This window comes from Tiliqua scincoides, chromosome 6 (genome assembly GCF_035046505.1).
Source record: "Tiliqua scincoides isolate rTilSci1 chromosome 6, rTilSci1.hap2, whole genome shotgun sequence".
NCBI lineage: Eukaryota > Metazoa > Chordata > Lepidosauria > Squamata > Scincidae > Tiliqua > Tiliqua scincoides.
The window spans coordinates 60,180,307-60,424,099 of NC_089826.1; the positions used below are offsets into that span (position 1 = coordinate 60,180,307).

General features: G+C 42.2%; 9 protein-coding genes and 3 pseudogenes across 14 annotated transcripts in view; 6 read left to right on the forward strand and 6 right to left on the reverse strand.

Moving 5' to 3' along the window:
• The window catches only part of SLC25A4 (solute carrier family 25 member 4), a 4,398-nt gene extending 3,586 nt beyond the window's left edge, over positions 1-812 (forward strand). The window contains exon 4 of the mRNA XM_066631815.1: positions 328-812. Coding sequence (XP_066487912.1) covers positions 328-485 — 158 coding nt within the window. The 3' untranslated portion in view covers positions 486-812. The remainder of the gene's footprint in view (positions 1-327) is intronic.
• A 7,608-nt stretch (positions 813-8,420) lies between these two features.
• CFAP97 (cilia and flagella associated protein 97) lies at positions 8,421-36,816 on the reverse strand. 2 transcript variants are annotated; one of them, XM_066632365.1, is made up of 6 exons: positions 36,704-36,816; positions 25,093-25,978; positions 24,930-25,001; positions 13,443-13,711; positions 10,950-11,100; positions 8,421-10,219 (listed from the first exon to the last, which is right to left on the reverse strand). In XM_066632365.1, exons 2-6 carry the CDS (start codon positions 25,946-25,948, stop codon positions 10,086-10,088), a joined length of 1,482 nt encoding a protein of 493 aa, XP_066488462.1. In that variant the 5' UTR covers positions 25,949-25,978; positions 36,704-36,816; the 3' UTR covers positions 8,421-10,085. The 2 variants fall into 2 exon arrangements, with proteins under 2 accessions (XP_066488462.1, XP_066488461.1); XM_066632364.1 differs by lacking the exon at positions 36,704-36,816 and adding an exon at positions 32,968-33,014.
• On the forward strand, positions 36,167-102,532 carry SNX25 (sorting nexin 25). Its single transcript, XM_066632363.1, has 19 exons — positions 36,167-36,847; positions 46,798-46,882; positions 48,723-48,939; positions 57,841-58,013; positions 58,607-58,793; positions 63,269-63,339; positions 72,674-72,864; positions 79,293-79,424; positions 81,091-81,366; positions 83,682-83,837; positions 85,045-85,176; positions 86,369-86,509; positions 88,239-88,352; positions 90,188-90,352; positions 92,809-92,926; positions 94,081-94,147; positions 95,783-95,964; positions 99,195-99,295; positions 101,575-102,532. Exons 1-19 carry the CDS (start codon positions 36,359-36,361, stop codon positions 101,653-101,655), a joined length of 3,078 nt encoding a protein of 1,025 aa, XP_066488460.1. The 5' UTR covers positions 36,167-36,358; the 3' UTR covers positions 101,656-102,532.
• LOC136656409 (5S ribosomal RNA) lies at positions 39,104-39,225 on the forward strand (annotated as a pseudogene).
• LOC136656240 (5S ribosomal RNA) lies at positions 41,206-41,325 on the reverse strand (annotated as a pseudogene).
• Positions 51,171-51,290, forward strand: LOC136656205 (5S ribosomal RNA; annotated as a pseudogene).
• Positions 102,533-103,173: 641 nt separating the features above from the next.
• Positions 103,174-124,340, reverse strand: LRP2BP (LRP2 binding protein). Its single transcript, XM_066632548.1, has 9 exons — positions 124,282-124,340; positions 120,163-120,304; positions 117,002-117,117; positions 114,678-114,791; positions 112,499-112,641; positions 112,022-112,127; positions 108,907-109,130; positions 105,460-105,625; positions 103,174-103,323 (listed from the first exon to the last, which is right to left on the reverse strand). Exons 2-9 carry the CDS (start codon positions 120,275-120,277, stop codon positions 103,258-103,260), a joined length of 1,050 nt encoding a protein of 349 aa, XP_066488645.1. The 5' UTR covers positions 120,278-120,304; positions 124,282-124,340; the 3' UTR covers positions 103,174-103,257.
• An 8,870-nt stretch (positions 124,341-133,210) lies between these two features.
• ANKRD37 (ankyrin repeat domain 37) lies at positions 133,211-138,828 on the forward strand. Its single transcript, XM_066631838.1, has 5 exons — positions 133,211-133,361; positions 133,630-133,782; positions 135,219-135,310; positions 136,028-136,245; positions 138,617-138,828. Exons 1-5 carry the CDS (start codon positions 133,335-133,337, stop codon positions 138,646-138,648), a joined length of 522 nt encoding a protein of 173 aa, XP_066487935.1. The 5' UTR covers positions 133,211-133,334; the 3' UTR covers positions 138,649-138,828.
• A 582-nt stretch (positions 138,829-139,410) lies between these two features.
• UFSP2 (UFM1 specific peptidase 2) lies at positions 139,411-164,130 on the reverse strand. Its single transcript, XM_066631833.1, has 12 exons — positions 163,934-164,130; positions 162,265-162,343; positions 160,443-160,623; positions 160,267-160,333; positions 158,604-158,761; positions 156,632-156,824; positions 154,890-155,036; positions 154,220-154,384; positions 148,402-148,526; positions 147,836-147,912; positions 143,284-143,408; positions 139,411-139,903 (listed from the first exon to the last, which is right to left on the reverse strand). The coding sequence occupies exons 1-12, from the start codon at positions 163,979-163,981 to the stop codon at positions 139,817-139,819; spliced, it is 1,452 nt and encodes a 483-aa protein (XP_066487930.1). The 5' UTR covers positions 163,982-164,130; the 3' UTR covers positions 139,411-139,816.
• CFAP96 (cilia and flagella associated protein 96) lies at positions 164,042-182,446 on the forward strand. 3 transcript variants are annotated; one of them, XM_066631834.1, is made up of 10 exons: positions 164,042-164,311; positions 165,271-165,515; positions 165,627-165,664; positions 167,263-167,416; positions 168,686-168,908; positions 171,041-171,178; positions 171,286-171,361; positions 175,191-175,370; positions 180,037-180,209; positions 182,122-182,446. In XM_066631834.1, exons 4-10 carry the CDS (start codon positions 167,320-167,322, stop codon positions 182,168-182,170), a joined length of 936 nt encoding a protein of 311 aa, XP_066487931.1. In that variant the 5' UTR covers positions 164,042-164,311; positions 165,271-165,515; positions 165,627-165,664; positions 167,263-167,319; the 3' UTR covers positions 182,171-182,446. The 3 variants fall into 3 exon arrangements, with proteins under 3 accessions (XP_066487931.1, XP_066487932.1, XP_066487933.1); XM_066631835.1 differs by lacking the exon at positions 165,271-165,515; XM_066631836.1 differs by lacking the exons at positions 165,271-165,515; positions 165,627-165,664.
• A 1,630-nt stretch (positions 182,447-184,076) lies between these two features.
• On the reverse strand, positions 184,077-203,236 carry CCDC110 (coiled-coil domain containing 110). Its single transcript, XM_066632902.1, has 6 exons — positions 203,023-203,236; positions 198,713-198,765; positions 196,157-196,222; positions 193,067-193,177; positions 189,424-191,497; positions 184,077-184,261 (listed from the first exon to the last, which is right to left on the reverse strand). Exons 1-6 carry the CDS (start codon positions 203,234-203,236, stop codon positions 184,077-184,079), a joined length of 2,703 nt encoding a protein of 900 aa, XP_066488999.1.
• Positions 203,237-207,898: 4,662 nt separating this feature from the next.
• Positions 207,899-242,303, reverse strand: PDLIM3 (PDZ and LIM domain 3). Of its 3 annotated transcripts, XM_066632746.1 has the most exons (8): positions 241,894-242,303; positions 227,218-227,369; positions 225,094-225,178; positions 220,826-220,893; positions 217,240-217,503; positions 212,678-212,808; positions 210,648-210,759; positions 207,899-209,677 (listed from the first exon to the last, which is right to left on the reverse strand). In XM_066632746.1, the coding sequence occupies exons 1-8, from the start codon at positions 241,984-241,986 to the stop codon at positions 209,488-209,490; spliced, it is 1,095 nt and encodes a 364-aa protein (XP_066488843.1). In that variant the 5' UTR covers positions 241,987-242,303; the 3' UTR covers positions 207,899-209,487. The 3 variants fall into 3 exon arrangements, with proteins under 3 accessions (XP_066488843.1, XP_066488842.1, XP_066488839.1); XM_066632745.1 differs by lacking the exon at positions 217,240-217,503 and having other exon boundaries at positions 241,894-242,295; XM_066632742.1 differs by lacking the exons at positions 217,240-217,503; positions 220,826-220,893 and adding an exon at positions 221,561-221,748 and having other exon boundaries at positions 208,056-209,677; positions 241,894-242,286.
• Between the last annotated feature and the right edge of the window lie 1,490 nt (positions 242,304-243,793).

The following is a 243,793-nucleotide window of genomic DNA, read 5'->3' on the forward strand; positions in this document are numbered from 1 at the left end:
CAGGCAAATGGAGGCTCTACCCTCTAGACCAGACCTCCTGCCCATACTTGATATGCATACTTGATATGCATTTATTAAGATGGTTTCTTTGAGCAATGCCATTTGACTTCAGTGTATAGCTTTTGTAGTTGAGTGCTAAATTGTTTATAATCTAGTACTGAATTAGCTCCATTGGCCTCCTGAGTAGCAAGAATTTATTTAAAGAACAAAGAACCAGCATTCCAGGGTTTTTGACCAAATTTTTAGTATTACTTACACTGGTATATTTTCTACTAGTAAGGCGCATCTGTATACAGTACGGTTGATTTGTGTGCATTGTTTCCACAGCCGAGATTATGTACAAGGGCACAATTGATTGCTGGAAGAAGATAGTTAAAGATGAAGGTGGGAAGGCATTCTTCAAAGGTGCCTGGTCCAACGTGTTGAGAGGCATGGGTGGTGCCTTTGTGTTAGTCTTGTATGATGAAATCAAGAAATATGTCTAAACTTGATTCAATTGTTCTCTTTTGTAATGTATCCATGTGTGGCTTAGCAGGCAACTAAACATTTCCTAGGGAAATAGACATGGTTGTTGTGGGTCAAATCCAGTTCAGAGATCAGTTTGCTTCATTGTAAGGTAGAGCATTGGTTGTCTGTTAGATCACAGTTAAATTTTTGTATGGAAAATTCAAGAGGCCTATGTGTATATATAATATATTTGACAAATTTCAGTAATATAGCCCTATGTTTAACGTGCGTCTCTTGAAGGTTTCCTGTTTTACAATATTTAAACTACTAGAAATGTAAATTCAATAAATACTATTTAAGTCAAATCTCCTCAACTTTTTTCTGTTTTGATCATATGGCCATTCTTTATAGGCAACTACTCTGGGATTTGAAAGATAGGGATATTAATTTCATGTCTAAAAATGGTCATAATCTTTGTCAATAAGATGCAGGAGACAGGTTCTCAAGCAGAGCTATCCTTACATGAGAGCTAGCCTCACACTGATAATATGAATGATTCAGACTTGTGCTACTTGAGTACATCCTGCCCAGAAAAAAGCCCCATGAAGATGTCCTGGTCATTATTATTTTCTAAAACTCTTCTCTCCTTAGAGTTGTACATGTGGAAAGGTCTATACAAAAGAGCAGTGTGTTTGCTTGGTTGCAGATCAAGCAATTAGGGCACCAGCTACTCAATCTGTATGCTGTAGTACAGTGTTTCTCAAACTGTGGGTCAGGACCCACCAGGTGGGTCGCGAGCCAATTTCAGGTGGGGCCCCATACATTTCAATATTTTATTTTTAATATATTAGACTCGATGCTACCGTGGTATATGTGACTGCATTTGGGGAAATGTTACAGACCTGTACTTTTAACAAGCCACTGTATATATTCTTTTAACAATGATAGTAAAAGGGACTTACTCCTGGGTAAGTGTGGGTAGATTGCAGTCTAAGATTGTTAAAAATGTTCCTGCTTGATGATGTCACTTCTGGTCATGACATCACCGGTGGGTCCTGACAGATTCTCATTCTAAAAAGTGGGTCCTGGTGCTAAATGTGTGAGAACCACTGCTGTAGTAGATAGGGAAACCATCTGCTACATTTGCCTTCATACAATATCCACACATTGAGTTTCTCTGAGATTTAAGGGAGCAAGTTATCTAACTTTACCAAAGGACTATTGCACATGTTCCTCTACATAGAGATTATGTTAAAGTAAACAAAAGGAATAATCAAAAGTTTGTTAAAATGGAAAAATGTATCTTCTTCAAAGCCTTTTCCATAGCCTTCTTCACAAATTCTGCTGTTGGCAACATAGGTCAAATTATGTACTTCGAATTGGTGAAGCCTCCCTTCAGACAGTGCTTATTGTGGACAAAATTCAGAAAAGATTAGTTGTATGGGATGATCTATGGCAGGGGTGTCAAACTGGTTTCATACCAAGGGCCAAACAGCATTCATGGTGCTTGCTGAGGGCTGGAATTGATGTCATTAGGCAGGAAATGATGTCATTAATCAGGTCATGACCAAAAATAAGCACTTTTTTCACTTAGGAACTCATTAGCTGCAAATGGCAGAAGAGAAAATACATAAATCTTGATCATATTTCAAGGTATGGGAGAGCCCAATTTTCATGTGGGCTGTCCTTATAGCAGTAACACCTCAGCAGTGCTCAGCAGCTGAGATCCTGAGGGCCGGATAAAAAGCTTCCGCGGGCCGCATCCAGCCCCTAGGCCTTATGTTTGACACCCCTGGTCTATGGAGAACTACTACTGTTCAAAGTAAAGTCCAAAGTCCCTCATGCTGAATTCTTAATGCTGAATATTTGAAAAGAATGAAGATTGCACAAGTGAATCTATGGAATTTCATCTCTGAAACCCAATCATCAACAAGGAAAGCTATCTTAGTTACAATTCCAAAATGTGCTGATTTAAGATGCTTGATAATTCTGAATTGTACACTGAAAGCAGCCAGGCATAAGAGCATTGTGTGAAGTCAAGGGTCTCTAGAGTGCTCATAATCAAAAGCAATGTACAGCACCTTCATTGTGTGAAGTCAAGGGTCTCTAGGGTGCTCATAATCAAAAGCAATGTACAGCACCTTTTAGCTGCAAGCAAGAAGTGAGCAAATTATGATGAGCTGTAATGCTGATGCACCCCTTTCAGCTGGCCTAGTTTCTGGCAATCCTCCCCTGATTTCACATTAGAAAGGCTCTTTGCTAATTAGGAACTGTTGGCAATATTATAAGATGGGGAGGACATTTCAAAACAGCAATCTAGCATTTTAAACTTCTGAATTAAAATGAGCCTTCAGTTTTCTAAGTCATTGTCCTACAGGCCTTACTGTTTTGTAAGCTAATAATAATAATTAAAATCCTCACCCTTGTACTACTCTTACTAATAAATCTGTTTGATTTATTAATATTACTCAGCACAATCCATCCAGGTTAAGCACTTGTAAGATCCATTCATCCATTTTGATGGAGGTTAAGCAAGTGCCTATCTTTCCTAGCAAAGCCAGTATGACTTAAAGCTGGTGGAGTGTGACCATTATTAATAAAGAATTTAAAAGGTGCACTAGGAGCTAGCTCCTGCTGTATGCATTTGTAGTACACAATGACAAAATCCTGAGGTAGTGGTGGAGACTATACCACTACAAACACACACACACACACACGAGGAGATGCCTGCCAAGCCAATTGCTTTGCTATTTTTCTGTGTCTGGGAAGACCTATGCAGAAAAATATTGAAAAATGTCATCCCCCAGGAGTAATCTGATGTGGTACAAGTTAATTCTATTAACTTCAGCAGTCCCCATTCTACAACAATACATATCCAGGCCCTTGTGAGAATGGCCCAGTGTCAGAATGGCCTAGTCTGTGTTAGAATGGCTCCAATTCTCCTATTATAAGGACATTCAACCAATCTGGTACTATTTTGAGGGAACGGGACACAAACTAGGCCCATCTCTCATTGCTTACTCACTTCCACTGTTCCTCTTCCTCTCCCTGAATTGGATAAATGAAAAGAGGAATGGAGTAGAAGAGGAAGCATGAAGTAGAGTTGTGGTCTAAGAGAGTCAGTTCAAGCCCACCACTGGTCCACACTTCCTTTTCCACTTCAGCTCCCTTTTCCTGTTCCAATCAAGGGAGTTGGAGAAACAGAGGTCGGCATGTTCCCAGGTAAGGGGCGGCAGCATTTGATATACCATCTCAGGTGACTGGAGGTCTTGAGCTGATCCTGAGTCCAACCTAAGTGATAAACAACCTTGAACATCAAGTTTTTGAGAACTGCTAGGCCTTATCCACAACCAGGTGCAAGTGGGATGCCATCCAGGGGGATGCTGGTGCCAGGATGCTCAGATGCACACCCTTATGACCCTGTACCAAGTCCTGGGGGAACTCTGGTGGGTGCTTGGGAGTTATGCTCACACCAAGGTCAAATGGCTCCTGGAAGCCAAGTTTGCAGATGACACTAAATTTTTTCTGGGTGGTGAAGACCAGAAGAGACTGGGAAGAGCTCCAGAAGAATCTCCAAACTGGGAGAATGGCAGCAAAATGGCAGATGCGTTTCAATGTAAGTAAGTGTCAAGTAATGTACATTGGGGCAAAAAATAAAAACTTCACTTTTAGGTACGAACTGGAAAATGTGCAGATATCCTAAATATGCAACAGCCAATTATTTCTATGTCCCTTAAAGAAAACTGCGGATTCCTTTAATTACCAGAAGATATAACTCAGAGCGTCAGTAATATGTCTAGACCACTGTTGTAAAACTGAATAGCAAACAAAAAGGCCAAGAAGCAGAGAGATTCATTAACACACTTTTGTGTCCTGGGCACATAAAGAGCATCTCACATAAACAGAATTTGCTTCCTAGACAAATGGAGTGGAAAATAATCACCTTTCCATCTCCCAGCTGAGCACGGCTTACTGCAAACAAATGTACAGAAAGTACCCACACTGCATAGTTTGTATGGAATACAGCTATATTCCACAGAACTACAATCCAGTGAGCTAGTGAATAATATTCAAGAGAATCATATTTAGATCCAAAGATGTTCACATCTCCTATATACAGTTATCCAGTCATAAAGGGAAGTGTGACTGTGGGGGCTTTACAAACTAGGTTAGAATCTAAAATTATGTTGGTTTATTGTCTGTTCACAACTGCATTCTAAACAGATTTCACATATCTGTGCATTGGCTTCCAGGAGTGTATAAACTAAAAGTAAACAGTTATCACTAGGTCATCACAGGGACTTTCAGTGGATTAGCAAAAATAATGATAGAAAGTTAGACAAACCCAAAATGTCCATGTACATATAGGCAGAGAGGAAGTGAATCATTCTCAAGTGCCATTCAAATATAATCTCCTGCATAACCCCCCATGCCATGTAACAACTCTGCCATAGCATGCGCGGTTTCCATTCAGTTGGAGCTTATGCAAGAGACTTTTGCTGATAGATTGTGCACTTTTTCCTCTTGGCTCATGAAATTCACTGCACATCAAGGAATTCTGACCAGTATTTTCTTCCCAAAATGTGCTGCTGTGTCATGATCACCTACTAAATCATGACTGATAATGATTGCAAAGGAAAATCACTATTCCAATACAGAATCAACCTGGCCGTTTGACATTAGATTTGTGTGTGTGTGTGAAGCTCCCCTACTTTTTGTTGAAGGTTGTTCTGCTCCAAGTTAAGACAAAACTGATTCAAATAATGAAAAGAATGAGTTGGTTAATCTTTTAATGAAGACAGCAGAGCTGCTTGCTGTTAAAATGTCACATGGAAATGGCTTCTGAATAGAGCAGCAGAATGCTGTAATCTTGATGGAATGTTTTCTGATGTGCTAACTAAGTTAGGACATTTAAGATGCAAGGTATGGCAGCTTTCCTCTTGCAAGAGCACTTGGCGGTCGAGGGTGCTGGAAGACATGTAATTGCAGGGGAAGAAGCATGTCTGGCTAACTTACAAAGGCACCTCACTTTCCAGAAAAGTTCAGCCTATAAGAACAGAAGAGAAGAGTTAGTTTAGTGGCTGCAAATACTCTTGAATCTAAGCAGGCTCCCTACTCTGCTGCAGGAGCTGCTGCTTCCAGCAGGTAAAACTCTGATTTATGGTCCAGTTGCTCCTGTGATATCCCCCCCCTTTTTTTTAAGAATTTAGTTTCCGTTTTTTACATGTACAGAACACAACAAGAATTCAATACCAACAGAAAGAACCAGGAAAGAAACATGAGAGTCAAAGAGGAAAGTAAAAGAAATAAAAGGTGAAGAATATCATTCTTTGATGAGACATGGTACAGATAAAAATGGAACTTCTGGAAAAACACTCATTATACAGGAAGATTATACAAATCATTTTAAATCTCAAAGTGTGAATGCATCTAGTACTGTATACAGTATTCATATGGTGCATCCCAGCTGTACTCCTGCAAAATTGTGGAATTTGACAACAATCATCTTCCCCCCCCCCCGAAGTAGGTATTTATTGCATGGGTTCACCATGTCCTTGATCTGGGACCTTGTATCCATAAGTTCACAAAGCTAGGCTCAATTTTGAGAGTTCTAGAAAGTGACTCCTTGACACCAGCAGAGGACAAAACTGATGGACTGTTGGGTAAGTGTACTGAAAAGCAGTCTACTTCCTTATCACCAATTAATGAATTCACCAAACAAACCCAATCTGTGGCATGTCTGTGTTGGACAAATCTGTGATATGCAAAAATACCATATTCACAACGTCAAGTGGACTTGAAGATAATGGGTAAATATAGTTAGGACACCTTCTGTTACGTAAACTCATAAAATAGCTCTTTACCACATTTCCCTAGATCAGCATTTTTAGACGCAGGGTCCACTATAAACTACGACCTGCAACTTGAGACCTACTTTTAATTTTTTTTTAACTATGCATGACCATCTTTCTGTTTTATTCTCTAGGGGTGACTAGGGAAGGCAGCAGCAATACTGTACATTTAAGCATATGGAATTTTGGTAGACAAAATTGTCATACAGTGAGACAAACAGCTCACTGCAGCAGCTACTGCAATTCTACTTAAACATAAATAAAGGTAGAGGCTTGTCCTGCTATGATTTTGGGCACCAAAAGAAAACCCCCAAAGAAAGGTGGCAGTGGTGATGATGCTACCACTAAATGATTTCTGTACAAGACTTTTGTGAGCCCCAGCCCACCAGCTGAAGAATAATGATCCAGAAGTCTTGTTCACTTGCTCATTTTACAAGAAGCAAACTAAGTTTTAAGCCTAGTTTGCCTCTATACCACTTCAGACATCAACCAATAAAGCGACAGTTTTTGCCAGAAGGAGAAGAGGTGGTTAAATTGTATTGGTCTCCTTTCCATGGCCTCCACTGAGCTGTTATGCTGCCTCCTCCAGGGACCCAAATATACATCATATTGGTTCAAAAAGAATATTGTTGAGCTTAAGATCAAACAAAAAAAATGAAATTTCTGTATCTAAAACGAGGCTGGGGTCTTTAGGAGGAAAAGAAAGATTGGAAAGGATAGGCATTTATAAAAACTTCAAACAGTATGGAGAGAATAGAGAGTAATTATCCCTTCAAAATACTAGAATAGGGGTGTAAAACATCAGGCCCGGGGGCCGGATGCAGCCCGCGGAAGCTTTTTATCTGGCCCTCAGGCTCTTATCCATTGAGCAGTGCTGAGATGTTAATTCTAAAATGGCAGCCCACATGAAAATTGGGTCTCCCATATCTCAAAATATGATCAAGATTTGCATATTTTCTCTTCTGTCATTTGCAGCTAATGAGTTCCTAAGTGAGAAAAGGCCTTCATTTTGTTCAGGCACCAAGGATGCCAAAAACAGCAGCATCTCAAGTGCCAGGAATTCTGGGAGATATCATTTGCTGTGGTGTCTAAATGGCCAATAAGGGTGCTGGGCATTCTGCAAACTACATATCCTTTGCCTCTTTGCTGACCAGCTTGTGCTCAGAACCTCAGTTTAGATTATGAGATGGAAATTCTCAGAAACATTGTAATCTATTCATAATGCAAATAGAGCAGTGGTTCTCAAACTTTTTAGAGGCCCCAGAGGCTGCTGCCTGATTTATAAATGCCAATGTGTGTGGCTATCATGGTGATTGGGCAGCAGTGCCCTCCCATAGCAGCTTGTTTAACTCTTGATGCACATAGCCCACTGTTTCTCAATCTGTGAGCTGAGGCTCCCCAGGAAATGGTAGAAAACAATGAGGGGAGCTGCAGAATCTTTGTGAAAAACCTGCTGCCCTATACAATGTGTAGGATTGTAGCCCTAATAGGGAGTTGCGGCCAATGGCCCAGTGGGTCAAGGGAATGGCCAGTCAAAAAAGTTTGGGAACCAGTGACACATCCTAATCTGCCCTGTCAGTTTTGCAAACCATCAAGAATTGGGTCATGATCCACTAATGGATCCCAGACTCACAATCTGAGAACTGCTACCATAGAGCATTCTGGGCTGGGGAAATTCATATTCTGAATTAGGTAAATATGCAACATTAAAAGTGAGACTCATATAAACAGGTGTTTGAGAAAAGCATCAGGGGTTGGTCATCACTATAGTGTGTGTGTGTGTGTGAGAGAGAGAGAGAGAGAGACGCTCCCAAGTAGCATGTGGTTAGTTGCTAAGACAACCTGATCCAAACTAACTGGACTATAACCAAAGCAGTTTTGCAAAGGGAATATTGTACTGTATGCTGTCCACCCCTTTGTTTTAACCTGCTTATTTCAGACGAAGTCAGTATACTTAATTCAAACTTGCCTCAGGTTTAACTCGTCTTACTTCTATGAAGTTTTAAAATTTACATATGATCACTATAATGTATCTTCATGCATTTGTTTTTAATATGCACATATTTTATGCATACATTTTAAGAAAGACTAAGAAGAATGAACAATGAACATGTTTACTGCTTACCAGTTATAGTACAGAGGTACACACAAAGGGCTGGAATGAGTTGGGCTGCTGGACACAGCATGTGTTAACTATATTTGCTGCCACACAGTGGGTGAATGATGTCAATTGTCTACAAACAAGAAATCTCACTCAAAAGTAACATACTATAGAAGGAACGATGGGGAAGCAATGGATAGAGGTGTTTGAAAATGGTGTTATTTACCTTACTCAGAAGTAAGCCCATCGTGTTTAGTAAGACTTAGGCTGTTAGGTAAGACTTAGGTCTTACTCACCAGAAACAAACACCTCTAGCAATAGAGAATTCTGGAATAGGTGGCCCTTAGATATATTTAATTAGAGGCTGAAAGGGAATCCAGCTGAACAACAAACTAACTTAATAATACCTCAATAGATCTCAGTTTTATTTACCATACTTGAATAAATTACTCACAAAAAGGGATTGCAGTGCTGAATACAGATTAAAATTCAATTAAATGTTTTACTTACAAACTTTAAGAGTGACATACAAAATCCATGTGTCCAATAACCAATCAAGAAAAGCATCAACATGAAGATATTTAAACCTACCACTCATATTGTGGTTTTTATCAAGAACTAGCCAACTGAGGATTCAAAAGTGCTTACAGTTAAAAAGTGCACCCAGAAAATTACTGTTACTTTTTTACTTAATTAAGAAACATTTAAGAACAATTCAATCAGCATAATTGGGCAAAGACATTACACTGGCAGAGCGATCCAAAGATCACATTACAAAATCAATAAAAGAGCTCCATTCCACAGAGACCATTCTTTCCCACAATATTGTTTGAATGTTTACTGCTTAAAACACTGAAGAGCATTATCAAAGCTTAACATTTAATTCACAAAAGCAAAGCTTTCTTTAATTCAGACAGGTTTATCCATGGGTAAAACGCAATGTACTACTTACATTACATATAATTATATATATAACACATTTTGAAGAATTAAGCATGGAGAGCTGATCAAAAATCAAAATTCCTTCTTGGAATAGACAACTGGAGAAGCAAAAACAGAGCCTAGGCTCATCAGAAAGAGTGAATGCTGTCTCCATAAGGTATCTAATCACCAACGTTTCAAAGCTCACCATTAGGGAATGAGGTTAATAGAATAGCATATGTTCTCTCCATCATATGTATAAGCCAGATAAATAAAATATTAAATATCAGTGGCGTAATTTATACCAAAAGACTTTGCATAAATAGAATGTTAAATTAAAAATATCAGCTACACAGTAAGAAATCAAGATTTAGGGATTAAACATATACAGATTTTATTGAACATTGAAAATAAAAAGCAGATTATTTACACCACTGATCCAAAAATGCAGCAACTGAGATCTCCACTTTTCAAATCTGAAATTCATTTGAAATTCGAAGAAAAATACAAATTACAGTGTTTAGTTGATATTTCTCTTGCACAAATATCTTGTTAAGAGGAGAGAGTAATAGGAAAGACATTATCCAATGGAGATAGAGATTTCACCTGCTCAAAAAAAAATCAGTTTTGTATCCATTTGTAGTTAATACCACTTTGCAGTGTCCTTTAATCAACAACATTGAATATTACAATACTCTTGCACAGAATTACAGCAATATGCAAAAACACTGGAATTAGAAATCTGGTGGTGAAGTGCAAATAACTTAGAGCCAGGCAGTAGGAATTTTACTGGGGTTCAATCGCTGCAGGGCTCCAGTGGATGAGTCAAAAACGGGTCTCTCACTTCTTCGACTCACCGTACTGGAAGCACTGTGACTGGATGCTCGTGAAGCGCCTCCTGTCAAGAGGTACACACAGAAGAGAGAACATTATGAGCAAGGCAAGGAAACTCTGCGTTTAAAAAACAACCAATCAATATACACAAGATCAATATACACAAGAAATTCTGCATGTTATAGTAACAAATATTAGGCTGGATTCCAAGATCTGCAAAGTGGAGCTTCTTCCTGAAGAACCTCCTCCTTTCTTGCTGCTGTCTCCTGAGCTTTCAACCCTACTATGGGGAGAGGGTTGGGAAACCCTTGGGAATAGCATGGAGACAGCAGCTGGATGGGAAATTGAGGGCCACCAACTTGTGCAAACAGCATTCAAGATCCAGCCTTAAAACTTGTGCATCTTTATTAGAATGAGTGATATTACCTATACCTGCACACCCCAAGAAATCCAAAATTTGATTCATACCACAAGTGCTAAAAAAACTGAATGGAAACATTTGTACTCTCTCTGTTGAAAGCAGTAACATGAAGTATACCTCAACATTATGAAAGGTACTTCAATTTTAGCTAAAAAGCTAAACCGTGGTACACACATTTTCTAAGTTATTCTGCTTACTAGAAAAAAAATTGAATTTTGTAAAATTAGTCACCCTTTCATATACTTGAATCAGGCTGGGACTGGACAATGATCTTCTAGAATCATGTGCCTATGTACTTACAGAATCCAAGCAGTATTTACTACTACATAAAACACAAACTCAAGACAATAAACATCACATTAGAGCTACTTACTAGAAGGACTGTGGTGGCTTAAAGCAGACTTTCCTCGCCTTGGAGTTGGAGCAGAACTTAAGTAGCTCATCTGACGCTGATAGTCCATCAGCTGTTCTGAGCGTCTCATACCAACCGTTGGTTTAACTGCTTCAAGTCTCTTCAAAAAAGCCTTGATTTAAATAAAATAACCAGTTTTGTTTAACCAAAATCCTCAAACCAAGACAATAATTACAATTAAATATGACTTTTCTGCTCTGATACAATTTACTGGTATATTTAAAGTATATTTATTTACCTTCGTGAAATCTCTAGAATCACTTAAAGTTGAACAGTGAACAATTACTGGTCACTGATTTACAAAAATACTGGTACATTTGATACGCGAAACTAATTTAACCTATAAAAGACCTACAAACAACTTTTAAAGCAACAATGTAAAAATAACTAAAGTAAAAAAGATTTCGGGAAAAATTATGGAACTTTATTTTTATGTATGACTGTAGCAGCAAGATTGTTTTATGCACAATACAGGCATCGGAAAAATACAAATATACCTTTGATAGAAGAATGGTGGATAAAGATTTTGAATTTAGCCAAAATGGGCAAGCTTACTACATTAGTTAAAGAGAAGTCAGTATGTACTTTTATGGACAATTGGAAACCGCTTACTGACTTTTTGCATACAAAGGATAAAAATGATGTAATGATCTGTGGTTTTGAAAAATAAGAAAATAGTAATTGGATTTAAATACTGGGAGGGGATAACAAAAAATAGTTGATAAGATGAGAAGAATAATTTTAAGCTAATGGCTGTCTGGGTTATACTCTATTTTGTTTCATATATTATTAATAATACAATATGGAAAGTTAAGACATGCCTCTTTATACTTGTTTTATATGTGTTTTTAACTTATCTGTGCTTTTATTCCTTTCTCTTTTTTCTTCTCTCTGTTCTTTTAGTTACTTTTTTCTTCTTTTTGATGTCTTAGTTTGTTTATTTCAAGAATAAACAAAAAAGAAAAATAACTAAAGTAGAAGCTACTGCTGTTTAGTGTCCCAAGAATTATGTTATTGATTCAACATTTAGTTGCATCAGAAGTCCTAAAATGTGACACAGCCCAAAGGGATTAAATTCAATTATCTGAAGTAATGTAGTGAAACTTGCATCATGAAGCTCTGACAGTCACTTTTTTCCTGTTTTATTTCAAAGAGTAGCACTTGGGTTAGGGAATCACCCGCTGAACTCCAGACTACATATCAATCTTGGACAGCTAACCACTATGCTTTGACAGCTGTTCAGGTTTATTTATACAGTGCCTTCTCTAGTTTCATGCATGTTAGAAACCACATTCCTACTTTTCACTGCAGTGATGGAACCTATAGGTTAGTCACCTTTGCAAAAGAAACTTTCCATTTTCCAAATTGTACCCATGTTTCACTAACAAAAAGTTCAAATTGCTTGGATCTCAAGAGCTGTTTGGACATACTCATTAGAATATCTCATTCCTTCATTCTCAATGGCAGATCAGACTCTTCAAAGTTTGAAAAGCAGTTTGCAATATGGCATGAGCATCTGGTACACTGGTAGAATAGAATTCACTGTCGGCTGAGATTAGGACTGCCTCTTTTGCTAAAGATTTGAAGGGGAGTTAAGAACCACAGACGAAAACAATTTTAATTGTTATGCTGCTGCTCTTTTTTATTTATTTTATTTGGACTGTTTAGTTTATTGTTGCTTTTACTAGTTTTATATCAGTGTAATATTTTTGTTGGGTTAAGAAAGGTGGGATAGAAATATTTTAGGATAAATTAATACAACAAATGTTGAGTTACATCAAATTAGATTACTACAACATACTCTACATGAGGCTTCATTGAAAAAACTTTTAGAAACTCCAGCCGGTGCAAATTACAGAGTTGGTTCTTTGGAGCATATTGCTCTATTTGCACACCAACTTCAATGGCTGCTAGTCCACTTCCAGATGCAACTCAGAGTTCTAAAGTTCTCAGAGTTACCTTTACACTTCTAAACGATTTGAAACCAGAATGCTTAAAGAATCATATTCTCCTGTAAGAGCCTCCCTGTACTCAAGATGGCAAATGTCTTGCGCAGGAAATCTGCTTAGCTTCCTTTCTACAGGCATTGTGCCATAGGCTGAAGGATTTTAGCCTTACCATTAACCACCTTGACTGTTCTGTGGTCAGAGTGGAAAGGCAGGATAAAATTAGGCATGCATACTTCAGACAAGTCTAATTAAACTCAATACTTTTGAGTAGACATGCCTACCGGTACAGTGAAATCCTATTTATGTCTACTTAAAAGTAAGCCCTATTGAACACTACTTTAGGTTGCAATTCTGTTCAAATTTTCCTGGGAGTAAGCCCCATTGAACACAGTGGGACTTCTTTCCAAGGAGACAAGCATAGGATTGTGCTATTAGTCATTTATTAAGATTAGCAGTGGCTTATCTGATACAAAAGCTAGTTATTTAAGAAAGCCTTTCAGTTTACCAGATTTTCTCTATCAATCCTTTGCTGTTCTTTTTGCCTGTTGATGGTACTGTGGTACATCTTCGGGGCTGGGCCAGAAGGTTTCTTCAGTGAGGCACTTTTGCTTCTGGGCTTTACTGAGTATTTTGTCAATTCTTTCAAGAGCCTTTGGTTTTCTCGATCAATCTGGCGCACTTCATCATTTGTGAAAGAATAGTTTTTTCTTGTCCCCGAAGATGGATGATCCAAGACTATTGCTTGTTGTTCCTTTTTTTCCAATTGTAGGAAGGCTTTGAACACAAGTAGACATTTATAAGTTTTCATATATAATCATTCTGTATATATTGCTGCTCAAAATACAGAAAAATTAGATGTGTAGGTAAGTTATTTAGTTAGCTAAAAGTGTATTCAACTTTTTTGATTATTTGAAGTACCTCCTGTAGGGGGCATTGGCCCATAGCTCTCAATTGATAACACATGCATACCTAATAAAAGCTTAGATAATTTGAAACATCTGTAATCAGGACTCATCAGAAGACTTCTCAGGCAACTGTGCTTAAAAATACAGGTTGAGTACACCTTATCTGGAATTCCAAAGTACAGAATTTCCAAAATATGGAACCTTTTGGAGCACCAACATTTTTAAAAACTTTTTTGCCAAAAGAAATAAAATCACAAACTGTGTTTCATGCCTAAAATTACTAAAAATATTGTATAAAGTTACCGACAGGATATGTGTATAAGGGGTATATGAAACATATGAATTTTGTGTTATTCAAAATTATATTATATGCACCCACATGTGTGTGCACTGACACACACACACACACACACACACACACACACACACACTTACTTATATCCAGTGCTTTTTTTGTAAAAAAAAAAAAAAATGGTGCAGGAACTCACAACTTGTTAATCTTTTATTTATTTACTTATTTTTAAACTGAACTTTGAGGAGTTTTGCAGCCTCAACTGGCCCCCCTTTTTGCAACTGGCAACCAACCTTTATATTTTGCAGCCATGGAACACCTCCCCTCCTAAAAAAAAAAAATTCTTCCTCATAGGGATTTGAACCCCTAGGCTCTGGCTCCACAGACCAGCACTTTAACAATTGAGCCATAGGAACTCTTAGACTCAAAGTGTTTCGAACTAATACTTGAGGCGCTGATGGCCACCAGCTGGGCTCAAGACCTTATATATTAGTTCTGAGCACTTTGACTACAGCCTTTCCTATAGCCCAATGGAGAGAGTGCTGGGCTCTGGAGCATGTGGTCAGAGGTTCGAATCCCTCCCTAGCCTGCAGTTTAAAAAAAAAGGTGGAGCCGGGGGTGCCAAAAAAAAAAAAAAAGTGGAGCATGAGGTCAGAGGTTCGAATCCCTCCCTCAGTGAAAGGGAAAAAAAAGGTGCCGGAACTCTGTTCCGGTGCGTTCTATTACAAAGAAAGCCCTGCTTATATCTATCTGATATCCAGAACACTTCTGGTTTATATATACAGGGTGACCCAAAAGTAGGTGGACAGTAAATGATAACATTTATTCCACCTACTTTTGGGTCACCCTGTATATTCAGGAAAGAGGGAGCAAACTGACAAACAGAAAGAACTACATAGCGATATAAGCCTTTAATCAGAATGAAACTTAAAAACATAAGATGACAAGGATGGAATGGGAAGCTGGTATACTGCTCTTCAAGACTGGAAAAGGTGGGAAAACAGCATCACAAGAGGCACACAGCGGAGAAATCTAAGCAAGCTGGTGCGCCAAAATAAGGATCTGCGCATTCTAGGTGAACAGCAATCTTACAACACAAATAATGACTGCTTTTTAAGTATAACAAAATGTAGATATCAAAATGATAGAAAAAGTACGTTCTAGAAACTATTTGGTTTCAGCCAAAATATGAAAACAAAGGTTTTCAAAATAATTATCTCTTACCACTTAATATCCAGTTTTACACCAGTGTGAAATTAAACCCTATTAACATGAGATAGGCTAGTTTTTTCCAAGTAATACAAGGTTACATCCAATGGTTTCCTTCTCCCAAAAGAAAGAGCTTAGGGAGGGTCTCTTCCAGAGGCAAATTTTTTCTGTCTGAGGAAGGAAATCTTTGGCAACCATCATCAACATTGCAAGGGGAATGCTAGAATACATAACACTAGCTGATCAGTGATGGCAGTTAGTGATTGATCAACTTCAGTCTAAATACACAAGATATACAGCACAATGCAAGACTTTCTGTGACCAAGTATACTCATAACATGTTAATAAAAATTAGAAGCTGCACACATTTGTTTCAATAAAAACCACTAGTGCATGTTAAAAAAAACTCAGCAATACAGACCTGAAAACCAAATTAATTTGGCAGAATCTATAACATTACTACAATAGACAAGAGAAAAGAAAAATACAGAGAAACATTGCTGAAACTACAGTTACCATGGACAGCAAGAAACTGCAACCTAAGGGATCTCATTCTCCTTTCTATCCCCAAACAAAAAAAATTATATTTATTCTTACGAGAACAGCAAGGGCAGTGGTTGTAGAACATGAAAATAATTGAAGTCATCTTATTAGCCCTCCCAGTGCTCTGTAAGCCAAAATGCAGCAGAATAGTCAAATATAATACTCTGAAGATATTGAAGACACAGTATTGCTTAGCTCCAGAAGCGTCACTAGGGTTTGTGTCACCCAGTGCAAGAACTAATTTGTGCCACCCCCATGATGGACCTCTTCCCATACCAGATCATACAGAATAAATTAATTTCATATGCACAGCCTAAATGCAGTGGCATCACTAGGGTTGGTGTAACCTCCATTAACTTTAGTTATTTAAACATATAACAGTACAGGTCACCCAACAAATCAGTAACCAACAAAAAACTGTGGCCAACTTAATGACACTCACACAACTGAATGAGTTCTAGTATTAGCTTTGATACATGGAAATGAGATCTGACTAATACGAACATCTTCTTGATTACATGCTGTGTCATAACACCACCACAATGGTTCTCAGAACATTCAGTCTCATTGGTTAGTTTTGAAAATTCACTTTTTGTTACATAAGGCAAGTTTTGTTTTCATTTTCTGGTTATTTGGCTGTAATGTTTGATAGAATACAGATATTTCATCGCAGTTTGTTTCACTGCATTCTGCATTAAAATGTGCATTTATTTATATATTTTTAAAATGATAGTATTATTTGAAAATACCTAGATTTTCACAATTTTGGTACTAGTGGTGTCACTCCCCCAAGTGCATCACCCAATGCAGTCTCCGTCCCCTCCCTAGTGATGCCACTGATTAGCTCTTACAGTTTTGGCAAACTGAAAGTGGAACTAGTCTGTTTGACAAATGCACTGCTTGCTGTTAAAAATGCACTGAAGTTTTGGGCCAATGATCAATTCCTCTCAGGTGCTATGCAAGTCCCACTGAAATTAATGGAACACGAATTAGTGCAACTAACTTGTCTCATTAATTTCAATGATACCGAGTCATTACCATCCTTTCTAAGATACAACCCTTAATCTTTTAATGCTCTTTTATACCAAATACCTTCATTATTTTGAAAAGATTCAGCATGGTATGCTGAACCAAAGAAAAACCTGTTGACTCAAGTTTTTGTATTCAGGTACCCAAGAAGAGTTCAGAATCAGAGTTAGATGCATCTCATATGCCCTGTATCAGAGCTCTTCAACAAGTGGCTCAGGACCCAGAAGTAGGTCACAATTTGACCTCAAGTGGGTTACAGCAGCGCTCCCACCACCACTTGATTGAAGTTGAGGCCTATAAAGTGCAAGAAGCTGCCAAAACGAAGATGAGTCAAATCCTTCCTGGCTTTGGAAGGTTTGCTTTTGCCAGGCACTCCCCCCCACTCTTCAGTGTCTTCCTTTAGTCTCCCACCCACCCGCCTGTTTTCCCCTGCTGTTGGCACTCCCCATGCTCAGTGCCTTGCCATATTTCCTTTTTCTTTTTCCCTTTCAAAGTTAAATGCATGCTGTTCCCATGCCACCGTCTGCTCCTCCTCTCCTTCCAAGTGGCCTAGGAAGGAAGAAGGGGCAGAATTATGCAGTAACAGCATATATCAGGCACCACTGAGTGAGAAGAGAAACTGTGGTTACTCATTCACTCACCCTCTTGTCTGGTAGGTTCCTGAAGGTGAGTCAGTGTTGCAGGTTGGAGTTTGAGATGGGTCTCACATCTTGACAAGTTGAAAACCCACTGAACTAGAAAACTGCTATACAATGAACTGTTTTGGCAATCCTGTTAAGTTTCAAATGCTGTTTCTGCAGGGCAGCCTGCTGTTTGAAGAAAAACAAGTTCAAAGAACTCTTGGGCATGGCCCACCTGTCTATGATGCAAATGAAGACATGTGCATCAGGAAGTGGATTGTGAGAAGCAATGTACAGACACTCCCTGCCTCCCTCCAGTCTGCCACCAAAGGATCTAGTCCCTTTACCTTCCTCCTTCTTCCACACGAGCCCTTTAAACAAAGCAGAAAATGCAGTGCACTAAGGGTGGAAGTGCTCCCAGTGTACTTCACATTTCCTGCTTTGGGGGTTTTGTGGAGGTTGCAGAGATGGCAGTGCGGAGTGAAGAACTATTGATCTGTCTCAGCTAGCCCAGTAACTTCACCTGACCCTGCTTTATGCATGCAATCGCTGTTGTGTAGTTTTTTGGCCAATAATAATGTTTACTTTTATGATAATGAAACTACTATAAAATGCTACATAAGGAGTCACTTACACATCTCAACCCTTCATTGCTTGAAGTCTCCACATAGAGAACAGAGTGTTTTAGATTTCTGCAATGGATAAACCACCCCAGTCTTGCTTTACCATACAGTCCCTATGGAGTACAGTTAGAAATTGTTTAGTACAGATACAAAAAAAGTCACCCAAGGGGGAAAAAAAGACACATAACATCCCTAAAGCCCCAAATCAAAGTGAATGTGCCTAAACAGAACATGCCTTAAGACTGTGCATGACTGCATAGGCAGTTACATCTTTGAGCATTATCTATAAGCAAAACCTGAGTAATTGTTATTCAAGATGGGCCTAAAGTGGGCAGCAAACCTCAACTCCAGCACTGACCAATTAAGGCTGCAATCCTATATACACTCACCTGAAAGCAAGCCCTTTGTTTCTGACTAAACATGCCCAGGTATTCTATTAAAAACATGTGTTATAACAGTATCTAGAAACTATTCTCAGGAATAAGATGCACATGTACTAGGTGCTGAACAAAATAAAGGTAGGTGGTTTCTGACAACAGAAAGCATGGTTTTTAAATTATAGGCATTTGGCACATTTTAGCTTATCAGAGAATCCTCTTTCCTGTGCTTTCCCTTAAAATTCAACATCTTTTAATTTTTTTCTTTACAACAATTTCACTCACCTATTTTCCTTCAGTCAACACATTCCTAAAAACTGGACTGCTGCATCTCACTAATCAATATCAATTCTAACTGTAAGGAGAAACCTCTTTACAGCTGTTCAACACTTTAAAGACTACAGGTGCTGGAAAGGTTATAGTCTGCATGTCATAATGCAGAATCTGCTTACATGACATCAGCAATGCATCATAATAGATTGCCTCAGGACATCACATATCAACTAAAGGGCAATTAAATATAAGATGGCAATCACTGGTGCTACAGGCCTCAACTCCAACCAGAAATATTTCCATAACTTCTGAAAGCAGGATAGCGTTCTTTTTAAAGGATAATCTTTTAATATATTTTCCAGAACTAAATCATGTGTGTATACACACATCCTTGAGATTAGTCTGAGCTGTTAACCTGGTACATATTTACTAGGGTTGCTAGATTCAGTACAGAACATGGTTTTGTTCATCACTGCACAGAAGGAGAAAGTCAACTACCAACATTCTCCCAATACCACAGAAGTGTGGTACAAAATGTTGCACTTGGTAAAACACTCGCTTACATAAAAGGCACACTGGTCTGCAGTGAGTTTATGAATTCGTAAAGGTACTTGCCAAGTTACAATTTTCATCCACAAGATTAGATCTACAATTAGACATGCCAGAATTCTCCCATCACAACTGCATTTAATTCATGAGGTGGCAGAGGTATGCTACTTTTCTCCACTCTGTTGCAAGACTAGGTTGTGCTTGCACTCCCTTGAATAAATTCTAATATGTAGTGTCCTCAAAGGGGACTTTCACCTGCTTATTACTGCACGTATGAGAAGACTATGCATCCACGTGTGCATTCAACTGAATCAATGCAAGGTGTCAGGAACTGGTAGTATGCTAGCAAAGCGATCTTTAAGGGGTGTATTAATAATGCCCAACAACAGTTACTGCTAATAAATCCAGAGTGCTATTCTAATTCATTGTGCCTCAATTTATGTGTGGATATAAATTAATGACTTCATCCAAATGGCACTTTAACATATATCAACTGGCGGCTGAAACAAACTGTACAAATATAGACTTGGGTGGCAACTAAAGACAATTCCACATCATGCATATATAAAATTACTATATATATCATACATATATACAAGTATAAAAAATACTGTCAACACACAATATGGCAAAGATTAAAACATATGTGTACACCTTAGAAAGAAGCATCATGCCTCTCATGGAATGATAATGCTTAAAAGAGTTTCTCTTGCACAAAATCAAATTACTAACTATAATAAACTCGGGGTTTCATCTTCCACTTATTTTTTTATACTTCCTACATATTTCATTATAAACGTGCAAGCATGAAGAAAAAAATTGGGAAAACTATATTTTTCCACTGGAAAAATAGAGAAACATTTCAGAAATCTTATGCAATGCATGCATGTGTGCATAGATATACATTTAGGTGGATAAATGAAGTGGCTTTTTTTTTTTTAAAGTTGTCTAATATTGTTTTAGCTGCCCCTTACTCCCTCAACTTGCTTCCTAATAACTATGTAAAATACACTACAGGCAACTGCAATTATAGGCAATCACATAAGGCAATTACAATTCCTAGATATCATAGACATCTACAACTCTAAATACTTTTTCCTGCTTCAGGTTCCCCAACATTCTCAGGCACGCAAAAGGTCAGTGAACATAAGGGCCCTGTTGGATCAGACCAAAAGACCACCTAGTCCAGGTGTCAAACATAAGGCCCGGGGGCCAGACGTGGCCCACAGAAGTTTTTTATCTGGCCCTCAGGCTCTCAGCTGCTGAGCAGTGCTGAGGTGTTACTGCTGAAAGGGCAGGCAGCCCATATGAAAATCGGGCTCTTCCATTATCTTGAAATATGATCAAGATTTGTAAATCTTCTCTTCTGTCATTTGCAGCTAATGAGTTTGTAAGTGAGAAAAAGTGCTTATTTTTGGTTATGATCTGTTTAATGACATTTCTTCCTGCCTAATGATGTCTCTTCTGGCCCTCAGCAAGCATCATGGATGCTATTTGGCCCTCTGTAGGAAACAAGTTTGACACTCTTGAACTAGTCCATCATCTCCTTTCCCACAACAGCTAACCGGATCTCTCTAAGAAACTTAGAAATAGGAATTTAAGCAAATAACCCTCTCCCACTTAGTTTCTGCCACTAAGGTGCACACTGGAACGCCTAGTCATTGTGACTCTGCTTTCTACAAGAACAGGAGAGGAGAAAGAAGAAACCTGTCATTTCCCACTAGGTCCTCCTCATGCATAATTTCCATAAATCTCTACCATTACTCCTACATATTGCGCAATCTTGTGCATGTCTACTTAGAAGAAAGTTCCTTATTTTCAATGAGACTCATTTCCAGGTAAGTATGTTTAGGAATGGTCTTAGGGTCCAATCTTACCCACTTTTCCAGTGCCGGTGCTGCTGTGCTAATGCATAGCTTCCTGTGTTGAAGAGGCAATCACAGAGGCCTCATCAAGGTATGGGAACATTTGTTCCCTTACCTCAGGGCTGCATTGCAGCTGCACTGGTGCTGGAAAGTTGGATAGGATTGGGCCCTTAGTTGCCTTTTTCCTAAACTACAAAGCCTCAAATATGGTAGCCTTTCCTCATAGTGTGGTGAACTGAGCCTAAGCCAGCAAAATACTTACAAGAGAATCTTTATTAGATAGAAAGAATAGCAGCAGGAAAATTTTCCAAAGGAAGACAATAATGTCAACTTAAGGCTAAAGTTTAACCTCTCAGAAGGAACAGATGAATAACAAGTGAACAGTAACATGGTAGTTTATAATTTACATTATAAATACAATTAGGGCCCAATCCTATCCAACTTACCAGTCATAATGCAGATGTGCGAACAAGGTGTGTGTGGCATCCTGCAGTGGGGGAGGCAGCCTCAAGGTAAGGGAATGTTTTCTTTATCTCAGGATTGCATTGCGGCTGAATCAGTGCTGTAAAGTTGGACAGGATTGGGCCCCAAGTCCTCTGCTTACAGAGGGGTTAGGTTCAAGAAGTCCATTTGTAACTTGAAATCAATATAGGTGCTATTGCCCCTGCACATAAGCACCAGCAAAGGGCATACTGTGCCTCTGTCACTGTGACAACGCATCTGCTTGCAATTCCAATGACCGTAAGTTGGAGAGCATGTGTCAATTCTGTACAGGGTTGGTTCATCCATGAGGCCAACTGAAGTGATCAACTCAGGCAGCAGATTGGTGTGGGAAGCCCACTTCTGTACACCTACCTGCATCTACTGCCCCTCCTTCCATTGGAAAAGGAAGAGGGGGACAGAGAACAAGGGGAGATGTGGAGGGGAGGACAGTGCTGAGCATGGGAAAATGGGTAGAGCAGAGGCTGGCATATCATCAGGTAAGCGAGGGCAGCATTTGGTATACTAACTCAGGCAATCCTGGGCTAGCCTTGCCTCTCGGTGGAGTTCAGGTTAAATTACTGATAAGTTATTGTGACTCCTGTGTCTTTTGATGCAAGTCCATTTCTCATTATGAGAAAGCTTCTAGAGTTATTTTTTCAGTCACTTTCATGAGTCATTCTGAAACATATTTGTGTTAACAGCATTAAAAAAAAGAATCCTAGTTCCTGAATACCAGTGTACAGATGCCAAGCCTACAAAAGGGTGAATATATATTCCAATAAGAAAGGAAATATTATAACTTCACATTTCCAGGCATCCACTGATCCTGGATGTTTTCAGCCCTGCTGGTTACCCAAACATCTTAACTGGAGTAACCTAAACTCGTATGTGCTATCATTTTGTCAGTCAAACCACGATGAGTTTAACCTTTAATAGGCAACATCATTTGGTAATGCAACTGTACATCATATCCTTTCATGTACTGATTGTACACCAGTATGCTTTCATCTTCCCTTAAACATACCTGAAATATATAATTTTCAGTTACAGCAATAAAAAAATGCCATGTTAGTGTCACATTTCATTTTCTCAAAAAAGCTCCTGGATACTTCCTACAGAGAAATGCCATAGCTCAAACTTCTGGGTGATTGAGAATATTTTTGCATGCCAGATTCACATGCATAACATTTTAATACATTCCCAGCACAATCCTAGAAGCTGCTGCATCAGTGTTAGTTGTAAAAGTGCCGGAAAGTGCTAGCATTAAAGAAGCAGCAGCAGCAGCAGCACCAACACTAGCCATTGTAAAAGTACCAGAAAGTGCTTTTGATTATTTGTATGTAAGCAGCACTGGAGGAAAGGCCTTTGCCATCCTGCCAACACTGTATTCTGACCAGTGGCTGCTGGCGGAGGTGAGTGCCATATCAAGCGGCGCAGGAGACAATGAAACGAGGGTGGGTAGGGAAACTGGGGGGTGGGGCATAGGACAGACTGAGAGGGGGTAGGATCAATGAAGGAGGCCTCCACCATATCCTATTGTCCCTGCTGGGCCTAGGAGTCCTACATGGGGCTTCTCAAACTTCCGCCAAATAAATAGCTGGCACAAATCTGAGTAGCCCCATTGAGCAGGATGGGGCTCAAGAGAAATATCCCCTTACCACAAATAGATCTCCAGCCTTCTCCTTACCTGTGCTAGATGTATTGCAGGCTATGTGTCCCTGCTGTGCCAGCACAGGTTAAAATTGGGCTGTCAGGCTACTCCTAAACATTTGTTTTGCCATATGTTCTTCAAGAAAGCATCACATAACCTTAGAGAGCTTTTTCATATTCAGGTATGCTCCCATATTTGTGGGGGTTTCTGTTCCAGAAACCTTCAGATACCTGAACCCATGAATAAGGGGACGCCCCCTCGCCTCCAGAGGATCTTCTGAGCCCTGCAGAGACTTCGGGCATCTGCCATAATTATACATCTGGTGTTGAGTCATCACTGATCAAAGCCTTTTAACATCTCAATAAGTTATTCAGCAAGGCAACACAGCTAGGAGAGACAAGGCTAGCATAGTTTTCAGATGGTGGTAGCTAACTTATCTCTTGAAAATGACTAAGAATTCATTCTTACAGAAATTTAGTTACACATCTGTCATTTGTTCTGTACAGACATAGCTAACTACATTTTGTTGTGATGTCTGAACCAAGCCATATTGATGAGTCATGTGGCTGGGCTGTAGTCCCCACTGGGTAAAGAAGAAAAATTGGAGACATGTGGGTGATTTTTCTTCTGTATGGCATAGAAGAGGTCTGGCTCAGTTGGTAGAGCTGCCGCCTTGTATGCCTGAAGATCTGAGGCTGCCAGTTCAAAACAACCAGAAGTACCCGAGAACTGATGACACGCTGATATACTGATGAGTTGACCCTAGGTGGCAGAGAGGAGCTGCTGTCAAGTGGAGCGTGGGAGGTGAAGGGCCAGAGAGAGGCCAGACCGGGAAGGAATCCAGCTGGAATGAGGAGTTCTATGAAAGACTAGAACTGTATTCAATTGTAAAAATCCCTACAGGGGTTTAGAACAGCCTGCCTATGTAAACCGCCTTGGATTAAAGTCTGAGGAGAAATCTGACAACCAAGAAAGGCGGTATATAAATACTTGTATAAATAAATAGAAGAGCCCTGTGGTTTTCAAACTCTGTAGGAGTTTGAAACCCACAGTAAGTTCTTGCAAGGGGGGGAAGGGAGGCAGCGGGGGTGGGGGGAAGGCAGTGACGCAATCCCCAGGATCGTGCTGCTACATGGGGCTTCTTGGACTTGTGCCAGTGATTTAGCTGGCAGGGATCCAAGCCCAATTGGGCAGGCTGGGGCTCAACACAGCTTAAGGGAACAAATGTTCCCTTACCCCAAGGAGACCTCCAGACAGCTCAATCCCAGCACTGGATACAAGGTGGGCTGTGCAGCCCTGCAGCACCAGCGCTAGGTAGGATTGGGCTGCCTGTCACAATTAACTTGTCTAATTGATTTCAGTAGTGCTTAGTCATTTTCTTAGGCTACAACCCAATAAGTTTACCATAAATGCTTTCATAATTATTACCAAGCCAATAGGTCTTTAAGAAACCTTGAAAATAATTTGTATCCAGCAGAAAACAAACAACAAATTATATTAGAATTCTATTCATCACACTTTGAGAAAAAATATGCACCCACACTTTCCAAATAAATATAAAATAAAAAGTCACCTTTCAAAAGATGATTCAAATCCACAGCATCGTGCAAGACCTTTTGATGGCATCTGTGATCGGAGTCAGGATCTAATAAGAAAGAGCAATTCAATAATGCATTTTAATTGAAACTCTCTGAAATCCCATGTATTTCCAATGTGTAAAAGTTCATGAAGCTTACCATATAACTCCTGGCTCACATTTTCTTGTCTTTTTACCTTTAGCTTCTTATCATTAGATGCTGCAAGTTCAAAAGATTGGATGGGACTGATATCTGGTGTTGACAAAGGAGTTACATCAGTCACTGTATCCTCAGACTCCTCTGTGCAGTCACCTAGCTTTGGTTTGACTTCCACTGACTTTATTCCTGGATTAGATTTTTGTCTTGGAGAAAGAAGACCTAATTTGCATATGCTTTTCTCTTTTGAAAAAGAACATGAGGAGTCTGACACACTACCATCAGTATCTGTGTCTGAACAATCTGCATCAGAACTACAGGATGGGGAAGAAGAGGAAGAGGAGGAACTGGTTGAAATTTTATTATTAACCTTTGCACTATTAGATGGTTTAGACAATTTAAGTTTAACCCTCTGACTCCTGCTATCATCACTACTGTTTTCTTCATCTGTATCATAATTCTCTTCATGTTCCTTAACTATTTTGGGAATCCGAGCTCGAGTCTTTTTTTCATACAGACTTTCACTTTGTGCTGGGATTCTACAAGATGTTCCTGCATTCTGAGAATTTTGGGAAACTGATAAAATATTCTCAGGTTGATCAACATCTTCTGGCAAGCATTCCTGTGGCAAGTCTGTCCCTTCTCTTTCTTGTTTAGTACAGTCACTCTCCACCACTTTGATTTCTAATTTCAAGTCAGAATTATCTACACTTGTATCTTCCAATTGTATGTGCTCATTACTGTCCTTCCCATTGGTTCTTTCTGTTGTTGTCCCATCTTTCTTCACCTCTACCTCAAAATCACTATCGAAGAAGGAGTGATCCACTTCACAATCTGACACATCTTCATACCGGTCCATGACCAAAACAAGTTTCCCTGAGTGTTGATCCTGTAAATAGAATACAGACATTCATTACACCAATAAATGAGTTATGGTGAATCCCCTCTACACCTTTATTACATCAAATCTTACAGATGTACTTAAGTTTTGCACTCTAGAATAATGAGAGATACTCAGGTTTGTTAATTGACAACAAAAGAAACTTATTTCAATATTGCGACATGAGTTTTGAAGGCATCAGAGAAAACTTTCTTACCCAAGAAAGCTCATGTCCAAAATAATTGGGACCCTTTTAGATGCCATAGGTCTCTTTTTCAACAGATGTCCAATTTGCGCATTACAGTCCCAATGTGGGAGGCCACCTAAAATGCTTCTACACAGCAATGACTTCAACATGAAAGCAGTAATGCTTGCAAGTCACTTATGACATTGATAATCCTAATGTCCAAGTCAACCTATCACAAACGATAGTTGCTGTGAAATTACAAAGGTACTGCAAGTATACACGCCAGGTCAAGTGTAAAGGATTATTTCACAAAAAAATGTGAAATGTGCCTATTTTTAAAAAGGGAAAGAGGGGGGACCCGGGAAACTATAGGCCGGTCAGCCTAACATCCATACCGGGTAAGATGGTGGAATGCCTCATCAAAGATAGGATCTCAAAACACATAGACGAACAGGCCTTGCTGAGGGAGAGTCAGCATGGCTTCTGTAAGGGTAAGTCTTGCCTCACAAACCTTATAGAATTCTTTGAAAAGGTCAACAGGCATGTGGATGCGGGAGAACCCGTGGACATTATATATCTGGACTTTCAGAAGGCGTTTGACACGGTCCCTCACCAAAGGCTACTGAAAAAACTCCACAGTCAGGGAATTAGAGGACAGGTCCTCTCGTGGATTGAGAACTGGTTGGAGGCCAGGAAGCAGAGAGTGGGTGTCAATGGGCAATTTTCACAATGGAGAGAGGTGAAAAGCGGTGTGCCCCAAGGATCTGTCCTGGGACCGGTGCTTTTCAACCTCTTCATAAATGACCTGGAGACAGGGTTGAGCAGTGAAGTGGCTAAGTTTGCAGACGACACCAAACTTTTCCGAGTGGTAAAGACCAGAAGTGATTGTGAGGAGCTCCAGAAGGATCTCTCCAGACTGGCAGAATGGGCAGCAAAATGGCAGATGCGCTTCAATGTCAGTAAGTGTAAAGTCATGCACATTGGGGCAAAAAATCAAAACTTTAGATATAGGCTGATGGGTTCTGAGCTGTCTGTGACAGATCAGGAGAGAGATCTTGGGGTGGTGGTGGACAGGTCGATGAAAGTGTTGACCCAATGTGCGGTGGCAGTGAAGAAGGCCAATTCTATGCTTGGGATCATTAGGAAGGGTATTGAGAACAAAACGGTTAGTATTATAATGCCGTTGTACAAATCTATGGTAAGGCCACACCTGGAGTATTGTGTCCAGTTCTGGTCGCCGCATCTCAAAAAAGACATAGTGGAAATGGAAAAGGTGCAAAAGAGAGCGACTAAGATGATTACGGGGCTGGGGCACCTTCCTTATGAGGAAAGGCTACGGCGTTTGGGACTCTTCAGCCTAGAAAAGAGACGCTTGAGGGGGGACATGATTGAGACATACAAAATTATGCAGGGGATGGACAGAGTGGATAGGGAGATGCTCTTTACACTCTCACATAATACCAGAACCAGGGGACATCCACTAAAATTGAGTGTTGGGCGGGTTAGGACAGACAAAAGAAAATATTTCTTTACTCAGCGCGTGGTCGGTCTGTGGAACTCCTTGCCACAGGATGTGGTGCTGGCGTCTAGCCTAGACGCCTTTAAAAGGGGATTGGACGAGTTTCTGGAGGAAAAATCCATTATGGGGTACAAGCCATGATGTGTATGCGCAACCTCCTGATTTTAGGAATGGGTTAAGTCAGAATGCCAGATGTAGGAGAGAGCACCAGGATGAGGTCTCTTGTTATCTGGTGTGCTCCCTGGGGCATTTGGTGGGCCGCTGTGAGATACAGGAAGCTGGACTAGATGGGCCTATGGCCTGATCCAGTGGGGCTGTTCTTATGTTCTTACGTAAAAGCATTGTTGCACATGCTGGAACAATGCATATGATTTTATAACTACAATAATCCAGAAAAATACTGAAATCTATCAAGATGCCTTACAAATTTGGCCACAAAAAATTACTAACCACAAATATGTTATCTATGTTAGTTAAGTAAACTTAGAAACCCCACCAAAGCAAATTTTTATATAATTGCCCTGCTCTATCACTTAGAGTCCTAGACACAACTTACAGCCCAATCCTAACGCGACTGCCTGTCCTGCGATGCAGCAGCGCTAAACTGCCATTGCTGTACTTGGTGTGAGCAAAGAGGCAGCTGGAGGTCACCTCTAGGTAAGGGAACATTTGTTCCCTTACTTTATGTTGAGCCCCAGCAGCTGCTATGGGTTTACTCAGATCCATGCCAGCTAAATAGCTGGTGCAAAATTGAGTAGCCCTGTGTATGGCTTTCAGGTTCAGGAGGGGAAGAAGAGGATCTGGCAGCAGTCACTGCCACTGTCCCCATGGCCCTCCCGAGTCTGGCCCACCCACCTCCCGTTCCTGTGCCACACTCCTCCCACCCAATTTTCCCCTCTCCCTGGCTTCCCCCACCCCGGAATGCCTACATACCACTTGGCAGTCACTGCCAATGGCTCCCAGGGGCCCCTCTGACTGGCACAGAGACCCAGCACCTGCCCTGGCCTCCATCCTGGCACCTCTCTCTTCCTGGCCACCACAAAGTGCTTTACAGAACTTTCACAACAACCAGCACGTGCATAACCAGCGTTGTGAAACAGTAGTATTGAGCCCCTAGTTGTTCACCACTGACAAATAGGCAAATGTCTCACTATAAATCTTGAAATAATTAATCATCAATATTAAATGTTACATTTCTTTTAATCAGATGAATTATGGTTATTTTGTAACATGACTATGAATTTTTGCACAATTCATTTTAGCAACATGTTAAGGCTGGAATTCTATGAACACCAATGTGGCAGTTAGCTCCACTGAATCAAATGGTACTCTCTTCCAGTTATATATATGTAGGGTTGAGCCACTAATCTTCTAACACAGGGGTGTCAGAGAGATGATGTGGCCCTCCTGCCAAAAAGTTTGGACACCCCTGTTCTAACATGACATTTCCTTCCAGTAAATTTTCTGTCCTATTTGTTCTACCAAATGAGATTTTAGTATTATCAGAAACAGTGAATCAACATGTTTCATATAGTATCATAATTGATTTTGTGTTCATAGTGAAAAGACACATAATCTGATAGGAGGAAAGGTAGTTTGTTAACAGTCCATGTATTTCACTGATCAACAGCTCAGCTTAAAATTCAGAATCAAAACATTGTTTGAACTTTTTACAAATCTAAAATGTACACAGAAGCTTCCCAAATATAGCACATACTTCATACTAAACCACCACCTACATGCAAGGCCCCACAAAGAAAACCACTAGGCAGCTCATGGAAATGCAATTACAAAATGCATCACATTTAAAAGCTCAGCCTCTGATTATTACCATAGTTCCTATTTGTGTAGAATTGTTAAAAGCGAGGGAGGGAGAAGGGAACATTTTACAGATGGATGTATTATAAACTCCATGTACGGAGGAGGCAAGCACGTTGGCAGACACGTTAATACTGATCTGAAGCCATGGGAAGAATTATGATGTCTGAGAAGGAGAAAGGAACTATGTTAACAATTTGACCATGGAATTACAATCAAAAGAAGCTGCATAAACACATGTAGGGAGGGCAAATACACTGAAAGACAGAAGCCTGCGCTCTTGTCCCCATAGGCTTGCTTAACTATACTTGAAGGGTAGTTCCCTCTCTCCCAACTCCAAAGAACCTGAAGGAAAGGAGCCAGGAAAAGCCCTGCCATGCGCTTATTCCAGCACTCCTGTGGTTTGGACCTTATTTGAGAGTGCATGAAGGGGCTAACATAGTGGTTTTCAAACTGGGGCATCATGACGCCCCAGCCTGAATGCCGTGGCCTCTTTCTCCTTAAGGAGTGGGGGCAGGCAGGGAGGAGGCAGCGACGCAAGCCCCAGGATTGTGTTGCTCAGGGTGGCTGCAGGGACTGGGATGCACTCACCAGTCCCTGCAGCAGCCGTCCTGGGGTATGGGGAGCCCCGTGCGAGCATCTGCAGGGCTCCCCAGCTCATTAGAAGTGAAAGTGGAGTGATCGCACAGGGCTTCCTGCACCCCAGGACGGCTGCTGCAGGGACTGGTGAGTGATGAAGCTGCTATGAAGTGGGTTGGGGGACAGGAACCAATCTAAGTGCCTTGAAAGCATACTCTAACACTCAAGAGAGCAACTAACAGTTCTCTCACAGTAATGTTCAACAGCCTAGTCTACACATGCAACAAAATGAAGCAGATACTGTATGTGGTACAGGTCTGGAGTGGAAAATGGCTGATGACATATCAGGCTGCAAGCACATGTAGGGGAAGTAATCAAGATTCTTGAATCCTCTCTGGAAGTAGAAAACTCACACACCAAGTTGCAGATAGGAGTTTGTCCAAGGGTTCACACTCATCAGGGGGCCCACCCAGAGAGGCAAACTCTGAATTCTCAGTAGTTATGGCAGCAGTAGCACTCACTGCTCATCAGTGGGTGTAGGAAGGCACCTCCAGCAAACTGGTGCCAATACTGAGAGAAGCTTCAGCTAGAGATTCTCTCCTTGATGTCATGCTAGGCATGATGCTAGGCATGATGGTTTGCTTCTTAAAGTTACTGGGAGTTCTTAACATAAGGAAACTTCTAAAATATGGATTTCCTGGCCTGCAGTTGGAAATTGCACAGTACCAGACCACAATTCTGTTGCATGTGTAAGAGGAGGTCCATGACAAGCACACTTGAGAAGACAGCTTGTTGAAAAACATCTTCACACATTAGCTCCCCAACTGCAGAAGATCTGGATGCGGGGGTACTTTCTTCCAGACAAGCTATCTGCCACATGCACTTTGTGGTGAGGACTGTACAGGGTGCCCCCCCCCCAATATCAAAATAGGCACGGGCAGTGACAAGATCGCAGCCTGTGTCTCCTGAACCATGACTTTGCCACATCCTTGTGATGCATGCGTGCAACAACAGCCCACAACAGCTTCACACCCACCTCTGCTGTTTGCCTGCCTCAACCAGAGAAACAGCACTTTCACATTCAGTACTATTAAAAAGTGTTCATTGTTCCTAGTAATAATTATTATAATTATTATTGAATGCCCAGGATGAAGGTAAAGCAGAGTATTAATTTGCAAATAAAATATCCAAGATTGCACTGAATATAAACTTTAAAAAAATTCTGGAAGAGACTTTCTGCCCAATCCTATGCATGTCTGCTAGAAGTAAGCCCCATTATACTCCATGGGGCTTACTCCCACATAAGTGTTAGGATTGCAACCTCAGTCTTGCAAACAAAAAAAGGCGGGGGGTTCGTGAAATAATAGGTTTGTGCAAGGAGCAGTTGAACAAACACTCAAAGCAGACCCTCTTGTAGTCTCTGGAAAAGACTAGATAGCATCTCCCCCAACCCTTTAAACAGTGGCTCCCAACCTGAGGTACATGTACTCCCAGGGGTACTTGCCAGGACCTTCAGCGGTACTTAAAAAAGAATTGAATAATGGTGGTAAAAGACAGGTTTGTATTTGAATGTCTTGTGGGGCTGGCAAAGGAGGAAGGAAGGCAGCTAGCTGGCTGTGAAAGCCCCACCAACTGCTAGTTTCTGGTCACCAATCTGTGTATTATCAAATATGGATCAGTAGCTGACAACATATAAATAGAATATAACAGCAGCTATATTAATTGCAATCATTTTGCTAACAAGAGGGGTACAATTTATGGAAATGGGCTGCCAAGGGGTATGTACACACGTGAAAATACTTTGGGAACCACTGCTTTAGGGCAGTGTTTCTCAACATTAATCCTCTGCTGTACCACTTCACATGGTCCACCTATTTGAAGTACCACTGGAAGTAAATGGCGAGGACATCATCACAAGTTATTTCTGGGTTGGGAGGCCAGATGTGACATGACCAACACTAGAAAGAGGCTTAGGGTGGACGGGAAGGCTTTTCCGAGCACAGAAAATATGCACTGGAGCTCTGCCCACTGAGCCAAGCCTCCTACCACTGTTGTAATGTTGCATTCCTGGTCACACTGCCAGGTGACAGGTCCACAGGTCCTGTGAGTACCACCAGAGTCACAGGCAGGGATATGTGGTGGGTGGAGAGGCAGGTGACGCAGAGCCTCCTCACTGGAGTCCTTTGAAAAGCACCTCCGCTGTGCCAGGTGCAGGGTGGGATCGGAGGCCTTTGAAAAGCACCACTGATGTGTGAGGCGCAGCGCAGCGTGGGGAGGCAGGTGAGGCAGAGCCTCCCCACTGGAGTCCTTCAAAAAGCACTGCCGCTGTGTGAGGTGCCCAAGCACCCACAACCCACGTGCAAAGCATGTTCACCCCGTGGAGGAGGCTGTGTGTGTCAGGGACATGCTCTGTGCGTGGGTTGTGGGTGCTTGGGCGCCACACATGGCAGCAATGCTTTTCGAAGGGCTCCAGTGGGGAGGCTCTGCCTCACCTGCCTCCCCACCCACCCTGACCTCAAGTATCACTGGTGGTACCTGTACCACTGGTTGAGAAACAATGCTTGAGGGGGAAACACAAACCCCCCCCCCGCACGCTGGCAGATCTCCCACCGTCCTGTTGTGGTTCCAGCCTGAGCAGAAGCGAAGCGTGCAGAGATGGCAGGACTGAGCTTAGAAGAGGCAGGCAGCACCCACCGCCATCACCACACGACCACAGCAGCCTCCCACTCAGGAGGCGGTGTCTCCTTTCACAACCCCGAGGCCTAAGGCTGCCATGCCCTCCACACTTCCCGGGGAGAAAGCCCCATTGACTACAGTGGGACTTGCTTCCGAGTAGGCATGCAAAGGGCTGGTCTCTAAGCAAGCCCTGCGACCACCTGAGCCGCACATACTCACCACCACGCAGCAGAACGGAGGGTGTCGGAGGAGCTGCTGCTGCCGCTGCCGCCGCCTCCCCGCAACAAGCCCGGTCTCCCGCCTGCTCGCTGTTTGCGTAACTAGGGGGAGGCGGGGAGGAAGGGGAAGAACCGCCCAGCCTCCTGCTCCTCCGTGGGAGCGCCTCACAGCCCCTTCCTGGGCTGCAGGGGGAAGCCTTGAGCTGGGTTGAGGCCTGCCTGGAGCGCCCTGAGGGGAAGGCTTGGAAATGGGTGTCCTGAGGGGAGAGAGTCGTTCCCACAGACACCCACCCCCTGGCAGCCCTAGCGTGCAAGCCTGTGCACCCCTTCCTGGCAGTAAGCAAGCCCCATGGACTAGAAGGAGGCTGACTTCTGAGCAGACATGCCTGAGGTGCATCTTGGCCCTGCCTGCTCAGAAGTAAGCCTCATTGAATTAAGTGGGACCCGCTCCCAGGCAAGCATGAGACTGACATACATAAAATGCCTACTCAGAAGTATGTCATTGAATTCAATGGAACCTGCTCCCAGGCAAGCATGTGTATAAATAAGACCGCAGCCTGAATTTATTTACTTAGAGTATCATCCCATCCAACTCCGTCCCTGGAACTCCTTGCTACAAGATGCGTCTGGCCTAGAATGCCTTGCAAAGGAGCCTGGATATAGTTATGGAGGGTAAAATTCCATCACAGCTTATAAATCATGACAAACAATGCACCCCAAGATGTGGAACTAACACTCACTAAAGGTGAGTGTTGTTGGGCGAGTTAGGACTGAGAAAAGAAAATATTTCTTTACCCAGCATGTGGTTGGTCTGTGGAACTCCTTGCCACAGGATGTGGTGATGGCATCTCGCCTAGATGTCTTTAAAAGGGGATTGGACAGATTTCTGGAGGAAACTCCATCACAGGTTATAAGTGTTTAGGCTACCTCAGAATGCCAGATGCAGACCACTGTGGAATACAGGAAGCTGGACTAGATGGGCCTTTTGGTTGATCCAGCAGGGCTTCTCATGGTCATGTTCAATTTTCCAGTGCAAATGCAGCCCTATGGTAAGGGAACAAATGTTCCTTTACCTTGACTGCCCTCTGTGGCTGCCCTCCCACCACAGGATGCAGCACATGCCCTATTGACACGGCTGTGTCAGCACTGGAAAATTGAATAGGATTAGGCCCTCAGTAAACTAAGGTGAGAAAATTTAGTGAGTAAACTAGTTTACTTAGTGAGTAAACTAAGTGAGTTGGACACACCAGGGCTTACTTCTGAGTAAACTGAACTGGAGGTTGTCCATGACTTTGTGTACCTTGGCTCAACCTAGCTAAACAGATGCATCAGCAAAGCAGCTACCACATTTTCCAGACTAGCAAAGAGAGTCTGGTCCAACAAGAAGCTGACGGAACATACCAAGATCCAGGTCTACAGAGCTTGCATCTTGAGTACACTTCTGTACTGCAGTGAGTCATGGACTCTTTGCTCACAACAGAAGAAGCTGAATGCTTTCTACATGCGCTGCCTCAGAGGCATCCTCGTATCACCTGGCAGGACAAAGTTCCAAACAACACAGTCCTGGAAGGAGCTGGAATCCCCAGCGTGTATACACTGCTGAAACAGAAATGCCTGTGCTGGCTTGGTCATGTCGTGAGAATGGGCGATGGTCAGGTCCCAAAGGATCACCTCTATGGAGAACTTGTGCAGGGAAAGCAAAGCACCCTATGGGTAGACCACAGCTGCTCTACAAGGATATCTGCAAGAGGGACCTGAAAGCCTTAGGAATGAACCTCAACAGATGGGAAAACTTGGCCTCTGAGCGTTCTGCTTGGAGGCAGGCTGTGCAGCATGGCCTTTCCCAGTTTGAAGAGACACTTTGCCAACAGACTTGAGGCAAAGAGGCAAAGAAGGAAGGCCCATAGCCAGGGAGGCAGACCAGGGACACACTACACTTGCTCCCAGTGTGGAAAGGATTGTCACTTCCGAATCGGCCTTTTCAGCCACACTAGACACTGTGCCAGAACCAGCATTCAGAGCGCAATACCATAGTCTTTCAAAACTGAAGGTTGCCAGCATTCAGCTTTTCAAACCCTTCCATATTGAGCTGCACTGTGCCTGTATAGTTTTTCTTTTTAGACAAGTCTTATGAGTTCTTGGCTTTTTAACATCTGTCTTTTCCAGGCTCGGGGCTTTTATAAGATTGCTGCTACTAGCCTTTCTATTATATTAAAATTTTATTGCTTTTTAATGATGTTCTTAATTGTGAAGAGTTTTTAATGTAATTTGTGTTTTTAATGGTGATTTTGTTATTGCATTTCCCCACACTGTTGTAAACAGTGTTTGGGTCCCTTTGGAGAGAAAGGCGGGGTAGAAATACAACAAGTAAGGCTGCAATCCTATCCACTCTTTCCTGGGAGCAAATCCCATTGACTATAATGGGACTTCTGAGTAGATATGCATAGAATTAGTCTCCAAGAGCTCAAGCCTATGCATGTCTACTCAGAAGTAAGTTCCTTAATAATCAATGGGGCTTACTCCCAGAAAAGTGAGGATAGGATTGTAGCCTCAGAGCCCCATTCTATGCATTAGAAATAAATCCCATTATAGTCAATGGGGCCATTATAGTCAATGGGGAAAGTAAGGATAGGATTGCTGCCTCAGTAAGGCTGCAATGCTAACCACACTTTCCTGAGAGTAAGCTCCATTGACTATTATGGGACTTACTTCTGAATAGTCATGCCTGGGCTTGGGCTCTTAGAGCATGTCTACTTAGAAGTAAGTCCCATTATAGACAATGGGGCTTACTCCCAGGAAAGTGTGGATAGGATTGCAGCCTAAAGGGGAATGCAGAGCTCCATTGAAGGGAGCTTCTCTTTTCCCGGCTGCAACCCTACCCCCACTGACCTGGGAGTAAGCCCCATTGGCTGCAATGGGATTTACTTCTGAGTAGCTGTGGCTAGGCGAGGACTCCCAGTGATTGACGGGGGAAGCGGCCAAGCGCAGAAGGAAGGTCTTGCGCTCGCCTTGACGCAGCTGGGCCCGCCTCGCCCTCCGGAGCGCACATGGCTCCATCCCCAGCAGCAGCGGGCGCTGCAGTCATTCAGGCGCTCCCTCCTCCTCCTCCTCCCCCCCTTCGCCGCGCGCAATCAGGGTCAGTGGGGCCTCTGCTGGCTCCGAGCGAGCTGGGATGAACTAGAGCCCGGCAGCAGCCAACAGCGGCAGCAGCCCCGGAGTGCGCGGTGGGGAGTCGCGGCCGAGGGCGGTGGCTGCTCCGCGGGTCCCGGGCATGAGCCTGGCCGGCCGCTGCCTTTGCTGGTCCGGCGGTGCCGCTGGGGGAGGCGCGGCGACCTTGCCGGGGGGGCCCCGGGGCGGGAGATGCGCTGGTCCCCGGCGGCGGCTGGAGCAGCATGTTCCCCGATGCCGACGCCGCTAGCATCCCCTGCGGTGGGAGCAGCAGCAGCGGTGGAGGGCAGCTCGAGTCTGCAGGCGCCGCCGGCTCCCCGGGAGCGCAGAGCCCCGGAGGCGAGTCCTGCAGCAGCAGCGTCCCAGCCGCCGAGGGCGAGGAGGACGACGAAGAGGAGGCGGACCGCGGCTTGCCCCGCTCCATGCTGGCCGCCGGACTGGGGCTCCTGCTGCTGGCCGTGTCCCTCTTCCCCCTGGGCCAGCAGCAGCAGCAGGAGGCCGGCGGGGAGCCGCCGCCGCCGCAGCAGCAGCTGTGCCTGGCCTTGCTCCTGCTCCGGCTCGTCCTGTACCTGCTCTGCGCCGCCTGCGCCTTCTTCCTGGGCACCCTGCTGGCTCTGCTCGCTCGGAGCCGCCGCCGGCCGCCGCCGGACTTCCGAGCCGCCTGGAACCGCCGCTACCCGGGAAGGGAAGATGCCGCCCCGCTGCTGCAAGCTGTAAGTAAGCCAAGTGGGTCCGTGTGGCTGCTCCTCTCCGCCCCACCAAGTGCACCGCTCAAGCTGCAGCCCTCTCATCCGGGAGTAATACCCATTGACTATAATGGGATTTACTTCTGAGTAGACATGCATAGACTCCGGCTCTTACGAACCCACCCCCTGCCTGAAATCCCATTTTAACCTAAGAGTTGCAAACCCTGCCCTCCAGCTCCTGGAAAGACAGGGCTGGAGCTGATCCCCCGCTGGCACCTTCTCTCTCTCTATCTGTTCGGACTTTATCAATTGCTTCTGCACATATGCAGAGGGTGTAGCTGCTTAGGAATCATGCAGCTCAATCCTAGACATGTCTTCTCAGATGTAAGCCCCATCAGATAGTCAGTGGGGCTTACTCCCAGGTAAGTGTGAATAGGATCGGAGCAGTGGTTTATCTTCCCCCATGCACCTGGGCAAAGGGTGCACACACAGTCTCCTTCCTCTTGTCAGAGTGTTACTTCTGTAAGAACTTAAGAAGAGCCCCTCTGGATCAGGCCCAGGGCCCATGCAGTCCACTTTCGTGTATCTCACAGTGGCCCATCAGGTGCCTCAGGAAACACACAAAATACTTGCATCTTGCTGCAGTCCCCCTGCTTCTGGCTTTCTATTTACTGTACTCTCACACCACTCCCCCCCAATAAAGACATCAGACTACACTTGGGTTTAACTTGGGCTTCTTTATTAAACTGATTTTTAATAATGAAACAAATGACTAATTTTTAAAACGTGAAACCTACTGAACACACCTCAAGCTGGGGTAAGCGGAAAAACTACCATCCACAGCCAATTTGGATGACAGAAAAAAATTCCTACCCAGCCCTCATCCTGAGTGACCAGCTAATCCCAGACTGTACATACCCATCTTGGTTTGTAACCTGTGGTGTTCCTCCAGAAATCTGTCCAATCCCCTTTTAAAGGCATTTATGCTGGATGCAATCACCACATCCTGTGGCAAGGAGTTTCACAGACTAATTACATGCTGGGTAAACTCCAGGTAGTCTTGAGTCTGTGCATCACTGTTATTGGTGAATAACCATTACGTGATGCAGGTTGGATGTCTTGAATCCTAGCATAAAAGAAGGAATAAAACAATAAATCCCTCAAGAAAGATGATGGTGTGCCTAGTGGCCTGGCACCTAATTTCATTGGCACCACCCCTCCTTCTTTACCTCCTGCTGAAGGATGATTTCGTCTATTGTTGTTTAGTAGTGGTGCAGCTGCTCCAGTTAGTTTGGCTGCGCAATAATGCTCAAAATCATTTTACACTAGAAAATTCAATACAGAAACTGTTCATAGTACTGTATATTTAATGTTTCATCTTAGTGCATGCCATTAGGTTGTTAAAAGTGGTGCATAAAAGTGTTTTTAACAACAAAAATATTCACAAAAATGATTTACTGAATTACTGTAAAAGGCAACTTCATCTCTCAAAGGGGCTCTCAGTCTTTAAAACCCACCACACATACACAAGAGATATCAGCAAACAGCCACTGGAAAAGATTCTCCACAGGGGTGAGCAGGAATGGTTGCTCTCACCCTCCTAGAGGACCATCACTTAAAAGGTTCAGTTTAGGAGGATAAGTTTCCAAAGGGTACAATCTTAAGTATGTTTTTTTCAGGGGCAAGTCTAATTGTGTTCATTAGGACTTGCACTCTGATGGGTGTATATAGGATTGCAACCTAAGGTTAGAGAGCACTTGGGTACTGGATGTGCTTATGAATACAGTCTAGAAAAACAACTGCAAACACATTTTTCTTCCATTATTTCATTTAAATAGGTATCTGTGTGACTGTGGCCTTTATGTCAGAGCTGCCTATACCATCCAGTAGGATGAGATGGCTCACCTGGCAGCATTATTTGGGGCATCACTGAAGGGCAAACAAAATTCTTAATTGCTGTATATTATATTGTATTCCCCAGGACAGGTCATTTGGATTTTTTGCTTTAGTTTCAAGATGTCTTAGGCCATCTCTGCTCTATAAACAGTGTTTTTCACATGCTTCTGAGAGACCAGAAGTTTGTGAAGCAGAAAATCCCCAGAGAGGGGGCACTGGATTGCAAAAGTTTTGATAGCATTCCATCATTTGGCTTAGCCCTTAGTGAAGCCCGTGTGTGGGCTGTTGCAAGTGGGAGCTTATCCAACTGTATAGGAAAACTAGATCATTGTACTTCCTGCATAAGGCATGCTCAGCTTCAAGAATTCATCCCTGATGTCAGTCTTTGGCTGCAATCCAACTGTCACCCTGCACATGCCCGATCTCGTCTGATCTTGGAAGCTAAGCAGGGTCAGGCCCGGTTAGTACTTGGATGGGAGACCGCCAGGGAATACCGGGTGCTGTAGGCTTATACCATAGTCTTTCGAGACTGAAGGTTGCCAGCCAACCTATACAGGTACATATTTACCTGGGAGTAGGTACCATTGAAATCAGTGTGATTTGCTTCTGAGTAAACATGCCAAGGATTGGGCTATTTGACGCTTAGAAGAAACATGGAAAAACAAATGATGACTTGCAAATCCAAATAGTTTTACTTGGTAATTTCTCCCCTTCTTCCCCTTATCTTAACATCTCAAAAGTAAATATATTAACTTGGAAATCAATTCAATTGATCTGGATTATTCTTTTAAATTAGTGTGATCTGGATTGATGTGCTTAAACACTAGTTTAAGACATGATCCCACTTTCTGCTTCAGCGTTATTTTTATATAGTTTTTGTTGGCATCCTTCAGTCTCGGAAGACTATGGTATCGCACTCTGAATAGTGTTCTGGAACAGAGTGTCCTCTCCAGTGCGTGAAGCCTGGGTAAAGTAGATATGGAGGATAGACTGTTACCCATGCAGCAAATCCCCCCTCTCCACGGCAACGTTGCAGGAGTTGCCAGAACGTGACTGTGTTCGGCCATGAACTGCCTCAGGGACTCCGGCTCCGGATTTTGCCTCGAGGTTGACTCCTGAAACCTTTTCCATAACTGGATGTAGCCACAAGGCAGCGGAGGTTTGGGATCAGAGTTTTCCTTCTCTCAGATGAGCTGCCTTCCCAGGCTAACGAGTCCCATCTACCCGGTGGCTGTTCAGTCGCCTCTTACGACAAGTACAGCCAAACTGAGGGCCTATTCCCAGTCCTCAGCAAATTTTATATAGTACTTGCAGATATATCTAGGATTTGGGATTAGTTCTAGTTCTGAATTGTAACAAGTTAAACTGCTAATACACGCAGCTATGTCTTATACTTATGTTGAAATCAACTTGTTGTGTGTCTCTTACTAATTTTCAATATTTTGGCGCTTGTTGAAAACAGCCTTTGTAAATGACAACAAAAACTACTGAGCTTTAACCTACTTCATGTGCAACCGTTTTCCTACATGCATCCCTTTAAAAAGTGTATATGTCTCCTGTAACAGTGACAAATGTGCAGGTTTTTGTTTTATTTCACCATAGTTGTATTTAGCAGGTATCTAATGACCAAAGTAGGCGCACATAATCTTTCTGTTCAGAAACTTGAGTATCTGTATAGGAAGAACTATCAGTGTGAGGCATGGTAAATGAGGTTCTGTTTGAACATTGTACTGTACCTTCAACTTCAGATTAGAACTGAACATGCTAGGCCTTTTATTTTAATTCAATTAGATAAGAGATGATATCCTGAATGTTGGGAATATGCTGTTGATTTCAGATACCAGAATATGTTCTATGTATATTGAACATGGTTATTGCAGGTAGTTACTTTTGCTATCCACAATCTGATAACTTGCCATTGACAGTATTGGCTAACACAGGGATGTCAAACTCATTTCATACAGATGGCCTAAGTTAGTTTTCCTGGTGCCTGCTGAGGGCTGGAAATGACATCATTAAGCAGAAAGTGACATCATTAAGCAGATGATGTCCAGAAATAAGCACTTTGTTTTCACATTGGAACTCATTAGCTGCAAATGACAGAAGAGAACATGTGCAAATCTTGATGTTTTCAAGATATAAGAGAGCCTAATTATCAAGTTGGATGAGCCCAATTATAATGGGGGGGCTGGATACATTGCTTCTGGAAGCTGCTTTCAGCCCATGGATCTCATGTTTGACACCCCTGGGCTAACAGGTAGTGAACATGATCTTGTTGATTTCTTTTCCTCTGTGTGCCTGTGGAGACTGCCTACTCATTGAAACTGAGTCATCAGATTTGATGGCCACATGCAGCCAGCCAGCTAGCCACCATGCACACAGAAAAAGTCTGGTCACCACAAACAGAGCAGTCATATGCACTGATCCCACACTTACTGTTTGTTCTGTTTACCTGGTTGGCAACCTTCAGTCTCGAAGACTGTGGTATAAGCCTACAGCACCCGGTATTCCCAGGCAGTTTCCCATCCAAGTACTAACCAGGCCTGACCCTGCTTACCTTCCGAGATCACATGAGATTGGGCATGTGCAGGGTAACAGTTGCTGCTGTCTGTACTTGTATCTTGTACATCAGATGTGATATCCATTTCACACAGGGTAATTTTTCTTTCCTGTTAATGATATTTCCATAGATTTTTTAAATTGGGAATAATTGCGCAATAAGACCTGCCGTATCCTGCAGTTTCAATTTGGAACTTTGAGAAAGGATAATCGTGTTACCTTACATGTAAGGGAGATCAAGCATTTTGTTAAGTAATTCAATAATGTCTGCCTCCAGCCTTCCTATTATTATTATTATTATTATCATTATCATTATCATTATCATTATCATTATCATTAACAGTACTTATATATGGCTTTTCAGCAGAAAGTTCACAAAGCGGTTTACAGAGAAAAATCAAACAAACTAATGACTCCCTGTCCCAAAAGGGCTCACAATCTAAAAGGATGCAAAAGAACACCAGCAGACAGCCACAAGAAAAGACAGTGCTGGGGTGAGGAAGGCCAGTTACTCTCCCCCCGCTAAATAAAAGAAGAGCACCCACTTAAAAAGTGCCTCTTACCCAGTTAGCAGGAGTTTTAATAGTAGGTTTTGTTATGCTGCTGTACTTGACAGGATGCAAATCATCACTTGCAAATTAATAAACAGAAAGATTTTGACATTATGAGATTATCTGCTTTGTGACAAGGGTGGAATGAAATGATTGGCAGGCTCCTTATTTATTCCTGAGAAAACAAGAAGTATCACCGAAAGGCCCAGTAATATTGAGTCTGATGATAGTTCTATGCAATCTCTTTTGTAAAAGGTGAACCCTTACTGCAACCCTTGGGCAGTTGCTGTCAGCCATTCTGGGACTGTGTTATTTCCTGAATTATTACAGAGCAATTGTTAGTTCTTCACCAGCAAATGTAGCCCAACTGGATTTACACCTTTAAAAATTTTTCATGTTCTCTCCTTGTTCCTTGGCATGTAGAACAAGTTCACAGAAGATGCTAGCCTACAAAATATGTGCTAGTCCTCAGGATAGTTGCTCATATAGACACTTTCCTGCTTGCTCTGTGAAAGTATATTCATAGCTCTCATATCATTTGTGTTCTTATTGGTTTATATACTTGAATTGTGGGTGTGATGGGTAATGGGATCAGCTTCATTCTGAAAGTGTGCAATTCCTGATAACTGATATCTTTGCATAATAGGCCTCTTGCCTTCCTATTTTCAGGAATGAATGTTACTTGCCCTTGTAGTTTGACTGCTGTCTCTGGATATCACTACTTGATTGATTATGTGTAATATAGCCTTGGGCCAACAACTGCTCTGGTGATTAAAGTCTTTAGAATTAAATTCTTTTAATCCTACAACCACAACTATTGCCTACATTGGTAGTACTCAAGAATGCATCCTTTCTGCTTTATTTTAGGATGCTTTTGTAGGCACTTAAAGTTCTCTTTTAACAGATAAAGGACCTTTAGGGCCCAATCCTATGCTGCCCTTGTGCTGTGCGGTACAGAGGTGCCAAAACTGCTGCTGCTGTATCCTGTGGGGCCAATGTGGAGGCTGCAGGTCTCCTTGGGGAAAGGGAACATCAGTTCTCTTATCTTTTGTAGATCCTGGGCAGCCTCTGGGGGATACTGTATGTTTTTCCTTTCAAAAACGTCAGTCAATAACTTGACCAGGAAATGGGCCATATTGTGTTGGTACTGTTGGTATTGTGTTGGTACTGTTAGAAAGACTTGGTGATGAGACAAATAGAACTAGCACTGAAACTCCCAAGGATTCACAAAGTCCTTGGAACCAAAGATTTATTGCAAAAATCTCATAGCACCTTCAAGCCTAACCAGTTTGCTTCAACATAAGCTGTTGTGGTCTAGAGTTCACTTTCGTGCTTGTGTGAAGTGAAAATTTTTCTAGGCAGGGTTGCACCCACATATGAGTAGAGATTTTAAAAACACACAACAGAAGTGGGTTCAGAGGACATTGGGATGGAGGTCAGGAATGGTTATATAAAATACAGGGAATGGCATACCAACCAGTCCTTCTCCTCCTCCTCCTCTCTTTCTCTTTCTTTTTAATTCTAAATTTATTTTTTTCCTGCTCAGGTTCTAAAATCCTGAGCAGTTATCTCCTGTCTGTACTTATATCGGTAATTTGTGCCCTAAAAGAAGAGATGGACTGACTTTTCTACAGCCTTCTCTAGCTGGTTGCATTTCTTACAGGCCATAGGCAGCCAGGTTAATAGCTGTATACGTGCCTAATTTAGACTACACTTGCTCCCTAAAAACGCAATGTGGAAAATCCACCTTTATGTCCCTGTTCCTAGTATTATAGTAGTTAAATGTCTAAGACCCATATCCTAACCAATTTTCCAGCACTTGCATGGCTGTGCCGGTGGGGCATGTGCTGCATACTGCAGTTAAGTGGCACTCACGGAGGCCTCCTCAAAGTAAGGGAATGTTTGTTCCTTTACCTTGAGCTACATTGTCCTTATGTCGGTGCTAGAAAGTGAGTTAGGAGTGTGCCCTAAAGTGCACACAAAGATAACTACTTTGTGGTGATTTTAAATTTGTGTTTTGGGGTATATAATTTAGTTCTAGACATTTTTATGCAATCTGAAATGGCAGTGATTGGGTCTGTACATTGGAAATATATTATCTATAAAATGTCATAGCACTATAGATATTTGCAGTCAGAATGTCATGCTGGTTCTTAATTTGTTTTGTCTCATTTTAAATAAGATTTTAAAATTATAAAAGGTACAGTTTAGATTGGGAATCATTATTGTAGATCAAGGAGAAGGACCTGTGTGCAATTTGATTTGTTTTGTATTTTTTAAATCCTCCCCAAATGATCTTGTTCTCTTTCTAGTTATATAATTCTAGATAGAGTTGTTTGAAAATTGTGTTTTACTTGGAAGTAAGCCCATTGTGTTCAGTAATGCTTAGGCTGTAACCCTACCTTACCGAAACAAACATCTCTATAGATAGTATTTAAAAATAATTTTTGAAATAAGATAGAAATATTTTCTTACACTACAACAATTTTTACAACTACATTTGTACAACTATATTTTTACACAACTGACCAGCAGCCGTTCCTATCCCTGTCCTTTCCATTATTTAATAATGGAGCAATTACTTGATAGTAAAGAAAGATAGTAGTGTTCTTTCTGCAACTGACAAAAGAGAGTACTTCAGTATGAACTGTATGGACTATTTTTTAAATAAATGTGTAGAACAAATACTAAAATGTTATTAGAAGCAGTTACTCTTGATTACCATAGTTAAATCTGACATTAATTGACATAATGAGAAGTTAGGTTCTCTGGTAAGGAGTAATAATGGTCTCAGCATTGAATATTAAACATGGGTGACTCATTGATATTGGTTCCTGTGCAGCTGAGTTTTTAATCTTAGGTCCTAGTTTGAAGTAGAACATTTCTTTTGCTAACAATCCAGGATTGTTATGTACTTTATGTCCTTGGCTCCATTCCAGTTTTGTTGCTCATATTGATGTAGAATCATTAATGAGTTTGGTCGGGGTTTTTTGTTTGTTTTCCCCATCACCAGTTGCAAAAAAATTCCAGAAGGTAGGAACACTTCTGTTGAGAGCTCCCTCTGAAATGGAAGTTTCGCCCATAAATGAAAGTCTATTCCACTCATGGGAAGGGTCCTTATGCTTGCACAAGTTTCCTTCTGTGAGTGGAACACTCCTTTCATTCGCAAGGAGAAATTTCTGTTTGCGGAGGGAGCGCCCTGTTGCAGAAGTAATGGTCAGGATGCCACCCTTGCCTCAGTGGTTTTGCAGTCTAGGTCAGTGGCTCCCAAACTTTTTAGTGCCAGAGCCCACTTTTAAAAACACTCTGTTGTGACCCTCCTAGGTTTACCAGACTTTAAAAAAAGATCTAGAAAGAAATAATGCTTATTTATAATAACCAGAAAAAGAGACCTTCAAATTTTCTCTCTCTATTTTTACACATGCTTGCAGACTGCAGGAGCTGAACTCTTTGCAGGGTAATTAGCAGCTACATTATCTGATTTTTCAGTAGCTTCAGGGCTTGAGGAAATTGTCTGATCTTTCCATCAGTCTTTGAGAGCCACCAAAAATCAGGTCGTGACCCACCTATGGGTCCCAAACCACAGTTTGGGAACCACTGGTTTAGTTAGACAGAGAGAGAAATGGAGGAAGGGGAGGGAAATGAATTACAGGGATAAAGAGAATGAGAATGTGCAAGTCTTTCAGTTACGCATACTTATGCTTGATTACAGTACGGAACGAGGTGTAAGGCATTGGGCCTCTTCACTTGTACAATTTGTGCCTCCCTTCCCTCAGGAGGCCTGTCTGACTACTTCCTGCTTCATGAAGACCATTTTTGTTAGACAGGTTTCAGTTTAGATTGATATTATGCCCCTGAATTGTTTGGTTCCTTACATTATGTTGTGATGTTCTTTGTTACTATGATTAGCAGTGCTATTTTGGTAATGTATTTTCTTGACTTTTACACTGCTTTGGGGTTTGTGCCAAAAAGTGGCCTACAACAGCTTAATATATTCAGATGTTTTATAATTTTGTCTCCTTAAGGCGTAAAGGGAGGGAGACTATTTGCATATGCTTTAAATATGATAGTTAGCAGTTAGCTGGCCCTAATTTGTGTGTGTGGAAAACACTTGTAAAGTCTTATCAATTGCTCTTTCAAATTGCTGCTTCTGCAATACGTACATCTTTTTATCCTCTTGCCCAAGAATAGGCTGTACTCTTGTTGCTATATAGGAAAGAAAAACAGAGAGACACCGTGATGCTGTTAGTACTAATGGACTGATTCACCTGTTGAAGAAAAGGAAGTACATTAGTAGTCTTTTATCTATTTGATGACGCACATGTAATAGAGTAGTAGGATATCCTCTCCCACCACCACATCACCTTTTTTTTTGCCTTAAGCTGCATCCTTCTCTTGCTGACAGCATGTTAACCCATTTTTGCCTGGCCCACAGGTGTTACATGTTTGGTCCCTGTATATGCAACATTGGGCAGAAATGGGTTTTAAGCTAGAGCGCAACAAACTATGGCCTATGGGCTGGATCCGGCGCCCTTACTACCCCATTCCCTGCATGAGTGGAGCTTACCATTCTAAATTACCATGCTATTGTCACTGCCATTCTTTTCCAGTGTACGTGCTGTCCAGCTGCTTCTGTGTTCTGCTGCCCCAGTGGTCCTGCACCTAGATTTCCTGGCAGATGTGGCTGGGTGGAGTGAACATTGGGGAAGATTGGCAGCGACAGTGGCAACCTCCCTGGTGGAACAGTAAGCTCTGGTCATGCTGGGGAGGTTGTTTTTAGAGAACAGCTGAAATGCTCAGCTACACTGGTAAAAGAAGAGTAGCCAGGGTATCTGGCAGCCCCAGTATTCTATCAGTTTGTTCATAATGGCTTTGCTAGATGCCTCAAAAGAGCCAGCAAGATGCACTGTACTTGATTTTCATGATCAAATATTTGTTACATGCAGTATGTGTGTATTTTTTTTCTTTCAGAATCTTTTATCTGGAAACGCCCATGAATCTATCCAGTTGAGAAGAGTGATGATTTCTCATAACATGGATAAAGCCCTGAAAGAAGGTGAAACTTTCCTAGGTGCACCTAGGATTAGAAGTTAATCAGTCATCTCAACTTAAGTCATCATTATAAATTATAAGCATTTTTTTTAAAGTATGAAAACCCACCATGCAGTAAATTTGAATTCTGCAACTATTGGAAAACTAGAGTATCAACAGTACCTGTTCTCACAGATTTTATCTTGAGCAGTAAAGAAGGAAATGACCTGTATCTAGTTTCTGGGTTATTGCATGCAAATTGCCTTATTTTGTATTTATAACCTATCTTGGGAGGCTTAGGACTGACAACAGCATCATTCTATAGGCGAAGACCACTAATAAGGAAAGGATACATAGAAAAGTTGGCCCAGGCCATGAGTCTGTCCAACTTAGGATTGCTGATGTTGCGCAGGGGTTGTTCAACCAGGAGGCAACCTGAAATGGCTGTGAGGACAGACACGGCAAGAGGGGTGGCATATGGATGAGTCCCCACCCTCATCTGTTCATTGTGCTCTCTAACCTGCCACAGTTCTGGACACTCTGTTCATCTTCCAACTTGCAGGGAACATGTCACAAGAGGATCATAGCAGTGGCAGTCAAAGGGCGAGGGGAAAAAGCAAGCTGTGGTGACTCCAAATAGCTTCTCCCCACCTACTTGGTGCTTATGAAGCAAGAGATAGGCAAGGACAGGCAATCTAGAGCATGCCCCCATTCCCTTTACAGGTGTGCATCACTTAGATTCCGATCCCTGTTATTTGATTAGGTCTTAAATGAACATTCAGCCTAATCTAGTGCCTTTGTTGTGTAAACAGACACTCCCTACCAGACACTCACTGGTGGCACAGGCTACTGGAGACTGATAGACTCTTGTTTGCATTAAGATCCTCTTCATTGTGTAAACATTCTGCTTCAGGCTATGAGAAACCGGATTGCTTCATTAAGAGCATCTTTGTTGTGCTTTGACTGCTGTCATATATAGAGTCCGTTGTTAAGCGAAATGTTGTTACGTGATGCACACCTGTACTTATAATGACCATGCTGTGAAACCTCCCCACCCCATGTCTTTTCTGTTTGCATTGAGCATGAGTAGGGAATTCTGGATTCCCAGCTTCCTCTTCTCCAGTTTATTGACAGTACTGACCTAGATGACCAATGGTCTTATTCACTATAAGGCAGCCTTAGCCTATGGTGCTGTGAACGAAGTGGAACGTTTTTGCACTGAAGTGGGATAGGAACTACAGAGGCACCAGAGATGGGGGTACTAAGGAGTTTTATGTGGCACAAGATGATGAGAGGGTTGAAGAACATTATTCCTACTGATGTGAAACTTTTGTTGACAAACAGTCCCTATTGATTGTATAATTTACTGTGTCGTAGTAAATAACCCACACCTCTTTCCTACAAGAAAGTCAACTGTGGTTCTTTTACAAATGTTGGAGCCCAGGTTGTAAAAGACAAGTGTTAAGAGCAATTAGGTATGGCTAGCGAAAGATGCAGTCAGAGTGGGAAAACTGATGGCTTTGTAAGCTAAAGTTTGCTTTTATGTGTGACAATTAAAAATAATCTATTGGAAATGATTTTTTCTTGCTTATGGTAACAGGTAGCTACGTGGAATTCCTATTCAGGTGGCTGACTGACCAAATCCACTTACAGGCTTTCCCTGTTGAGCTCTGATAATCTCTCTCAGTATAAGATTTCTTGTAACGTTGCCAGCTTTTCTTATTTTTGGAAATGGAAGAGATCATAATAAGGACAAAACGCAGGCAGCTGTTTCAAATGCTGTTTCATGCTTGTTCATAATTGTATCTTTTGGCTAGGCTTCTGGCTGCATGCATCAACTTCATTTTTGGTGATGCTTTTTTCAGTGTTTGACTACAGCTACAGAGATTACATTTTGTCCTGGTATGGGCACCTCAGCCGAGATGAGGGGCAGCTGTACCACCTGCTATCAGAAGACTTCTGGGAAGTTGTCAAGCAGCTGCGACACCGACTCAGTCACATCGATGTAGTTAAAGTTGTCTGCAGTGATGTAGTGAAAGCTTTGTTCACCCACTTTTGTGACCTTAAAGCAGCAAATTCCAGGTAACAGCATTCCTTACTTCCTTAATCCCTTTTAGTTTACTTATAGCTTTCCTTCAACCTATATCTAAACTGTAGTGAGACAATAAAGACTGCCTTGAGACAAGTCAGACAGAAAGGCATCTGTAGTAGTGGTGGCTAAACTTTCTACTTACCTTGTGGCACATTTGGTCAAAAGTATGAGATAGTATACTAAAGCAGTGTTTCTCAATCAGTGGTACGTGTGCCACTGGTGGTACGCGAGGTGCTGTCCGGTGGTACACACAAGACCCTCAAATACCTGTTACCCTACAGCAAAACCAGTGATGCAACGTTATAAACAGCAGTAGGAGGCTTGGCAGACAGAGCTCCAGTGTGTGCTTTTTGTGTGCTTAAAAAAGCCCTCCCACCCATCCTGAACCTCTTACTGGTGTTTGACATTGTTAGTTATTTCCGGTGATACTTCCAGTAGGTGAAAGTGGTATGATGGGGGGCAAACATTTAGAAACGTTGTATTAAAGTACATATTTGCATGCCTCTCTGTATCTTGTCATGGTCTTCCGTGTATCCCACTAAGCTGGAAAGTGTGCACCAGCAAAACACCAGAGAGGCAGGGTGGAATGTAGGCCTGCTGTTCATAGCAAGGCCCATATGTTCTGTTCACTGCCCAAGTGTTCCATAAACTCCTGTTACTTGTAACAGATGGACCACAGATTGGCCATGATCTCTTGTGTCAATGTATGTTTCATGTATGCACAGGAATATATCAGTGGCAAGGAATATATCAAATTCCTTGCCACTGATCCATCGAAGATCATCATTATGACAGAGCTTCTTAAATTGGGATCATGAGAAGATTTTGTGAACATACTTAATTGAAAATCAGGCTAGTAGATAGCTGAAGTACTGCTTGTACTATTTTTGCACATTTTAAATTCATCTGGTTCAGTGGTTCTCAAACTTTTTAGCACTGGGACCCATTTTTTAGAATGACAATCTGTCGGGACTAACTGGGGAAAAAATGAGAAGATGTTTCTTCACAGACAGGATCTTCAGACATACCAAAAATATTCAAGTACAGTAAAAATAAAAGCTGTAATACCTGAATTGGTAGGTAGGCTGACTCTCTTAGCAAATTGTATACGGGAAAATTCTCTTTATCTACAGCTTCTTCTTTGTGGTCTCTGAGTGGTTCTATAGGATCTGTACCTTTGTAGAGAACATTTCAGAAAAATCTGAGTGTTGCTATGTTGGAGCTGGCTCTCATCCTTCCCCTTGAGTAGGCAGTCCCAGTGTTATGCGTGTGCCTTGAGAACAGGGATGGTCACCCGACTCATGTTGACTCGACTCGAATGTTTTGGGTGACTCAAGTTGGCGTGAGTCATAGACATCAAGACCCTGACTTGATTCGCAATTTGGGGCCAGTGATTTGAAAAAAGAGTCGTGACTCAAGTCTTGACTCTCTTTAGTATGTGTGTTCTGGCTTACTTATGCATATCCCCACCACCTTAATTTTTCTGTGTATTTTTGGTCAAGGACTCACGATTCGTTTCTTCAAGTGACTTGACTCAAAATTTCTCCTGAGTTGAGTTGCAGTGGCTGCGCATTACAACTTGTGAGTTGAGAAGTTGTGGGTCACTGACTTTGGGCTCGACTTGGTCTCCTTGCCTTGAGCACATCCCTGCTTGAGAAGCAGGTGTTTCAGCTTAGACTCTTTAGTACAGTGGGTGATCAAACCATTAACCCCACAACTATCCAATAATTGGGAATCTTAGGGGAGGAGCTCAGGGACCACACTAAAAGGTGGTATCAAATTTGATTTATTAAACAGAGTGCAACAGATACAATAGATTAAAATTGAAATGTTTAAAATGAAAAACCAACTTCTGTTATAGTCTAGGCAGCTTTAAGCTAACAATCAGCCACAATCCCAGCAATTTCCCTATTTCTACTAGTTCAAAGAAGCACAGAGTTGGGAGGGGTCTTCAAGGCTGTCTAGTCTAAATCCCTGCTTGAAGAAGGAAAATCCCATCTAACCTAGAGCATCTCCAAAAGGTACGACACAAGCCTGTAGTTGAAGATCTTGAGCACACTCCCATACACGTGTCCAGTTTAACTTATAGCAGGTCCAGTGGAAACTCAAGAAACTAGCAGTGCACTGTGACCTTGATTCTTCCTGCTGACAGTGATCTTCTCTGCTGGGTGGAATGTTAGTGTCATTTTGAGGAATAGGGATTTTACTAATAATTTTGGGCAGTAGCAGCAACTGTTACCCTGCACATGCCTGATCTCATCTGATCTCAGAAGCTAAGCAGGGTCAGGCCTGGTTAGTACTTGGATGGGAGACCGCCTGGCAATACTGGGTGCTGTAGGCTTATACCATAGTCTTTCGAGACTGAAGGTTGCCAACCATGGGCAGTAACAGTTTAACTGGTCAAATTTTATGCTCACCCTTTCACCTAGCTGACTGTTGCCTGACTCCATATCTCTACATGAGCCTATACATGAACCAGGTCTTTTGCGTAGTAATTCCCCAACTCCAAATATTAGTACCCAGCTGTTTCCTCTACATCAGGCAAGTTCCTTTTTTTCCTGACATCTCGCCAGGTGGTATTGTTTCAGGTCCTCCTATGGTCATGCAGCTTCTTGCGTGTTTCCTCTTTCAGACTTCTGAAAATAGATGCACTTTGAGCAATTCTCATTCATTCTGCATCCTCGCATGCTAAAATGTCTAATTCCTTGATAAATGCAATAATTGCAACAATTGAACAGATAAGAAAACCCAAATGTGTTTTGTTTTCCCTTAGTTTTTTTTCCCTTTGTTAATCTCATTGCTTCTGTTTATGTGGTTCTTGGCATGTTGACTTCCCTCTTCAGTAATCCACTTTGGCCTGGTTGATCTTATGTAGGGCATAACAGAGCTTGTTCAAACCATGCCATAAACATAGGGCTAAATTTACTGTTACCAATGGATATGATTAATGTAACTGAGGCTGTGATCAGAGGTTGAGCAGTGACCTCTGATCGCATATCAAAGTACCCACCTGGCTAAACTAATCCCTGAACCCTTGGGACTGATGGCAGTGGTAGCACTCAGTATGTTATGGAGGTTGGGGGATGTTATGGAGGATTCCATTGCTGAATTTCATCTTTGGTCCCAAGCAACTTTGTGCTATTATTGCTAAGTACATCCTGTATTTTGTTGAGGCACATAAAATGTACTTGTGCATTTTCCATTAGATAGGTATAGAGCCTCTTTTCTGAGCACCATTCTTGAACAATGGGTTCCACAGGCCTCTGATGCCATATCTAAAAGTGACCAGTAACAAATATTGTTCTTTGTACCAGTTGACCAGCTTATAGCCTCAAACTCTGTACTTTCTGTGTTGTTGGATTCTCTGGTCAGGGGGCTCCATTTCTCTACAGACCTTGAACTCTGCCTCAAGGTCTTGTTGGAGCTTGTTTCATTTTGTAAGAGTTCCTAACAGATCAGACTTTTAAAAATCTGTCACACACTCAAGAAGTTTAGATTAAAAGATGTAAGGTCATATGCAGTCGAGTTGAGAACCTTTATTGGCATTAACATATGCAGTCACTCCAGTAATTCTTTGCAGGTTGTTCCAAACTTCTGTGGAACACTTGGTGGAAATGCTTTGGAGAAATCTTTTAGATTTATTGCATGTCCACTTGGGATCACCATTGCACTGTCAAGATGATAAATAACCAGCATGGCTCTGAGAGCTTTATTTTTTGAATGGCTGCAATTGGGAATATAGGAGGATAAAATGAATGCCTTCTTAAGCTACCGTTACTTGCATTTCTGGGCACAATTTGTGGTTTATTTTAACTTGTCCTACTTTCTAATCTAATATTTGGTCTAGCAGTTCTTTAGATACAACTCTTCATGTGTTTCTGTCTCTCTAGCTATTTACTAAACTTACATGTGTGCAGATCTATGAAGGCTATAAAGAGTGGCTGTCGTTGTTCCCTGCATTTCTCCTGCAGTTGTCTAAGGGAGAATACCATATCAGTGGTGGACCTGTTGGCTCGGAATCCACACTGTGATTCTGGATAAACGCTCTCTGCAAGTACCTGGAGCCTCTTTAGTGCAACTCGGGCAAACAACTTTCCTACAACGCTAAGGAGAGAGATGCCACGGTAGTTGTTGCAGTCACCCCTGTCGCCTTTGTTCTTGTACAGCGTGATGATGTTTGCATCCCTCATGTCTTGAGGTACTCCACCTTCTCTCCAGCAGAGACAAAGGATTTCATGCAGCTCAGTGATGACCTGGTCAGCAGGGATGGCCTCTTCAAGATTCTCCCCAAGATTGGATGTCCACCCAGGCTCCTCAGCATCATCAGATCCTTCCACAAGGACATGAAGGGCACTGTTGTCTTTGATGGCTCCACATCAGACCCCTTTGACATCCGAAGCGACGTGAAGCAGGGCTGTGTTCTTGCACCAACCTTGTTTGGGATCTTCTTCGCTGTCCTGCTGAAGCAGGCCTTAGGAACTACAACAGAAGGCATCTATCTCCGGACCAGATCAGATGGAAAGCTCTTCAACCTCTCCAGACTGAGAGCAAAGTCCAAAGTCCAGCTGAAATGTCTGCGTGACTTCCTCTTTGCCGACGATGCAGCTATCACTACCCACTCTGCCAAAGATCTCCAGCAGCTCATGGATCGTTTTAGCAAGGCCTGCCAAGATTTTGGACTGACAATCAGCCTGAAGAAAATACAGGTCATGGTTCAGGATGTGGACTCACCTCCCTGCATTACAATCTCTGCGCATGAACTGGAGGTTGTCCATGACTTTGTGTACCTTGGCTCAACGATCTCCGACACTCTTTCTCTCGATACCGAGCTAAACAAACGCATCGGTAAAGCAGCTACCACGTTTTCCAGACTCACAAAGAGAGTCTGGTCCAACAAGAAGCTGACGGAACATACCAAGATCCAGGTCTACAGAGCTTGCGTCCTGAGTACACTTCTGTACTGCAGCGAGTCATGGACTCTTCACTCACAACAGGAGAGGAAACTGAATGCTTTCCACATGCGCTGCCTCCGACGTATTCTCGGCATCACCTGGCAGGACAAAATTCCAAACTACACAGTCCTGGAACGTGCTGGAATCCCTAGCATGTATGCACTGCTGAAACAGAGACGCCTGCGTTGGCTCGGTCATGTCGTGAGAATGGATGATGGCCGGATCCCAAAGGATCTCCTCTATGGAGAACTTGTGCAAGGAAAGCGCCCTACAGGTAGACCACAGCTGCAATACAAGGACATCTGCAAGAGGGATCTGAAGGTCTTAGGAGTGGACCTCAACAAGTGGGAAACCTTGGCCTCTGAGCGGCCCGCTTGGAGGCAGGCTGTGCAGCATGGCCTTTCCCAGTTTGAAGAGACACTTGGCCAACAGTCTGAGATTAAGAGGCAAAGAAGGAAGGCCCATAGCCAGGGAGACAGGCCAGGGACAGACTGCACTTGCTCCCAGTGTGGAAGGGATTGTCACTCCCGAATCGGCCTTTTCAGCCACACTAGACGCTGTTCCAGAACCACCTTTCAGAGCGCGATACCATAGTCTTTCGAGACTGAAGGTTGCCAACTAATATGTGTGCAGATTCTCAGTGTATCAAGTTGCTGGTGGGGTAGGAGTAGAAAAGGCAAGATAGGAAGGGATCTTAACCAGAGACCTGCTGCCTTTGCAGGGAAAAGAAAAAGAAGAAAATACCAGATGTCAGAATGACCTTGTATGCCTTGCACCCTAGTCATAGTGAACTGAGGCTGCATTCATTTAGATCCCATGTTAAATATATACTTATGTCCAAAGTAGAGATTTTGATCTGTGTGTATGTGAGTCATATCTGGTCACTCTAGTTCAGTGATTCCCAACCTTAGTTGAAGGTAGGGAAACTACTGACTTGTTGCGGGACCATTAAGGGTGGCAGCACTTCCGGGTTTGCATCACCACATAAGTTTGGGGACTTACCTGTCTGTGATAGTGGCAAGAACCTGGGTTTTGTGGTGCCTCTAGCCACTGTTGCAGTCAAGCAAGTGCCAAAACTCCCTTTTTACTTAGTTGGCAGCACTGCGAACCCAGAAGTGCCCTTGCTGCCGAGTCGCCAGTTCCATTAAGGGTGCAAATGTTGTTTCCCACTGCCCGGGGGAGGGAGGTTTGTGGTGCCCAGTTTGGGAAACACTGCTCTAGACACTGGGAACTAAACAGGAGAGTGTGTCCTTGATGGTTCTGCTGTGAACCTCCCAGCCACTTTCAGTATTGGTGACCATGATATCCTTCTGGAATGCTTGGCTGGGATAGGGCTTGGGAATACTGTCTTGCTCTGGCTCTGGTTCTTTCTGAAGGGCAGATTTCAGAAGATGGTATGGGGGTGGACTCCTACTCAATGCTCCACATTGTTTAATGTCTACCTGAGATATTGTTTAATGTCTGCATGAAACCATTGGGTTATCACCAGTATTCAGATAACATTGAATTCTTATTTCTCCATTTCATCTGGTGCTAGGGAGGCTGCCAATGTTCTGAACCACTGTAGGGAATTGGTACTGGCTTGAAATAGGTCAAACAAGTAAAAATTAAATCTGGATAATTGGTTAGGGTTATGGATTGTTAGCCTGTTCTGGATGGGGTTACACTCCCCTTGAAGGAGCAGGTTTATAATTTGAGAGTGCTCCTGCACCCAGCCTTGCAACTGGATGCACAAGTGTTGACTGCAGCCTGAGTGCTTTTTCCTAGCTGTGTCCTTTCTGGAGTCAGTCTGACCTTGCTATGATTATTCACCACTGGTTACATTGAGCTTGGATTACTACAATGTGCCCTGTGTGGGATTGACCTTGAAGATGATTTGGACAATTCCACTAATGCAGAATGCACTTTCTATTATGTGTTTTAATATGGTGGGAATTGCCTTGAAAATTGCCTTTCCTTGCAGGACAGGAAAGGTGGGATACAAATACTTTAAATTAAATGCAAAAATTGAAAGCAAAAAGTATGCAGGTGTACCACTATATGAAATTCTAAATCAGTGTATAATATGATGCAGTGTATCTGTTTCAAGTGAATATATGAAACTGCCTTATCCAAAATTTTGCCATTCATTCTTGTATTTAATACTGGCTAGTCTGATTATCAGTTGCTCTCTCCATCATGTTATGAACCCAGCAGAGGGTCTTTCCAGTCCTACGTCCTTTAAACTGAAAATGCTTCTGATTGAAACTAAGACCATTGGCATGTGGATTGTGTGTCCTGCTCCTTGGCTATGACCCCTTCTCAAAGGTCTAGGCTTATCATGGAGGATGCTGAAATTTTTAAAAAAAGTTGAGCCCATGGCACCTAGGATGCAAATTGAAGTCTGTGGTTTTGTGACTGAACCATTGGGTTACAGCTGCTCATGAATTTTCAGATATTAAATGATGTCTCATCAGTGCTGAGCAGCTTGCATCCTCTCCTCATGTCGTCTTTGTCATTGTGTCTTGTAGCTGGATTTTCTTCTTATTCTTGTTAGTTTTATTTTGAGCTAACAGATGTAAAAAAAAAAAAAAAGATTATCCAGAGGAGGGTGTTAAAAGGTTTATTCATCTATGGCCTTTCCACATCCCTGTTTGTTATTATCTACAGTTTTCTCCTACCTCCTCAAATTGTCCACTTTGAGCCATTTCTGTCATATTTAACTATTTTGCGCCTACCTTCTGTACCACAGGGAAGATTTTTTTCTGTGAAATACTATTTTTTGTTCTATCTTCTGGGAAATACGCTAAGCACGAGAGGCTATTATTCGGCTTATTTGTAACATTGGGTTATCAAATCTAAATAAATCTACAAAAAAGGCATATTTTTGCTCATGCACATATACACGGTGACTCAAGAAAATACGCACAGGTTATAGTATCATGCTATAGTTTACACATGTACTGCATATGGTGTCTACAGATGCAATTGCTTGACCCACTTAGGGCGCAATCCTAACCCACTTTCCAGCATTGACATAAGAGCAATGCAGCTCTGAGGTAAGAGAACAAACATTCCCTTACTTTGAGGAGGTCTCCGTGAATGCCCCCAACTGCAGAATGCAGCACATGTCCCATTGGCACAACTATGCCAGTGCTGGAAAGTGAGTTAGGATTTAGGCCTTAATTAAGTGCTTGAAAAGTTTCCCATTGGTGTCTGTTCACCACTGACATGGTTAACTATAAGAGATCTGCAGACATCTGCCAATGTCTGTGCTGGGATGGTTCCACACATCAATTCATGTTTCCCTTAAATGATTGAGTGTTGCAGGTTTTCTACAGTGAAATATGTATGAATTAGAGCTGATTAAATAGTGTGTGTATGTGTGGCTGAAAATAATGAGACTTCCTAAAACTTCCCTGCCTATTTGCCCAGAGGTGATTGCTACTAACCACAGGCAACCAGACAAGTGGCTACCCTTGAAACCTCTATTTCTTTCCACTTTCCGTGTCCTGTATCTAAGTCTAGGGCTTAAACATAGATTTAAATGTTTTGGAATTTTGAATGAGAATCTCTTGATTGATCTCCTACATAAGAAATTAATAATTTCATAGCTCTGAGAAATGAGTAAACACTACTGAAGATTCATGCATTAGCAGCTAGGAGCAACATTATACAGCTGTTATGTGTTTGGGTAGAAATGAAGAGTGTTTAACTCTTAACAAGTGTTTTTTTTAATCCTGTTTAACTTATTTTGAGGCAGGAGTGGTTTAAAATGCTGTTTGTCCTAGATGGAGTTAATAAGGCAGAATGGAGGGGGTGCTCTGGGGGAAATTCAAAATATGCCTTGCTCACAACACATTTTCAACAGAAGTAATGATGTTTCACACAGTTCTATACACTTCTGTGAAGCTGCTACCTTGAAGCAAAGGTGACTAGGCGCTGCATTTCTTATTCTAGGCTGGAAGAGCAACCACGACCATTTTTACTACATCCTTGTCTGAGGGATTCTGCTGAAGAATTAAGATTCCTACAAGTATGTTCTCAAATTCTGGTGTATTGTCTCCTGCCCTCAAAGGATGCGCAGTCTATCAGCTTACGCCTAATTCTTTCAGAAATACTTGCATCTAAAGGTAATTGGGTCATAGAAGTTCTTGCATCTAAAGATAGCCTTGGATGCCCCAATGGGTGGTAGAAAGTTGGAGTAGAAATTCATTTAATAATAAAAAATAAAATAATAATTGTAGACAAAGGTGATTAAACATTAGTATGTATCTATTATTCACAATTGCATACTTCCATTAAATTATTGAATCAGGCTTTTTATACAATTTGCAGAGAATATGTCTCTGAACAGTGATTTTTCCTGTTGAGCTACTATTCTTGTCCTTACTATACAGAACTAGATTATCCAACAGCGTCCACTGTGTTGTGGACTGATGCCACTTTGTTTTCAGAAAGCAATATGCTGCAGTTTTCTGAAGCATGGGGTGTGTGTCAGGTAGTCATGTTGAATTTTGTCAGATAATCCAGTCTACCATCTTATGTGGTGGCTATGCAAGTAATGGCATGATTATATAGGATCAAATCATAGAAATTTTGTTAAATATTAGGATTTGGTTCATTTGTATCATGCCAGATGGATCTTACAATGAAACAGTGCAGGGTGGGATTTTTCAATTTGATGTGTGTTTTAATTCTACATGGATGTGTTTTTCACTTTTAGTACTGAAGCCAATGGTGGAATTGCTGAGTGATCCAGACTACATCAATCAAATGTTGCTTGTCCAAATGGAGTACAGAGAGCAGGTGAATGAGCATCACAAGAAAGCTTACACATACGCTCCTTCTTATGAGGAATTCATCAAGCTCATTAACGGCAACTCTGATGTTGAATTCCTCAAACAACTAAGGTATCCAAACTTTACATTTTAGCACCCTCAACTCACAATACTTCCATTGACATATATTGAGTCAGAGTTTGTTAAAAATACTTCTAGCCTGTGTTTTGGTCCCAAGTGGGGACCGCCGTGATGGCTAATAACATCCAAAACGGGGAGGGGGTGAGCAGGGCAGCAAGTGCAACAAATCAGTGACTGAAGTCTTGTGAGACCACAGAAGAAGCCAAATGAAAGGAAGCTTTTTACTGCCTGCTTAAAAATGGATAGTGTAGGACAATGATTTTCAACTTCTTTTGTCTCGCAGCACATTGACAAGGTACTAAAATTGTCAAGGCACACCATCAGTCTTTTGACAATTGACAAGGCACACTGTACTGCTAGCAGGGGGCTCACATCCCCCAATAGCCCGACTAAAAAAATGACCCTCCCCCAAACTCCCGTGGCACACCTGCAGACCATTCATGACACACCAGTGTGCCACGACACAGTAATTGAAGATGGCTGGTATAGGGGCAGGCTGGGCCTTCTGGAGGAAGGAGGGCCATAGTACCGGGGTGGGGGGAGCAGGCTTGCTGCCACTGAGAATACAGGTCTTGTCCTGTATTCCCACCTACAAAATCCTGGTTGCTGATGGATATGGAGCAGAGCCTCTGGTAACTAATGCACAGTGTGAATTCATGTGAGAGAAGATATTCCTTCAGGTATCCCAGTCGCAAAGATACCCCTTGGCTTGATCCAGTTCCCTATAGCCGTTGCCTTGCTCAGTCAAGGTATAAACAGATATACCATAAATATAGGAATGCATCTGTTCTTTTACTCTCTTTGAGTGAAAGAACAGATGTGTTCCCATATTTATGGTATATGCATCTTGCCTGAGCAAGGCTATGACTATAGGGAACTGGATCAGGGTTGGTGCGTATGTCCTCCAACCGAGGATCCATGCAATCTAAGAGTTGGATATTGGAGTGCAGCAAGTGGGAAGTTTTGCTTTGTTGACTATATAAGAGTAGGTCGTTCTTCTAGTATGTATTATAACAGCCAATCCAAAAGCCTCATAATTCTGCTAATCACAAAAAATTACATATTTAAAAGATTTTTATGCTGCTTTTCCAGTGCTCAGAGAGGTTCACAACATCAAAAAATTACAGTAAATAAAACAATTAAATAAAAACATTACAAGCAATTAATAAAAACATTAAAACTATTACAACAATACAGATGTCATGTAAAAATATAGCATATAGCACATTTTTCTTCTGTGCTCTAAGAGTGTCTTGGGATCTCAGTGCACACAGTCCTGGGTAGCTTAGCAAGTTAGGCTCTACTAAGACCATGAGGTTCCAGATTGAAACCCTTGATTCCCTGAAGCATGTCCTTTTTCATGCCATGTGATAATTAATATCACCATTGTAAGACACATTAGGCTGTTTTGAAATGTACCTTTGATCAGACAACTCAGTTGAAACTTAGGTGTGATTCTTTGCTAATTTTCTTACTAGTAAAGAACCTTTGTTTCAGTGGTAGTAGTGTTGTCAGCTGAAGTTGTAATGTAGAAGTAATACATTTTCTATAGTTTTATAAAAAGGCTTATCCTGCTTGAAGCATTCCCTGAAGAGGCTATGCCGTGTCTCCAAAACTAGACGTGATAGGGCAAAATGGATGCTATACATCTAGTATAGCCTTATTAGTGAATGGTTGAGGCAGCTTCCTCATGAGGAAGCCATGGTTTAAAACGGATGCTATACATATAGTATAGCCTCATTAATGAATGGTACAGGCAAACAGATAGGGCAAAACGGATGCTATACATCTAGTATAGCCTCATTAGTGAATGGTTGAGGCAGCTTCCTCATGAGGAAGCCATGGTGTAGGCTTCCTCATGAGGAAGCTGCTTGAACCATTCACTAAAGAGGCTATGCCGTGTCTCCAAAACTAGACATGATAGGGCAAAACAGATGCCATTTTTGGAATCAGCACCCCAAATATACCAGGAATTGGCGTAATGTTTAAGGAAGCAAAATGTGTGTTGGCCTGTGTTATGGGTTGGTTCATGGCAAAGCTAGGTTATGGTCAAGGTGGCGTATATTCTGAATTCAAAATGTATGTAGGCTAGAGTTTTGATTATTGCACATACATTTTGCACTCACAGTAGAACTCGAAGGAATCCTAATAAGAGATTATGTCAAATGCAGTTTTTGTCAGACAGAGAACAAAAGCAAATGTGGGAAGATATGAATATGTGGCTTTAAAGGAAATAGTCCCATCTCCTCCTTGAAATACTCTTGATTAGTCTGCATGCTAATCTGTTGAAATGGAACAGAACTGCCTGGATAAATACAACCGAATAGAAGATAAGAAACACATTATGTTTTCTGTGAGAGAAATCCAGTAGGTGATTGAATTAAATGATTTTGTTGCTCAGCTACTTCATTGTTTTTTTCCAGATTTTGCCAGTAATGCAGAGTTGTTGACAGCAGAAAATACTCTTTAATAGGTTCTGTCTCTGGTTTAAATTGATATGGAGTTTATTAGTTTAATAGCGCTAATGGAACTGTTTTCTTCTATTGAAACCTAAGGTGATGTTCTGGGAACAACTAGTGTCACCCTGCTTTCTTATATCAGCTCTCTTTAGGGTAGACTACCTTTACCTTACCTAATGTTGGCTGAGAAGATTCTCTGTATACAGATTCATTTATGGAAGGCTGCATTTTATATTTAATGGAAATTTTTTCAGTGAAACATTTATACGATTCCAGAAGACACAGAGAGAAATCCGATGTGTCCCTTTAACTTCTGTGTTTAAGATTTTATGCTTGCAGCATGGTATGGTGCTTGTATTGTGCTCTTTTAGTCATCAATAACTGAGGGTCCAATTCTATCCAATTTTCCAGTGTTGGTGCAGTAGTGCCAGTGGGGTGCGTGCTACATCCTGTTGTGGAGGGGCAGACACTGGGATCTTCTTAAGGAATGGGAACATTTGTGCCCTTTCCACAGGGCTACATTGTGGATACATTGGAGCTGGAAAGTTGGATAGGATTGCGCCCTAAGTCATCTAGTTTGGGAACTGCAGAAGGACCCAGTTATTAATTTAAAGGTTCATTGGTGGGTCTACCATAGTGCACTGGAATAAAATGTTTTTATCACAAGATGTTTAGCTGTTTCTTCATGGAATACTGTAATTATTTGTGAAAAGTTCTCTACTAACATTCATTGCAGACTTTTTGTATTGGCAACCTTCAGTCTCGAAAGACTATGGTATCGCGCTTTGAAAGGTGGTTCTGGCACAGCGTCTAGTGTGGCTGAAAAGGCCAATCCGGGAGTGACAATCCCTTCCACAACGGGAGCAAGTGCAGTCTGTCCCTGGTCTGTCTCCCTGGCTATGGGCCTTCCTTCTTTGCCTCTTAGCCTTAGACTGTTGGCAAAGTGTCTCTTCAAACTGGGAAAGGCCATGCTGCACAGCCTGCCTCCAAGCGGGCCGCTCAGAGGCCAGGGTTTCCCACTTGTTGAGGTCCATCCCTAAGGCCTTCAGATCCCTCTTGCAGATGTCCTTGTATCGCAGCTGTGGTCTACCTGTAGGGCGCTTTCCTTGCACGAGTTCTCCATAGAGGAGCTCCTTTGGGATCCGGCCATCATCCATTCTCACGACATGACCGAGCCAACGCAGGCGTCTCTGTTTCAGCAGTGAATACATGCTAGGGATTCCAGCACGTTCCAGGACTGTGTTGTTTGGAACTTTGTCCTGCCAGGTGATGCCGAGGATGTGTTGGAGGCAGCGCATGTGGAAAGCGCTCAGTTTCCTCTCCTGTTGTGAGCAAAGAGTCCATGACTCGCTGCAGTACAGAAGTGTACTCAGGACGCAAGCTCTGTAGACCTGAATCTTGGTGTATTCTGTCAGCTTCTTGTTGGACCAGATTCTCTTTGTGAGTCTGGAAAACGTGGTAGCTGCTTTACCGATGCACTTGTTTAGCTCAATTGGTTCCATTGCAGACTAGTTCCAGTCATTTTGAACTTTCTTGTTACAAAGGCAATACCAAACAGGAAAGGTAATTGAGTGAAATCAGAAGAATGAGACTACTGTACTGTGTTTCTGCAAGCCACATGTTTCAGTTACTAAAAGCTGGTTCATATTTGTTACCTTGTGAATGCCTTGGTTTTTTAAAATATGCATTGCTTTCTAGAAAAGTACAGTTTTCAAAACTTGCTACTGCTGTCTTTTGAAGCCTTAAGAGCAGCAATCTTTTTGATTATCTCAACCTGGATTACCTTCTGAAGTACATCTGCAGCATTTTAGATTTGGATACAGGAATGCCTTGTTACTATAATCATTGCAGCAAGTTCAGAATTTCCTGTCTTCATCTCATCAGAATCAAAATCTCTGAAGCAAAAAGGCTTTAAAAAAAAAAGTCTTTGCTTCCATTATTATTTATGTCGCATGCTGTGAGCCAAGCTACAAAAATATGAAAGCTCTTTTTTTTCTTTATAACTAGGTATCAGATTGTAGTGGAAATAGTTCAAGCAACTACTATCAGCAGCTTTCCACAGATGAAGAGGCAGAAAGGTAAGTTGTCTTTCTTTCAGAAGGTGTTTCAACCTAGAAAACTTCTCCATAACTCTGTTTATGGTCATTTCTGCACAGATGCTGAGAATACAGTTGTCCCTTTTATTTATCAAGTTCATGTCTAATTGCAGCATTCTGTAAACCTGTGCGGATATTGCCAGCATTTCAAAGCCAGATTTTTAGATGATGACCAAGATCCAAAGGATGGTGAAACTATTTTTTCCCATCCACATAGGTTTAAGACTTTGCTCAGACGGCAACCGGAAGTGACATTTTTGGGCCTTCTGGAGGTCTCAGAAGGTCTTCTAAGATAGGGAAAAAAGGCAAGGGGGGGTCGCAGCAGTACCCCCAGCTGGATGGCGCCCCAAGGCATTTGCCCCCCTGACTTCCTCCAGGTACGCCAGTGCTTATACCATAAAATGCTTCAGAAAGCACCATGACGTGTGTATGTAAAGCCACATTGGGTTAGTGCAGCTGTCTCCAGACTGGAGACCACTGTGTTTGGGGAAAGCATTCCCTGTTCTGACTGGCACTTACTGTTCCGGTGCAGTACCATTCCTTTTCAACTTGATCACTGCACAGGGACGCACCACTCACGGGGGGGGGGGGGAGGCTTTTTCCAAACCCCAGATCTGGCCTGTGAACCAGATCTTGCCTGAAACAATTATTTGAACTGAAACCAGGATTGAGAAAATACTAAATATTTTTTCCCAGTTCATCATACTTTTGAAGGGCCAGTCACTGAAAGTTTTAATGCTACTAGCTGTCTTTGAAGTTTAACAGTGAATTTTAGATCCTCAATCCCTAAATTTTGCAAAGTAAGTTTGCATATATTTAATTCTAAGAGAACATTAAATGATTATAAATAGGTATGGTATAAGGTCAAGGAAGGACACAGAAATTGAAGTTGAGGGTCTAATAAGGGAGAAGCAGGGATAAGGATAAAGTGCTATTTTATTTATTATAGTAAATATAAAAATTTTAATTGTGTCCTATAGAGCTCAGGAGAGCACCCTTATATGTTCTATCCCTCTTCTTTATCCTGACACCAATCCTGTGAGGTTGATTAGATTTAGAAATAGCAATTTGCCCACAGTTACTGAGGGAATTTTAAGACTAAGTAGAGATTTGAATCCAGGTTTCCTGGTTCTATATCTAATGCAACTCTTCCACACTATTGCTAGCAGCTCACTTTTGACAATTGCAAGTTCAGCCCTTTCTATGCTGCAGTTCCTACGCTGCAGTTGTTGTATGCTTCCTGTACCTCTGGCTGTTACTGACAATTCTATACTGGCAGAAGTCCCTCTGGGTGTGCCTCCTTGTACCAAATCCAGTGAGAAGCAAGTGCCACAGATTCTAAATGTCAGTGTCTGGCAGGCAGCGCTTGCTTCAGAGGAGGCTCTTTACATTATCCAAGATCTCTCCCTGGATGTGTGTTCTGATAACATGTTTTGTGTTGTCATTTCATTGTTCAGAAGTAACTGTGCTCCCAGCTTATATACCTTTTCTAAGTATTATGTGATTTTTTCGCCTGACCAACAATACATAAGAGGAGATATACACGTTTATATGAAAAATATTTTAAGACTTAATGTGCATATAGGCCAGGATTGCAGTTGCATTTGGAAAGGTTAGATTGTTTGACTCTGTCAAGCTCTTGGTAATGGTAGTGGAGTTACTGCATTGTTTAAAAAAAAAAAAAAGAGGATACCAATTCATCTTCCCGCACAAATTTATTTTTTTTAATCATGTTGAAGGATCTCCTTTGAAGTTATTGCAGAACACAGGCTTTGTTTGCTTTATCAATGTGTCCATTTAGAGATATTTATGAAAGAGTACTTGAGTATATTTTTGTTAAAGGAAAATTGAAGGTTGACCGAAAACATTTCTCTTCATTGAACTTTTTATTTTCTGAAACAATAAATAAACCATTTTGACCAGCTGTTCAACATTCTAAGTACTGGTTGATCCATTAAAATTTTTGTTTTGCTTGCTTTGTTTAAGCACAAGTCTGTTTGCTTCCTTCCCTCTGGCTTCTCTCTTACATTGCCCCATTTAGCTATTTGGAAAAAGGATTTCCTTTTCATGTTGTGTGTTCTGCCTTGTGGCAATCTATTGTGCTAAGCACAATTCCCTGCCACTAGCATTTTTAGAAAATAAGTTCAACAAAGCTTTAGCAACTAACAATAAATGACATGGTGAAATTCTAGATTAGGACGCTCATTTTATAAGAAGCATTTGTGAGCCCTGCTGTGGATATCTTGTGTTCTTCCATTTCTTTTAAAATGTATATACTGCACTGTTCCATTTGAAATATATGGATCAGGTTTTTTTAGAGCCACCTAATTTAAAAGAACATTGTTATCTGCCATTTGTGAAATAAATTTGATGTTGCAGTAGTGTGAAAGGAAAACATAAATAGAATGTTTGTAGTTAATGACTGTTTATAAGAGGCAAAATATGATCTTCAGATACAAAAGTAATGTTACAAGAGAGATCTTTTTTATAAAATAAGGAGCAGAGAGGTGGAAAAATACAGTGAGAGTCAATTTAAAAATCAGTAGCCCAATTTTCACATTCACTATTTGCTTGCAATAAACAAATTCTTGTTGTATAGTATCTAATACCAGAAAAAGTAAACTGCAAAGGTTTTGCAGCCTTGGTTATCAAAGAACTGCTTTCCCAATTTCAGATAGTTTTGCTGTTGTTTAGACTTTCTGAAAGGATGGGCAATCTCTATTGTATCCAGTGTGAGATCTTTCCTTGCTAAAATCAGAGAGGTTTTGGGCTGTGGGTATGTTTCTTTACAGTCTTTGACACCTTACCCAGATCATCAGTAAGCAACCAGGCTTTATCTAAAGTGCAGGTGGAACCTTTTTATCCACAGGGTTTCCGTTCCTGAACCCCCCCCCCCATGGATACTGAAAACAGCAGGTAACAAAATTCATAGTTTTCAGAGCCCATCTTTGCTCCAAATGCGACCAGAGCCTTGTTCTGGTCATGGCCAGAGCCATTCTGAACCTTGGAGAGGGTACGCACAACCTCTCCAAGGCTCAGAATGGTGCCTGGAATTTTTTTTTTTAATTCTAGTTTTCACCGAAAACCGAGAGTAGTAAAAGAAATGCCATTTCGAGCCTTGGAGAGGCCATGTGCGGTGGCGTGTGGCCTCTCTGAGGCTCGGAAAACCTCCCAGATGTGACCAGAACAAGATTCCAGTAGCGTCTTGAGAGGTCTGCAGGGGAGCAATCCAGGGGTTTGGCATCTGCAGTGAGGTGAATCCGTGAATAAAGAGGTCCTACCAGTACATCAGAGCTAACTGGACAGTAAAAGCATTAAGCGCATTTGAGAGTTCATTTTAACTTTCGGCAGATGGTGCAGGTGCTGAATTATAAGAAACACACTGGTTAATGGAGCAGTAATCCTGGAGGAAGGGGATACATGTGGGAGGCCCTTGTGTTTATTCCCAAACAAATACTCCAGGCTCAGGACTGTAGTTACAAATAATAACCGTGACTGGGATAACAGAAGGGGGTTCTTTACATTTACACAGACATAATACTAACATTTCTTTATAAACTCTTGTATGTGTTCTAAGTCAAGTTGTTTGGGGATTTTTGTTTCGCTTCCTCCTGTTTTTAGTCATTGTTCTTATTGTTCAGATCAACTTGAGTGATCTTTTTCAAAAAACTTTTTATGAAAACCAAGCCAAAATTTTGGACCATTTGCTTCAGCTTGTCAATTGTAGGTACAGTCAAAATTCGTTATCAGCTGGGGTTAGGTACCCGGAAAACCTAGCAAATACTGAATCATTGATCCTGTGGGATCATCTGCAGAAGTGCGCATGGCCTCTGGGACATCAAGTGCCTTGGGAACAAAGTGCCAGGTAAGGCACCGCGAGTTTAGTATCTGTGCGAGGAGAAGGGGAAGGCAAGTGGACCTCTGAGTTTTGGAGAAGGAGAAGGAATACTTCCTGAGTTGTGAAGAGGACAGGAGGAAGAGAAGGAGAAGGTAAGTGTACTCTTTCTAACTCTTTGTCTTCTAACCTTAAATCAACCTTAGATCAACATCGAAGTTTAGCTTTACCTTTAGCTTAGCTTTACCTAAGTTAGCACCTAATCTAACCTGAGGGAGGGATTCTAAGGTCCAGCAAGCTGGGGCACAGGAGCTAGGTGAGGGCAATAAAAATAAATATGTAAGCGCGTACAGAGGTCTACTCTGAGCAGGAGCAGAGTCCTACTTGTGAGTAAGAGCCCAAGGTACAGGCACTTGGAAAAATAAATAAAACAGAGGAGGATAAAGTGGAAAGCAAGTTTTTCTACTTGGTTTAAATTAACCCTATACTTAACCCAAGTTAAACTTAATCTAAGTTAGAACATAATCTAAAGGTTCAGTAAATTAGGGCACAGGATCTAGGTGAGAGCAATAAATAAATAAATTAAATAAAGCTGCACACTTAATAAAAGCAGGATTTTAGCAGGGCTAAACAGGTTTTAAACCTTAGTGTGTAAGTTCTGCCAAGCCAAAAAAACTCTTAAACCAGTACAGTTTAAACTCAAATAAAAAACCAACTTGAGGTTAAAAAACAGTCCAGCCTCAGAGAACTGAAGGAGGGTAAAAATGTAGGAAGGGACCCTTCCCACTTAGCCAGGGCAATTTAGCATAGTCATTGTCCTTTAGGTCATAGCAATTGACCTTTAGGAGTTGATGAGAGCCCCATTAGGCAAATCCAAGCACCCCATTCAGGGAAATCTCACCTGGGAAGACCAGCCCCTTTTCAATCAGCAAGGAGGGAGGGAGGAGGAGCTAGCTAGGAGTATAAAGCTAGTGCCTGCCACCGCGTGAGCCTCTCTGCAGAAGCCTCTGGGACACCAAGTGCTTTGGGAACAAAGTGCCAGGTAAGGCACCGTGAGTTTAGCATCTGTGCGAGTTCAGCAGCAGGGCGAGGAGGCCAGGGCCCCAGATACCACCCTTTCTTTTCCCTTGAGAAGAGGGCTGCTAACCAGTGTAGGATTTTTAAGTACCCCTAAACAAAAACAAACAAAAAATAAAAAAGCTATGCAGTCAGACAGCTAGCAGCAGGGTGGGGGCTATCCTGTGTTTTACATCAAGTGCCACATGTATGACTATATGCCTCTGGGGCATAAGACGTGGGTGTGTCCTCGGTGCAAGGAGCTCCAGGGTCTCAGGGAACATGTCCGCTCCCTTGAAGCCTTGGTGGCCGACCTGGAGAAGCAGAGGCAGGCAGAGAAGGACCATGGGGAGACTTCCGGGGACGATCAGGCTTCGTCCCAACCTCAGGCGTGCAGCTCCTCAGCTGCCCGGGTGGGAAGTCTCAGGGCTGGAGGACATCATCCTGGAGAGGAGGGAAACAATCCCCTAGGGGGGACCCCTTCTCCAGGGGATGGGCCCGTATCAGAACGCACTTAGGATACTTCTCGGCGGGAGGGGGGTTGGGGGCTTCTTGTAGTGGGGGATTCGATTATTAGAAACATAGAGAGGGGGGTTTGTGACGGATGTGAGGACCGCATGGCGACTTGCCTGTCTGATGCGAAGGTTGCGGACATCACTTCTCGTCTAGACAGGCTGGTAGACAGTGCTGGGGAGGAGGTAGCGGTTGTGGTGCATGTCGGCACCAACCACGTGGGCAAGTGTAGCCAGGAGGTCCTGGAGGCCAAATTTAGGCTATTGGGTAGGAAACTGAAAGCCAGGACCTCAAAGGTACTATTCTCTGAAGTACTAGCTGTTCCACGCGCAGGGCCAGCTAGGCAGGCGGAGATCAGGGGTCTCAATGCGTGGATGAGATGGTGGTGTAGACAGGAGGGGTTTAGATTCGTTAGGCACTGGGGAGCGTTTTGGGACAAGCGGGGCCTGTACAAGAGGGACGGGCTTCACTTGAACCAGAATGGAACCAGACTGCTGGCGCATAACATTAAAAAGGTGGCAGAGCAGCTTTTAAACTGATCTCTGGGGGAAAGCCGACAGGAGCCAAGGAGCATCAGGTTCAGGACTCCTCATCCCTACGGGACAAGGATGGGGAGGTTAGAGAACAACAAGGTAAAGGCAGAGTAGGAGAAGAAATTGGGAATGGTAGCATGATGGGATGTGATAGATGGTTTGGCACAATGAGAGGATGCAGGGACAAAGGAGCTAATAAGCAGCCCATCCTGGGGCATTCCATGTTCAAATGCTTTTATGCAAATGCCCGAAGTCTCCGAGCAAAGATGGGAGAACTAGTCTGGACTGGTGCACCTTCCTTATGAGGAAAGGCTACAGCGTTTGGGCCTCTTCAGCCTAGAAAAGAGATGACTGAGGGGGGACATGATTGAGACATACAAAATTATGTTTAATGCCAATAAAGGTTTACTAATACTACAAAATTTTGCATGGGAAGTATGAAGTGGATAGAGAGATGCTCTTTATACTCTCACATAACACCAGAACCAGGGGACATCCACTAAAATTGAGTGTTGGGAGAGTTAGGACAGACAAAAGAAAATATTTCTTTACTCAGCGTGTGGTTGGTCTGTGGAACTCCTTGCCGCAGGATGTGGTGACGGCATCTAGCTTGGATTCCTTTATAAGGGGATTGGACAAGTTTCTGGAGGAAAAATCCATTACAGGTTACAAGCCATGATGTGTATGTGCAACCTCCTGATTTTAGAAATGGGCTATGCAAGGGAGGGCACCAGGATGCAGGTCTCTTGTTATCAGGTGTGCTCCCTGGGGCATTTGGTGGGGTTGCTGTGAGATACAGGAAGCTGGACTAAATGGGCCTATGGCCTGATCCACTGGAGCTGTTCTTATGTTCTTATGTAATGTTTTATGGTGGTTCGTGAAATAGCTTAGTTTGCAAAGCAAACCTCCTCGCAAATTCCTATTTTATTTCTAGGGCATTAATTTTCATGTGTTATTGGTTTTAATGGATAATTTGCATTTGGCAAGAAATACAGACTAGTACTGTGTCTGTGGAGTATGCGGACAACAGACTTTTTATAATATGCTAAATACAACAGAAATTGTAATTAGAGGTTGTTTGACCTTGCTAGCTAAACATTACTTCAAAATTTAGCACTGTATTCCTGGACTTTCTAATGATGTGTTAAGCCAAAAGATTCTAGTTAGCATGTTGATAATAAAGGAGACCACTCTTGGTTGTTGTTCCTGGTTCTAGAGCACAGTGGAATTGGAAATAAGATTTGAGGATAGGTCATGGGGGAGGGGGCACAATGCTTCATTTTGTTTGTGTTATAAGCTATCCATAATTCGAAACAATTATATTTAAAAGCTAAAAGTGATTATTTGTGTTTACTTTTGCCATTTTGGGCAAAGTAATGACTCTACTCTCAAGTTTATGCTGACAGTTTGAAGGAAGAAAGCCCCAAAGGTTTGTGTCTTTGTCACTTTCCACTGAGTCTTTTGACATAAATATGTTAACTTTCTAAAATTCAATCTTACTAATACCCATTTTTGCTTAACTGTATTTTCACACATTAGAAGTTGTAGTGTTTGGGTCATGATATTTGTCTGCATATTTAGACTTGGAGGTTGCACTATATAAGTGTTTCGCAATGGTACTTAAGCTGATATGGTTTTGAATTGTCTGTACAAATCATTCCATCTGATTTACGAACTTTGATGTGGGCATGTTTTAAGTACCTGGTTGTAGAAGCACGGTATATCATTCAGGATTAAGGAAGACTTCAATTTATGTAATTTTCTCTATTATGTGGGTTTAGATCAGGTAGAGGAATTTTTGACAAAAGCATGTATTAATGTCTCAGCAGAACTCACATTCCAAGTGAAATGTCTGAGGAATATAAAGGAGGCTGGTTTAAGGTAGTATACTTTCTGTGATGGCAGAAGGGTAATTACTCTGTTTTTGACAAAGCATTTATATTTTATTACTGAACTATTTAGAAAAGCCAAGATTTGGAATAGAAGGTGTTCTGGCAAGGTATGCTGCATATACACAACAGGAATCAAATGCGCACACCTGTGCGCTGGGCAGAAATGGGTTAATAATTCTGTGCACAGCCCTACTTTGATCAGTCCTGAGAAGTATATTAGGCTGCACGAAGGGACGTTGCTTTTTTCCCTTCCTCTTGAGTCCTACCAGTTGTTCTGTAGATTTGTCTGAATTTTTTCAAATACGGTATGTGGATTTACCCAACTGCCTAGAACAGTTTCATTATTACAATCTTTGGGTTCGTCTTCCATTTCTTCATTTCTGGTTCAGGGTATGGTGCTGCAGCTCCCAATGTTCTCCAGAAGACAGTCTTGAGGGCCTGGGGACCCTCAAGCATAGGGTGGTATATGGTACAGAGGACTGCTGATGAGGGCAGTTTTCATCAGAAATCTCCCCCCTCCCCTGTGCAGTCTTTCCTCTTTCAGAAGGCACCTCTGGATCCAACCCAAAGGCAGTTGCAAACCTATACTATACATGCATGTGTATGTTCAATTTTGTTCTAAGACACTTGCTGATTTTAATTATTGGCACTTCTCAACTGTTATGACCAGCAGTGAAGTTCTGTGATGATAAAAATTAGTAGCCCGCAAAAGTGTTTTATTAGTCAGTCTGCATAATGTGCATCCATATTGGAATTTGTAATAAAAAAAGTTGCAAGTGAACAAATCCACCTTTGTAAACTTTTCTTACCTGATCAGCTGGAGAAAATTCTTACTGTCCTCAGGTGAGTGGCTTCTGTCAAGTGTGGGGGATTTGAAGTCATTTGCTTATATTGGTGAAACTTGTAGCTAACTTAGATCATTTTCTTAGAAATGTTTAGTTGCCGCATTTTTTAGATTTGATGAAATGAATGAATGGTTATATCCTGCAACAACTATTAATACCTTTTGGAAGAGGACTTTTTAAAGTCATTTCAGAGAGCCATATACTTTGGTAAATACAGTTATCCTCTTTTTTTTTTTTTTTTACAGGTAAGGAAGTTCTTCAGAATACACTGTGTGTTGAAATATTTAATATTTTTTTGTTAAAAGAAAAGAAATATTGACTTTCTGAAGTCTACAAAACTTATTTAACAAGAAATGTGTTAGTCTTTAGGCACCACAGGACTCTTGTATCTTAAGTTTGAGTGACAAAGGAAATCAGTTATAATTAAGTCCCATTGAAATGAAACTTAGGATATAGTCTTTTGTGTTTGCTGCAATAGACTAATAGAGTAATTAGAAGCAGGGTTACTCTGAACAGAGTCCCACTGTATTCAAAGGGGCTTACTCCCAGGAATGTGTGCATAAGGTTACCCTGCAACACAGCTGTCATTCTGGAACTATTATTTAAGTTCATCAAATTAAATTTTTAAACTCTCTGTTTTAGAAAGTAAAGGTAAAGAGACTGCTGCAATGAAAGCTGACCACCTGAGGGCCAGAAACATGAAGAGATATATTAATCAACTAACTGTAGCCAAAAAGCAGTGTGAAAAGCGAATACGGCTTTTGGGAGGTCCTGCTTATGACCAGCAGGAAGATGGCATCTTTGAAGATGGTGATGGGCCTCAGAGCCAGAAGGTAAGGGGTGGGTTGGTGGGTGTGTATAAGAGAGAGGGAGAGAGATTAATCTTTTAAAAATCTCTTATATTGGCCATAGGGCATTGTCCTGCATCGTAGGGCCTTTTTTGTATTGCCTTTAGCTGCTGCAGCATGACTCCTATGTTCATAGCTTGATTAGTGAAAATCTATGGTCAGCTTGTAGGAATTCGTGCTATGGGTTAGTCTCAGCTAGTATCTCTCTAGTTTCCAGGAGGGGCAATGCCAGTTTCAGAAGCATATAGCTATAGCTGTGGTTTTCAAACATTTTAGAGCAGGGGAGGGCAAACCCCGGCCTGCGGGCCATTTGCAGCCCTCGGGGACCCCCAATCCGGTCCACAGGGAGCCCTCAGCCTCTAATGAGCTCTAACTCATCAAAGACTATTGGAGTTCACGCTAGCCTGTGACTGCCAGTCGCAACTGCCAGACAAGTTGCGGGCCAAGTTAGAACAAGGTGTTTTATAGTCTCCATGTGTTTTCTGCTTTTCCATGGGCATTATTTTAACCCCCGTCCCAACTGCCTCTGAACAACTTGTATTTCCATGTGTTTTTCGCTTGGTTTGTATGTTTTCTCTATGCACGAGGTGTGTGGCAAACAGTTAGTAGTTCTCACATGGTTCTACATGTCTGTATTATAGTTCTCATGTGTATTATAAGTGAACTCAGTAAAATTCATTCATATAAGTTCTGTCTCTAATATATTCATTTATGTAAATTTATTCAAATTTGAAATGTAAATCTTTTCCCGGCCCCCAACACAGTGTCAGAGAGATGATGTGGCCCTCCTGCCAAAATGTTTGCCCACCCCTGTCCTAGAGAAGTGATTTTCAGCCACTGTGCCATGGCACATTGGTATGCCATGAATAGTCAGCAGGTGCGCTGGGGGAGTTTGGGGGACGGTCATATATTAGTAGGGTCCCCAGCCAGCAGTGTGGTGTGCCTTGTCAATTGACAAAAAACTGATGGTGTTTCTTGACAATTTTAGCACCCTGTCAGTGTGCCATGCAGAAGGGTGAAAATTGCTACCCTGATTTATAAATGCCTAGGTATTGCATTTAGGATGTTTCAGTGTACATTTCAGTGCATTTCAGTGTGCCATGAAAAAGGCTGAAAATCGCTACCCTAGAGACTGATGTCTGATTTATAAATGCCTGGGTGTTGCATTTAGGATGTGGCTATAATGGTGATTGGGCAGCGCAGCAGTGCTCCCTCCCCCAGAAGCAACTTGTTTAACCCTTGATGCACATGGCCTAATTTGCCCTTTCAGTATCATGAACCACCAAAAATTTGGTGATAGCCCACTGGTGGATCCTGGACTGACAGTTTGGGAACCACTGAGCTGTAGCATAGAGTCCTTCTGTATGATTGCTAACTTCCAACATTGTCTTGTGTTATGGGAAGGAGCTATGCTGCAGTGGTTCCCATGCCGCCAAAGGTAACCTTAGAAGGCACTCCAAGTCTTCTGTGCTCTCAGTGCAGCATTCCCTGTCATCTTCTAATCTTCACCTTGAGTAGCTTGGAGGAATGATAATAGACTAATGTGATGAATACTGGAAGAAAAATGTATTGCACTTTTTGCCCACCAGCATGTCCTGGAATGCATTTATCTGTTTTACTGCTAGGTCCTAGTGTATGTTTGTGTTTTTTTTTAATTAAGATTATTACTTTCAGGATCTCATGTTTCTTTAAGCAATATATGGCTAAAAATGGCAAATACTTTATTTGTAAATATGTTATTTCCACAATCTCACACATACCTAAAAGATGCAGTTCATTGGTTGCTGCAGTTCATTGATTGCTCTTGGAGAGCTAAATGTCTCTCCCCTTCCACACCTAAGTGTATAGGGAAAGCTGCAGTTATGCAGGCAAATTTTTTATTTGGAATAATACATCTGCATTTTAAATTGCATGTGTACTGATTAAAATGGATATGCTGTTCTAAGTTTTCTTTTGGCATGCATAATCTGAGAAGATATTTCCATACTTTGCAAAACGCACTTTACAGATAAAAATAACTGATCAGAAAAAAAACAGAAAAATGGTAAGAACCCTTCACTATGTGAACTAATGAAGTAATTTTGCTGTTCCTTATTAAAAAGATTTACTGAGATTGTTTCCTTATTTACAGCATTTCAGTCTTGTCTCTTGGAAGGACTTCTGTGAAATACATTCCTTGTGACACACTGCAAACACTTCTTTAATGGTGTAGAGCAATTCAGTGAGATGGCTATGTACTCTAGGGTTTGAGAGGATTATGAAATTACTCAATAGTCTTTTAAGATGTCAGCCTGTGACCTCATTTAAGAAATCACTGATACGTGGGTGATTGTGTGTGGGGTGTGTGTTTTCCTTCACGTACTGTGTCCTGGCCCCCAAACTGTGGCTCAATCATTTGCTGTACAAGTCTGGATTGAGAATGAAGGGTGGTTAGCACAAAGGTAAAATATGTTTAGCAGGAAGGCTAAAGTTTTTTTCTGTTTCACCTTGCCAGTGTTGCATTGAATCACTGCCAACTGGCTGTTGGGAAGCATCTAACAGTATAAAGTTGTTGAAGCTGTATCAGTGTGGCACTCATCAGGTTTAAGTCAAGATTACGAAAGCCTGGTTTTGCTTAGTGGCCTCCATCTTCAACTTTTATTTTTTTCCAGTTCTTACAACTGGCAAAAATGTAAGAAGTTCGTGTATCTCTGGCTTCAGCAGCTACCTTCCCGTCTCTAATGTTTGGGAATATTTGTAATTTACTGTTTAGCTAAAACTAAGGGATTTCTATTTTTCAAAGCTACATTTATATTCCCCCCTCAAAAAAGTACAGTTTTATGTGCTGACTGAGGGCCCAATCCTATCCAACTTTCCAGCACCAGTGCAGCTGCAATGCAGCCCCAAAGTAAGGGAACAAATGTTCCTATACCTTGAGGAGGCTTCTGTAACTATTTCCCCACAACAGAATGCAACATACACCCCATTAGCACAGCTGCACCGGCACTGAAAAATTGGATAGGATTTGACCCTAAGTTATGCACAGTGTATTTCATATTTGCAGTAAGAAACTACGGGCTTGATCCAACCCCAGGCCAGCGTCAGTTTCCTGGGAGACAGCCGTTACCAAAGTGCCAGGCAATTTGTGGTGGCCAGAAAGAGGGAGGTGCCAGTTTAGGTAGATGCTGGGCCTCAATGCCAGCAAAAATAGCCTTGGGAGCCTTTGACAGTAAGTATGCCGCTGAGCAGCACAGGGGCATTCTGGGGCAGGGGGAAGGCAGAGAGGGGGTGGAACTGGGCAGGCGGAAGGGTGGTTCAGGCCCAGAAGAGGGGCTGGGATGGTGGTAGAGGCTGCTGTCAGATCCTATCCCCTATCCTGGGTCTGAAAGCCCTACATTGGGCTACTTGGATCTTTGCCGTGATTAAGCTGGTCCAGATCCACAGAGGCTGCTGGGGCTCGACACAAGGTAAGAGAAAAAATGTTCCCTTACCTCGAGGAGGCCTGTAGCTGTACCACAGCACGAACAGCCCCATTAAGATTGGGCTGTCCATGTTGCATGTACAGTGTTTTAATTTTACTCCAAGTTTCTGCCTTTTTCTGGGAAGAAAAATAGTTTATTCCACAGCTTCAAATTACCAAAAATTTTACATTTTTTGCCACTGAGTTGGTGCTTTCTCCTTCTAACTTTTGGAGACCTTAAACAACTATAAAGGTAAGGGTTTACAAATTTTGGCTGACCTTTGGTAATTGGTAAAGCCAATTTGTTGCTTATGTTTGCCACTAATTCTCTCCCAGAGAGAGGTGGTGACAAGCATAATGTTAATACTTTGGTTGCTTGGACAGCATAACACATTTATAGTTTTGGAATATGTAAATCATTTGACTTTATAGATGTTGCAGTCAGTACTAGAAAAACAATACATTTGATGCTCAGCAAAATGCTTGTCGTTCAGCAGTTTCACAAGTAGTACTAAAGCTATGATCATGCACGTAATACTGCTGCAGTCCTGTACACATCCCGATTTGGGCTAAATATCATTGACTTCAGTTAGGCTCAGTTCCAAGTAGACCTGGGGATGAGCAGGAAGGTTAGGTGCTTGCTATGTTTGAGGAATTTTCCAGCTCCTTGTGAGATGTGGCAGGGCTAAAGGCACTTGTTGAGTTTTCATCGCTGACTTTGAAGCCGCTTGACTTTAAAAAGCTTAAAGGGCTGCTGTATCTGCGAAGACACTCTAAAATTAGATCTGCTTGCTGTACATTAGTTGGTAGACATTCATGTGACAGGATTTTTGCATGTGTCCCAGTATGGCCTCCTGCTTCAGTTTTATGCAGGGTACTGAAGTATCTGAGGTATTCTGTAAACATTTTAGCCACGTTCAAGGCAGAAGGGCCTTTGAGTGTATTTTGTATGGTCCTTCCAAGTGGCTAAAAACAATTTAGCAGCAATTATAAGCAATTATTTGGAAGCAGGTCCTACTGAGATGTTTGAGACTTGTTTCTGAGTAAATGTGATTAGGATTGCAACACTAGCCTGGCTGAATGCTTAAGCCAAGGTATAAAAACCAGCGCCCTTTACCATGATTGTTGTATGGCTAATAATTTTCTTTTCTAAAGCAAGTGAGGCCATGGGAGTAAATATGCTGGTGGCCTGCCTTTCTCTTGGGGCCAATGAGGGTGTTCCTTGTTCCAGTGAGAGGATATTTCTGACCAATTTTTTTTTGCAACTTGATTTAATGTGCCCTTGGCTTCAGCTCTCTCCCTTAGGGATTTAGAAGCATCTAATTAGGATTGGGCAGACTGAACTATTTAAATAGCAGATGAAATATATAGTAGCTGAGTTTAGTCCTGTTTTAAGATGGTTAGCAGCATGACTGACATCCTGATATTTCACAAGGTTATTATGCATACTAGGCAGATTGATAATAAAGTCCACTTTCCAGAAATCAGGTTTAGGAAGACTTTGACATTTTTTAGACTTCAACTGCAGGTATAGAGAAAACAGGGGAAGACAGAAATAGTTGTATGGATAGGAAGCAGAGCCAGAGACAACTGCAGTAGCTGTGAGAGAAAAGTCTGGATTGAAGCCCTCCTTCTTGCCCCTACCTTAGAGTTTTGAAGATCTAGACATGGCTTTAACATGATTGAGCATTTTCAGTAGTTCTAAGGACCAACATCTGGTTTAGCATTTTCTCAACCCATTTCTGCAAAGCCCACAGGTATACACAGTTTATCCCTGTTGCGTATATGCAACGCTGGGCAGAAATGACTTAAGAAACCTGGAGTTCTCATATGAAAACTGGTTTCATTCCATAAGTTAGAGCTGATTTGAAAACTGCCTGCACACCCCCATTTTGAAACACTTTCTTCCCCCATGAAATGTACGTCCCTTTTTGGTTTTGTAGGGTCAAAAGTCTGGATGCTTTGGCTGCTTGAACACTGGAGTGCAAAACCAAAGTAGGGGGTGATAAACTGTTAGTTATTACTGAATTTTTGTGCAGGTGAAGCTATGGGTGACATTGAAGAAAATGAGAAAAGCTCTTGCCGACTTCAGAGTTTGCTATGAGCAGTTGAAGTTTTACAAATGCTTAGAATTATAGGATTGCGTAACAAGTGGATTGTGCTGTATTAATATTTACAGAGTGAAGGAATTAATATAGTGAGCCATTCAGGACACAGACTTTTCTTTTCGCTTGTTGTAAATCACCATGCACGCAGATGTCACTATATAGATACTATAAAGCAGTGTCTATGAAATGAAGCCAATAACAATAAAATAGTCTGTAAGGCTCTGTACCATCCTTCCGTTGTTGCAGAAGAAAGTCCTGGGTAAGAGGCACTTTTTCAAGTGGGTGCTCCTTTTTTTAGCAGGGGGAGAGTAACTGGCCCACCTCACCCCAGCAGTGTCTGTTTTAGTGGCTGTCTGCTGGTATTCATTTGCATCTTTTTAGATTGTGAGCCCTTTTGGGACAGGGAGCCATTTAGTTATTTGATTTTTCTCTGTAAACCGCTTTGTGAACTTTTAGTTGAAAAGCGGTATATAAATACTGTTAATAATAATAATAATAATAACTACACGGCCCTCTGTATAAGGGCTAAAGATTGGAAATGCAGCAGTGAGGATTATCCGTTCTACCTCCTGGAAACACAGATAATTAATTGTTGCCTGTTCTGAAAAAGTCACTCTTTGGATTGCAGAGTTAATTTCTACAACTGTGAAACACTGTTAAGTAAATTCTGAGATTTTTCCGAGTGCTGATAGTGGAGTTCTTGTACATCCAGAATCTTGACTTTGTTCTCAGTTCATCATCCCTGTTTTAAGCCAATTCATCAATAAGATTGCCTTTCAAACTTGTTGAGTTTAACAGGGATTTAATAAATGGACTAGATTTTAAGTAGTTAAGCAATGTAACATAGTTCATTTCTTCTCCCCTAGATTCTTCAGTTTGAAGATATTTTGTGTAATCCATCTTACAGAGAGCACTTTCGAATATACATGGAAAGAATGGATAAAAGGGCTCTCATCACATTTTGGGAATCGGTTGAATACTTGAAGAATGCTAACAAGGTAGGTAGAGTACATAAAAGCACGCCAGGCCTTGTTGTTGGAAATTAATCTACTGTGTGTTAAGGTGTTACTTGGAAATCAGTGTTACGAGGACATCAGTGTTACGAGGACGTCGTATATTAAAATTCCTTGTTTTCAGATTGCTTTTTTTCTTTTCTGCATGTTTTGCAGTTGGCATGTTCTAAAATGATAAAAGACATTGGTTAGTCCAGTCAATAATCCTTACATGAATGTAGTAGAGCCAGATTTATCTGAGCTACTGTTGTGCCCCACAAATGAACCAGGGGTGCCTAACTGTTTAAATCCCTATTGGGGGGGGCATAAAAGGAGAATAGATTGCACTTGAATTTCCTAAATTACAATAGCCTCTCAGATGCTGGCACAAAACAACACAACCCAAAAAGTTTAAGTGTGACAACAGATAAAATGTGATGCCAACAAATATGGGCAGGAGGTCTGGTCTAGAGGGTAGAACCTCTGTTAGCCCGAAGATAACATCAGAAGGTCACCAGTTCGAGGACACCGGCAGCTCCCTGAATGGCTGAGAATGGCAAGACCTTGAAGCAGCTGACAAGCCGAGCTGAGTGATTCCACCTGCTCTTGGTGTGAGCAAGAAGCGTCTTGGCTGCCCTCCATGTGAGAGATGGAGCTGCTTGTTAGCCTGCGTGGGAGAACTGGAGGCCAGAAGTGAGACCAAACCAGGAAGATCCATTCTGAAATGTTGTTGGTTCTTGAAAGAGAGAACCTCTATGATTGTACAAATCCCCTTGAGGGATTTAGAAATGCCTGCCTATGTAAACTGCCTTGAATAAAGTTAGAGGAGTAATCCAGTGACCAGAAAGGTGGTATATAAATACCCAGTTGTTGTTGTTGTTTTTGTTGTTGTTGTTTTAGTTTCTATATTTAATATAATAATAATACAGAAAATTATATTTCTATAAATAGAAAATGAATAGAACAATGAAATGCTAAATGGTTTTGAGCAAAAAAAAAAAAAATACCAGGTGCAAGGAAGAAAAAAATATACCTCTTATTTATAATTAGTGGCGGCAGCAGGTGAGCCAGCTGGTTTTGCTGGGAAAAATGATAACATATATAAAAATGAACATCATTCTGAAAATAGGAAGTAACAATCTTTTCAAATGTTGTGTTGATGTGCTTGAAATGTAACCAGTTGGTTTATCTGTTTTGGGGAAACAGAGAGTTCAGTCATCTCAAAAGATGAGATTATAATTGGATCAGTTCAGACTAACCATAGTTAATGACTATGGTAACTAACCATAGGATATTGAATGGTGTCCAAGAATACATCCTCTTACCTCAGCTGAGTTGTGGACCCATGACACCAACAACCTGGGGTGTGTTAAGCCACACATCCTGGTTTTTCATGTGGCATGAAGCCATGGTTTAATTTTGGCTCACAATCCAGGGTTTTAAACCAGCTGTAAATTCTGGTGTAGTATTCTTGTTTGTGAGGGAGTTCCTGGCTTTGCATGAACTCTAGACTTATGGTTTAAATCTGGCACCTCCAAACTCTGTCCCTTGGGCTGTATTCTGGTGCACCAGTTTCTTTTTAGTGTCTTCATGAACAACTTAATGGAACTACATTGTGGCCCTTGAGTAGGCTGGATGTTTTATTCACAGTCTTGCTTTTTCTTCTTCTTAGGCTGAAATACCTCAAATGGTGAGTCAAATCTACCAGGATTTCTTTGTGGAAAGCCGAGAAATTCCTGTGGAAAAGTCTCTGTACAAAGAGATACAACAAAGCCTTGTGGGCAACAAAGGCATTGAAGTGTTTTACAAAATTCAGACAGATGTCTATGAAACGCTGAAGGACAGGTTCTACCCCTCCTTTATTGTCAGCGATTTATATGAGAGGTTGATGAAGAAGGAAGAAGAGAAGAGCACCGTCCAGGTAGCATCTGATTGCAAAGATGAAGTGGTGAGTCATGCCTACCGGTGTGCTGCATTTAGCAAGGGGAGATAATCCGGGTGGAAAAACAAGCACATTTGGTATTATTCTCTCAAAATACATAAACGTAAGATTAACCCTATGAAATCAAAGCAAAAGCCACCAAGTCCAGCATCCTTTTTCCATCCAGTGGCTTGCCAGTATTTATGCTCCCCTGTGCCTTGCAGAATCTCAGCTCTCACTGTGTCCAGTCAGCTTAGGCCATGCTGGCTGCTTCCCTCATCCTCTTCTTCCCTTCGGTCCCCAGGAATCCCAGATTTTCAATGTTATCCAGTGTTGTAGTTTTTTCCCCATCTCCACAGCAAGGTGTTGCTTTTTTCAGTTATTGAGCTGCTCCAGTTATCTTCAAGCAGCTTTCCTTGTTAGCAGTCTTCACAGCTGCACCTGCTTAACCCATTTTTGTCCAGCCTTCAGGTGTACACATTTGATCCCTGTTGCGTATATGCAACATTGGGCAGAAATGGCTTAAATGCTCCAACCAAGTCAGATGTTTGTAACTCAAACATTGTTGAGTTAGGGATTTTCTGTATAGGAATTCCAATTAGCTGTTCTGGCAAATAGCCATTGATAGGTTTGTCCCCCGTGGATTTGTGTAACCCTCTTTAAAGCTATCTAGTGTACAATCTACGCTTTACCCAGAGTGAGGTGGAAGCATTCTGGATGGTTCTACTTCAGCTGGGATCGTATTTTAGATCTGCTTCACTGTAAAAACCTGTCCCTCACTATATATAGTAAATGACTGTGTTGAAGAAAAAGTTTAGCGCAGATGTCATCCTAGTTTTCTGGTTTTCTGCATTCAGAATATTACATAAGAAAGGATTCAAAAATGACTTTCCAACTGCATTCAGTTGTGGATCAGTCCAATATTCAAGCATCACACTGTGTGTAGCATATAGATAGGGTCTTTGGCCATCACCATTCTGTGTGACTGTATATTCCATAAATGAATTGTATACAGTCGCATGCTGCTTAATGACAGGATCGGGACCACGATCCCTGTCAAGTGGTGCTTGATGCAGTCTAGTCCCTCTGCAAGGAAGGGGCTTCTCTACTCCCCTCCCCTCCAGAGGGACACATGAGCTTTCCAGAGGCAGCGTGCATTTGCGGAGCTCAGACTGAGGGAAATCGCATGTCTCGCACAACTTTGGTTTCACAGAGGAAGCTAGAAATTGTGCAAGAGATGCAATTTCCCTCAGTCTGAGCCTTGCAGAGGCAGCGCTTGGACGTGCAGTGCCTCTGGGAGGTTCAGACAACCCTCCAGAGAGGAGGGAGCTCCACTTGCTTTCGGAGGGTTGGAGTTTGCGCCCCTGATGACCACATGACACGTGGTTGTTGGTTATATGATCCGGGAAGTAGCCGGAACATCTCTAAGGGGTGCACTCCTGTATATTATTTCAAAAAGGGACTGTGTTATAAATAACCTTGTAAATGAAGCTCTGCAGAGGTGTATGTTGTAATGTAGCAATTAGAAGCCGTTCATTTGTGTATCTCGCACTACAGTAATACCTCTCATAACATAGGGGATCTATTCCAAAAAGTGGAACACTTTTATAAATGGCATTATGAAAGGCATAATTAAGGCTAAGGCAGAAAACTGGCACAGATTGGCCTCTTCACTTCCCATAATGCATTGCTTCCATTGGCTAGAATAGCTGTTGCTTGCATCAGGCTAAAGAGCAGTGTAATGAATTGGCACTAAAGAAAGCAGTGTTATGGGAGGTATTACTGTAAGTAGTATTGGTGAATAATCCTTGAAATAGTTTGAAAGGCATTTCTGTATTTATATTCTTTTGTTCATTAATTTAAGTGTATAGATAAGGGAATTTGTTCCCCTTACACTGCAAAACATAGACATCCTCCTTAAATTTACATTGATTCAATTGTCCAGATTCTATTCTCACAACTATATAGGTTATGAGAATAGTGACTGGCCCAAAGGGTGCTTCATGGGTGAGGAGGGATTTAAATTTATTTAAAATATTTGTCCCTACCTTCAGAAGAAACTCTAAAGATCAAAAGCAACACAAAGTCAGTGGAATCCTGACCAGGACAGGTGAGTATTTACCCTCTGTTTAAAAGAAGGCAGCAACTGGGTGACTCAGACGTCCCCAGGCTGGGAATTCTACAGTCTCAGATTTGAAGCCAAGTCTCCAAAGTTCTACTGTGGCACCATGCTGTCTTGTTACCCCTACTTAAATTGTGTATAATAATCCAGGCAGTCACTAGTTACTCTGTTGGTACACGTTAACCATACATACTGCTAATACCAATCTAATCCCTTCTAGAACCAAGTTTGTGATGAAGCTATTGATGAAGGAAGCTCAGGAATTAATGAGCAGGCCAGTTATGCTGTAAATAAGCTACGCCAATTAAATGACAAGCTTGAATATAAGAAGCAAGCTCTGAATTCTCTCTGCAGTTCACCAAAACCTGACAAAAAGGTAGGTAGCTTTATTTTCTGTTTTCCTGCTGTTAACAGATTGAGTTATCAGTGAGAAATGCTTTTTGTGGGACTCTGTGACCCAATGACATTCTTGACAGTTGAGGTGCTAAGTATCCATTATACATCATTCCATCTGTTCCCATTATATAGTAATGTATTTATCCATAGCCAGAGGCTGTGTGATCTTACACATTTACTAGGGAGTAAGCAACATTAAACACTGCAAAAATAAGCGTAGGATTGTGTTCTAAGATGAGCACCATCACTCAGAACACTGTTCACTATTGAAAAAGGATGCCTAGGTGCCTTTAAAAGGGAATTGGACGCTTTTCAGGAGAAAAAGTTCATTACAGGTTACAAGCCATGATGGATATGTGCATCTTGTTGTCTTGTGAGCTCCCTGAGGCATCTAGTTATGACTGCTGTGAGATACAGGAATCTAGACTACATGGGCCTTGGCCTGATCCAGTGGGACTCTTAAGATGTTTGCTATAATATGGCAAGGTGTCGTGGCCAGTCTTTGCTCCTAGGTTCATGTGTCTGAAGATGTATGTTTGCCACTTGCCCATTTTGTAGTTCTTATAGGTATAGAAATGCGTTGCATGAACTTTAAAAATGTAATGTATAAGGTGGTAATTATTTTTAGGATCCAGACTGTTCCATGTTCTGGTTATCTGCTTGCCCTGTAGCCATCTGTCTAGCTAAGCAGCTGGGCATTCTTTCAGCTTTTAACAGTTGGCTCTCCAGGCTAGCATTTGATTCCTAAAAGGCTAATACCAGTATTGCTAGCAAATATCTTAAATTGTTGCATCTTTAAATGACTAAAAAAATAAAATCCTCACAATATCCTTAACAAAATGTTTTACAACAATCTACCCACGTGCTTCTTGTACAAACTCACACATAATGGTTAATTTATTGTTGCAAGGGCTTATTTTGTTTTCATTCCTGAGTTATGTGACCTTTAAGATTTACAACTGCCAGTTCAAATGAGACATTCATAGGTGGAAAAGGTTTGAGGACTTTAACTAAATTCAATTTTCTTCCCAGAGAACTATTTTTCTTCCTTTTAACTCTAAATTTTCAGTGTGTGACCTCAACACTGCTTGAAGTATATGTGCAGAATGACCAGTTTAATAATTACATAGGCTTCAAATGATGATAATGATGATGATAGTGATGCTGTATTCTTCCCCCCTTGACAGATTGTTTCTAAATTGAAAGATGAAATCACTGTGATGGAGAGAGAACACAGTGACCTTCAGCTGCACATAGAAAGAACAGATTGGTGGTGTGAGAATTTTGGCATGTGGAAAGCCTTCATAAATTCTGGCGAGGTACTGACTTTTTTTTTTGTCTGCCTGATAAAATGTTACCTGTCAAAGTTTTAGGTGAACATGTTCCTTGTTCTGGTGTATAAGGACAAATCAACTTTCCTTCACTTGTTGATGCATGCTACAATATGCATTTGTCACTCTTCAGCCTTGTGGCTTTGTGCAGTGTCCATTTTAGCTAGTGAATTGTTGGAAGTAGAGGGCAAAAAGAAAATGTAATTCAGAAATTGGTATTTTCTGTTAAAATAGAGCAAAAAGATCAGATTTCCAGTGTTCTGTCTGTCATATATATATGACAGTATATACAACTTTTACAGCATTTTCATGGACAGGATGAACCAGTACAGTGTAATTTGTACACATGCAAAGGTTTCCCCAAAAAAATTATTGAAAAGCCATAGCAAAGAATGTAACCCATTCTTTGGTATCAAGACCTGCTTACAGGCTTTGCTGCAGACTGTTTGTCCCTGAAACACTTCAGGAGCAAACAGGAGAGGGCTGCTGGCTAATGTGAATGGGTTTTCTGTAAAAGTGAGGGTGAGTAGCCACAGTCTAAACACAATGAACACTTAACACTTAATGAATACATAATGTTGTGAAAATAGCTATGCTGCTTTTAATCTTGGTTGGTAATCTATGCACGTGGAAGCTTAAAGGAGGCATTGTTTATTTTGTAGTGATGTGACCATGAGACCTGGTGATGGTTCATGGGATTGCTTTCTAGCAAGTCTGGTTTTTTGGGGCCAGGAAGTGATTGCAGGAAAAATCTAGAGAAAATAGCACTTTCAGGTTGCATCTTGTTTGCATTCCTGATCAATACGTATATGATTTCACTTTGTGCAGTTGCTTGAATATTTGCCATTGTTTCTGGGATGAAATTGAGCCAACATTTTGTGATTGGAAATATGGGCAGGGTGGATCTAAATTGATGTACCACATTTTGTAGGATATTTTGTGTGGTCATATTGCCTATCCCAAGTCTGATAAGATCAAATACTATTTTTATATCTTCAAGCTATTTCTGTATTTCTTAGACACTTTCCAGGTGGAAGGAAAAGTGTGTTACAAAATCATTCATGTGCCAATGCAAGTACGCCCCTGGGCTTCTCTTGTCAAGTTAGTATACATTTGGACTTGTATAACTTTCCAGAAATTTCTGTAACATAGCATACATACAATAATTCTCTGTACGTAGGTCATAGAAGAAAATGGTGAACAAGTGCCCTGTTATTCTGTCATGGTGAATTTACGAGAGATTGGTGGTGCTCAAGCTAAGGAATGGATAGTTCTCCGAAAGCTCAGTGAGTTTCAAAGCCTGCATCGGAAACTCAGCGAGGTACAGATAAACTCTGTGGGAGTTGCTTTTCCATCTCTTCAAACTGTTTGTTCTCCTTAGGACGACCAACATCTGTATTCTTAGGGGCCACTCTGTTCTCCATGTATCAGGGCAGGAACCAGAATTGTGTGGTCAAATAACCCAAATGCTTGTAGACAGTCAGGCTCAATAATAAAGTTGGTGCACCTCATCACTAATGACTTCACAATTCTAGAGCTTTCCATGTGCTTGGCCATGGCTGAAGCATTGTGTAGAAAACTCTCACAACTTTTGGAAACTTGCCTCATCCCCATAAGTGGACAAGATTTTTAACTTATCATTTGATATGGAACTTGCTGGAGCTTCTTGTGGGTCTAGAAAAGTTACTTTGAGAGAGCTGCACTTGGCTGTCAAGTTATGAGCTGGTCATCTCTTGTATATTTTGTAATATGGTGATTACCCGCAAGCTACTTGGGCGGGAATGTTAAAACCACAGGAATGTCGCTGAATTATTTGCATGCACGAAACTGAGCAGTAGCTCTTTAAAATCAGTGCTGATATTTTCAATAGACACACATCCCATTTTGAACTTATCTGTTGGGCAGCAATAAGTCAGATAACAGTGTTTCAAAAAATTTGTCTTCATTGTCACCTTTTCATTCTTTGGTATCTTTTCCCCTCTTTCCTTGATGACCTATCCGTCTTCTGGTCCCGCACTTATTTATCCTTATCCACAATATTTTTTTCTGTTTTGGGAATCTAGCATTTTTCTCTATGTGCTTTTGTGTGTGTAGTGCTAGAATTATCCAGGGATGTACTCCTGCTGTAGGGTGCCAAATGTTAGCACAGCCATATTCAGCCACTGTGCCCTGGCATGCTGGTGTGCCGCGAATGGTCTTCAGGTGTGCCACAGGAGTTTGGGGGAGGATCATTGGGGGATGTGAGCCCCCCACCAACAGCATGGTGTGCCTTGTCAATGGTAAAAAAATCTGATGATGTGCCTTGACAGTTTAAGTACCTTGTCAGTGTGCCATGAGATGAAAAAGGTTGAAAATTGCTGTGTAAGCATGTCGCAGCTGGTCATTCTTGTTTTGTAAGAGCACATTCTGCACTGGGTTCCAGCATCTGGGGAGAACTTGGTTTAGAACATACACAGCTTTGAGATGCAAAATTGTTCTTTCTGGTGCTTACATGGTGTTCAGAGAGTTGTTTGACACATCATGTGAAAGGCATAGTATGTAGATCAACTGTACTGATAGCCAGGGTTGAGTGGGCAGTGGCAGAGAATCAATTATATGTTAAACCAACCCAGAAAGGTAAGTGTGTCTGCAGATTTCATTCAGTCGCACTTTCCATTTACCTAAAATAAGTTTTCTACAGAATAGATTGGTATTCTATTTTTTCTCTTATTTTTTAATTCTTTTTTGTTCTTCATGAAGATTTGTTGACAACTCTTGCTTGCTTTATACCTAATTAGCTGATTTTTTTTTTATATTTTAGAATTTTGCATTTGTCTGAGATGCTTAAATGAGCCTCAGGCTATCGCAGGCTTGTTTCCATTGCTGCACTTATCTTGCAGATACCCATTTTAGCTAGTTGATTGAAGAATTTCTGGAGGCAGTGAGGGAAACATGCAGTGTAGCTGAAAACAAGCACTACTTTTTCTTTCTTCCTTTTGTTGCTCTTCTGGTATTCAGTTTGCAAATTAAAATGGAGAAATAATTGGGATATGCTTTTTTCTCTCGCCCAGTGCTTCCCATCATTAAAGAAAGCTCAGTTGCCTTCACTCAGCAAGCTGCCCTTTAAATCTGTAGACCAGAAATTCATGGAGAAGTCCAAGAACCAGCTGAATAACTTTTTACAGGTAAGAAATCTGAGCTTATTGCAACAAAGCCTGTTTAAAGTTTTGATAACCAAAAATGGTTGGCTGTCTGTATAGATCATCAGTCTCCAAACTGGAGACCACTGTATCCAGGAAAAGCCCTCTCCTCCCATAAGTGGTACTTACCATTCCGCCACAGTGCCTTTTTCACTCCCTTACTGCACAGGGACGCTTTTGGCAGTTGCTTCTGCCCAGGCATCCTACTGCACAGTCTTTTGGGAGATTGGACAATAGATGCAATTGCCAGAGCATCCCTGTACAGTAATGGAGTGAAAAAAGAAGCAGCGCTACAGAAGAATTGTTATTGCCACTTAAGCGGGGGTGGGTGGGATTTTCCAAACCCCAGATCCAGCCCATGGGCAGGGGTTTGGAGAGCCCTTGTTTTGATGATCCAGAATTAGTGATAGATATCCACAGGCCATGAAATTGAGCATTTTTGCCAGGCAGCTTGAGCCTATGTGCATTTTATTGGAAGTAAATTCTGTTGTGTTCAGTGGTACTTCCTCAACTATGCATAGCAATGCAGGTTATGCTTGAGGCAATCATTGCATATTTGGCCAAGTTTAGAGTTGTGATCAAAGGTATGTCAGACAATCCTCCCTTGTATGTGAGTGCCCTTCAATGAAGGCTTCGCTTAGAACCCTTCTTCTAGCATGCTAGATTTCTCTGGCAGGAAATGTTACTTCAAGTGCTTTTTCCTCTACCTGAAGTAGGTTCCATTGCAGGAAAAAAATTCAATGAGTTGTTGGGGTTTTCCCCTCAGTGTGTAGCTTGGCTCTTAACTAAAGGCCATACTTAAGCAAAGGAAAAAAATGTGAGTCTTTATAAGAATAATGAAAAGCATGCAGTGGGACTGTTTCAGTCACATTTGTTCAAGATCAAGCATGATGTAGGTTGTAATAGAGAAATTAAATTGGAGGGGGCAATCAGAATTATTAAGAATATTTATGCTGCATTTTAACAAAAAAAGTTCACAATGTGGTTTGTATTGTAAAATAAGTAAAAAGATGGTTTCCTGTTCTGAGTTGCTCACAGAGGCACAAGCAACAGCCAGGAGAAAAGACGCTATGATCTTAGGGCCCAATCCTATCCAGTATTTCAGTGCCAGTGCAGCTGTGCTGATGGGTCATGCATTGCATCTTGTGGTGGGGCAGCAGTCACAGAGGCCCCCTTAAGGTATAGGAGCATTTGGTCCCTAATCTTGGGGCTTCATTGCGGCTTCACCAGTACTGGAAAATTGGATAGGATTGGGCCCTTAGTTGCTAAATATAAAAGAGCCATCATTTTAAAAGGTGTCAGTTAGTGGGGGCTGCACACTGTATGAAAAATGAGTTCTCCCATTTGTCCCCCAAATTGTCTGTATGTATGTAGAAAAGGGACATATAACCTGCTACATTATACATATGCTGCATTATTGAGTGGAGGCATTAGGAGATGTTCAGATAGCTGTTGACCATACTGCCAGAACCTGAAAATAGTCTCCTGCAAGGCCTTTGTTAGGGAGGCCCAGCCTCCACACAGATAGCAATATTGTTAATGGTATAATTACGATTCCTGTTCAGTTCTGTTTAACGTGCTAGATTTCAATTAACACATATGCTAGCAATGTGCTTAGGAAGCACTGGAAGATATTTTGGTTTCAGAAAGCCCTGTGACTTCCTGAGCTGTCTTAAAACCAGTGATAAAACCAGCTGTCTTAAAACCAGCCTCATGCAGAGCCTTAATTGGCTCCACCAGTAGTTTGTAGCATCTTCCCGAATTTAAAAAAGTCCTATATTGTTGCTGGGTCTTGGAATTGTCTGTCTCTTCCCCTACAGAAATTGCTTTCTGACGAAAGGCTCTGTCAGAGTGAAGTACTTTATGCCTTTTTAAGCCCTTCCCCTGAACACCTCAAGGTTATCGATGTACAGGGAAAGAAGTCGTCTTTCTCACTCGCTTCTTTTTTGGAGAGACTGCCTGGTGATTTCTTTTCTCATCAGGAGGTAAGTGAGTGAGGAATGATTTACATCAGGGGTGCCCAACACGTCGCTCACGATCCACCGGTTGATTGCCAGGCAAAATGAGTCGATTGCGGAGCCCTTAGTCTAATCTATAGATTCTATAGACTAAGGGCTCCGCGATCGACTCATTTTGCCTTTATAGAGTCTATAGACTAGTCTAGTCTAGAGTCTAGACTTTTCCCCACTCTACGGTTTCAGGGCAGAGCTACCAGGTGGAATGGGGCGGGGCGTGTGAGCCCAAGTTGGCGGCGGGGGGGGGGAGAGGAGGAGCAGAGTACGGTGGCTGGGAAAGGCCAGAATTGGTGGAGGCAGCGGCAGCAGCCGGCTGAACTGGCCTGGGTCTCTCCTTCCCTCCCTCCCCTTTGGCGCCTGGCTGATGCATTGGCCATGTCGCTGTTCCAGTCGGCGCTGGACTTCCTGCCTGTTCCAGGCTCCCTGGGGGCCGCCAGCCGGGACCAGAATGACTTCGTGGGGCAGGTGGTGGAGATGGGAGAGATGAAGCTGCGCATCAAGCAGGTCATCGCCGAAGCTGCGGGGGGGAGAGGGAAGCCCCCCCTGAGATGAGTGGGTCGTGGAAGGGCCCCCCACAAACCTCTTGGTCCCCCCACCTTCTCTGTTGGAGTCCTTGGTTGGGGTCAAGGAGCCTTATAGGGTGAGGTTGTGGTGGGGGCTCAGCTGCACTGGGGAGGGCTTCCCAGCGCTGGCCGTGGGAGCTTTGGACCCCCCCCCCGTTGCCAGGGAGGTGGGGTGGGTGGAGAGGCAGGTGAGGCAGAGCCTCCCCACAGGGGTCCTTTGAAGAGCATGTGAGGCGCCCAAGCTCTGCGTGTGGGTGCTTGGGTGGGTGTTTGTAAAAAAACTCTGGTAGATCTCCGGGCCTTGCTGGGTTTCAAAGTAGCTCTCGGGCCAAAAAAGCGTGAGCACCCCTGATTTACATCCTACCTAAAGTAATTAAAAATACCTTCCATCGTCAATACTGCTATTGTTTGGTTTGGTACCTATGTAGGTGCTAGGTGAAAATATTGTCACCCTTATGCCAAAGACACATATGTGCAAAATTAAAAGTTTTGAGCAAACAATTTTTGAAGTTCTAATTTTTAGTGACTTTCAATGGGAAAAATTAAGTTTAGAGCAAAATTTAAGCTTTTTAGAATTTGAAAAAAATAATTTATGCTTTTGCTATACAATAAAATATTGACTAACAACTTGAAAAATAGACAAAAACAGCAAAAAATGCATATATATGCCTTTGACATAAGGGTAACGATAGTGCTCTGTAACAGATTTCTCTCCTGAAAAGTGCTCTGCAATTCAAAGTTTTGGAACCACTACCCTAGGGATTGAAGGGAGAAGGATAATTGCTGAAAACTGAGCTGAGGCACCTGCTCACAGAAAGTCTTCACCTGATTTTCAGCCATTTTTTCCCCGCCTCTGGCCCCTTCTTCCCCCAAGGATCCCCTGGCTTTCATGAGTGGCTTTTTGAGGGTGGTTCTGTAGCAAGGAGGCTGGGAATTTCCCTTGTGCAAGCTCCTTCTGCTTTTATATGTCAGGATATATTTTATTTAGCATACATATATCCAGCCATCCCCCTCCCTACCTGGGAGGTGTCCAAGGTGGCTTATGGTATCACTCTTCCCCCACATGTTTTGTATTCTAACGGAGGAGGGGATAACTTTGTCTGGGCTCAAAGGGCAGTTGTTGTTTCTCTGTGAGGAAGGAAGCGTGGCACAATTCAGCACTATTTTGCACAAGCCCCAGTAACCCAACAGGGCTTGTACAAAATAGATTCTCAGTGATGGGGCACTTACGACTATGGCTCACCTCACTGATTCACTAGCAAGAAGGCAGGAGAGAACTGGTACCATGATAAGGTGAAAGTGGATATGGGAGAGCAATTCACTAACTTGTTTGCTGAATGTATAACTGCATCCATTGGAAAAAAATATTTTGGGTGATTTAAAATAACCAATGACATCTGCTTCAATATACATCTAGTAGGGATTTGTAACAGAAATTGAATAATGAGCCTATGCATGCGGCCTTGTCCTGATGTGTGTAGTATAAACAACACATGTGTGAAATATAAGCAAGCGTTGAGCTAAGTGCATGCTAAGGTAGAGGCCAGAATACTGACCTCTGCCTTGAGGCTTAGTCCCCCTATATGGTCAGCAGCATTCCAATGCCAGTGTATTTGTCAAGTTTTATATACTGTACTGCTCTGGACACTTTATTTAGACAGTACAGTCGTATTTGCTGACCAAAATGGAGAGTATTTTGGGAAGGAGAGGGGGGATTATTAGATTTTCTGTTATTGCTGGTGTGTTGCCAACAGACAAGCAATTTGCCAATTTATAGAGGCCGCCTGATTTGCTGCCTTGAAGAAAGAGCAACCACTGCACCCATAATTTATTTAACCAGAGATGCATCCTGTTACTGTTCAGGAGGAGGCTGAAGACGACGACGATCTGTCTGACTATGGGGATGATGTGGATGGTAAACGGGATGCCCTTGCCGAGCCTTGCTTCATGCTCATAGGAGAGATTTTTGAGCTGCGAGGAAGTAAGCTATGACCTTATTTCTCAGTGCATACCTGAAGATAGCAATACACTATTTTAAATACTTTTTTGGACAATTTTTTAATATGGAAAAGTGTTTCCCTTTGAAAACAACTTTATACACAACATGGGCCACTAGTGAAGTGCCTACCTAAGTGAACATACTACATGCAAACCATCATATTTAAATGCACTTACTAGATGCACTCACCTATTTGTATGTATCATTGGCATGCTTGCAATTGGTAATGTGGACTGCTAAGCACTCTATTCACTGCCTGAATCAGAGACCAAGTGTACCTTAGTGCCCTGTCTTTCTTTTGAATTCCATGTAGCCTTTCAGTTCCAGTCTCTAGCATTTGTGCAAAATGGCCTCTTCTGGGTCCAGGTCTGATTCTGACCGTTTGTATTGGAAGTTGTATTGGACAATGCGGGCTGTCTCTTATCTAAAGGCTTGCTATAGAGATCTTGTCATTGAATGATAATGAATGAACAAATGTGTTGGAATAGATAAGATGGAATACAATACCTGACATAAGGAAATATTTACGGAAGGACATGATAAAAGTATTGTTATAAGGTTCTTTACAACTGGTACTTGTTACCACATCAGTTTAACAACATGTATAGCACCAATGAATTTAAGTGTTGTATTTGTTATATTCTTTTTCTCACGTGGATTTGACTCTCAGTTCAGCTATATTGATTAATCCCAAAGCATGATCTGAGGGCTCATGGTGCAGGCACTTTGCTATGACAAAGCAGATCTAGGTCTAATCAGTGTTTGGATGGGTGACCAAGCGAAGAACCCTGCATATCCCACCTTAAGTTCCATGTTGATAGAAAGGTGGGATATAAATGTAGTAATGTATATACATAAATGTAATGGGTATTTTTAGTATTGTGATGAACTTAGACCATCTGTATGCAAATGAACTCTGGGAAAGAATGATTCTCCACAAAGTTTACCTTTGTTGAACTGGCTAATCTACATTATATGTCTGCCACTGATCTGACATATAGTCACATGACCATTTGTGGCAGTAGATAAACTGTGATAACATGAAACCAGTGTGAACATAGTTGAGTAGATCCTGATTGCATGCTTCACTTCTCTTCCTTGTTCTACTAATTTTTTGTTGATTTTTTTTTTTGTAGTGTTTAAGTGGGTGAGGAAGACATTAATTGCACTAGTCCAAGTCACTTTTGGAGGAACTATAAATAAGTGAGTGTTTTATATTAACTCTTCTTCTGCAACTCTTACTTTGCAAACAAGCTCTTGATATAAGAGCAGTTGTAAACAACAACTGTTGGGAAGAAGTCCTGTTGGACAAATGGCAAATTAGCTGCAGAAGCTTCATGTTGACATTCTGGATATGTGTTTCACTGTCTTTGTTAGGGTCCTGAAAGTCAAATATCTAATATGAATAGGTTGTGGGTGCTCAAGAGGGAAAAGCAAAGACATTTAGAATTTAAAATCCTTCATCAAGCTATCCTAGATTTGGTTCCAAGAAAAACCAAATTTATGACATGCATGATTTGGGGTACATGTGCATAATGCGTGCATGTACATAATTCAGTTGTTTTAAGTTAAAAACAGAGTGGTTCTTGCCCCATTCTCTCCCTGGTATAATAGTTCCTTGCAAGGAGTTTTTGTCAGTTTTCTCAATAGAGAATTAAAAATGCAATTCTCTCCACCTACAGCCTGAAGTGGCATAGTTCATTCTACCACCTTGTTCTGAACCATCTGCATTCCAGGCCGTGTTTCTGTGGAATAAGTGGTTTCTCCTGGTACTGTTATTACTGTCAGCTGTCATTGTCTTGAATCTGACATACAAGTAGGACCTCTTTATCCATAGATTCGCCTTACTGTGGATGCTGAACCCCCTGGATCACCCCCCTGGAGACCTTCCAGATGTGACCCTAACCTTGTTCCAGTCATGTCTGGGAGATTTTCTGAGCCTCTCTGAGGCTCAAAATGCTGCCCAGAGCCTTTTAAACACTTCTGATTTCTCCAAAAACCGGAAATCGCATTAAAATGACTCCGGGCAGCATTCTGAGCCCTGGAGAGGTCATGCGCAGCCTCTCCAAGGCTCTGAAGGGCTCTGGATGCAACTGGAGCAAGACTCTAGTCACATTTGGAACCCAGGTGGGCCGAAAATCACAGATTTGATTATCTGAAGTTTTCTATATTCATAGGGGTCTGGGAATGGACCCTGCTGATAACAAAAGCAACACTTGTAGTTCTAGGCTCCTTGTCATTCTCTCATCCTCTTTAATTTCATTCTTTTTCAAGTTTTAAGCACTGCAGTTACTGGACATGCCTGCATTTTGATCAGTCTAAAAAACATTCTCTAAATGTAATAGTGTAACTATGGTTAACTTTATGTAGATAAATGTCAAGGCATGAAGAAATCATTTGTGGACCTGAAAAGTATTTATATCTAGAATACGAGTGGTACTTGTGTCACCAGTGGTGTTTGAGGTGATTTACAGTGCTATGTTCGGGACCCCCAGACCCTCACTGCCTGCACCAAGACCAGCAATACAGCGCAACAAGCAGCAGTACAAGGCTCAGCTCAGTGGGCAAAGCTCCAGCATGCGCTTTTCCTGCACTCATAAAAGCCCTCCCACCTGCCGTGATCCTCTCTTACCAGTGTTTGTCAGGTTGCATCTGGCCTTCCAATCCAGCAGTAACTGGCGATGACATCATCACCAGTGGTACTTCCAATAGGTAGACCAGGCAAAGTTGTATGGCGGGGGACAAATGTTGAGAAACTCTGGTTTAGAAAGTTTGAAGTAGGGGACTTCAGAGCATATCTGAGACAGCATTACAGCTAATTTTTCTTTCTTTTAAAAGGCAAATTCGTGACACAGTAAATTGGATCTTCAGTGAGCCCATGCTTGTTTACTACATTAATGTATTCCGAGATGCTTTTTGGCCAAATGGAAAATTGTCATCCAGCACAAAGCTCAGAAGTGAAGAGCAAAGCCAAGAGACAAAACAGAAAGCACAGCAAAAATTACTTGAAAACATTCCAGGTGAGCATATCAGCCATATATAAAATTTCAAGATACAGAACATAATTAAAGAGCATAGCAATGAGAATTTTGAACAGTACAGTACCATTTATATAGGTTTTTGAGTGTTGAAAGCTCTTCAGAAGCAAAATAATCTCTTCTTACCTTAACAGGAACATTTATACTCTTGCCCAGAGTTGTGTATTTAACCTTTAAAGATATTCTCAACATCTATCAAATGTTGTTCCCTGTGGGGAAGGACTGGAACTGTTTCTTCGAAAGTAAGGCATGATGGCATTTAGGTGATGAGATTGCAGGAGAATCAGAGGACATATTTAAATTGACTGCTCCCACACATTTTAAAATAAAAGGGCATTACATCCATATTGGTCTGGATCTATCAGTCTGTTTTTAAAACTAGATAATTGGACAGCACTTTATTTTAGTTAGGTTCTATTACATAAGTCATATCTTCCATTAACTGGTAGCTCTTGTTGTTGGTAAGTGAAAACATTACCAGTGACTTATGCAAAGCCATTTGCACATGCAAATTCAGTGAAGGAAGACCAGGATTAACTACTACCCAGCCAGCCAATTGTGGTAATTTTGATTCTTTTTTTTTTCTTGGCCCACATTTATGTATGTGGGAGAGGGGTGGGGTGTGTTTGTGTATCTTGAATTCCACAAGCACATTTAGGAAAGGAAAGTTTGTGCACCCATTTAATTTTGGTGTGACAGTTAAATATCTTGATTTGTCCCTGCAATTTTGGCTAGATTTGAGGTTTTGTGCAGAGTGGCGCTGATTTGTGGGGGTTCTTTTCCAAGCTGGGAGAGAGTTCTGCTTCTTCATGAGCACCTTACTCTTTCACTTTAGGAAAGCACCAGCTTAATGTAACTGAGACCAATTCTTGTCCTTGGTGTTTTCCAATGTTGTATCGTTAACCAGCTTGAAATATGATCGGATGTGAAACCGACTAAAGCAAGCTGGTTAGTGATATAAAAAATAATAATTGACATAAAAGGAAGTTTTTAATCCTTTACATTTCTATACAAGATGATGAACAAGTGGGTTGAAATAGGGGACAACACAGGGTAGAGTCAGACATTGTTTTAAAATGTTCTTCCTCTGTTCACTCATTAAATGGCAAGATCTTACTGCTTTTTAAACCCAAAAGTACATAAGGGAGAGGAGCAAAAATGGTCCCCTCTTATGCCGTAATAATTTGTATAGCACTTCCTCGGTGTGCACAGTGCTTATCTTGAAGTGTTCCTTGCATCCGCCTGCCAAGGAAAAATAAGTGCTATCCCCATATTGCTGCTGTGGAGTGAGGGTCTGATCCTACGCAGTGCTCCCTGGCTCACTGCATGCACTGTCGTAAACATGCTGACACGGAGGCTCTTACTTCTGCTTCTACCTTTGGGTCATCATAGAATCAAGTAGCCCCATTGTGGGGCTACTCACCTTCCCCAGGGGAAGGGAACAAAAGTCCCCTTCTCCTGAGGAGGCAGCAGCAGCTGCGTGGGGTGTGCTAGATGCTGCAGCAGCCATTTTCAGCGCTGCTGCTGCCCCATTCACCAGGCAGCTCAGAATTGGGTTGTGAGTGGCTTGCCAGAGGCTACTTAGTGAGTCTGTGGCAGAGGTGAGGAGCCTGGCAAGTTCTGATCTGCAGCCCAGTCTCTTAGCTGCTTCTGTGCTGCACTAGCTCCTCTACTTTGCCCCATTTCCTTGCTTTCAAGCAGTTTTTTTAGCCCTTTTTCAATACTGGAAGTGAAGTAGGCAAGAAGAAAACTGTTTAAGGCAACTTCTAGACCAAGCATGGCAGGGGAGGTGAGCTTCATGTCCCTTCTGCACTTTCTCCTTTGATACATAAAATAATGCACCCACACCCAACTGTGCTGCATGTCTATTTGTGTCCTACTCATCATGCCAGTAAAGTTTCCATGTGCAAATTCCACGTGCAAAAAGGAAACAAATTAAATCTCATTCTGAATATTTCCAGAAAGCCTTTTTGATAAAATTCTTTACTGCAGTGGTTCTCAAACTTTTTAGCACTGGGACCTACTTTTTAAAATGTCACTGTATTGGGACACACCTAACTTTATGAGACTTTTAAAAAGTGATCTAGAAAGAAATATTTTTATTTATTTAAACATAATTTTATTTATTCATGAAAAACCTCAATCCACTTTGCAACCCTAATCTGAGGGGCTTGAAGGGCTAAGTTATGTGACCCAGCCTTCACCTTCCCCCACTACCTGTCACTGATGGTTTTGGAAAAACAACACACCAGAAAAAAGATGCTCAAACATTTATCCTCCTTATATTCACACAAACTTGCGAACTGCAGGAGCTCACCTGTTTGCAGAGTGATTAGCAGCTATCTTGCAAGCTGTGGGAGCTCAGCTCTTTTTAAGGCAGTTAGCAGCTATTTGATTTTTTAATAACCTCAGGGCTGGAGGAAATTAATTATCTTTCCAACATTCTGTTTTCAATGGAAGTTCTGCAGGACCCACCAGAAATAGACTGAGAACCCATCAGGTGGGTCCTGATCCACAGTTTGAAAAGCACTGCAATATTTTGATATTGGAAATGTATTTGTATTTGAAGTTGCAAGAGTGATTTGTCCAAGTGCTCCCAATGAAGAGATAGCTGAGGGTGGGGTTTACCAGGGTCTTCTGATCCATTTCTCCCTATCTATTAAAACTTGTTGCCACTATGACTGCAATAATTGAATGTTTGTTGGCTAATGTGGTGGAAACAGGAGTCAGATTTTAACAGCAAGAGGGGAGCAGGAGTGTGAGAAGCTGACATTGGCCCCACAGGAAGCTGCTATATACAGAGTGGGATCATATGTCCATCTAGCTCAACATTATCAGCACAAACTGGCAGCGGCTCTCCAGAGTTTCAGACAGGGGTCTTTTCCTGAAGATGCTGCCATTCGAACCTGGGACCTTCTGCAAGTCAATCATGTGTCCTATGACTGAACTATGGCCCCTCCCTACAAGAGTTGTGCTACAACTCTTTCCACCAAGGGAGTGGGCATTAAACATATGTGCCTGCTCCTATTGCATCTAACTTTGTTCTTCAGGTGCATGTGGCTGTTTCAGTTCATGTCTCAGTTTGCATCTGTGACTACATATCATTTAAATGTTTCTTCATTGGTTCTTCAAGAAACAAATGTTGGTCTGTTTCTTCATAGATGTTGGTAAATTTTGTGTCATCAAAACCCAACTAATTATGTTCCTTTCAGACACTCTGCAGAGTCTTGTTGGGCAACAGAATGCACGCCATGGTGTAATCAAAGTTTTCAATGCACTTCAAGAAACCAAGGCCAATAAGCATCTTCTTTATGTGAGTTTCCAGCATACTATTTTGAACTTCTGGGGTTTTGTTTTTGTTTTTTTACTGACGGTTATTATTTTCTTTCCTCAGTTCTTAGAGCTAATATCATTGGCATTTGCTCCTGGAACTTCTCCTGTGTTAGTAGCATCCATGGGCCAACCATGGTGAAGGAAATGCTGTGGAAAATGCCACACCCCCAAATGCAGAGGGCCATATTTCCCGTTTTGTGCCTCTCCAGCCAGATTTGGGTTGTAACTAGGGGAAATATGGGCTAAATCAGAGGAACTTGCCAGTTCCTGAGGTCTCCTTAATCATGCCAGATATATCTGGAGGCCTTTAAATACCAGCAAGCAAGGCTATGATGAGAACTTGAACCCTTTAGAATACCACCGAGCCATCTGGAAGGTGGGGAAGGCCCAACTTGTGCCATACAATTGAGAACATTGATTCTGCACATATGTATGCATTGAGCCCAAGATGGCATAGTGGTTCAGGAGTTGGACTTGGACATGGAAAATCCAGGTTCAGAACCCAGGAAGCTTTTCTTCCTATTTCTTAGCCTCAACGCCTCATAGGGTTGTTGTGAGAACAAAAGGAGAACAATGTATACCACATAGTTCCTTGGAGGAAGCGTGGTATAAAAATGTGAAAAATAGAGGGGCACACAACATTATAAATCGTGCAACCCTGGATACTCATTCAAAGATGCTTTCTGTTCCCTTGTAAGCAGTACTTTCATTGTTAATCACAAAATATCAAATTTCGGAAGAACTAGGTCATGATTATAGTGTACAGGGAACTGACCAAAATCTGTGGAGATAATATCTTGGTCAGTACTCCTTTAAGAGTTGGTATAGTGCAGGGGTGTCACTCATATAGCAGGCTGAATAGCATTCTTGGCACCTGCTGAGGACCAGAAGTGATGTCATCAAGAAGGAAGTGACTTCATTAAAAAGATGATGGCCAGGAATAAGGACTTCGTTCTCTAGCAGGAACTCATCAGCTGCAAATGTCAGAAAAGAAAATATGCAAATCTTGATCATATTTTCAGGATATGGGAGAGCATGGCCACCTTTTCATCTGTGCTGCTTCTCCTGGGGCTTCACTTCTCAGTTTAAGAGTTGAGAAGTGCTCTGTGAAGTAATGCCTGGGAAGAAGCTGCACTGCTAAAAGGGTGGGTCTGTTAGAGCCCATGGGTTCTGGATAAAGAGCTTCTGGGGGCTGCATCCAGCCCCCTGGCCTTATGTTTGACACCCCGGTGCAGTGTAATGACTAAGACTGAACTTCAAACTGGGATTTCCTTGGCTTGAATTCTCACTTCTGCTATGAACTCATCAGGTAGCCTTAGGCAAGTCACTCCCTCTCAGCCTCAACTCCCTAGTTGCAATATGGAAATGTATAGGGTTGACCCATGCATAAGGCCACTTGAAATGTTCACATGGAGTGGCACCCTTAGGGGGTGGCAGATGGATGAGTCCCCAGCCCCTGCCTGTCCACTGCCCTCTCCAGTCCTCTTGCTGAAAGTTGGAAGAGGATTCAGTGGCGGCGGCAGCCTCCCGCTCCTTCCAGTGCTGCAGGAGGAGGAGAAAGGAGGGGTTAAAGTTGCTACAGCTCCAAATGACTTCTCCCTGCTAACTTAAGAAGCACCAGGCAGGCAGGGACAAGTGATCTGGAGCCTGCCTAACCACACACCCCTTCTCTGTATGCAGCTGCCCCGCTTTGCCCGTCTTCTGTTTACAGTGAGTATGAACAGGGGGTGCTCCATTCCCAGCATCCCCTGCACCTGTTTCGCACATAAGGTGCACAGGCTGCACAGTGTTTGCTCTGCAGATGAAGGGAAGGAGGGATGCAAGTGTGTCTGTTCATTCGCCAGCATTCTCTCTCTGTGCAAGCCGGGGTGGCAGTGGATTCAGGTGGCTCAGAGGCACACGCAGCTCTGGGAATAGACATTATGGAGATAATACTTGCCTAATGGTTTCTGTAAGAGCAGCATGAAGATAATGCATGTAAAACCTTTACAAATATTATGTAGTAGAATTTACTTGGAGGGCCACTGTGAAGGAGGAATTGAGATTTGTGCATTAGGGCCACCCCTACAGAGAGCCAACAGATCTCATGCTAACAGCCTCTGCTCCCCACCTCTCTTCTCATTGACACCTTGGGGGGTCCAGATGAATCACTTCAGAGATTTGCTCTTGGGGCCTTCAGTATTGGGTGTCCAAGGTTGTAATTGTAAGTTCAGAAAAAGAGAGGGTAAAATTTATGATCTCATTCTTCTTCTTTTTCAGGTATTGTTGGAATTGCTGCTAGTTGAACTGTGTCCTGAGTTGCGAACTCATTTAGAGCAGCTGAAAGCAGCTCAGGTTTGAATCTGCACAAGAGAAATGTCTAACAATAGACATGAAACTCATTTCCCTCTTTTCCATAGAGGGCTGACTGAAGACTACTGACATGTTGCAGGGTATTTTTGTTTGGAGTTTTACATGAAGTAAAAAAAGACTTGAAAATAACTGCTGATGATAGTAGGATAGAATGCCAGCACTGTGTAGTTTCTGGCTTTTATTTACTTTGTTGTATGAATAACTCTGTTTAAAATGCAGATTGAAATGTAAATGTTAATGTAAGAACTATAGAATATTTTAAACATTTATGAAAGGCATTTTGCTTTAGTGGTATACCAATGAATGTTGTACAGTTGATTTCCTTGCTGAGGATAATGAACATTCCTCTATTTTCTTGTGTTTTGAAGAGCCTTGTTGTGCAATATATGTAAAGATATTGTGTAAATTTTATTGTTTTTATTTTTACCAAAGATTTCCCATAGTTTGGAGCCTTTGTAAGCAATAAATAACAAAACTGGACTGCAGTGCTTCATAATTGTCACTCAGCTCATGAGTGGCTTTTACTGTTTTCAGGGGGAAATGCATTGATGTTTCTGCAAACCTATATCTAAAGTTATCCTGACTCATTATGAATGCTTAGCCATAAGCAATACACAGATGTCATATCTTACTTGATAAGTTGAGGTTCACTTATTCTGCCTTGAGATTATCCAGACTGTTTTCTTTTAAATGTATCCCTTTTAAAAAGCAATTTCATCAATATCTGATTTTTCTTTTCTTTTCCCCCCCTAAAGGTGCTTTCATTGCTTTTGGAGGCAGAGCTACTGCTGTTTGTTGTTGGATTGTGGGCCTTTTTCGCAAATTAATTTTATAACATAGTCAAAGTGAGAAGCATGGCAGTATTTCAGGGTTCACAGAAGCCTTGTGGGCTCCTTGTCTGTAGTTCAAAAACAATTAATGGGCACTTGCAAGCAGGTGCAGGTGTGTGTTTTTGTGAGCAAAATCCGTAACAGCCCAGAATGTAGACACGGTTGCCTAACCTTTGGGGGGACTACCCAGTTTTCTAAGAGTTCAGTGGGAAGATGCCAAATGTGCACCCAGGTGTCCCACTGCAGAATTCAGTATCACCACACTGATGGCCGTAATGTTGCTTGTGGAGCACACAATCCACATGGACCACTTTCCATACTCCATAAGTGCCAGGTGGTTCAATGCTAACTGGTTTTGTGCAGCTGCTCAATATTTATACTCCACCTTTCTTTCCAAATGGGAAATCCAAGGTGACTTACATTCAAATTTAAAACAATAAAATTTTATTCATTAATTTATTTAGAAGATTTAGAGATTGCTTTACTAAAAGCTCAAAGCGGTGTATAATATAACATAAAAACAATAAAAATAGTTTAAAGCTACATATAACTACAAAAATGACATCAATCAAAAGCACATAAAAGCATGGATAGTGGTTCACATCTAAAGAATAGTTAAAAAAAATTAATCAGAACATTCTGTATCAAAGTAATGAACTTTATGCACAATAGTCATGATTTATAGAACACTGAAGGACAATTGCCTGTAGTTATAAAAGTAAAACTACTGGAATGTGTTCAGATTCATCAAAATGATGCTCTAAATTCTCCCATGATTAGCTGTCAGTTCAAGCTCAGCGGCTATAGCAGGGTCCAGTCTGCATGCCTTTAAATCACAAAGAAACAAATGAATGTTATTGACCACAATAGGAAATAAATTTTTACACAGTGTCTTGAGTATATAACCTACTGTGCAAGTCCCCTTTTTCTATAAATTCACTTAACAAAAATGTCTTCTGAATCTTTAAACCAGTGGTTCCCCAATATATTTGACTGGTGGCTCCTTTGACCTACTGGGCCATTGGCCACAGCTCCCCATTAGGGCTACAATCCTATAAATTTATATAGGATTGTGGGTTATGAGGATTCCATAGCTGCCGTGGCTGGTCGCACAGTTTGGGAATCACTGCTTTAATCTATAGTGTCCTTTTTTTGAAAATCCCTGCTAAGGAGTGATAAAGTGGTGTGATAATGAAACTAAAATACAGAAAGGATTTGGAACACCAGGACAACTTGAACCATCACTATTTCCTGACACTTCAAGAGTCCATTTATGCCACTGGTTCTCAGACTCTTGTGTAGAGTTTCTAAGACGATTGTGGGGGCAGAGGGATGGTGGCAACACAATAGGAAAGTTCACACCACCAGCAGGGACCAGGGGCTTGGTTTTTACTCACTCCTGTCTGCTGTGGCATCCAGGGCGTGTGGGGAGCCCTGCAGAGCCCTCTGCAGGGCTCCCCATGCCTCAAAACATTTGAAGTGGGATCGCAACCCACTTTCAGGTTACAACTATGTAACCGGAAGTGGGTTGCAATAGTATTTCTTCAATGTTTTGAGGTGCAAGGAGCCCTGCAGAGGGCTACGTGGGGCTCCCTGCACCCCCAGATGCCAAAGCAGACAGGGATGAATAAAAATCAAGCCTGTGTCCCTGCTGGCAGAGTGATCATTCTGATCAAGTCACTATCATCCCCCCGCCGTGCCCCTTAAAGGGGCAAAGGTAGAGCTTCTCAGACTGGGGCATCACGACACCTCACTTTGAGAACCTCTGGTTTATGCAATCAACTAGGAAAGCTCTCCTGGATAGTACTGCCTCATAATTTCTCGCCCATGTAAAAGTCTCTACGCAGGAAACCAGCATGCCAAGGAGAAGGGTAAGCTGAAATCTTCATATATGCTAACTTCCTAATTATAGTACCTCTTCTCCAGGGAGTATTCAGGCTCCATGTGCATGACTGCACATTTGAAGTGGCTCTAAATTACCAGGTACAGATGCTGAATCTGGTGTAGCATCTTTTTTACAGGAAGATGAACTTTGAACTAAATTAGCTTTGTACTGGACACGAAAATCAAGACCTTTTTCAATGATATTTATAGCCCAATGCTAACCTGTGCCAGCACAGCCAGGCTGCATGGGGAGGAGGGTTAAGGGGATGTATTTCCCCTTACCCGGAATAATACCCCAGCCATCCCTATGTGGCTTCTCAGATCTGTGCCAGTTATTTGGCTGGTGCAAATCCAGGAAGGCCTGTGTAAGGGTACCTGGGCTGGGAAAGATACTGTGAAGGAGGCCTCCACCAATTCCACTCCCTTCTGGAGCCGGTTCTGTCATCTACCTGTCCCTGGGCTGCCCAGTAAGTATTACCTGTGCTGGCAGGATTTGCTCCTAGATGCTGCATGGGCAGGCCAGCACATGCTGTTGGCTCACAAGTAGTCACAAACTTACTTTATGAACATTTGTGACACTCTGAGCCAGTGCAGGGATGGGTGTGTGGCTCAGGCAGGGGATAAAATTGTGCTATTAATCTTATTAAATATTATCAGGTGTAACATACATTGGGTTATCTATTAGACTAGGTATTAGTCTTATTGCTAGACTAATTATGGTGTTTGGAGTCCACTGTATGTTGGATTCCAATAAAAATCTCATCACAAAATATTTACAAAAATCACTGCCCAATAGGAAGAAAGTAATCATGCATGTACATTCCTTCATGCTTGTCATTTACGCAAACACCTTAATTGGAGTGCAATGATAAGTAGCTTGCCTTAGACAGCTGAGTGAATAACACTTCTATAAGTCTCCAGATAGTTCTGGAATATAATTTATTTAGCACTTAATATGGTTCTATAAACCAATCTGCAGGTGAGCTAGAGTGTAACAGCTATGTAAGGACAGTGGTGAAATAAGCATCAAATTCCAAATAATCAAGCTCCAAAAGTTTACAAGACACTCCCAACTTACCTTAGAATAATATTTTTTCGCTTCTGCTGCATCTTGTTGTATTCCTAGGCCAAGTTGCAAGCATCTAGCCAAATAGAAAGAAGCCATAGCAAGCCCTCTAGCTACATAAAAAGGAAGGCAGTCTGTTGTCTTTGCTATCTTTTCAACATCATCATCCACTGTAATTCTGTTGTAGGATTCACAACACAAGGTAAAAGATGAGTAATTTTTGAACAGATATGAATACCTTGCATAATCAAAGGAGGCATTTTCTGCCCAAATTTAATTTGACAATTCTGTGCTAAAAGACATCCATAGTTAGTGGTCACAATACTTTTGAAACTTCTAGGTAGTCACTTTCTTACATCATAAACAGCTATTCTTGAAATACACTGCATGGCATACAAGTGAGTGGCAATTACTACTTGTGCACATGATGTGAATAGCCTGAATTTCATGACATCTCTGAGTTTAGACTTTGGGATATCAAAGATCTTTAAGCACTATACATGTCCTGATATACTTGCTGAGTTTTGAGCAAGCAGGGGCTGCTTGGAAGAAAGTCCAGGAAATGCCTTCTGCAGACAAAGCCCTCAAATCACAATGGAAGTTTCTCAGAGCATTTAATTTCTATGATCTCCTATATTTTGTGTTAAAATACATATTTTAGTAGGGTTGAGGAGCATTGTCTGGTCATTTACTTGGCTGATGTCAAATCTGTCTCATTTTTGGGGGTTCTTGTAGCCTCTGTTCACAAAGGCATCCTTACTGCCCTTCACTGGTTGGTTGCACATGAGCCAAGACATAGGCAGAGTCCCTGCCCTCTCCTTCAGTAAACAGCAACAGAGGCTTTGTCAAGTCGTCACCTTCTGCATCTTGCCTTCTGCCTCCTGTTGATCTGAGATACACAATCAGCACACACTACTAGTTTCTGTTGCTATTGACATGGCAAAGGGATGACAGGAACTTAAAGAGCAATTTGCCTATGTTGCAGGGCCACGCTGTACAGCAGACATATTTTGGCCCTGCATGTTTGTTTTTTTAAATGGTAAACAGCAGCTGGGGAGAGGAAGAATGGGGGTTGGAGCTGTGTCATTGAGGGGAAAACCCTTTTCCCTCTCATACAGTCCTGACAAGTACTACCCTACTGTTTGTCTTGGCTGAGAAGCTGTTTGCTTCAGCCTACCAAGGCAAATAGCAATTTTGGTGGGGTGAGTGTGTCAGTCTGTCACTCTTCACAAGAATTGTGGCATGAGGTGAAGGGTTAACACCCCCTTCCCCTTTGCAGGCACCATGATATCAATTCTGATTCTCCCTTCTCCATAGCAATTAGTTAAAAAAAATTAAAAACAATGAATTTAAATGCAATTCAAAACTACACATTTAAAGTTAATAAACATGTCGCTTGGCCTTCTGACTAGATGACTAACGCATGTGGTAAGTGAAGGGAGCTCTAAAAAAGCATTTGTTCATCTTTAGAAGGAAGAGGTTAGGTTTTTTTTGCCTCTGCATTAGTTTGCATGGGAGGAGCAAAGTGGGGATTTTTAATTTACGAAAAAGAAAATGACTAAAGGAGGAACATGATAAGGATGTATAGAATTATGGTGGTACAACACATCTTTGGTAGGTGGGTTGGAAGTTGAACTCAGATGGATCATGTTACTGCTGCCACCAACATTTTGTTTGTGGCTTAGGGAGTGTTCTGCATACATGTGCAAGATCTCTGCTCCTTTACCACTAGATTTTGGCAATGTGTTTTGGCTCTTGAAGGTGGGTCTCAAGTAGCAGTTTGGAGACCGAGGGGGTCTCACTACGGACAGGATGAAGACCACATAAGGATAATTTTTACTCCTTGTCTCATAATACCAAAAGATGGAGTCATTTGATGAAACTGATTGGCAACAGATTGAGGACACACAAAAGAAAATACACCCTCACCCAACATTTAATTAACTTAGGGCACAATCCTAACCAGGTCTACTTAGAAGTAAGTCCTATTTTGTTCGATGGGGCTTACTCTCAGGAAAGTGGGGTTAGGCTTGCAGCCTTAGACTGCAATCCTATACACACTTTCCTGAGAGTAAGCCTAACTGAACACAATGGAACTTACTTCTGAGTAGACAAGACTAGGATTGCACTGTTAAGGAGGTCATTAGCTGAAGATATGTTGATGGCCAGTGACTTACAAAATGGCTTTAAAAGAAACTGCAGAAGTGGATGGAAGATTGGTTGTCTGATAGTTATTAGCCACAGTAGCTAAATGGACCTTCCATAAAGATCCTACCGACTTGTTATATTTAGAGGAAGTATACCTTTGAACACTAGTTGCTGGGGGGGGGGGAGGTGAATAACAGGAGAAATTGGTGCCTTCGTGCCATGCTTCTGGCTGACCATGGTTGGAAACAGGTTAGATTAAATGGAGTGTTGGTCTGATGCAGAAGGCCTTTTCTAATATTCTTAGTGGTGCTGGTGCTTCAGCTCCTCTTCTATTCAAAATAAAGGAGTTGTTAAATCAGTTGCCAACTGAGGCTTATCTCCTGGTTCACAGCACACTACCTTTTTAAACCATTTCTGCCCAACGTTGCATACACGCAACAGGGACCAAATGTGTACACCTCTAAACCAGGCAAAAGTAGGTTAAATTGTTTTTCTTAAATTAGTCACCTAACAATACTGTGTGCTGTCTGTTTAACATACCAGCTACTTGATGAATGTTTGTGACAATTTTATCCACCACCCCTCTTTTTCTTTCCTTGCATTTAGAAAAGAATGGTGTAGATAAACCTCGGCTTCTAAAGTATAGGACAGTCTAAATGAAAATTGATTTTCGTTTCATTTTCTTGAACCAAATCATGTTCAAAGCAGTCTGTTACAAATTTAGGGCACAATCCTAACCAACTTTCCAGCACTGAGGTGATGGCAATGCAGCTCCAAACAAACATTCCTTTACCTTGAGAGGCCTCCGTGACTGCCACCCAACTGCAGGATACAGCACATGGCCCATTGGCACAGCTATGTCAGTGTGGGAAAGTTGGTTAGGATTTGGGCCTTAGAGACCTAAAATTTCATAACAATGTATATAGTCATTTGGAGTTTTATAATTGTCAATAGGTACAGCTTTCAACAAAATGTTACATATACAATTCTTGTCAGAACCTAGGCAGATCAGATCCACAGTCCTATTTCTATTTCACGTCTTCTCAGACATTAAATATATAATTAATTCTTGTCTGGATTAACTGATATACTCTAAGAACTCATGATAATGAAGGCAAAAAATCTAACAAATTTGTGTCTTTTTTTTTTCTTCTGCTAGAGGAAGGGGAGAGCTAAAAGGAAAGGATGGTTTGTTTTCTCTTTCAGAAAAGATCAACGGTACCATATTCGTTGACATGCATCTTTGATTTTGATTTAATGCCTTCATTTTCATCATCAGCTTCCATTCAAATTATTAACAAATTAATTCACCTTCTGGCAAACTCAGCAGCTTTTATAAAAAATTTTCTTCTGTAGTAATATTCGACCAGATGACCCATAACATAGACATTTCCACGATCTGATGCTTGATTCAGGCATTCCAAAGCAGCCTTTAAATCTTTACGTACACCGTGTCCATTCAAGTACATAAGCCCAAGGATGCCCTGAGATTCCAGACTTCCATTCCCACAAGCTTCAGAATGCCAAAAGAATGCCTACAGGAGAGGGAAAGGGTTCCTGTAACTCCCTTAGAAAACATTTTACTTTCCTTGCTATATAAAGGCAATGTTGTTTTATGTATATAGTGCTGAATATGTGTATCATGCTCACAAATTACCTCACTGGCTAGCTAGGAATATAAAATCCTTTTATCACCAAATACAATGGCCATAATTTTTTTTACATTTATATACCACTCTTCCTCCTCCAAGGAGCTCACAACAACCCTGTAAGTTCGGTTAGGCAACGAAATTGAAACTGGCTCAAGGCAACACAGTAAACTTCATGTGAGATTGGGGATCTGAACCCAGTTCTTCCTGGTCCAAGTTTTCGAATAACACCACAATGGGTAAGCCAACACACAAGTTAAGTACCCTCGATTTGTAGCCTCTATATTGTTTTGAGATATAGAAATTTGCATACACAGACACACTGGTAACTGTTTTCTGTTGAGTCAGATGCTGGTCCACCTAGTGCAGTACTGTTGACGCTGACTGGCTGCAGCTCTCCAGGTCTTTCCTAAACCTACCTGGATTTGCACCTGAGCCCTTTCTGCATGCAAAAGCATGTGCTCCATTGCTGAACTACAGCATTGTCCCTTAAAACAACAGTAGACAATACTGAGCAATTTTGGATGGGGAATGGTAGGCAGCCACCATCTGTAGTACAGACTATTAGTGTACTGCCCTTTTCTTAAACTTTTATATTCCCAGCTTGCCAGATGTTCTGCTTAGTTATAAAGGCAGAAGTGCTGTGAGATTTAATGCCTTAATGGTTGCATTTCTTTTTAGCTCCAGAGATGAAAAAGTTTGGGCTGTAAACTACCCAAAAATGATGAAGCCTTCATTCAAATTACTCACGCTGGCTCCAGAATTTCTTTCTGTAGTGCCAACCCCACTACTCATTAGTGTTTCATTATTAAAATCCAGACAAGAGTGTTAAGGTCAAAGCAGGAACATATATTATTTGCATGTGTGTGGCCAGTGCAAGACTTCATTGTGTTGCTTTGTAGTGTTCTCACAATCATTATGGCTTAATTTCTCTAAAAATGATTTAATTTTGGGGGTGGTGGTGGGAATAATATGTTCTTACAAGCTGGATTCTCTTTACTACTCAAAAGCCAAAACAAGACTGTGGGCCCAATCCTATCCAACTTGCCAGTGCCAGTGCAGCAGCAGTGCAAGGCTGAAGAAAGGAAACAAGCATTCCCTTACCTGGAAGAGGCCTCCATGACTGCACCCCTACCACAGGATGCAGTGCATGCCCCATTGGCATGGCTCACCAACACTGGAAAGTTGGATAGGATTTGGTCCTGTCTTGTTTAAGGTTCTGAAGCAGGCCCATACAGGGGAGTGTTGTAAGATTTCCAAGAAACAGACCCAAGGAAGCAAAATGCTTGTGAAAAAATAGAACCTCTGGCCCTGACAGCCAATGAAAAATGCAAATAAAACCCAACCAACCAAACTGAAAGAGGATCCAGAAACCCCTGGGATCAGGAACACAAGCAATTGCTGAGAAGCCAAGCCATAGTGGAAATGGAAAGTCCCTCAAAGCTGGGGTAGAAAGTGAGCACCAAACACCTGCTCCCCTTTAGAACTCTGCAGTTGGAAGTGGCAGGCCAGGCAAAGGAGTATCAACCCAGTCTGAAACAGCATAAAAAGGCAAGTTGCTAGAAGGGTATTTAAGGGAGAGACCTGGGGGGAAGGTAAGACTGAGGATTTAAAGGGGCAGTGACAACTGTGGAATGAAAGAGAGTTACCTAAGGCAAGGGCAACTACTTGGGTGAAGCACTCAGATGATGGGGCTTCTGACTCCCCCTTCACATAGGCCACTTCTCATCACACATGGGTAAGAATGATTAGAGAGATAAGAAAATGATGCAAGATAATGAACCCAGAAACCAAATGTATACAAAGGTGACAAAAGAACAGTATGATCAAAAACCGAATATCCAACAAGATGATAACAGTAAACTCATTAGTACATTATCATTTAAATGAAGAAGAAAGAAGAAAGATTCATTTCATAATTCAGTAGAAGAAAATCAGTAATGGAAGTTAAAGCTGTTTCAATTGACTGAAAAGGATGAAAACCAAATTGACTAGAAACAAAAATCTAATGAGACATTAAGAGAAATGCAAACCATTGTGCAAGCACAACCCACTCAAAGTGTTTAGAAGCCAAAAGCAGCAAGTCAATTTGACAATAGCTACAGAATGAAGAGAAATCCAAGAACATTTTCAAAAGAGGAGTGATAATAGCTGATTTGGAGTTGAAGAAATCCTGACATCAAAGAAAGATTAAAAATATAAAGAAGAGAAGAAAAAAAACAGCATTACTCATTACATAAAACAAAGCAACATAAAACAACATTAAATAAAAAACAAGGCATTACTCAGGTTATTTTTTTACCTTTATATACGTATATTTTTCCTTGTACTGGTGCTCCTTTCTTGATCCTTGTCACATACAAAATACAACAGACTGTCTTCAGTGGACTATTTTAGACATCACTATTTAGTCCAAATACTAGATTGTTATGGAACTCCCTTGCAAAGGATTTAAGAACTATCCCTTCCTTTATGGCAAGGGCTAAAACCATTTTTATTTTGTTTAGCGTTTGATTGATGTTTTAGGGTTGGGCCTCCTGTACCTATAGATTAGCCCTTTTTGCTGATTTTTCAATAGCAGATGCTATTATTTGTTTCACACCTAGTTGCTTGTTAAATTGAATCTGCTGACCCCAGCTGTTTTATATTGTATATTTTAAGTGTATTTAAGATTGTTTTTATGAGGATTTTGGAAGCCACCTTGGGTATTTACTTTGGCAAAGGAAAGATTGGATAGAAATTTCTTAAATAAATAAATAAATGTCAAAAGACATTACCTTTTTCAGATCTTTTGGTTTCTTCGCTGAATACAACATTCCAAGGGTACTCTGAGCCTTTACACTTGCTTTTGGATTCCCATGGTCTGCAGCAATAAGCCATAACCTGAGGAACATTTTTTAAAAAGTGGTGTGGCTAGCCTCTGTCTCTTCTGTATAGGTGGTAACCTAGCAGCTGTATTATCATAAAATTAGAAGGATTGCAATTAACAAAAAGTGGGGTCATGGAAAAACCCTTTGCCCCCAGTTTTCATATTACTATTCACATGCCATGGCCTGTGTTCATTCCTTCCTGCCAGCAGCATAGCTACATGGGAACTTACAACATTGTACATTTTATTGGGGAACTTGGTAAGCCACTTTGTGCATTTGCTTCAGCATGGGAAAGGCAAGATATATATGATTGGCTATTGTGGGAAACAGGATGCTGGATTGGTTGGGGATTTGGTCTGATCCAGCAGAACTCTTCTTGGGTACCTTTCAGCTTCCTCTTCTGAAGTCTGCGTTCCATATCCTTCATAGCAAGCTCTACCAAGGTTGTACGCAGCTGCAAACTTTAAATGTCTTGCTTTAGGGGATGTAGAGTTGATAATCCTCTTCATATATTCTATTCCCTTTTTCTATAGGTGACAGAAGCAATGCAAGGCAATGCAGATTTGTGATCTTTGACTTTTCAAGCACAATAAATTTGTATCAAACTTACAGTGTCTTTGCACCAACCAGGTCCGTTCCAGGAAAATGACTGACCAAATCTTCCAGTGTTACTCTTTATGGGTCATTCCATATAAAATCATCCCACTTAATATTTGTCTACCTCACGTTCTTAGATTTTGATACACATTGTCATACTTAATGATCCTATGTAGTTATTGAAAAAATTTATTTTTAATGCATTTAATGCAGAGAAAAAATATATTTAATTATAAATTTATAAAATTTTTGCTTTAAAATGGTGTGCTAGTGATACTTTAACCAGCTGCACATCAGACACCAATTGGGATATAGAGCTGGGAGTGGTCTCATTTTAAATCTCCTTTAATGAGCTTTATTATGATATACAACACAGTGGGTTTAATTTTTTTAAAATTCAATTTAAAATTTTAAAATCTGTTTTCTCAAAAATGGACACTTAAAATTTGGAAAACAATCTCAAAATGAGTTCATACTTGTCTAATTAGTCACAAAAATTTTGGGGGAGATGATGATGAGATGATAAGATATCAGAGGTAACATATATGTATGATCAAGATAAATTAGAACCAAAAATCTGAAAAGTTATGCAAGGTGGATACGAAAAATAAAGTGACTGAACAAATCAGTGAATCTGGGTCACATTATCTTTAAAATTTTAAATTGAATTTTAAAAATTTTAAAGAATTATTAAACCCATGAGACCAGTCTCAGTTCTAGATCTTAATTAGTGTCTTTTACTGCTGATTAAAGTATCACTAGCATACCAATTAAAATTCAGTTGAAGAGTAACACAAAAATGACTTGTGAGTAAGCAGCTTACAGCACAATCCTAGCTTGTGCTGGAACAGGTAGGCCAGCCATTTCCACAACATATAGAAGGAAATAACTGTGTGAGAATATACTCTTCGGCTCAGGAATAAGACCATGATTAAGGCTGAATTTCCAAAAAAAATACAGGTGTTAGCAGATCTGACCTCGAAAGGGGATAGGATACGGCACATGCCAGTGCTGCCAATCCTGCCTCCTCCTGGGCCTGATCCACTCTGTCACTGCCCTCCCCAACCATTACACCCCTGCAGCCCACTCCCTGCCCCTCCACTGCCGGGCACAAAGCTTACCTGTTTGGGCGCACGTTGAAGCTTCCACCGGCGCCAGTGGGATGGCATGGGCCTTCCCACCACCATCCCTATCTTCTGCACTATCATAACAAGCTTTATGTCATGTTTGCAACAGTGTGCACTGGTACAGCATTGGTGTGTGCTAATTCAGCAGCATCAATGCACAGAACGTGTAAGATTATGCCATCAGTCTCAAACTTGCTATCAGATCAGAGGGAAAGCTTTTGCCAGCTGTTCTGCTTCTCCAGCCAGGATGGGAAATCCTTTGCCTTTCCTCCAGCTTTCTTTCACTGTATCCCTCATGTATGTTCATGTACCTTTCATCTCAGTCATGCCACACATGCTCTCCCTCAATTGCTGAACTTATGCAAGGCCTCCAGGTTATGCAGAAACATAGGGGTACATCCCAGGCATCCCAACAACTGGTCCCATCCTACTGCAACTAGAACACATCCCATTCTCATGGGATATACCAGAACAGGCTCTGGTTGTCCTGACAACTATTATCGTCTATGCCATCCTGCAGCATGGCTCCGCTCTGCAACTCCCAGATGGGTAATTTTGCCCACTTCTGCCAATACACAGTAAAGAGACAGATGGGGAATGTTCTCTTACTTCTGGAAACAGCAAGACTAATTATTTGTCTGGTAATGTGCTTTTCTGCCCAATCCTACTGGGTGGCAGAACTTTACCAAGCCTACAAAGCCTACTTTGTGCCCACTAAACTTTAACCAACTTAGGCTTCAGACATTTGCTTAGTAATGCAATACTATTTGCATTTGAAGTTGTTTAAATCTGCACTGTTATTAAGTAAGGAAAGTTATTGTCTTCTGGTTGCAACTTACAGGATCTTGTTGGGTTCCCAGTCCATCATAATACATTACACCTAACTGATACAAGGACTGAAAATCTGTGTCTTTGCTTTGTTCAAACTGCAATAATGCTTCTTTGTACCATCCCTGCAAAAGACATAATGAAAAGCATATTTTATTTCAAAACATCCCACCGTTCTCCTTACATACTAAGGGTGGCTACAACATACTGTAATAGTTTAAAACAACACAAACAAAATTGCCAACAATCTATTTAGGATTTAGTAACCTAGCATATCTGAAGTATTCAGGATATGTTTGTGCAATCTTTTAAATCAGATTGTCTATCTACATCTGAATTGAAAAGAAAAAAGGACAAAAATTCAACCCAGAAACTGCCACCAAGCATCTTGGAAAATAGAAATTAAACCAACAACAGATTCTGCTTAATGAAATGTAGACAATGCCTGGGCCCAAAACATCTTAAACGTGTACATTCAGAAAGCATCTCTTGGAACTGGAAGCAGTTGCTTGCTATCCTGTTAAGATTACATTCCCTTAGCTTCCTATAACATTAATACAAGTTACAGGAAACCAGGTATTGAGAGGAAATCACTGCAAAAGAATGAGTTACCCAGATTGAGAGTTTCATGTTTGCTGCTGTGGTGGGATGTATGCACTGAGTTGCTTCATCTACTGGCAAGCTCTTCGGGCAAGGAGACGTCTATGGATATTGGAGCTGTCGCTTACCCACAAAGAATCACTGGACTGAGACAAATAGTTGAATCCTCTGTGCCTCTGCACCAGCTCCCAATTGGAAACAGGCCATCCATAACAACCAAAACTCTGGATGGGGATGCACAGCATATGAAGCATCAAGCCAGTTTAGCAGGGTGTAGATGGGCACTGAAATGTGGACATGTATCTGCAGCACATGTGTGTAAACATGTACACCACATATGAAATTCCTTGCCACTAGAGAAACTCCTTGCCACTTGCAACTGGTGAAACAGATTTATTTTCTTAGGCTTTAGGCATTACTAGTTTTTGGGCACAACCCTAACCAGGTCTACTCAGAAATAAGTCCGATTTTGTTCAATTGGGCTTACTCTCAGGAAAGTGTGGTTAGGATTGCAGCCTTTGTCAGTTTAGACTTATTGTCTCTTCTCTGCTGCTGAATGTGATGACCTATTGATGATTTGATGATTGCTGTTAAGTTGTTATGCTGCTGCTGCCGCCGTTTGATTTTGATTGTTTTAAATCTATATTTATTAATGTATTACTTTTAACATTTAGTGTAATGTGCCCCAGGTATCTCCCAATAGGGAGGGGAAGGATGATGAATAAATGAATAAATTTTTGCTTGATCATAGGTGTGCTTGTCTAAAGTTTTCTTTGCATATCCTCTGTGACTCACAGCATTCTCATACAACTCAGGGTTCTATATGAATGACATACCATGCTTGAAATCTGTGATGAAGATTAATGTTACAGCAGAAACAATGCTATCCACAACCTTGTGAGAGCCTACTCAGTAGAAAGAAAAACAAGACCTGGAGATTTAATCTCTCTCACATGCTTCCAGTTTGTGACCTTTTAAAATATTATAATATTTTCTAGGTTTTTAAGGAGATTTACAGCCAATTCTGAGCTGCCTGGCACCCAAAGGAGCAGCGGCATCAAAATGGCTGCTGCTGCAGCATCCTATGCATGCCGGGAAACTGCTGTGTCCCCTCAGCAGAAGGGGATATTAATCTCCTTCCCCCCAGGTAAGGGTGCAGGCCCCAAATGCAGCTACTCAAGTCTGTGCCAGCTATTTTGCTGGTGCAGAGTTGAGAGGCCCTGTGTCAGGCCAGAAGGCCCAACGCGAGATTCTGGATCCAGCAGAGCAGAGCTCTGCCAGTCCTCCCCCCCCGCCCCACTCCCTTCCCCCATCCCACCCCGGAACACCCCCCACCCACCCTGCCAAACTGCTCTGCAGCCCAGAGCTCTTCCCTTGTTCTGGGCAACGTACAATGGACTTCCAGCTGCTGCTGGGCTCAGAGTGAACTGGCGCTGACCCAGTGCTGAGTGTCGTGAGCGTGCCTTATGGCACATTTCTGACACTCGGCGCAGGGCTGGCGCTAAGAGCTCAGGATTGTGCTCTTAACCCCTTTATGACACCACCTTTAGCCCGGAGACTAGTCCATGTTGAAAAAGATAAACAGATACACCAAGTCATTAGGAAGCTATGTTAGGTACACTGACACAGTTACAGTTTCAAAAACATCTCAAAATATTGGTATTTGCATCCATTTTAACCTCCTCTTTACAAAGCAATGTTATAAAAATAGAAATTTCAAAAAGTAAAATATAACCTCTTCAAAATACAGCTGTCCTTTTAGAAAAGATGCCAGAGGGTCTCCGGTTTGAATCCTTTTGTCCAGCAGCATTTCAGCCTTTACAATCAAAGAAGAATGAGTGTAGTTCTCTGCTAAAATAAAAAATGGTAAGATTTGAGCCTACAGATTCACAAGTCTTACGGCACAATCCTGCCCATGTCTTCTCAGATGTTATGTCCCACTGCATTCAACTGGCTTACTCCTAGTAAACTGTATATAGAATCATTGAATCATAGAGTTGGAAGGGGCCTAACAGGTCATCTAGTCCAACCCCCTGCCTTAGGCAGGAAATCCTCTTAGAGCATCTCCAACAGGTGCTTGTCGAGCCTCTGCTCGACAATAGGATTGCAGCCTAAATCACACAATTACGTATCTATAATCAACAATTTCTATTTGTAATACAGTAGTTCCAGTTTGGTTACACAGTGAGCTATATTCAAAGGTTCTTTTCACTCCCTAAATATTATTTTACTAAATGCAACATGGGGTTTGATCATGCAGCCAAAGAAAATGATTCTAGTCCAGTGGTACTCAAACTTTTCCAGCCAGTGGCTCCCTTGACCCTCCCGTGGCTGTTGGCCATGACTCCCCATCATGTTCCTGAGGGTTGGAAGTGAAATCATTAAACAGGAAGTGGCCAGAAATATTAACTATATTAATATTAATTATATTAATCATATCATTAACTAAATGCAGATCTTAAAAAAATATTATTAATACACAGCAGTATACATGCTTTATAAATGATCAGCTGCTGATCACTGTTGGAGACAGGATGCTGGAGTAGCTAGATTTTGTCTGGTCCAGGAAGACCCATTTTTTTAACTTTGTAAGCATACCAATAGAATTATTTTATCAAATGAACTTTGTGAACAACCAATCTGACCAACATTACACACACCCACCCCTGTGGACCCCAATCCAACTAGTCGTTTCTCCCATTCTCCTTGGATAGGATTGAACTCTTTATTAATTTAATGAAATTAAATTTTTCCAGCAGCTGGTGGGGAAAACAAAAATAGACCATGAAAATATATCAGATAAGGGTTTGGTTAGGAAGCTGATTTGTCTCCTATACTAGGAGATGCACAGCCCAATCCTACACATGCCTACTCAGAAGTCCCATTAGAGTCAATGGGGCTTACTCCCAGGAAAGGGTGGATAGGATTGGGCTGGCAATCACTTCATCAATGGCTGATAAGTATTCCCTTCAAATAGCAAGATTCATCACTTTAAAAATACAGCCTCTCCTCTTCAGTCAAACAACAAGATTAATACATCACTTTAAAAACAGTATCCTTTTTCTGCTCCTGGCCAAGTAAAGTGTGTGCTTCTCTCTCCCCCTCCACCCCTTTGCCAACTGCATGGAAACAACTTTAAGACCCTCTGGTGACTGGTAAAATAGGAAGCGTTTTATTTGGGTAGGGGGAGGAAAGCGGGAAGGTTTGGAGATTGAAAGAGGGGAGTGGAAGAGGGAGGGGGTTGAAAAGAGAGATTTCACTTTGATGAAAAGCGATCCCAGGCTGGGAACTAGGAACCAACCAGACAAGGATCAAGGAGGGTTTCTTTCTGATGGTCAGCAAGGACAAGGACTGCAAAATGAGCATGCTTGGTACATGCCAGGTGGGGGTTGGAGTCGAAGAGCTTTGGAAACAACTTGCAGCGAACACAGAAGGTGGCAGCAGTGAAGGGAGAAGAGGGCGGGGCGGCAGCAGCCACTCTCGCAATCACTCTTGGAGGGAGCAGCTGAGCAACTCCCGTTTCTTCTGCTTTGAAAAAAGCAAAAAAGAAGGGCAGAAGATGGGCTCGTATTCTGCCCAGGGGTGTGACTGTATCACTGCGAGAGGACATCCCGCGCCTCCCCTTTGAGTTCCTGGCGCCTCCCTAAGGAGCCGCGCCTCACAGTTTGAATAACACTGTTCTAGTTCAAATGTCACTGTGCATGGCAAATATCTGCTTGCAAGTACCAGCTGAACAGATGGTAAGCACAGTTAGCTTTGACAGTGCTGATCGTACTGAGGAAGAAGAGGGCCAAAATTCAGCCCCCTTCCCTCTTATATCATATCTTAAGAGCTGTTAAAGCTGACCACACCATCTGTTGTGCAATATGCATGTGTACCAAAAAGCAGCATGCAAACTGTGTACTAGATAAATCAATTTTTCTACACATAGGGGTCCAGGAACATAGCCTCATTACCCCACCATGACACACTTGTAAAGGTTTGTGTACAGACCTCACCACATCAAAGTTATTATGGAGAAAAATGAGGGCTGTACACACCTCACATAGCCGGAGGTCCAGCCAGTGCTCCTGTGCTGCCTGAGCCAGTGAAATAAAATTCCACCATTCTCCTCCCTGCTGCCCCCATTTTTTTTCAAATTTTAAAGACTTATCTGCTCATTACTGTACTCACCTGCTCCCTTCCCAGGGTAGCTGGAGGTCTGGGCTGGGGTAGGGAGTTGAACCAAGCCACAGAGCTTCCCCATCCTTTCTTTACCTCCAGCTTTGGTTGCCCTGGGCACTCCACCTGGGTCCTGTTTAAAGTGGAGCATGCTGGGAAGTAAGGCAAATGGGCAGGAGGCTGCATCTCCCATGCAGCAGCTCACTTGGTTGCTTTCTTAAGCAGATGGAGAAGAGGCCTGGCAGGTTCCCCCCCCCCCAACCCTTCTTCCTCTAAAACTTATAGCACCGGGACTCACTTTTCAGAATGAGAATCTGTCAGGACCCACCAGAAGTGATGTCAGGACCGGAAGTGATGTCATTAAGCAGGAACATTTTTTAACAGTTCTAGGCTGCAATCCTACCCACACTTACCCAGGAGTCCCATTTACTAACATTATTAAAAGCATATACATAGTAGCCTGTTAAATAACTGATGTGTGACATGTCCCTAAATGCAGTCACAAACCGTAATACCATCAAGTGTAATGGATCTGGAGTATTATCTCTTGTCATTTCACCACCACCCACTCTGAGCCTGCCATTCAATGCAAGGCTTTCAGGTTGTGTCATCTATGGGCCTGCCCTGCATAGCCCCAGCCAGTCCTCTTGGTCAACATATACACATTATGAACTTATCTCTACTACTGTTTGCAGGACATGGAAAAATTGGACAGGAACGGCATCGTTTCTTTACCTGGGTAGTTTAGACATGTTAATGTCCCCATTTCTGCAGAGGAGAACTTTGAAATGGTTTCAAGGATGGGTTCATTGTAATTTTCCTTAGGGAGAGGCTCACTAGTCAGCTTCATTTTTATTAAATTTCAGGTTCCTTCTTTCTGTAATAAATGGATATATTAGAAAATATGTGCCTAAAACTTAAGAGACTCTGCGTGCTGCACAGTAATTCTTGCTTAACGCTGCACCATTTATTCCAGGCTAAGGGACCAACCACCACAAATCACTCTCTTATGGTTCGCTTCTTTAGATTGCTGCCTAGATTCACTTCTGTAGGTTAGCACAGTGTTTCTCCCTACAGAGGGACATTTTATAGTTGGTTAGATGCTAACCAGTTTCCAAATACTGAGATGCTTGACTTGAGAGAGATTAGTACATGGCATTTTGCAAGACAAGGGATGCTTGAGTCCAATGCCTGCCTAACATTTGAAAACCTTCACAGTATCTGATGACTACAGAAGGTTCCTCACATTTAATGGAACCTACTGCAAGCAAGGGCTCAAAAAGAAGGATGTCAAGAAGCCAGCTATGTTGTGTGTAGTGCCTTGCACATTTTTTTTCTGTAGCCAACTTTTTTCAAAAGAGAACAAGGAATAGCCTTCTGTGCCCTCCCTTGGACTCTAGCATCTGTGACAGAACATCTGAGAGGTATGGAGAGTGACAGCTAACACTTATTCCCCACTAAGCACCTCTCACCTCCACTGTTGACAAGGATAGAAATGCCAGCAATCAAAACCAACCGCTAAATCTGATGTTTAATCATACTGTTTCATAACCAAAACTTGCCATTTTGAACATGTTAACATAGGAAAGCAAAGGTATAAAGGATATAGCTAAAACAAACATTAGAACAGAATGACATTCTTAGCCTGACTTGGTCAAGGGAAATCAAATTGGGTCATATCCTGTTGCCATGGTCCTAGCATAGTTTTTTATTAGTTTCAGTTGTTCCTGTCACCCTTGGTGGTGACAAGTTCCTTGGCAAGATATGTCATCATGGCACAAAGAGAAAGATTGGTTGCGACTCCCAAGGGTTGTAGACGGAAAGTTCCCAGAGCATGTAGAAATGTAGTCTGGGGTTGGACAACTGGTATTGTCCTTAGAAAGAGAAAAAAAAAATGAAGCAGGTAGCAGTCTAGTTTTGCTTCCTGTCACTATATCCAAAAGAGCCCTTTTGAGGCATTTGAAATCTGTGGTTAATAAACACACATGGGAAGCAGATATAACACTGCATCAGAGTGCAGCTGCATTTAGCTCAGAATTGTCCAAAGTGACTGGCAGAGGTTCTCCAAGGTTTCAGGAAGGGCTTTTTCCATGGAAATGCCAGTGATTGAACCGGAGACCCTCTGCATACAAAAAAGGTGCACTGCCACTGACCTAACCCCTACTTATATGGGAGAGGGAAGAGACAGCCTTCCCCCTGACCCACAGACAATAATGTATGTAGGCCAAGGACAAAGTCTCCCCCCAAATCTTTGCATTTTCACAGATGTGACTGCCTAGAAAGAACTACTGTGGTCTCAGAATCTGTCCTGAGTGAAAGCTACTTTCTTTGAGAACAAGAAGGGACTGAAGAAAGGAAATATTCACAATCCACTATTTTTCCCTTCTACCCCATGCCACGTCGCACACCCCAGACAGGTGGGCACTTCTGCTAGAAACCTGCACAGTTGCATTCTACCATGCAGAAGATTACATGGGTTATGCTTTGGGCCAATTTTACTTTTTCGTGTATGTAAAACTTACATCCATAACCTGTATGTAAAACTTAATGTCTGCATGCAGGAAAATGTTTGTTTCAGAAGCGTCATTCTTATGTGGGTAGGAGGATAAAACCATCTGAATACCAATGCCTGTTCCAGGTGACTCTCTTGTCCTGGGTGTTTGTGCATAGCACATCACCCATCTCAGCTAAATGTGACAGAAGTGATGTGATGGCTATACCAGTGTTCTTCAGCCTTGGGGTCAGGACCCCAATGGGTTGTGGCAACTTCTGGGAATGAAAAAGGTTGAAGAATAATGGACTAGAACACCATCATGGAAAGGGGAAGCATATGCTATACCCGTTCAGGTACCAGGTGATTGTGTCCCAGTATTCCTCAGGCTCTTAGCAATTGTGCAACAGCTTTCACTAGTGCCAGGCTTCATGGTATCTTTTTCTATTCCCTCTAACAACAATATGTGGTTACAGTGAACAGTGCTAAGAGGGCATTACAGGGGAGGGCGGGGAGTTGTGGCAACGTGGCTGGGGTGGGCGCACAGGGTCCAGGAGGGGGGAGTGGGATCAACAGTGGGGTCCCCAGTCTCATACTTTATTTATATATTTGGGTCATGGCACAAAAAAGGTTGAAGAACACAGGGCTATACCATTGCTTTTACAACCCCTGTAACCACATGGTTGCCCTTGAAGTCCCACTCATCACTGCATTTGCTCTGCTCCTTCAGAAACCTAAAACGGGGGTAAGAGGTCTTCCTAGCCTCATGGTACAAGGGCACCATTTGGGGATGGGAAGGGGAGGTAAAGGAGTTGGGGGGCTCTTAATCTGACCAAGAGTGTACAGGGCTCAGCTCTAGAAACTCTTCAGGGTCAGAGATTCTGCTCAGGTATGAGAAAGACAGAGCCCATGGGGGGAGGTAAAGGGATAATTTGTACTCAGGCCCAGGATCTAAAAGGGGGCCCAGGAACCAAAGGAGGGGTCCAGAAATTTCCTGGGATCTTAACTTTCCTATCCCACCTGGACTCTGCCCATGTGGGATACTGGGGGCACTACTGAGGGCATACAGCCATATGTGCCAGGCTGAGGAACACATACATGACACTCCTTAACACAGCCTCAAATCTGAAAGGAAACTGGCCTGCTACAGTTGCTCTTTGGTTTGTGGATCCACTTACCATGAAGGAGTGTACAGCACAGCCATTTTCAGCCACTGTGCTGTGGCACACTGGTGCACCACGGATGGTCTGCAGGTTCACTGTGCGAGTTTGGGGGAGGATCATTTGTTAGTAGGGTCACTGGGGGATGTGAGCCCCTGCTGTCAGTGCACTGTGCCTTGTCAATTGTCAAAAAAACTGACAGTGCCTTGTCAGTGTGCTGTGAGATGAGAAAGGTTGAAAATCACTCATATAGCAGCTCAGGGACACAGCTGCAGTGGGTCAAAAAGGGGGCCTAGGAGCCAAAGGAGGGGTCGAGAAATTTCCTGGGATCTTAAATTCTCCTATCCCACCTGGACTCTCTGCCCATGTGGGATACTGGGGGCACTACCGAGGGCATACAGTGGTGGCTGTCGCCGCAAGCCGTATGTGCCAGGTTGAGGAACATGCGCAATAGTCCTCAACACAGTGTCAAAACTGGGAGGAAACTGGCCTGCTCCAGTAGCTTTTTGGCTTGTGGATCCACTTACCATGAAGGAGTGTACAGCATAGCCATTTTCAACCACTGTGCCTCACACACTGGCTTGCTAGTCGCTCTTTGACGTGTGCAACTGCTTGCCGTGAAGGAGCGTATAGGAGCCCAGGGACGCAGCTGCGGGGCTACGGCTGCTGCAGAAGCACTTTTCCGTGCAAACGGGGGCACTTTCTACTCTAGTGCGAGCCTAAATACGATGCTAATTTTCTGCATGATTTCCTATATTGAAAAGGTTTGAAAGGCTTGAGAGTGTGCTTGGTTTTCCATATGACTGTATGTGGCTGCTGGTGCTGCACAGGCAGGTAGACCTGGGCTCTGCACTGGGAAGCCCAGCAGACCTGGGCTCCAGGGACTGTCCTGCCCCCCCCCGTTCTGCCCCCCTGTCACCACTGCTCTGTTTCGTCCCCTCCCCTCCCCCCTTGGAAAGGGGTCCCCCCACAACTGGGTACCCCCTGGTAACATTCCTCTGGGAGGCCCTGTCTCCAGCCACAGGCAGGGTGCATTCTCCACAGCCCTGGGCTGGGACAGCAGGGGGGCTTCCAGCTCAGGCGGCTTCCAGCCAAGCTGCCACTCCGCCACTGGGGCTGCTTCTCAGGTGCCCAAGTTGGGGAGGAAACGGGGAGAAGAGAAGAATGAGCCCGCCCGACTCTATTCTCGCGCGCGTGACCCACCGAACTCACTGTCGATTTCCAAACTGCGCCCTCCCGCAACTTCTTCGCGTTCTCCCCTCGGAACCTTGGAGACAATTCCGCCGACAGGGGGCAACCTCGTGGAATCCTCGCGTCGCCTTGGCAACGCCGTCTCTGAGCAACCCTTGGCCGCCCCCAAGTCAGCGCCCCGCCCCCTTTCTCTTCACCTCCAATGGCGTGGAGAGGAGGCGAGAACCGATTGTTCGGGCTACAGGGGGCGGGGCTAAGGAGCTCATGACGTCTCAGGCTCACAGCCTTAGTAATGTTATGAAGAGGAGGCACTAAGATGACTGCTGCAGCCTCGCAGCTATGTGCGCTTGTGAGGGCAGGGAGAGGTTAGGAAGGCTCAGTCCCAGAAATCCTATGCACACGTGCCTGGGAGTAAGCCCTATTGACTATGATAGAACTTACTTCTGAGTAGACATCAGGGAGGTGTGGTGGGTGGGGAGGGAGGAAGGGGAGGGAGAGCCTCCCCACCAGAGTCCTTTGAAAAGCACGACCACGGGGTGAGACACCCACAACCCACACGCAGAGCATGTCCCTGACACACACCCACACACAACATGGGGTGGACATGCTCCGCACGTGGGTTGTGGGTGCTTGGGCGCCTCACACGGTGGTGGTGCTTTTTGAAGGACTCTGGTGGGGAGGCTCTGCCTCCCTGTCCACTGCATGTCCCTGACCTCAAGTACCACTGGTGGTACCCGTACCACTGGATAAGAAACACCACTTGAGGGGGAAGCACTGCCACACTCTCACATACACTCTGTGTGTGGGTTGTGTGTGCTTGGGCGCCTCAAATGGTGGTGGTGCTTTTCAAAGGACTCCAGTGGGGAGGTTCTGCCTCATCTGCCTTCCCACTCACTGCACATCCCTCCCTGTTAAACATGCATAGAATTGGGCTGTGGACCAGTTGTCTTACTCCAGGTTCTCAAAAGTGTGGGTTGTGTCTAGCTGTAATATTGGGGAGGGGGTTCTACATTATTTTGGGGGTTACTGTAATACCATATTTGGGAACCCCTGGCTTAACTCCTTTATTAGCACTCTGAACCAGTAGTTCCCAACCTTTAGGAGCTCCATGAACCATTGAGGCAAAATTGGAATCATCGTGGACCACATGCCACACCCTGCACACAAAAACTACAATTAAATTTGTAATAATTAGAGAAGATTTATTAGAGATTTATTTGATAATTGTTAGGGCAGAGAACAAACCATCTGCGTCAGGATCCAGCAACAAAATCTTCTCTACAAATAAGTTTTTTGTTACTGCTCCAGATGCAGGCAGTCTGTTCTCTGCCCTCTTTGGTGGTCCATGGGGAAGCGTTTCCTGAGAGGGTTCTCCCCCATGGACTATCAGAAAAGGCAGAGAACAGACCTCCCAGTGCCACAGTCAACGCTTCATTCCTCTCTGGTAGTTCGTGGGGGAACACTTGCTCAGCAAAATGCTTGAAGTGATCAAAGATGATTTTTTTCCCTGAGACTTTGTGGACCACTTCTCAGGGTCTCACGGACCGCCTGCAGTTCACAGACCACAAGTTGGGAACTAGTGCTCTAAATACATTGCACTTTTTGCTGCCTTTGGAATGATCAGTACAATAAGATGAATGGATGATTGATTGTGGGGGCACACAGTCAGAAAATTCCAGAACTGTAGAGATAAACCTGTAGTGCAACCTGTAGTGCAATCTTGAAGTTACTGAAAAATGACTCAGATTCTTCTTTCCATTTTGGAGTCACTATTGCAATGTCTAGATGCAATTTATAAACTGAATGTTATGCAATAAGATTTCTTGTTATCTGATGTGGCTTCCACTTCTTTAGTGGCTTGTATGAAAGTACTGTACAGTCAAGACAGTTTATGCATGAGAGATGCCAAGAACCTTAATGTAGATAGTGAAAGCTGTTGGTACCCCATATTTCTACATTGGCTTCAGCTATACATGCAGTTGAAGAGGGAGATCATTCACATTCCTCCCCTCCCTGTATCCCCCCCCAAAAAAGACTCCATCCCTCCCTTTATTATAACTACAAAACAGACAAGTATATTCTCTTTGGGACAAATAGCAAATGTAAATAAAAAAATACTTTCCAGGGTGGCTGCTTTTTCCTAGTGATTTTATAGAAAATGCAGAAGATCCTGTTCATGACTCTTCTGTTGCAAGGTACCCAAGATGTTCCAGGATATTCCTAGATGTTGCAGGGTAATCCCAGATGTTGCAAGAGATCCCAAGATTCCAAAGCAAACTCAGAAGGTAGTGGTGATCAAACCCAAGCATTTACTGTAAATCCAAAGGTTTCAAAGGTTGAGAGTCAGAAGTGAGAGTGAAATCACCACCGAGCGCTCTCTCCAGCTCGCTTTTATTACAATCTGGGGTTCCCTCCTTGAAACACATCATTGGTGGGTTACAAATCACCCATTGTTCCATAATAGGCAATCTTATACATACATCATATACAATTCACAGACCCCCCAGCAGTCAGCAAACGGCACTGCACTTTCAATTTCGCTCAAAATGACCTCATCTCATGATGACTTACTTTGGCCTTCGTTGTAGCTTGTGAAATGCAACATACTTGCAAAAGGTTGCGGGCTCTGCTAAAAACACAAAAACTGCTACCTCAGGCTTTTCTCTGAGAACCTGACCTTTGCAATGTTAACCGGAAATAGCCTTCATGTGAACCGGAACTGGCTGTGTTGTCTTCTTAAACCCTTCTAATATAGTTAGACCCCTAAAACTTACTCAAAATAGTGTTAGTTACACTTTTGTATGCACCAAACTGGTTTTAAAATGAAGCATAAGAACAATAAGAGAACTAAGCTTAAAGCAATGATCTTCTATAATATATCTGGGGGATCTGGTGTCTAATACTGTTCCAGCATGTGTGTGTGCAGCCTGTTGCTCCCAAAAAGCCTATATATGAAGTCTCTGAGCTTAAAGCAATGATACTGAGCCTGTGTGTTAAAAAGGCAAGACAGACTGATTTTAACAGCACAAACACATTTTTTTTACTCTTCTAAGAAGTTGTAAACGAAGCCTGTTACACTAGTGCCTTTGTTCAAATGTATCAACATTGTTCTGCAGAGAACTTGGCATGTGGCCAAGTCCAGCCGACCGCTTGTGAGAAACCGAAACTGTTTTTTCTCTCTTTAACTTAACATTCAGAGAGAGATGGACCATGCTATTTACGTTTCAGGTGAGCATATAGCATAACTACCAGGCTTACCGTGTATCACTCCTACATCACATATAGTTTGGCTCTGAACAATATGCTTGCTTGGCAAAGAAACCACTATTTAATATGGGAAGAAAACCACTGGACAACTTTGCATGGATGTTTTAAGGATTTCTGATAATCATTTTGAACACACTGTATATGAAGCATTTTGAACATTCTAAATTGGTATGTATAAGCCTAATGATGATAATCTATGTTCAAATGGCTCATGGCCAAAGATTGAACAGTTCTTTCTTTAGATTATTTCTTTGCTCATCAATTCTCCCTGGAACCCCTCAAAATGTAGGGTACACTAACAGGAGAGACCAATGCTGAAATTGTGAACCACATACACACTTTGGTGTCAGCTCCATTATGGAATAATTTGATTCAAATGCGTTTATGACCAAAATGAAAAAGAGCTATTGTGGAAACAGGCTAACAAGTAGCAACTTAAAGGAATTAAATCGGGCAATCCATGCTAGATCAGAAGAGTTAAAATGACTGCAGCAGCCTCCATTGTTAAATGGCTCTAGTGAGTTCTTAGACAATTCTGCAGATTGCCAAGTAGTTTTAGCTCTCATTCAGATAGTCATTTTCAATTTTGTATAAAGTCCTGAATGACCCTGGATAGTTGGAGGAACATCTCCTCCAATATACTCTTTTCTCATGCTTTTATAGACCAGGAATCACTGTGGATGCTTCTGCATTTTCAGGTCATGCAAGTAGCAGCCAAAGAGGCTTTCTCTGCTGGCCATGGCATTTGCTCCATGGAACAACTTTCCAAGAGACTCAACTGGCTGTCATCCTCTCTGAGTTCAGATGATTGGTAAGGAGCTTCCTTTTTACAAAGCTGCTCTGATCTGACTGCTGTAGTGGACCCGTCTGATTGCTTCACTTTGTTGTTTTTAGGGTGGTAATGGAATCTGGTTTTATTTCTTAATCGTATTTTCTCCTTTTTTATTGTTGTAACATGTTCAGGACCTCTCTTGGCCAAGGTGTTGGGTATACATTTGTACAAGGATAACGACAATATTTCCAGATCTGTGCATAGAGAAACGTGTCCTAAGATCCACTCCAGAAGGAAACATCAATATTTACATAAACACTTCCTTCCTTCCTCTGTTGTGGTTGCTTCAGACAGAGGGTAGGCTGTGTGTGACTGTGTGTGAGTGTGCGTGTGTGTGAGAGAGAGATACGTGTCTAGCTGCACTGTGCTCCATGGCTGCCCCACCTGCCATAAGTCTTTTCTGTTCCTCCCCATCTCATAAAATGCTGAGCACAGGATGCCCTGGCAAGAGCCAATCAGTGCACAGCAAGGCGGGTTGAATTACATGTGCTCTTGTTTGCGTACGTGCAGAAAACAAACTGAGAGGGCGGGATTCCAGCTAGAGTGTCTCATATGTATCTTGCACTCTGGGGCTTGTGCGAGCTGCACTGGAGGAACATCTGTCTTGTGGTCAGATGTCCTGATTCACTTCTGGAATTTACGGACTGTGGTGATTGCATCCTATTCTCCCCCTGCTATACATACATATGTGCACCACTTGAAAAAGTGCTTCTCTACGCATCGAACAGTGGTATACTTTGATTATGTATGGACTGTACTGTTAATTATTTGTCTATTTAAAAAAAATGTAAATCCCTGCACTTAGAAAATAAGCATATCATGAGAAAGGATTTAATCTGCCAATTTCCCTGGTAGATCGGTTTTCTGTATTTGAAGATTTTTATTTTTAGCTGAAAGGAGCATTCAGTCATGAGTCCCCCCTTAGAGTCTGGGGGGAAAATTTTTTTCCCCCTAGCAGGGGTGCCCAAACCCTGGCCCTGGGGCCACCTGCGGCCCTCGAGGACTCCCAATCTGGCCCATGGGGAGCCCCTAGCCTCCAATGAGCTCTGGCCCTCCAGAGACTTGCTGGAACCCATGCTGTTCCAACGCAACTGCTCCCAGCGTGACGGCCAGCCTTTCATGTGAACTGTGGGATGTGGGCTCCCCCCACTGTTTGTTGTTTCACATCTGTGATGCAGTAGTGGCAGCAAAGGAAAGGCCAGCTTTGCTTTGTGCAAGGCCTTTTATAAGCCATGATCTATTGCAAGACCTACATTCATTCATATAAGTTACATCTCTAATGTATTCATTTATGTAAATTTATTCAAATTTGAAATGTAAATTAATTCTTTTTCCCCCCCCAGGCCCCCCCCCCGACACAGTGACGGAGAGATGATGTGGCGCTCCTGCCAAAAAGTTTGGACACTCCTGCCCTAGAGTCAGCCTTGAAGAAGGAAGGAAAGCCCTTCATTAACTTTTTAGTTTAGAAAAAGGAAGTATGTGATTCTCTCCACCCCATGCGAATTCTTATCTCTCACAATACTAGAACCTGGAGTTATCCAGTGATTAGTGAGAGATTCAGGTCAGACAAAAGGAAGTAATTCTTCATATGGAGCATAATTCATCTGTAGAAGTAATTGCTACAAGATGCAGTGATATAGCCACTCACTTAGATTGCTTTAAAAATAGTGGACATATTTATGGTGGACATGTCTGTCACTGGCTGTAGTCATGGTTCCTAGGCAGTTTACTTCTGAATACCAGTTGAGTAATGGTGAGAGAAAGAGCCACACCCTAATCTCTTATTTGTGGGCATTGAGCACCACCATTAGGAATGAAGATTCAGACTCCATCTTGACCCCTGATCACCTTACTTTGTTTTTCTGCCATTTTTGATGGTGCCCTGGTGTGTGGGCAGCCAGGCCTCTACTCTAAAACAAGTGCCACCCTCCCCATATAATATGTGGATAATGCCTGCCAGCATCCTAGAATGGTTTGTAACATTGCCAAAATATATTAAGCTAAAGTGTAGCAAGACTGTTTTGGAAAAACACTCTCTTATTGCCAACACCTCTGAGAGGAATTTTATCAGGGGGTGCAAAGTTTTTTGGGGGCCCCTTCCCAAAGGGGGAAAGGGCAATGGGGGAAGGCAGAATGGGGGGGGGGCAGAATCGGACAGGGGGAGGGTGCTGACAGCCAGAATATTCTTTGGAGTCCAGGTCTACCAGGCTTCGGGATGTGGAGCCTAGGTCTACCCAACCATGCAGCATTGGCAGCTAGATAAAGTAATATGGAAAACCAAACACACTCCTAAGTCTCTTTAAAATATTTGAAATTTAGAAAATCATTGCTGAAAACTAGCATCAGTGTATTTAGGCTCACACTGTAGCCTTGCAGCTGTGCCCCTGAGTTCCTATACCAGTGATTTTCAATCTTTTTCATCTCATGGCACACTGAGAAGGCGCTAAATTTATCAAGGCACACCATCAGGTTTTTGATAATTGCCAAGGCACACCATGCTACCAGTGGGGGGCTCACATTCCCATTGGCCCTACTAATAAATGGCCTTCTCCCTGTGGCACACCTGTGGACCACTCGCGGCACACCGATGTGCCACGGCACAGTGGTTGAAATTGGTTGCCCTATACACTCCTTCATGGTTATGTGTACTCCACAAGCCAAAGAGCTACTATAGTAGGCCAGTTTACTCCCAGATTTGACACTGCATTAAGGAGGGTCATGGATGCATTTTTGGGTCTGGTGTGTATGGTCTGCAGCAGCAGTTGCCACTGCATGCCCATGGTTGTGCCCTCAGTATCATGCATAGGCAGTAAGTTTGGGTGAGATCGGAAAATGTAAGATTCCAGGAACTTTCTGGGCTCCCTTTCTGACCCTGGGCCCGGGGTACAAATTACCCCCTTAACCCCCCTCTCCTAGGCCCTGCTTGTTGCTAACAGTAAGATCTAGTGCAACCCAAAAGCATCTTTCCATTCCTTCTGCTTACTGGGCTTGATATTTTAAATTTTTCTATGGATGGGAAAGTTGCTGTTGTTGGAGCAGTGACCACTGTACACAAGTTGCACAGATGTCAAGTGTAGGGCAAGGAGTAAGAAGGTGTGGTCAATGCCTTGTGTGCCCTCTCTCCATTTTTTTTCCTTATTTTTGTACTTTTCTAAACCCCCAGAAACTTCTGTTCAGGTTCAGCAGCCTAAAAGCTGCAGGGTTGTCCTCCTAGAGTAGCACTTGTCCTTTGTTTGAAAGTGCCATTCCCAGTCAGCCATATGCTGAATGTAGATTTTGACCTTCCCTATGTCTGGAAAAACCAATCCTCCTACTGGATTGGCATATGCCCACTGATTAGACAACATGACTCAGCGAAAAGCCCTGATTTTCACAGCTTGAACTCAAGTCTTCTGACTGGAGTGCTTATCCCTGCTAGTTAGTGTATCTAGATTGTTCCTTTGTGTACATCCTACTGAGTCCAGGCATTATCCATTACTTTTCTGGATCTGCTCTTACCCAATTTATATTTAATTCTTTTTCCTTTTTTTTTAATAAACCAGTTATTTTTATTAAATAAACCAGTTCTGTTATAGCTCCTTATTTGCCAAGTCTGCATTCATGGGTAATTCAGTATCTGATCTGATTGTTTGTGGATAACATTGCAATTTGATTTTAAATAAGAATGCCTGGTGTTCTTTGTTTTCCTGGGGGAAGTGGATTTTCCCTTATGGCTCCCTTCTGCATAGTTTCCAGTAATGGATGGTGGCAGTGGAAAGATCTACCAGTTGCACACACGCCCATACCCACACACACTCATCTGCTGACCCAGTAAAAAAAGGAAAACACAGTAGCTTCCCTCCACTGTTGATTGGCTCTTGCCAATATAATTCCATTTCTCAAGCATGTTGTAATGCATTCAGGACCTTACTTTTCTCTTTTGAGAAAAATACCCTTTTGTCATGCTTTTATAGACAAGGACCTACTATGGATGCCTCTGCATTTTCAGGTAGTTCAAGTAGCAGCCAGACAAAGAGGCTTTCTCTGCTGGCCATGGCATCTGTTCCATGGAACACCATTCTAGAAGAGGCTCAGGGCCCAATCCTATCCAATTTTCCAGCACCGGTGCAGCCGCAATGCAGCCTCAAGGTATTGGAACAAATGTTCCCATATCTTGAGGATGCTGGTGTGACTGCTCCCCAACACAGGAAGCAGTGTATGCCCCATTGGCACTGGAAAATTGGATAGGATTGGGCGGTCAGCTGGCTGTCCTGTGTTCACAGATTAGGAGCTTCCTTTTTACAAAGCTGCCCCTGATCTGACAACTGTAGCGAACTCCTCTGTATGCTTCACATTGTTGATTTTAGTTTGGTAATGGAATCTGCTTTTATTTCTTAATTATTTTCTCCTTTTTTTGTTGTAACATGTTCAGGGCCTCTCTTGGCCAGGGAGTAGGGTAAACATTTTAACAATAATGATAATATTTCCACATATGTGCGTTGAAGAATGTGTCCTAAGATCCACTCCAGAAGGAAAAGTCAATATTAACGTAAACCCTTCCTTCCTCTGTTGTGGTTGCCTCAGGCAGAGGGTAGACTGTGGGTGACTGTGTGTGAGTGTGTGTGTGTGTGAGAGAGAGAGATACGTGTCTAGCTGCACTGTGCTTCATGGCTGCCCCACCTGCCATAAGTCTTTTCTGTTCCCTCCCATCTCATAAAATGCTACACACAGGATGCCCTGGCAAGAGCCAATCAGTGCACAGCAAGGCGGGTTGAATTACATGTGCTCTTGTTTGCGTACGTGCAGAAACAAGCCAGCTCCCAGCCGAGCGGGCGGGATTCCAGCCAGAGTGTCTCTTATATATCTTGCACTCTGGGGTTTGTGCAAGCTGCACTGAAGGAACTAAAAGAGCTGTGCTGTAGCACCACCTCAGCCCCACCACAACTCCTGCCACAAGGCTATTGACTAGCCCAAGCAAGAAGAGAGAATGTTACTGTTAGATTGCAGTGCAGAGGTAAGATCTGGCAGGCTTACACACTTTATTGTACTGTACCATGATTTTCTTTTTAAGAGTTCCAGATGTTGAATGGATTGCAGCTCAAGTGCTCACACTGCCAGTTGAACTCGTGGCCCTTTGAGATCTGTGAGAAACAATAGAAAAAGTGTAATAGTGCAATAAATTGTTCATTTGTTCCATTAAAACATCTGGTCATTTTTTTCTTGGCAAGGTGAGTTTTTGCAAACCAGCTTTTAGGTAAAAGAAATGTGTTTCTGTCTTGTAGTCAGATGTCATGAGCCACCTTCTGGAATCTGGGACTGCAGTGAATGTGTCTGCGGATGCCTTTGTCCAGTCCCCTGCTCACTTAGCTGCTCATGGAGGACATGCTTTCTTCCTTCTTTGGCAACTGCAAACAGGAGCCAATTTGAACCAACAGGTATGTTCTCTATTTCTTAGGCAGTCTAGTTCTAGCAGATTCCCTTTGATCATTGTTAAGCTGGAATGGAGAGTATTGTCAGCTACAGCAAACCCTCAATTTAACTGACGTCAGCGATAATGTTGTCGGCTTCTTTAAGAATAAGTCATAAATGGTTTGTGCATTGTCATAAATGTATGCTGTTTTAATGGATTTACAGCATTAACAAACATTCTTCCTCCATTAGTCAGTTAAATTGAGTGTTGACTGTACTATGAACTAGAAATTGTGAAGCTAGGTATACCTTAATAGCTTTAGAACTCTCAGCTGTCCTCTTGCTGTGCAATGTATATCAGTTGACCATTTGCAACAATGAATGTTTTGTTACAGGAATGTAGTATGTAATACACAGGTCATATTGAAAGTCACAAGCTCGAATTATTTGCAATTCATTTCAGTCAGTGACTGGTTTCAAACAGCAATTTTTAAAACTGCACGTTTCACTTCTTCAATGGACAGTTTTTCTCTTTTTGTTTTTAGATTGTAAACTCTAAAGCAAGCCAAGAGCTGTTTGGCTTTGTTTTATGAAGTGCCCAGTACATTCCTGCAGTATTGATATTTCACTGAATGCAGTTAACTTTCACGTACTTAAATGGCATCCAAAGCAATGCAAGAGCCACCATTTCTGTGCATCTGTCACAGTGCAGAAACAATAAGGATGGTTAAAGTACTTGTCTTTTTCACTAGGCCTAGCACTGGTTTGTATATAGATTATTCTAATATAGAAACTTGCCTCTGCTTTTAAACTGCAGTAGGCAGTAAGCTTTCAAGCAAGCAAAGGTTGTTTGGCTTCATGTGCCCAGTACATTCTTGCAGTATAGATATTTAACTGAATACACATAATTTTTACTTGGCCAGGTCCAAAGAACTCTGGGCTGTGTATAGATGACTCTAATATAGAAATCTGCCTCTTTTTGCAAACTGTGTTCTTCAGGTTAGGTAACTGGGGTTGAAGTTGATGGCAACTCAAATAGTATAGCACTATGCTTATTTACTGATTAGAGCAGTGTTTCTCAAACAGTGGGCTGGGACCCACTAGATAGGTCACAAGCCTATTTGAGGTGTTCCCATTCATTTTAATATTATATTTTTAATATAGTAGACTTAATGCTACCATGGTATGTGACTGCATTTGGGGAAATGTTACACACCTGTACTTTTAACAATGACAGTATATGGGACTTATTACTGGGTAAGTGTGGGTAGGATTGCAGCCTAGGATTGTTAAAAATTTCTTGCTTGATGATATCACTTCTAGTCATGACATCACATCTGGTGGGTCCTGACAGATTCTCATTCTAAAAAGTGAATCTTGGTGCTAAAAGTTTGAGAACCACTGGATTAGAGCATATCAGTGTGATTATCATAACAAAATGATAAAATATCTCTTTATTTAGGATTGGCTGGGGGAGGCTCCAATTCACAAGGCAGCCAAAGCTGGGAGTCTGGAGTGTCTCACCTTTCTTGTTGCCAGTCATGCCAGCATTGAGTAAGTACACCAGTGGAAATACTACTATATTCACTTGTAAATAATTTATCCAAATATTTGTATTGGGGAAACTGAATAGGGGATATTTGAACATGGATTTTAAAATTAATAAACACATATTATTTCTCTCTTTATAACATTTGCTGTACAACTCTGAATTGCAGTTTAATTTGCAGAAAGTTCACTCACCCACAACTGGTACAAGAGAAACCCAGACAGTATACCAAGGGTATAATATAACATCTTTGGTAGAGGATGGAACTTAAGGGCCCAGATCAATTCAAGTAAAGCATTATGAGTCACAGTGGGTTTCTGGAGAAAGGGAATCTTTGCTTCCAGTTGGATCTAACCCACTGAAAAAATATACTAGCTAATCATACCTAACTTGCTACATTGATTTCAGCGGGACTAACAGTACCATCTTGTACAACTTTACTGGGAAGTTCCATGTTGTTCACTGGGGTTTACTACCTAATGAGTATGTTTAGGATTGCAGCCTAGCTGTAGTTTGATCAGAAACATATAGTCAGATCCTACATATTTAGCCAGTTGTAAGTCCCTCTGAATTAACTGAGATTTACTCCCAAGCGTGCACAGAATTATAACTTTAGTGTTTAACCACTCACACTATGCTTAAAAAAAAAAGGTTACTTCTACTTTACTTGGATGTAAATAGCATATCATCAGTCAAATGTATGATCTCTTTTTGTATCTTAGCTTACGCAATAAAAATGGACAAACAGCAGAAGATCTTGCATGGGCTTTTGGATTTTTGGAGTGTGCTCAGTTCCTCATGACAGTTAAACACATTCAGAATAAGAAAGCACAACCAAGTTATACCCTACATGATGACAATTTGCTTACAGAACCTTCAAGTCTGAAACGAGCATGTGAAAGCAGGAGGCCCATCAGCAAGAAGAGAATGAAATCATCTGGTATTGAATTTACTCTTATCTAATAGAAGTTATCTTAACAGAAGGCAGCTCCTTTAACAAATAGTATTAACTTCAAACTGACAGGATGTATCAAACAGAGCTGTGGGAATCCACATTTTCCTGCCAGCACAACAGTACAATTAGAAGTTACACATTCTAACCAACATCACCTATTCAGACATCCTAGTGTAATTCAAATATCTTGGATATTTGCCATATTTTTATCCCACCTTTCTCCCCCAGAGGGACCCTGGTTTAACCAATTTTTTGCATGTTGGACCCCTCTTACCCCCTCCTCCTGAGGCTTCAGTGGTACATCAACATCCTAAAAAAGCATCCTGATGCAGCAGAAATTATCCCGAGGTGCTGTCCTTTGAGTATCTAGATCTTCCCCCTTGACTGTTAAACAAGGACACTTGGATTTGACTTAACTAATTGGACTGTAAAGCCAACTTGATGTCCAAGAGCGGAATATTCAGAAACCCAGGTGATCCCCCCCCCAATCGACCACTTTTCCAGGTACAGGAGAGTTAATGCCCACAGGACATATAATGCAGGGGCACACACATCCCCTTGCATGATGCCCAGGTCCATCATTGGATATAGCTGGTGCTTCATGAAAGGCTTACCCACTCGCCTTGTTTGCATGTGTAAATGTAGAGACCAGAACCCTGGAAAAACATGAGTAAATAGACTAGGGATTATGCCAACTTGGCTGCATCAAAGACTTGTTTTCAGTTTGCCTTTCAACCTCCACACCAACCTTTGCCGCCCACCTGCCCTGTGCTCCTTTTGCTAATTGTTTTTAGTCTTCCCTGCAGTTTGGCTTGTCCATCCTTTCCATTAAATGTCCTGTCGTGTTATGATTCTACCTGCCTGATCTGAACTCACTAGAGAAGGAGTGGTTTGCCACACCTCTTAGACTACTCCACTACTGGCTAGTTAAAAGGGAACTCTCTGGATTTTGAGGTAGTCTGTTCATCTGAGAGGGAGGCTCCCCCAAGGCCAACCTCTTGGCTTCCTAGTGATAGATGATGTCAATGAAGTACCCCTCCCAGTTCATTTCCCATTTATCTAAAAAGAAAGGAGCCATTGCTAAGGGCTAGACGCTATGCCCATTTTGCTCACTGTTTTTTCTTCAAGATAGTGTGGGTCATGCAGCCTAATCCCAAGGTATTTCTTTAGATAGAAGTTCCGTTTATTTCAGTGCTTGTGGCTTCAGTATAGTAGCCATCCTCCTCCTTTAATCATACACATTTTGTATTGCACTTATAGTACAGTATGCCTTTTCTTTAAAGAAACAAGTAGGATAAAGTATTGCTAGCATGCACCAGTTGCCTTTCCCTCACCCAGGACAACAGCAGTCTGGACCCCTAAGTTTAGAATTAAGGAGGACTCCCTCTAGAACAGATAGCAATGATCTTACCCAAGCGCTTTTCTTTTTACATTAACTGCTACCGCCATCTTCCTTGATCAATATTTAAGACAGAAAAAACAGGATAGAAGTATTTTAATAAATTTTGTGAGCACAATCCAAAATCTTTTCTTCTAAGATTTAAGGCAGTACACACCTATACAGCTAAATCCTTTGATAGCTAATCACACCCACTCACAGCTAATTTACTAAAAGCCCAATCCTATTGTTTCCCCCCACCGAAGATATAGCAGTGCCAAAATGGGCTACTGCTGCATCCTGCTATGGGGAGGGGAGTTCAGGATGTTTCCTCTAGGTAAGTCCCTATTCGGACCTGCACTAGCTAAATAACTGGCAGAGATCTGCATGGCCCCACACCGCAAGATCGGTTCCAGGAAGGTAGTTAGGATTTGGTAGCTGCTGCTGCCACCAAACCCATCCCCTTCCTGGACCAGATTTGCCCATCCCCTGCTCCTATTCCTCTCTCCCCCCACCCCCCTCTAACTTACCTCCGTTGTCTTCATACTGCTTGGGCGCACACAGGAGGGCTCTGGCCTTCCTGTTGGCACTGCAGCAGCACATGGCTTTGTGCACTGTTAGAGTACCATTTAACTACTGACAATGACTGCTTTATAACAGTCAGCAACAGCAGAAGAGAAGTGGTGCCAGTGAGTATAGGATGGGCTGTGCGTTCCCAGCAGTCCTACAGTGTTAATGCAATTCCTATTCCATTTTCTTTTTGGACATGGCTTTGAACACTTTAAATTGAACAAGAAACTAAGAAATTATAAATAAGAAGTGCTGTGACAGCCCTGGTGGGGGCACTGTACTGGAGAGAGGTGAGGGGAGCAGCAATGACTTCTGGAAAAATGATTACCAAGGATGAGATATGGAGATTGAGCATTGAAAATAGGTTGTGGAATCCAACAACCAACATTTTCTTTTGTGTTTAAACAGATACAAAGTCTTTATCCAGTGAAAGATTATGACCCTGCAGAAAGTTGAACAATCATTACTCAGTCTGAGCTCAAGACACTAAATAGTTTGAACAACGCCTTCTGAGAAGGAAAATGGATTGCTTCTTAAAGAAGATCTTTTTGTTTAAATACAATGTTTGTATTAAAAATAAATCTGTAAATGTTTGTATTGACAACAATAAATATGTAAATAGGACATAAATATGTCTTTACCATCTTCTTCCTCATTAACTATATAATATTTCTGGAGTAGTAGGCATGTTAGTACACTGCAAAAGCAATACAGGGAGACCCCCATATCTGCAGATCTTGTATCATCCGCAGCTTCTGCTCGGCTCAGAGGACCTTCCGGAGGACCTTAGCTCTGGATGGGGGGCAGGAGGCGTTCACCCATAACTGCAGTTTTAGGTAACTGTGGGGGGTTCAGAAACGGAACCCCCGTAAGTATGGGGGAATGCCTGTGTAGAGTCTTACCCTCTTTCTTCCTTACACATGGGAATTACTATACTATTATTATGTACAGTGATAATTCACAATAGCAGTAATAGTAGATAGTGTCCTATACAAATCCACATAGGTGGGCCCAGACCTGTGAAGAAAGTAATCAAATAGCTATTGAAGGCAAGTAGAGTGAGCAACAGTTCTTGTCTCATACACAGAACTACAACATGTACAACATTTTGCCACTGCTACATTGTTCCACTGACAACGCAAGACTTGTGTACACACACACAAGGTAGAGCGATGTATTCTTTTTAAAAATCAACCTATAAATTGCTACCAGAGTTTAAGAACAACTTTATTTTATCACAGTAGTTCACTTCTGCAGACTAGTGAACAATAGCCAGAGCATATTAATGTACATGATTTTGAATCTTGATAATCAATATGCACTCTGATCTGAGCATCCACATTGACATTTTGGGCTGTCACCATGCCTCCAATTAATGTGCCAGTGTGCCCCAATTAATGTGCCTTGAGGTCAGATTAGTGTATACAAGCAGAGAAAAGTACTAATAGAAAACACCTATGGTTAATAATATTGGAGTGGCACTCCTATTCAGCTGGGATTCTGAGTAACACAATGTTATTTTAAAATGAAAATAAATCACTGCTTAAAAGCATATATAGATTTTTCTAGGCAAGACAACTAGTGTACCATGATCTTCTCAATACGCATTTAAATAGTCTTTGGTCGCTGAGGCAAACACATGTTATAATAAGCTTCTTTGTCCCAGAAATCTGGGCCTTTCCATCCACACCAGCCCTGTATAATAAAAAGGGGGGAAAATACTGTAAGACAGGTGAACTTGATATAATGGTACTAGCTACATTTTAATTAGACTCATATTAATGCCCAAAGTGTTATTTTATGTAGTATAGTTAGAGGTGCTTCCAGCGAATAAGATACAATTACAGCCTAAGTTTGGGGCTTGCTTCTGAGTAACACAGTCTTCAAACATCTCTAAGTACAGTATAGAATGTCAACCGTACAGTTAAGACAAAAGCTCCCCTTTTCCCTTTACCAAGTAACTCCACATAACCACAACTGTTTATCCAGAAGCTTAGATATTTATTTTGAAAGTAACAAAATAATGCTTTTTTATATGTAACTGTGAATAAGAGAGGTGTTAAGTTCAATACAAGTCTGAATTTTGTAATGTGTTCCAGCTAAGTGGCGCCTTCTCATAAGCATATCTAAACTATGGGGGGAAAAAACAGGTATGGTCAAACTTCCCACTATCAGACTTTCTGGGATAGCCTCAAAAACTATCAGGTCATATGTTGGACAATACTTAGAGCTCAGTCTCCTCTAGCTGTAAACTAGATTGAGTGTGATCCATAAAGCTAATCCTACTCCACAACCTGCCACCCCCCAATCCCCGTAAACAGTGGTCTCCTCTTGAGCAGAAGGCAGCACCAGTGCAGTGATGAGGATGAGTGGTGATGATGAGAGGCTGAAAATGAGAGGTCTCTGGAAGGTTACCTGAGGGCTGCTCTGGGGCTGAGGCAAGCCCAGGGGAAGATCCAAGTGACAGGTGGCGGAAGAGGAGTGGTGAAGCAACCCCCTCTCCACTGCTGAACTCTGACGTTGGGCCAGCAACCTTCAACAAGTTGAGGGATAGCCAGCACAGAGCAAGAACCATCAGATGTTGATAAGTCCTCATCCAGCCCCACAGACTTCAAGATAAGATTCAGGTTCATAAAAGTTCATAGAGTGTATGGTGAAGAGTGTCCCCTGGAACCTAATCTCATTTTTCCCATAGGCTCAATGATTCGGTATCTCCTAATTTGGTGTCCACTAGATTTTTCAGGAACCCAACCCTAGCAGATAATGAGAACTGACTGTATAATGGTGACTCCTGGAGAAGCAGCTCAGAACTTCTTAATAGCCAAAGTGGATTTTCCACTAATTGTCAAATGTATCTCCACCACACATATCTTTCATAGCCAAGACAGCAACACTTTTGAAACCGTAAGTTGCTTTTTTTTGCCTAAATGGCCATTCCGAGCTCCACAGAGGCTGTGGGCAGACACGTGTGGCCTCTACAGGGCTCAGAAAGCCCTCTGGAGGTGAGGGGAGTGCAAGAGAGACCTGCCTCCTGAGGGTCCAAGTGACTGGCAATGATGCCTGAGCAGTTCAAAAGGGAGCCACAGTTCCCAAAAGCTTGGGAACTGCTACCTAAGGCTATTGAAAAATCAGATAGCTACTAACTGCCTTGCAAAGAGTTACGCTCCTGCAGTTTGCAAGTTTGTGTAAATATAAGCAATCAATGCCTGAGTGTTCCCCCCCCCAGTCCTTCAATGACAGATAGTGGGAGCAGAGGAAAGCTGGGACACATAACTAAGCCTCTCAAGCCTTGAGGCTATTCATTAGGGCTGCCTCATTACAAGAAATGGATCGAAGTTTTTGCAAATAAATAAAATATTACTTACAAATAAGTAAAAATATTATTTCTTTCGAAATCACTTTTTTAAAAGTCTTGTAAAGCTAGGTGGGTCATGACAGAATGTCATTTTAAAAAGTGTGTCCTGGTGCTAAAAAGTTTGAGAACCACTGATTTAAAGAAAGGGATTTTCCAATGCAATTCTATGTATCACTACTCAGAAAAGGCCCTACAGAGTTCAAAGGGACATGCTTTCAAGAGATGTGAATAGTATTACCACCCCAAAATGGTTTTTTAAATTGCACCAGGAAACACACCATGAATTATCAAAATAGCTGGTGAAAACATTTGCAAGTAGTATGATCCAAAGCAGCAGTCTCCAAATCGCTGCCCACTGTGCTCCAAAATTATTCTTCTGGGTGTGGCAATGCCAAAGCCTTACCATTTCATGCCACAGACACCGTTCATCGCATCCAGTCTTTACAGAGCCTCATGCCACAGAACCACCTCCTCTGGGAAATTGGAGGACAGACCCTTCTGGGGTGATAGGCAGCAGAAGTGGCTCCCTGGCATGAAACTTTGTAAAGATTGGGCGCAATGAATGGTGGCTGTGATGCGAAACAGTAAGGCTTTGCCACTCCCATGCAATGCCTGGAAGGGTAATCATAGAGCACCAGATTTAGCCCATGTGTCTGATGCAAAGTAGGCCCTTGATCTATATTAGTAGTGCTGGCAACAGATTACTGCCTTTCCTTGCCAGCAACTTTCTTGGTCAGTGCTAGCAAGATACAGCTGACATGTGGTCCATCAGAAGCATATTTTGAGCCAACAATCAGAGTAGAACGCCAAATTGTAGTTTTTGTTCCAAATGAGCTGTAGTGGACATTGGTCCAGCCTGGTTCTGGTTCAGACCAATAAAAGTTTGGTTACTATACTTCCAGTATACCCTCTGGAACCAAGTTGGTTTCATGAGTCACAAGACAGTGCCATTTTGCAACTGTGATTTATACATTTGTAATCAAGTTATTTTAATTTGTATTACTTATAGTGGATTTCTTCCTGAAAGCAGTAACCATCCTGCCTCTTGTTGCTTTAAACAGGATAGAGTATATCCTGAAGAAGTGAGTGAAAATGAGTGAAAATCTTTCCAGAAGGTAATAGCCAGGGAATATACTCCTACATCAGTATAGTAGTTTGTTTTTTAGGCAAACCCATATTTTGAACCAGTCATTTGAAAACTCTTACAGTTTTGGGCTGGTTCACTATCAACAAAGAGAAATCATGCTTTGATTTCTCTTCTCCTTCAGGAAAAAATAAAAAGGTCCAGATTGAGTTTTTAGTTCTAATTCAAGTTGATTTTGAGACCCTGCTCCCAACGGGGGTGGGGGTGGGGTGGGGGACACAAGACTTGTAAAAATAATGGAACACAATGAGGGGATTTGAATGGATTTCTTAGTAACAATACTGTGAATTTTCCACCAGAAGAAAGCAAAAGAGGCCAGGCTTGGTGTGCTCATGTACTCATCAAACATATGTGGGGTCATCACCACGAAAGGGATTACTTATTGCCAGAGCAATAAGGATCTGGCACAGAATGCATTCTCCCATGCAGAACTTAAGATGTTAGATTTACACACTACACTAACTAGCTTAGAGAAGATTAAAAAAACCAAACAAACCAGAACTTAAGGACCCCACAAAATATTTCTTTAAAAACAACAGTATGTCAAAATGAAAGCCAAATGTGCTGGAATCTCACCTTTTCTAATATAACTTGCAGATCCTCTGCTCCAGTGTAATGTGGGTCCAGAATCAGAAATTTTATGTGTCCCGTGATCTCGTTCCATGCTACTCCTAGAATTGTGTGAGCCAAGACTCCACCTCCTTAATTGGACAGGACATGAAGGCACAAGCAAGAAAAAACAGAATTGAAGACTGTATAGTCCAAGTTCAAATTATTTGCTAAATGATCCAAAAAACAACTCCACAAATCCTATGCTCTGAAATCCAAGCAATTTCTATTTCCACACACACACATCCACTACAAAAATAAACCCTTTTATGAAATGCAGAAATCAAGAATGAGGAGAAATTACTTAAAGAAGTCAAAATTGTATTGTGAAAGAACGTTTATTTGATCTTACTTCTAAAGACTCTCTAAATAAGCTTTGAGCAACCACCACCCAACAAGAAAGCACCATGTACATTTCTTAAAGAGATGAGGATGCTTCTAGAAGCTTTAACCAGGCTGAAGAAAATTTTCCTACACAAAGATCTTCACAACATGCATAAGTATCCACTATTTTAGTGGCATGAAAGCTGAGCTGTGCTCCTTCCCACAGAGAACTCACAGAGAACCACTATCTGCCTGTATAAGGAGGAAAAAAGGAGGAGAAGCCAAGGAAGTAGAGACCTCCCTCACCACCCCCATTTGCTGTGCTTTTAAAAGCTGAACCATTTTTAAAACTGAATGCGAGTCGCCTTGAGGGTAGTGGTGGAAAGGCAGCATATAAATACTCTGAAAAATAAATATAATTCACAAGTTGTGAGCAAGGTACAAATGAGAAATTGTACATGACTGCCCAGTCAGGCATCAGTGTACCATCAGTGTCAATGTGTCCAATCACGTGTCTAGCTACATTGTTACATTATCTCTAGAAGCAGCAGGCTTCACCAAATGAAGAGGAGAACCACCTCACATAATGTATGAACAACGACTAAAATAATACAATCCATTTTTCCTTTGCTCCTCTTTTTTATTTTGCTAGATCAGCCTGGATCTCAGAAACTGAGTATCCTTTCTAAAATAACAGAAGACACATTGGTAGAAGATGTATAAATTGACGGAGAATATGCCTCACAACAGCACATCTTTGGCATATATGTGAATATATAACAAGGTTATTTAGGACAATTCTGTTTGAAAGGACTTCCAGTTGGGGGGCAATTCCTTCTTTAAAGGGACATAACTGATGGAAGGTCATCTGCTGCTATGCAGGCAATCTTATCTTGCTTTAGAGTCCCAAATAGCTTCTTTTCTTTAAAGCAGGGGTCTCCAAACCCCGGCCCAGGGGCCAGATACGGCCCACAGCAATCTTCTTTCCGGCCCACGGCCAATCTCTTATCCCCTGAAAGCCTGTGGCCCACTCAGCTGAACATGACCAGAACTGTGCTCTGATTGTGTCTGGAGGGTGTTCTGAGGGCCAGAGAGGTTGAATGAATGAGCCCATTCATTTATTCACTAATCTAAATTTCATCTCTAATTTATTTAAATTTTATATGTAAATTTTTTTTTCTGGCCCTCAACACCACGCCAGATATTTGATGTGGCCCTCTGGCCAAAAAGTTTGGAGACCCCTGCTTTAAAGGATCCCACAAAAAGAGAAAACAAAAAAAACCCATCAAGACATTCTTTGAGTGTCACCAGGACTACTTCAAAGCATATAAACAAAGAAGGCCAAGATTCAGACTCATATGGCCTTAGAGAGTTGTCTCTTTTTAAGGAAACCTTAAATGACTATGCCTTAAATGTTAAATGACTGCGCCTAAGAGCAGCTAGTCATGGAGCCCACCAGAGAACAGGTGACTGGATTTAATATTGTGCAGTACTCAGGACCTGGTTAGAGATGTCAATGTTACTGAGTCATTGGGGAACAGTGATCATGCTGTGATCTGTTTCGACATGCACATCAGAGGAAGAATACTGGGCAAATCTCTCACAAAAACCCTTGACTTCCGACAAGCAGACTTCTCTCAAATGAGGAGGCTGGTTAGAAGGAGGTTGAAAGGGAAGGTAAAAAGAGTCCAATCTCTCCAGAGTGCATGGAGGCTGCTTAAAACAACAGTAATAGAGGCCCAGCGGAAGTGTATACCGCATAGGAAGAAGGGCTCCACTAAGTCCAGGAGGGTGCCTGCATGGCTAACCAGCCAAGTTAGAGAGGCTGTAAAGGGCAAGGAAGCTTCCTTCTGTAAATGGAAGTCTTGCCCTAATGAGGAGAACAAAAAGGAACATAAACTGTGGCAAAAGAAATGTAAGAAGGTGATATGGGAGGCCAAGCGAGACTATGAGGAACGCATGGCCAGCAACATTAAGGGGAATAATAAAAGCTTCTTCAAATACATTAGAAGCAGGAAACCTGCCAGAGAAGCGGTTGGCCCTCTGGATGGTGAGGGAGGGAAAGGGGAGATAAAAGGAGACTTAGAGATGGCAGAGAAATTAAATGAGTTCTTTGCATCTGTCTTCACAGCAGAAGACCTTGGGCAGATACCACTGCCCAAACGGCCCCTCCTGACCAAGGAATTAAGTCAGGCAGAGGTTAAAAGAGAAGATGTTTCAGGCCTAATTGATAAATTAAAGATCAATAAGTCACTGGGCCCAGATTGCATCCACCCAAGAGTTATTCAGGAATTGAAGAATGAAGTTGCTGATCTCTTGACTAAAATATGCAACTTGTCCCTCAAAACAGCCACGGTGCCAGAAGATTGGAGGATAGCAAATGTCACACCGATCTTTAAAAAGGGAAAGAGGGGGGACCCGGGAAACTATAGGCCGGTCAGCCTAACATCTATACCGGGTAAGATGGTGGAATGCCTCATCAAAGATAGAATCTCAAAACACATAGACGAACAAGCCTTGCTGAGAGAGAATCAGCATGGCTTCTGTAAGGGTAAGTCTTGCCTCACGAACCTTACAGAATTCTTTGAAAAGGTCAACAGGCATGTGGATGCAGGAGAACCTGTGGACATTATATATCTGGACTTTCAGAAGGCATTCGACACGGTCCCTCACCAAAGGCTACTGAAAAAACTCCACAGTCAGGGAATTATAGGGCAGGTCCTCTCCTGGATTGAGACCTGGTTGAAGACCAGGAAACAGACAGTGGGTGTCAATGGGCAATTTTCACAATGGAGAGAGGTGAAAGGCGGTGTGTCCCAAGAATCTGTCCTGGAACCGGTGCTTTTCAACCTCTTCATTAACGACCTGGAGATAGGGTTGAGCACTGAGGTGGCTAAATTTGCAGACAACACCAAACTTTTCCGAGTTGTGAAGACCAGAAGTGATTGTGAGGAGCTCCAGAAGGATCTCTCCAAACTGGCAGAATGGGCAGCAAAATGGCAGATGCGTTTCAATGTAAGTACGTGTAAAGTCATGCACATCGGGGCAAAAAAATCAAAACTTCACATATAGGCTGATGGGGTCTGAGCTGTCTGTGACAGATCAGGAGAGAGATCTTGGGGTGGTGGTGGACAGCTCGATGAAAGTGTCGACCCAATGTGCGGCGGCAGTAAAGAAGGCCAATTCTATGCTTGGGATCATTAGAAAAGGTATTGAGAACAAAACGGCTAATATCATAATGCTGTCGTACAAATTGATGGTAAGGCCACACCTGGAGTATTGCATCCTGGTCGCCACATCTCAAAAATGATACAGTGGAAATGGAAAAGGTGGAAAAGAGGGCAACTAAGCTGATTGCTGGGCTGGGGCACCTTCCTTATGAGGAAAAGCTACGGTGTTTGGGCCTCTTCAGCCTAGAAAAGAGACGCCTGAGGGGGGACATGATTGAGACATACAAAATTATGCATGGGAAGGATAAAGTGGATTGAGAGATGCTCTTTACATTCTCACATAACACCAGAACCAGGGGCCATCCACTAAAATTGAGTGTTGGGAGAGTTAGGACAGACAAAAGAAAATATTTATTTACTTGGCGTGTGGTTGGTCTGTGGAACTCCTTACTACAGGATGTGGTGATGGCATCTGGCCTGGATGCCTTTAAAAGGGGATTGGACAAGTTTCTGGAGGAAAAATCCATTACGGGTTACAAGCCATGGTATGTATATGCAACCTCCTGATTTTAGAAATGTGCTATGTCAGAATGCCAGATGCAAGGGAGGGCAGCAGGATGCATGTCTCTTGTTATCTGGTGTGCTCCCTGGGGCATTTGCTGGGCCGCTGTGAGATACAGGAAGCTGGACTAGATGGGCCTATGGCCTGATCCAGTGGGGCTGTTCTTATGTTCTTAAATCTGACAAACTCAGATCAAATTTCATATTAGGGGAGGGGGTCACAGTAACATTAAGTGAGAGAATCCTTGGCTTAGCCTTTTCCTGATCTGCTGGCTTTCCAAAGTTTTCAGAGTGACAAATCATTGGTCACACAATTGCCTATCTGCATTCTCAAATGACATTATCAGAAGAGTGAAGAAATAAACTGGAGTCCAGAGTCCAACACACCATGTTAAAAAGGCCAGTAGTATCTTTAGGAGAGTCAAGCTTGGATAATGTCTATTTGGGGGATATAAAAGGCTTACCAATCATCACTGGTGTTCCCTCAGTCTTGAAATGATTAGCAAGTTCCCTTCCCTGAGAAGCCAGCTCGGAACCTTGGCTGTTAGAAAAAGTCATCATCATTAGCATCACCTATTGTTGCTGGGATGAATGGACTAATCTTAAAGCAGGGGTTCTTAACCTTTTTACGATTACAGGCACCCAATGAATTGCCAAAATGTCCCCATACCCCCGTCACTGTCGAAATCATTATCATCACTAGTCCTATGAGGTACCATACTTATGAAGTAACATTCAAAAGATGTTAATAGTTTCACAGATTAGACCTTGGTATCCATGGGGGATCTGTACCCGGATCCCCCATGGATACCGAGATGGGGGGGGTGCTAACAGAGGACCTCCAGATGCAGTTGGAAGTCCTGGCATCTCACTTCCTTCCTGAGGATTCCCCAAGCCTCAGGCAAGGTTTTGCAGGAGGCACAGAGGAGGAGATAGGGGCAGAAAGTAGGACAGATTCCTTGTGCAAGCTTCATTCCACTCTCACAAGTTATGATAAAATCCAATTGGATATTCCTTTAAGTATTCTTACCTGACAAACAATATTTTTGAAGTTATTCCTAGTAGTTGGTTAAGTACAAGCTGCACTTCAATAGATCCAATCCACTGGCGTGATCCAACAAATCCCGGTTGCTTATCCCCAACATCAACTAGAGCCTTGGGAATCATCACAAATGAAAAAAAAAGAAGACACACTAGTCATTTGTATAGTAACTGTAGTAATTAATACATTTGCCTTTTCAACAGTCTTTTAAGTCCCATTTATTAGATGCAAAAAAAGGTTAGAAAGGGGAAGAGGTTAATATTTACCAACTTAGAATAAGTATGTAATACAATGAAAATGACATGTGCTGTGAAGAAGATATCTGAAGCTACATTTATAGACTCTGTGTGAGATCATGAGGTGAACTTCCAATAAGCTGATTTATTGCAAAGTCACATCATGATCCGATACAGAAACTATCCATATCACAATCGAGTTTGCTTGTAGTCAGTACAGGAACAGTAATAATGTGTTCAACCACTACAGAAAAATCAATTGTTAACAAGATAAATTTAGATATTATCAGCCCAATAAGTGAAAACGATGCCTACTGAACTACAGAGAAATGAAGTCTATTGAATGCTGCTTCTGCTGCTGCTAATGTATATGTTAGGGTCAACTATGGAGCAAATACTGAATATAGTATAGGTTGGTTCAAAACACTTAAAATTTAGGTTAAAAGAGAACTGAATAAACCCTTTCTTCAGTCCTCCTTAATCTGACAGAACTGGGTCACACTGAACTCCAGGTGCTGAGGTCAAACAGGGACACACAGGTGAACTGGAAGTCTCAGCAACCAACAGTGCAAGTGCTATCTCTGGGGACCACAGCCTCTTTGATGTGGGGACAGGGTAGGTTGTGTTGCAGGAAGAAAAGTCTCTCATTCCCTTGGCATTACCCTAATCTGCTTTTGTATTGTGGAGACTAAACTGTGTTTGAAAGAGAAAGCATCCTTGCCTATGCAGTTTGCTTTCTTTGCACTTGGCCAACAGGTAGGCTGACATTGTTCCCCGTCTACCTTCCCAGTAGACAGAGGAAGACAGGAGAGAAGTAAGTGGCTTGGCCAGAGTAGCAGATTCCACCAGAACTACTGGAGCAATGTGGGGATGTGGCTTAAGCATTGTGAGCTTCCTGCCTTCAGCCCAAGGTGGCATCCACCTTTGCAACTGGCAAATTTGGGGTGGGCCACTGCCTGGCCAGGGAACAACCAGGTAGAACATGCTTCACATACACTAATTTGTGCAAAATGCATCAGCCAAGCTTTTCAGCATGGCTATCCAATACAATCACGTGACCCCAATTTTGCAAGAGTTTTATTAGATATTAATTGGTTTCTGGGCTCAGTTTAAGGTGCTGGTTATAACCATTAAAGTCCTAAATTCTTTGGGACATGGCTAACTTAAGGAGCACCTTCATCCACGTGTGCATTCCTATAGCGTTGTCATCAACTCTGGCCTTGTTCCATGTAGCTTTGCCCTCTGAGGTATGCAGGCATCCATTAGGAACAGGGCCTTCTTTGTGGTAGCATTGACCCTGTGAAATGCCCTCCTAACAGAGGCTCCACTGGCCTCTACCTTATCTTCCTTCAGATGCTGTGTAAAGACTTAGCTTTTTAATTTCATTTTATGGGCAGAATGATGGTTGTCTGTGGTGGGTGATACAGCTGTTGGGTTGTTGAGCTGTCTTTTTATTTTTAATGTTTTATTTTTGTTATGTTTTAATTAATCATAAGTTACTTCAAGATGCCATAGCAAGAAAGGCAGGATATAAATGTTTAAAATAAATAAAGAACATAGATGCTCAATGCATTGGTGTCATGCCAATGTTGCTGTGTTGTCACTGTAGCAGGCCAACCAATGGGAGGAGGGAAATATGCCTATTAAATTAATGGGCTTCATGCTAATATACAGTATATCATATAAAGTTCAATGTTTTTCATTCTAATGTAATAAAGACAAACAAATCCCTATGCATTTTTATAGGAAATAAGTCTCACCAAGGTTGTTGAAGCTTACTTCCAAATAAGTATGCTTAGGACTGCAGCCTTAAAAAAAAATGAACCTAAGTAAATAATACACTTTTTAGATGACAAGTGGATAATTAAAAAAATTGCATTTTCTCCTCCATATAGCATAATATTTAGCAAGAGTTACCCAAAGTATATAGAAGTTTACATACAAACTAGAAAATACTTAAACAGCTACAGTATTCATAGTCTGTAACAAGAAGGAGATTGTCTTCATGGTCAAGCCTTATAGGGATGGGGGGAAAAATCACTTTGACTTGATTGGCTAATTCTCCTTGATGTGGGAAACAGTGGTATCACTAGAGTTTGCATCACCTAGTGCGGGAGGCCAGCACATTAACCCATGACTTTCTCTCATGCAGTGCGCGGGGCAATGACCTGGGTGGTGGGCATGGTGATGTACCATTGCCCTACCCCAATGGTTTTTTGGCTATACCTTTTGATAGAACACAGATATTTCAACGTGGTTTTTTCACTGCATTCTGCTGTAAATTGCACATGGAATGGTATATAAAGTGATGATACTATTCCAACAAACTGTGATTTTAGCAATTTTGGTCACTAGTGGTGTCACCCCCCCCCCAGTTGTCACCATACTAACACCTTATTGGTTCCATGCTGTGTCATAACATCTTGTTGGCTCTTCCAATAATCAGTCTCATTGATCTGTTTTGAATTAAGGAAATGTACTTTTTTGTTACATAAGACAGTTGCATTTTTATTTTCTTATTTTTTGGCCTTAACTTCTGATAGAATGGAAATATTTCACTCCATTTGTTTTTATTGCATTCTGCTGTAAATAACGCATCAAATGGTATATAACCTTTTTTTTAATTATTTTTTTATTTTCCAAAAACAACTATAAACAGATACACATAACACAAAAAGCATAACACATGTCACTACACAAAAAACACAAAGGGTGCAGGAAATCATATATCATTATCATATATCACTAAAACTAATAAATCATTACATATCTTGATCAATTCCTCTTCTAAATTTACCTCTTAATATTATTTTTCATTCATCATACATGTATCATATCATATCAAAGACAATTACGTATATGTAATACAATCATCTAAATGCCCTATCATATATTTCTAAAACTTCATTTTCAACCAAGCATAAAAGGGTTTTTTCCCTTGCTCAATTTGTGTCTGTTTTCATTGTTAATCCAAAACTTCTAAAAGTCTGTCCATTTCCATCATATTGATTATTTATTAAATCATTTTTCATTAATATTTTAGAATCCTTCCATTATCTAACATATAAAATCCTCACTACAGTTAAAAACATAATAACTAAATATATATCATTTTCTTTATCTAAAATAATATAAAATTTGTTGCTCTAGTAAATTTTTTTTCTTTATTATGCTTCCAAATCTGTTCCCATTGATCTATTGTGCTATTATGGCCTATACTTTACGCCCATTTTGTCATGCATTTTTACTGTTTCTTCTTACATCTCAAAATCCAATAGTCCATCTTATAATGCATATATTAATTTTGTTCTCAATTTTTCTTTAACATAAATAGCAACACTTTTTTTCATCTGAAGCCACAAAAACTTCTCCTAATTTTTTATTCACCAATAATGCCCTATTCATTTAGTCATCGCGTTTCTTTTTACTGGTCTTCCTCTTTTTTTGTCTTTTTCTTGTTGCTATTAGTGAGCGCCTCTTACTCGCTCCTCTAGGTTCTTCCTGCTCTGATTCATCTGTTGTTCCTAAATAATCTGATTTCTTTTCATCCGACTCCATTTCTGGTCTATATTCTTCTCGATTTCTCATCCTCCTTTCTTATCTCATCTTCCATCACTGTATTCAAGAAGTTTTCTACTTTCATTGTTGAATTTATATTATATCTCTGTGTCTGATACTGAAAAAACATACCTTCCGGAGAAAGCCATCTGTATGGTATTTGCTTTTCTCTTAAAAATTTTGTCAGGTTTTCATATTCTTTCCTTTTTTTCCTCACTCTCCATGGAACATGTCTCAAAATGTTGACTTTATTATCATCCACTGTCCATGCCTTTTCCTGTGAGGCCTTCAATAATTTATCTCTGTAAAAGGTTCTGATGAATTTCTCATGGGTTTGTCTTGGTAATTTGTGTTTTCTCAGATAAGAAGTGCTCACCCTTCTCACTGAGTCCAATTCTTTAGATATCTCCTCCATCAATCCATTCTGATATTAATCTGACAATCCGTCGCGATGTATCTTCTCCTTTCTCCTCTGGTATATTTTGTATCCTCACCACTCGAGCTGCACTGTCCATCTGAATTTTCATTAATGTTGTCTCCACATCATGCTGATTTTCTTCTATCTCCAATATTTTAGCTTGATCTTTTCTTATCTTTTGTCCCAATCTCTCAATCTTTTGTTTATTTTCTTCTGATGTAATTTTCACCTCCATCAGTTGTCCAGTAAGATCATCTAATCGTTTAATTAAAGAATCCACACTAGCTTGAGTTTGTACAGATTGGTTTGTTAGTTGCTGTACCATTACCAACAGTTTTTCTATATTGTCTTGCACAGTCTGTTTCCAGTCTTTCCCTTTTGGTTCGTCTTGTACTAATTTTCCAAGTCCTGTCTCCAATGCTGGCGAGCCTCGGACTTTCACTGTTTTGCCCGCCATCTTCGTTCTTCCTTCCTTCTGCTCGCAATGTTCTTTAAGGCTACTAGATGTCCTCAGCGTATTATCTTCCTTGCTTCAATTATAAACACAAATCCAATTCTTGCAATGTCTTTTAAAATCCACTAGATGTCACTAGATGTCACTGGTGCTCTGTTGTTTTATTTATATTTCTCTTATCTTGTTTAGACTTGTAAACTTGGCAACGCAGGAAAGTCCGACCGCAGGAATGTCCAAAACATCCAGCCACTCCTTCAGACACTCCCAAACGACAGTAACAAACCAAGGCAATAAATGCTCCAATACACAAACCTTTCAAGGACAGTTAATTTGTAATCCACCGAAATGCAAAGTTGTAAAGTTGTAATTATATTTTCATATATCCATAGCAAGCTTGGTAAATCTCCTCTACGATTTCTCCTCACACCGATAAACAGCTGGGGGGGGAACCTTTCCCCCCCTTCTCACGGCAAGAAAACAAATCAGGCAATCAAATTACTCAGTCCACGCCAGGCATACACAAACGGAATAACACTTACTTAAGTCTTTCAGCGTCTTTCCCTGCAGGGGCTTTCAGCTTGATTAAAAATGAATTCTTCACCATTGCTGCCAAGACAGCAGAATCTCCTGGGAAAGCCCCCTGGTCAGGCTTTATCTCCTCAGGAATCGTGCCATCACATGGAGGAGTTTGTCTCTCCTGACAAACAATTCTCGGATCTCCTTGGATCCGCAGTTTTTGGGAAAAAACAGAGTGCCTTTCAAGAGCCCGAGAGAGGCACGTCTGTTCGGCTGCTGGCTGGCCCCTCCCCCCAATGGTATATAACTTGATGGTATGATTCCTAACAACAATTGCCATTTGAGTGATTTTGGTCACTAGTGGGCGTCACAGGTTTTATCACCTCAATGAGAATTAGCTCCAAGTTTAACTGGGAATGAAGCCTCAGCCCTTTTAATATCATACTGCTCCTTATCAAGCACTGTAGTAATGGGGCACAACCACATACGGAAGCCCACAAATATGATGCCAACTTAAACCTGCCCCTTAGACAAGCTGTAGTAATGTGGAACCACTGTGTTGTGTTAGGTACAAGCATATTGCCCTTAGTTCTCAACAAAACCAAACTGGAATATAATCGGTACCTGCTGGATTTCCTTGTGCGTGGGGACTGACCTGTCCACATACCCCTGATGCATGAACCATGAGCATATAGTCTGTAAAGACCGATAGGCACAGCCCCAGCCACTATCATCTATACGATCCTGCATATAATGATGATAACTATATGTGCCATACACCAAGTATACCTGTACCAGAAAGAAACAACATAGTAAGTTCTTAGAATGTTTCCACAAGGATAATAATTCTACCTTGGTATGGACATACCTTTTCAAACTAGAGATCTGCAACCATTAGTTATTTGATTTTTCTCTGTAAAGCGCTTCGTGAACTTTTTCGTTGAAAAGCAGTATATAAATACTACTACTACTACTAATAATAATAATAACCAGAATCACTTAATGAACATGCGCTTAAAAAAAAATGCAAGGATCTCAAAGTATAAAGTGAATTTCCCCAAGCACCTGCCAACACATCTCACATCCCAGTATACCAATTTTTAACAGGGTCAATAGATGGAGACTGGGTCATGTGTTTCTTATTTATGTTAATATTGATTAATAAGTGCTGTTGAAGACCCAGTTAAACTTGCTTCCAATTTTCTTATGGGCTGTATGTTTTCATGGACTCTGCTCTCCCTCTTTTTATTACATCGGTTTGATTAGAGTGAGGGCCAACACAGATGAAACTCACCATACCAGACTCTATGCCAGGTGGACTGAGGTGTACATGTGGATTTCTGAGATAGCCATCTTTGAAAGGCTCATCTGGAAAATGATAGGCGTTAGCTCTTCGGAAATAAGGTCTGTCAAATGGCAGATTGAACCGCCCATGCAATTCCTATAAGCGAGGCAAGATCAGACTGAAGTTTCATAAAGAAAACTGGTTCATTTTATTTGACTGAATGGTGAATACTACAAATCAGGGCCTTTTAAAAAAACAACACAGCATATTAAACTACTTCCATCATCAGTACTAAATCAATATTCTGTAACATTAACAGCCCAGTTCTATTGTTTTTCCATGCCATAACATGTAGCTGTTCCAAAACAGGCTGTGCTGCATATGCTATGGGCAGGGGATGCTGATCAGGATGCTTAGAAGGGAAAAAGGAATGTGTAGAGAAATGAAACGTGATGATGCAACATCACTGCACTCCAAATTTCTCTCTGCTCAGAAGAAGCAGTGCATGAAATACAGCAGGGACCGTGAAACTCTGATTTAACATTGCAAGGTATTTTCTTGCATGCTACACAGTACATGAAAATAACTTAGGACCCAATCCTATCCCAGTGTTGAAGCAGCCACAATGCAGCCCTGGGAGTGTCCATGATTGCCCCACCACCACCAAAAGCTGCAGTGCATGTCCTGTTGGCTTGGCTGCATCAGCACTGGAAACTTGGATAGGATTGAGGTCTTAGTTACAGACAGAGCCTCTCAACTGCTGCTTCAAAAAGAAGTACCATAGATACTTGCCTATAAGGAGAGAAATTTCTCCGAATAAATCAAGCATAGATTCTCATCTTATCTGTGGCTACTTGGGGGTCAGGACTGTTCAGGTGTGTCTTGGCAGCCAGGAGAAGCTTAGAGGAGCTTTAAAAGACCTGCGAAGGGTCTGTAAAGTGTATGAGGAACATTTGAGTGATTGCAGACAGCTTATAAACAGGCAGCTTTGTTTTCATTTGTTGGCGTTCCACTGTACAATCTTCTGAGCATGCTCGATAACTCCAAATTCAGGAGTGCCTCTTAAAATGACAGTTAACAGTATAAAAAGTTGTCCAGCAGCAATGGAAACCAGGTGTTGTGCTGAGGTAAACTGTTTATATTGCTTTAGTGCTGCATTTGTTTTGGATGGTTTTTAAAGCTGCAAATGCTTTTCTGCAGTTTCAAACCTGGGTTTCTTTATTTTTTAAGCAATTCAATGCAGTGTTCAATTCTGTTGCTTTAAGGGAGGAATGGCACACAGTACTACATAAGCAACCTTGCTAATGTCTTCAAAAACAGTGGCGCGGCTCAGATTTTTACCCCCCTTCAGGCTCCAGGGCAAGCTGCAGCTCCTCCTCACAAGCCTCATTCCCCAAGTTTTACGCTCAGCTTATCTAAGGGTCATGAAACATGGCATGACTTTTGGCTGAAAAAACTGCACTCATCTCATCTGTGAGATACTTATAGGCAAGTATCTACAGTGACCAGAAAGACACAAGTGAACACCTGTGGTACAGCACACCTTGGCACAACACGCTTTGTACATGAACAGAGATTACATGACAATGAACTCCTATATGTAAGAATGAATAGAAATTTTAAAATTTGTATTTAGTATAAAAAAGAAAATTGATTAATAACTTTACATTTTATATTTATTAATAAATATAAATATCAATCAAAACATTTTGGCCAACACCATCTAAACAAATACTCAGTGTAAGTCCTACCTCTCTATAGGTCTCCAGTTCTTGATCAGAAATGCCTGTAGGATATGAGACTGTCACCAGGTGCTTTTTTCCTGGCAACATGAAATGAAATTGTTCAGGCACGATAACAGATGTTCCTTTCATATATTTCATTATGCATGTTAACATATCGGTTAGCTGTGCATGAATTGCATCCACCAGCAGAGTTCGCACACTGCAAGAGAAAACTGTTTTAAGGACTCAAACACTAGGCAAGGGTCACTGTTTCAGTGTCTGGATTTGGCGGGGGGGCGGGGCGAGCAGAAAGCTATAATAAACAGCTTTAAGTCAACTTTACATGCAGTTTATATATACACTTGGGTGAATATGAGTTGATAAAGGTTCATAAATACCAACAATCGTGCAGGTTTACATGATGATATAGAAATTATGCCCACAGTGACAGCTTGGATAATCACGAGCACCAGCAGATGTTGGAGAACATTAATTGTTCAGAGAAATTACATACATTGCTCATCTATTGTATATGCATACCCTCCATGTACATTTCATACATTGCCTGCGCAACATGCATTGTTCTCAAGTAGAAAATGCACACAATGATCAGGCAACGTATATGCTTTCCAATCAACACTGTCTCCTCACTCATATTGTGCAACATCAATTAAATGCTATGCACATTGACCAGGGAATGTGCACAACACCTGGTTCATGACGTCAGAGTGCACGATTACCCTGTTTATGCACATTTTCCAATGAACCCACATTACCACAACACATACGTATATAAATATAAACTAGCAGCATGTAAGACTACCTTGCTTCTGTAAAATATTTAACTGGATGGGACTAGAGCAGCAGATGTTATCAGCTTGCAGGGATAGTATTTAAAAAGTCCAAACACCACAACATAAATGAAGTTGTGCACACATAACTTGTAGTACCATGGTAGAGCTGCCATCTGTATAGTGGTCATTGTTGAATGCTCTTCTCCTCCAGCAAATTTTCATTTAGCTTCTGCTATGTAACATGTAGCTGCAGCTGAAGTTTTCAAATTGGGGCTCATGATCTTAAAGTGGAAGTGGTTTCCAATCACTTTTTTTTACTAATGCAGAGGCTTGGGGAGCCCTGCGGTGGGTTCTGCGGGGCTCCCTGCATGCACCCCCCCCCAGAGGCCAGCACAGCTATTGGTAAGAAACCCTCAATCAGCCCCAGAAGCAGTGTGATCCTTGAGACTGCATTGCTGCCTCTGTCCCTCCCCTGCAACAATTTACTCCAGTTCTAACTCCAGCAGTTTGGGAACTGCTGAGCTACAGTATAAGGAAAAGTATGCTGCATTTACCTCTAGGGAGCTGCTACCACTACCATTTTGAACAGAGCAAGTTCAAAAATTTGCATACAGTCTCTTATTCTCCTTCCCCAATGTTCTAAACCAGTGTTTCTCAAACTGTGGGTCGGGACCCACTAGGTGGGTTGTGAGCCAATTTCAGGTGGGTCCCCATTCATTTCAATATTTTATTTTTAATATATTAGACTTGATGCTATCATAGTATGTGACTGAATTTGGGGAAGTGTTACAGACCTGCACTTTTAACAAGCTACTATGTATATTCTTTTAACAATGATACTCAGTGGAACTTACTCCTGGGTAAGTGTGGGTAGCATTGTTAAAAATTTTCCTGTTTGATGATGTCACTTCCAGTGGGTCTTGACAGATTTTCACTCTAAAAAGTGGGTCCCAGTGCTAAATGTGTGAGAACCACAGTTCTAAACACATAACTGAGAATTATTTGCCACAGTTTTCTGAAGATTTCTTGGGATTCTAATTTTTGAGTGTCAGGATTACAACTCAAACAACAGAAACAGCTTTGAATTTAGCTGTATTATGAAATTCAGTAGATAGCTGCAATGATAATCAGCCTTCTTTCCATGTTAAATACATGGGAGATATTACAGAACAGAAAACAACCTAAAGAAAACTCTGTCTACTTACCTCTGCCATGTTTTTTCCAGAGATACAGAGACAACAACATCAACTGGCAAGGTCATGCTTACATAGTGATGTCCCTTGTTCTCTTTTTCAATGATTGGAGCCAGAGCATCTAACGAAGTTGTCATTTCCAACATAAGATCTATATTAACTATAGGTTGCTGTAAACAACAAAGACTCAAATGTATGAGTTAGACCAAATACAAAGAGGAAGAGATTCAGACGTTCCAAAGGATAGCAACAGCTTTCACAGATGGTCAAAAGCAGAGCATGCTTTTTTGAAAACAATGATGAGTTCTTTGGAGGAAGGGACAGATACAAACAACAAACAAATCATTCTTTGTCAAGGGTATATAACAAAAATTAAATTTTAAACAATACCTAGTGGAATTACCAATACAGGTTGTGTCTTGTTATCCACTGAGGTTCCATTCTAGAACCCTTAGTGGATTAAAAAAAATCAGTGGAAAAATAGCTTTAAAGACCCACTTCCAGGTTTCTTGTTCCTCCATTGTTGCCCTCAGAATGCACTGGTATAAATGCTAGACCACATTTATCCACTAGATGGGGTGAATAATGGAATCTAGCAGAATGAAATTAGATTTATTAACAAAATTAATAGGTGGGGAATTGGATTTTGGTGCTTTTTTCCTTGTTACAAGGCATTTAAAGGTGGCCTCAGTATCAGTAATGTCAAATCAGTAGATACCGAGGTCCCACCTGTATCTTTAGGTAAGATGGCTCTATGCAAAAGGTCAAATTAGTCAAAATACTGGAGATCAGTAGTCAGATCTCCCTTTCTTTTTAATGTTTGGCTTTGTTGCTGTTTTTAAAGCACCTGTGGGAAGAGGAGTGATGGAACTGGGACTGTAGCACTGGAGGCAGGTCTTAAATCCTTTATCCCAAGGTCACTTTCCAAATCCATTGTTTTCCCTAATGGGACAAACAGCGACCTGGGGTAGCGATCTTGATATGAAGAAAATGGCAGTGGGAGAAAGGATTCTCTTTCTCACTCACATTCATACAGAGCTCCACTGTCCCAGTCAATTCAGAGACTAAATCAGATGTTTTTAAAAGATATTAAAAGAATAAAAGATCCAATCATGGATCTCTAGGATCTTATCAAATTTGGCCAAACAGTTTGCTCTTAAATCAGAAAACACACACTTGGGATGAAGTGGAAATGGGAAGTGGAATGGGACAGGACAAACACAACTGACTGCTGAGCAATACTACTAATCATTACATATTGCAGGTAAATGTGCAAGGGCAAATGTTTAGGATTTAGATAACAACTGCAGATGTGAGTCTGCACACCGATCTAAATCCTTCTACTCCTTGGCTGAATAGACTAATTTGCTATTAAAATGGGATACAGATTTTCATGCTGAAGAGTTTTGCTTTTCACACCCCTGCTAACTGGGCAAAGAAGCTATTAAAGTAATGTCCTCTTATATCTGGCAGGGAAGAGCAACCGTCCCTCTTCACCCCATCATGGCGTCTTTTCCAGTGGCTGTTGCTGGTGTCTCTTCTGTATTTTTTTATATATGCGGACGTATACAGAGTCCTTTGTGGACAGGGAACAATTTATGATTTATTTTCATGTAAACCACTTTGTGTACTACTCTACTGAATAGTGAAGGTATGGCAAGGAAAGATATTCTACCAAGTCCTGTAACTTCTTATCCTTCTTTTTGGAAAACCTGCGTTTTGTCTCATCTTCTTTCTCAAATCTGAAAAACAGCATGAAGATCAAGTTACTCTGAGGGAAAATTGTACTATCAACACCCCCCCCCCCCCAAAAAAAAAACAGCATTCCAAGTCTTTTCCACCAACACTTACTGAATAAAGGGCAGTATCTCCTTACAAGCAGAATCATCTGTAAGCTCTGCAACTGAGTACGTTCCACTGTTTGGCCACACGTATACGGAACTATGGCAGATTCTGAATACTAGCACATCTGAAGACAGTTTCCTCCTGAGATCACTGAAAACGTATTTTAGTGCTTCTTTTGTTGAAGACTCTTAAGCACAAAGAAAAATAAAATGGTCAGGGCAGGTTGGCTGGTATAGTTTCAAACTTCAAATATTTAAAAAGATGACAGAAAGCAAAATTGTTTATGCTACCGATAGTACAAGAAGTAACAGTTCTGAATTAAAGTGACGTAGGTTTAGTTGAACACTTTCTATCTACAAAAGCAGAACTGCAATGGCAGGGAAAGAGAAAGTTTTTCTAGGGAAGTTTGAAACCTCCTTCCCTTCAGAATTTCAACAAAATCCAACATTGTACAAATGCAACTACAAAAGATTTTACATTTATGCAGTATATATTTTCCATTAACATTGAAGATGTCAAGCCAACCAACATTAAACTTACTCTATAGTTCCCTTAATCTGACACAGCTGCCCTGAGTTATGAAACAGAGGAACTTACTCTTGAAAAATCTTGATATATAGATTTAAGACTTGTGAAATATTTTTTTCCTTCATTTCCAAAATTTTAACAATTTTGTATGGGTAGCAGAAACTTCATTTTAAACTTAAATGACACAGAAGCTTCTGAGCAGTCTAACAACAGTTCACGAGTTACCTAAGGAAATTCAGCAGCTATCTTGGGCAGTATGTTGCCCACCTCTGCTTTAAGTAAGTATATAAATCTGACTAGAAAATAGCATTTTAGAACAGTTTATACACAAAATGAGAAAGAAGTTTGAAAAATGAAATTGACATGGGAGGTTAGAATGTGAAAGCACCCTAGAGACACTTTAGCACAATTACTTTGTACACAACTTTGCATTTACCCATACCTCTGTTTTATTCTTATAACTCAAACAGGGTATGTTTGCAACTGTTGGTGTGGCTTCCTATCCTTGGGTAGTAGGATAGAGCTGTCCAGTTCAATTGCATTTTGTAAGGGAATCACCTACAAAACATAGGACTTTGCTGAGGGTCTGATGAAAGACCTATTACTGAAAAAGATTATAGGATAATGCCCTTGGAGCCATCACTGGTTCCATCCTTGCAGATGTTGTTCCACAAAGCAGGCAACCTTTTACAATACTTACCATTCCACTGCAGACCAGGACACTTCACCGTAGTGGTTCCCAATGTTTTTTTTTTCCACTTCCATACTCCTTGGCAGCCAATTTTTATAAACTGTACTATTCATATTATCAAAATATGATGTTATTTCAAATTTATGTTTTCAACTACTGATCCATATCTGATAACATACGAACTGATGATCAGAAACTAGCAGCTGCTAGGGCTTTCACAGCCAACCAACTGCCTTCCTTCCTGCCAGGAAGGCATTCTAATACAGACCTGCCTTTTTCTGCCATTATTCAATTCTTTTTCAAGTACCCCTAAAGATTCTGGCAAGTACATCTGGGTGTTCACGAACTCCAGATGGGGAACCACTTTTCTAGTGCAAAAGCATCCCTGGCTGCTGTTACACTAGTACTTAACCTAAGGGTTCAGTAGTATGTCCTGTCCCTCAACCAAGGCCTTCAATCAGAAATGTACTACCCACACCAAACTGAGTAAAATGAATATGACTTTTATGGACACTATGGCTTCAGAATAATCTTGCCAGTGCAGTTATTTGCTTCCGCAGAAAGATGGTGAACACTATAATACAGTGCCTCATATTTTTATAGACATACCAACAGGAGAGGCCAGCTGAAACGCCAGATCCAGGCCTCCTCTTATTCTGAAGAGTATATCCATAGTCTCCAAGATTACCTAGAAAAGGGGAAGAAAAGTTGAGTCTCAATATAAATCAAAATACTGCTGCTTTGGATGATTTTTCCCCCCATAAAGAGCCAAGAGAGCTTGGCCAAAGCCACTCCCAAATACTGAGAACCTAGTTTCTGATCCTTTCCTTTTTTTTTTGCTACTTCTATGTAGCAACATATACATTGTCAAGGCACTGAGACCCCCATCCTGAGGGCTCTATTGCTGGCGGTATGCAAGTACCACCAAGTCTGGCATAAACAACTGTCAATATGATGCATCATCAAAAGAGAAGGACTGATCCTAATAAGAAGGGATTTAGGAGACTAAGGGTGCACTACTAACATGCACTGGAACAGGCAGGTCAGCTGGCCTGCACAGCATCCAGCACAATGTAGGAAAAGGCTTGGGCACAATTTGGAGTAAGGGGATTTATGTCCCCTTACCCTGTATCACATGCTAGCCCACCCCAGGTGCCCACTTGGATCTTTTTTGCAGGTGCAAATCTGAGCAGCCCATGTAACATTGATTGGGCAGGAGACAGAGGTTTAGACCTGGCCTAAGTTGCCCAGGTTGGTTCAACCTCCCCCCCCCCCCGGGGTCTGATCCACCTCCCAGACTGCCCTTCCCCATCCTAGAACGCCTCAGTTCTGCCCTCCAGCTCACCCTCAATTCAGAGCGTGTGTGTGTGTGGGGGGGGGGGGCATAAGCTGGCAAAACAGATACAACATAAAAAGAGCCCTGCTGGATCAGGCCAAAGGCCCATATAGTCAGCTTCCTGTATGTCACAGTGGCCCACCAGATGCCTCAGGGGGCACACAACAAGAGACCTGCATCCTGCTGCCCTCCCTCACATCTGCCATTCTGGGGTGGCCTATTCTAAAACCAAGAGGTTGTACATACACATCATGGCTTGTAACCTGTGATGGAGTTTCCTCCAGAAGTCCAATCCCCTTTTAAAGACATCTAGGCGAGATGCCATCACCGCATCCTGTGGCAAGGAGTCCCACAGATTAATTTCATACTGGGTGAAGAAATATTTTCTTTTGTCAGTCCTAACTCTCCCAACAACACTCAACTTTAGTGGATGTCCCGCATCCCGGGGTGCCTTGTCCATTGTGGCTTGTAACCTGTGATGGACTTTTCCTCCAGAAATCTGTCCAATCCCCTTTGAAAGGCATTCAGGCCAAATGCCATCACCACATCCTGTGGCAAGGAGTTCCACAGACCAACCACATGCTGAGTAAGGAAATATTTTCTTTTGCCTGTCCTAACTCTCCCAACACTCAGTTTGAGTGGATGCCCTTTGGTGCTGGTGCTGTGTGAGAGGGAGAACACCCCCATACACTCTGTCTATCACCATATCCTGTGGCAGGGACTTCCACAGACACTCAAAGCCAAAGTTTTCCGTTCCCCGGTCCAGCTTCCCCCTTCCGTGGGGCCAGTGCTCGCCCCTCCCTCCCGGCTTCCAGGCAGCCCCAGGGCAACATTAAGCCCCCCAGCCATGGGGGGGGGGAGGTCTTCGTGGCTCTCCCCCCCTGCAGGGAGAGAGCAGCCAAGCCACCTCCCCGCCCCCAACACCAGCGCCGCCGCACTTACCACGTCGGTCAGCGGCACGCCGCGGGGAGGTGCCCCAGGCAGCTGCATGCCCCTCCCCCTGAGGTGAACCAAGGCGGCTTCCTTGCGCTCTCCTGCCCAGCAGGTACACGTCTCCCTCTGCGGCCTATGCAGAGCGCCGAACTACATTTCCCGTCATGCACTCCTCCCCGTTCGGACTGCACCATTGCGGGAGGGAGGTAGCTGTTGTTGTGAGCCCTCCCGCCGTTTCCAGGGACAGTCGCGTCAACAAAGAGCCTGGCTGCGCGGCGAGGAGGCGGCGCTGCTGGTGGATGGAAGGGGAGAGCGGAGGTGGGGTTGGTGGCAGCTGACCCCGGACCGCCTGTCTTACTGAGGGGAAGCGGGACGGACAGGAGCGGGGTAAGTGGCACGTCCTCCCTGGGGAAGCAGGAGCGGGTGGGGGGCTCTGGGGGGCTCAGGACGAGCACCCACCCACAGTGTAGTTAGCCTGTGGAACTCCTTGCCTCAGGACTTGGCGCTGGCATCTGGACTAGATGCCACCGCACACAACCCCAGCACCAGGGGCCACCCACTGAAACTGAGTGTGGGGAGAGTTAGGACAAACAAAAGAAAATGTTCCTTTACCCAGAGTGTTGTTAGCATGTGGAACTCCTTGTCACAGGTCGTGGCGATGGCATCTGGACTAGATGCTGTCACACGCAACACCAGCACCAGGGGGCTTCCTCTGAAACCGAGTGTCAGGAGAGTCAGGACAGACCAAAGGAAATGTTCCTTTATGCAGAGTATGGTTAGTCTGTTGAACATCTTGCCACAGGATGTGGCAATGGCATCTGGCCTAGATGCCATCGCATACAACACCAGCATCAGGGGGCTTCCACTGAAATTGGGAGAGTTAGGACAGACAACATGTAATGTTTCTTTACCCAGTGTGTGGTTAGTCTGTGGAACTCCTTGCCACAGGATGTGGTGATGGTGCCTGCTTAGGTGCCTTTAAAAGGGAATTGGATAGATTTTTGGAGGAAAGCTCCATTGCAGGTTACAAGCCTTGATGGGTATGTTCAGCCTTTTGATTTTAGGCTGTCTCGGGGTGCCAGGTGCAAGGGAGTGCCAACAGGATGTAGGTCTCTTGTTGCCTTCTGTGCTCGCTGAGACATCTGGTGGACCACTGTGGGATACAGGAAGCTGGACTGAATGGGCCTTAGGCCTTATCCAGTGGAGTTTTTCTTATATTCTTAAAATAAAAGCTAAAAAACACTCATGTTATATGGATTTCATGTGGCTAATTTAAACACTGTATTACTTACTAAATTTAAAACTATATTACATATAATTTTTTACATATAATTTATTCATTACAGGAAGGCTGTGAGCTGCCTGCTCGCTGGGAAAAGGAAGATATTGAAGTTCTTTTTCCAGGACATGAGGCTAAAAAAAGAGGACATGTCCTGGAAAAAGAGGGCATGTGGTCACCTTGCCTAAGCTGAGTCCTCTGTTTGTGCGTCACCTGTGAAGTGTCATGTGTTTCATGAAATTGTGGTGCGTAAATTATGGAAAACATTGGAAAGAATGAGCAATGCTTTCTTCCTTTCTTCTCATCAGCTTAGTAAGATATACTGAATGCACTTTTAAAAAAATGGGTTTTTAAATTTTAATTTTCCGTCTGCCTGGGAAAGAGAGAGTGAGAGTGTGTTTCTTTCTTTCTTTTTTTTAAAAGGTGCTTGGAGCTGATTTGGACCATTTTGGTTTCAAAAGGTAAAATGAATAAACAAGATAGAGATTAATAAAAATATTTTCCCCTAGTTGCATTCTCATACACAACTTGACCAAAATACATTCATGAACTTGCAGCATAGCATTTTCTCATAGCCTTCAAGTGGACCATGGGTCACCACAGTATTGCCCACTAGCCACATCTGGCCTGCGGAGACCCATCGACCCCCTGGTTTGCAAGGAGATCTTTTCCTCTCTTCCCCTTTCTCTGCATTACTTTGAAAGTGCTTTGGACTGGTTTGTAAGGAAATCTTTTCCTCCCTTTCCCTCTCTAATGTGGCATTTTTATTGCTTCATTTTTTGACTGGCAGACTGTGACTTTTATCGCCTGCATATTTGCAGGTCAGATTGTGACAAAAGGTTAGGCCACAATGGAGGCTAAAATCCCATGAGTTAAGTGCACCCAAGCCAAGTGACTTCAGTGTAGTTAGGCATGCTTAAGAGCCCAATCTTATCCAACTTTCTGGTGCTGGTGCAACAGCAATGCAGCACTGAGGAAAAAGGACAAATGTCCCCTTACCTGGAGGAGGCCTCGATGACTGTTCCCTACTGCAAGATGCCGTGCATACCTCACTGGTACAGCTGCACTAGCACTGGGAAATTGGATAGGGTTGGGCCCTAAGTCTGCATAGGTCTGGGCTGTGCATTGCAATTTCAATCAGCATACCAGTTTCCTGGGGATTGTGCTTTGATACTTGCTTGACTTACCACTGCTCTTGAAACTTTTTCACACCTCACTTTCACCTACGTGCAAATGGACAGAGCCATTAGCAGAGGAAGAACAAGGTCCTCAAAGGTTATTGAATCCCTGAAAAACAACATTAATGAGCATCTTTTGACTTTAGGCTTTGACTGTACAACAAAATGCAGTATCTTGTTTGAGGTTTACTAGATGTTTTCACAGTGGCATAGAAATATGTCAGGGACTTAAATGTTTGCGATCTAATTCTCTTAATGCTTCCTCAGTTTACATTTTGTAGAACTGTGCTATTAGTTGCACCTTATTGGCAGGAAATTATTGGTTAAGTATTGCTGTTTGGAATTGGGCACTGTGTGCAGTTTTTATTGGACAATCCAAGCAATTATCCTACTTCTGGAATCATATAATAACACAGATGCTTTGGGCTAGTTCTGGCCTTCTTGATGTCAGAAGGCAAATATTAAAACAGTGGCAAACCACAACCCTTAGTATTCAAGACCAGATTGAAGACCTGAAAACATACTAGCAATTTAAGAGTGGAAGGTATTTGATGAATGTGGTCAAATCAATTCATTTGAGAATTTGGCCAGAAGGTGGCAAAATTGGGTATTTGGTGGGGTGCATGACTAGAAAAGGATATACCTGCCCAACAGCCCCATCATCACACTGAGCACTCAAGGAGTTTGTATTTTGTGTCCAGCAGAAATTAAGGAGTCTGGTGCAAAGATGTTACTCTGGTTTTGTAAAATTTAATTTTTGAACTTTAGCTAACTTGCTTAAACTAATTATTTGTGATTAGTCACTTTCAAAATGATCATTTTGGAATAAATACTTAAAACCTGAAGTGCATGATTACTTTCCTTTCCCACTTTCTTTCTAGGCACTATAAGACATTTGCACATTTTCTAGTGTAGCAGGTTATCACACAAAATCAACCATGCCTTCAGAAGGGAAATCAGATATGGAGAGGATTGGCCTCTTTAGTGAAATGGAATATATTACAGTTGGGGATAAATATGTCTCGCCGTTTAACCGTAAGTAGCTTTTCACTGAGTTTACCAGTTTGTAATACAGCCATTTTTCTTTGAAAAACAAAGTCTTAAACCGTCTGTAGATTATGCTAAAATTAATAAAGTCTATTATTTTCAGATTGCTTTTTGCTTAAGAGTTCACTGTGGGTGCAAACAAACGAATGCACAGAATCAAGAGCAACATAATAACTTGGAAAACAGTGCCTACATTGCCAGGATATTGTGCTGATATGGCAGCACATGGTGGCTTGAATGCGCTGGCACATTGCAGTGTCTTTGCTGCATGTGGCAAATCAAGTTTGTGGAATGGAAAAATTGACTGGAGGTGGCATGACAGGAGTAAGGTTAGCTCGATATGCCATCATTCTGGCTAGCTATGCAGGCAAATCTATGTGCCAGACACATTGTATAATGGGATTCTAGCTTGTTGCATTTTCTATACTCAGGTTGTTGCCATATCAGTCTGGACTTACAGAACTATATCACTGTTGTTTTGATCCGAATCCTGAATCCTACAGAATCCTAAAGCTAGTCCCTGTTGCTTCAATCAATAGTAGTTGGAGACTTCTCTTGCAAAAACTTGGATTGAAGGCAATTCCACCATCCTTGTTTGCACCTAGATTCCTGCATAAAGCATCCATAACCTTTAGTTGGCCCGGATTCGCCCAGTAGAGGGAAAGTTTGCTTTCACTATGAGTTTACTAACAATGAGCCCCAAATTCCTTTAGTCCCATGTACTGTTTTTCTCCTGTATGGATCTAGAAACATTGTGAAACTTTTCTTCTAGATTTTTTTTTATCTGAATGGGTAGTACTTTTCTTGTTTTTGTGCTGGACAAACTATTTGGCTCTGTTTTTGTGTGATAGCCATTGCATAGGGGTAAATATTTTTCTTCTGATTTTTGTTGTCTCCCAGAACCGACTTCTGAATCTAAAGGGGAAAGGATCCAAAGTCTTTTAACCCAAGTCTGGAATTCCAAGTCTTTTAACCCAAGCCTGATCCTATTACCATACTGCATTGTGGGTGCTGAGGAGGAGGGAGCACTAAGGGATGTTCTTTCAATTCAGTGCAACTGTTCAAATTCATTAGTTTGGTACACAGGGGTGGTCAGTCCCTGACTCCTCAGTACCAATGGCAGCAATAAAGCCCAATGTGCCTTAGGCGAAGTGGAGGGAGCACAGCTTAGTGTCAGCAGTGGCTATACACATCAAACATTTAAACTAAGCAATGACACCCATTAGGCCAATAAAGCCAGCTCTTCTTTGTTTTAAGGCCCTTTCAATGAAGCTGCAAGCAAGAATAAGCAAATGTTGCCAGGGGGTAGCAAAGAGAAGGCTGCTACCCAGGCAGGTTACTTTGAAGCACTGTATTCAAGGATTTTTGAAGGTGAAAGTTATTCAAATCCTGTTCAGCTACGGAGAAGGTATCGATTGGCAGAGTTAAAGAAAAACATCGGCAGCAAAGCCTTCCTTCCCAGTAATGGAGATAAATATCCGTAAGTGCTCAGATAATGGGAATTGCAGAATGACTTTGCTACATAAATCCCCACAAAACTGGGACTTTGGTCCTAAGGCTCCCATTGCACCTTCCATCAAACACCCTACCCCATACAATCAAGCTTCTCATTCAGTGAAAATTAATACGCAGGCCAATGGAAAATGCCAAAGAATGCCTGGAGCATTTCTTTCTCATAGAACCCAGTGAGCAGCTTTCGTATGTGGGGTTCTGGATCATGGGTGAAAAGGTTTTTGATAAAACTGGACAACATTTTAACAGTTAATGACCCTGAAAGCAAAGCAGTTCTCAACAAACTTGGTAAACAAAAGTCACTCTTGCCTATCTGTGAAGCTGTATTTCATTTGGTTAAGAATAAATGACTGTAGTTTTTATACTGAAAAGTTACCATACAGTGATCGTCCTCTGTAATTTTTCTCTTGTTATTTGTTCGTAGAATATTTGATGAAATTAGGATAGCATAAAGAGAAATGCAATGTTAATTGCAACCATTTTCCTATGGTTTAATCTTGATTTTTGTCATGTGACTAAAGAGAGCACTTATACAAGACAGAGCAATTGCAGAAGTATTATAAAGGAATATTACCAGGTACCTGTTGATTGCATAAACTTGTAGAAAGTATTCTAAGACACAGCACCATGGCTTCCATCACTTCAATAAACCCTCCTCAGTTCTGCTTCTCTTCACCTTCAGAATTTCCAAGTTGTTAACATTTCTCCTTTTTGGCTTCAGCAATACTGCCATATTCTTGCTTCAGCCTTCCTGCCTGCTGCTATCTCCCTTCCCGCCTATTCTAGGCCATGAACTAGGCCATGATGAAAAGGCCTCTCTGCAGATCACATCATTATCTTTAGTGGATCAATTTTTTTCCTGGGATCTCCTCACTCTGTTACGAGTTGGAGAGGGGATACAGAAGTAGAAAATGCAAATCTTTTTTGCTAGAACAGGGATGTCAAACTCATTTCATAGAGAGGACTGAAGTTAGCATTTGTGGTCCCTGCTGAGGGCTGGAAGTGACATAATTAAGTAGAAAATGACAGCATTAAGCAAATTATGGCCAGAAATAAGCACATTGTTCTCATGTAGAAACTAATTAGCTGTAAATTACCAAAGAGAAAATGTACAAATCTTGTTAATATTTTCAGGATATGAGAGAGCCCATTTATCAAGCTGGGAGAGCCCAATTATAACAGGGCCAGATAAATTGCTTCTGGGTACTGCTTTTGGCCTGCAGGCCTTCTATTTGACACCCCTGCACTCACACATGCTGCAAATGCCCCTCTGCCTGGGCGTTCTTAGTTTGGTACAGTTTCTACCAACTTTCTTCCCAGCAGCAATTTCTAGCAAAGAGAGCCAAGGACATGTGCTGAAAGATGCAATTGAAGCAACTGAGGATGGATGTTTGTCATCCTAAATTCCCTTAGAAAAATTCATAGTAGCCCCTGTTAGAGTAAGGATTCTCAGGATGACGAAACATGATCTGATAAACTCTGTTAGTTCTTGTACTACTGTCTGAGAAGAATACTGTAGTCCCAAAACATTAAATATAACAGTAATGGAAAGTAGGCAGCCAAAGGGGCTGTTAGAGATCTGTATGCCCTAATTAAAGGAGAGACAACTTGCCTAGGCCAGAGGGAGGGAGCTTATAATACCAGCTCCTATGGAGACCACTACTGGCCTGAGAGTTGTATTATTTATTTTACTGTTTATTATACTTTTGAAAATACTGTAAGCTGCCTTGGGGGCTTCTTCAGAGGTAGAAAGGCAGGATATACTGTAAATACCTGGATAGATAAAATAAGTAAATGTTGGCACAGAAATACAAAAGTTTTGCATATCTAGTGCCTAAGCCTATGCATGGCTACTCAGAAATAAGTCCCATTATAGTCAATGGGGCTTACTCATAGATAAGGCTGCAGGTATAGTCAATGAGACTTACCTCTGAGTAGATATGCATAGCACTACACCGTTAATGTATGTTTTTTCTTAATATGGGATAAGTGCTTTGAACACAATGTATGCTCTCATTCTAACAAGTTAACAAATAGCTTATATTATTACAAGAAGTTTAACATTTCTGGAGAAGAGCTAATTCTTATTTTATATTCCAGTTGTGGTATAGGAACTTATTATGGAACAATCGGTGGTTCATATCCTTTCTTCAGTGTACAAACAAAAGACAAAATACCATATGTTCAACCTGGGAAGAATCTATATACCAGTCCAGGAAAGAAAGGATCTGGCTATGGGTAAAAACAGACATCATGTTTCTAAAATTGTAGTTTCTGATATATTTTCTTAGATTTTGGAGACTGTTGAATCTTGGTGTCACTGGTATTTCATTTTCTCTACCCAGGTATCCAAATCTCACCATAGGTAAACCGTATGCACATTCAGTTGAATTGTATGACATAGGAAGAATAAACTTTAAGGTAAAATTCTGTTGGGTCTCCATTTTATTATCAGCTGAGTTCAGACATGATAGGAAACAATGATTTCCTGCTCTAAGAACAAGCCTTGCCATGGCATGTGTTCACATACTTCCCCCTCTGCTCTTTTTTCATATATGAGAGGAAGAGAAGGAAAAGTTTGATGAAATTGTAAACTGTATAAATTTCTTTAAATAAATAAACCAGAGTTTCGTTAAACAAACCAGAATCAACATGATTCAGTGGCATACATGGGTGCAAGTGCTCTCAGGTGACATGGTGAGGGGACAGCAACCCCCCCACCCATGCCCCTGTCTGGAGGCACTCTGAGGGCCAGAAAGGCCATATATGGCCTCTCTGATCCTCAGAAGGCCTTCTAAGGCCTCTGAAGGGTCTTAAAACATCACTTCCTGTTTTTTTCTGAAAAACCGGAAGTGACCTTTTAAGGCCCTCTGGAGGCCTTAGAAAGCAGGTGGGGCACTTCCAGGCTTGTCCAGGGGTTGCATAAGGGCCAAGACTGCCACTGCCATGATTGCAGATATTGTGGAATCTTTGAAGTCTAAACTATATAGGTCCCTGTTATGTTTCCCCACATCAGAGTCGTCAACTTTTTGAGGAACTAGACATTAAAATTCCCTACACTTTTGTCCTTTACCTCCTGCACTCTCAAAGCAGTGGTTCCCAATCTTTTCCCGAAAGTTAGAGAACCACTAAGTCCTTGTGAGGATATACTGGGAGGTCCCAATCTGGTGGTGACGGCAGTTCTGGGTTTGTGTTGCTGCTGCTGAAGTAAAAAAAAAACAGGTTTTTTTTTTTTGGATTTTCCTGACTGCAGTGGCGGGAACCTGGGTTTTGCAGTGTCTTCAGCTGCCACTGCTGGATAAGTCCAAAAAACCTAGTTGTCTTATTTGGGTAGCAGTGGCAGCATGCACAAGGAAGTTCCATCACCATGTTCCCTGCTGGATTGTCATTCCTTCTTAAGGAATGGTTCTGGTTAACTTGGGCAGTCACAACTCTCAGGTTGGGGACCACGGAATAGTTAAAGGGACATCACTTAATAGTTGCATTTTGCTGTTGCAGTGTCTCTGTGTTCCTGTCCCCTCCCCTCTCCCACTCGTAAAGGGGCCTCATTGTTTACAGCAGGGGTGTCCAAAGTTTTTGACAGGAGGGCCACATCATCTCTCTGACACTGTGTCAGGGGCCGGAGGAAAAAAGAATTAATTTACATTTAAAATTTGAATAAATTTACATAAGTTTACATAAACGAATATATTAAAGATGAACTTATATGAATGAATGAAGGTCTTGCAATAGCTCAAGGCCTATAAAAGGCCTTGCACAAAGCAACGCCGGCCTTTCCTTTGCTGCTGCTACTACATCACAGACTTGAAACAACAAGTAGTGGAGGGGAGCCCTCATCCCACAGCTCATGTGAGAGGTCAAACAGTCGCCCTCACGCTGTGTCAGGCCAGTGGGCTGCAAGTGGCCCCAGGGCCGGGGTTTGGGTACCCCTGGTTTACAGTATTACAAGTGTATGATAGTTTTGGCATTTGTTGTGTTTTAGCACTGTGTTTTATCCTTAATTGGAATAATAGGAAGAGTGACTTTGTATGTAGCCCTTCCTGGATATTTCAGTTTGCTGCACAGATACTATTTTAGCTTCTAGTCTTTGGTAACTGCTAGTTCTTCTGTCAGGTAACCCTGGAAACTGCTAGTACTTATGGAAGAGAATTTCCCATTCCCTTTATAAAGGATAAGAACTGTAGTTTAAAACCAAAATCAAAAGCTTCTGTAGTCCTCAACTCATGAAAGTGGGGGGAGAGGAGAGTTTCCATAGGCTCATTCTCATAGTGGGGAGACCATAGTTTCCATTTGAACCCACTCACTGGCTTGCATTAATAAAACTGTCTAGGTTGGTGGGCTCCAAGTGACCTCGGGAAAAGGTGTTGCTGGGGTACAGCACAGTTCAACTTTAATTGGGGCTGCGACTGTAATTGGAAAGAGGTTGATGCAACCCAAATCTGTTTTATTATCTCCTGCCGGAGAGCCCCTTTTGTTCTTTCTAAAACTATAAAGATACCAAGCCTAACTTCCTTGCCTGATCACAAAGTCTTACATTCAGCCCTAGAACATCAATTTTCCCCCTTGGGATGAGGAGGTACAGGGCAGCTGTGACAGTGTGATAATTACTATTTGGTGAACAACTGTTTGATGTTCACAATTTGCTAAGTAGCGAGGTTACATTCTCTTATCTTCTTCACTCTGTGATGCTAGGCTCTGTGACCCCAGGTTCTGTGCTCTACACATCCAGAGATTTATTGTAAGAAGTTCAGGGGAGAAGACCAAACCATATGTTTGAGATTAGTTTTCTCCAAATCCAGTCTTTTATAGACATGGGCAGCCTAGGGCCAGTACTGACAATAAAGGTATTCAGCAGTGACACATTAACCCAAATAACATCCATGGGTCCCCGAGTCTGTCCCAGATAGAAATATGGCTATGTGGTCTGTCTGGTTGTAGCTCAAGCTAACCGTCTTAAACCAGCATATGTCTTTGTATGGGCGAGAGGCAAGGTGGAATGCAGATATCCATTTGTAGTTGTCAAGCATGCACTCCATGCTGTTTCCCACTATTTCAGTCAAGCAAGTCCTTTCTTCACATATCTTCTTGGCGTTATACCTGTGTGAAGGTATGGGAAAGTATGACATGCATAAGCATTCTGTTGCTTACTATTCTATTTTAATTTACCCTGTGGTGGACCTGTGCCTGCTCAAAGTCTTTTTTATCATAAGTGCTGACTCTATGAGTTCAGAAAGAAAAGCCATCCTGCATCCAGCTTTCTGCAAATTTGGCATTGGGCACCTCAGAACTTACTGGGCACTGGTTTTGTGTTAGACTTGAGCAGTTGGCCACATAGGTCTCTAACTGTACAATTCCTGTACATGTTTACTCAGAAGTAAATATGTTCAGTGGGGTTTACTGTCAGGTATGTGTTGATAGCATTGCAATGTAAAGCACAACCCTGTGCACGTCTACTCAAAAGAAAATCACATTTATTTCAGTGGGACTTAGGGCCTGATCCTATTGGGCCAATGCCGGGTCTCTGCTGGCATTGAGTGTTGCAAATGTGCCATAAGGTGTGCCTGTGACTCTCGTTGCTAGGCTGGCACCAGCTCAGCACAAGCCCGCATTGAGCCAGTTCTGATTGGAGGCCAGTTGCACACCACCTGATGCTATGGGCAAGCACTGGGCAGTGGAGCAGTGCTTGGGGATGGGGGGAGGCGTTCGGGGGTGGGGAGAGGGCAGGAGGATGGGGGGAGGGAGAGGGCAGGGAGGGCTCTGCCGGATCCAGAGTTCTGCATCAGGCCTCCCAGCCTGACACGGAGCTGCTTTACTCTGGGCTGGTTAAATAGCTGCGGTAGAGTCGATTAATCTAATTGCAGGGCCTCCTCCGTTATTCGGCAGAAGGGAACGAATGTCCCCTTCCCCTGAGGAGCCCCTGCCAGCTGCTTGGTGGCCACTGGATGCAGCAGCAGCCATTTCTGTGCCGCTACTCCTCTGGACGCTTGGCAACTCAGGTTTGGGCCATTATTCCCCAATAAGTGTGTATCCACATTTACCTGGAAGTAACCCCCATTAACTACAATGGGACTTCTGAGTAGACACGCATAGGATTGGGCTGTCGGACTGCTACAGATCTACTTTCTAGCATTTGCTGCAGTACGCACATTTAAACCTCTTGCCTAATTTTTCCCCACAGAGGATAATCTGAGTTAAAAACATGGTATCTTTTGGTATCCAATATGGTATCTTTTGCCTTTGACTTTCATAGAAAACATCTGAAGAACACCACCGCCTAATGAAAGGTGGACCTTTCAAGTTGAATCTTTATCCCAGAGAATATTTTGATTCCAATCCTTATTATGATGAGAAGCCTATGCCACCACCAAAGAAAGAACCTGCTGTAGTGAAAATGCATGGTCCTTTTAAACCACCCTCTCCTCCGAAGAAGGTAAGGTTGCTTTTCAAAACAAAACCCCTCTCTAGCTTTTAAAATTGCAAGCATTTACATTTAGCTAGAATAAAAAAGAATGTTGCAGTTTAGATAGCTACACATTTGATCATGTGGAACAAAAACTAATAATCATGTTCCAAATCATTTGAAAAATCACCAGCCTGCCAAACCTGCAGATAGGTTTTTATAACTAACTCCTGCTATGTGCTTGTTATAGATGGTTATAAAACCAAGAGGCTAATACCCACAGGTGCTGTAAAGGATTATTTTCATTTTTGGATTGGATCTGATGTGTTTTAAGTTTCTTTTGCTCTTTCTTAAGGGCACTAAACTCCAAAGTAATAGGACCTTGTGTTTAATCAATTGTAGGACTGCAGTGTTTAATCAATGAATGACCTGGTTTTAATTTATTAAAACATGTCTTGGACCACACTTCTTGAAGTATCATGTACCTGAGCATCATGTCATCTTTTCAATTCCTGCTCTCTGGCTTGCCCTTGATATCTAATTTGGTTATTGTTGACCATAGATAACTTTGTACAAGGTGTAGCAAAAGCAAGGAATAACCTAGAAATATAATCACCAAATCCTTGTGTTCCTAATATTCACGCTTCTTCAGAAGAATAATAGCCCAGCCTCAAGACTTGCTGTGTTAACTCAGAAGTGCTTAGGATTGGGCATGCCAACAACTATACAAATGCAAAACATGACATGGTATCAATATTCCAGCAATGCTACCCTAGTATGAAAAGGATATATGCCAGTGTAGATGCACTGATAATTATGCTATAGCACAATTTATGCATATCTAGTCAGAAGTTAATACAATTTAGCACAATGGTCCTTGCTCTCAGATCAGTACTTCACATATTAGCTAATGGGTTCTGAGCTGTCTCTGACAGATCAGGAGAGAGATCTAGGGGTTGTGGTGGACAAGTGTCAACCCAATGTGCGGCGGCAGTAAAGAAGGCCAATTCAATGCTTGGGATCATTAGAAAAGGTATTAAGAACAAAACAGCTAATATTATAATGCCGTTGTACAAATCTATGGTAAGGCCACACCTGGAGTGTGCCCAGTTCTGGTTGCCGCATCTCAAAAAGGATATAGTGGAAATGGAAAAGGTGCGAAAGAGGGCAACTAAGATGATTGCTGGGCTGGGGCACCTTCCTTATGAGGAAAGGCTATGGTGTTTGGGCCTCTTCAGCCTAGAAAAGAGATGCTTGAGGGGGGACATGATTGAGACATACAAAATTATGCATGGGAAGGATAAAGTGGATAGAGAGATGCTCTTTACACTCTCACATAACACCAGAACCAGGGGACATCCACTAAAATTGAGTGTTCAGAGACTTAGAACAGACAAAAGAAAATATTTCTTTACTCAGCGTGTAGTTGGTCTGTGGAACTCCTTGCCACAGGATGTGGTGACGGCATCTGGCCTGGATGCCTTTAAAAGGGGTTTGGACAAGTTTCTGGAGGAAAAATCCATTACAGGTTACGAGCCATGATGTGTATGTGCAACCACCTGATTTTAGAAATGGGCTATGTCAGATGCAAGGGAGGGCACCAGGATGCATAAGAACATAAGAACATAAGAACAGCCCCACTGGATCAGGCCATAGGCCCATCTAGTCCAGCTTCCTGTATCTCACAGCGGCCCACCAAATGCCCCAGGGAGCACACCAGATAACAAGAGACCTCATCCTGGTGCTCTCCCTTGCATCTGGCATTATGACATAACCCATTTCTAAAATCAGGAGGTTGCGCATACACATCATGGCTTGTACCCCATAATGGATTTTTCCTCCAGAAACTTGTCCAATCCCCTTTTAAAGGCGTCTAGGCTAGACGCCAGCACCACATCCTGTGGCAAGGAGTTCCACAGACCGACCACACGCTGAGTAAAGAAATATTTTCTTTTGTCTGTCCTAACCCGCCCAACACTCAATTTTAGTGGATGCACATTGGGTTGACACTTTCATCGACCTGTCCACCACCACCCCAAGATCTCTCTCCTGATCTGTCACAGACAGCTCAGAACCCATCAGCCTATATCTAAAGTTTTGATTTTTTGCCCCAATGTGCATGACTTTACACTTACTGACATTGAAGCGCATCTGCCATTTTGCTGCCCATTCTGCCAGTCTGGAGAGATCCTTCTGGAGCTCCTCACAATCACTTCTGGTCTTTACCACTCGGAAAAGTTTGGTGTCGTCTGCAAACTTAGCCACTTCACTGCTCAACCCTGTCTCCAGGTCATTTATGAAGAGGTTGAAAAGCACCGGTCCCAGGACAGATCCTTGGGGCACACCACTTTTCACCTCTCTCCATTGTGAAAATTGCCCATTGACACCCACTCTCTGCTTCCTGGCCTCCAACCAGTTCTCAATCCACGAGAGGACCTGTCCTCTAATTCCCTGACTGTGGAGTTTTTTCAGTAGCCTTTGGTGAGGGACCGTGTCAAACGCCTTCTGAAAGTCCAGATATATAATGTCCACGGGTTCTCCCGCATCCACATGCCTGTTGACCTTTTCAAAGAATTCTATAAGGTTTGTGAGGCAAGACTTACCCTTACAGAAGCCATGCTGACTCTCCCTCAGCAAGGCCTGTTCGTCTATGTGTTTTGAGATCCTATCTTTGATGAGGCATTCCACCATCTTACCCGGTATGGATGTTAGGCTGACCGGCCTATAGTTTCCCGGGTCCCCCCTCTTTCCCTTTTTAAAAATAGGCGTGACATTTGCTATCCTCCAATCTTCTGGCACCATGGCCGTTTTGAGGGACAAGTTGCATACCTTAGTCAAGAGATCTGCAACTTCATTCTTCAATTCCTTAATAACCCTTGGGTGGATGCCATCAGGGCCCGGTGACTTATTGATCTTTAATTTATCAATGAGGTCTGAAACATCTTCTCTTTTAACCTCTATCTGACTTAACTCCTCGGTTAGGAGGGGCCGTTCGGGCAGCGGTATCTGCCCGAGGTCTTCTGCCGTGAAGACAGATGCAAAGAACTCATTTAATTTCTCTGCCATCTCTAAGTCTCCTTTTATCTCCCCTTTCCCTCCCTCACCATCCAGAGGGCCAACCGCTTCTCTGGCGGGTTTCTTGCTTCTAACATATTTGAAGAAGCTTTTATTATTCCCCTTAATGTTGCTGGCCATGCGTTCCTCATAGTCTCGCTTGGCCTCCAGTATCACCTTCTTACATTTCTTTTGCCACAGTTTATATTCCTTTTTATTCTCCTCATTAGGGCAAGACTTCCATTTACGGAAGGAAGCTTCCTTGCCCTTCACAGTCTCTCTAACCTGGCTGGTTAGCCATGCGGGCACCCTCCTGGATTTAGTGGAACCCTTCTTTCTTTGCGGTATACACCTCTGCTGGGCCTCTATTACTGTTGTTTTAAGCAGCCTCCATGCACTCTGGAGAGATTGGACTCTTTTTACCCTCCCTTTCAACCTCCTTCTAACCAGCCTCCTCATTTGAGGGAAGTCCGCCCGTCGGAAGTCAAGGGTTTTTGTTAGAGATTTGCCTGGTATTCTTCCCCCAACGTGCACGTCAAAACGGATCGCAGCATGATCACTGTTCCCCAATGGCTCAGTAACGTTTACATCTCTAACCAGGTCCTGCGTACCGCACAATATTAAATCCAGAGTCACCTGTCCTCTGGTGGGCTCCGTGACTAGCTGATCTAAGCCACAGTCATTTAGCACGTCAAGAAATCCAGTTTCCTTAACGTGACCAGAACACAAATTGACCCAGTCAATATGAGGATAATTGAAGTCCCCCATGATTACAACCCTGTCCCTCCTTGTCACCTCCCTGATCTGTTTCCTCATTTCAAGGTCCCCATCAGATTTCTGGTCTGGAGGACGATAGCACGCCCCCAGTATTACATTGCTGCACAAGCCTGGTAATTTAACCCACAGAGATTCTACGGTGGAGTCGGACCCACCTTCAATCTCTACTTTGCTGGATTCTATCCCTTCCTTAACATAAACGGCCACCCCACCTCCAATACGCCCCACCTGTCCCTCCTGTAGAGTTTATAGCCCGGGATTGCGGTATCCCACTGATTCTCCCCATTCCACCAGGTTTCCGTTATGCCCACTATGTCAATGCAGGTCTCTTGCAGGTCTCTTGTTATCAGGTGTGCTCCCTGGGGCATTTGGTGGGGCCGCTGTGAGATACAGGAAGTTGGACTAGATGGGCCTATGGCCTGATGCAGTGGGGCTGTTCTTATGTTCTTAGTATGCATAGGTTTGCAGCCTGAATTACTTAACCGATAACTTCAGCAACATTGACAAGCTAGTGACTTGTAGAGACTAGTGTGTTAAGCTTTGATCTGAAAGATCCAGGTTCAGTTCCCTACTTGGTCATTATCTCAGCAGAGACTCTACAGCCAAGTATTGTTCGTCTCTCTCTCTCTCTCTCTCTCAGGGTTGTTGTGAGAATGGAGTGGAATAGATCCATACCACCTTGGGACAGAGAAAGATTGTGTGACTTGCAATATGTGACAAAATGAACAGTTTTGTGTGTATTTGCTGCTTGGTTGTTTGCATCATGACCTGCCAAATACTACTTCTAAGCTGCTGTTGAGTGTTTTGTCTTACCTAGATACTTTTGTATAGGTGACCAATTATCAAGTTTTCTTTGTCTTTCCAGCCAGGGGGCATGAAAGCAGGCACATTTGATCCTTTTCCAGTTCATACTGCTGACCCCTACATTGTTAAACAACCCAAGCCCATCACAACTAATAAACAAGGACGGATATTTAATCCTCCTGCTGGACCAAAGAGCAGACCAATCAGAAGCATTATGGCTTTAAATGTTGAAAAGTAAGTACAATTTATCTATATTAATTTTTATGCGGAAAGTTATGCTAGGGCTCAAGTCTGTCTAGGAACAACATCCTCTGATCTGGAAGCTGTTTCTGAAATCCCTGGTAAGTGTGAACTCTCTCTCCTTCCTCAGTGGTGAGGGAAACACATCCTGTATCTTCAACATCACTTTGGCCAACTCTTACTTCATAAATTCCTGGATTAAGCCCTGTCATGGGAAACAGATGTTGAATCTTTGCCCAGATTAAGACCTTATTGCTTTTTTAATGCAAAGCATTAAATGCAAAGATGCAAAGCATTTTAATGCAAAGATGTTGAATGCAAAACATTCAAAGATGCAAAGATGTTTAATGCAAAGCATTTTTAATGCAAATATGTTTAATGCAAAGCATCTTTAATACAAAGATGTTTAATGCAAAGCATTTTAATGCAAAGATGCTTTTTTAATGCAAAGCATTAAATGCAAAGATGCAAAGCATTTTAATGCAAAGATGTTGAATTGCTTTGCCCAGATTAAGACCTTTGCTTATTTAAAGTGCTGCTCCATAGCACAGTTAGCCAATATTTCTGTCAGGGTAATACTCTGTACCAGTCCTTAAAAAACCTGTGTTCTACCCAGCAAAATGCAGGTCACATGTTATAAAAGGTGGCCTCCTGAGTTTGCCTGCTTGCCTGGGACTGCAAAATGGAGGGGGGGGGGGTTTGTTAAGAGTCTCTCAGACCAAAATATGTGACTGTCTAGTGACAGTTAGCGCATTGTACCACATTCAGTGCAATATATTTTTTTTGTCCTTGTGACAAATATCTGGGAGAAGGAAAGGTTTGCACAGAAGTGAAAAATGCCACTCACATGCAAGAGTGGTGAACTCCTGCACACAAATTGTCTGCATGCACCATGGTTTAATATGTAGGTTGGCCATAATGATTCCTTTTGCTCTAGTTAGTAGTTTGCCAGGTGCACAACTCCAAGAGTCCTTTGTGCTCAACTTGTTGCCTTTATACCTTTTTGTAATCTCCCTTCTGTCTCTGGTAAAGCTTGGAATATGACTACCCTTTGTGACTGGGGTAGGGGATGTCAGAGGGCCCATGCCCATCAAAGGGCCCTCCCAGCTGGGCCAGTCCCCTGAATCCACATGTACCAGTCAAATGCAACATTTTTGCCTGTTCACCAATTGGGGATGGGGGTAGGATAGAGCTGCCACTCGCCATTTACCACCAGTAATCAGGAGGGTGGGGGAAGTAGAAGACTGTCCTAGGGCCTATAGCAACAGTGATGCTAGCACTGGCTGGGGCTGCCAATAAGCCTTCTGACTGGAAGAATTTGAGTGTGCTTTCAGAAGGCAGTGTTAGCTAAACAAAAAACAGAGATTTCCTTTTAGTATAAAACACTTTGCCCAGCTGTAGCCCATGACTTATGTCAGTGGCCTGGAAGAAGGATGCAGACAATCTGCTTTTTGACCTTAGAAGGATCTCTCGAGTTATCAGTGCTTTCAATATTGCTTGATGCTCCACATTAACGGTGCAATCCTAACCCACTTTCCAGCACCGGCATAAGGGCAATGCAGCTCCGAGGTAAGCGAACAAACATTGCCTTGTTTTGAGGAGGCCTCCATGATTGCCACCCAATTGCAGGATGTAGCACACATTCCATTGGCACTGCTATGCCAGTGCTGGAAAGTGGGTTAGGATTTGGGCCTGTGTCTCCTATATTTATCAAAATTTGTCCAAATAGTATTTGAAGACATACTATTATTGATAACAACATAAACTTGCTATGATGAGTTTTAGACTGTACATGCCAAGGAAGAGCTTAGCTGGGATGGAGCACAGAACTGCATATGGATTCTTTTAGATACAAACAAAAGATCATGCTTCAAGAAAATCTTTTGATGCTTTATTTCAATTTCAGATCATTAAATGCAACAAACTACACAAATCCTCGTGTTATGTCATATTAGCTGCATCAGAGGAAGGTGAATGAACTTTCTACACCCTGTGAACAGGACAGTTTGAACAGCTGAAGGAAACTTGAAATAAATAAAGATGTTGTGGCCAAGGACAATGTGTGAAATTCAGCAATCACTTGCCACAACTATATCCCATTCACTTGTGACTATATTTTATAAATATATAAGCGAATGATATATTTACCAATGATATCTACAAAATGTGAATTATATTTTGATATTAATTTTTAAGTTGTGCTTGAATATAGTGTGTGTGTGTGTGTGTGTGTGTGTGTGTGTGTGTGTATAACAGTGGCAAAATAAATACTTAAAACGCTTTATGTGGTGAGGAACATCCACTTTTTAAAAATTTAACCATTTGTAAAATATACAAAGTGAGTGTAAATTGAAAGTTTTCTCAAAGGATCAGTGGTTACATTCACTTGTAACCAGGTACCTGTATGTTTTGCCCTGTGGGGTAATTGGCAGCTTGGTAGGGATTTTTATCCGAAAAACAATGCAAGAAACAAGGATTTAAATAAGAAAAACAATGCAAGAAGCAAGAATCTGAATCACCATGGTGCCCCCTTCTCCACAGTTGATAGCAATCCTTTTAAAAAGCCTATACATTAATCTTCTGCATCATGCCTTGTTTAGCCTTGTTTAATAAATATCACCTACATATATCTCAAAGAGTTTCCCTGGCTTCCATCACTCTCTGCAACAAGAAATGGAAGTAGGGCACAGACCAGAATGGGTGGGGCTTTGCAGAAAGGCTGTCACTCTAGGATTTTGTCTCTAGGACAAAATAAACAATCTCAGCTTTTATGAAAATCAGTGAAATTTGAATATTCAAGAAATGGACTGAGCACATACCTGAGGAACAAACCCTGCAGGGCCCCCCCCACCCCTGAGCCTACAACCTTTAAACCCTTATGATGAATGAAAAGTCCAAAGCTTCACCTTCCCCCTTCTTTTGCTGTCATGGTGTGCCATTAGACTCTAACTCCCTTCCTCTCTAATTTTCCATTGCCAGACCAGATACAGTAGTGTGCAGGCTTTGGTAGGAATGCAACATTTAGTTGATAAGCAAGTGTGACTGAAGCTTTAATATAATTTTAAGTACCTCTGATATAATTGGGCAGATTTTGAGAGGACCATGCGAGTATAAAGTGTTCCATAACATTTTTTTTTTAATGCTATTGTCTTCAGACAAGAACTTGCAAAAAATGGGTAGGAGAAACCAAATGACCAGAAGCATCTCCCCTTCTCTTTCCTGTATCCAAGGGAATGCATCTAGTTCTAAAAAATCAGTCAAACATGCTTTTATTTTCAGTTATATAGTTTCATTCTTCTATAGACTCAAACAATTGATAGAATTGACTAAAATTTATGTGATGAATTAATGTGATGCTTTCATCAGATATTGGTCCTTGGATGGCAGTTGCCTGCAAAGTACCTTAATTTTACTGAAGATTTTGTTCCTTAACTATAAGTGGTGTTCAGAATAGCCCCTCATTGTGAAAGCATAGCAAAAAACCAAAAAGTCTACTCTCTTAAACTTGTAAGTATAATGATGTTTGAATGCAAGTCTGGTTTGTGTTTTTTTTATACAACATTCACTCCTCAAAATGTCAATGCAGAGAAATAAGTCTTAAAACTGTAAGTTCATGGGTCCGTCCCCCCCAAGAAAAAGTCCTGAATCTAGCAGCATAGCAGATAATATATAAGCAACTTCATACACAAGGAGATTTTGTTTGTGTGTGTGTAGCAGTTTGGAGGTTTCCACAAACTCAGGCATGTTGCTGTGCCCAGTGTTATTGTTCCTGAATTTCTGATAGCTCTGCTCTTTGCTGTTTTCTTGAACTTAGAAATCAGGAACCGGTTAGTCCTGAATTTGATGCTGCACCCTAAAGCGCTAAATAGCAGAGCAAAGGGCCCCATATTTCTTCTGTGCAGCAGTCTGAAAACTCGCCTGGCTGATAACGGATGTGGTACAGCTATCTGAAAGAGTACTGTAGAGCTGCGTGATGTTGCTATGCCTCTTCAATATGCAGAGTTCCTCTTCCAGTTTCCTTCGAATTTCAACAATCTTTTCACACTCTAGCAAATTGGAAATGTTGGGAAAGGAGTTAAAATAGTTTAAGCTCTAATGCAGTGGCCAATTTAAATGTTTGCAGGTGGAATTCATACAGCCATTGGGGTATAGGACAAACTTTCTCTGCTTCGTAAGAGCTGTCTCCCCCCTTAGATTATAGATGTGACAAACAAAAAATGTGGCAAGTAATCCTGAAAGAAGTGACTGGAGGAGGGTATAATCCTTTGCCCTTCTTTCCAAGTCCTTGTTTTACAGGTGAGTTAATGGAGTCACAAATAATATTATGGAGGTCCTAACTGGAATTCAGTTATCATTCCTCGCATAAAAGAAGGTGCTGCTACTATGCTTGTGTAGAGTTTCCTTGTGCATCAGTGCACAATGGATGACTAGTGCAGATGTGGTACTTAAAAGACAACATCCCCATCTCTACATCACCTTCCAAACCACCTCTTCGCCCTAATAAATATCATGGTCTTATTTGTATAAATCCAGGCATTGTACTTTTATTAATTAGTTTTATAAAGATATACAGTAAAAGCCACATTAACTGCATGGGGGGAATGGGGTGAATTACCTGAATGTGCCAGTAAACTAATCTTCCCCCCCCACCTCACCCCCTCCAGTGCTTACCTACCTTAAAGGGCTTTCTGTACTGCTGTGATGTTCTTCCTCCAGCCGTCAGCAGGGTGCTATAGGAGTAGAAATGCTCCTCCACTTCCTTAAGCACAGATGGGGGCCCTTTAAATTAGGTAAGTGTTTGAAGGGGTTTGGAGGTAGGTGGACAATATAATGAAATTTGGTTCTTGGTTAGCAACCCACTTGTTTAACAGCATCTCCGCTCGCCACAGCAATTTTGGTTAACCAAATTTGTCACTGTTTAGTCTACTGTATAAATGTGGCTTTTGCTCCACGAGAGCCTGCATAAGTTGCCCACTCAAAATGACCAAGCAGCCAGATATAGTAAGCTACTAAGTATGGCCTAGGTAAATTGTATAAGTTTCTTCTTCCTAGCAAAAGGAACAAATATCCAAAGTGCTTCCATTGATGTGCTGAGGCTAAATAGAAAAGAAATGATTACAAACCACATTTTGAAAACAAATTGACATAGAGAATAAGGAAAACATTTGTTATAGGAACACTGGTAATTAAGTAACACCTGTCAAATACAAGATGTGGTAGGTTAGAAGGATTACTGTATAGGCACAGTAATGTGTACAGTGAATGCAAACATAAATTGTAATTTATATATTCATTCTTAACCCAATATTTCAATTCTCTCTCTCTTCAGTACCTTTATTGGCATATTAAAAGTTTACAGAGAATAAATAGCATAATAAAATAGAACAGCTTTGGGAATGTTAACTTCAAACTTTGGCCTTAGAGACTACCGCTAAAAATTCCGCCACCAGATTGGTAATAGGAGGGGAATAATCACTGAGAAGAATTGGGAAAGGATCAACAAGGGAAACAGGAATATTTCAATTTAACATTTTGTGGTGAGAATTAATGTAACAGTTGGCCAAGAGCTATAGATATGTTGTAAAGGATAAGTAGAAAAGGGATCATGTCCAGAGTCCATGAGGGAAGTCAGCTAGCAATTTAAACCATATGAAGTCTATTGTCTAAACCCCAGAGGTGTTTAAGCCTGCTACTACTACTGTATGAAGAATCTGTCTAGATTACTACTAGCTGACATTCCATTGCAAAGAATATTCTGTACTTATGGAAGACAAACAGATACCAAAAACTACAGATACACAAATCCATGGTTTGGGGCCCCTTAAACCTTCCGAAGGCGACCAGAGCTGTGCTCCAGTCACCTCTGGAGGGCTTTGGAATGTCTTCTAGAGGCAAAAACACGATACTTCTGGTTTTTGGATGAAAACCAGAAGTGATGTTTTTATGCCTCTAAAAGCCATTTGTAGAACCAAGGAAGGTTCCCTCCATTGGTTCAAGAGCATTCAGGTTGGGGGACCAGCACTGAACCAGATCCATGGATGGAAAATCTGCAGATAAGTAGGCAGAACCTATATTTCATACTCAATGTGCAATTTAGATGAAGTGACTATTGTGGAGATGTTCTAGAAGCTAGGGTTTGGACCTGGTTAAGATTCATTAACTACTTAAGGGCGCAATCCAAACCTGCACTGGAGCAGGCAAGCCACGAGGCTTGCGCTGCATCCAACGCAGGTTTGCAGCAAGCAGCGGCTCAGCCAGGGGCAAGGGGAAGCTCTTCCCCTTACCCCTGGGTAAGGGCTGCGCGCCCCTATGGGTCTCCTCGGACCTGCACCATCTCCGGAGGTAGCGCAAGTTCAAGGAGAGCAGAGCGGCTAGAAGCTGCTCCGCTCGCCCCTGGGACGGGGGTTGGGATCCGGCATAACTGCCGGGTCCCAGTCCTGCCCCCAGCTGCCTGCGCGCCCGCCCCCGGGCCTGCCCTCCCCGCACCCAGTAATGCTCCCTCCCCACACCCCCCATGCCTACCTTTGCCGCTTATGTCAGTGAGCTCGCACAGAAACAAGTGGCGGCATGGGGGCCGTGGCGGAGGTTTCTGCCTCCCTCCGTGCACTGGCGCATCTGAATGCGCGGATGTGGCTCCCGCTCACGGAGGGGCAAACATGCTTTACAGCACGTTTGCGACCCTCCAGGGTCACCTATGCCAGCATAACTGCCAGTTAGGATTGCGCCCTAATGGACATAAGGTTGGCCAAATCTGTAGCACTGACTAAGCAACTAGAAACTGAAAAAAAAATGCAAAATATATATGTTCTCAATCTCTGGGTAATATTGCTGCCAAAGAAACTTGATGGGTTAAAAGTTATAAGCTACATAGACCATGGAAATATCTGCATTAGAAACACATAATTGCCCCAGTACCCTGATCCTAGAATTCAGCAATTCTAATAATAGAGCACCATTCCTGCAGTGTTCATATGAAAGTCATAAGTGGTTATGTTTTACACAATCCAGGTTTTATTCAAATGAAATACTGTATTAAAATGTGGTGTTTTGCTCCATGCTACTTATTGTGGTGTTTCTTATTTATGGTGATAAAAATTCTATTGTCTCTGCTAATTTGTCAAAGATAATGGCTTTTTTAACCACCAAAATAGTCACTATGCATACATTCACCCTGTATTGCAGCAAGCAAAACAAGATCTGAAATGTCATTCATTAAATATTTGTGAAATATTATCCTAAATGATTCTTACAAGTTCAGAAAAAGAGAGAGCAATTGAATAGAAGAGTTTTAAAACCAGTTTCAAATAAGAAATGTTTATTACAGTTTCTCTGAAGGAAAGACTGTTGATGTTTGCCTTGAATTGCCTGGAAAAAAAGATAGTTTTCTTTAAAAAAAGAAATGCAACTAACAGTGGAAGGAATTCACTGCAGGAGATAGTAGTACCTAATGAACAAATATCCTGAGGCAAAATCATGCCTTAGAAACCAACAAATTACTTACATGTCTACTGGTATTATCTTAAACCTGCTTAAAAAATAAGCAATCAAAATATACTTTCAATCTGTAAATAATCAGCTAATGAAAATAAGCAATCAGTATTAATAATGAGTTTTTGGATTAATTCCCCACTCCCCAAATAACCCTCACACGCTTTTTAATCACCTCACAGTGACACAGTAAATGTTAGCAGGATTTGAGGTAAGGAAATCTTTCTCTGTTTACAAAAGCATTGTAAGAAAAACACTGTACAAAAAAATCACTGCAAAGACCAATAGTGCAATAGTGCAATGCCTCCAAATACAGGTGTACTTTCCATATCAGTGGGGGATAAATTCCTGCTTCCCCCGCCCCCCCAAATATCAAAACCTCTGATAAGAGCAACCCTGTACTGTGGTGCTAAGCTTATCTCTCTTTTTTTGTAGCCCTTTCTGTCAGAACACTAGAGGAGGAACATGACAAGCAGTCAGCCAGAATATTAGAGGAGTGAGACAGAATGCTAACAGGAAGTGGGCAGCTTCCTCCTTGTGCTGTGGCTCTGGCTGTAGCGTTCTGGCTGACTGCTTCTCACATTCCTCCTCCAACAGGAAGGGCTGCAAATGATGAGCGCTGCCAAGGAAGACAAATAAGTAATGAACATGGGGAGAGGAGCAGAGAACCACACAAAACTAAAACTGTGGACACAGTTTCTGTGGATATGGAGGACACCTGTATAGAACAGAACACTTGAGCTTGTTTGAAAGACTAACTATACAGGTCCATTTATTAGCATTATATGTGCCTCTAAACATCTAAGGGCATGATCCATTTCTACCTAAGCTCAACAAAGGGGGAAATTGGCACAGAGCAGTATTTCTCTGGACAGGAGGTCTGGTCTAGAGGGTAGAGCCTCTGTCTGCCTGAAGATAACATCCACAAGGTCGCCAGTTCGAGGCCACCGGCACCGTGCGACTTTGAAGCAGCTGACAAGCTGAAGCCGAGCTATTCCATCTGCTCTGAGCGTGGGAGGATGGAGGCCAGAATGTGAAGCCAGATCGGAATGAAACACCTTGAATGCAGTCGTTCTTGAAAGAAAGAACCTTCTTTGAAATTGTAAAAATCCCTATTTAATAAGGGATTTAAATAAAAGCCTGCCTATGTAAACCACCTTGAATAAAGTCTTGAATAAAGACCAAGAAAGGCGGTATATTATTATATTCTCAATGTTTGTCCTCCGCCGTACCACTTCACATGGTCCACCGATTCCAAGTTACTGGAAGTAACTGGCAAGTACCACTGGTGGTACCCATACCACTGGTTGAGAAACACTGTCATAGAGCTCAGTAAAGCCCAACCTTCCCTTCCCCTTCCCCTCCTTGACTGCTCCTTATGCTCTGGCCAGGAGCAATTATGAGTGAGGGTCAAGGATGAGCTGGATGAGCTCAATGGGAGGCATGACTGGGCCACTAAAGTACTGGCTGGTTCATTATAGTATACATGTGCTCTAGGTCTGCCCTAAAATGGAGAAATGAGCCCAGGCCAATCCCTCTCCACCTAATGGACTGTGTTCCAAACGTCAGACATGAGCCGATTCACTGATGGATTACTGATCATAATCTAAGCAATTTCTTCATTGACCTGAAATGAAACCTAAATTATTGTAGTATTTTTCTTCCGAAATAGCTTCATATGAAAACTGATTTGTGTCATATATCAAAAAGCAAAGCATACCTGGAGGAATGTGTATGAAAGAAAAATGCTGGTAGCTTGATATTTCTTCACAAGTTTCAGTGAAATGTTCAGGTTGATAATTTTGCCCTCTACTTCCTGAGTTGTATTTGTTATACTGTTCTTGGACCAAAGTAGTAAGTTGGTCACGGAGGACCGTGGTGTTCCTCTGGAGACGATGCACTTCAAACTGCAGTACATCTCTTTCATTCTCTGTGGAACACATTTTGTTTTCCATCAGCAAAAGCTCTTCACTCAGTCTTCTTATCTTATTTTTCCATTCAGAAGCCTCTTGTTTATGTTCATTCAGATCCTTTTTCAGAAACCAGTTCTCCTCTGTGGTGACCGCTACCCCTGTTTTCAGCCTCTCGCACTCTTTTTCCAGGGTGGACAACTTAATCTGCAGAACTCCAGTTTCCATCTTCGCATTTTTACATTCAGTCTCAAGTTTTTCCTCAGCATGTGCTCTACCTGTCTGGGCCTCTTCTAGTTCCTTCTGCAGGACTTCCTTAGCATTCAGTGACTCCTGAAACATCTGATCAAGATTTGACTTTTCGTTTTTAAGTGACTGTATCATTTCAAGAAGAGCCTCCATATCAGCTATTGCAGTCTTTTCATGATTTTTCAACTGTTGTATTTCGTTCTGTTTCTCTCCAAGCTCTTGTTCAAGCAAACACTTGTTTTCAGCAAGCTGAGAGATTCTTCCCCCTAACATGTTATTTTCTTCTTGAAATGCTGACACTTGTTTTTCCAATGCTTCTAAAGCCACAGTAAGATCACCTTTTTCTTGAATGAGAATAGCCACACTTTCTTGTGCTTTCTGGCCTTTCTGCTGAATATCCTCTAGGTTGCGCAGTGTTCGTTGGTTCTGAGCATAAAGCTGAGCCTGCTTTTCTTCCAGACTTAATTTTTGCTGTTGAAGCTCCTTGCACTTCTTCACTAATCTTTTGACTTCTTTAAGGCACTCCTTGCAATCTCCTTCTGATTTAATTAACTTCCCTTGAATGTCATTCTTCTCATCATGTAAATTCCTAATTTGGTTCTGGTATTTTGAGTTCTGCTCTGTCAGAGACTGAATAATGGCAGTAAGAGGGTTTATTTGCTTCCTGAGGTCTGCATTTTCATGTTCAAGATCTATCACTTTCTTCTGTAAGTATCCAGTTTCTTTTAGAGGCATTTGTAACAATCTAATGCAACGATCACCTGACACAGCATTGGCATCACCGAATTTAACATCTTCATGTTTTTGAAATTCTTGGTGTCTGCCTAGCAGCTGCTTTCGTTGATCTTTCTCTCTTTTCTCTGGACATTCCGGAATTAGTAATTCATCTTCTACAACTCTGGGCAGGAAATGTAATGGCAACTTGCCATTCATAAAAAATTCTTTATTCTGGTGCTTGTTCTCAGATTCTGTTCGTGCCATGCTCAGATTATGTGCGCTGGCAGAAACCAGGCCAATATGAACACCAGCTACTGAATCCTTCAGTTCTGAAATCCTGTTGGATTTCAAATCCTCACGTGATGTATCAGCTGCTTTTTCTGTTAGATCCTGTTCTGACAGATAACCAGAATCGTTGTCTTTACCACACAAAAGACTAGGAGAGTTTTGAAACTCAAACGCATATGGCAGCTCATGCCGAGAAGTCGTCTTGGGCTCCTCTTTCATATTCTTGAAAGAAAAACTCACACTCTCTGTCAAGCGCTCATTATCCTCATCACCATACTTATGGAAGGGTGTGGAAATTTTAGATACATCATAATTTTTGATCTCACTTGGAGGACTAATTGTCTCTGTTAACAAACTAATAAAATATGGAGAAAAACCTCTGCTGGTGGAAGCCTTCAGTTTGTGGTCATCACTTAAAGCTAGGGTGGCTTTGTCTCTAGATATTTGGTTGTGGTTTTCAGCCTCTTCAGTTGCCTTATATTTTAACAAAACCTGATGTGGAGTGTCTTCATCTGTCATGGTGTTCATCAAAGTAGTGCCAGAATTCATTTCTGGACTCTGACTGGTACCAAACATTTTGTCGAGATGAAGTTGCTTCTTATAATGTGAATTTTCTTGACATTCTCTAAGCTGAGAAAGAGAGAGAAATCACGTCCAGAGGCATTCCATACTTAACAAAGGGAAGCATAAGTGCCATTGACTAGTTGCATAGGTTGGGTACTTTGAAAAGCTGTATAGGTTTTATTTCCAGCAGCAAATAAATTATAACTGAGGAAACAACTGCTGCCCCTTGACCTCTGCACCTCTCCCTCCTTGCAGCTGTTCAAACAGCATTTGATTTACTGTTTTTCTTTTGACAAATTTCTTCCATTCCCTCTCTTTTGTATTCCATCTTGTCTTCATTCGATTATTTATTTATCACGTTTTTATACCATTTACAGATTATAAGCCTGTGGTAAGGATTTGTTCAATATAATCATAGTAACAGTGCCTGGCGTTTCATAAAGAATACAGTTTAAGGTGTTTCATAAAGAATCCATTATTATTTAAGGAGAAGTGAAGAGTCCTTCAAAAAGGTATTTAATAATACTTAGCACCTGTACAGTGCTTTCTGAGTGTGCAAAGAACTTCGCATGCATTATCACACTGTCATCCTTACAACAACCCTGCAAGGTAAATAAGTATCATTATCCCCATGTTGCAGGTGAGGAGCTGAGGCTGAGAGGGAGCAGCTTACCTGAAGCTACCTGGTGAATTCATGGCAAAAACAAGATCCAAACCAAGGAAGTTTTAATTCATAATTCAGTTAATACTGAATAATAGTACTTGGCATTTCTATAATACTTCTCCTAAGTGCAAATGAATGCACAAGGAAGAGAAGGGAAAAATGCTTCATCTTTCCTTTTCTGAGTGAAGTCTCTGAACACATTATTGATATATGCATTTCCATCTTCTCTTAAAAAGCTATGGTGTGTGTGCTTTTTAATTCCAAAGCAATGTAATTACTCCTTCCACCAATGATGGTGTATACAAGGAAGAAGAAAACAAGTCCCATAAAGCAGTGTTTCTCAAACTGTGGGTTGGGACCCACTAGGTGGGCCGTGAGCCAATTTCAGGTGGGTCCCCAATCAATTTTTTATTTTTCTTATATTAGACTTGATGCTACCATGGTATGTGACTGCATTTAGGGAAATGTTGCAGACCTGTACTTTTAACAAGCTGCTAAGTATATTCTTTTAACAATGATAGTAAATGGAACTTATTCCTGGGTAAATGTGGATAGGATTGCAGACTAGGATTGTTAAATATTTTCCTGCTTGATGATGTCATTTCTGGTCATGACATCACATTCGGTGTGTCCTGACAGATTCTCATTCTAAAAAGCAGGTCCTGGTGCTAAATATGTGAGAACCACTGCCATAAAGTTTAGAAGAGTTAAGTTTATCATGATCTTGTACAGGTTTTCTACATTTGCTTTGCATGCATCTTTTGACAGTACACCTGCCCTATTTACAGTGGTTCCTTTTAGATGGATGGATCTCTGCAGTAGAAGTGATGGGGTAGACCTAATACATTCATGAGCCTTGGCATTAGAAAAGATGGCATTTTGGGCCTTTTCAGCAGTCATGATTTAATTATCAGCAAACACCCGTTTAGCTCTCACACAACTCATTTGTCAGTAGGAAAAGGCCAACATACCGTATCGCTATTGACAGGCGTGCTGGTCAAAAGTGTATTCTTTAGGCTGTTTTCTGGACTTTTCAAATCAGTAATACTCTTATTAAGTATCTCTCTGATTTCAGACTGAACCTGAAGAAAAATGCAATGTGATGGTTATCATCTATTTTTTTTTTTGTATCCTTTATATTTATCCTACTACATTCTTGCAGGCATCTGTTCACTACAAAGCATTTAGCAGAATTTCAAATTATCATTTATTATCAGACAGATTTCTGAATAGATGATTGTGCTGTCTCTGATTATACAAATCATATTTATTTTGAAAGAAAATCTTAACAATAAAATCTAAAGAAAAAAATATGTTGCACCGGAATTATTGTTGGGCCATCACTCCATCCCTTGACCCTGCCCCCACAAAAGAAATCCCCTAAGTTTATCTATATGCACCCAGATATATAGCCAAGGGTGATAGGAGTGGATAACAGAGAGAAAGTGTGCTTTCATTTGACACCAAATGGTATTCTTATACAGAGTTTCCTATTGAGTTAAATCGATCTAATAGTTGCAGTGTCTTAAGAAGTATTAGAACATTCACTGTTGCCTACTTATTCTAGGCCCTCAACTGCATTTTGACAAGTGGGAGATGGGAAGGCAGTGCTCTCTGTTATTAAGATCAATAATTACTTGAAGTGGTGTCCACTGGTATACATGGGACACCCATCACCCAGCAGCGAGACCAGCCTGGCAGGTTGAGCTCCAGAGTGCACTTTTTACACACTCAAAAAAGTTCTCCCATCTGCCCTGAGCCTCTTACCAGTATCTGTCATGTTGTGTCCAGCCTCCCAACCTGAAAGTAACTGGTGTTGAAGTCTTTGCCAGTTATTTCTGGTCATACTTCCAATTGATGAACCACATGAAGTGACATGGCAGGGGACAAACGCTTCCCTAGATTATAGTAGGCAGTCAGCATGTTGAAGCCTACCTGAAGACAGGCAACCAAACGGCAGGTGTTTATTACAGAACAAGGAATTTGGAGAGCACAAAACAATCCGGAAAAGAGAAACCAAAAAGACGCTGATATTGTGGGAAAGGGGGGAAGTTTCAGAAGGTTGGTTGTGTTCTAAAGGGGAAGGGAAGGATCTATAAACCAAACTTTTCATATAGGGCACAACATTTCTCTGAAAGGGCATCCTATTCCTGCAGCTAATTACACAGATTATGTCAGAATGCCAGATGCAAGGGAGGGCACCAGGATGAGGTCTCTTGTTATCTGGTGTGCTCCCTGGGACATTTGGTGGGCCGCTGTGAGATACAGGAAGCTGGACTAGATGGGCCTATGGCCTGATCCAGTGGGGCTGTTCTTATGTTCTTACAGCAGTTAGAAATTGGAATACTTAATTTTCTGTTTCATCATTCATTCATTAGACATAGAAATGAGAAATTGGAAGCTCACAGTCTCAATCCAATAACCACCACTGGAGTAGTTTCTGCTCTTGGCCCATCCAGATACCAAGCTACTCTTTCCATCTCTCCCTTCATAGTTTCTTGAAACATGCCAAAAGTAACCAAAAGTATATGAGAGAAAAGGAGAACCATTCTACAAGCAGTGCTCAGTCTGCATTTCCATTGCTTTCCCCATCATGAAGGCAGCCAAATTAGCAAGAAGAGGGATGCTCCTCTTTCTGGCACACTGCAGGCTCCCATTGGGTTCAATGGGGCCTACTCCCAGGAAAGTATGTATAATAATAATAATAATAATAATAATAATAATAATAATAATAATAATAGGTATTTATATACCGCCTTTCTTGGTCTTTATTCAAGATTTTATTCAAGGCGGTTTACATAGGCAGGCTTTATTAAATCCCTTATTAAATAGGGATTTTTACAATTGAAAGAAGGTTCTTTCTTTCAAGAACCACTACATTCAGGTGTTTCATTCCGAACTGGCTTCACATTCTGGCCTCCATCCTCCCACGCTCAGAGCAGATGGAATAGCTCGGCTTCAGCTTGTCAGCTGCTTCAAGGTCGCACGGTGCCGGTGGCCTCAAACTGGCGACCTTGTGGATGTTATCTTCAGGCAAACGGAGGCTCTACCCTCTAGACCAGACCTCCTGCCCTCCTGAAATGTATAGGATTTCAGCCTCAGGGCCCAATCCTATCCGATTTTCCAATGCAGGAACAACTGTGCCAATGTGGCATGCACTGCATCCTGTGGTGGGGAGGCAGTCATAGAGGCATCCTCAAAGTACAGAAACATTTGTTCCCTTACCTCAGGGCTGCACTACGGCTGCATCAGTTCTGGAAAGTTGGATAGGACTGGGCCCTTAGTTTACATGAAGGCTGGGTGAGATTAGACATGCAAGTGACATGAGATACCCTCTTCTCACTGGTACAGTTTAATCTCTGCCTCTCTGTACCTTCATTTAAGGAGGTGAAGGGAAGCAGGAAGAGAAAGGTGGCGAGCCAGTGGTCAGATTTGCCAGGAGGTTGCTTGAGACAGATGAAAGCCCTTAGGAACTGGTCTTCATTCCATTACTCTTATTTCAACATGGCCTGCTAGTAATTCCCCGTGCCAGTCAGGATTTTGCATGCATATTTAATCCTCCCTGCTTTTAGGATGGTTTTACACTGCCACTAATAACAGAGAAATCATATCACAAGGCCTGAAATGTTTCATGTTTATAGGATAAATTGACCATATGATAAGAGAGAAATACAGTCACAGCAGAAACATGACTTAAATCACTGTGAAAAAAAAATCTGTAGACAAAAAGCAATTACAAGAGTAGGTGAACACAAAAGAATTATTGAGGTTTGTCTCAACTCTGTGCTGCGATTTACATATGAAAATGACTGTGTATATTATTAATTGGAGATTTTCTGCTGCTTCAAATCTTGTAGTTTTATTTATTTATTTTTTAATTTTATTGATTTATTTTGTATTTAAATCTATCAAATTTGTTGATATTGTTAGCCAAGAAAGGCAGGGTAAAAATTTCTTAAATAAATCATTTTTAGAACTTCAATTATTATCGTATTAAATATGCTTGTTACCCAATCAAACATAACCATGTTTTCCTTTCTCTTATTTCATGAAGCTCTTACCATGTTGACATTCTGTAAAGTCTGTTGCCGAAAGGTTTGAAATGATTCCAGTTGCTGTTGCAGAATCTAAAGGTTGTAAAAAAAATAGTTTCCTATTAACAGTCTTCAGTGTGAGCAAAGGGAGGCTGCACTCTTTCTCCTATGTTGTTTATGTAGTTTGTGATCTCCAGTTACTGTTCATAAGGACAAAACTAGACACAACAGCAGGAAACTCATGATCAGCATCTCCCACTTTTTTTGCAAGGGCAAATACAGCTGTTTGGGTACCAATCCATATTGAAGCTACAGAAGGTTTTAACCCTTTTCTCCATCCATGCCATTTTTCTGAGATCAGAAAACAATCCCTCCCCCAAACAGCTATTTGTCTCAGGGCAAAACCTTCAGCTACCTAAATCCCCAATGAGGATCCCCACATTGGCCCCAAAGCGGAAGATATTATCATGAAGTTGTTTTCTGACTTGTGCAAGCAAACAAAAATGGGGAGTTTTTCACAATCTCTCACCACCATAGCATCCACCTGCATTTCTGTCTTCAGAGAATTAAGGGATCTTGAGGAAGAAGGTGGAACAGGGACTGCAAGGGGTGGGTAAGTGCTGAAAATTGGGCAGGGGCACTTTCCATGGGTGAAGCTCCACAGTCCCCCATGCCATATGCCATCCTGTTCTTGAAGATGCACTGACCCTTAGAAGAAGTTTTGTAGGGGGCTGATGTGAGGAGGAGGTGACCAGAAATTCCCCTTGCACAGGCTTCCTTGGGTGTGCAGCCACAACTCAGGATACAACCCAGTGATCACGTTTTGGCTGGATCCTACTCTTGTAACACAGGCATACAGCCAAGTATGCCATCACAACAAGGGCCCTGCTGTCACAGCAGCGCCTCTTCCAGTGGCTGTTGCATGGCCACCACTGCAGCAGCTGGAAAATTGTCCACTGCTGGCAGTGCAGCATAGCTCGGCCACAGGTGAGATTCTGCCACGGAAAGATAGGAAAGGATGGAGATGATTGCAAGGCAGGATGAGGTGGAGCTAGTGCCCATTGGATCCTGAACTCCTGCCCCAGGCCAGACACACCCCCAGTGGATCCTCAGAGTTATGCCAGCACACACACCTGGCATAGCTCTGATAGGTTCCATGGGGACCATGAGGAGGCTGGGAAAGTAAGGTAAGTCTATACCCTCTTAACTGGCCTCCTCTTCAGCACGACGCATAGGATGCTGCAGATGCTGTGCCAGTGGCCCTGCACCCTACATGCCATCACCAGGTAGGATTGGGACATACGTCTCTAGTTGTGACCTTACACCATAATCCTAACAGGGCCTTACACTGCCACTACTAGCACTGCAGCAGCATAAGGTCCTCTACAGCTACTGCAAAGCACGACATACCATACAGACATCCTGGCCACTGCTGCCAACAGCAAGTTGCTGGGTACATGACTCAGCAGATGGAGAAGGAGCACTGATGCCATTAAGTCCACATGGGGGGGTGGGAGAGAGGCCGGGGATGGGCAGGATATGGCAGGGAAGGGGAGGAAAGGGTTGAAGACTGGGCTTGGAAGGAGGGCAGATTGAATCCAGGAAGTATCAGCAGCAGTGGCATCCCGAATAGCCTATCCCCCTTCTTGGTCTTGATCCACTTTCCTAGGTACACTCAGACTTGTGTGAGCTGTATAGGTGGTGCAGGTCCAAATAGACCCAGTGGGGCAGCAAGGGCTACCCCAGGACAAGGGAACAATGTTCTCTTACCCCGAGGAGACCTTTGCATCCCAGAACTTCCCCATCAGATACAGCGCATGGCACAGTTACATCACTACATGGGAAGTTAGGTAGGATTGAGCTGCCAGTCCCTAAAGCATGAGCTACAAAGAATTCCAGGTCCCAAGAGGAAGGTGTCACTAAACAACTATCACATCCAGCATGTTCCTAGCTGACAAAATTCCCCCCCCCCAAAAAAAAAATTGACAGTGAAAGAGAATGTGTGAAAGAGACATACACATTTATTTTAAAAATTCATATCCCGCCCTTTTCCTGCAACCTGGGGCAGCTTACAAAGATTAAAATCAATACATACTAATTAACAAAAAAGCAGCAGCAATTAAAACTCAGAACAAATCAGGGTGAGATAAACAGCACAAACCCACATATGTTTACTCAGAAGAAAGTTCCACTGAGTTCAGTGGAGTTTAGCCCCAGTTATGTATGTTTAGGATTGCAGCTGTAGTCCCATATAGTAGCATTTGTTAACAGAGCAGCAGATGTTTGTGAAAAAGGCAAGGCTTTGACTGACAGTGGCAGACAGACAGTAAAAAAAGCCTGCTGCACTTCACAGGGCGGGGAGTTCCACAGGATGGGAATAACCACTGAGAAAGCCCTCCTATTGTTACTGCCAACTGCACTTTTGAGGAGACAGAAGCTCAAAGAACTTCAATAAGGTTACACACCCAAACCTTGAACCTCCCTCTCTCCTAGGCAATATTCAGATATATTTGCAATCATGTAATTTTTTTTGTTTCAAAATTAATTGTTCCAAAACCAGATATTGAAAACAGATATGCTTACTTTTAATGCTGAGTGCGACTGGACATGATCATCTCTTCCTGAAACAAATCTATCTGAAAAATGAATGCAACAAACTCTGCAGTTATAGTGTCTGTAAGTCTGGAGGCTTTAAATCTTAAAACCTAGGCCGAGATTCAGCAGTTCATGGCCTGAACTAACAGCACTGTAGTTGAGGCGTAACTTCTTTCTTCCCAAACTGTGTATTTGCTAGTTGAATGTTAAGCAATATAATAGAGAGAGTGTGAGTAAGGATACATTACTTTTGCTGCACTTCTATACACACCTGGAACTAAGTTCCACTGAATTCAGTAGGATTTGAGTACACTTGCATAGGATTTTATTGAATTCTGTTGCACAGCTTCCAGGGTTTGGAACTTGCTCCTTAAAGGCTGATACACCTATATTGCACCTGTTCTAATAACCCTCCACAAGTAGGAACAGCTAGGAGGGATGAATGAACTAGGAGGGACCAGCAGTGGGCAACTTGCTATCTTGGGGTAACAGTGTTAGAACCACAACACAGAGATTATGTTTTGAGTTAGTACTACTGGACATGTTCCTGCTGTAGAGGGTCTTAACCAATGTTAAATTACTGGTGGAAGACTGAATGGTAGTTTACTGGTTCCCCCCCCCCCCCAAGATGCTTGACAAACATATTGCACAGGGTTCAAGAGTAGAGTCTCTCTGTTCTATCCTCTTTTCAAAAGGCAAAACCCTCCATCTTCCTGAACAAGAGACCACAGTAGGTTTGTACAATGCAAGGCTTGCAGATCGATTCATCCTTCTGCATGGCTATGGCAAGATTAATCTCTAAGGTAATTCAAAATGCCTAGTGTTTGTGGTGCTCTCCCACTTCTTTGTGGAATCAACTAAGATCAAAATGGGGTAGGGATGAGAGAATGCCTCTGTCACTACATTATTCTTTCTCTTTCCTGGATTCAGAGATGCATGATGGGGTGAATCCCATTTTTTTCAAACTTATGCTTCCATCCATTTGCAGGAAAGTGAATGTTTTGTGTTCTGTCGCTGATAAATTAAGGGCCAAACTAGATGCAATGTCAGAGATGCCTTAATGCATCTTTAATGTTTTTGGGGGGTTCTTTTGCTGAAAGCAGTTGCCAGAAGTCCTTGAATTGAATCAGGATTGTGTCACAGACTCTTTCCCCCTGCACTGTGTTTAGATCCCAGTCCAAATCACACATGAGCACACACACTGAGCGGCTTTCAGTCTTTGGGTTTATTTTATTTACTGCATTCATATCTAGGGTTACCAGATACAAACTGGGGCAGAGTGCCGCAACCTTTAATCATTGTATAGAAGAGGGAATTTTGGCAGGTGCAGCTTTTTAAACCCTTTCATGTTGAGTCGTACCTGCCAAATTTCCTCCTGCTATACAATGTTTAAAGGTAGAGGCACTCTGCTCCAGTTTATAACTGGTAACCCTATTCATATCCCATCCTTCTACTAAGCAGCTCAGAGCAGTGTACTTCTTTTCACTTTATCCTCCTCACAACCCGTTGAGGTAGGTTAACTCATTTTTGCCCAGCTCACAGGTGTACACATTTGGTCCCTGTTATGTATATGCAACATTGGGCAGAAATGGCTTAAGCTGAGAGACAGTGACTAGCTGATGGTCACCCAGTGAGCATCACGGCTCAGGGGGAATTGAAGCTGGGTTTCCAAAGCCCTAGTCTAAGGGTGCAATCCTAACTCCTTATGTCAGTGCTTTCCAGCCCTGACATAAGGGCAATGAAGCTCTGAGGTAAGGGAACAAACATTCCCTTACTTCGAGGAGGCCTCTGTGAGTGACACCCAACTGCAGGATGCAACATATATCCCATTGGTACTGCCATGCCAGTGCTGGAAAGCACTGACATAAGGGGTTAGGATTGCACTCTAATACTCTAACACAGGGGTGTCCAAAGTTTTTGGCAGGAGGGCCACATCAGCTCTCTGACACCGAGTTGGGGGCCGGGGGAAAAAAATTAATTTACATTGAAAATTTGAATAAATTTACATAAGTTTTCATAAATGAATATATTAAAGATGAACTTATATGAATGAATGAAGGTCTTGCAATAGCTCAAGGCCTATAAAAGGCCTTGCACAAAGCAAGGCTGGCCTTTCCTTTGCTGCAGCTGCTGCATCACAGATGTGAAAGAGCAAGCAGTGGAGGGAGCTCTCATCCCTCAGCTCACACGAGCGGTCAAACAGTCATCCTCATGCTGAGAGTAGTTGCATTGGGCCAGTGCAGGCTTCAACAAATCTCTGGAGGGCCAGAGGCTCATTGGAGACTGGGGGCTCCCTGAGGGCCGCATTGAGAGGCCGTGAGGGCCGCAAGTGGCCCCCGGGCCGGGGTTTGGGCACCCCTGCTCTAACACATTGACTCACTTTTTCTGGCTGCAGCTAACAACAGCTCTGGTGAGAAATTTGTATCAGATAATTGGTGTGAGGGGGAAGGATTAAACCCCATTCCCATACCATAACCATGATCCAAACCAAACCAAAAATACTCAAAAATAATATTGGAGATTAATTCATGGATCTATGACACCTTGTCTAGTCTGGCCTTCAGCAAGGAGAGGGGAGAAAAAGTGAGGTGGGTGAAATCAGGAAAAAAAAGGTGCAGGAAGAACGGAGAGGTATGTGAGAGACACCTGCAGGGACAGAAGAAGAGAAATAGATGGGAGTCCAAAAAGAATTGTGCTGGTGCAATAAGTTTCCAGAGACCTCTAAAATGGGGAAAGATGAAAAGGAGGATCTCTCTGAAGTGATTACAGAGGAAAAATGAAAAGTACCAAGAGACTGAGGTGTAACAGAGATGGCATGCACAATTAATTTGTAACCCAGGGCCCAGGATCATGAAGGGGTCTAGAAATTTCCTGGGATCTTACATTTCCAATCTTGCCTGGACTCGCTGACCATGTGGGATGCTGGGGGCACTACTATGGGCATGCTATCACAAGCAACTGCTGTCACAAGCCAAATGCACTGGGCTGAGGAATGCAAGTCTGGGAGGAAACTGGCCTGCTACAATAGGCCTTTGACTTGTGGATCCAGTTATCATGAAGGAGTGTATAGGAGCTCAGGGACATAACTACAGAAGTAAGTTTTGATACACATAGGACACTTAGCATTCTAGAGTGAGCCTAAATATGATGATGCTAATTTTCTACAATGATTTTCTATATTTAAAAGATTTTAGAGGGACTTAGGAGGGTGTTTCTTTTTCCATATTACTATGTCAAGCTGCTGATGCCATGCAGGCAGGTAGACCTGGTCTCCGCATTGGGAAGTCCAGTAGACCTGGACTCCAAAGACTATTCCAGTTGTCACCACCCTCCCCAACTCAGTTTCTCCCCTGATCTGCCACCCCCATTGCCACCCTCCACCACTCTGTTTCACTCCCTCCCCTTTGGAAAGAAGCCCAAAATAAACTTTGTACCCCCTGACAAAATTCCTCTCAGAGGCCCTACCATCATGCTACAGGTGACATGACTGCATAGCCCAGGTGTGGCCAAACTTTCAAATATAAGGCTTCTGCTGGACTTTTAACAATCCTTGTAGAGGAGAGAATTTCAGCAGGTGCAGCTTGTCATCTGCAAGGTGACAAGCTTCACCTGCTGAAATTTCCTCCTCTATATAAAGGTCCAGCAGGAGCCCTGAAGTTGAAAGGTTGACCACTCCTGGCATAACATAAGAAAAACTCCACTGGATCAGGCCAAATGCCCATTTAGTCCAGCTTCCTGTATCTCACAGTGGCTCACTAGATGCCTCAGGAAGCACACAAGACAACAAAACACCTGCAACCTGGTGCATTCCCTTGCATCTGGCATTCTGAAGTAGCCTACTTCTGAAATCAGGAGGTTGCACATATCCTTCACAGCTTGTAACCTGTGATGGACTTTTTCTCCAAAATCTGTCCAATCCCCTTCTAAAGGCATTCAGGCCAGTCACCATCACCACATCCGGTAGCAAGGAGTTCCACTAACCACACACTGGATAAGGAAATATTTTTTTTGTCTGTCCTCCCAACACTCAATTTCAGTGGAAGCCCCCTGGTGCTGGTGTTGTGTGTGATGACATCTAGCCCAGATGGCATCTAGCCCAGATGCCATCACCACACCCAGTGGCAAGGAGTTCCACAACTAACCACATGCTGGATAAGGAAATATTTCCTTTTGTCTGTCCTGACTCACCTGACACTCAATTTCACAGCACCCACAAATTCCTCCTGGAAGGAGGGATCACCTGAATGCCATCCATTGTGTTGGGAGGGCCCAGGGTGGGGAGAGTGAGGCTCACTCACCTGCGGCTCCCTTGTCCTGGCCTCCGGCCAGTGCCAACAAGGAGGGCACGATCTTCTCCTCCTCCTCCTCCTCCAGGCTCCCACAGCTGAGGCGGCTCCTTCGATCGCATTCGGGGCTCCCTGCCACACAGCCCGGGTTAGTCACCCCGTCACCCTCCCAGCCCCGAGCCCCGCCCTGCAGATGCCACTCACTGTATCCCAGAGCAGCTCTCATCTCGTCCCGCGCCCCTCCGCGCTCCGCCCGTCCCATCCGAACCGCCACTCCGCCCAAAGCTTCACTGCGTTGCTAGGTAACGGGTCTCCCTAGCAACAGATGCAGAGGGCGAGGGCGGAATGATGACCTGAGCATCTCTGTGTCGAGAGCCTCTGCCTACCGGGATGTATTTGTTCGCTCGCCCTCTAGCGGCCACGGTCCATTCCTGCAAGACTCTTTGTCTTCACGCTGGCTGCTGTAGAAAGCTTGGTGGCTCTTCTGAAGGGATTTATCGTCTTGCAATCGGGGGTGCCTTCAGTTTTTATTCCCCTTTTATCTTTATGCACACTTGTTTTTAACTCATTTAACCCAGCCCACAGGTGTACACATTTGGTCCATGTTGCGTATATGCAATGTTGGGCAGAAATGGCTTAAGCTTCTCTCCCCCCCTTTTATCTTTATGCACATTTGTATTTAGGTTTCTCTCTCCCCCCCCCCCTGAAATTTCCCCTCCTGATGGCAGTACTTCACCAAGGTGCCATGCTGTTTATTGTATTTGTGGTGGTGCTTAGAGCAGTGTTTCTCTAACTGTGGGTTGGGACCCACTAGGTGGGTCGCGAGCCAATTTCAGGTGGGTCCCATTCATTTCAATATTTTATTTTTAATATATTAGACATGATGCTACAATGGTATGTGACTGCATTTGGGGAAATGTGACAGACCTTTTAACAAGTTACTATGTATATATTTTTAACAATGATAGTAAATGGGACTTACTCCTGGGTAAGTGGGGGTAGGATTGCAGTCTAGAATTGTTAAAAATTTTCGTGCTTGATGATGTCACATCCAGTCTTGACATCACTTCTGGTGGGTCCTTACAGATTCTTATTTTTAAAAGTGGGTCCCAGTGCTAAATGTGTGAGAACCACTGGCATAGAGGTTTATGGACAAACACCAGAAGTTAGTGGTAGACAGGGGCCCCGGTGTGCTGTGATCCATGGGGTCACAAAGAGTCAGACACAACTTAACAACTGAACAACTACAACAATAGAGGTTGGACTATATCAGTGATTCTCAAACTTTTTTGCACTGGGACTCACTTTTTAAAATGACAATCCATTGGGACACACTGGAGGTGATGTCATTGATCTGGAAGTGATGTCATGGCCAGAAGTGACATCATCCAGCAGGAAAAATTTTAACACCCCTATATGAAAAAATCAAATCAAATAAATTTGCCATAAATATGTTTAAAAATTTATTTAAAATAAAGAATGCTTCTAACCCTTTCCAAGCAGTTGCTGATCTGTTTTTAAAAAATTCCCGAAACATCCCAAAGGCTGCAATCCTATCCACACTTACCTGGGAGTTAGCCCTGTTGACTACCATTGTTAAAAGCATATATGTAGCCAGTTAAAAATACAGATCTGTAACATTTCCCCAAGTGCAGTAAATTACCATGCTAACATAAAGTCTAATATATTAAAAATAAGATACACCTTTAAAGGAATGGGGACCCACCTGAAATTGGCTCACAAGCCATATAGTGGGTCTTAACCCACAGATTGAGAAACACTAGACTATACAGCTATCAAAGAAACATCTATTCTTTCAATCTCTTATATTGATGAAATCACTACATGTTATTTGCCATTCATGCAATATTCACTGTTGTCTTTGAAATGACTGTCAAATACTATTCATGTAATTAGTCAGTTGAAGGAATTGTGTTGTTATTTTTTGAGTGTTAACTTTTTCTTTTTCTTTTGCAAATCTTTTATGCCTCATGAAACACAGTTTGCATGGAGTTGTGTTTTCTTGGAAAAGGCCCTGTGCCTGAACCAGCAAGTGAAACCCAGAGCAAAGACTAGGCAGAGAAAGCTGGGCATGGTGAAGGCCTCTAAAAGCCCAGTCCTATCCAATTTTCCAGCAGTAATGCAGCCCCAAGGTAAAGAAACAAATATTCCCTTACCTCATAGCACACCCCTCCCTTTTTCCAAACTGAAGTTTTTAACAGGCTCTATTAGCCTGTCAGCTAGCCACATGATCAACGTCTGTGGGTTCTTTTCATGGATTCCTTGTCTTCCTGTCTGGATAACCACCAGGGCAAAATACAATGACCAGTCTTCTGCTGGGTAGCCAAATGCAGCTGACAGATCAGAGGTCATTTTTGTGGGATTTCTTGGTTTTGTCAGGCTGATGTGTGCCCATCTGAAAGCTATTTAAACCTGAAGATGCTCTGGGTATAGCTCTCTCACAATGAGATATAGGTGGGTGCCCTCCAGGTAAGAAAGATGGAATAGAAAATATGTTAAATAATTAGGTGGAGGGATGGGGGGCTGGACCTTTCAAAAGAGCCTGAAGGACCCTCTGTTTTTGTTCAGGATGAAAGACTACGAAGAAAGAGCCTCAAAGTTCCCGAAAAACTACTAGGCTGTTGCACTACCAGAGACAGTGAGCTTTGGGGTAATATTTGGCACACTGCTGGGACCTCCTGATGGTTCTGTTACTCTAAAAAACATCCAGTCTGGCAGCTTACTGGAACCCTCCTACCCCTTCACATTCATCATATGTTCAGGGAAGTGAGGAAATTCAGTTTTTAAATTTCCCCAGGCTAGGAAAATCTATTTTCCACAGGTAGTAGGTTGAGTTGCTTTGTTTTAATTATCTGGAGAAATCTTCAAAGGTTTTCACAATTTGTTATTAGTGTAGCATCACTAAGGCGTTTATAACAAGTAATTTCTGTTTCTGTCTGCAAAGAGAATGAATATTGTTGGATGCAATTACTGAGAAATTACATGTGTGCATGTGTGTTCTATTCCCAAGGACTGAAAAACAGTTCTTGCATTCAAGGGCCAGCATCTCCCAGGTTCTGTAAGGATCATGGCTCCCAAGGCACACGAAATCAATAGCCACATTGCTGAAGTTCTGTCAGCCTCTCCAAATAGTTCTAGCATTTATGTAGAAGGCCAGGGTTAGTAAGTCCTCTTACACCTGTTCACTAACAGCTGAGAAGGCCAATCCCTGGAACTCATCCAGCAATATTACACAACAAGCATGTCACTGCTATATTAAGCAGTCTACTCTGCACTGCAGTTTCACAGGTATCTTTATGTTTGTTTTAATGCTTTTGTTTGTTTAATGACACAAAGAAGAGTCTAGAACTGGCATATAAAATTTGACCTTGTGTGATACTCTGAGGAAGTGATATCAGCTGCTTCACTGCAGGAGGAGACCAAATTGCTGCTTTTTTCCTGAGTTGGGATCAACCCTTGTGAAACTGTAAACACTGGTGGATGGAGAAACATTAGTGTGGGCTTCTTGCAGATCCCACGTTACTACAGTATAAGAACTTGGCTTTACATGTTTCAGTAGCAGTGACAAGACCTTTGGGTCCTGGACAACTGTGTCCCAGTCAAATGTAAGCTAGTATTGGACATTTGTGTCTGTTCTTTTTGTGTTCCAGACATTTGTGTTCAAATACTGTATGTATATTTATATGAGAGCGTGCTCCCTCGCCTTGAATGTGGGAATTGGGTTCCTATACGAGTAGAGAAGTATGTGTGAAAGACAATTTCTTACAATTGAGAACCCTGATTGAAGAGCTACACTTGTGTAGAAACTCACTTCTCACCTTTGTTTCAACACTCAGATGCAAGGCTAGCCAGCATAATCTTGTTTCTTGTCTCTCCTTGCTCCATCCATAGAGCAAATGCATGGAGCATTTATGAGAAGAGTGGCTAAAGGTACCCTAACATAGTTTGGCCAGCTATAGGTATTCTTGCTGGCCAGCTTGCCAACATGTACAGCATAGTGAATTATTTCTAAGAATGGGAATGATTTCTGAGTCAGGACCAGTCCTAAATCATGGCCAAAACATTGGCAGATAAACTTCAAAATGATGACATGGAGCCCTGCTGCTGCATCCTGATCATCAGCAAAGACTAAGAGTTAAAAAGTCCTGAAACCTGTCCATGTAGGGTAATCTTTCCAGAGTTATTCCACCAACCAACCACCCAATCAACCAAACACAACTTGCTTTCATTTCTGCGTTTAACTTGATGAATGAGCCTGTGTGAAGTGCCATTTGCTACCACAATCCTCTGGCACACAACCAGACATGGTCCACATATCTTCTGCTACCTATGGCTCTTGGAAAGATATGCCTCATGCCCTCTGCTGCCTTTATTCTCCATCTCAAGTTTCATTCCCTAGAGAAATGAATGTGTGATATATGGCTTCCGGTCTTCCGAAAGGGTAGAAGTATCAGTATTTCTCCCACAGATGGAGGTATAGATTACAGTAAGCTCTGCAGTAGTAATAACTGAGGGAGAGTGAAATAAGGTAGACTATTCTTAACATGGAGACACACAAACTATTTAATACCAGCCATCAACTCTTAACAATCTTGTTGATCGCTAGGCTAATGCTCCAGCCTATTTGTCCTCAGAAAACTCTTGTAGCAAATGGATGCTGTTATGCACCTGACTCAAGAATAACCACCAGCTGACAACTGGTGTAATCTGGCTACGAGACTGAACAGTATATAGGAACCTCCCTGCTTCAAATTTCATCACTGCTATGAAGCTGAGGCAACATTAGGCAAACTGCTCCCTCTCAGACTCAGCTGCAAGATGAGGAAGATAGTTTTTCCCTTACAGAATTGTGGTAAGAACATCATGATTACACAAGTGAAGTGTTTTATATACTCAGAAAAGACATTCAAAAAGCTGATAAATTGCATTTGTATACAGATGATCCTGCTGAAGTACATAGTTCTTCATGTTCTCAAACACTGTTTGCTGTGATAGAAAGAATGACATTGAGCATACCAAGGGCCTCCACATGTCCAGTATGTTTATTAATCACAATTTAAATAGAGCCCCCTCTTGTGATATATCACAAGCTAAGGCCGCAATCCTATCCAGACCGACCTGGGAGTAAGCCCTATTGACTATACTTATTTCTAAGTAGACATGCATAGCACTGGACTCTATGTCCCTCATTCCTGCTCTGGTAGCAGCTAGTGTACGTGGATGGGATGTGCATCTTCTTCAGCAACACATTCAGCCAGTTCAGTGGGGCCTGAATGAATATAACATTGGCACACAGAGGCCAAACCTGCTGGATCAGAGTGAGCAAGCATGCCACACAGTACAGAGGAATTCTTGTTCTAGAGTCACAATTCCAACCCCGCTGTGGAGCTAATTGCATGATTCTTTGGATCTGGACATTTCTATATATTTATTCACTTCCCTCAGTCAGACATTAGAATGGCACTAAAGGGTAGGGATAACAAACCAGTGGGACTAAAGTGATATATTTCAGTTGCAGCAAAAACTTTTCTTCATAACTAACACATTGACATGTTCAAAGGCAACACTGTGTAAAGTTAAAACCCTGTTTTATGGCATGACAGAATAATAGTGGTGTTGTTGGAAATAAAAGATCAATGGTTCACAAAATATAATGGTTTATAGCTGAAGTCACAAATAACATATAAAGAGAAATCATTATACTGAGAGCTCCATTTTCATACTCAGATTCCTGCCCTCCCCCCTGCTTACCAATGAATCAAATGCCAATAGTTTTGCCCCTCCCTGCTTGCTGTCTTGCCTGTTCACTTCTGAAGGCAGTCTCCTTCTCATGTGACAGGGAAATAAAGTGCCCTGTATCTCAGTCTGTCTCAGGCACTCAGCAGTGGTGGGCACCTGGAGAAGGTGGCAGCAATGCTGGCAGCAACAGACCCCAAGCAGGCAAGAAAGGAGTGAGGAGCAAAAGTTACACACCAACTAGGGACAAACAGCATAAAAAACAGACCTCACAGCATGTTCAGAGCATGGTAAAACTCTATATTACATGTGCCCTCAGTCCAGAAGGTTTCTTTGCAGGGGATTGGGTGTTCAGAACATCAGTGGATTGGGTTCCTTTTTGGTAGGATCTTTGTGTAAAAACTGAATTTTATATCTGGGCAAAAATATTGTTTTCTCATTATAGGTAGCATTAACCAATATACAAGCACTCAGTCATTTCAAAAGTTCTTAATATAACACAGTATGTCATAGTAACATTATATGGCAATAAGGTCTTTGGAAAGTACTCCCTATATACAAATATAGGTGACAAGAAACATCAACCCCAACTTCTCTGTCGTATCCCTTCTCTTCCCCCTTTTTAAAAAGCAGTATACTACATTTAGGCAGCCGGTGGTATTGCTCCTGTAAGCTGATCATGCCTTATGTGTGCATGCAAAAAGGTGCATCTCCAAGACACTAAGCCTTGGGATAAACAGTAACTGCTTCATAGCCCTCTGGAGGCCTCATACGAGCCCGTGCATGAGCTTCGCAGTATAACTGCCCCTCCACGAAGAAGTAACCTTTTTGCTTCAGGTTGAGGTTGCAGTCGGAGCATACAAAACATTCCGGGTGCCGGTACTTATCTCGTGCCTTCACCACGGTGCCACTGTTTAAAAGAGAACAGGAAAAGACTCCTGTCAAGAAACTGCAGTTTAATCTGAACACTACAGATAGGATTTAAGAAACCAGATCATTCATTAGAATAGGATTAGAGCGGGGTTTCTCAACCTGTGGCATGCTGAGTGGTGTTAGGTGGTACATCCAGCAACCACCACCTGGCAGTGAGACCGCAGTGGGAACTTCCAGCAACAATAGGAAGCTTGAGCCAGCGGGCAGTGCGCAGTTTTCAAGCACAAGAAAAAGCTTGCCTGCCTGCCCTGAGCCTCTTACTGACCCATCACGGTCTCCAAATCCAGAAGTAACTGGCAATGACATCATCACTAGTTACTTCAGGTGGTACCTTCAAGGACAGCACGGTAGCAAGTGGTACAGCACTGAGAAACACTGGACTAGACAGCAATGGCCTGAATGTGGCTGGCTATTTCAAATCAATCAGTATATTTCAGCCTGGTTATGATTGTATGTCTTCTCTGGCCATGCCCTCTGTTTTCCTTTCTACTCAGTTTTATAACTGTGAGCTCCAATCCTGTGCTCTTTTTTTTTTTTTTTTTTAAGTCCATCTGCCTAGCACAGGGCTCTTAAGCACCCTACTGAGGTTGAACTTCAGCTGGAGCCAAGCAGGGCATGTAATGATCAAGAAGCTTTGCCAACATTACTTGGAACAACACAGGATGTGCTGAGGTTATTTATAGTATTGCCTCAAACCTTCAGCTTGTAACCTTTTAAAAGTATGTTACACTATGAAAATGAACCAAACATATAAAAACATTTAATCCAAGTTAGTTATCTGCAATTTGAGATTGATTTGTGAGTTTTCTTAACTCTGTAGGCATCCTGTGCGTTTAACATCCTGAAAGAGAAATCCCTCTGTTTCTTTTCCCCCTAGGTTTGTTCTGACCTCACTTGGAAAAAAATCAATGCTATGCATTTATTAAAATGAAATGAAATAATCTTACACAATTCCATTTCCACACTTGTCACACAAAGGCACTTTTGGCACACTTCCACCACTAACAGCAGGTTTTGTTATTGGTGCTTGCACACTCCTTATACCAGTGGGTCGTCCATCTGGGGAAGGGGGGGAGAAAATAAGAGTTATATTAATTGTTGGCAACATTCAGTCTCGAAAGACTATGGTATCATGCTCTGAATGGTGGTTCTGGAACAGCGTCCAGTGTGGCTGAAAAGGCCAATTCCAATATTAATAAGGAAAAGTATATTGTACAAGATGAGTATTACATATTATTACACTCATCTCCAGTTGGATGTTTGCAAGTGGCTTAAATAAGTGTATGGTTCTTATATAAATTTCTAGACTGAAGTCTGTAGATAGTCAAAATGTAACTGATCTCTCTCCTACATTCACTTGCAGACCCTTCATTTCTAGTGGCCAAGAATTCAATTTTAAAGCAGTAGCTCAATGGTTCCCAAACCGTGGCATACATAAAACTATTTCTTATAACTTCAGGATTTGTTTTTATGTATTACCAATGGTATTCTGCTGTTTGGAGACAGCTAAAGCAGGTTGAGTTGGTAATTATTCTTCATAAGAATAATATGTACCTGTCACTCATGATTTAATAGTGGTGATTTAATAGTACAGTACTTCATTTTGGTCACTTGCTATAGTGGCAAATTTTGAAGTGCAGGAGCTTAACATTACATCCCCAGATCCACACCCTCCTAAGACTGTACAACAGTGGTTCCCAAACTGTGGATCTGAGACCCACCAGTGGATCATGACTCAATTTTTGGTGGGTCACAAAACTAAAAGGGCAAATTAGGCTATGTGCATCAGTGGTTAAACAAGCTGCTATGAGGGGGCACTGTTGCCCAAACACCATTATTGCCATACCTCTTGGCACTTATAAATCAAGCAACAGCCTTTAGGGCCTCTAACATCCATCCCTCTTTTAGCAATTCATTCATTGGTATCCTGTCCCTATTCATAATCTATCTCCATCAGGGCAGGCACTGCACTATCTATATCCCTTTGGCTAGACCAAGGATGCTAAACCCGTTTCATACAGAGGGCCAAATTCAGCATTCATAGTATCTGCTGAGTGACATCATTAAGCAGAAATGACATCATTAAGCAGATGATGGCCAGAAATAAGCACTTTATTCTCACATAGAAACTCATTAGTTGCAAATGACAGAAGAGAAAATGTGCAGATTTTGTTCCTATTGTCAAGATATCACAAATCCCAATGATAAAAGAGGTTTGATAAATTGCTTCCAGGGGCCATATTCAACCCACAAGCCAAATGTTTGACACCCCATGGGCTACCATCTCTATTCAGGGGCAAACTAGAGGTGAGAGGGAAGATCTGTGATTAGAATCTTCTGTGTGTGCGTGCGTGTGAGACCTATGCACAACCTATATCCTACCCCAGAAACTGCTCTGGGGGAGAAATTCAGTTACAATTTATATTAAATGACATGGGAGGAAAGAGTTAAAAATCTTCCCCTAGTGATTTTCCTTCCTCCCCACTTTCAAAGCAGTCACATGAAGAAGTGCTTCAAAGCAGCCACAAAACCACAACCCATGGGAGAACTTGATCACAGTTTTCTCTTATAATGGTGAATGTAGCCTTGCGTTTTCTAATACACTGGCACAATGTCAGTGAATCCTTCAAATCTTTTAATAGAAATAAACTTACTAATTGCTGGTGTCATGTCTATAGTCTCTCTTGCACAGTGTATTTTCTCATTTAATTGTTACTCCTATTTTTCTTTCTCTTTAGTTCTGCTTTTTTAATTGCATAATCAAAACACATTTTAATTTTTAAAATACTGTACTGTACTGTAAAATACATCTCACTTATACATTCACTCATTCTCACTATACATCTCACTCTACATCTCACAGTTTTAAAAAAATTGTTATCAGTGTGCATGTTCTTTTTCAGCTTTCCTCTGTTCACAGAAGAACACAACTACACGTGCAGCCCCAGCAAAGACAGATTTTAAAACTTCAGCTAACCGGATTCATCAGAGACCATTCCCTGGAGCACCTTAAAGGAGCCAGACTGACGGGGTTGACTTGGGCCTCCCTGGTTATCATGAAGCATTCTGTAAACATCAGATTGGGGCACTGCGGCTGGTACTGGGTCACTGCAGAGTCAACAAATGATATGTAATAAAGATAGTTAACCAATAGAGAATGGAAGGAGCAAACATTACAATATGAATTCATTAAAAATATAAAGAAAAAAAATAATTTTTAAAAAAAACCATACATTTAACTACAACACAGTATGACCTTCCTCCCCACAGACCCCTGGTATTCAAAGAGCTACTTCAGGTGTGCCTCAGGGATGCCCCTTGTGCATGCCCATGGACATGTTTTTCCTCCAAATGGTAGATATCTCCCAGGGTCACATTGCCTGTTTTGGGAACTCTCCTCAGGCTCAAAAAAGCCTAAGGAGGGTTCAGACTACTCCTTTTGAAGCAGAAGTCCACAGTGCTCTTTGGTACACTGAACTAGTTGCATGGTTCTAAGACTAGAGCCAGACCCAGACAAGAGTCAGAATTCCTTTGAAATTTTTTAAAAATCATAATTACATTGCCCTCATACAAATGAGAATATATTAGACATTACATCCTTTTCTAGCCAGGTGTGGGTAAGGTCTACAGAAAACCAATCAGGAACTCAGAGTTTGAAGTTTCAACAGCTAGCTTTGATAGGGTTGCCAAGTCAGAGGCACCCCACAAACCTGAGATTCATAAGGTGGGGTCTGGTGATGTCACATAGCATATATTTTTGGTAAATAATTTTTATTATTCAAAAATGTCAATGTCTAATTCCTTCCCAACAAATAGAAAGTTATTGTAAGCTCAAATTTATTTATTTATTATTTATTTTTAACATTTTTATACCACCCTCCCTCCAAGGAGCTCAGGGTAGCGTAGCTCCAGGGTGGTGGGGACAGTACTAAGTTTTGCAGGGCACCTCACCACAGCCTGTAAGCCGCCCCTCCTCCTTGCTATCAGAGCCATTCCCAGCAACAAAAGCATATCTCCTCAGTGTTGCTCTCACCTTCTAGAATGGCTCCGACAGTGAGGGGGAGGGGCAGCTTACAGGGTAATTTGAGGCATCCTGAAAAACTTAGTGCTGTACCCCCCTCCAATTATGCTACTGGCAGGGATTTGAACCTGGATCTTCCAAGTCTAAGTCCAGCACCAAAACCACTACAGCATCCTGGTTCTCACTATATACAAATAGTGCAACAAAATCTTTACAGTTATTATTCAATAAATTATAAACAAAGACAATTTTTAAAATGAAGCTATTAAAATAAAGAGGAGTCCAGCTGAACATGAATGAAAGCCCACTTTAGGGCCTACTTCACTATTGGCAATGAAGAAGGACTTTTTCTTTGCCACCATTGTGTCTATAGAGAGCTGTCCAGCTAAACCGTTTCAGATTTTGTGGGGCCTGCTCCATCTGGCTATTCAGTGGAAGAATGTGAGCAACATGACAGCTTATCATGAACATTGCTAGACAATTTGCTAGGCAGTACATTGCATCCACCATGACTTGGATTCCTCATTAACTGTTCCAGTCAGCACCTCTTGGCCCTAGTGCTATGGATTCTTTACACCTTGTACAGCCTGAGGATGTGGACAGTCTCTGAATGTTCTCAAGTGCTATTGAAGTCAATATGGGACAAGCTCCTTTTACTGCAGTATCTTTAGTAGTGGGATGGGCAGTCCAATCTTGTCCTGCGCTTTATCAGGCTGACCTGTGCTGGATACAGTGTAGGGTTGGAGGTGGCTGCCATGCAAATCTAAGCTAAATCACTGGTGCAGATCCGAGCAGTCCGGTGTAATGCCAGGCTGCTTGGGAGGGGAGTTAGGATCTGGCTTAAGTGCCAGAGACTGATCCCACCCCCCTCCTGGCCCAGTCTGCCCTTCCCCTGCCCACCCATCCGTCTGTTCTCCCCCACCTGCCCCCACACCAAAACACACACCCCTTCCACCCTCCCGCCACACTCCTCAACCCCCTTGCCTACCTCCCTAGGCCGGTGCAAACTTACTTTCTGCCACTTCGGATCTGGTGCAGGGAGGCTGGCACACAGCCTCATGCCAGCCTCCTCAACTTCTAAGGAGGTGCACATATGCCTTACTGCACATTTGCAACACTCCCAGACTGGCACAAAGGACTTGCACCAGCCCAACTAGCACTTTGAATTGCCCTGTCTAACTATAAAGAGTTTTAGCCTAAATCACTATCAATGTAAAAATACTTGTGTATACAATAATTCTAGACCTCCTTTCAACCAAAAATGTTCACACAGACTCAAAAGTAAAAAGCTAGAAATAAAAACAAACTAAACTGAATAAATACAGTATAACAATAATTTAAACCTAGACAAATAAGTGACGGCAAAAACAATGTGCATCCCATATAATTTAAAAGGAATGAGACTTATCGAATGGCCTTTGTTTTGATGTACTATTTTTCTGCCTGTTCTAGAATATGACTGTTTCATAGATAATAAAAGATGTTTTTTGTTTATGATATGACTCAGGGCCCAGTCCTATCCAGCTTTCCTGCATGATGCTGCTGCAGTGCAGCCCTGAGGTAGGGGAACAAACATACCCTTACCTTGACCCCCCCCCCCCACTGCAGGATGCAACACATGCTCCATTGGCATGACTGCATCAGTGCTGGAAAGTTAGATAATAGTGGGCCCTCAGTTAAAATGCACAGAACAGACCCAAGATATTCAGTATCTTTTGTTTTCAAGCAGATATGCGCAGAAGTGTGTAGTAAGGCTATGAATCCTGCTAGACTGATGGCCTGAAATGAATCAAAGTGGTACTCAGCCTTACTTAATGAAGAGTTCATGATGGAGCACCCAATCCTATCCAACAATCTAGTGTCGATGCAGCTGTGCTGACAGGGTGTGCGTTGCATCCTGCAGTGCAGTCACAGGGTCCTCCTCAAGGTAAGGCAACTTGGTTGCTTTCCCTCAGGCCTGCATTACAGTTGCATCAGCGCTGGACAGTTGGATAGGATTGGACCTAGAGTTTCCTTAATGAAGAGACAGTGGAATCTTCTTTGCTTTGAACTGCATAGTTTGCCAGCACAGTGATACAAACAAAGGAGTCAAATTCTTCTTGGGCTTAAATTTCTTATTAAAGAAATTATATAACCTACACTCATCTCCAGTTGGATATTTGCAAGTGGCTTAAATAAGAGTATGGTTCTTATATAAATTTCTAGACTGAAGTCTGTAGATAGTCAAAATGTAACTGATCTTTCTCCTACATTCACTTGCAGACCCTTCATTTCTAGTGGCCAAGAATTCAATTTTAAAGCAGTAGCTCAATGGTTCCCAAACTGTGGCTCCTCGGGGAGCCGTGGAAACTAGCCAGGGGAGCTGTGGAATCCTTCCCAAAAGCCTGCCACCCTATACAATGTACAGTCAGTTCTCATTAGCAACTAGAGTTAGGTTCCTGGAAACCTCGTGGATAGCAAATCTGTAGATAATAGTTGACCCTATGGCAGGGGTGTCAAACATAAGTCCCGGGGGCCAGATGCGGCCCCCAGAAGCTTTTTATCCGGCCCTCAGGCTCTCAGCTGCTGAGGTGTTACAGCTGAAATGGCAGCTCACATGAAAATTGGGCTTTCCCAAATCTTGAAATATGATCAAGATTTGCGTACTTTCTCTTCTGTCATTTGCAGTTAATGAGTTTCTATATGAGAACAGGGTCTGATTTCTGGCCATTAACTGCTTAAATGATGTCACTCTCTGCTTAATGACATCACTTCCGGCCCTCAGCTGGAGTCCTGAATGCTAACTTCGGCCCTCTGTATGAAACGGGTTTGACACCCCTGTCCTATGGGATCAATGGGGTTAGGTACAAGGGGCAGCCCGGGGGGGGGGGAAGAGGTACCATCAGAAGAATATAGCAGAGACCCTCAGGAAGCCAGGAAAGTGCAGAAGGAAGTGCCAAAATATCTCTGTTAATGTTGCAAAGACCTTCCAGAGATGGCAGGAACCTTCAGAATGGCTCCCAGCACAGACCCCTTTAAAATGACTGGCAGAAGTTTCTGTCGGCCATTTTAAAGGGATCTGTGTTGGTCACAGTCACCATTCTCAAGGTCCCTGCAGCCTTCAGAAGGTCTTTGCATAGCAGATAATGAAAAGAAAGACGCAGATAATGAGAAAAGGTAGCAATTCTGCCCCTCACTGATAAGCGAATTCGCATATAAAGAAAACTGACTGTATAGGATTATCGTTCTAATGGGGAACTGCAGCCAATGGCCCAGTAGGTCAGGGGAGTCGCCAGTCAAAAAAGTTTGGGAACCACTGCAGTAGTTCATAAGAAATTCAGACTTTAGGTCACGTTTTGTCCATCTAAACATCTTCCGTGTTACATTCTCACCTGTTGAAGTTCGCCATTGACTTAAACATCTGGCAATGAGATAGATACATTTTAATAATCTTTGACTAATGAAGCAAAGAACAAGTGATGACAGCAACGTTCATGCATTAGGATATATGCTTAAACACACATGGTAGTTCCAATTACCTTATTGGGGGTACTTCCCCCAGTGCTGTAGAAACCTGTCCCTGCAGTGTTTCCATAATATTATCATCTGAATACAATTGCATAGGTGTGTTAAATTGAGCGTGCACAATCTTGACACCAGGAAGTTCCATTTCTAAGGGAATGTTGGGGGCCATCTTAGCTGCTGCTTTCAGCTCAGTAGGGCAGATAGTACTAACAGTACTGACTGAGGAAGGTGTGCTACGTCCACTGCCACCATCGATACCAGAAGGAGTACTGCATACACTGTGCCAAAAACCAGTACACAAAAAAATGTGTGATGCAAACCAGTGAAACAATAAGAAAGAAGGGTAGGAGCAGAAGCATTCACAAGAGCGATGCAAGAGACAACAGGAACCAGAGGCAAGAAAAACAACTGAAATTGTTGAAAAACAGATATACGTACCTCTCCTTGTCATGTATGTTGACAGAAATTTAAAGAGGTGGTGACTAAAGATGCCCAACTTCCATTTTTTGTATTTTATCCAAAAGCTTAATTAAGTCACACACTACTGCTATCAGCCTATACGTAATTCCATCACCTTTACAGATGTGGTTCGTCATGTCTAAACAGAGGTTTAATAACCTGATCAGACTCAGGCAAGAAATATGTCTGCAAGAACATTTAGAAACTAAACATTTTTTCAGCCCTGTGTGCAAGAGCAACAATTTGATGAAATGCTTAACTCATTTCTGACCAGTCCATAGGTGTACACATTTAATCCCTGTTACGTATATGCAACATTGGGCAGAAATGGCTTTTAATATTTACATCTCTGACCTCAGTCCTACATACCATTCAGTTAATGTATGCTCTGCTGTTATGCTTGCATAATGCTGTATCTGCACTGCTTTCTGACAGGGTATCAGCATAATAGTAATTTATTCTAAGGATCAACGTGATAGTAAATTAACTTTCAGGTCAGACTATTAATTGTTTAGCTTTTGATACCAGGAAACTATCTAAACATATGTGTGCCAGACACTTTTTCTTGCATTTGTTTCCAGTTGATGGAGGCATGCTTTGCAATGTTTCATTCCTGAGTTTCCAATTTTAAATAGTCCAAGGTCCAAAACAAAAATGGCATAAACAGGGAATATATTTACAGTTCACCTCATTTTTTTCTTGTTTCAGAATTGCTGCGGACACAATCTGATCATTACGGAAGCTATGTCTATTTCACTTCTTTGCAAGTTTTTTAGAAAGCCATCAACCTTTCAAACTGCAGCCTCAGAAGAGCTTCGGATGTTTCAGGAAGCAATGATAAAGGATGGACAAGGTACAAATGGGGAACATATATTCTTTTGTGGTGAGATATACATACTGTGCCCTTTTCCTGCATCTAACAGCAATGGAGATATACAAGTTTCCCTTTAGGATGTTATACTGGAAATAAGAAGATAACGCTCAAATCATTTGGCTATCTGTAGCCCTGCTTCCTGTAATGCATGGGGCTGCTCTAAGGCAGTGAGTTAAAGTATGTGCTAGAAAACTAAAGTCTACAGCAGCCATTTTCAACCACTGTGTCATGGCACATTGGTGTGCTGTGTATGGGAGAGGGTCACTTATTAGTAGGACCGTTGCAGGATGTGAGTCCCTCACTGGCAGCACAGTGTGCCTTGTCAATGGTCCAAAAACCGATGGTGTGCCTTGACCATTTTAGTGCCTTGCCAGTGTGCCGTGAGATGAAGAGTTGAAAATCACTGGTCTACAGAGAAAACTGAGCTTAACTCCAAGTAAACTTGGTCTAGAATTGGAAGATAAGTACCACAGTCAATGTCCTAACTTTGGTGAATGCTGACAGTGTCAGACTGTCACTTCTGTCAATTCTGAAGTTTTTGGGAAAGTTCGTTTTTCTGTTCTTCCACATTTCAGACATCCCTCAGTAAATTGTCAACTTTCACTGGTGTGTCTGTGAGTTTTCAGGCATCCACAACATTAATCAGATCATGTCACCATTCTCATGTGGATGTCTGCATTCATTAAATACCAGGTATCTACTGTAACAAATATGACACAGAGATAAGTATCCCCTACAGCCCAAGATGGGAACTTTTTCTGCCTTGACGGATCTGTTTTTCAGAATGATGCTATCAAAATGAAGAGCTAACTTGCTTCCCTCCTGGATGCCGTGTGGAATTTATGCAGGACCATATTATCAAACCCTTGAAGAAAAGCACATTCCTTACCATCAAAGGCAAGACAAAGAATTCCAAAAGAGTCACATATGTTCTAAAGCCAGTATTCAGTTTTGCAGTTGCCAGCTCACTCAGCCAAATGTCCATACAAGGGGACAGCCATACAGCCACACGCAGTTGCTCAAGACTAAAATCAGGACCCATGTTTGGAAGACAGGAGCAACACTGGTCAGTAATGTTGATATTCACCTCCAAAACTGAAGTGCATTGTTATAAATAAATAAATAAATAAATAAATAAAATAAAAAAAAGCTAAGCATATTCACTGTTAGCAGCTATAGGGCACATCCTGCTACTGCCAGAGAAGAGAGAAGTAGTGCAGTTAGCAAAATAATTTCAGGCATTTAACAGCAGATACTGTCTGATGCTACGTAAACTATAAAACTATGCTCAGCTTAGCATCTGTGTTTTCAGCTCTGATTCAACTTGCAACACTCCTCTTTGACAAGGACTGTGTAATTTCAGCAAAAGAAAAACAAAATGAGAAAATTAAAGTGTATAGTTTGCTATTCACTAAAAACTATGACTCTGGGATGGAACCATCAGCAGCTACCTTCTGAATTCCCAGTACTATTAAAGGAAAGGCTTCAATCCTCAAGGCACATCTGCCACAAAATCCCACTGTTGATGATGAAAGGAAATACCCCTCTCAAAACCCATCCCTTCTTGTATTTTGTCAGTGGGATTTAACTTCTCATTCTCATCCACCAATGCAGTGCTTGTGTTTAGTAGATAGCCCACACAGACCCCATGCCTGACTCTCTTTTTCTCTCATATAGCCTTAAATAAAAGACCCACTGAACAACTGTACATGTGGCCTTCTGCCATTCTAGCCCAAGAGCCAGCAACTCTTTAAAACTAGAAGGGAGTCATTCATCATTGTGCTACTTTATAGCATCAGCATATGGTTTTTATGCCTGCTGCAGATTCTGGCCAGAATATGCATGCATATTATTGGACCATTATTTATTCAGCTCTTGACACTTGTGTTATGGGTAAGATTTGGATTCTTATCTCAATTCTCTGGTGGCACAACACACCAAGTTTGTGCAAGAGCCATTGGAATTGACTGCATTTATTATGGCTTTGTTACGGGATTGTTATGGCTCAGTAGACTATTGTGGCTTCACTCAATAGCTAGACTACATGCATTCCAAATCACTGCTGTTGTCCATGGTGAAAGAACTGGTTTGAGAATGGTATTTTGGCATTTCATATTTATCTGTGCTGTGAAGCAAGCATTTTATTCATTAGAAGACTTTCCAAGGTAATAAAAGAGCAATGTTACTGCTTTCAGCTGAATTGTGAGTAACCATTAAAAAACAAACACACGTGCATCCAGTTATACCATACAGATCGAACTTATAACCTGCTCGGGCCTGAGACTACGAAAGGTTTGGGCCGAATATTATGCTTGTGTTCAAAGTAGCCCAAGTTCTGGAAAAAAAGGAAAGGATTACAAAAACAACCTTCAGCGAGTCACTGAATATTTGTTTCCAGATAAGATTAGTTAACACACGTTACAAATTATTATTATATAGTAGTAGTATTAACCCATTTGCTGTTATGTGAAAGGAAACAAGAGCAGTGGGTACAATCCTGCCAGTGTTAAGCACTTTTAAGTTTGCAGGTCTGCGTACTAGGAAGCAACTCCCATTGAACACAGTGGAAAGGACTTTCAAATAAACATGCAAAGGATGAGACTGTACAACACATACTTAAATATCATGAAAGCAATACAGCCCAGACCTTTCCATGTTTACTCAGAAGTAAGCCAAAATCAATCCCATTGGAGCTTACACTGTGTGAATGTGTATGCATGCATAGGATTGCAACCTCCAGTGCTTAGCTTGGACTGGATCATGCCCAGTGCTGATCAGAAGATGACTGTATGCAAGTTCACTGCAAAAGTCTCTCAGGGAAAAGTGTCTGTAATTTTGGTCTTGCCTACATAAAAGTTCAGTTCCACAGTAAATATTCTGAAGAGCATTTCTCAAGTTTTGAACATCAGGAAAGAAAAACAACAAGAGCTGGACTCAATAGCAACGAAACCAGACAGACACAGCTGCTACAATGAATGGTCCTCATACAACATAGTACTTACTTTTCAGATGAGCTAGAAATTAGGCCCCGCAGCTGTCCATGGAGTGCATCGTGTATATTGCCAGACGAATACAGGCCAATTGGAGAGTTATAGGAAGAACTCACTACCTGTCTTTTGTCATCAAGGTTTGCTGCTGCAACAAAAGGCTGGGCCCTTCTGTTGTGAGCTGCACCAATAGGCTTGAATTCCTGTGCATGATAGGCAGACAAAAGACACAAAGCTACAATGCACATTGAAGCCAATAAAAAGCAAACCTGACAATGCTGCTCTTTATTAATAAAATGCATCTTGCTGCAAAGTGACAACAAAGATTTTGATTTAGTAAACCACTAAGTAGGCATCCTACCATTCACTACAGAAAATTTTACTTGTTCTATATGGAAGAAAGGAAGATATGCTTATAGGTGTGAGACTGCTGGTAATGGTGCCAGAAGAAGCCACAAGAATTTGATTGGAATTAGATGATATTACAGAAAATGACTGACAGCTGCCAGGCACAGCAGCCCCCATACTGCCTCCTCCAACTTCAGTAACACCCAGTAATCAAAAATATGGAAGAACATGTTATCCCATGACAAGGTTCCCACCTCTGCAATTGGCAGCCAATGAAGGGAGGGGACAAAAACCCTCACAAAGATGTCACATTGTCACCACATGATTTTGGATTATTAGACATAATGGGGAGAAGGGGAGGAGAACAGGTGCACAAATTTATAACAGCAGTCCCACATCTAGTGCCAGCTACTGTCTCAAAATCTTGACTAAGACTTCAATCCTATTCATTTGGGAGTAATCCCACTGAACTTAGTGGAATGTACTTCTGAGCACAGATATTTGGGATAAAACAGTGAAAATTAGATGGAAAGAGAGAAATTTGAAGCCAGAAGTAGGAGAAAGATAAAAAGGTGGGGAAGAAAGAAGAGAAGGAAAGGGGTAAGAGGCTGGCTGGAAGAGGGAGCAGCAGCTGAGCTACCACACGGGAAAGAGACATCTATGAAGTCACCATGTCTCAATGTGAGGCAACAGTGGGGGCAGGAGCAACAGTTCCAATACACAGGGAGAGGACTGCATGAACGCAATAAAAGAAGCAATCACGGACTCCTTCTAAGATTAAATCCAGGAGTAAATTCTGGACACCCACAACTACAGTCCAGTTGAACTGCACTATTAATTTGCTTGAATTATTTGGACAATTTCACTCAACAGATGCTTAAATTGTGTGGGGACCTCTGGTAATGGGTTGCTTGCTTGTCTGCTTGTTTCAGAAACATGCATTCTTTGGATATAAGCAAGTGCAGTAAAAACATAAAAATGCCATGTTGGGCTATTCATTCAAAAGTGTAAGAATTAAAGGCTTGAATTGAAGTTATAGCACAAGCCTAGGTATGTGTGCTCAGAAGTCGGTTTTAGTCAGCTCAGTGATATTTATTCCCATGTAAGTTGTAATCATGTATTGCTAGAAGCCATGTTGATGTAAGTGAAATTTCAGAAATGCATCACCAAGAAAACCAATGGGTTTTAACCCATTTCTGCCCAGCCCACAGGTGTGCACATTTGGTCCCTACTGCATATATGCAACGTTGGACAGAAATGGCTTAACTGGGATCAGTACAGAAATACTATGCAACAGAGTCAGCTTTTACAATGCTATATTCCAAAAACATATTCTTCTTACTGCACTGAGTTTTCCCCCTCAATTTTCATATCTTGGGTAGGACATCACTAAATGCGCAAACTATAAATGGCAAAGCAAACAGCAGCAGAAAAAAAATCTTTATGTATAGTCCAGCTCTTGTGTGTTTTTAAAAAAATATAAATTAAGCTCTAAAATTTGGCTGTTTTGTCTCACAATTCTCTAAGAACTCAAGACCAATTTTAAAATAATTACAAGACATTTAGTAAGCCTAGCATAACAGTTAAGGACAAACTCATACAGGTAGCTCTTTTTGCCCCAAATGATTAACAACTTTTTGTATTTAATAAGTATCAGAAGTGCATTCTCAAAAGAACTGAAAAGTAGCCCTATTCAGGATTGATCATCTTGATGAATTGCCTTCAAAGACTGGCATTTGTGTTCCAAAGAGACCTGTCTCATCAATGTAACATGATTAATTTCAATTATAAAAAGCACTTATTGTTTTAGTGAATATATTTTTGGTCTTGGCAATATTCTGGTATAATATTTTGTTCTTTGCATTTCAAACAAGCAACATACTGTACAGCAGAATTCCCACTGTCAAACATTCTGACTATTCAAATTCAAGTTCACTCTGTAATGGCCTTAGTAGACAACACCATTATTTCCCTGTGACTTGAGGACATCAGCGCATAGACCATTTTCCTGGATTGGACAACCGCAGGCATGAATACATCCAATAGAAGATGTGGCATGTTTATTCACTGTTTGGCATTGAATGGAATGCGCATTAGCCACTCATCTTACCTATATGCTAACATCTTCTATAATATTCCCAACTATAGCCAGATTAGGTCATCTGACTTTAATTACAAAGGCTAAAAGTGGAGAAAGGATATTTAATATGTAGTTACCAAGTTGTCAAGAGTATGTGGAACTTTCATTTTATTTGGGCTCAGATTCTATCACAATGAGACAGAAGAGACTCCGTCATAATTTTTTCTCTTTAAAAGCATACAGCTATGTCAAGTCAGTAAGCTTGTTTGAGGTATAGGTATCCTCATGAGCAGTGCTGGCGCCAGATTGCTAGGGGTCCTGGGGGAAAGTCATGCACTGGGGTCTGCATAATACCCCTCATCTGCCCTCTGATGGTATACTGGAGTGGTTCCCAAACTTTTTCAACTGGCTGCTCCCTTGACCTACTGGGCCATTGGCCATGGCTCCCCATTAGGGCTATAATTCTATACATTGTTTAGGGTGACAGATTTTTTGTGAGGATTCTGTGATCCCCCTGGCTGGTTTCCATGGCTCCCCAGGGAGCTACGGCTCACAGCTTGGGAACCACAGGTGTACTGGGTGCTACAACTATTACTGAAAGTTCAGGTGTTAGCCCAACTGGGTGGGGCATCTGATAGGTGTGTGCCCTTGGCCTTTACCACTGCACCATGCCTGATATCACCCTTACCCATGAGTGGCATTTTCTGTAAAAATTACAGGGTCTGTACAGAGCCTCACAGTGCATCAGCACAGTCATCACTGCTGAGCTCCAGAGTGCCACAAAGAAAGCTATGCAGGGCTTCAGTTCTACCTGTGTGACCAAGCAGCTTAGAGGGAATACTGCCCATGAGGGTCTTGTCCTAGATGTTGTCTTTGATGTTCTATAGCTGAGCTATAGCTGTGATATCAACAGAACTGAAGTTCAGAACAGATGTAGGAATTTGATAATTTCCGTTGCCTGTTGATCCCAAAAGTCTGGGAACCACTGCTTTGTGTTTGTCACATATATTTTATGTTTCTGTTAAAATACTTAGTACGAGAAGTTGGCAAACATAGTTAAAAGGTAGGTAAGCAACCAAGGCATCAAACAGCTACGCTGCTAACTTGAAACAATTGTTACCTGTGGTTCAGCTTCCAAGTTGACTTTGAATGGATGCGGACTGCCATCCTCTGATATTTGTGGGGACCACAGTTTTGTTTCTGCCCTGCAGGTGAAAAATGAAAAATCTTTCAACCTTATGCATCTCCTCTCAGCATGCTTTGCAGTCCTAAGATCCACAGTATTTTCTCAGAGCATGAGAGGCAGACCTGCAAAATATACTTTACCTGTTAAATCTTAAAATGGACAGTATTAAACTAGTAGATAAAATTATGCACAGAGAAAAAAAGTAGAGAATCCTTCCTTTTCCACCTAGAATAGGGACACCCAGAGACATACATATGTAAGTGACTCATGTGGTTGCTGGAGGTCGGCGGTTTGACTCTGTCACGCCATTGCTCCGGTGGCTGCACTGGCTGCCCATTAGTTTACAGGCTGAATTAAGGTGCTGGTTTTGACCTTTATCCCTAAATGGGTTGGAACCAGCGTATTTGAGAGACCGCCTTCTACCATATATTCTGGCACGCTCTCTTCGATCATCAGAGGGGGCCCCGTTGGTTGTGCCGTCATCAAGAGAGGTTAGGGGGATGGTGGCCAGAAATAGGGCCTTCTCGGTGGTGGCGCCTGTATTGTGGAATTCCCTCCCCTTTGAGTTGAGAACAGCTCCTTCATTGTCAACCTTCCTACGAGGCCTGAAGATGCTTTTATGCCAGCAAACGTTTGATGTCTCATGGCTGCTTTTAACTGTTTTTACTGCTGCTTTTATTGCTGCTGGTTGTTTTTTACCTTTTTGTTGCTGTTGTTTTAATGTATTTTATGACTTTTAAATGTTGATAGCCGCCTTGGGTGCCTTCCGGGGAGAAAGGCGAATTACAAATCAAATCAATCAATCAATCAATAAAATAAATGTAAGCACACTCATGGCAAAAGCAAGAATGAAGAGGTTGTGAGGTGTTGATAGGGCAGTACAGACTTTTTTCAAAAACAAACTGAACATATAAAAAATGGAAGGAATCTAGAAAAACAGATGTGTTTCATAAATAAACATTCAATTATGTATTCCTGTCAAGAACAAGTTAAAATCCCTGCTATCTCACTCCATTTTAAAGGTTAGAAGCCATTTTGAAGCAGCTGTTAGAAAAGGCAGCAGGCTGAGAGTAGCTCCTTAGCAAGATCCTTTGTGGTCAGGCTGGGAGCATGATAAGATAAGAGTACTGGTACCAAGGTCTTGCTAACTGGAGTAATAATGGATCTCCAGGATCCAGGTGGGAGGGGTCAGCGTAACTGATAGGCAGTAGCACCAGCTGGTGAGGTCATTTGCCAGAGGTTTTGGTGTGGCTGAATATCTGGTTGGACAAGAGCTATAGAAAAGGTATTTTTTTCAAGGTATTAAAAAAGCCTGTTGCTATTAGGGGGTGAGCTTCTCCTTGCTATTCCATTATGGATGTCTGTCTCGGTAATGGTATGACAGAGAGAAGAGCTATCCTTTGCTTATGCTCGGTAGTTGAAGGAGCCAGGTGTCCAGATACTGGGGGGGCTGCTGGTGCCCAGGGCAAGGTGATGCAGAGATGCTGTCATGTCAAACTGCACATCATCATGTCACCCCCATTCCCTGCCTGACTCCCTTATAATTAGATTTTGGACCACTAAACAGGTCAATTGTGCAGTCATGCTTTATTCAAGGCAGTGAAGTCTAGGCTGATTTAGGCAAACCAAAAGGCTCTCATATATGAATGTGATTCACAAGAGTACCACTTCCTTCTCCTTTGCAAGACTCAAGAGGCAACTTTGACAGCCTCACTGAGCTTGGCTTTCCTTTTTCTTCTGGTAAATAGCACATAGGGAGGGGACTGATTCAGAACGAGCCTCAGCAGTCCTCCTGATTTGGAGCAAGGCCTCCCACGTATGCTACTTTTTGTGGGAGAAAAAGCTCCCACCCGAGCCACAGTGTGACTTCAATTTGAATCTCATTTTAATAGTAAGAAACCATGGTTTTGTGTTATATCTGAGCCTGGCTGTTGTCAGAAACCGTACTATTAAAACCTAAGTATTTGGGATATAAGGTCCAGAAATCCAAACTGTCTTCCAGTTTATACATACAAACTGTTCAGTAATGCAGACATCAATTCATTAGTCTTAACATACCTCTCAATTTTCAAACAGAGCTGGTGTGATGCTGCTTTAATTCTCTCCTGTGCATCGTTGTGAGTCATATTCTCTGTGCCATAGCCATCAATAGCTATAATGATATCACCAGGACACAGATTGGCTTGAGAAGCTTTGCTCCCAGGAGTAATCTGAAAGAAATACAGAACTTGTCTTTTTAAACTATTTGTTAACCTAAATCCATTTACAGAGTCATATAAATAACTTGACTATACTTTATTAACTAGTCTACTAAACCTATTTCATGGTGTTAAACCTATTACGGAAAAGTAAGATCCACTGAAGTCAAGAAATTGTCCACCCAGAGATTGTTAAAATAAACTTAGGAACTAGGAATTACAAAGTAGGCTACTCACCTCTTTAACACTAGTTTTGACTCGCTATACTTTGATTCATTATAGTTCCTGCAGTCAAACACATTCAGCCCTAGCTAGAGTTGGATGTGTAGTGTACAGAAAGCTCCTGTGCAAGAAAGTTCCCCATCCATTTCAATGAAGTTCACCAATCTGAATGCAGAAAGCAACATGCATGTGGTTTGACTACCTCTGTTGATGGGTTAACAGTCCAGAAATTGCATGTGTTCAAATAGGCTTCAAGCAGAGAGCAAAACAAGACTATTTCATAGGCGAGAAGATGCTTCTGCTCCCAGTATTCCCTTTCAGACACTATCCTGGCCAAGGTTTCCATGGCTGTTCATATTAGAACAACAACACACAGGCAAAGTGGGGCTTTTCTGGAAACAGTGCATTAAAGCTCCCATTGATAAATTGATTTTATGTACCTCAAAGAGATTGCTGGATCAGGGCAATGAAAGTACATTCTGCTAATTTCAGTGGGATATATTTCAATGCATTATGTATAGGATTGTGGTATAAATTACTTAAATCCAAACTCTTGGCTTTTATTGATCCAAGAATCATATGGATGGACTTGCAGGTATTATTTTCTAAATCTTCTTTATGCTTGTGAACATTTTGGCAGAATTCAGAACTCAAATAGCATTCTCTCCTGTACCTTGGATTCTTATAAATGTTAAAGCAAACAATTCTATGTTTGCTTTATTCTATGATAAGAGGGATCTCTCATTTTGTTCTTGCATAAGAACATAAGAACATAAGAATAGCCCCACTGGATCAGGCCATAGGCCCATCTAGTCCAGCTTCCTGTATCTCACAGCGGCCCACCAAATGCCTCAGGGAGCACACCAGATAACAAGAGACCTCATCCTGGTGCCCTCCCCTACATCTGGCATTCTGACTTAACCCATTCCTAAAATCAGGAGGTTGCGCATACACATCATGGCTTGTACCCCATAATGGATTTTTCCTCCAGAAACTCGTCCAATCCCCTTTTAAAGGCGTCTAGGCTAGACGCCAGCACCACATCCTGTGGCAAGGAGTTCCACAGACCGACCACGCGCTGAGTAAAGAAATATTTTCTTTTGTCTGTCCTAACCCGCCCAACACTCAATTTTAGTGGATGTCCCCTGGTTCTGGTATTATGTGAGAGTGTAAAGAGCATCTCCCTATGCACTCTGTCCATCCCCTGCATAATTTTGTATGTCTCAATCATGTCCCCCCTCAAGCGTCTCTTTTCTAGGCTGAAGAGGCCCAAACGCCGTAGCCTTTCCTCATAAGGAAGGTGCCCCAGCCCCGTAATCATCTTAGTCGCTCTCTTTTGCACCTTTTCCATTTCCACTATGTCTTTTTTGAGATGCGGCGACCAGAACTGGACACAATACTCCAGGTGTGGCCTTACCATCGATTTGTACAACGGCATTATAATACTAGCCGTTTTGTTCTCAATACCCTTCCTAATGATCCCAAGCATAGAATTGGCCTTCTTTACTGCCGCCGCACATTGGGTCGACACTTTCATCGACCTGTCCACCACCACCCCAAGATCTCTCTCCTGATCTGTCACAGACAGCTCAGAACCCATCAGCCTATATCTAAAGTTTTGATTTTTTGCCCCAATGTGCATGACTTTACACTTACTGACATTGAAGCGCATCTGCCATTTTGCTGCCCATTCTGCCAGTCTGGAGAGATCCTTCTGGAGCTCCTCACAATCACTTCTGGTCTTTACCACTCGGAAAAGTTTGGTGTCGTCTGCAAACTTAGCCACTTCACTGCTCAACCCTGTCTCCAGGTCATTTATGAAGAGGTTGAAAAGCACCGGTCCCAGGACAGATCCTTGGGGCACACCGCTTTTCACCTCTCTCCATTGTGAAAATTGCCCATTGACACCCACTCTCTGCTTCCTGGCCTCCAACCAGTTCTCAATCCATGAGAGGACCTGTCCTCTAATTCCCTGACTGTGGAGTTTTTTCAGTAGCCTTTGGTGAGGGACCATGTCAAACGCCTTCTGAAAGTCCAGATATATAATGTCCACGGGTTCTCCTGCATCCACATGCCTGTTGACCTTTTCAAAGAATTCTATAAGGTTCGTGAGGCAAGACTTACCCTTACAGAAGCCATGCTGACTCTCCCTCAGCAAGGCCTGTTCGTCTATGTGTTTTGAGATCCTATCTTTGATGAGGCATTCCACCATCTTACCCGGTATGGATGTTAGGCTGACCGGCCTATAGTTTCCCGGGTCCCCCCTCTTTCCCTTTTTAAAAATAGACGTGACATTTGCTATCCTCGAATCTTCTGGCACCGTGGCCGTTTTGAGGGACAAGTTGCATACCTTAGTCAAGAGATCTGCAACTTCATTCTTCAATTCCTTAATAACCCTTGGGTGGATGCCATCAGGGCCCGGTGACTTATTGATCTTTAATTTATCAATGAGGTCTGAAACATCTTCTCTTTTAACCTCTATCTGACTTAACTCCTCGATTAGGAGGGGCCGATCGGGCAGCGGTATCTACCCGAGGTCTTCTGCCGTGAAGACAGATGCAAAGAACTCATTTAATTTCTCTGCCATCTCTAAGTCTCCTTTTATCTCCCCTTTCCCTCCCTCACCATCCAGAGGGCCAACCGCTTCTCTGGCGGGTTTCCTGCTTCTAACATATTTGAAGAAGCTTTTATTATTCCCCTTAATGTTGCTGGCCATGCGTTCCTCATAGTCTCGCTTGGCCTCCCATATCACCTTCTTACATTTCTTTTGCCACAGTTTATGTTCCTTTTTATTCTCCTCATTATGGCAAGACTTCCATTTACGGAAGGAAGCTTCCTTGCCCTTCACAGCCTCTCTAACTTGGCTGGTTAGCCATGCGGGCACTCTCCTGGATTTAGTGGAACCCTTCTTTCTTTGCTGGGCCTCTATTACTGCTGTTTTAAGCAGCCTCCATGCACTCTGGAGAGATTGGACTCTTTTTACCCTCCCTTTCAACCTCCTTCTAACCAGCCTCCTCATTTGAGGGAAGTCCGCCCGTCGGAAGTCAAGGGTTTTTGTTAGAGATTTGCCTGGTATTCTTCCCCCAACGTGCACGTCAAAACGGATCGCAGCATGATCACTGTTCCCCAATGGCTCAGTAACGTTTACATCTCTAACCAGGTCCTGCGTACCACACAAAATTAAATCCAGAGTCACCTGTCCTCTGGTGGGCTCCGTGACTAGCTGATCTAAGCCACAGTCATTTAGCACGTCAAGAAATCCGGTTTCCTTATCGTGACCAGAACACAAATTGACCCAGTCAATATGAGGATAATTGAAGTCCCCCATGATTACAACCCTGTCCCTCCTTGTCACCTCCCTGATCTGTTTCCTCATTTCAAGGTCCCCATCCGATTTCTGGTCTGGAGGACGATAGCACGCCCCCAGTATTACATCGCTGCACAAGCCTGGTAATTTAACCCACAGAGATTCTACGGTGGAGTCGGACCCACCTTCAATCTCTACTTTGCTGGATTCTATCCCTTCCTTAACATAAAGGGCCACCCCACCTCCAACACGCCCCTGCCTGTCCCTCCTGTAGAGTTTATAGCCCGGGATTTCGGTATCCCACTGATTCTCCGCATTCCACCAGGTTTCCGTTATGCCCACTATGTCAATATTTTCCCTTGTCACCAGACATTCCAGTTCTCCCACCTTTGCTCGTAGACTTCGGGCATTCGCATAAAAGCATTTATACACGGAATGGCCCAGGATGGGCTGCTTATTTGCTCCTTTGTCCCCGCATCCTCTCATTGTGCCAAACCGTCTATCACATCCCATCACGCTACCTTTCCCAATTTCTTCTCCTACCCTGCCTTTGTCTTGTTGTTCTCTAACCTCCCCATCCTCATCCCATAGGGATGAGGAGTTCCGAACCGGATGCCCCTCGGCTCCTGTCGGCCTTCCCCCAGGGATCAGTTTAAAAGCTGCTCTGCCAACTTTTTAATGTTATGCGCCAGCAGTCTGGTTCCATTCTGGTTCAAATGGAGCCCGTCCCTCTTGTACAGGCCCCGCTTGTCCCAAAACGTTCCCCAGTGCCTAACAAATCTAAACCCCTCCTCCCTACACCACCGTCTCATCCACGCATTGAGACCCCTGATCTCCGCCTGCCTAGCTGGCCCTGCGCGTGGCCCTGCATGTGTAAGAAGCTTACAAAAGCATTCACCTAAAAAACTGCTGGGCAAAAGGTATTTGTTCCTCTTCTTCTCTTTCTGTGATGTGCTGGGTATTCCTATCACAAAAGGGATTTACACTCAAATACTAAATGGTTGCATCACCTCAAACTCCCCTGCAGTGCTAGCAAAATATACTGTACAACACTGGCAGACTGCCACACTCTGTGAAGTTGATTGCTAATAGTATAGTTGTGCAACAGAAACTCATGTATGGAACAGAGAAGTCACAGTTTGCCCCCCACATCCAGAAATATGAGTTTAATCCATGTACAGTTAGGCAGTGTTGGCAACTTGAGTCAGTGAGTTGAGTTGCAAAAATCCATTATTTTTGTTGACTCTGTGACTCATGAGTCGCACATGTGGAAGACTCTGAAAAAGACTCGAATCAGGACCCCTGACTTGGCACAAATCCCCACGCATGCTGACTCGAGTCTGCCTGTGTCTGGGGGTGCCTGCTCACTGTTTTTGCCTCATGGGGCAGCATTCCGACACGAGCAGCAGGGAGTTCCATCTGGGAGGCAGGAAAGGGTTAATGCGAGCAGGAGCAGAGAGGCAGGACTGGGCTTTCTTTTCCTGTCTGATAGAAAAGAGGGAATGGGTGATCATTGGACAGGCATTCTCATATTTCCATTGGCTGAGGGAGGGCAGGAAGAGGAGCAACCCCCATTGAATGAATAGCTGAAGTGGGACTACTTGTGAGTAGGGCTGCCAAGGATCAGGTCATCCTGGTAAGCCTCCCAGCTGCTGCTTGTGACCCTCCTCCCTCTTGTCGCTTCTGGCCGCGTCTCCTACTCCTCCTGTCCTCTTTACAGATGGGCAGGGACAGCAGGGGAGTGTTCAAAGAGGAACACACTCCCTGGCAGCAGCCCCATTTTTTCCACTTTTTAAAGGGAGGCTTTTAAGGGACTCAACTCGAGTCCATTGGAGTCACTAAAGAGTGACTTGGCAACTTGGAAAGTATCCCTGTTATGACTCTTTTTCAAGTCAAGTCATGGGGACGGCGACTCAGTGACTCATCTTGAGTCAAACCATGCTTGCTTTTCCCAACCCTGCAGTTAGGCCCCAATTTTATCTTAACTTTATGAGTCATGGTAGGGCAGTACAGGACTGCAGTGACTGACAGGAGCCCTCCAGGGCTTCCAGAGAAGGGCCTTTCCCAGTCCCATCTGCAGGTGTCAAGGATTAAACTAGGGAACTTCTGCATGCAGCGAAAATGCTCTCTTGTTGACATATCCCAAACCACTGTAGGCAGTTTCCCTTTAAATTCAGGCTTGGTTTAACAGTGCAAACCTAAGCATGTCTGCTCAGAAGTAAGTCCCATTGAGCTGCCTGGTTCTTACTCCCATGTAACTGTATGAGTTTGCAGCCTAAGAGACTTTGAATAGCTGACAAAACTCAGAAGGAAGATTGATCCACTCAAAGCACCCTCCTGCCCCCACTAAAAGAACTCCATCAGAAGGAATGGGAAGGTGAGTGATTCAGTAATGGGCACAAGCTATATCCTTTGGAATTGAGTTTTTCAATGAAATGTCACATGTATCCTCCAGGTAGAGGCCTTGCCTGTCAAAGATGTCTGGAAAAAGCTGTATCACCTTTATGTCTCCTGAGCCCTATAGTTCATTCTATTTGAACAGTTTCTTAAATTGTGGGTCAGGACCCACTAGGTGGGCCATGAGCCAATTTCAGGTGGGTCCCCATTCATTTCAATATTTTGTTTTTAAAATAATGGTAAGTGATTGGTAATATAATGGACATGGTAAGTGATTGCATTTGGGGAAATGTTACAGACCTGTACTTTTAACAGGTAACTGTATATGCTTTGAACAATGATAGTAAATGGGACTTACTCCTGGGTGTGGGTAGGATTGCAACTTAGGATTGTTAAAAATTTTCCTGCTTGATGATGTCACTTCTGGTCATGACATCACTTCCAGTAGATCCTAACAGATTCTCATTCTAAAAAGTGGGTCCCGGTGCTAAATGTGTGAGAACCACTGTATTAGAAAACAATGAAGAAAATATGCAATAAAATATAAAAAAAGAAATATCACATCACAAAGCACAAAGCCACATCACCTGTGCCCCTCACTATCTTTCCATGCCACCCAACTCACAGCTCAATTGAGCATCAAGTCCAGTACAGGCTTACTGATATGGAACATTGAAACAGCTTTGTGGACTGAGCCAGAGTGAGTGCCTTCTGTGCTCATCCCAGTTTTCTTACATTGCCTGTAAGCATCTGGTGATCTCTCTCTCCCTTTTCAAGTTTTTAAGATTGTATAGGTTAGTTACTCAGCTACAATCTATTTAAATATTATGCTAATGAAATGTTAAGTACAAGAGATACTGATTTCTTAATTGTTGACTCATCATGTTGTCTTGTGACAATTTGATAGGAAATTGGCATAGATATGTACTCAGCTTAATCTCAAAAGGTTTAGATTATCTTGGTTTAGTTCTCTTTGAATTCAATCTACAATTTTCTTTTTAAAAAATTGAGCCTGAACAGCTGGCAATTTGGCTCTGTAATTATAAATGCCTTTACCTAGAAAAAATCTCATCAATTCTAGTTAAAAGCTCCCAAGATTGAAAATTCTTACTGTTAAATAGTGGGTTCATGCAAATAAAGGAAGGCATAGAGATAACAGCTCAACACATTTGTTTCATCTTCAGAACAAAACCTGGCAATGAAAACACAAGGCAAACACCCCTGGCTTTATACCCCTTAGCTCCACCCAGATTTCCCATGATTAGTGCTGTTGAAACACTAAACTAGAGGGCCAACTGGACAGTAGGATTTCGATCCACCACCTGATTGGCCAGCCATAAGACTGGGCCAATTGGTTATGCAGGCTTTCAATCCTGCATAACTTGCATACATAACACTTACGAAATGTTCAGAAACTGTTTCCCTGATTCCATTAATATTTATGGGAGTGTGAACAGAGAGCTCAGGCTCTCACAAGGCTCCCACCAATCACTTGAAAGAAGGGGCATGCATGAAGACCTGTTCTGTCCATGGAACCAGGGCCTAGGAGAAGGGGGTAAAGGGGGTAACTTGTACCCAGGCCCAGGGTCAGAAAGAGGGCCCAGGAACCACCCAGAAATTTGCAACGCCCCAGTTTGAAAAGCCCTGCTTTTCGCAACGCCCCAGTTTGAAAAGTCCTGCTCCAGGCCCTGGAATGCTTACATTCCTTAACAGTGTCACTTCTGGGAGGAAATTGAAATGCTACAGTGGCTCTTTGGCTTGTGGATCCGCTCGCCATGAAGGAGTGTAGAGGAGCTCATTGACACAGCTGCGGGAGCACAGCTGCTGCAGAAGCAAGGTTTGGTACACACAGGACACTTTCCATTCTAGTGTGAGCCTAAATACAATGATACTAATCTCCTGCTATGATTTTCTATATTTCAAAGATTTTAGAGAGGAATGTGTTTGGTTTTCCGTATTACTGTATTTAGCTGCCAATGCTGGGCAGGCAGGTAGACCTGAGGTCTGCATTGGGAAGACTAGTAGATTTGGGCTCCATAGACCATTCCAGCTGTTGCTACTTCCCCCTGCCTATTTTGCCCCCATTCTGACCACTCCCTTACTCTGTTTCACCCCTCCTGCTTTGGGAAGGGACCCAAAAGAAACTTTGTACCCCTTGATAACAGATCTGAGCATTCATTGTAGTGGTCATGGTCCTTTGAAGAGCAATGGCTACAATCTATAGTGTATTTACCCCTGTGAACCAATAATAGCACAGCTCTGGAGCGTGACCTGCACATCAAGGTTTTTAAAAGTAAGCACAGTTGCTTCTCTTTTTCTTCCATGGGAGTGCAACAAGGATCTTGGCTTTGGTTTGCATATTGATGGTTCTAGTGAAAAGTCAGTTAATGCAAAATTCATGACTCAATTCATAATTGAATTCAGTAGAGCATACAGTCACTCTTTATCACCGGATTTGGTCCCTAAGGATTTGACTGTCTGTGGGTCCTGAACCTGTGGGGTTGGCCCAACCTGGACCCTCCAAAGGTGACCGGAGTTGTGTTCTGGTTGCCTCTAGAGGGTGTCCCTGAGGCTCATGGAGGCTTAGAAAGTCTCTTTCAGTTTTGGGGGGAAACCTGGAAGTGATGTTTTAGGCTTTTATAAGCCCTTCTAAGGGCCATGGAAGTTGCACATGGCCTCCATGGGCCTCAGAATACTCTCTGGAAGCAATTGATGCACAGCTCCGATCGCCTCTGGAGGGTTGAAAGTGCCAAGATCTGCAGATTTGATTATCCATGGGTTTTGGCATCTACAGGGGTTCCGAGAATGGAACTTCTTCTGAACCCCACAGATGCTGCACATGTCTGCCTACAGGCTCTGCAGGCCATAGAATGGCCGTTTAGGCCAAAAGAAGTCACTGCCGTTTTTTAAAAAAATGGGAAGTGATGTTTTTATGCCTTTAAAAGGCATTGGGAGGGCTGGGAAAGCCAAAAGGGCTTGTATACTTTTTAAAGGCATACAAACGTCACTTTGTCAGTCCACAATGGTCATTCTGAGCCCTGCAGAGGCCGTGGGTGAGTGTGCGTGGCCTCTGTGGAGCTCAGAAGACCCTCCAGAGGCCAGGGGGCATCCCCAGTATCTGTGGTTTCAGTAAACAGTGTCAGGTTCCAGAATAAAATCCTCGTGGATACTGGGGCGCTAATATAAGAGAATATAAGAGACTATAATATAATATAATCCACATCTTCTGATTCAAGATTGTAAAAAACAGTATGATTGGATTGGTTTTGATTTTTCAGGATGGGGCCCTGGGCATTGGTTAGCAAGTCACTTTCCAATTCTGAACTGTTGTTCATAAATAAGACAAATGATCCAAGCTGTGTTAACATCAAACAGCTTTCCCAGTAAAAACTGCAAGATATCTATCTTAATAGTTGCCTTTCTATGTAAACATACTATATCTTGCAACACCAGGCCTTGGAATAGGCAATGCATGAGTCCTGTCATGCAGTTACTAAAGCTTCTCATCTCATGTTAGCTCAATAACCAAACAATTTATTTTTTCAGTAATTTACTATAAATGTAGCTTCTCTTTTGTTAATACAACTATAAACTTGAGTGAGCATACTCTAAACACTTGCAGAATAGAAGCCTGACGTTGCCAAAATACTTTTCATCAGAGATAATGGAAAACTCCCACTTGAAATGCCATAAAAGGCAAAGGCAGTCTCAAAACATCCCCATATTTTCTATTGTTTTTATACTCAATCTTGTTTTTCTTCAGGATTTCTGTGTCAAATGCCATACAATTGTGTCAGATTAGTTTAATGAGACAGCTGTGTATATTACGAAGGCCAAATTCTTCAGCCTAAAAGGCGTTCTGGTGAAATTTTATTTACAGTGATTGGTCTTTTTAAAAGTTGAAGTTTAGTTCCTACATTCAAATACAAGCTTGCTTCTTTCTTTCTTTCTTTCTTTCTTTCTTTCTTTCTTTCTTTCTTTCTTTCTTTCTTTCTTTCTTTCTTTCTTTCTATTGCCCCCTGTGAATAAATCTTCAGCTCCTTACTCTGGTTCCTGGTGTAATACTTTTAAAAGTTGCCAGCAAATTTAAAATGACAATTATAAGAACATAAGAAGAGCCCCACTGGATCAGGCCATAGGCCCATCTAGTCCAGCTTCCTGTGCCTCACAGTGGCCCACCAAATGTCTCAGGGAATAGAATTAATTCTACTTCTAATTCCATGAGGAATACTAGTTTTGTTCAAAGTATTCTCTGAAACTTAAATTGCCAGCAAATTGATGCAATACTGAAATAGCACATTATGGGAATATTTACCTTGATTTTAGCTAAACTAGGCACTATTCAACTAGTAAAACCATTTTAAAAGCTCCATTTATTTCAATGGGAGATCCTAATTAAGCATATGCTTATGTCTTGTGTTTAAATTAACAGGACTTAAAAGTACTTCACTTACATTGCAATCCTATTTGTGTCTACTCAGAAATAAGTCCCATTAAATTCAATGGAACTTACTTTTGAGTAAAAGCATGTAGGATTTCAGCCTTAGGCAGAAACATTTTCAATTTTCTTAGTTTTTACATTTATATCTCACAGTCTCTCAGGTTTGCAGACTATAAATAGAAGTGGACAGCGATATGGTCATACAGTTTGGAATCGTTTAATGCCAATAATAAAAAGCACTAACCTAGACATACTGAGAAATGTAAATTTGAGACATTAGGTCTTACAGACAGCTTATTCATCTGGATATGTGCAGGTTTGCACAGGGATGTCTATTAATCTGAACTTAAGACACAGTTTTGCAGTGCTCTGGATAAAGCAGACATATTTATGAGTTTGGAGTTTCATTTTACCAGGTGCTTGAGCCTTTATTTTTATCCTTTTTACTATGGTGGTGGTGGGAGACTGCCTTCTGAAGCCTTTGTTGCTCTATTTTCATTGCATCGGGACATTCAGGTGGCCTTGCATTCCCCTTCACCTGGCATTCAGTAAGAACCTAGGTACGGTCACCTACTCATGATAAATGTGCATGTCTGGCTCAGTTTTGTTTTCCGTAGAGCTCAGTATAGTTTCCTTGTCAGCTTGGAGATGGGGGGCTTCTTTCCCGAGAGTTTGTTGGGGCCTGCATTCATCAGATCAGGACCATTTAGTGGCACTGTGTTCCCCTTGGTCTGCCCTTCCAAGTGGACCATGTCACTGTCAGTTACTCATGAGTAAATGCACAAGTGCTGCTCCATTTCAGTTTCCATAGGGCTCAATACATTTTCCTTGTCAGCTATCAGCTTGTCAGTATCGCAGCCCACAAAAAATCGGGCTGTGCCCCACTGGTGGGATCCAACCCACAGTTTGGATACCACTGAATTAATTCTAAACTTTTCTACAGTAATTTATTATCTCTCTTGTTTTTTACTGTCATATGTCAGGTTCGGCATGAAAGTAACAGATTTGGCATGAAAGCTCTCTGAATTAGTTTTGTAGTGTTCCTCTATGAACTTGTTTCTATGAATGATTGGTATAAGTGGCCACACTGAAAATCACTGGAATCACTCATAGGATGGAGGCCAGAATGTTAAACCAGATTGGAGCGTAACATCTTGAATGTGGTGGTTCTTGAAAGAGAGAACCTTCTTTCAATTTGTAAAAATCCCTGCGTGGATTTAATAAAGCCTGCCTGTGTAAACCGCCTTGAATAAAGTCTTGAATAAAGACCAAGAAAGGCGGTATATAAATACTGTATATTATATATTATATTATTAGTTCCAGTGGAATCACACTGGAAAATGAGGAATCACTCATAGTTGCCCACACTTGAATTGTTCCATTATTAGATACAACCAAGTGCATAGAAGTCATAACTCCCCACTAACTCCGTAATTAGGGGGGATGGTCTGGAGTAAACGCGGGAGACTTGTGTCTAGCCCCACCCCCTTTGACAACTCGTGCTATGACTCGAGTCACAATATGCACCTGTGGCAACTTGCCCCCAGAACTCCCCGAGTCATTTTGACTTGAGTCAGAGTCTCTTGTGAAGCAAGCTGCAGTGTGGGTCAGGACTCCATGGAAAAATCAGCCACCATTTCATTTATGTAAACCAGGGGTCTCCAAACTAGGGCCAGATTGTATATCTGTGTCAAGGGCTGGAAAATAAATAAATTTAGATGGCTGGATGGATGGATACACAGAATGAAAGCAAACTTGGGTAGCCAAGTGCCTATCTGTTTTGAGGCAAAATGAGGCAATTCAGAAACAAGGTGGGGGTTTCTACATACTCAGAGGCCCACCTAGATATTCAGAACTGTGAAAGTAAAAGGAAATTAGGACAACAGCAACAAAACAGCCTGGAGAGTTTCAGAATTTTAAAGAATGTTGAGGGCATAGAGACACAAACATTCTACAGTAAGAATCTCATTTGGAGTGTGTAGGGGGGGCATGCGACAACAACTGGAGTCTCCTTTCTTTGCTGCTGGAGACTCCTGTTTTTGCTGCACAGAGAGGACTGCATTTTTCACACATCACGGCCTTGCTAATGTCTGCGATTTCTCTGTTGCAATTCTATCTTCCACTCTTGGGGTGGATAAAAAGGGGGAACTAAAGAAACCAGCTCAAGCAGATTGTGATCCCAAACCTATGCATTCAGAAGGGCGTCATATTCTAGTTAATGGGGCTTACTGCAAGGTAAATGTGGATAGGATTGCAGCCGCAATCTATTAATTGTTGAGGCATGGAATGCTAGTTTCCTGTTTAAAAAAAGACAGGAAAATGGGGAAGGGGGGGGGGTTTACTGGCCTGCTCAAAGCACTAGTAGATACTATTCTGGAAATGTGGAGTAGGGTTTGGGAAAATGCATACTAGGATGTTAAAAAACCTCCCCTCCCTATACAGGGATGTCCCATGAGCAAAAGTAAGTAAAAAGGACACTTCTCCCCTTTCCTGCTTTCCAGGGCCCCATCCTATCCTCCTGCACAGTACAGCAACACAAAGCAGAAGTTTGGGGCTAGTCCCCAGCCCCAAACCTGACTGTCTAGTGCTGTATAGTGCTGCATGGAAAAGCCTCAAAGAATGGGAAAGAAAAAGTGGGTCCTTCCTGTGGCCACCAAAATCTCTCCCTCTCTCTCCCAGCTGAATCATACCACAAGGAAGAAGCCTCCACTACTGCAGTGGGATGGGGGGGAGACACATTGCAATATTTTCTTACAGGTCCTGCTTGTTTATACACTAGGGCAGCAATTTTCAACCACTGTGCTACAAATGGTCTGCAGGTGTGCCGAGGGAGTTTGGGAGAGGGCCATATTTTAGTAGGGCCCCCCACTGGCAGTGCAGTGTGCCTTGTCAGTTGTAAAAAAAACAGATAGTGTGCCTTGACAATTTGTGCACCATCTCAGTGTGCCAGGAGATGAAAAAGGTTGAAAATTGCCATGTTAGGATAACATGGCAAAACACAGTGTTACACTCTAATGCTTCTCCATTTGGAAGCTGTGAGTAGATGTGAAACTTAAGCTGACATTCCAACAACCTTATCTGAGAGTAAACACAGTTGTTACTGGCTTCAGTGGGACTTACTTCAGAAGAAGTTTGCATAGGATTTGACCAGGAGTCCTTTTGCTTTTCCTGTATAAAGAGAAATTGTGCTTTCTAACAGCTTGAGGGGCAAGCTCTGCAATGCCTGCTAAGAGTGATATTTTTTAAAAAAATTAAGATGCAGAACCATTTCTGGAAGACGAAATTTAGGGTAGAGAAACAGTGGCAGAGCAGGGGGAACTTAACAGTTCCCCAAAGCCTTTTTAAAAAAGAAAGAAAGACAGAATTGGAGGGGGAGGAATAGATTCGGGGAAGAGGGAGGTGAGGAGACAGAATTTAATCTCCCCCTGCTCACTGCTTTTCTGCTCCAGCTCACCCCCCCACCATGATTTCACCCATATGCTATTAGAAACATGTCCGCAAGCAGGCACCTGAAGTCCGGCATGGGGAAAAGCTGCTGTGGGTAAGGGTGTAATCTGGAGCAGAGAAATGGAGGCCGGGGAAATATCAATTGCCCTCTCCCTCACCACTCCTCATCTCTAAATCTGCACCACCCTCAATGTGGTTTTGCTTTTAAAAAAAGTCCTAAGGATACTATTACACACATTAGGATGTAACATATCCTTGCTCTGTGCACTTGCCATGGGAAAACACACCTACCTGCTCCTCCTGCCCACAGCATACTATACATGAAGGATGCAGTCTCCCTAAGCACCCTACTGAACACATGCACCACATTCAGTAAGCATCTACAGGCTTATGCTGTAAGACCCAGGGGTCCTGCTGGATGGATTATATATACAGGGGGATATAAATCTCAGAATAGGGGAAAAAAGTAACATATGCCATTCCAAGGCAGATCCCTCTTCACAAACATTTGTTGGGGATACTGCACAAATGCATAATGATATTTTTTTGTCAGCTTCTTACATACCTAGAGAATTAACAGTTAGCTTGGCTGAGCAAGTTCCAGACACTGTGATCTACTCAAATCCTTCTCCACAACCCTGAAGGCTGTCAGTTTTCAGAAAGAAAGAAAGAAAGAAAGAAAGAAAGAAAGAAAGAAAGAACTGGAATTGAAAAGGACATACCCGGGATATGATTAATGGCTGGTTAAAATCTAGTCCTCCTGTCAGCCGGAATCCCCAAGGTGCTGGTCCTGGGAGAACAACGTTCTGTGGCATGTTCCAGCAATTTTCTGACAGATATCTGAAATCAGGTTTTTTCTGCCCCTGGCTGAGGAGCTGTCCGGATAAGGGTTCCTGTCAGATGAGCACTGGCCTCCTGGGCAGACCAGCAGGCCCTTCAGCAAGCTGCTGTGGTTTCACGTTTCTGCCTTCCCCCTTCCAGATCACCTCTTTATCTCTTCTCCTGAGTGACGTCAGGTGTCCCTGGTTCCCTCCACCCAGAGGGAAGTACCAACTTTGGTAAACTAAAATCTGGACACTTCTGTGAACTTTACAACCAACTTGTTGCTCATATGCTGTCTCCCAAGCCAGCACTCTGAGGGCTTCAGGTTACACGCTCTTATTTGAAATGATTTGTCTCTTAAAGCAGCCTGCCTCCTTCTGGATGTGATGCTTGCTTTGTGCTTCTTTTATTATCATAGATCATGCTTTCATCAGCCTGCTGATCAACTTACCATTCACCTATACAAACATCCATTTGCCTGGTTTGGAACAAGAAGATATTTCTTCAGCATAAATGATTACTTTGCAAATAAGGCAGCTTGCAAATTGCCATCCTTAGTCTTCATTGTTTCCCTGTTTTACTTTAAATTAAAACATCACATTATTACAAGATGTATTTCCTTTTTCCATCCAAATTTCTATCCTACCCCTCTTCCTACAAACTCAGGGCAACATACAAGGAATTATCCTATGTTATCTACAGAGGTAGGTTACAGAGTCTAAAGCCACTCAGTGAACTTCTTAAGTATGGGATTTGAACCCAGGTCTCACCATCTCATGTTCTCAGTGCCGGCACCAGCACTGGGAGCTCTGGAGTACAGTCCTTGGTGTGTTGGGCCTCCACACCCCCACAAGCTTACCAGGGACAGACAATGGCATTCAGTGTGCACTGCAGGTGATGACCACATCCATCCGCGAATGAGGGGAGTATTCAGTGGCAGTAATTCCTCCCTTCCTCCCAATGGGGGCATCCCTTAAAGGCTCTGCAGTGATGCAAGGACCTCTGTGGTATGCTCCTATTTATATATTGGGGTGTCAGGCACATTAGTGACATGAGTCTCTTGGATGATTTGGGCTGCCTTTGGTACTAGGGGGCATAGGGATTGGTCTAGCCATGTGGGTCCTGTGATGGGCATGGGCCCTCACCCAGTGCCCTGCCTGGCCAACCTGGGGACTTCCTCCCCAACAGAGGAAGCATACCCCATTGGCATAGCAACACTGGCACTGGAAAATTGGCCCCTAAGGGCCCAGTCCTATCCAACTTTCCAGCACTGATGCAGCCATGCTAATGGGCCATGTGCTGAATTCTGTAATGGGGAGGCAGTCGTGGAGGCTTCCTCAAGATAACGAAATGTTCGTTCTTTTATCTTGTGGCTGTATCAGTGCTAGAAGGCCGACTAGGATTGGGCCCTAAAGCAGTTACCAACATTAACATGTTCCAGTGTTTGCAGTGCATGGAGCCTTACAGTGACTGTGCAGGGGCAGCTGTCTAGCATTCAGTGATGACATCATTGTTCTTGTTGAGCTCCAGAGCACCAAGAAGGAAGTTGTGCAGGGCTCCAAGAACAGCTACATGGCTGAGCAGCAACACAGCTAATAGGAAAGGCAGGTAGTTACTTCAGGCAATGGATTGATGAGGATATGTACCTTTGCCAACCTGCTCTTATCTCCCCCTGCCCCCTAGTTTGAAAAGTGAAAAGGAGAATTGAACAGAAGAGCGGAGGAGACAAGGATAGTGGTCTAAAGCATAGGAGACACTCGATTCTGCTATGTTCCTGTCCTCCACACTTCCTTTTCTGCT

Bases quoted from the DNA above. Each gene is read 5' to 3' on its own strand.
- CFAP97 (XM_066632365.1), bottom strand. From the start codon at position 25,948: ATGGACCGGTATGAAGATGTGTCAGATTGTGAAGTGGATCACTCCTTC. The intron at 25,002-25,092 runs GTAAGCTTCATG...CTTTCTTATTAG, and splicing joins TGTGAGCCAGGAGTTATATG to ATCCTGACTCCGATCACAGA. The intron at 11,101-13,442 runs GTAAACTGAAAG...ATTTAAATCAAG, and splicing joins GGATTGATAGAGAAAATCTG to GCTTTTTTGAAGAGACTTGA.
- SNX25 (XM_066632363.1), top strand. From the start codon at position 36,359: ATGTTCCCCGATGCCGACGCCGCTAGCATCCCCTGCGGTGGGAGCAGC. The intron at 36,848-46,797 runs GTAAGTAAGCCA...TTTTTCTTTCAG, and splicing joins CCGCCCCGCTGCTGCAAGCT to AATCTTTTATCTGGAAACGC. The intron at 79,425-81,090 runs GTAGGTAGAGTA...TCTTCTTCTTAG, and splicing joins ACTTGAAGAATGCTAACAAG to GCTGAAATACCTCAAATGGT.
- LRP2BP (XM_066632548.1), bottom strand. From the start codon at position 120,277: ATGAAGCTGACTAGTGAGCCTCTCCCTAAGGAAAATTACAATGAACCC. The intron at 114,792-117,001 runs GTTATATTTTAC...TGTCTTTTGCAG, and splicing joins GACAGCTGTATTTTGAAGAG to GGATGGTACAAAGAAGCATT. The intron at 105,626-108,906 runs GTGAATTAATTT...ATCCTACAACAG, and splicing joins GCTGCTGAGTTTGCCAGAAG to AATTACAGTGGATGATGATG.
- ANKRD37 (XM_066631838.1), top strand. From the start codon at position 133,335: ATGTTACTGTTAGATTGCAGTGCAGAG. The intron at 133,362-133,629 runs GTAAGATCTGGC...TCTGTCTTGTAG, and splicing joins TGTTAGATTGCAGTGCAGAG to TCAGATGTCATGAGCCACCT. The intron at 135,311-136,027 runs GTAAGTACACCA...TTTGTATCTTAG, and splicing joins GCCAGTCATGCCAGCATTGA to CTTACGCAATAAAAATGGAC.
- UFSP2 (XM_066631833.1), bottom strand. From the start codon at position 163,981: ATGCAGCTGCCTGGGGCACCTCCCCGCGGCGTGCCGCTGACCGACGTG. The intron at 156,825-158,603 runs GTAAGTAGACAG...TTTCTCTTGCAG, and splicing joins CTGGAAAAAACATGGCAGAG to TGTGCGAACTCTGCTGGTGG. The intron at 139,904-143,283 runs GTGAGATTCCAG...TTTATTATACAG, and splicing joins TGCAAGTTATATTAGAAAAG to GGCTGGTGTGGATGGAAAGG.
- CFAP96 (XM_066631834.1), top strand. From the start codon at position 167,320: ATGCCTTCAGAAGGGAAATCAGATATGGAGAGGATTGGCCTCTTTAGT. The intron at 167,417-168,685 runs GTAAGTAGCTTT...CTTTGTTTTAAG, and splicing joins ATATGTCTCGCCGTTTAACC to GCCCTTTCAATGAAGCTGCA. The intron at 171,362-175,190 runs GTAAAATTCTGT...TGACTTTCATAG, and splicing joins TAGGAAGAATAAACTTTAAG to AAAACATCTGAAGAACACCA.
- CCDC110 (XM_066632902.1), bottom strand. From the start codon at position 203,236: ATGAGAGCTGCTCTGGGATACAGTGAGTGGCATCTGCAGGGCGGGGCT. The intron at 196,223-198,712 runs GTAAGCATATCT...TACAACCTTTAG, and splicing joins AGTCGCACTCAGCATTAAAA to ATTCTGCAACAGCAACTGGA. The intron at 191,498-193,066 runs GTATGTTGGCCT...TCTCTTTCTCAG, and splicing joins CGCCTGTCAATAGCGATACG to CTTAGAGAATGTCAAGAAAA.
- PDLIM3 (XM_066632746.1), bottom strand. From the start codon at position 241,986: ATGCCACAGAACGTTGTTCTCCCAGGACCAGCACCTTGGGGATTCCGG. The intron at 212,809-217,239 runs GTAATTGGAACT...TTGACTCTGCAG, and splicing joins GGGGAAGTACCCCCAATAAG to TGACCCAGTACCAGCCGCAG. The intron at 210,760-212,677 runs GTTAGCTGAAGT...CCCCTTCCCCAG, and splicing joins AATGGTCTCTGATGAATCCG to ATGGACGACCCACTGGTATA.